This window comes from Meriones unguiculatus, chromosome 8 (assembly GCF_030254825.1).
Source record: "Meriones unguiculatus strain TT.TT164.6M chromosome 8, Bangor_MerUng_6.1, whole genome shotgun sequence".
In the NCBI taxonomy this organism is placed as follows: domain Eukaryota; kingdom Metazoa; phylum Chordata; class Mammalia; order Rodentia; family Muridae; genus Meriones; species Meriones unguiculatus.
In genome coordinates, this window is record NC_083356.1 from 31,404,271 (window position 1) to 31,692,628 (window position 288,358).

A 288,358-nucleotide genomic window follows, 5' to 3' on the forward strand; every position below is an offset into this window, starting at 1 on the left:
AGGAGGGGCTTTTTCCTCAACCTGCAGGTTTGCAGGGGCCACATAGCACTCAGGAGCAAGCCCTGCTTTCTTCTGCCTGCTTTTGAAGACATCCTCACTGAAGCAGACCTCCAAGCTGCGAGGCCCTGTTCACAAAAAAAAAAAAAAAAAACAAAAAAAAACCTCCTATCCTGGATCTGCATACCTTCCCTTCTGCCTCCTTGAGACACTATGGAGTATGAGGTAAAGGATTCAGGATGTGGCCCTGCCCTACAGTCAGAAAAGAGATGTTCTGTGTGGTCTTGCTCTCTATGCCCTCTTCCTTCTCTAGACAAATGAATCAAGCAAATGAAACAGCTGCAGGCCTAACATCTCCTAGATCCAACAATCCCAGATACTGTTTTCCAGTCTCTGGTTACCTGAAATCCCCCATGACACTTGAGACACTTCTGAGCAACAGAAAAGATCATGGAAAATTACAGAGCCATACAAATTGGTGAGGCCTGTCTGCATGTTTAATGTTTCACACAGAGAGCTGTTTCCCTCAGCACAGGTGCATAGTTCATGCTTCTAAGTGTTTACAAGTTCTGGTTCTCTACCAGGCTCTCTTCATCTGCATTTTTTACCCTTCCTGTACAACTCAACCTCAGACTCCTTTTCCTTTGTGTCCCTGTGCTGTTGTCTATGCCTCTTCACTGAGCTACATGTTGACAGGTGAACTCTGCTTGGAAAGTTCTCTTGGCTGAAAGTACACAGCAAAAAAGGATGTGTCAAGGCCAGAAGCCCCATCCTGGAAGGGCATAGCCTCAGCCCTTGTGCTGTGCTCCAGCAGTGAAGGAAAATGAGATAGGAAGGTGCATGGGGAGCAACTCTGACTTCTCAGAAGCACGAAAGCTCCGAAGTATCTGACAGAGACCATTACAAAAAGCCACAGCAGGTCAAAGTGCAGAGGACAATGGATCATGAATGTCCATCCCCAATTGCTGTAACTATGACCCAACCTCTACACCTACGGCTCAGGGAAAATTGTGAATAAGGGATCAGAAAGATTGTAAGAGTCAGTGGACCAGATTTTTAGCTGCAAGATAGTGTCTTCTAAAGAGGAGGAGAAGATGAGTATGAGAAGGAGGAAGCAAAAGATATGAAGTGGAGGGGGTAGGCATGAAGAGGGATCTTGGAGGGCCTGAGGATAAATATAATCAAAACATGTTGTATGAAATTCTCAAAAAAGTAATAAAATATTATATTAGTAACAAGAGACCAGCCCTCCCACTAGCTGAGCACAAGACGCTCTGGGTGCTGGAGCAGAAGTACAATCTGCCAGAGATGACGACAGAACATTGAGGGAAACTTGGGGCTGGGAACTCCAGCCTGCTCAACTGTGAGCAGTTTCATTCTCACAAAATACTGCACACTCACGTCTGCCTGTCTGTGGCTGCTTTTCTGATTAAACAGTTGAGCTGAGCATTTTCAAGAGGCCTTCTGACCCTGTCTTCAAGGCGGCAATATTTACTATCTGGCATAGTGTCTGACATAGACACCTTGGCAGCCTTGTTTTAAAGTAAAAGCAAACATCCTTCCATTTACTCCATCTCGGGAGAGGACTTCCAACTTGTGCTCCTGTGAGTGGGAGCACAGTGTACATTAAGAGCATCTCCCATCGGGATGCCTTTATGGTGGGGAACTTCCAGTCCAGGTTCCTTTAGGTGGGAGCATCTTCAGTGTCTACCTTCAGGTAGAGCTCACACATGCTCAGTCTGATGAGAACTCAGCCCTGTGTTTATTGTTCTCTCCAATGAGGCAGGATGCGCAGCATTCAGTAGCCCCATCAGCTCAGCCCCATACTGAGTCCCTGCCTCTCTACCACTGGCACTGACTTTTCCCTCATGTGCCCAAGAAAGGAGTGGTTAGAGCTCTGTGACACCAGTTCCCCATTTTTGGCTACAGAGGCTGAATGAGGATCAAGAGAAATCCATAATTTACAGGCCAGACAGCCCAGCTTCTTGCTGGACACACCTTCAGGTACTTTCTGAGAAGGGAGACAATCAGGAAGGAATTTCAGGCTGCAGAGCAACTGTGGAGGGGAGCCAGGATGAAATATACAAGGTGTGGACCATGGCCATTTGAATATTTTATTGCCTCAGAACCTGTCACACCTGTCACACACTCTGGAGTGATTCAGATATGGCAGGCCTGGATAACATGGAGAAGAATTGGAACCTATGCTTTGTTTCTTAATGCTCAGGTTTCTGACTCCAGTTCTCCCCACTTCCCTTCCATGTCACCATTTTCCTCTCCTCCCTTTTCTACCATTTCTTCCTTCCCCAACGGCTTCTGCACAAGATGTGATTTACAAAAGCTTTACAAAATGCCTCATTCAGTTCTTCAACTTCATTAGAAGAATGTCAGTGGAGGGAGGAAAACTGTCAAACACTTCTGTACATGGCCATCTCACAAGCTGTCCAGTGAGTATGGCCTGATGGGAAACATCCTAGAGTAGTCTGCATGGCCATGAGTAGGGGACTCAGCAGGGTACAGGACATCTGCTGAGGTTATAGAAGTGGAATATAAAGAAACTACCAAGCCTTAGAAACTATCAGCTCACCTCCCCATAGGAGCCCCATGGTCTCTCATGGTCCTGGTTAGTGTCTGCTCACTTTTATCCATAAACACAAAGTGCCACAAATACAAATGACTTAACAGTTTGCTGACCCTCAAATCCAAGGTAAATCATTTTCTTGGTTAACATTGGTCACCAGAGAAAAAAACTATACAGAGTGAAATATAAAAGTATATTTTATGCCCCACGGGCAGGTTCAAACCGAGGTAGAACAGAACAAATGCAGCTCTTTGGGACAAAGAGCTGAAACAAATTAAAGCAATAAATCTGGGACAATGACAAAAGCCAACTTAATAGGACACTCCACCAAAGGTTCATTTGAACAAAAAACACACCATTCACACAAACCAAACACAACAGAGACCATATAGAAAATACATACATAACACACAACACACATACATATGCAATATACACAAAAACACACCCCACACATACCATATAAACATATAGAGATGATCCCAACTATACATACAACACACATACACTCACAACTCACATATATATGCAATATATGCATACCACATACACAAACTATATACACACAACTTACATTCACATGCACCGCACACATACTGGGTAAGACCCAGAGGATACATACTAATGTACCATGCACACAAACACATCATACACATACATACACATCAAACACACATACAATATATACACATATCACTACCATATGTTTTGTCTGGTATGTATGGGTGTATGTGTATGTATGTTTTATGTATATAGTTTGTATATATGCTACACAAGGCTTGTGTGTGTGTGTGTGTGTGTGTGTGTGTTCTGTATGGTCTGTATGTGTGTATTGTGTGTCTAATCTGTATGGTCTTTGCGTGTTTTATCTGGCGTGAATGGGATTTATTTGTATATATGTTGTATATGTATGTATGTATGCATATGTATGTATGCATATATATGTATGTATGTTGTATATGTATATATAGGTCGTATATGTGTGTGCTGTGTGTATAGTCTGTATGGTCTGAGTTCTTTGTTATGTATGTATTTTCTCTGTTGTGCATATATGTGTGATGTGTTTTTGTTCAAATGAACCTTTGCTGCAATGTCCTATTAAGTCGGCTTTTGTCATTGTCTCAGATCTATTTATTTAATATATATGTATATGATATATATACCAGATATGCACAGTTGTCGCACATACCTTATATCTACATGTACCATAAGCACATACCACAGGCACAGTTCACATGTGCACTGTATTCATACACACATAGCATACACACATTAGACATATATGTCATATATATAGGCCATATATACCACATTACACATACTGTGCAATACCATACTTCCTTCACGTATACACACAATACATACATACATCATGCTTACCACTCACCATTACACATACCACAATGCTCACCCACATACATATTGTACACATGTAGTATGTATGCCACACACCATCTATACAAACACCATACATTCCCATCACATAAACCCTATAAATACACACAAGCCATTTACCAGACATACATGCATCACATGCATGCTTTACACACACAAATGCACAGCCAATATCACTGTCTGTCCCTGTCATATCACCAGTGCTCCAGGAGCCAGACAAGAACAAATACCAACGGAGTGAGAGTCAGAGGAGTTATTTATGATGTGCACAAAGTGTTGCTTGTGATACTGTTTTCTGTTGCGTCTAAGTCACTGAATAATGCCCCAGTCGGTTCTGCTCCCTCCAGTGAACTTTGTGTTGATGGCTTTGCAACACATCGTATGTTCAAGACACTTAGGAGGTGGCTGGGAAACCCCGCTTCAGCAGTAAATGGTGCCGATTCTTTACAATACCAGCGTTTTCATCAGCCTCATCACTGCTGTCAATCTTAAATCTGATTAACAGCAACAATAGCAATAGTTTTCATTGTTCCTCAGATTTGGGGGCTGAGGTCAAGTATAGCAACTGTTAATTCTCGGGAACCCCTATCTACAAAGACTGGATCACAGAAAAAGAGAGAGAGAGAGAGAGAGAGAGAGAGAGAGAGAGAGAGAGAGAGAGAATGAGGTTCCAAAACTTGATGCAAAACTTGTGCAAATCAGTTGCACAAGTTGTGCCTTGCTTCACTCTAGAGATGCATCTATGTTGGTCCCGGCCAGGCCTGTGGACATTTCCTCAGAAGGTGGCAGTGAGAGGATTAAGTCTTTCTTCGTCTCTGAGACTTGCTGCTTAAGTTTCAGTTCAAATCCAACACGAATCACATCCTTTCCCTGCAGAATCTTTCTTCATTGTGCCCTTCACCCCAAGCAGGGCCACCTCTTGTGTGGCGGTCTGTATAGCAAGCATAAGAAGAAGGGTTTGGATATAGTTGTCCACTGCCTCCATTGTGGGTAGGACTACATCCTTCATGTGTATGCAGCCTGGAGTCTGTCTGTGATGGGGATATAGTTCAGTTAAAGAGCACTAGCCTAGCTAATATGTGGAAGTCCCAGTTCTACAAAATGAGAACACACACACACACACACACACACACACACAGATGAGAGAGAGAGATTCATCTTAATGGTCATACTTCCCAGGTCCTACCAACTACATATGTCTGTTGTTGATATCTTTGTGACTTGGTCTCCTTCCCATGTAAAGTCAGAGTGATGATGTCTACCTTCCACGTCAATGAGCAGTTCACAACAGTCTCTAGCACATGCCCATCTCTGTCTAGTACTACATCAGAGCATGCATGCCAGCCTGGGAATCCAACAATGAACAAAGCAGTGTAGAAGAAGGCTGTTGGTACAGATGGCCATTAGCTGCCTCAGGGACCTGATGAGAAGCTTGGGGGTTGAGGGGGGCTTGCACTAGGGCAGCAGCCAGAGCCTATGCATAGAGCTCCCACAGAAGATCAGATGAAGTCAAGGAAGCAAGCTAACCACTGCGCAGTAGAGCTGGCTGAGATCTGAATTGAATGGACTCTGTCTATTGGACCATAAGCTCCACCCATCACCATGTGACCCACCAGCCAAAGCCTTGCTGTTTCTTGGTACAAAGAACTCTCTGTACCCATTTAGAACTCTCTAACCCTGGTCTTTTACATCCTCATTCTATCAGGGAGAGCTTTTGTGTCATCTTGGCATAGTTTTTAAGCAGACAAGTATCATTTTCAAATCCTTGCTTCACCAGCTTTTGGTTGAGAAGCCACAGAAACATCCATAAACTCTGGCTTCTTTTCCTGCCCTGCAGAGGCCAAGCAGCCCTTTGTTTAAATGATGGAAACAGGACTGAGAAGTTCAGCTTTCCTCTGTGTCTGGTGCTTTGAGGAAACCCTACACCTCCCTAAGCCCAATTCTTTGCCAGACAGAGATATTAACAACCAATAAAAATGGGTTTTAAAAGTGTTACAGCACAGTTCTCCACACAGTTAGCACTCAATAAACCCTGTTGTCCATGTGACATACGTGATGCAGCCACTCCTCCATTCTCCATCATTCCTCTTTTATTTGCTTCTCACACAATTACTCACAGATGACACTATCAGAGCATCTATTGTGGACAGACTCTGATGTATTTACAAGTGTGGCCGTAGCCTTGGATATGGTAGCTTTAAGGGCATATGAGCTCATAGACAAATAGACACTGCACACCAAAGTAATGATCTGCCAGCTACAGCTCTAATGGTGTTACATAACAAGCTACTTCCTAAGCCCCATAGCTGTCGTGCTACAAGAAGCACTGTTGTTACACATCAGGTCCCATGGGCTGGCTATAGGGGCAGCTGAATTATCCTGGGTGTCATTCATTGGCTGGCTGAAAGTTCTAGATTGGACTCTTTTTCCTGCCAGTCTCCTTTCTTTTCTTATTTTTAAATTCAACTTTAATTAAAACTCCAGAGTCAAATGGTTGACATAATACACATTTTCTTACCATGCAACAACTATGCAAAAAGCTTTTCTTTCTCCAATTTGTTACTGTTAAAGCATAAATACTCAACCTATCTACATCTAAAGAACTTTCTGTTACACTGCTAATTAGTTTAACATATGAGAAGTTAGAGAATAAAAGTAAGACACAATAGGAGCGTCCATTCTACCCGTGTTATTTTCTAAGACCACAGTGTGGGTAACAGGGTGTAGATTAACAGTGGTAGCTCCTTGAATGAAAGACTGTGGACAAAAATCTTCCAACAGGCAGGATCCAAATCCTGGCAAAGATGGAAAGGAATGATATGAGGGCCAAATGGAATCCTATTGGATAGTATGGTTTGTGCAGAAGATTTTACTAAAGTCAATTGTACTTGAAGCTTTATAATCCAAAGGACTTCTGCTTTTTCAAAAAAAAGGCCCGCCCAGGTACTCCAGGGATAACATTTTAAATTCACAAAGTAGATTTCTAAGTTTGTTTCAAGCTACTGAAAGAAAGCAAAGTTTTGTTAGCTAGCCTATCTTGAAAGAAAACTGAATCAATTCATTACCGTTAAAGTTTAAATTTGTAAGTTCCTGGAGTTAGCAAAACTGCACAGGGAGAGCCATGATTTTACTCTTGTTGAAATCCAAACTCTCAAGTGACTTCTGGAGTATAGACTAACACAGGGGCACACTAAATGACTTCAAATGATTGCCATCAAGGTTAAGCTCTTGAAGGTGGGTGAGGTCTCCAATTGTAGCTGGAAGTGTTTTTTATACAATTTTGACTCAGGCCTAACTTCTTGAGGTTTTCTAAGCCGAACATTCACATATCAACTTAGATAAGCATACAGTTAGAAGCCTTAAGGTTTTCCAGAAAATACTAGAAGTTCCTGCTTAGGGGATAACCCTTTTGGATGTGATAACCATTTTGTTTTTCAATTTTTCAAATTCTGAAGTCTTCACAGGTTTGAGTGTTGAAGCGGTATGTTGAGACACAGCCTCTATAAGCCAGTCTCATAGCTGAAAGGAAACTGTGAGGACTGGCCTTACTTGGACAGATATCCACAGTAGGCTCCTTTTACTGGACAGTCCCAAGGCTAGTAAGTGCCAGCTAAGGACTTCACCTCACAATGCAGCCTCATCACTTCACGAGCTGGCCTCCCAGCTGCCAGGCTTTGAAACTTGGCACCTCTTGCCCCAGTCTCTTTTCTTACTCTCCTGTGCCAGCAGTTTCCAGGGCACGTTCTCCTCACTGATAGATGACCCTCACTCAAAAAGGTGGTTTCAACCAGGTAAGGACACTTGATACTCCACAGAGGGCTTGTCCAGTCATCTCAGTGCTCTAGGCCTGAATCAGGCTGAAGATCTATGCCCACTGTATCTACTTGTAATGAGGCAATAGAATAAGGATGTGTCTAGATTGTGCCATTTCTCATAGGCATCTTGACTCACAGACCTGGATGCAATGAACACAGGGAACAGACAGAGGAATGACGACTCAAACTTGCACTTAGAAAGCACATTTGAGAATGTAGGAATTGGAAGCAGAGGGCATTTGTCATGGACCTTCCAGGTGCTCTTGAGGGTCCAGGTGCTCCATAGGGCCCCCTGATGAGCCACCAGGGAGGAAGGCAGAGAACAGAACTGGATCACACCCTGTAATGCTTCCAGCTGGTCCTGAGTGCTTTCCAAGAAATGAAAATAACTCCCGAGGTCACTTGATAACATTGGTGAGAGGGGTCAGAAGGGCAAAACGATTTTTCTAAGACTCCATTAGTGAGGATCAGACGACCACCAGGATGTGCTTTGCCTTTCATTTCTCACCAGCATGGGTTCCCCAGGCTCCTGAGGATGGCTGCCCTGCAAATGCAAATTATTAGTTGCCATTTGAGAAGTCTTAATTATCTGGATCCATTGGAAACAGTGTCAGTTATTTGAAACCTAGAGGTCGATCGCTCAGATCAATGCTGGGCCATTAAGGCTACACGCAGTCAATAGAAACGGCCCCAGATCCCAACACAAAGCTCTGGATGCCTGAGGATCTTCATTTTCTGAAAAGTGAAGAGAAAACTTCAGTCAGACAACATAAGCACTGAGGAGGCTGACCCGCACAACCGCAGTCCTCCGGGGACAAAGACTTAGATTAAGAGTTTTCATTTTTGGATGCTTGGAAAGTTTTTCCCTTTATCCATTGCAAACTTGACCAGCTTCAAAGTGAGCCAAGCCTGAGGGGTCTTTCTATCATCATCGCTACTGCACCCCTGAGGAACCACAGAGCCCTGACAGGGAAGAGGAGGATTGGGCACTGCGCGCGTGTCACTGTCACTGCTTTGCTGGAAGGCTCAGTATTAGAGGGGACTCAAATATGATCCTCCCTACCCTAAATGCTCCAGTCAAAATGCCACCAAGCATGTCCCTCTGCTGATCCCCTTTATCTCTGTCAGTGGCACCTCACTGGAGCACAGGGTAAACATTTAGGCATCATTGTTGGTGTCTCTACAGAAACAATAGCACAGCCACACTCATGCTCCCAGCAGGACCTGTCCATTCTGCCACTAAAACATGCCCTGAATTTATCCCCTGACTTCTGTGGCCTTGTTCCTGCCCTGGTCTAGATTCCAACTGGCTCTTGTAGGAATGACATTTGCAGCCCTTTCTGTTCTCCTGTGCTGCTTGTACTGTTCAGAGCAAGCTCTGCACAGCTGCACACCCTGGCCACTGCCAAACATCAGCTAAAGGAATTCATCATAGTGGGTTCATTGGTGTCACCTGAAAAAAACATGTTTGAGGTCCTATGCTTGTATCAGTGATTATCACCTTACTCTAATCTTAAGTGACTTTTAAGATGAGGGGTGACCTAAATCTGATGGCCTGCGTCCTTATTAGAAAAGGAGACACAGACACAGGAAAGGAGGTCATGTGAAGACAGTGGCAGAGACTGAGGCAAAGGACCTCCAGGACTAGATGCAGCCAGCAGGAACTGGGAGAAGCACCCTTTCCATCAATGTATTTTAGTTGTCTAGACATACTAATTATGGACTCTGTGCCTGTTAGCACATCAATTAATCTTCTTTCCCCAGAATATAAACCTGATAATACTAAAGATGCCATTCTTGTTCTTCATTTTAGAATTGGAGAGACGGCTCAGCTGGCTGCTTGCTGCCAAGCCTGGCCACCTGAGCTCTATTTCCCAGAGAAGTAGAGAATGCACACTTCTGACCTCCACATGCATTCATGGCACACACACACACACACACACGCATGCACACTCGCACATGCACACGCACACACACGCATATACAATAACAAACATAGTCCATATTTATCATATCATCAGTGAATAATTACCTGCTACACACTAGGGGATAAATGAAGTAGGTGGATAATGCTGTAGAATTACTTTGATACTACTTCCTCATATGCTCATCTACAAACTTGTCTCATGGTTGACAGGTCCAAATGGTAGAGAAGTTCTCAGCATGGGACTTTGCACAATATGCTCCCTGCCCCTTCTAGTCCAGGCAGGAAGCAGACAGCTGTGAACAATTGGATGAATAAGGACCAGTGACCTCATAGCAAAGCAGAAATTGGGGGTTGAGTTGAAGATTCTTAGGTATATTTAGAACTGGCTGGGAGTCTGTTGGGAGAGAAGGCACTCTCAAGAAAAAAGACCCCAGGAGAGCATTAAAGTTTCAGGTAAAATGTGGGAAGTCTGCCTAAGACCCTGGAGATGCTCATAGTCCAGGAACACATGCTGCAGCTGTCAGTACCTTGGAAGTCAGTTGCTCTGTATACATAGCACGCATACCTTGGTTATAACTACCACATCTTTTTTCCAGGGATTGGGAAGGAGTCTAGGGAGGAATAAAAGAAGAATCCTCAGGTAGATAATGTCCTTTGCAAGAAGAACTCAAGGAGTCTAACAACTTTTGCCTATATGACTCTTGTTTGAGTTTAGCCTTGTAGCCAATCCCAACTGCATAGCAGCTAGAAAATGGAATCTCTTAGCAGGCTATTGCTTCTTTAAGCCAAATTAGAATTCTGCTAGGTTTTCCTTTTCTTTTCGTTTTTCTTTTTTGGTAGAAAAGAGAAAATGAACTAACATTCCGAAACAAAGTCTCAGAATATTTTTGTCCCAGGTGACACCTGCCCAGCTACCATCCTGACTCTGATGAACTTGCTCAAAGATGGCAGGCAGACCACAAAGGAAGTGATGAAACAGAATCAGGAGGGGCCAGGCCAGAGACAGGATGATTAAGCTATGAGGGCTGAATGGGCCAGCTCACATCTAGAAGGTCTGAGCTGCCAATGAGGAAGGATACAGGATCATGATATGCCTGCATCCTCCTAGCTAGAGTATCTTTTTTGAAAGGGAGATAAGAAGACAGAATTCATGATATAGAGAGAGGCATGACAGCTCTATGTAACAAATACATGGTCCTCATCAAGAACCAGGAGGAATATCTTGCTCTCTGATTACATAGCCTGATTAGTCCCCTGGTCCTATGAGCCAATGTGCCAAGATGCAAAAAGATGTATAGTTTGCCACATTTTAAAATAAGCTGACCATAAGCACCAGTGAGGAAGGCAGATGCCACTAAAATTTCAAATTTTCAAAATCTAAGTATCAGGGTCCCACACATCCAAAAGACCCCTGCCCATTTACATACCTTTCAATTCCCATCTTGTGTTCAGTGGGAAACATTTGTATCAGCTCTAGTGAGATCCCTGCCACTGCATCACACACCATGCCTGCTTGCTTCATTCATTCAACTGCTGGTAATGCATTCAGTACCAGAAGATACTCTGGGCTCAGTGTATCAAAGATCTGGTAGTCTAAACAGGAAAGACATGAGCCAAGGAAAGCAAAATATATATTGGTGATATTAGCTGACTCATCATACACAACTGTGAGAACTCAGAAACCATGCTCTGGATGATAGGAGAACACCATGAAATACCTTAACATCGAACAAACTTTTGCTGAGCGGATATGACAAGGTGGCAGAGAAGATCAGTATACAGACCACACAGGAAGAGGAAGAGCTTGTATAAGGTTTTATGGAGAATTCCAGGACTGCCAGGATGTGATAGCAAAGAGCAGAGTGACCAAAGGAGGCTTTCCCAATCACCCACCTTCCAAGGTTCCTTCTGAAGTAAGGAGTCTAAGATGACAGCTTGAGTTGCTCTACCAAGACCCCAAGCTCCATTTTCCTGTCTTTGAACCAGCTGAGCCAAGCTTTCTAAACTGCTTCTCACTGGAAAAAACAAAGGAGTTATTTGTGGAGGAGATGGCTGATGGCCTGGGAGTTATCCCCAAGTTCTCCTACAGTGCCTACAAAATAGCAGTCATTGCTGCCTGTCACTTGGGTGAAAATATGGCCACATGTATGGAATTGATTTACTACCAGAGGAAGGGGCATTAATCCAGCTACAAATTCTCTCTGCTAGGACATGAGGTGGTAAATTACAGCTAGCTAGTCAGCAGCTCCAACTCTGTGTGAAGTGTGTGTGTGTGTGTGTGTGTGTGTGTGTGTGTGTAATAAAGGAAACTCTTTCAGTTCTTAATTGACAATCACATTTTCCCATCTAAAAACCATAGCAGATAGCACAAACAGTATCAGTTTATAAAAGCACAAAGCATAGAAATGCTATCTTCTGGACTTTATTGACACTTCCAAACACAGTTAATTGAGTGAGCCTTTTGTCTGTAGTCAGAATCCCATGGTTCTGAGTATCAAAAGAGAATTAACTCAGCCAGAATAATTTATAGAATACCCATTGCATGTAAGACAGCTTTCTAAGAACAAGGGCTCATGATCATAGCCATTAATATTATTACCCCTCTAACTTACTACACACCTTTCATGTACTGACCACCTTGCATACACACCTTCTCAAAATTTTAAGCAATTGTGAAAGGCCATCTTCAGTTTTCTCCTCTACTGAAGATGAGCCACGGACTCTCAGGAGCAAAGTGGCTTGTGCATGGCACAGACAAATTTGAGCCATATTTGGTGTATTGGCTGATTTCATGTGCTAACTTGACACAAGCTAGTCATCAGAAAGGAAGGAGCCTTAGTTGAGGAAATGCTTTTATGAGATCCAGCTGTAGGGCATTCTCACAATTTAGTGATCAATGGGAAAGGGCCAAGCCCATGGGTGGTGCTATCCCTGGGCTGGTGGTCCTGAGTTCTATAAGAAAGCAAGCTGAGTAACCCATAAGAAGCAAGCCAGTAAGCAGCAACCTTCCATGGCCCCTGCATGAGTTCCTGCCTCCAGTATTCTGCCCTGCTTGAGTTCCTATCCTGACTTCCTCCAATGATGAACTATGTATGATCTGGAAATTTAAGCCTATTAAAGCTTTCCTTCTTGCTTTTTGCTCATGGTGTTTTCATTGCAGCAATAGAAACCCTAAGACACTAGGCTTGTTGTTACATTTTTTGTTACATACATTAGACTCAGGCCTCAAGGTCAACAACTCTCCTGACATTCTGAGTTTATGTTATTGGTTATGTCCCTAGGTGTAACCCCTCTCTCACACAGTTAGACCAGCTAGTCCTCTAATTGTATGGGTTCTAAGGAAGATGTAATAGGGTTTTGCCCCAAGCCTCCTCTAACCCTTTATGAAAGTGAACCTCATGTACTAATTAGCTGATGAAATACCCTTCTTAGAGTAGCCTGGAGGACAGTTCTGTGTGCCTGCAAGAGGTTAGCATTCACATCAAGAGAACAGAGAAGACTACACTGAAAGACTTTAAAGAGGTACTAAGTAAAAACTAAGGTCATTGGGGGTAGTCTTTATTCAATCTATTTTGTGTCTATAGAAAGAGAACATAGACACATACACAAAATACAGAAACACACACAAAATAAAGAAATGGAAAAAGACGGAAGGGTGGAATCATGTGACTATAAGCCAAATAATACAAGAGGACCAGCAAGCTGCTAGGAGCCAGCAGGAGTCAAGGAAGGCTTTTTGTTGGGCCACTCTAAGGGAAAGTGGCTCTCCAAACATTTTGGCTTTGATTCTAGCCTCCAGAAGGATGAGGTAGTTTATTTAAGCCAGTCAGACAATAGAATGTCTTACTACAGTTCCAGAAAACAGTTGCAAGAGGCCAAAGCAATGTCAATGTGTTTGCTTTATAAGCACTACACATCCAATGTACCCAATTTACAAATGACAGGTAAGATTCAAACCCATGTCTTTTTTCCTGAGGCTCACAAGCTGGTAAGTAGTAGGGCTGCCTGTGAACAGAGCAGAATGCTCTGGACCCCTACAAACACAGTACCAGTGTTCTCTGAGATCCAAGGTAATTCTTAGTTTTCTGAATTACGAGTTGGAGAGGCCAAGTCTGTGATCCACTGTCTCCTTGTTGGAAAGTCACTGAACACCCCAGTTTCCTATTCTGAGAAGGGAAGAGCAGATGTTGTGAGCAGTATTGCAGCATCGAGTGACCAAAGAACACTGCAAAAAATAGCAAACTAAGGAGTAAGTAGCCCATGCTTTTCTGCAGAAGAAAGTTCAGTGGGTTATCTGAGGGAGAATGTCTTGAGCACACAGTATTCTGTGCATCTACTGCACACACTCGTCAGCACTCTCTCATCCCAGAATTATCTACTCATGGTTTTATGGCCAGAGCCAGTGAAATGGAAGGAATGGGGGGTATACATTCCAACTTAAGTACAACTTCCACATTCCCAGGATGCTGATGAGAAAAGACAGAGGTGAAAACAAAGAAGGAAAGGAGGGAGGAGAGGGAGGGAGAAAAAAAGGAGGGAGAGAAGGAGAAATAGACAGACTAACACTGAGATTGAGAGTCCAGCCCAACAGTAGTTCTTCCAGCAGCAAGCTGGAGGCCTCTAAAGATGGAAACAAGCAATCTATCAAGGAAGAAATTAGGACACTAAAGGAGGGAATTGAAAATGAAGCGGAGACTGACAAGGAAGTAGATGAAGTATGAAAAGAATTTTTCTTTTTATGCATTTATACATGAGCACATCAAAACTATCACATCTGAGAGAGGCCACATTTCCATTTGCACAATGAACTTACAGCACTAAAATTCAAGATGAAGGTTGCAATGGCAGGAATGATGTGGTATCCAAGTGTGCCCTGGGCTTCTGCTGCATGTATACACACACACACATACACACACACAGAGAGAGAGAGAGAGAGACAGAGAGACAGAGAGACAGAGACAGAGAGACAGAGTGTAAGACAGAAAGAAAGACACCCAAAGAAAAAGACAGAAAGAATGCCTTGGGGAAGCCACTGGTTCTGTGAGTTCTGTCTGTTTTCAGGGGAGGCACCAGGGTTTACAGTGAAATAAGCTTGGAGCCCTGCTAAGAAGTTCATGCTCCCCTTCAGGCAAGCCTGCCACCATCATTTCAAGGCTGTTGCAATGCTTGCTGAGACCAGAGGACAGAGCAGAGACCTGGCTCTGACCTCTTGGTTGTCACCCAGGCCCCTGGCCCACTGTGGCCTGTCCTTCTAGCTCCACTGTGAATCCAGCTGTGTCTCTATGCAGCTCCCAGAGCCCCTGAGACACAAAACTTGTTACAGTGTGTCACCTGGTCCCCACCTTGCACAAGTGCACCAAGGGAGCTGGATACATGAAAGAGACCAGCAAAAAAAAAATAATTGCCAGGCTGAGAGACTCGATAATTGCCCAGTGACTGAAGTTTGCAGAGTGAGGGAGCTTTGGAGTTCAGTTAATTGATGTTCTTGACATGGGCTAAGAAACAACACGGCAGCCTGTAGTAATGATTGCAGGACTCGCTAGTCCCCACAGGGAGATGTGAGACTCTGTTTCTAACACCTTGATGTGTATAAGTGTAATGCCTTCCCCCTCCTAACAGCACAGGCAGGAGGCTCAGTTGCAGACTCAGCTTCTCTTCTGTCTCAGCTGCATGAGTAACCCTTCGAACATTATTTGTGCTTCTTTAAAATACACTTCATGATGCACGTATCAGGTCCTTCACCCTTTTTTAATTGGTTATTATTATTGCTATGGAGTTGTATCATTTGGGCCATTGCAGCACTATTTATAACAGATGAAACATGAAAAGTGTCTGTCAGAAATGAGTGGAGAAAGAATTGTGGTATGTATACCATGTTGTTTCTGCCAACGATGTGGAAAGACTACTGTATTGCTGAAGATGCCACACACTCTAGCTACAGGACATGGGGAAATCAATCTAAAAAATACCGAGAGACCTCATCCCTGCTTGGTGGCTTTCAGAGTTTCAGAAGATGCTGCAGAGGCTGCTGTTACCCAGTGGTGGACCCTGTGTGCTAAAATACTGACCCACCAGGCAAGAGGAGCTCACTGATGCAGTAGTGCCAAGACCATTATAGGACACCCCACTGCTTTCTGATCAGATTTGATGCCTGCTCTACAGGAGGGATTAATGCCTGGTACTGTAAATCTAGTCAAAAGCCCATGACTGGGAGAGCCTTGGCTCTAGGGGAGGAAACTATGGCTGTTATTTTGCTAAATGGCCATGTTGTCAAACTGCTTTCTAAATATTTATGTTTATAACCATAGACCTGGCTGCTCTCAACCATAGTAGAGAAAATTCTTATTGCACTGGGAAGCAATCAATGCAGAGACTTACCACTTGTCATAGTGTTGATAATGAGTGACTATTGGTGTTCAGCCTTAAATAGGACATATTTATCAACCCTCAAGGCTCGGAGAACATCAAGGAGGGGGCAGAAAAAAATAGAAGAGCCACACATGGTGGCACACACATTTAATACCAGTTCTCTGAAGGTGAACAGGTCTATAAAAATGGTGCCCATATCTACATATGTGGGAGGCCTATCACTAGAAAAAAAAATACCACCCAAAGAATAATGACTCTCCTTCCCCCTTGCCTATCAGCTACCAAAAATTCCCCACTAAAGAGTGGGGTCTCATGAGCTTCTGCCCCAGCTTGGTTAACATAGCAAATTTCAGGCCAGCCAGAGTTGTGTGATGAGATCCCATATCTAAAACCAGGGAGGAATAAAAAGGAATGTGTCAGAGGGTGGCGGAGAGTGCTATGAAATGCTCTCTTCTGGGCATGAAATGGCTAGTGCATTTATGAACTCAGAGTGGCTACAGTTGCACACACAAGAGCTACACAAGATTGAATCTTTCAACATTTCAGCATCTCTGGACAGATTTTAAGTGGATTCATCAGTAAAAAAAAAGTATCCATGTGAGAAGATGTATATGTTAATTAGATACTGTAATCATCTCACAGTGGATCCCTGTGTTAAAAAATTATGCTACATACCTTCCGTGTGTGTGTGTGTGTGTGTGTGTGTGTGATGTCTCCCAGGTAATTCTAAATCTATTCAAACTTATTACAAAGTCTGCTATAACACAGAGTGAAGTTAATCAGCATTTCCTTCTAGAAACTACCAAATTCCATGTCTATTGAAGAGTAATATTACATCACACTTGAATTCTTAGTGGCAAAGCACCACACCAGATAGTGATTTCTGTCAATCCAGCTGTTATCTGGATGTGGTGAAGCCCATCCTGTTTCTGGAAGGCTCTTCAGATAGAGGAGAAGAGTGAGTCTTTGTTGGTTGTCTTACAAACCTAAAGCTGAATCAGACAAGAAGCAGCAGACCTTTGGGGGTGTCACTGGATTCCATGTCATTGTATGCCCACTGGGATTCTAACCTAAGGTGTTCATAAATGAAGCTTTCTGTTCTAATTCCCTGAGGTCTCAGTATGAAGACAGTGTGTTCAGTGGCATATAGAATACTGAAAGCCAAATATTCCAAGGACCTGCTTTGTTCAAAGAACCCCCAGCCTATGGCCTTCTTGTTGACAAGGAAGAAAATGAGACCCCTGGGGAGAAGAGTCTCAATTTAATCACCAGTGAGGAGTACTGAAGCCTTCACACTTCCATAAAACATGAGCATGGGAAACAAGAAGCCAAGAGCCAAGACAAGAACTCTTCTACCACTCATTTAATTCTTCTACCTGAGTGTGAAACACCTGAGGCATTCGGGGGACACAGGACACTCCAACTGATTACTTATCTGTTTTTTTCCTTGAAAAATAACCCAAAAGTGAAATGGCTCATCTCAGCACTTATTCATCATTTTTCATGCTTCTCCCTCAACAAGCAGGCATAGTGAGAACCCTCCTTTGTGTCTTCTCCTGGGCCTCCCAGGCTTAGAGAGGAGATTCAGAAGTTCAGATCTTGGCCTAGGAAGTTCCTTTGGAGTTGGCTGAGGGACACTAATGTTATCTGTGTCATCTGCTGACCTGCCCAGCTGTGAGCTTGGGCAGAAAGCCTCACTTGTCTAGACACATAGCTTTCCACACATGGTCTCATCATATAGGACTCCTACTAATAGCTTACATTTCAATAGGATTTCAATAGATTCCAACCGGGAAAGGCTCAGGATGCGGTACTTAAAATAGCTTTTAGTTTTAAAAGCTATTTAAAGCCACTGTCTCAGATGTGACATACCAGGTATGAGCACATAGGTCTTGCAGGGGATGCAGAGACTGCCTCTGTGTGGTTCTGAGTTCAGGGTAGCTTTCTCCACCAGGGTTGTAATGCCAGACATCCAGATATCTCTTTTAAATAATGACTGCAAGTGATGCAAGCAGCTCTCATGTATTCAGTGCATTTGTCAAGCTTGGAAAGAAACCAGAGAGGCAGCGCCTAAATCAGCCTTTACTTGGTGATACCTGCTGTACACTGGTACATCTGAGCTCCATGTTATGAGGTGGGCTACAGGTAGGGTGGAAGGCTGGCAGGAGTCTGTGAATAGAGAATCCCACAGGGTTGGAATCTCCCAATTTAAGTGTGACCTAGAAACATAAAAACACCCTACAGAGAGGCAGCAACACCCTTCGCATCTCCCACATCAGCCCCAAGTAGAAAATCAAAGCATCCCCTAGAATCCATAACAACAAGCAAGCTCGGTCACATGTCTGTATACTCAATTATTATTTTAGTGTACATTCAAGGACCCTGAATTGTTTGGTTGATGTTGCCATAACAAAGTACCTTCAGTTTATTTCTGTGAACAAATCAGTACCTACCTTCAAAGTACCTTCCAGTCAAAGACAGTAGAAATATTCGTAGTTTAGATGCAGCTGCTCTGTAATTAGAGCTAATTGTGTATGCATAGGCATTCAAACACAAAATTATGACATCATTGTTTATTATAGGAATAGTATTAAAATAATAGAATTGTTTGACTAGAAAATTGATGGCATATCCAGTTGGTAAAATAGCATGCATCCAGTACCAATGGTTTGCTATATATCAGAGTTAACAACCTGGGTATGAAACTATGATTAAGATCTGACTAACTCAGTGAAGATGCTTACATGGATTCTAAAAGTAAATTAAAAATATTCCCAAATTTTCATGGTTATTTCCAGTTAGGACACTACATAGTTCCCTACTGTTCTGTACTTTCCTGACCTTCAAAAATAGATATCTATTGTTTCCAAAAATGAAAATCAAGCACTTAAGCATGATGTCATCTTGTTTTATAAAACTTGAAAAATTGCTGAAAGAGCTTATCTTGCCTTCCCTCCCCTACAGAAGGCTAGAACTCTGATTCTGAGTAACTTGTCCTTCTTTCCAAAATAGGTTCGAGATCTCGTCCATATTCTCAAAATCCTGTGGGTTCTTGGTCTCCAAGGAAAAGGAACTATTCCCCTGGCATTGCCTGGAACAGGATCTTCTCCTAGCGCAACACTCATGCAGTGGGAAACAGCATACTTCTTCCGTCCAATGCTTAGCCCTGTATTCTCCATTTACCTGTGGTGGATGTGCTGGAAACTACCAGGATGCCCCTTCAGCTCTGAGGAATTTGTTGCCTGAGGTGCTGAACATGTTGTTAGCTGATAGTCCTTGTAGTAGTTTGAACCTGGAAGGGACAGGAGCTCCACAAAGAGAGCAATAGGATGAAAAAATCTGGGCAAAGGGGTCTTTTCTGAGACTGATACTCCAACCAAGGACCAAGGATAATCCAAGGATTCATGGAGATAACCTAGAACTCCTACACAGATGTAACCATGGCAGCTCAGTGTCCAAGTGGTTCCTTAGTAAGGAGAACAGAGACTATCTCTGACATGAACTCAGTGGCTGGCTCTTTGATCACCTCCCCTTAAAGGGGGAACAGCCTTACCAGACCACCGAGGAAGACAATGCATCCAGTCCTGATGAGACCTGATAGGCTAGAGTCAGAAGGAAGGGGAGGAGGACCTCACCTATCAGTGGACTTGGGAATGGACATGGGAGGAGTTGAGGGAGGGAGGATGGGATTGGGAGGGAATGAGGGAGAAGGCTACAGCTGGGATCAAAGTGAATAAGCTGTAATTAATAAAAATATAAATAAAAATTTTAAAATGACCCCCATAGGCACATAGGGAGTGGAACTATATAGAAGGTGTGATCTTGTTGGAGTAAGTATGGTTTTGTTGAAGGAAATGTGTCACTGGGGATGGGGGGCGCTCTGAAGTCTCAGTAGCTCAAGCCAACAGAGGCTGGCTCTGTCTTCCTGCTATCTACCATCTAGTTGTAGAACTCTCAGCTACCTCTCTAGCACTATACCTGCCTATGTACTGCCATCCTTCATGCCACAATGATAATGGGCTGAACTTTGGAACTGTAAGCCAGCCCTAAATAAATATTTTGCTTTATAATATAGTTTCCTTAGTCATGGTGTCCCTTCACAGCAATAGAAACCCTAAAACAATCCTCTTGTGGAATTGCCTTGGTTAAAGAAAGCTACCTTGCAAAGTTCAAGGCATTTCCTTGGTTATTCCACATCCACTAGCAAGTCAATGTTAGAAACACAAAGTCATATCTTCTTCAATTCACTTCTGAACTACCAGGGAGTACTCTTTGACTTGAGAGCCCCAGGTAAAGGCTCAACGTGACTTCTTTACCTACTGTTGAATCCTTTTTCTGATACTTAACACCATAAATGTGACCTCCAGAGCAACCAATAATAAACGTTTCCCACACTCACATCGATCCCCAAGTCTTCCTTTCAAAAGAGGGCCTTGTAGCACCTTCAGACTCTTCCCCTCTATTCCTGAGATGCTGGTTCCAAGGACCTCATTCTGCTTGACAGTGATTTGTTCAGTGTTGCCATGTTCATGCTGGAGCCCTGACCAGTCCTGACCTCATGAGAGAGTCAGATCCCTACTCACTGTCCCAGTGACCTGTGACTCCCCTTCCGGTCCTTTTGTACTCTTTCAATGACATATTTTTATAAGCCTTACAACTTATCAAATACCCTGCTAACTCCAGAGAAGACAGGTATCTTTCTTGTACTCTTGGAATTTTCAAATCAGCAGAGGACATAGATGTTAATCAAGTTATCACATAAATTCATACATATTAGTTTATATGATATGAAAATTCCAGTATTAAGACAGTATAACCCATACTTTGTGTTGGCTCAATGTGAAAATTATAAGTTGTGTTAAAGTCCTATATCTGATCTTCCTAGCATGAGAAATAAATCAATACTAACAGTTTTCTCTATATATTATTAATATTTGCTCAGTACTCAAACTAAACACTCCATCCTGTTTTTCTGTTTCTTTTCTCCACTTCTGCCTTTGTCTTTTTTTTTAAAGAAAGCCCAGTGTTTCTTTTAAAACTCTGATTGTATATTGACTTTCTTTCTTTTATTTACTTATATGATGCAGCTAACATTAGGATTGAAATTTAAAAGGGAGTTTAGAAATAAAAACCAAAGCTAAGCAAAAGAAAAAATTAATAAATAATTTTCTAAACATTCATGGCCATTTCTGCTGATACGTCTTTTTTTTTTATACTTTTAGAATTTGATGGGTGTCTCTCCATTTGCCTCTGCCAATCTCAAGTCAGTTTAATGACAATGTACTGAAGCCATTGCTAACATAAGCAAGATTGTGTGATTACCACACCAATACAAAAGTCTATTTCCAGAAGAACAGTTTGCAGAGATCTTAGGGGACTGGTCAGGACAGTCATGTGGGAAACATGGGATACTCTTGGTGAGACATTGACGGTTTGTACAAGAATCCAAGGATGAGGTAGTGAGATAATGGTGAGTAATTGCCCATGGTATTCTTTGGAGAAGAACCTTTTATTTCCCCAAATGGTACAAGCTTGATTTCTTCTTATCCTATTTCTTAGATGTGTGTTGTCTTCAGCAATAAAGTGTCATTATAAAGTTTTGGAAGGTAATCAAAAGAAATGGCAATAGAGTATAATGTTTTTGGAGGTCTATGGAAAGCCTACTTAGCCACAGTTCAAAGAACTATACTATATAGGCATAGGATTTTTCTTTAATAGTCAATGACATCTGGAAGGAACACTGTCCTCCTGTTGTAGGGCAACTCAATTTAAGCTCATTTTAAGTATTATACATGTATATTTTTATTGCAGTAGATACTGATTAATGCAGAGATACATTACAAAAATCCAAAGTACTGAGAATAAGCAATTGTCAGTGCTCAGCGAGAGGTGAGACATCTACGTCAAACCCCCTATGACCAACACTCAGAGAACACATCAGAAGATGAGACAGACAAAATGTAATAATAAGAGGATGGAAAGGGGTGCTGTTAAATGCTTTCTTCTGGACCTGAGCTAACACCAACAATGGTTATCTACCTAACATTCTTATAAGAGCAAGACAATAAAAGATCACAGCATAGACGACGAGACCCCCAAGCCCCACCACAAACTGGGGAACTATTGGCAGCTGATGGATTTGGGGAGAGGAAGAGTCACTTTTTTTAAGATCCCCCATGCTGCAGTGACTGATCCCAGGTAGCATTACTTAAATCCAGAGGGTCAAAACCTAAAAGGACAACTCCATCAGTGAAAAAAGGAAGGATAACACAATGAAAACAATTAAGATTGATAAACAAATAAATAAATAATTATAAAAAGAGGATATGAAGTTGAGAGGGAGATGAGATTGGGGAGTCTTGGGGAGAGGACTTGGAGGAGAGGAATAGTGAGTGGACATGCAGAAGATAAATTGTATATAGGTATGAAATTTTCAAAGAAAAAATAAACATAAAACTTTAAAAGTTACCCAAATTTACCTAAAATAAATATTTGAACACATATGTAAATGCATCCAATGTCACTTATTTTATATGCACATACACACATTTATCTTTTGGAACAAAGAAAGAAAGGTCCTGAGCCTCCAGAGGAGCTGGTGCTGTTCCACAGGTGTTGAGTTTCTATGAGCAGGGCTTGAGGAAGGCAGTAACACAAAGGGAAGGAAAGAAAACTTGTGTCTAATGATGTTGTTCTCAGGTCGTGTAATTCAAGTAGGCCTCTTAACTTCTCTGAAATACCTATATCCTGCCCACTTGGACAAGAAATGTTTCCGCCTTCCACCTTCCCGATGGTGAGTGCTCTCTGTCACGAGCAATTCCACATTTGGCTAAGGCTGAGGATCTGGCTTGCTTCCATGTATGTGGACCTATCTGCATTGCCCACGTCGCACGCCTGGGTTGGCTACCCAGAGGCTATTTAAGCTGTGGGCTGGCTTTCCCCAGGGTCCGAGGATTGTTCAAGGTTCCTGAATAAACTGCATTGAAAAAAAAAAAAAAAGAAAGAAAAGAAATGTGTCCAGCATGGTTTTGCTGAGACAGATGCCAATGGCAAGGGAACATGGATTTATTATTATTATGTTTTTAAGTTAAATACCAGGATGAAGGCAACTTAAGGAAGAGGGAGTTCACTTTGACTTATGGTTCCAGAGAGAGAAGAGTTTATGATGGCAAAGTAGAGGCATGGCAGCAAGCGGCAGGTATGGAAGTATGGGAAGGAAACAGACGGCAAAGCAGAGAGTGAGCTAGAAGTAGATGAGGCTTTTAAATCTCAAAACCCATCCCTGGTGACATACTTCCTCTAGTAAGGCCTGTACCTCTTCACTTACCCAAAACCACCATTACCTTAGGACCAAGTATTCAAAGGCCTAAGGCCATAAGGGGATTGGGCAGTCTACACTACTATGGTGCTCAGTCCCCAGTTCCTTCTTAGCTGCTAGCTATATCCACAGTGACTGTCCCCAGATCTCAAGATAGATCCTCATGGAAGCTCCAGAAGTCAGAACTACCTGCTTCAATTTTCTTCTTTAGATAAACACATTATGGCTCATTCACATAGTAAGTATCCAGTAAATTTTGTGCAGAAGACAAAATGATGCATGGTAGTTAAATACATCATCTCAGAAGAATGTCGAATGCAGACACTTAAGAAAAATGAGTTACAAAAATTCTGACAAAGGTCTTGCAGTAGCAACCACTCTAGGATAACATGCCACTTGCAAAGGATCTCTTCATCCCCCTCCAGAAGAGGAGAAGAGGAAGCACAAGAAGAACTACATGGAACAGAGCTCGATCCTCACTGTGTGCCTGTGAAATGCCCAGAATGCTACACAGTCTTTATGCACAAACCGTACTCTTGTGTATTGCTTGCTCCACTGACCTCTGACAGCCTATAGGTACAAAAGGAAGGCTTACAGAAGGCTTACAGAAGGATCCTTTGGAAAGAAGCACATTAAAAGCACCCGAACCAAGATGAGTGGGAGCCACCACCACACCCAACACATCTGGATATGTGCTAAAATCACTAACAGGGACAGATAAATGGTCCCACCACCAACCATCCCTCCAACACACACATAATAGTTACATTGAGCATGACAGCACAACTGAATGGTACAGTCAGGAGCACAAAAGCTAGCATTAGACTTTTACGAGGCTCAAAAGGAAGTATTGCTCAAAAAAAAAAATATGAGAACAACTCTGCTTCCTCTGAACTGATATTCTAAAATTCTCAGAGATTCAAGTAATTTCCATCTCGTTACGAGTAACCAATGTAAAATATTACCATATTTCTATGAGTTAACAAAAAGTCTTTCTAGTCAATCCTGCAGTGCACTGAGGTTATCACCTCTTGGACCCATATACAAGTCTTTCTGATACCAAACAAAGGCCAGTCTATTTCTAGTTTGCTACATGCTGTGCAAATGTGCTATGCGATTGTCCCAGACTTCTATTGTTTTCCTTGAAATGCTATTCACAGTTCTGCATTAACTTCCTGGTGACCATATTTTTAACTTATAAAAAGTATACCAAGATCTTTGTGAAGATCTTAGTTAAGTATTACAGATCTGAGTCCCCTTATCTTGATCGGGGCCCATTATTCATATGTTCCAGCATACTGGCATACTGTTTGGAGCATAGGAGAAAGCTGGATGACTCAAGAGGACAAGGCTCCTGGTATCTCAGCAGCCTAGAGTTCAATGGAAGAGAGAGAGAAAGTACTCCACAACATATGGAAGACAAGGACAAGCAAAGGGCGCCAGGGCTTGAAACTGCCCAAGTGACAAGAGCAAAATCCAAGGGGATAAAGAGTCAGGAAAGGCTGCAAGAGAAAACAGACAGGGAAGAGTCCAACCAAGGGCAAAGAAGTCCATATATTTTAGCTCTTGAGGAACTGTGAAAGCATATCTTGCTATATCTAAAGCACAGGGTGGGGAGAAGAATCTCAAAGGGGCCAAGAAATCACCTCATCCATGAGATGCACATTTGCCTATTAACTTTATGTCTTCTAAAACAAACATCAGCAAACTTCATCATAAAACAATAAAATAGAACCCCACCCAAGACCCCCCAAAAATAGCTGAAATGTCAGATTCTGCTGAACTCTTTATATACAAGTCCTGTTCTGCAGGGCTCTATTTTGGCCAGTGATGAGTCACATACACAGTGGTAGTCCCATGTTGTATCACCTAGTGACTCTCTAGCTATCTTAATTTGTATAAATATGTTATGAGAATAACACAATGACATTATCCCCTACCAGTATGTTACTCAGAGCAATTCCCTCCCCTGAAGGGATGATATTTACTCATATATATATATATATATATATATATATATATATATATATATATTTACTATGTATACTATATTTACTATATATAAAATTTACTCATATGTGCATACAATTATGGTAAAGTTCTGCTTTTAATTTAGGCACAATTAAATATTAACAACAAATAATGATAATAATAATAACATACTCTAATGAGATCACTAGCATTGTCAGTCTTACACTTTAGGACCATTATTAAATAAAACCGTTAACTGAAACAACAGTTTTGTGGTCCCATGACACCTAACCTGATCACTGCAATATCTGAGTGACTAACAAGCAGACTGTATATGTAGAGCAGATACATCAAGGAAATGGTGATCCGTAGCTTGAGAAAGTTGAATTGGAGATGGAATGCTTGTTTGATCAGAACCAAGCCCAGGGTATCCACTGGAGCAGGGTCGATGTGGTCAGAAGGGACTTCACCTCTTCAGGTGACTTGGAGATGTTCCTAATTTATTTCTAATTACTATGAGTCCTGTAAACATTATTTCCTGTGGATGTCATATCCCGAGGCTCAAAGATATGGTTCATTTTAGCTAACTGAATTAAGAAATATTTTCATAAGTTGCAAAGCATCATTTGTGAGTATTCTATGCTGGTGTTTCTATAGAGTGGCATAGGGGTTGGAGGTGGGTGGGGAAGACCTAACCCCAGGTGTAGCTGGGTACCAACAGGTATGCTGAGATCTCAGAAAGAACAAAAAGAAATCAGAAAAGTATAATCTCAGTTTCTCTGTTCCAGAATGCAGACACACTTGTGCTGTTGGGTGACAGAACTCCGGGTCTCCATCTTTGAGCTCAGAAACATCTGACAATGGCTACTGGGTTCTTTGGCCTTCATCCTTGGGCTAAAAGTTGTGTCATCAAGTTCTCCAGCTCTGAGACCTTTGGATTTATATAGCACTTTGCTATCAGCTTATTTGGTTCTCTGTATTATAGATGGCATGCCATGAGGCTTTACTAGCCTTCAAAATTATGTGATCTAGTTTCTCAATAAATCTTGTTCTGTTTGTCTGTCTATCTACACATCCACATATCCATCCATCTTATGGAATCCATCTCTCTGGGCAGCCATACCTATACAGTCTAATAAGAAAGGCTGAGCCCTTACCTCTGCCAGGGCTACAATAGTATCAACAAAGTCAAGTCTTAAAGAAGGTTTAGCTTAAATGCTTGGGAAGAGCCCCAGGCACAATTTCTTGCTTAAAGAATGTCATCATCTAAAGGGAGAAGTAGATACAGAATGGGTTCATGTTGCAATAAAGGAGTAAATGGGATCACAGTAGAAGCCCTGCTCCATTACAGGTAGCCTGTAGCAATAAGCCCTGGAGATTCAGGGAACTGGAGAGACTGACGTTCTGGATGAGTGACTGGGCTTGCATCCTGTCAGAACCATTTGTCAGTTGAGTCACTTTTGATGCCTAATCTCTGTTTTAGTGGCCTTGACTGGATCACCAGCTAATGGTAGAACTGTTTCAACTGGGAGCTGGAAGTCATCACATGCTGCATGTTCCTGGAGAAGGGCAGGGCACACTCACCTGAGCGAAGTCCTAGGGTTAGTCTGGGTAGAAAATGGAGAAAAACTGTTCCTTCTACCCTCATCAAGGCCTCATGTGCTGCCTTGTCAAAGCTTAAACTCCTCTTAAACAGGAGTCCCTTGCTGATGAGCTAGCCCATAACCCTCTATGTTTGACCATCACCCTTCCAGCTGCAAATAGGCAGGTGACTGCTATCCATCCTGCAAGCCTTTCAGGGCATTCCTTTTGCCCAGAGTTAAAGCAGCCTCTTCCATTCTTTTTTTTTTTCTTTATTTTATTTTATTTATTTTTATTTATTTATTTTTTCATCAATTACACTTTATTCATTCTGCATCCCTCCCATAAGCCCCTCCCTCCTCCCCTCCCAATCCCACCCTCCCTCCTCCCTCTGCTTGCATGCCACTCCCCAAGTCCACTGATAGGGGAGGTTCTCCTCTCCTTTCTGATCTTAGTCTATCAATTCACATCAAAAGTGGCTGCATTGTCCTCTACTATGGCCTGGTAAGGCTGCTCACCCCCAAGGGGAGGTGATCAAAGAGCAGGCCAATCAGATTATGTCAGAGGCAGTCCTTCTTCCCATTACTATGTAACCCAATTGGACTTTGAACTGCCCTGGGCTACATCTGTGCAGGAGCTCTGGGTTATCTCCATGAATAGTCCTTGGTTGGAGTATGAGTCTCTGGGAAGTTCCCTGTGTTCAAATTTTCTTGTTCTGTTGCTCTCCTTGTGGAGACCCTGTCCTCTCCAGCTCTTACTATTTCCCAGTTCTTACCTAAAATTCCATTCACTCTGCCCAACAGTTGCCCATCAGGCTCAGCATCTGCTTTGATAGTCTGAAGGGCAGAGGCTTTCAGAGGCCCTCTGTGGTAGGTTCCTAGGTTGTTTCCTGTTTTCTTCTTCTTCTGATGTCCATCCTCTTTGCCTTTCCGGATGGGGATTGGACATTTTTGTTAGGGTCCTCTCTCTTGTTTAATTTCTTTAGATGCACAGGTTTTAGTGGGTTTGTCCTATGTTGTATGTCTATATGAGTGAGTATATACCATGTGTGTCTTTTTGTTTCTGGGACAACTCACTCAGGATGATCCTTTCCAGATCCCACCATTTACCTGCAAATTTCATGATTTCCTTATTTTTCATTGCTGAGTAATATTCCATTGTGTAGATGTACCACAATTTCTGCATCCATTCTTCAGTTGAGGGGCATCTGGGTTGTTTCCAGCTTCTGGCTATTACAAATAAAGCTGCTACAAACATGGTTGAGCAAATGTCCTTCTTGTGTGCTTGAGCCTCTTTTGGATAAATGCCCAGGAGTGGTATGGCTGGATCTTGAGGAAGCGCTATTCCTAGTTGTCTGAGAAAGCGCCAGATTGATTTCCAGAGTGGTTGTACAAGTTTACATTCCCACCAGCAGTGGAGAAGGGTTCCCCTTTCTCCACAACCTCTCCAGCATGTGTTGTCACTTGAGTTTTTCATCTTGGCCATTCTCATGGGTGTAAGGTGAAATCTCAGGGTTGTTTTGATTTGCATTTCCCTAATGGCTACTGAGGTTGAGCATTTCTTTAAGTGCTTCTCTGCCATTCGGTATTCCTCTACAGAGAATTCTCTGTTTAGCTCTGTTCCCCATTTTTTAAGTGGATTACTTGGTTTGCTGCTTTTCAGCTTCTTTAGTTCTTTATATATACTGGATATGAGTCCTCTGTCAGATAAAGGGTTGGTGAAGATTCTTTCCCAATCTGTAGGCGGTCGCTTTGTTTTGATGACGGTGTCCTTTGCTTTACAGAAGCTTTTCAGTTTCATGAGGTCCCATTTATTGGTTGTTGCTCTTAGAGCCTGTGCTGTTGGTGTTCTGTTCAGGAAGTTTTCCCCTGTACCAATGAGTTCTAGGGTATTTCCCACTTTTTTTTCAAGCCGATTTAATGTGTCTGGTTTTATGTTGAGGTCTTTGATCCACTTGGACTTCAGTTTTGTGCAGGGTGACAAGTATGGATCTATTTTCATTTTTCTACATGTAGACATCCAGTTACACCAGCACCATTTGTTGAAGATGCTATCTTTTTTCCATTGTATGGGTTTGGCGTCTTTGTCAAAGATCAGGTGTCCATAAGTGTGTGGGTTTATTTCTGGGTCCTCTGTTCGGTTCCATTGATCCACCATTCTGTTTCTATGCCAGTACCATGCAGTTTTTAAAACTTAAAACTTAAGCTTAAACTCCTCTTAAACAGGAGTCCCTTGCTGATGAGCTAGCCCATAACAATCTATGTTTGACCATCACCCTTCCAGCTGCAAATAGGCAGGTGACTGCTATCCATCCTGCAAGCCTTTCAGGGCATTCCTTTTGCCCAGAGTTAAAGCTGCCTCTTCCATTCTTTGAGGTGTCCTTTGTAAAAAAAAAAAAAAAAAAAAAACAAAGACGATGGAGATGGGGGAGAGAGTCAGGCATCGTCTCACTAGACCTCAAGACCTTGATCCTCTTCTCCGCCCTCAAGCTCAGAGTCAAGGGCTGGGTCATCCATCATTATTACAACCTGGTCATCCTGCCTTCTGAGTTGCTGCCTGGGAAACTTCTGCAAAGAGGCAGACTCCAGCGCCTGGATCGATTCTAAGCCTCGCCTGTTGTCTCTAATCAGAACAGCTCTGCCTGACACCAAGTCCACTCTTTTCAGAACACATGGGGCTTTCTGAAAGGTGTGCGGATGATGATGAATTAGGGCTCAGGCCCAGCCTAATGAAGCCAATGTGTCTTCATAAGCTGGGACTGGAAAAGTGGCTGTGAATAGAACTGTGGGGAGGGGGCATGGCTGTGTGCTGGTTAAGCATATCCACCTCCTTTGCTGGGCACTGAGCATACACTGAGCTGGGTCCCTGGTAAGGAATGTCTCATTCAGCCTTCCGATGCATAATCAACCAGGGACAGCAGGACTGAGCAGTTATGAGGAGATGCAGAGATGGGAAGATGGGATGTGAATGTGAATCTAAGATCCCCACATCTTCCTTGTATGAAAACAGATGAGTTATGCTTGACACATAGCAATGCAGGATCATGAGGAGAAATTCAAAGACACTCTTAGGTCTTTGCTTGGCTTACAGTCGGGGCTTTACCTAAGGAAAAAAAATAAGGCTAACACAGGCTTTGAGCACATGCACTTCTCATTTGAGTCTGCCTTTTCTCTCTATTTAGTTATCAAGGAAGATGCTGGATGTGTTCATGTAAGCTTTGACATGCAATTCTCTCATAAGTCTTGTAAATCAACAGAATTAGTCACATGTGATTCATGAAACAAGCTCAAAAGTGTAAGGTGACCTTCCTCAGCTATGCCACTGTAGATACGCCCAAGGGGACAACTGAACCATCATTCTCAGTGGCTTAAGGTTGAGGATGGACAGTAAGAAAAACTGCCAATTTTCAATATTGCAGACCATGTATTTCTGGTAAAATAATTACTATTGCCACCATTCTACCATGTTAGCAGTACCCCAGATGCTTGTGTAAATACAGCCTCAGGCTCATCTATGATTCAAGCCCCAAGCTTTGGGTCCTGCCCACATGTGCAATGGGAATTACCAGTGAGCCCACACCCAACTTTATACACAGGATCAGTGAGATACGATGGAGAGACATCAGATCTTTGGGCCTTATGGTACCTCTGTTTCGGCATGCTGCAAGCCAACCTCATCAGGACAAGTTCCATGAGTGCATCTCAGTGTCTAGTTCCTCAGCCCTTCTCTACTCCTGAGCAGCTCCCCTGGCTTGCCAGCTCTGCTGCTTCTTTGGAGTGCAGCATTCCATGGGAGCATGCAGCCTTTTTCTATAGGAAAACCATCAGGAATTTTCCTGAACTGGGCAGATTCTCATGTTTCTTTCCTCTTTTCACTCTCTAAGCAATTTTGAAAAGTCAGAAGCCAGTATCAGCTTGGCGGTGTGAGAGGGAGGCATACTTGAATCCTGAGCCATTGCTCAGGACACTGTGTCCTGGGGGGAGGGAGAACTTAACAGTATCACACGTCTTATAACTGGTTTATCTGCTTGCATCAGGCCCCTGTTCGTATTTACATTCTCTCTCTCTCTCTAACTGTCTGTACCTCCATCTTTCCCTCTCCAGACTTACACACACAGAAGTATCCCTCGCTGAGTGCCCTGATATACCCTCCATTTAAGATTCTCTCTGACCCTGGACCAGCAACATCATCCTCATCAGACTTGCTAACCCTGGAACCCTGGAACCCTGGAACCCTGGAATCTTCCCAGAATCCCTGTTATGACTACCTCAGGTGATGATGATATAGCTGAAGTTTGGGATGCATTTGCTACCAGAGGTGATTATTGTTTGTCTCATTTTGGTAACAAAGTAGCTAAAGTCAACCTAAAGGAGAGGTATGTTTGGATTCATAGTCTCAGAGAGCTCAGTCTATGGTTGTTTGGCCTTGTTGCTTATGTCTGTGTTGAGGTAGAAAACTTCCTGAAGGGCTCTTAGGGTGGCTCATTCTAAAGTAGATGGGATGGGGATGGGGATGGGGAGGAGAGGTTCCAGTGACACAAGATGCCTTTCAAAGGTGTTCTGCCAGTGATCTAACTCTCTCTTTCCCATCATGTTCCCTCTCCTAAAAAACCCTGTAATCTCCACTGCTTGCCAGTGGTGACTAAGTCTTCAGAACATGGCCTTTGGGGAACATTAAAATGTTGAGGAACTTTAGTCAAGCAACATAGCTGCTCTGATCACATCCAAAGACCTTCTAGGTCTGTGTGATCTGGCTTGAATGCAGACATACCTTTAGTACACACCTTTAATCCCAAACACTTTGAGAGACAAAGTGACAAACCAGAGAAAGGTTTGACAGAATAGAATATGCTCAACTCTCATAAGAACACCACAGGAAGAAAGGCAGTTGAGTTGAGTTGAGTTGAGTTGAGTTGTTGAGTTGAGTTGAGTTGAGTTGAGTTGTTGAGTTGAGTTGAGTTGAGTTGAGTTGAGTTGTTGAGTTGAGTTGGGTTGAGTTGAGTTGAGTTGGGTTGTGTTGAGTTGAGTTGTGTTGATTTCAGTTCAGTTCAGTTCAGTTGAGGTCAGTCCGTTGGCAGTCAGTTGAGAGTCAACAGCTAGGAGTTACTTGAGAGGCAGTGAAAGTGAATTTGAGTTTGTGCAGTTCAGTGCAGGTCAGTAGAGGCTGTTGAAGCCAGAGAATAAGAAGTAGCCTGAAGATTAGACCAAATTGCCAGGGTTAATTTGAGGCCAAGCAGAGCAATTCACTCCGAAGGAGAGAAGTCGGATAGAATCAGTCAGCTTGGAGAAGATTTTGAGCCAGAACAGCTGAGTTGAGCCAGCCAGAATTCAGAAGAGCTAGAAAAGGTGATCTGGATACATCTGGATAATTAAAATACTTTTATACTAAATCCCAAATCATAATACATCCCTAGATGCTCCTCACCTCTCTGTGGCTTCTCCTGAAGCTATGCTTAATGTGTTTCTCCAGCATCCCACTACCTCTCTGCTTTCCTGACTATAAACTTCAGTGTCCACCAGGGTTTTATAGCATGTGTGTGTGGAGAGTTTTATACTCCTGTGGCTGCCCCACCCAACAAGGGCAGAAATGCACCTAACCCTCACAGTGGTGTTAGCTAGTTAGCAGCATTAGTGTCCTATCTATACTGTTACATCTTTGTCCATGCCCACTAAGAATCATACACACAGTGGCTATTCCTGATGTGACTCTTTTGAGACTCAGAGGCCACCTTGAGATGGAAACCACATAGTGAGTCCTATAGAGCAGTCAAACAAAAGGAGCAAAATCTCTGGAGTGTGGTAAGGCTGCCTTAATACAGATAATATCAGGAGAGCTCAGGCATGACGGACTGCCTGCAGTGAGATTCTCATCTCTGCCATAGAATGTTGGCAGGTTCCTTAAACTCACTAATCTTCTGTTTCCCCATTGGAAGAAGCAGACTGTAAATTGTAACATCCCCAGAGAGATACATATTCCCAGGAACCAATAAATGATCAAACATCAGATATTTGTCCCAATCTTGGCCAAAATCCAGTGTTCTCAGAGACCCACACTATAAACAGAAAATATTAATTTATTTGAACCTATTTTTGAGTAGTCATGAGCAGGATCAGTGAGATGAGAGACTGTCAGTGTCGAGGGTTGGCCAGCAGGAGAGAGAACAAGTTTGCTGTCACTAGACAGTTTGATGCTCCCTGAACAAACACACCAAAGAGTCAGGATGGAGAGGTTCCAGCACAGCTAGACTGGTTGTCATGTTAACTATTCAGCTATAAATGGCTGGCCTGACACCAGTCCTGCTCAAATAGGATCCTTCCAGAAAGAACCCAGGATTTGCCTCAGAGCATCCTGCACAGCTGGCTGTGTTATAGTGCCAGTACGAAAAACTCTAGCTGTATGCTGGTCTGTAACCTGGATCAGAAGTGAGGATGTGAAAGTCTGTCACCACGAGTCTTCAGTAGGGTTTTAGTTTCAGCCCCCCCACCCCGCCCCAGCACCTCACCTTTTACAGGAGGGGTTTCTGCCCACCTCAAGATCGTATGATGAAGGAATGCCAAATGTTTGGTCCTGAAGTAGCCTTACTAAGCTTCCAACCCTTTCTCCTCTTCTTTGCCTAACAGGGTCACAAGAGGAATCCATTCTAGACACCTTGTCACCAGAAAAAATTGTGGTTGGAAGCTGCCCTTTCCACAGCTCCCCTGAGGTCAACCTTGGATGAGGAGTCTCTGACAGCCTCAAGAGCTGTTCCCACATCTCCTCCTCCTCAAGCTCAGATATGCTTAGGCTGCATCCACCAGCTGCTCCTCTCAGAGCCCCTTGTCTGCCTCTGGTTGCCGCTGCGGAGATGCTCCCAAGGCTGTTCTCCATTAGCTTAACAAGGCAGACAAATCTAAAAACTGCAGTGTGTAAACTACTAGCAGTCACGTGTTCTCTGGGGCTTGTGTCCCCATAGTCCATCACGATAATTGAGAAGTGCTGGACTAAACTGTTCACGCCTGCTACAGAGCATCCTCCTTAGTAATTCAATAGCCTCTGGAGGCAGCCGCAGGCATGGCGCTGATGGCCAGAGTAAAGGGGGGCAGGGCCCAGAGACCCCAGAGTTGTTCCCTCCAACCCAGCAGCAGCCAGGTGTGTAGCAGTCACCTCCAGGTAGCTTGGAGCTAGATTAATAGCTCAGAGGCAGAAACAACTTCAGCCTAAGTGCTGTGTACGCAGGTATTTTTTTTTTCTCTTTAAAATGATCTTTATTTTGTAGAGGGTTATTTTTTGTTTCTTTTATATGGGTTTTAATATTGTAAGACTTCTCAAATCCTTTCTAAGGGGTAGACAGAATATAAATAATAAATGAATAAACATATAAATAAATAAGGAAGATACAAGCATCTTTTCCAAAGCAATTTCTCATTTCTTCTTTGTGCCTGTCACTCAGGGAAACTCCCTGACTGTTGTATGGCCCCTTTCGTGTCCTTGCTCACCCCAGACGTAGGAAGCTCTCTCAAGCCCTGGGATACACTGTTGTAGCTACACCTCAGCAGCCACATTAGCTAGAAGGGGGCTCTGGGTTAGTAATGAGACTACCCCAAGAGGTGTGAGGTGTACTTCCTTAATTGGCCCTCCTAATGGAGTGTTGATAGAAGAACTAGTGTTGCTCGAGACCCCAGGGTCCCCAAGTCTACGCTCCACACACCTCAATCAGCCCACAGATGTGCCCCAAGCCAAGAGAAGTTGGAGACCAGTGGGGCTATGCACTCAGATTAGAACCTGAAAAACGACACTGGGAAGGAGACAAAAGGCTTCATTAGTTTTTGCCTTGTCTCCCACGGGTTTCCCGGTGTGGGCCATCACTAAAGCTGCCTTCTGTCAAGATGGAGAGGACTATAAAGACAAGATTGACAGTGGGGGAGGTGGGGATTAGGAGTAGAGGGGCTTGTAGGAAGTGGAGGCTACAGCTGAAAGCCCTTTATTAGGATACTACTGGGGATTCTGTCATACCATACTTTCCTTCATATGCAGAGTTCAGTCAACTCTTTGCTTTCATCTTGACTCTTCACAAAGTTTCTTCAGTGTACCTGGAGTCTTAGCCTTTTGACATTTTGTTTGGCAGAAGTGATTTCCCAAAACAGGAGCTAAGTATTATGGCATACCTATCCGTAAGCAGGGAACTCCATGATGGAAACTTGCAGAAAGCTGGAAGGCCTGTATCTGACATTGTATTAGAGAATGAACAACATGTAGCCCCCAAGTTTGTGTAGGGAGTCTCAGAGCAGGGTGGGTCCTACTAAGGGCACTGCTTCTTGCGGCCTGGGAGCTTTCAGTGCTTGGAGAGGGAGTTTATCAAGAGTGAGTTCTCAAGCACCAGTTCCACGAGAGTGACTCCATTTCTGCCGGTTGATCACATTGATAAGATTTCTTAGAAAAGACTGAGCACAGGCAATTACAACAAAGGGTAGAAGCCCCTCCCATCCTGAGCAATCTTCCATCTCTCCTTAGCTTCCAGGTGGTCAGGGAGCTGATGCAAAAACCACATGTCCAAGGTCATGTGGTCTCCATGTCCAAGGTCAGAACTGACTAAGAGCTTGGGAGTCAATGCTGTGCAGGATCAATGCAGCTTCTTCCACTGCAGTAGGTGCTGGTGTTCAAACAGTGTCCATTTTCTCTCTTTCCAACAAGGGACCACCTCCTGAAGACTATACACTCCTGAAAAATACTGCATTGTCAAGCCTTCCTTACAGCCGAGAGTGTTTGCTAAGCATGGTTCAAGAAGAAATAAACCAAAATGTCAGACTTTCAAGGAGACTACATAGGGCCAGCTGCCTTTGCTGGTATGGTCCAGGAAAGCTACCCATAAGCAATGACCAGGACTCTAGCATCTACCTTAGCCTATGAAGTAATTTACTAAGATGAAAGCTCTCATTCTGACTGACAACCCCTCACTGCCTTCTTTGTAGCTAAGCAGCCAAGGAAACAGGAACAAAGGCTTTCCCACCTATTTTCCCATATGACCCTGGCATGACTCTGAACTCACTCTTTTGCAACTCATTCTGCAGATGAGGTTACAGAGGCCCCCAAGGGTAACATGGCCTCTGAGGCAATAGGGCTCATCTTGAATTGGCCTTGGCCTTGAGGCTAAGCATCTCAATGTCCAGACTTTTTCTCCTCCTCCTTAGAGGCATATGGCACTGAGGCCAAGTACTTTGTCCCAAGGAGCACAAAGAATAGTTACTCTGGAACCTGGTCAGATCTGGTTTTGATCCACAGCTGCTAGGAGGTCAGGTTAGATGCTTCATGACTACTGGCATGACTACCCACCTTTGTCAGGCCTCATGGTAGAGCCCTGGGCCCAGGGGCCCAGGAAAGCCAACCATTTTGTCTAGGAGAACCACAGCTTCACAGACCTGTGCTGTCATTGTTTATCTCTCACAGGCATCCTTCAGTTGATCATATGGCCTCGGGCTACAGGCAAGTTGCAAGGTGTGCTCTTCTGACAGAGTTGCTAGTGCCCTGCAGCACTGCCAATGATGGCAGGAGCTGTTGATGCTCTGGCCTACACTCCCGAGACTCCTCACTGACCACAGGGCAAATTCTAGGTCCTGGGTGTGGTATCGGGCCTGATTTATCCTGGACATACTCTGTTCCACAGCGTGAGCACTGCCATTGCATCGTACACATCTACTCTCCACAGTTGCCCCTGCTTCCTGCTCTCATGGCTTTTCCATCTTTCCTACTCTCCTCTAACTGGCAGCTGGATCCCAAGTCTTGCCTCATCGAAGATTGCTTCTCTTCCTTCCTGCCCCATTCCTCACTCCCTATCACCCTGAAAATCCTTCCCCCAGGCTGATGGAGTGTTTCTGGGTGCTGCTCCACACTCTGAAGGGTGTTTCTTGTGGAGAATATGTTTTTTAGTCACTTTGTCTTTTTCACCTTGACTGCTGAAATGCTCAAGGGCCTGTTTCAGTCATGTAACCGCCAGTCTCACCTTCAGGCTATATGCCATTTCTCCAACCTCAGTAATCTTCCCACTACTTTCTTATCTGTCCCTTCTGCCCTTCTGCATTACAATATACATTGCAGGAAACCTTAAGTTCAGGTGGGGGGATGGTGAACATAAAACACAGAATTCAGTCAGCTAAAATAATGAAAGTCCACCAATTTCTATGAATTCAATTACACAACTAATAAGGACAATGAATTTCTCTTGAGAGGCAATGAGACAGCATGCTTTCTTCCCACCCAATGTAAAATGTTGCTGTATTTTAGGGAAATGAAAAATAAATTGCCCTAACTTCTCCCTACCATTTATCTCCTGCTGAGGTTCCTCTTAAACAGCCCAAAAAAATCTATCTGCAAATCCAGGTCAGAAAATTAGGAGTGACAGATTGCAGAGCGCACCAGGCTTTGCAGCTCACAGCAAAAGCAGCGTCATCAAGGCAGGACAACCCAGCTCTGAATGGGCTGCTTCCCCGTACACACAGGGCTGCCGACATCTCATAGATGTGTGCATATGTTTCCATGACCACCAAGCCTAGAAGCTTGCCACAGCACAGACTGCTCTCTAGCTCAGTATGTTAGAAGTTCAATATGAGTCTCATGAGCTACAGGCCAGGTGTGAGGAGTATCTTGCCGCTTCCAAGAGTCTCCAGGAAAGAATCCATCCTGCTACCCTCCAGGATGGATTCTGCCATGCTCCTTGACTCAGTGAACCTTACTCTATTAACACATCTTCTCATGGCTCCTCTCCCTGACAGTGATCTTCTCAGTGTCTTCTTGTAAAGACCCTTGTGACTACACTGCGTCCCAAGATCTACCAGTGTCTGCCTCCCCAGAGTCAAGGTTAGAAATGCAAGCCACCTACATAGCAGTGTATCAAAGCAGATGCTGAGACTCATAACCAAACCTTGGGCAGAGTGCAGGGTATCATATGAAAGAAGGGGGAGTTAGTTTGACCTGGAGAGGACAGGACCTCCACAAGGACCAAATATATCTGGGCACAGGGATCTTTTCTGAGACTGTATTTCCAACCAAGGACCGTGTATGCATATAACCTAGGACCCCAGCTTGGATGTAGCCCATGGTAGCTCAGTACCCAAGTAGGTACCCTAGTAAGGGGAACAGGGACTGTTTCTGAAATGAATTCAATGACTGGCTCTTTGACACCCTCCCCTGAGGGAGGCCACAGAGGTGGACATTGCAGCCAGTCCTGAAGAGTCCTGATAAGCTAGGGTCAGATGGAAGGGGAGGAGAACTCTCTTATCTATGGATTTGGAAAGGGGCACGGAGAAGATGAGGGAGGGAGGGTGGGATTGGGAGAGAATGAGGGATCTGGCTATAGCTGGGATATAAAGTTAATAAACTGTAACTAATATTTAAAAAATAAAAAAAAGAAATGCAAGCCACCATGGGTAGCTTTTTATGGGGGTGTTGGAAATTGAACTCAAGTCCTCACAGACTGAGCTATCTCCCTAACCCCGTTTTCCTATCTTTTTGGTTATATTTTGAGCAATTCCAACAAAACCCAGAAAGCTGATTTGGTTTAAATGATGCCCTCAACATGCCCCAGAAAGGGAAAAAGTCCAGGCCTCCACCCTATAATATTCTCCTTTGCCCTAACTGCTGGCCTTTCTGCAGCTCTTCACATGGCATCAATATTCTAGAGGACAAGGAGGCTGCAGCGCCGTTGATCTGCCTGTCCCCTGCCCCACCCTTTCCCCTGTCCCCCAGAATGGCTCTGTCTGTTTCTGTGAAGCACCTATTTACAAAGCAGGTCACAAACAGACATCTAAAGATAGAAAGTAATTATGGATCAGGCAGGTGTCAGCACGTGTCTTGCACAGGCTGAGTCTCTTCTGCTTCCCTCCTTCCTGTGTCTCTGCCCTCCACACCATGTTTTCAGTTGCACTGTCACGGTTTGAGGAGATTGATGGGCACTTTGAAGATGGTGTGCTGTTGGGCCCAGGATAATGCCCCACCCCTAGTTACTCTGTGAGGGCCTTGGAAAGGTATTCCTTCACTTATTCCTATGCTTCCCACTAAGCTAATGTTCTTATTCCAACTTGTTTCAGTTTCCAGCGGAGGGAAACTGAAGTTAGTGGGCTATGGGACTGGACCTAAAGCACAGGTCCAGGATGTGGTGAGCTGTGTCCATGTCAACAAAGGTTACTATCACTGGGGTAAGTGTCAATACCCAGTGACTGGAAGAACAGTCCAGAAATGTGGGGTCCAGGCCTGCTCTCTCTCAGTCCTGAGGCAGTGTTGGCTCAGAGGTATCCCTGAACTGAGATGAAAAGCCCCCACCTTACCATGCACGTACAGTGTACAGTGTGAAGCCTGCCTATGCAGCTGAGGCTCAACACAGTGCTCATGTCAATGGTGACAAGGACCAGCCAAATGCACATTTTCCTTGTAGGTTTTGCCCAACTAACTGCTAAATCTGAAGTCCACTGTGGCCCTCAGTCCTCACCCCGGCTCTTCCCTTTACAGCTATCTTTATTTTACACCCATGTGCTTAGAATGTGGAGTGTATGCATTTTGCTAGCTAATTGGATTCCCTCTTCCTGCAATATAGTGAAGATAAGGACCCAGTGCTTGAACCAGGGGATCAAATCCAAAAGCAAATGCAGTCACATCCAAACAGTTTCCAGTAAATGGAGAAACCAGGTCTTGGTGGGGTTAAGAGAGGCTGGGAACCCCTCCTAGACAGCACTCCCCACACACCCCAGGAAACGGACTCCTGCAAAAGGTAGCCTATTGATGCAGGTCACTGCTTCACAAAGGGAAATCATAAAATCAGATGTCCCTGTGGACTGGAGAGGTAAGATTCAACACCATGTGAGTCAAATGCAACATGGCCAAGACAACATGGAAACCAAAAATAAGCACCTTGTTTAATCTCTGCTTAATGGAGGAAAAAGTTTTCTGAAGTGTCTACAATTTGACCTCAATTGCTCAGTGTAATGGATTTGTAGAGCAAAGATGTGGGCAAGGAGCACTGTATGGGATGGAGGCAGCCTTGGGTTTAAGTTAGAGAAGTTAAAGTCTGGAAGGAATGGTTAGCCTCAGTCAGTCTTGCATGGTCTCAGGAGTGATTGACACAGTGTTTTCTAATATGAAATAGCACTTGGGTCCTATTATTGTCATTCTATTCCAGCACTGTGTCCCTCACAGACAAAGGCCCAGAAAGTTCTAGGTGGAGCTTTCCTGAGAATTTCCTAGATCATACTATTCCTTCCTTCCTTCCTTTCTTCCTTCCTTCCTTCCTTCCTTCCTTCCTTCCTTCCTTCCTTCCTTCCTTCTGACACTCCAGATACCACTATGGCTAGAGACTAGAGGGAGCAGGGCTCTGCTGCCTGGCTTTGCCATTCTCTGTTTTTGTCTTTGCAAGATTTGCAGTTCTCTCTCTGTCTCTGTCTCTGTCTCTGTCTCTGTCTCTGTCTCTGTGTCTGTCTGTTTGTCTGTCTGTCTGTCTCTGTGTGTGTGTGTGTGTGTGTGTGTGAGAGAGAGAGAGAGAGAGAGAGAGAGAGAGAGAGAACATGTTTGTGTCATGTGTAGAGGGCAGGGGCTGATACTGGGCAGCTTGTTTCTCCATCTTGTTTTCCCAAGACAGGCTCTCTCAGTACACTAAGAGCTCCCCAATTGAGTTAACTCTGGCTGGCCACTGAGCTGCAGGGATCTTCCTTTCTCAGGCTTCCCAGTGCTGGAAGTATGGTCATTTGTTTTTTATGTGGATCCCAGAGGTGGCTGTGACCTCAAGTCCTCACACATATGTGGGAATTACTTCACCATATTCCCAGCCCTGTCCTCATCACTGGGATCCCACAAAAGGGAGAGAATGTGATCCCATTGTCCACACAGATTTCACTACAGGAAGCTTCCTCAGGAAACTTCCATTTCCTGAACAACTGCAGGCCACAAGGATAGAAAGGCAGGGTGGATGCCACGGAGGGCCTCTGAAAGGCTCTACCCTGAAGACTATCAAAGCAGATGCTGAGACTTATGGCCAACTGTTGGGCAGTGTGCATGGAATGTTATGTAAGAAGTGGGAAATAGTAAGATCTGGAGAGGAAAGGAACCTCACAAAGAGAGCAACAGAACCAGAAAATTTGAACACAGGGGTCTTCCCAAAGACTCATACTCCAATCAAGTACCATGCATGGAGATAACCTAGAACCCCTGCACAGATGTAGCCCATGGCAGTTTAGTGTCCAAGTGGGTTACATAGTAATGGGAAGAGGGACTGCCTCTGACATAATCTGATTGGCCTGCTCTTTGATCACCTCCCCCTGAGGGGGGAACAGCCTTACCAGGCCACAGAAGATGACAATGCAGCTACTCCTGATGAGATCTGCTAGACTAAGATCAGAAGGAAGGAGAGGAGGACCTCCCTTATCAGTGGACTTGGGGAGGGGCATGCGTGAAGAAGGGGGTGGGAGGGTGAGATAGGGAGGGGAGGAGGGAGGGGTTTATGGGGGGATACGAAGTGAATTAAGTGTAATTAATTAAAAATAAAGGTTAAGAAAGCAAAAAAAAGAAAGCAAAGATATGATTCTTTGCACTCTATTCCATGTCAAAATGCGTTTTCAAATCCCACTTTAATGCAATAATACAGAATACAGATGTTCCCAACGGAGAAACATCAATTGAAATGTTTAAATTATAAAATATAAATTAGATAGCCCCGAAACAACCAGAAGTATTAGTGCACAGCCTCTTCTATAATGTGACCCCATCTTTTGAACATTACTATACAAAATCATTCACAACTTTAAGTCTCATTAGTATCTGTAGTGGAGCAAAAGAAAAAAACAAATGAAGTCTAGGGGGTTGGAGAAAAGGCTTAGTACTAAGAAAATCTATTGTGCTCTTCTTGGAAATGGCCTGAGTCGTGTTCCCAGCGTGTACATCAGATGCCTCACAACCACCTGTAACTCCAGAGAGTTGGAAACTCTCTTCTAGACTCTTCTATCATCTTCTAGACTCCCTGGGCACCTGCGTTCTCGTGTGCACACACCACCAACCTCTGTCCATACACACATGCGTACATAATTCTGAAAAAAAAAAACCTACTTTTAAAACATGACTTTTATTAAGCGGTTTAAAGATTGTATTTCACGTGGTTGAGCGTCCTGACTTTAAGTTTCCATTCAGTCATTCTGGACCTAGCTTCCCCAGCTGAACTTTAAGACAATGACATTAAAATTTCAGTGTTTGTAGATCAAGATTATTAGAACACAAAAAAGAAACTTGCTCTTTATCCTTTCCCACTGTAAATGATACATAATAAATAATTACCTATTTTTGAACAATATTAAAAATAAAATTTTGATAATGAAAATTAAAAAAAAAAAGAAAGAAAGGCAGAAAAGTAAGTCACAGCCTTTGGAAGAGAATACCTGGCATTTTCTCAGCTGAAATATCGCATTAGACTAGAGAGATCAATGTTCTTTACCCAACTTCTGTATTTCAAAGGTTTGTGTGTTTGGAATCTTCTTGTTTGCTTTTGCTTTTGGCTTCCTGGGTAGAGTCTGAGAGCTACTTAAGGAAGGAATGCCTTGTATTCCACAAAGGACAAAACAGGAACTCAGCCAGCAATGAGTGATGGACTGACTACAGGAACCACAGTGGCATATTTTCTTTCTGTTCTTCATGGTCCAGCTGCCTCCCCTCAGCCTGAGCATTTGAGAGTCTCTGACAACTTTTTAGGCTACGAGGGAGATATCACTACTTTACAGATGTATCTAAATCCACTCAGATCTTCCCCACTGCTTATCCAATGGGCAAGGAGAGTTGGAAACAAAGCCCGAGTTCTAGTTACAGTTGTCAATTTGACACAGTCTAGTCATCTTATGAAGTCTCGCTTAGGGGATTGCCAGACTGACCTGTGGCCATGTATATGAGGAATTGTTTTGGTTATGAATGAGTGTGCCTGGCCCCCTGTGGGTGGCACCATCTCTAGGCAGGTAGGCCTGTGCTGTATAAGAAAGCTAGACAGGAGGTCCACAAGGAGAGCAACAGAACCAAAAAATTTGAACACAGGAAGAGACTCATTACTCCAACCAAGCACCATGCATGGAGATAACCTAGAACCCCTGCACAGATGTAGCCCATGACAGTTCAGTGTCCAAGTGGGTTCTATAGTAATGGGAACAGGGACTGCCTCTGACATGAACTGATTGTCCTGCTCTTTGATCACCTCCCCCTGAGGGGGGAGCAGCCTTACCAGGCCACAGAGGAAGACAATGCAGCCACTCCTGATGAGACCTAACAGACTAGGATCAGAAGGAAGAAAAAGAAACCATCTCCTACCAGTGGACTTGGGGAGGGGCATGTGTAGAGAAGGGGGAGGAAGGAAGGGGTTGGGAGGGGAGGAGGGAGGAGGGAGGGAACTAGAAGGTGAATACAAAGTAAATAAAGTGTAATTAAAAATAAAATAAAATAAAAATTAAAAAAAAAGAAAGAAAGCTAGCCCAGAGAGAGCCAGGGAGCAAGCCAGTCAGCAGTCTCTTTCCATAGTTTCTGCTTCAGTTTCTGCTTGATTTCCTGCCCTGACTTCCCTCAAAGATGGGTTGTGACCAGGAAGCATAAATCAAATAAACCCCTTCCTCCCCTACTTTTAGGTTGTGATATTTGCCACAGAAACAGAACACAAACTAGAAAAGCCTGGTTTCCAGCCCTCAAAGACAAGTCCAGGAGCCAGGCAAGCCACATTCTGCATGGGATCCAGTATCCAATACTGGCAGAAAAACAAGAGCTTCTTGGGCTTCATTGGTGCTTGGCTCCAGCTGCCTTGCTGCTTGGCTCCTATGAGGCTAGAATCCCAGAGGAATGAAGAAAGGCAGGAGAGCCAGGGCCTCAGTCAGCAACTGCAGTGAGTCAGCCAAGGAAATTGATACCAAATCCCAAAAAGGGTGGAAAGGTGTGTGCCATGAGTCACCTGGTACAAGTGTGGTGGCATGAGCAGTGGTCACCCTCCTCTACCATTGGAGGCTACTACCTTAGAGAAAATAAAGCTAAAGGGACTCATGTAGTAACAGAGTTCAATTGCAGCTGGACCACTCTCTTGGCTAGGTGTCTTGGAGAGATATCAAGGATCAGAACACACAGGAAAGCACCACCGGGAGGGAAGGGAGGTTTCTAAAAGGACAAACCTTCCCACGCTGCCAAAAGTCCTTAGAGGAAACATTGTTAAGGCCAACTTGTGCCTCTTCAGAATGGCACCTGGGTTCTTTTCCCATCCTTTCTTGCAGAGTCTCCTCTCATGACAGCCACCATGGTTTATGAACAGGACTTTCCACTCCAGGCCCAGCATGGGTGCTGGACTTGTGAAGATGCGTTTTTAATTTATGCGTTCCTATCATAATTTCCCATCCTTTATTGTTTTACCCTGAAGAACATGAGTGCTGAAAATGCCATCTGAATGCAGCAGGTCCTGACTTTCAGGCTTGGCAAGTGGACAGCCAACTCTCTGGGCATGCTGGCTATTGTGGAAGCCATCATCATCGGCGCCAGCACTGGCCCAGAGAGTATGGAGGTGGGAGCTGGAAGGAATTCAGTGAAGAGGAAAGCAGTGGCCATTGTTGAAGCTGAAACCACCTCCACTTTGAAACTCAGTAACATGACTGTAAAATGCTTTCAACTTGCACTGTGGGTGAGAACAACATGCCCCCACAAGGCCACACAGTTAATTCGGTCTCATCTCAACTTCACCTGCATGTTGGGCCACTGGGGACTCAAGCAGGGATCATAGTGCACAAGTCTGTCCTTCCTCAAATTCAGGACACACACACACACACACACACACACACACACACACACACACACACACCAGTGCCACATTAGTGGACCCCAGGATGTGTAAAACAAGCACAAATTCCTCTGCTCACTACAGTCTTCAGTTAGAACCCCTGCCCCATTAATCTACTAAATACGGGTGCTAGGATGCTGTGACCAGGGTCCATTGGATGTTAGGCTGGGGGAAAGGACAAAGAGCATGGAAAGTGTTTCTGGCAGAAATAACTTACTTAGGGACAGTGCCACACTCTTGGGAGGCAGGTTGGAAGAAAGGCAAGGAGTCCATGATGGTGTAAACTGCAGGTATGAAGGGTTCAGATTGCAGAGGAAGAGAAACAAACCCCTGAGCCTAGAACAAGAGTAAAGTGGTTGTTTGAATAGTGGGATTTCAATGCAGGCAGACTTACGAAGTTCAGGAGGGAGAATGAAAAGCCATTGCAAAGGGAAGTTGGGCCAGAAGAAAGAGGGCTTTCAGGGCATAGGGAGCTTGAACTTCCCTGTAAAGACAATTAAACAGCACCAAAGAGCTTAGTGTGGAGATGGTTAGAAATCCAGGAAAGCTAGTCTAAAGCAGGGTAAGGAGAGATGACATAGGGTCAAGACTGAAGACTTGGATATGCATCGAGTGATGCTTCCAATAGGGCTGTCTTACAGAAACACCACAGCTTCCAGCCAGGGCAGTGAGGCTGGGTGTACTGGATGGTTTTGTGTATTAATTTGACACAAGCTAGAGCCATCAGTGAGGAAGGAACCTCAGTTGAAGAAATGCCTCCATGAGATCCAGCTGTAAGGCATTTTCTCAATTAGTGATGAATGGAGGAGGGCCCAGACCATTGTGCATGGTGCCATCTCTGGGCTGGCAGTCCTGAGATCTATCAAAAAGCAGGCTAAGCAAGCCATGTAAAGCAAGTCAGTAAGCAGCACCCCTCCATGGCCTCTGTAGCAGCTCCTGCCTCCAGTATCCTGCCCTGCTTGAGTTCCAGTCCTGATTTCCTTTGGTGATGAATAGCAATGTGGAAGTGTAAGCTGAATAAACTCTTTCCTCCCTAAGTTACTTTTTGGTCATGGTTTTTCATTGCAGCAATAGAAACCCTCACTAAGACAGATCCCCATCGAGTGGCACTGATGCAGGGAAGTGGTCATACCTACATGCTATATCTCAAGTATGGGAATGGGAGAAGCACTACCATAAGTGATAGTTAATACAGATCCAGTTCTCACTGTGCTTCAAGGCTTAATGAAGGTGAGTAGCATGTATGTCACCATTTTCTCATGGCCCTGGTGAGATAGGCTTTGCTGTCCCATCTTGAGGATAAAGGTGCTAAACACAGATGCAATGGGACCTGCCAGTAAAGGGCTAGCTTACAGATGGACCCTGGATGTCTTGTCCCTTGGTTCATAACCTTATGCTATGACCTCCAGCCAGGGTGGCTTTTGATCAATAGCATGTACCATGGGTGATGTAATGTTACTTCCAAAGAAGAGGGGTGAAATGTCTGGCTTCTCTCATCTTTCCTTCTCTCAAAGGCTATCTCTTGAACAAGCTGTTGGAAGAAGCTGCTACCAGGTTGTGAGGATTCTGATACAGGCTATGGGAGGATCCACGCAGCAAAGAACAGAGAGATGTGGGTGACACAGCCATGTTGAGTCTGCTCAGAGTCCCACTAAGTCTCCTGAGACTCTGGGACAGAAGAGGTCCCAGTTCCCAATCCCCAGAGCATGGATCATAAATGATTGTACCATTTACTTCTGAGTTCTGAAATTATTCTTCAGTGTGAGTAACCCACACACCAGGCATTAATTCCAGTGAGAGGAGAGGGCCATCAGAGGCACTCTCTTGAGTCCTCAAGTGAGTGGTGTTTGTTGAAGACAGGCATTTAGGGGCAGGGGTAGCAACAGAAGGCTGGGCTTTACGGTTAGGATGGAAGGGAACTTCCTACCCATATGGTTAGGTCTTGGCAGTGTCGGGTGAATTGGGGTCACAGATGGCAAACAGGAAACAGTATAGAGCAAACTGCACAGGCTGTGCCAGTGCATCTATCTGATCAGTCCAGACTGGGCCAATCTGGTCTCACATTAAGACAGGAATCCTCGGATAACATGAGGAAACTCTTTTGGCACAGCAGCCATTTTCACAACTCCAGGAGACTGTCACTTTGAACATAGAGCTTTAGGGTCTAATGTAGTTAAATGCATTTGGAAAAAAGCCAGTAGCTGTTATTTTTAAAACCGCAGGGAGTTGCTGAGATCCTTTAAAACACAAACAGGAGGGTTATTTTCAGCCTTCCATGCTTGAGAGCCGTTGATGAGGATGTCAGCAAGAGACCCCAGGTCTCTGAGAATTAACTCAGCCAGAGAGAAGGCGAGTTGCCTGCCTCTCAGACCGAGGAGGAGCTTCTTTGAATCCTCTACCCTGAGACACTTCTGGCACCTTCCTCCAGAAAGGACAGGTGGCCGTCCTCTATCTGCAGACATTCCAACACTTCCTAGAGGCCAGGCCGTAGACTGAGTCAGGGCTAGCAACCACTGTGATCATCTGTCTTAGCTACAGGCTGCTTTTGTTGCCACGCTGGTGTCCCTCCAAAACTCAAACACTAGAACCGAATGCCAACTTGGCAACATTGAGAAGGGAGGCACTTAGGAAGTGACCGGGATATGTCCTTATCTAGAAGCTAAAACAGGTTAGCTTGTCCTTTTCCATGAAGACTTTTAGAAAGAGCATGTGTACCTCCATTGTTTATCATCAGCCTGGGGCATTTTTGGTTGAGTAACTGGAAAGGTGGTCCACAAAGCCTGTAGGGACTGGCCAGTCAATGAAGTAATGAATACTGAACTGGGACGAGTTACCTGTGTAGAGCTTATCCACTGCTGGTGCAGCTGGAAGTGGCTGGAGGCCTCTTCCACCCACACTGGTGAGTTATGCTAGTTGTGTGTCACGACTGGCTGGCTGGAATGACACCAGAGACATGTAGGGAAACCCAGCCCATATGGAGGCCAATGCACAGTGTGAAGGAAGGCCGTGTGTGGTTGCACAGGCAGAATAGAAAGCTGTGAATTTCATGTCTTCTTGGTGGCAATGACATCCCAGTGGTTGCTAGTAAACAGGGCGTGGGAAGCTGTACTGTGGTACCCCACTTCTTCCCATGGAGTGTATCAGAGGTGCTGAGTTGAAGTTCTGTATTTTATCAGCTGCTACCTAGCCATGCAGATGCTACTGTATACACACCAGAGGCTGCCAAGAACCAGAGTTCCCTATTCCATCCCAGCAATCATGAAGGGTCTTTCTTAACAGCTTCTGTGTCAACAAACAGTGGGAACCCAGGGCCCTTTGTCCCTTCAGAAAACAAACTAGGCAGGACCAATGCCTCCTTCTCCGAAATGAAATATAATCAGGAGCTAAAAGAGATCCTGTCTCCTCACATGCAATACCCCAAATGTCCACACTATAGTTGAAATTACTCATTCGACAACGATCAGGGAAATCTCAAACAAGCAGCAACTGTTTGGTAAAGATGAACTCCAAAGTCAATTACATAATAATCAGCCAGGCAGGAATTTAAGAGATAAGTAGGTAGGGGCCCACAACCACAAAGGATTTGTGAAATAAGGCGAAGATGTGCAGTTGACCAGAGAAGCTGTGGAGTTCCTGGGGACTCTGCATATTGGGATGTGAAGTGACTTGCTGCACAGCCAACGCAGAAGGGCCTGAAGACAAGGATGCTCAGGATTCCTCCAAGTGTAGAGACCTATTGACACAGGGGGCATTTGCTCTCCCTGCTGCCATTTTACTCCACATCCATGCATCCGCCCTTTCTCATATTCTTCCCGAGCAGACTTTTCACCACCTGCAAACCCACAGCTGTCTTCCACACAGAGCTCCACACTTCTCAGCTCTATTGCCCTCTTTGCAGTCTTGGTGACGTCCTTCTAAGAGGTGACAAACTCACTCTTTTTATTTATTTATTTTTTTGATCTAATAAAAGCTTTTCCTTCAATCTCAGGGCTATCAATCCTGGGATTCACTTCATAACCCATCTGCCACGAGGGAACAAGCTCCTCTCCTTGAGATCATTTTGTCTGGAGCACCACACCCCATTTGCTCTCAGGCCTCAGCAGCTCCTCCTGAGCCCCTTCAGTCTGCTGACTTCCAGCACTGCAGACCCAGGGCTCTGTTCTCAGACAGCCATCCTCACAGCATAGCATCAGACCATCTAAGAACTGTCCCCCAGGCTTTTCCTCCTGCTAAGCTTGCCCCCCTCAGAGGTATAGCTTAAACGCCATACTCCTCCTACGACCAATCTTCGCAGCTCGGGAAGACATTACTTTTCAGTGGCTTTGGACCAGACTCTTTGCCTCATCCAGCTCATTTCTTCCATCTCACCAGCAGTCCTAAGTGCTGTCCTTTCAAAATTCACCTGAAATCTGGCCACTGCTGCTGTCCTTCATTGTGCTGGCTTTCTCTTCCTTTCTATGGTGTTTAGGAAATTTAGCCTATTTTGTGAATAGTCACTACCTGCTTTATTGCCTGATAATTAGCAGAGCAGGGTAATACACACTGGATCATTTTATTCTTTGGTTCAACTTTTTTGCTCATTCTGTTCATGGTCCCATTAAACTCTGTCCGTTCTAGCTAGCTCTCTAGCTTCATTTCCTCTATTGTCTCTTTTTCACTCTTCTACTTCTTAACACTAGCAGCCCTGCCATCCTCCTAGCACGAGGAATGCTCCCACCTCAGGTCCTTTATGCACACTGGTCTCTCAATGAAAACCCCTTGTTTACTCCTATTGGCCTGCACTATTTTATTCTTCAGCCAGCCCAGGTGGAGTGGGGCTTCTCCTGTTGCCACAGCTCCACCACCACCTGATCTTCCATTCTGTGGGTGGTGGCCTGCCTCCAATGGAATGTAAGCCTTTCCAGAATCGACTCCCTCTGGCTTACTGTCTGCTTTCTCTGTAGTTAGCAGCATGTAGTCATTCTTAGGAAATACAAATGTGTTTGATGAATGTGGTAAAGTACCAGGCTAGCATTTAGGTATCAAAAGTGCAATCAGGGTGACAGGACAGAGTTGAGCTGGAAGGCTCACAGCCACGGAGCTTCAGTTGAGTCAGTGAGTGAGAAAGGGATTCAGAGACTTTCATTCCTCATAGTCTGCTCAGAGTATAAGGTTTCTACTTGTCTAAATGGGCTAAAGGATATGCTGAACTGTATGGCTTTCCCAAGCTTGTCCACAGACCGCTGCTCTCATGCTCTTTCACAAGCAGCCTTCTGGCTGTAGGGTACTGCTATGTGTTCTCTAGCACAGGTCTTGGAAAATGGAAAAATGTACATTTGATACACATAAAGGTCAGAACTTCAGGAGTAGACAACTGTGATTTTGGACTACATAGTAAAAGGATAATAAAATGTGAAACTATTCAAAGTTATTCTGTGTTTATGCAATGTCCCAAACTCAGGACACCTCTACGAAACATGTGTGGGAAGAAAGCAACATCTTGCAAACACGTGAGATTGCTCTGGAAACTCCAAGATCAGGAAGCCTACTGGGTAAGCTTCCAGCATAAAACACACACTCTCAGGTATATGGAATTAAAATCACAGTGCACTAGCAACGAGGGGAAGGATTAACACTACACAGAGACCATGACCTTTGTTCCATTTCAAATCACAGGTGGCACAGAAGTCGCTGCTGTGTTTCATGTGCCCCTCCTACAGAAGGCTTTACTCTTGCCTAACACTCAAATTTACTATTCCATAACTGCGATGGACAAATCATTCTCACATCTGCTATCTGTGTAGATTCTTGATGTCTTGTACCGAGCCACAGTTGTAAAAGGCTATTAAGTACACAAACTTTATATAGCTGTGCAGAAATAACTAGATTTTTGGTCTTCATCTATATGAAAATAGAAGAGGTTTTGATGGGGAGCCTTTATTAGCTACAATACAAATCATTCTTTTCGTTTCGGAGACAACAAAATAGAACTTTAAGAAGAAGAAAGGACTTCTAAATTAAAAAAGGCACACTGTTTCATAAAAACATTCCAAAAACACAAATTTGGAACAAAACAACAATAATCAATTGATGACTGTCAAGTTTCCGAGTGAGATCATTCATTGTGTAGGCACGATGGTGAGGTGTCTGTCTCTAAGCAGCCATAACAGAAGCAGTTCCTGAAAAAGAGAAAGATGAAATTCACTTGTACACATCAACAAAGCATTAATGATAACACCTGTGCCAAATGGTGAAGTTCAGGCCAAAGAGCATGCAGGAAGGGATGCACACACAGGACATATATAGGAGAGGCAGTGTGATGAAGAATGGCTAAGTCAAGGCAGAAAACATTTGCAGTAAAGAGCATGGAGGGACAAGCAGCATGGTGCCCGCTGAGCTCAGCGCACTATGGTGTTTGGGGCTGAATTCAGAATGGCAATGCTGGTGTTACACCAACTGTTGGAATAAACAGTTCCGCCTCAGCACCGTCCTTTCATCTTTGTCAAACAAGAGACTGCACTGCGGGGAATTTAAATAACCCCTCTATTAACGAATACCAGACTACTTATTGCCATTGAAAAGCTGCTAGTCCAAAAGCCACACACGAGGACCATCCCCAGTGCACCAGCACCAGTGTGAGGGTCCCTGCAACGTTCTCTAACTGCACACTCCTGCGCTAGGTGACAAAGTAGCATGCTCCTCGCTTGCTGAGGCCTAGAACTTTCCTGTCTTCCCAGGGCATCTTGCTCCATGTGTCTCCTGGCAGCCCTAGGTACCAGCAATGGCGAATAACTCCCCAAACACACAAGCTGAGTTAGCCCATGCAGCCATCACCTACACCACCTCACACCTACAGCAGCCTGTCAGCTCTAGTGTTTTCCTCCTCCCCACCTACTCGCATGACTGTGACTTCCACAACCCCATTTCAGCCTCAACTCCCACCCCTTCCACAGACCTACCTAGGACATCGCTTTCACTCAGCATCATCTCTACCATTACCGAGTCTTACTATTCCCCAAACATATGTTGGGGCTGCTTGCATACTGTGTAAGGAAGAATCAGATGCAAACTGCTTTTCTAAGGACTAATACATAGAGTTCAAAGACTTTTAATATGGCAGGTCTCTTGACCTGTAACCAAAGATAATTTCTCAAATAACCTTTAAATGCTTCAAGTTTATAACATGCCAAGTACTAACTAATGCCTGCCTGGGAGCTTACTGAGGGGTGAAAGACAACCCCATGTAACAAAGCCAGGAGCTCAAAATCCAGGACCCTGGATTGAGTGTTGTCAGCTGGGAATCTCTAGCAGAAATGGCAGGCTCTCTTGGCTGCAGATGAGAGGCAGGGCTCTGGCAAGCTGGTGGATCCAGAGAAGCAGAGGAAAAGGGAAGATGGGCAAGGGACACTGTGAAGCCCATTTCCTCCAAGAAGTCCAGGGCTCCAGAACATTTACCAGTGCTTGTTTCAAAGCTCGCCATTCAACAGGCTGGCCCTTAAAAGGCACCTGTGAAAGTAAGCAGGCTCCGGGAAGAAGAGAATGCACACATCTGATGCATGAGGATTTCACTCCTCCTGTATACACTCAATGCTGTCTATAGTGAACTTAATATCCCTGCCTGATGCCCTGTACACAGCAGTGTGTGTGCAAGTGTATATGCACACTCAAACACACCATTTCACAACCTGCTTATAAAGCTGTAAGAGAAGACCAAAGAAATCCTGGTCCTTTTTTTTTTTCTGGTAAGACACGAAGCCACTTCATTCCCTCAACCCACCGTGTACAATCTGCATCATGGATATTTACATTTTGATGGTGAAAAGAAGGGGAAACATCCAATCACAGAACATTTGTGTCAGAATTCATGATGTTCCAAGGGTTTCTGAGTGGTGACTGGGTACAGAGATACTCGCCAGGGAGGAAGGCTTCCTGGGTGTGGCGTGCTGCAGGCCTTACTGAGATCAATGGGCAACTGCTAGGTTGTGAGCTGGGCCGATGCGGTAAGAGAATTTGTATCTGGCAGAGACTGGCACTGACAGAAAAGTGTCACAAGGCGTGAGGGGTCTACAGAGTAGCAAGGCTTCAGTGTAGTAGGCAGGCGAGGAGTGAGCCCTCCTGCAGGCTGAGGAAGAGGCAGCAGCAAGACCATGCAGGGCTCCACTCAAAGCTGAGGACTCACAGGAAGAACTGAAAATAATTCAGCCTGAGGGCCGATCCTTGAAGGAGGTGGGGGTTGAAAGAGGGGTGAGCTCCTTGAGCCAGGAATCCTCCTGGGGATCAGTGTCATCTGCAGGTAACTGTAATTTCCCACTAGATAAAGAGGGTGGAATCAGGGATGGGAAACTGATTTACAGCTTTCCCACACAGAGAAAGGATAAAACGTACCACTTAAAAGCTAATGACGGGTGCTCTCCTTCCTGTTTCTCTAGAACACTGCATTGGAAGCATAAGCCTTATTTTATTCACCACAGACTTTTGAAAACAGTAGCATAGAGGCGGTTAGCTTTCAGTTTTATACGGGACCTTTCTCTGTTCCTTGTGATGAGCAGCGCTACTTAATTTTGAGCTAAACAGACAGAACTAGATTATCTGCACTGTGATTATTTCCGTGACATCTCTTCCACCACCAGAGGATCTCAGCTAGCCTCAATGTGGCTTGGGCATAGTTCAGTTCTCTATATGCTGACTGACTGATAAGCGTGGAGGTTCCAGGGCACCTGGGTTACCCATTCCTTGTTTGCTGCACTCCAGGAGGTTTGTACAGAGTTCTGGACAAACTCTGTGATGTGCTTAGTGTGGAGGCAGAAAAGGCAAGCTGAAAGGAGATCGTGCATATGCATTGCATCCCTCACCTATTCAGCCAAGATCATCTCTCACTTTCTCTCATCACACAGTTAACATTTCCTCCAGAATCACATTTTTCTATATAAACACACACACAGCAACAGGTGAGAGTACAGGCCTTTGACTTTATTTTGGGTATGCCTGTACCTGTCCAGCTCCATGAAGGCAGAAATCTCTGTCATGTGCATGTCGCAGGTGGGGACCCCACAGTTGAGAGGGGATGTAGCATCTCACCGAAGGCTACCGTGCTGTGTGTTTACTGCCTTCAACCTGGTTCAGGAGGATATCTTCTTCCACCTGGCTCTAACCCCCTATTGGCAGCTTCCTCTTTCTTTAACCATCCTGCCTGGGTTTTGCATCCCTCTTCTGGCATCTATAAAGCATCTTACATGTATTTGTCAGAGGCCCAGCTAGTTGGTACTTTGGTTGCTATTTTCCACAGCAGAGTGTGGTACCTGTAAGGGCAGGAACTGTCTTTATCTCTGTATCTGTGCCTCTGTTGCCAAGCAGATACTCAGAAGATAGTTACGCAAAGTGAATACTAAAAATGATTTGAGTTGGAATACCTAGCGTACACGATGCTTAGGACCTAAAGAAATGCATCTCCTTATGCAGGAATGTAGGGCAGGGAAGGGGAGGAGAGGGACAGTGATAATCACAATGTTCAGCTGATGCCCAGTGGGACATAAGGTAGCATTGTAAGAATCCCTCACTATGAGACCAGTGTAACACAGAGACCAGAAAAGGTAGTGTTTCAAAGTTCCAAGATTCTAGATCAAAGTGGCTATATTCAAATCTTGCTTCCATCCGTTACAAGAATTTGGAGCTAACATCATGACCTCACCTTCTTAAGCTTCAGTAGCTTCCTCTGTAAAACACAGACAACAACACTTATAGTAATTAAAGTTCAATGAAACAGTTTACAGGAAGTGATAAGCACATGTGTGGCCACTGATACAGCCTGCACCCACTATGCAATGACGTCAATACTGAGCTGAGGTAACAGTCATAAAATCAGTTCTTCAGAGGGGTTAGAGGATGACAGTCCACTTAGCAGCAGAGGGGATACAGGCTGAGTTCAGAGGCCTACTTAAAAGCACAGAAAATACTGGACTGAGTTCAGAGGGCAGAGGATGATGGGAGCATTAACAGTAGAAAGGACACTGAACTGAGTCCTGAAGGTCGGGGCTGGTTCCCATGTACAAAAGAGCAGAGAATACTGACTCACCAAAACAATCAAATTTCAAATTACTTTAATGAAGGGTCCTGTATCTTTTAAGTCACTGCATTCCTACTATTTAATTTGTATCTAGTACAAAACTCACCCTCTGTGAATGTCATCATATAAGAAAGAACAGATGGACTCCAAGGAAGAGTCAGGCCAGAAGCAGGACACATGAGAATAGCACAATGTGGGGCACTACAGGGACATCCTGTGACAAGAGGAAGAAATCGGGTCTGGGAGAGTGATGGCCACACGAGAGAATGTCCTGCATTCTGTTTAATCCTATCAGCCAGACTGCACTGAGAACTGCCCGGGAGAGAAGTAAAGCACACAGGGACTCTCCAGAGACTATTAGTTCAGGATGGCTCTGAGGACTCAATAGTTTAATCCACCGAGAGATTCAAACTGTGAACAGATTACTTGAGAAGTGATAGAATGCTGGAAGGTGAGCCTGGTTGGGGAAAAGTGTGTCCCTGCAGGCATGTCCCTCCAAAGACTATGTGCCTGGCTCCTTCCTGTTCCTGCTCTGCTCCTAATCTTGCCAGCTGTGGCAGAAGCTGCTCTCTCCAGAGCTCCCCTTAAGCAACAGGTCACAGTGAAGCAAAGTCTTCCTAACAGCAGCCAGTAGGAGCACTCAGAACACACTGGAACTGCTCTTGTCCCTTGGGTAATCCCCTATCACAGTCTAATGAGGCTATGGATGCTGCAAAAGTGAAATAGACACAACATTCTACGATTCCTGGCTGTTAGAAGACCACCCTCTGCCTGCCCATAAGTCCTGATTTAAGAAGCCTATGTGAGGATGGATTCCCTTGGGCCTCAAGATGGGGTATGAGGCAGGGAGTGTAAGCGCTCTTCAGTGCCCAGCAGAGAAGGGGTTGGTATTATTGGAGCCTGTACAATGGACCATTGACGACTTCATGACTGAAGCCCACAGTCACAGTTTTGACCCATAGAATTCTATGATAATAAACTATTTACTGTGTAAACTATGAAAAAGAAAAGGTTATATTTATTATTTGATGTCAATCTTTAAGAATACTACTTCAGAAAGAAACCCAAAAGCTCCAACACTGAGACATGCCACATTCCTTACCTATACTAGGAAAAAAGGCAAAAGCCAAGCAAACAGCAAACTCAATAAATGTCACAATTCATTTTCTTTCTATAGTGTGTTTCAGTTAATTCTGACTATTAAGAAAAGTTTGTATGCTTCTCCTTTATATTAAATACATGAATTCAATCCTAACCACCGACTTTCATGTGACTGTGTCGGGTAAAACAACGCCTACAGCATCACTTACTGAAAGTTAGAGAACTATGAATATAACAGTGTGCTTCATTTCCCTGGTACTGACAGGAAGAGACACTTCCCCAGATATGTAGAGCTGAGTGGCAGAGCTCAAATAAAAACACTTGAGAAGATCCAGCCAGGCATCATGCAATGAGTTTCTGACCATAAGGGGCTACAGAATGACAGTGAATTAAATCCCCAATTACAAAAGCAAATGAACTATCAAAACCCAAAATAATACCCACAAACATCAAACCCCAAAAGATAAGTATCAGAAAGATCATGAGGCCAAGAACCTGAGCAGTAGTGATTGCCTGCTACCACCTGCTACTGATCTCTCAAAGTAGTGAGATCAAATCAATGATACCACCCCTCTTTTATAGATATTTGCTTTACAGATCTCCAGATTAAAAATAATAATCCCATAAAACACTTGCTTTAATATTTATTTTATAAAAACTCTAATTTTCAGAAGCACAAAACACAGATCTATAAGACTAGGTTAATTACTTTGAAAAACTACTTGTATATTTCTGTAAGCTTTTGCATATATATGTGTATGTGTGTATAAAAATTAAAGGTTCACATTTAACATTCAAATTGGCAGACTGCTTTCTTTAACTTAAGAATTTAGAAAACCTTTGCAGATTATTGGCTAAATTGCGCTACTCTCATTGAAAATTATGCTATGTTTTGGATTTATCACAATAACTACCATATATGTATATGTACACTATGTATATATCTCTATATATGCTGGTTGTATATACACATGGTATATATTTGGTGTATATATTATATCTGTGGTATACACATATGAATTATTATACAATGTGTTCAAATGACACATCTGTGAGGCAGATTCTAAATAATTCGATTTAGTGTGTCTGAGATACTATTTAGGACATTCATTTTTAGTAAATATGCAGGTATCTGCAACAGATCTACATATATGTTGCAACTATTAGCTCGGTGTTTTTAGGGACTCCTGATGGTGGGAGCAGATGTGTCTTTGACTCTATGGACTGCTCTTGGTTCTCTTTTATTCCTGTTGGGCTGCCTAGACTAGCCTCTGTGTGAGGGCTTCTGCCTTGTCTTACTGTATTTTGTTTTGCCATGATTGATTGCTGTCTCTTGGAGGCCTCCACTTTTATGAAATTATGAAGGAGAAAGTAGGGGAATGGATCTAGGGAAGAAGGCAGATGGAGCTGGAAAGAGTCTGGAGGGAGGAGAAACTGGTTGGGATGTATTATCGAGGGAAGCATCCATTTCCAATATAAACAAACAAATATTTTACATGAATTAGGTGTAGAGATTCTAAAAAGAAAGGAAAAGAAAACTATGCTACGAATTGAGGTGCTAATACCCTGGGTCTCTGGTTTCTAACACTGGCCCATTCACTCTGCAGATGCCTCCTGCCTGTCCCAGGAGGTCCTTGAGGGCCTAAGGGTGCTGTCACAGGGAAGCAGTCATAGGCACACCGTGCCCTACCTCACTGTGTGAGCAAGAACTTCCCCTCACCTCCTCAGCCACTGGGTATACGGGACAAAAGGCACTTACCTTTCTCTGCTCTATGTCACACTGAGCTCCTCTGACAGTCCAAGATGGTCAACATTTCCTAACAAAAGAAGAAATCTGTTTACTCAAAATAAATATAAGGAAGTCTCAAATAAACATTTTATATAATCTACAATTAACACTTAAGCCAAATGATTAACAAATAACTTTATTAAAGCCTTGTCAGTTTAAAGAATGCCCTCGATTTACTAACCAAAAGATGTATTACACACAACTAGTTATGAGGTTTTACAGTTGTTTAATAGGGAAGAATTGGCCCCAATTAAACTGGCTAAACTAAGGCTTTTTAGATTACTGCAACAAATTAAACTTTTTAAAATGAGAATTTAGGTGATCTTAAAGCCTTTCTAAAATGGATAATGAAACTGGCTATGTTGTAATCTCCCTGGTTTTATTAGTTATATTAAGATAAATTAAGTGAGATTAAAATCTTATTTGATTTATTTACCTTTGAAAATGAAGACCGTTTAAGGGTTACACATCCTCAGCCTTGGCGAGTGCGACCTCAATTAGTCAAGTCAGAATGTCTTTAAAAGCTTTGTGCTTATGCTTCCAGCAGGGAGCGAGGTGTTCATTAAGGTACCAAAAGTCTCATAAAAAATCCAAAGTTGCACTAGTGAAAAAACGCTCGACAAGATGAAAACTGATCACATCCTTTTCAGAAAAATCCAGTAGTTATTTTAAAACCAGTTTTAAAAGCAGATTTGGTTTGCATGGGTTTAATGTGCCACTTGAGCAACTCGATACCGTATGGACTCTTTAGACCGCATTTGAACCTAGGGTGAGTATATCATGGCACATTTAATTTTATACCACTTTTAAATAAGCTGTACAATATTTAGTGTGACCCTTTTATGACAAGCGCTGTTAGAGGAACCCTTTCCCTGTTTACAGCTATTTATGAAGGCCTTTTTAAATAGAAAAACATGAAATCGTTAGCTCACACACACAAAATTCTTTCAAAAGTTTATTTAGTATCAAGCAAGAGGAGACTTTGCCTAACACTACAGAACATAAGACTCAGTTACAAAAGAATCCCACATTGTTTGCACTTGTAATCGGCTCCCTTTTTACGCAAGTTGGCAAGAAAAAAAAAAAACTAGCATATGGCTGAACGATAAAATAACTAAATTCTATGGAAACCTTTAAAATGAAAGGTGAGGCTTATGTTAAAAGAATGGATTAACATATTTAGTAAACCTATCTTTTTGTTTAACACTAGTTAATCAAAGTTATTTTTTTCCTTTTCATGACCTAGTTTTCATATACAGACTGCAAATAACAAAATTTTACATGTCCTTCTCCCTGCCAAGTGGATGCTTCAACAAAGTGGTTTAAAGTTCCATCCATTCAGATTTTAAGCATTTTGACTTATTTAAAAAGGGATTGTTCATAGAAAAAAATTACTTTGAACAGTATACAGGACGGTGGAGATTGGCTATTTCACAACATCAGACAGTACAATCAGTATCTGCCATATGGCTGGTCTCTGTAGACGCCCTTCGCCGTCCGCGCCGAAGGAGCCTTATGTCTTGAGTTAGTCCATTCCTCTTGCCCTAAAATCAGGAAGATGAATCACAATTAGGCCACTGTCAGGGGATCCCAGGAGCTTCATCTGTCAGAACCAGTGGTGAATGTCATACTGGAGATACATGTCTCTGATGTACTAATAAAAGAAACACAAGGGGATTTACTTAAAAATATTGTGAACACAATACAAAATGATCTTGTCACCAGCAACATAATCGCCTTGAGAAGAGAGTGACCTTTATGGTGGGAACAGCAACTAAGTGCAAGAATTTCTTCATGCAACAAATCCAACAGCCTTTAACAGAACTCTAAGAGAATGGAAAAGGACCATTCTCATTTCTTCCAAGAGCAAAGACAAGGAGAATGAATACAGATAATTTGGGGGAAGAAAAAGAAAAACAAAAACAAAAACAGAGATCAAAGTGGGAAAGGTAGACTGAGAAAAGTCTCTGCCTGTTCACAGGTTCTCCACACAAGGACTAAAGAAGGCACACTGGTGGGGACTTCCTGACACCATGTCATAAACAGCATACATGCTGGGTGGCTGTCACTAGCCACAAACTTTCTATCACCTTTACCTCCTGAAATTCAACAGAGTCCAGTCTCAGGACATTCACTGAGTTATCCCCAGGTCTCAGACAGCAAACAGTTAAGTCCCTGCTGCAACACAGAGCAATCGAAAAGCCATGTGTCCTCAGAGACCAATTTAAAAAGCTGTGAGAGAAAAATGCTTAAAATGACCTCTTCTGATACAAACATGCAATCAATGTCACTCCCTCTGGCGAACTTGCACGGATTTAAGTAGACAGCACTCACCAAGCCAATGCATCTCTCTTAAGTGTTTATTATGAATTTAAAAAAAAAAAAAAAGGAGCAACCCAAAAAAGAAAATAAAAACCACCCATATATATAGGACCTCCCCAGCCCCTGGCAGGTGATTCAACAAAATGCACTTCAAAGTGCACCAGAAAATGCATTTTCACTTAAGTTCAGGGAACTGTCACAGAGTCAACTTCCCAGGACCTTAACTTGCTTGCGCTGGATACTAGGCATTCTTGGAGCTTTGCCACCAACAGAGGTTTCTTGTTCCCAGATCCCTTTGCCTTGCAGCAAAGGTACTTCTTACTATCATTTTGTCGCCACCGTCAATTCTGTTAATTAAACCTGTCACCCTTCTGCATACTGAGACTCTGGTCTTGGATTGCCCAGCACCTTTATGGGTTCCCTCGGAGCTCAGAGGAGTTACTTCCTAATGAGCCTGACAGACCCTCGCGTCTCCTCCCTGGCACAGCTTTTGTAACCTTTCTGAAATGACTCTCAGTATAATTTGTCTAAGGTCTTGAGGTTGGGAATGAATTAAAATATAAAGATGGGAGTGGGGGAAGCATGAGAGCTAAAATCTCAATGGCTTCATTTCCTTTACTATCAAGGAGCAAAAAGACTTCAGAAAGACCCATGCCAGCAAGTGTCTGCAGTTTGGCAACCTGCTTGGTTAAAATAGTGAGAAGGGTCAGTACCAGCCACTGACTGCAACAAAACACCTAAGCTTGGGCTCTGAACCCATGCACTGTAATCAGTCTTCAGTTGTCTTTAAACACTGCACTTAACTATTAAATGAGCCTCAGGCAAACGCAGGGTGTACTCAAAGGAAATGACAGGAGGAGGGTCCACACACAAAATGAGTTCATTAAAACGAGTGTGGATCTCCCTTCCCATCAGGACTTTTAAGGTTTGCCCATGGCCACTTGCCCTCTCTCTGGGTGATGATTATGGCCACTCACTCACCATAGGAATCGTAAGCCTCCTCGCCGAGTCCGTGCCCGTAATCATAGTAATCAGCTCCGCTGCGTGAACAAAAGAAAACACTGTTAGCACAAGATGTTTCTGCGGTGGGGTTAAATCATTGCCAATGAAGTGCTCGAAACTAGATAAACTAAAAATAGATCGGGCTAAACTGGAATTAATTCCTCCTGAGATGAAAGAATGCTGAGAGAAGGCAGACTTCTTGACTATCAAAGGCTCTCCTCTTAACTCCTGAGTCTGTCATCCAAAGCACATCTGGCTAATCACCCCCACAGTGTCTGAAAGGTAGGAGGAAAAGGCTGGAGTCCTCAGAGGGACAGGCTGAGAACTAGATGCTAAGAGCCATGGCAGGGTTCACTCCAGGTGCTGCTGGGGATGAGGCAGGAGGCAGCAAGCACCAGGTCTTTGCAATGGATAGATATGGTTTCTTCGACTGCTGCAAACCTTCCACAGAACTCAGTACCACGACAGCTGCAGGAAGTTTCCTCATCTGTTAAACAGCGGGCCCAAGAGAGCTCCTTCCCTTCTCTATCGGCATTACTATATTACCATTGACGCGCCAAAAACCCTCATGCTGGGTGCCTGGATGAAGTGCAATAGAGTGAAGATGAATCATCCCAGGGAAGTTACGAGGCCTTTTCAACAGGCAGGCAAGTCTAGGTTTGAATCTACCATCAACAGCAAGGATAGCCTGTTATTGCCACCATTGTGTGCACATACTACAAATAGTCTTCATCTTTGTACCAAATGTGAACTGTGTGCGGTTCTGTTTTGTTTTTACAGACAGAAGCTGGGTCACTGAACCTCACCTGTGCACGTATCTGAGGAAGAAGTTAGGCTCCATTTACCCCCTTAGGCTCCTCTTTCCCACCAATTTTCTAAGAAGCAGGCATCCTTATTATTTCAAGTTCCAACCACCAAACATGAAGGTTCCAAGCATAGTGGAACCCAGCTGCATTCTACACCTCTAGCAGCAGGGTGTCTTCTGCTGGCTGCTGATGTCCATATGCTCTGGGACCAATGTAGGTGAGATGTCACCCATGTTACAGGTTAGGGCCAGGGATACAGCCTAAAATCTCACTGGTTACAGCATAGTTCAGTTTATCTGATGCACAGACCCCAATCACAGGCTATATCCACACTGTACCCCTCATCCCCATGTTTCCTTTCTTGTGTAAAATATACCTAAGACCAAACAGTCCAAAGGCACCATGAAGGCGGCTGGCTGCCCTCAGATGTCAGCAATGAAGTGCTACTCCATTGAGATGCAGCTTCCTGTTACTACTCCTTCTGCTTGACATGTTCTTTCACCCTCTAAGCTACTTTCTACTCAAACATCAGACTGAATGTTACCTTCACAGAAATTCTCCCATTCATAGTCAATATGGCCTCCGTCCTAGGTTACTGTCATCATTTCTCATTCTCGCCTATACCAAAGGTTTCCACAGCAGGTATGGAGGGACCAGTGCTTGGAGAATGGTACACACACACACACACACACACACACAACCACACAGATAAAGACACCAACACACAGACACCAGAAAGATACACACACACACTGTATCCCAGATAAAGAGTGCAATGCTGGGCAATGCTCTGAGGGGCCAGAAAGATGGAGGTGAAGGAGGGCTGAGGAAAAGGAATAGAGTACGCACAGCACAAAAGAAGGAAGTAGGCTAAAAAATCCAAGTGTTTCCAAGTGTTTTTCAAATAAAATTATCCAGTCCTCATAGCATACCCAGACCAGAATATTCTGCAGGACAGGCCTCCACTAAGCGCACAATACAGGGTAGACACCTTGTAAACCCGGGTGAACCACATCCTTATAAGCTAGCTAAACACAGTTGAACATACTTGCTCCAATGTGAATCCTCTGTAATTAAGGTTCTAGAACGTGCTGTGTTTAGTTTTCCTAGCTCTGTGTTCAGGTCCTACGGCAGTCACCGAAGCTCAATGTAATGAACAACTTTTCCTTGGAGGCATAGGCAGCTCAGAGCTTTAGAAACACTCAACAACCTGGCCAGCTGACTTACTGGCAGCTTCTCTTGGGCATGATCCCACCTCATCTGAAAGTCTGTTTTTACTATTACATGACAATGAGGCTCAGAGAACTGAGGGGCACTGTACTTGTTAGTGGCAGCATCTATACCTAAGGCTCTGCTACCACACACAGGACAAAGGTGGCTTCCTCCCCTTCCTCAGCCGTTCACTCTTCCACACGCAGTTGCTTCCCTGGAGCTGACATGACTCTTCCTCACACTCAGCACAGAGGGTTCATAGGACCACACCATGCATTCATGGTAACTGCTCACAGCATTATTTTTCTCTGGCCTCTGGTCTCTCTTCCTCTCCTTCTGTAGGTCTAACTTTCCCTGAGGCACAGTGAGAGAACAAGCTGGAAAAAGAAAGTAAGAGATTTCCATATTCAGGAAGACATTAAACCCAACAGCAAGCAACAAAACAAGGCTCTTCTACACAACATACTGCAGCTGTACAATAAGGAAGAGCTTTAAAGTACAATGTTTCTCCTCTTAACGACAGACACTAGGACTCAGCCAAAGGTTTGGAGGCAATGCTCAAGTTGGGCATCAGTCATGACACCTGTCTCAATTATGGCCTCTGACTGCAGGGTCTCTGGTGAAGTTGCTACCATGCAGAGGGCCCAGGTGGAAGTTCAGTTTGCCTGGCTTGATCCTACCCTTGCCCCACAGTGCTCTCTAAGGGTCAGCTGCAGAATCTGGCTCCACGTAAGTCAAATTACCTTCTTGTTTTGTGGCAAATAATTTTAGCGATAATGCTTCCAAAAACCTAAATTTAAGGAATCTTGTTTTTTTCCCCCCAAACTTAATGGTAACATTATAATGGCTCCTTAGACAAATAAACTTCGTGGTTCTTGAGAATTTTACCTATTATACAGATAAAACAAGAGTGCCCTTTATGAAACTGAAAGGGCTTCCTTTCCTTAGAGAGTTTGCAATCCGTTACCTCAGAGCTGACATGACAGACAGGCACAGAGACTAATAAACCAAGAGTGTAACAACTGCCTTCTTCATTAAATGACGTCAGTGGTAATGAACATCTACACAGACTGGAAATTTATCTGTGAGGCATACTCACACAATTCAGCTTAGGGTGGGGTCCTGAATATTTTCCAATGATCAGAAAGATAAAAGGCAGCGTAATTTGCCCCAGAATTGGGTTGGTGATAAGACAATCTTAGTTTTGACAAGCGAAACTTTAAATTGACATTTGCTATCGTGTCACCCAGTTTCTGATTATTTATTGCAAGACTGTCATCAAGCTGTGAAGCTGGAGCAGCTGCGCCCCATACCCTACCTGTCAGCTTCATCAGAATTGTTTTCACAGCATTTCATTTCATGTAACTCAAATGTCTATTAACTAAAGATGTGTCCTATTTCCCAAGGATAAACTAAAAGCCATGACATGGCAGAGGGGAAACAAACACTAAGAAAATGCCATTTAAGGGCACAATTTACAGTCTTAATAAAAACAAACAGAAAAAAAAAAAAAACAAACCCTACAACAAACGACCATGAGGCTGAACAGTCCACACTCCATCACAAAGGATCCACGTTAATGCCCCACCCCTTGCCAAGAGGCTAGAAGTGGGCTTCTCCTGGTTATTTCCCTAGACCTCTACATTCCTGCCCCCAGTGACATGATCACAGAAAGCCCAAGATGCTCAGTGTAACTGCTGCCTGGAGAAGTTGCCAGTAGTGCTCTAGTCCACCGAAGCTCCAGTCAATTATGCACTCTTCCTTTCTTCAGTTTACTAGGAATGAGTGCACTCATTCCTGAAACCAAGCACACTCATTCCTGAAACAACTTTCCTTGGCTCCCTCATCCAAGTCAACAAACAAGCCCGAGCACTACACAATGGTTTATTTCTCTTCTGGTAAGAGAAAGGCACAGGCTGGAACCTCTCTCATAACTTCTGTGCTCCTTCCAGAGGTAAGCAGGTGGAGCATGCACTGAACACAGACTCCAAAAGGCCAAGCTCCCTTTTCCCGGCTTACCCCTTGAGTAAGAAGAAATGCCTGTCAGTTACTTCCTCTGCCTCTAAGCCTGGTGGTTAGACCTTTCCACTAATTTCTACCTTGAGGTCACTGAGCACGTTTTACTAGACCCTTGATTGTATTTGTATCAGCAAAGGAAGCCTGAGACACATCATAATATTGACAGTGTGCCTTGGGTTGTGCTTGCCCCCACTGCCTCATCCTCTCCTTATCCTCTCCCCAGCTCACTCTCTGGAACTCCACACAGTGGGAAGCTGAGGGCATTTCTTCCCCTCTAAGTGTTCATCTCCCGAAGCTGGAAAAAAGGCAATAACTTCTTCACTAGCCCTCTGTCTTCTAACACACACACGCACAACTATGGCACTGCACTTGTGTCCAATACCATGTAGTGAATCTGCCAGCAGGTCTCTGACCCTGAGGCCTACAGGCTTCAGGGATACAAATAGTTAATCCTTCACCCTGTAGGTCTGCCAACTTCTTCTCATCCCTTAATTAATCACCTCCATGTCATGCCTGCGGATTGTGTCATTAAAACTCAAAATAACTATCTTTTAAGGCCCTCGTTCTGTGGTTTCCTCTTAGTTTCTGATAGGGCAAGGCAGTTTTTTAAGCACATGTACCCATCCCCCTGTCCCCTTTAGCTCTGTGGAGGACAAGGTACTTCTTGGTTCTTTTCTACCACTGGTGTTACCTTGCCCATAAGCCTGACAATCCCTTTTCCCTTAGACCTGTCAGGTTGGAGCATTTGAATTCTGACATCAGTCCTCTTTTCTTATTTAAATGAATCCCTTGGTATTTTGCATTGATTCTTCAAGATCTAAATACCCACGCCTCTCAAATTTACATATTTTTTTTATGGTGTTCCTTCTAAGATTTATGTTCATGTACCTTTTAACATCTAAACTTCTAAAAGACACTTCAAACAAACCAAAACAACTCCACATCACATCAGCCTTCTGAACTCATCCCTCAATCTGCCCACCCAAGTACCACTGCCCCTTAACCAGAGCAAATCTATCTAGTCTGCTGATATCAAAAAGTCTGGAGCCTTCTATGTGGCTCTATACCCTTAAGTATGCTGGTACCATGGCGGCCAGGGCTGTGGGAAGATTTCAGCAATCCACCTCTCCATGGCAACTCTGAACCTTCATCTCACTCTACAGAACAGCACTGCCAACTGATATGGACAACACTTCTCCCTTTCTTCTCAGTTAAGTAAGAAGGTGAGACCCATCAGAAAGGACTGCATGTCTGTTTTGTTCAGTGAAATGGCTAGGCGTCACTCAGAATAATGTCTAGGATACAGAAGGTACAACTTACTGAATTTTAGCTGAATACACTTACTGAGCTGGTGAGTGAATGGACGGTAACATTACAGTTGAAAACTGTGTACCCAGACAATCTGGAAAGATACAATGTTATGAGTAGATAATGCTGAAAAGAGCATCTATCTCATCCTCCTCCAGTGGAATAAGATGGAAAGGCTGAAGGCCTGCTATTTTGTAAATGTAGAAGGAGCCTGACGAAAATAAAATTAGGTCCTGAGCCCGAGCAGAATCAGGCATTCAAAACCACAAATGGGATCTTTCAGTGTGTGAGACACTGAGCTGAAAATTTAGACAAAGAAACAAGGTGCTGAACCCACTCCCAAATAGTTCCTGCAGACAGGGAGCTACCTGTTAGCAGCACACGGGTATGGATGCCCCACAGGACCTCAACCTCTGAGGTGGGAAAAAAGAGAGAAGGAAACTATTCAACACAGTTGTAGAAAAGAGCTGAGCAACAATGGAGGAGGAAAACAGGAAGAGGTGAATGAAGTCAGACTAAAGTCTTTCTTGTTCTCTCAATTCATAGTTCACCAACTATATAAATGGCATCAGTGCCTACTATATAATTATATTTTCAATTCATAATCATATTTTATATATCATATATTAGACATTCTGCATATCAGATACTGCCCCACAAACCTATTGAGTAGATAATATTAATTCATTTACATTCTGCAAAAGTGAAGCTATCTGAGGTTTAAGCTTACTGTACAAGAATGACTATGAGAAGACCAAAGCTGGAAGGTCAGATGGGTCAGCCTGAAGCCCACACCAGGCCACATCCTTCACATATGCAGAACTTTGGAGTCTGAAATGTACCCTCCTGATAGCCAAATGACACACAGTCTGCTTACTGCTAGCAGCTTTTGCCTCTGCTCTATATCCATGGCTTATGACCTGTCTACTTCTTTGGCAGCTATTATGCCCTTCAAAGTGTAGAAAACTATCTTTCTTTGGTTTTAGATTTCTTTCTTCTTTTTAAAAATTCTTGTTCCAGTCTTAGTTTCTTTTCCTGTGTTGCTGTGATGAGACACTCTGACAAAGGCAATTTCTGAAAGATGGCTTATAGTTCAGTGTTTATGTATCATGGCACCAAGGTCAGAGCAGTCAGGAGACAGGGATTAATGCAGATCCACTTGTGCATTACGCAGTCTTGAATCCCCTGTCTACAGTTAACATGGGTCTTTTCATGTCACCTAACATAATCAAGATAACTCCCTCAGGCATGCCCAGAGGGGCCCATCTCCCAGGTGATGCTAGGTCCTGCCAACAGGTGACTACACATCCCCCATAACTGTGCTTTCCTGCTCTGGTAGTCCTGCTGGACTCCTTCTGAAGTAGGAGGCTGAATCTTGGCTTCTGTACTTTTTTTTTTCCCAATGCCTTCCTTCTTTCCCTCCCTCCCTCCCTCCCTCTCTCTCTCTCTCTTCCTTCCCTCTCTCCCTCCCTTCCTCCTTTCTTTCTTTTTTTTTTTTTAAGCCCCACCATTTCCATCCCACTTCAGAGCTTGTTTGGCCATTGTGGGTTATGTCTTCTTATCCACACGGATATTAATTACAAAATCATCCATTCTCTGAGAACTGTTCTTTCAAGGTCTGCCATTTTTAGTATGCTGAGTCTGGTGTTTCAAAAAAGTTTTGCAAATTTTGGCAATGCATGAATTCTTGCTTTTTCAGATTCTCAGCTTGCTTGTCTGTCAATGCAACACCACACACACACACAAACAAACACACACACACCTTACTTAAAATACTTTCTTATGGTAGCACGGAAAACAGTCAGAGTATTGTGTGCTCTGGGATATTCAAGGTGGTTATCTGTCTAAGGGTCTCTTGGTTACCCTGGAGCAAGGTACTACAAGACCCGTGGCCTTGTGTAGTCAGAGCAGTCATTTGTGCAATGCTCCCCTGCACTGCTGGGCACCACTGCTTCACCGAGTTCTTGGAACCACCAGAAAAGACTCCCTTAATCATGGCTGTCTGTGAGAGGGGCCTTCCCTTGGCTGGTCACTCACCATGGTACCCTTCTCCTGAATATGGTTTTGCCATCCCCTGATTCACCCTGTGGCTTTATGTGCTTCATCCCTCTTTCCTTGGGTATCCTTTAAAACTTTCTTTCTCGTAGTTCATGGAATGGGATCCAAGAGAGGATGGGTGGCAGGTGAAGCAGATGTACATTTTGATTCATTTCTGTATTTTTCTTTTTATTGAATTCCATTTAACTGACTAATCATTTTAGTCCTAATTCTTAAAGTCTCTGTAAAGTTGGCACATTGTTTAGTCATCTGAACAATGTGATAGATGGCATAAACCTTGTCATTTACATTGCTCCCCGTGATTCCATCATCCAGCAGCTCCAGAATCAGAGCCACCTGCAGACGGACATGAGCACGGGGACCGCAGGCAGTCAATACCTCATGAAACCTCAGTGACTCTGCAACTATGCTTTATCCCCAAGCTTCTGACAATCTTGGGCTTCAGCACTGCTGAATCCCCTTCTGAGGTCAGACTACTAAACGCTACATCTCTTGAACTGAATTTACAAGGCTGATTTTCCCAATTATTTGACTTGTCTCTTTAAGGAAAATCTTTCTGAATATATTATCATAAAATTAATATTTAAGCTAACTTGGTAAATTTTCATTATATGATATGGGCAATTGATCTAAACCAACTTCCCTGTTCAGTGTTTCTATTCTACAAAGAAGCCATTAGTCCTTATACTAACAGTGAAGAATTTCTATAGATAAAGCACAATAAATGAAAAGTAATATTTCAAATGAAATTTTGGGAGTATTCTTATTTTCCCATTATCATAGATAACTGAAGATCTGAAATTCCTTCAGGGTAAATAGCTAAAAAAAAATTTCAATCCACTTTCAATAAGAGCCTTTCTTACCTAATAGTTCTTTCATAATATTTAATGATATTCCTCAGGAGAACATTGAATAAAAAGGCACAAAATCAGGTTATAGCAATTGATGAAAGCAGCTATAAGTGAAGTCAAGCCAGCCTACTCACCCCAGCTAGGCTGCCTCTTGGCCTTTCCTGGATTCCTGCTCACCTCCCATAGGGACCCTGCACCGCAAAGGCTAATGGCACCTACTATGGAAAAAGAGATGGCACTGGCCTTCTGGCTGTCTTCAGTGTTTTGCAAAATGTGTTCAGGTAAATCAGGAATACTATTCCTCTTCACTGGAGAATTTACACTTGCATTCATTTGGCTCCCTGTGACAGGCAAGAAGAGCCGACAGTTCGGCCTACCAATAGTGTATGTGATAGGGCAATTTATTTCATGAGACACACACACGTAAAACACAATTTAGATAACTTGCCCCACCCTGGTGCTGCTTGGTCCAGGGATGATGCATCTTTCTCCTACAGATTGCTGTTACATCTTGAAATGGTCCAGAACCACAGCTTTCAAAGTGTGTCCTGAGGACCTCCAGGATCCATGAAGTAATAACATCACAGGAGTAAAAACCTGACATGCTATTTGCCTTTTTCACCCTGATGAAATCTGCACCAAATCATGAGAGTAAAGTTGTACATGCTTTACTAAAACCATACTCTCCAAAAGAACAAAAACCTTAAAACTCACTGACTGCTCACATCAGTATTAGCATTTCTAGCAATGGAGACCTGTCTAATTAAGAGAATGCCCGTTGTGGTTTTTTTTGTTTGTTTTGTTTTTTTTACAGTCATAATACTTCTGCACACATAAGAGACCAGATTAGAGCATCATCATCACATTTGCATGGGGAAAAAGATCCTTGTGGATTGCTTTCCTTCAAGTTCTCTTAATTTCAGCAGTCTAAAACTGAATCCATGGCACCTCCATGGTATGCCAGAAAGTTAAATAATGTTCAATTTAAAAGGCCAGGACAAATTTATAGTCTAATCAGGAAATCTCCCTGACTCTTAAGAGAGAGGTTCAGTAACACTATCAGGTATTGAAAACTGAAGGTCTAGTTTCCTGAATTCTAGACCTCTCAACTCTCAAAACTGACCGCTAATCTGGCCGGGAGATATCACATTACTCAGAACATCCATAGTGGCGCTGAAGGGAGGGATGACAAAGGAAACTGTCAAATGATTTTATCACATTGTTCTTAAGCTACAAAATAAAACTTGGTGAAGGTGATAAATAAGAAATAGGTATCAGCATGGTGTGGTGGTGCACACTTTTAATCCCAGCACTCAGGGAGGCAGAGGCAGGTGCACTGCTCTGAGTTCAAGGCCAGCCTCCTCTACAAAGGGAGTCAAGACAGCCACGGCTACACAAAGAAACTGTGTCTTGAAAAACAAAACAAAACAAACAGTAGTTATCTTGGACATGTTAGGCAAGCAGCCTACCACTGAATTACACTCCAAAACCTCAGAAATAAAGAACTTAAAAATTATCAAGATATTTAACCTGTTTTCTTTTTCTCAGACAATATAATTTAAAATGACAGAGGAGAAAAAAACCTCTCTCAGTAAAAAATAGTAATTTTTTTTACGTGTGTGTGTGTGTGTGTGTGTGTGTGTGTGTGTGTGCTCAGTGGTTATGAGAACATGCTGGAAGTGAAGGAAGACATGAATGAGGTTCCCACATTGGACAGCTTACAACTGCCTGGGACTCCAACTCCAGGGAGTCAAATGCCTTCCTCTGGTCTCTACGGGTACCTACACTCATGTGTACAGATTCACACAGACACACACATATTTATTTTTATTTTTGTAAATATTAGTTACAGTTTATTAACTTTGTATCCCAGCTGTATCTCGCTCCCTCATTCCCTCCCAATCCCACCCTCCCTCCCTCATCTCCTCCCTGTCCCTTTCCAAGTCCACGGATAGGGGAGGACCTCCTCCCCTTTCATCTGACCCTGGTTTATCAGGTATCTTCAAGACTGGCTACAAAGTCCTCCTCTGTCACCTAGCAGGCCTGTTCTGCCCTCCGGGGGTGGGGGGTGTCAAAGAGCTAGCCATTGAGTTCATGTCAAAAAATAGTCCTTGTTCTCCTTACTAGAGAACTCACTTGGATACTGAGCTACCATGGGCTATATCCGAGCAGAGGTTATAGGTTATATCCATACATGGGCCTTGGTTGCAGAAACAGTCTCAGAAAAGACCCCTGTGCCCAGACATATTTGGTCCTTGTGGAGCTCCTGTCCTCTCCAGGTCATACTAATTCCCCCTTCTTTCATATGATACCCTGAACTCTGCCGAAGGTTTAGTTAAAAGTATTAGTATCTGCTTTGATACACTGCTAGGTAGAGTCTTTTAGAGAAGTCACACGTATTTACAAGAAATAAATTCTTTTAAAAATATAAAACTGATACTGAAATATTTAATAGTAATTTTATTTTATAAAATTGAGCAGTATTAAAACCTGAATTTTAACATGGCATTGGTGTCAGTTTCTATTCTATGACTTTCTATGAAAAAAGTCCATTTCCTTGTTAAGTCACGTCGTTACTCCAGAAAAACAATGTAACCTGCTTTATTTGTCCATTCATAATCAGGCTTTCTAAATACTTTAGGAACTGAACAGGGCTGGGGCAGTGGTTCAGTGGTTAACAGTACTTGCTACACTGGCACAACACACAGGCTCAGTCACCAGGACCCATGTTAGGCGGCTTACAACTGCCTGTGCCTTCAGTTCTAGGGAATCTCAACTTCTTTTGGCTTACTGAGGTACCAGCACTCACCTACACATACACAGACAGACAGACACACACACACACACACACACACACACACAAACACACACACACACACACACACACACACACACACACACACACTGTACTTCAGAATTCTTTCAGTTTCAATCCCCATTTCACAAAATAGAAAACATTCAAGTTATATAGACTAAGAAATATCCTTCAAGTAACGAAACCGGTAAACTGTGAAGCCAGGGTGAGAACAAAGATCCCTGTCAATGAAAAGCTTACTCAATTTATCTATGCCCAAGGCCTTATATTTACAAAATTCGCAATATCTGACCTTACAGATACTTCCCCAGAATACGTTTGCTGATACCCACAATGCCCAAGAACCTAGCCTGAGGTCCTAACTCTGGCAAACAGGGTGTACGTGACAGCAGGATGTCCTTCTATGGAAGCTTTCCTACCCCACCACGTTTTAGCCCATGAGCTCCCCAAACTACTCCATGTGCTGCTGTTGGTCTAACACCGCTTAACATGGATCCTGTCACTTTTACATGGGTGCACGGACCCCAAAAGCTGTTTCTGCCCATGATTACTCTATCATAGCAGCCAGACTCCAGGGATACCATTAGCCTTTCCCAATGTCATTTAGTTTTCTATAAACGGTCCCTCAGTGTTGCCATGAGAGTAGGTTTACTTGGATAGAGCTGTCATGGGCCTGAAAAATAGAAGGTAATGCACCATGTTTAGAGCATGTGCCCCCAGAGGCTACTGCGATCCTCAAAGTCTATGTTGGTCACTATTGTTCCCTTGTCCATTAGACTAATGCCTGTCCAGATCACAGCTACCTGTTTCACAGGGCTTGTGGAAGATCAGGTATTATTAGGCATCAAGTACTAATAAAAAAAAAAAAAAAGGTGACAATTATGGAGTCCCAGCACTGCTAAAGACTAAGATGCCAGGGTCTGGCTTAAAGGCTCAGTTGTGAACAGAACGGATCCTGGATCCTAGTCTCCCTGTTGGAAACAGCACCATTCTGAATAGGCAGCTCATCCTTTGGAGATTCGGCTTCTAGAAGTATCTCAGACATAAAAAAAAAAAAAAAAAAAAGCTCAATCAAACACAGAAAGGAAGGATGCGTAAATGAAGAAAAAAGTGGCTTGCAGTGCTTCTTAAGTCAACAAGGCAGCTGTGGTTTAGATGACAGGCTGATGACAAACGTGGGGTAATCAGAGTTCACACATGCAAAGCCCTTTCACTAGCCTGCCATTTAGTACAAAATAAATGCTGGCTGTTGTTCCTAACCCTATTGTTATAATTAAGTTTGTAAAGCCTCGTTTCAGATGTAATAATCACTTTGTCTAATAAAAATGTTTTAAATGCCAATCAAAGACAGCAATTGCCTCCTACAATTGGAATATTTCCTACTGTGAAGTATTTTAAGCATCACCTCTACTATAAATGATATGAATATGCTGGCTAGTACTCTGTCAAATCAGAGAGAAGAAATTGATCTTGGAGGGTCATGTGACCTACCTAGTGGCATTCAGACTACACTACCTTAAATCGGTTAATAGAAATGATTATTTTCAAAGATTCTTGGATATTAACTTTGGATCACTTGTCACAGCAACACAATCCAATACATCTGCCAGAAGGTTTTTTACTGTTTAAAGTTCATCTCCCCAGAGAGGCCCCGCATCCCCTTCCTCTCCTCTTCCTCTGTTCACCACAGATGCTAAAGTACCAGCTTGCACACTGTGAGACATATGCCTCAGAGAACACTGAAGACCCCTGTGGCCAAGGTTCTTCCTATTTTTTTTTTTTTTGGCTCTTCCTATCTTAATGGAGGATCCACTGAAACCACAGCTGTCTCATATGATCTCTAGAACCACCCCAGAGGCGACCCTGCTGGCACCTTCTAAACTAGGTTAGATGAGGTGGAAAGACTGAGCAGTGACATCCACGGGCTGGTGTCACTAGTGAATAAAAAGAAGGCAACCTGAGCACGAGCATCTATTGTTCTCTGCTTCCTGACTGTGGATGCTATGTGATCAGCTGCCATGATGCTTTCCCCAGAAACGAGGAGCCAAATTAACCCAAAAGTGGCTTTTGTCAGGGTGTTTTATGACAATAACAGGAACACAACAAATATACAGCATGCAAACAGTTTAGGACAGCAGTCATGGAAGCAGCTTGTTAGAGATGATGCACTGTGCTGGTCTTCCACACACACCATCTTCCCCCATAATGCGGCTTGTCCATTTTATAAACCTAGTTTGAAAGCAACACCCATCTACCACTTCAGATATATGCAGCTCCCACATTATGCTGTGTGAGATGACTTCTGCGGCATTTCAGCATTGTCCTCCTTCCAAGCTCATTGAGCCGATGCATAGTACCTACTATGTGCCAACCTTGGGAATAAAGCAGCAAACAGAGTTTGGTCTTTGCAATGGAACGTGTCTAGTCGGTTCCTCATGCAAATCAGACAAGTGGGTATGCCCAGTGTGGTGCTATAGAACCTGGGAGCTCAGATTCGTGTAAATCATGGGGCAGGGAGGCCTGGTTTCTAGGAAGAAGAAAGGTATGCATTGGCAGGTAAGAAAAAGAAAAAAGCCAAAGAGGTAAAAGCATGCTAACTGAAGACTTACAGTTTGACGTGGGATGAGGAAGCAGCTTCAGAGACACAAAGTGATCTATCCAAGGACCCTCGGAAAGGCTGCCACAAGCTGGGAAAAAAGCCCAGTTACTCTGACTTGCTTTTCACTACCATCCAATTTAACCATCAATCACAACAGTCTCATCTGTGATATGTCTGAGTGCTTTAAACGAAGGCATGCCACTTCAGGTGACAAAGGAGGTTACTGGAATTAAAAATCTCATGATCAAGTCTAACAGAAAAAGTCATAGACACTCCCAAGGTGCAGGAAACAGCTCCCTTTGGGTCACATACCCACGAAACCAGGCACTACTCAGTTGTTTCTTTCAGATAAATATACATTTCTTTGCTGTAAGTACACTCTATCTTAGCAAAATAAAATAATAATAAAAAATTCTTTTATATGACAAGGGAGAAAACCAACAGGATAGGCTCCCTGCTGACATGCATTTCTTCTTACTGAAAGGTTTATTTTTATTATATCAGTATGAGGATTCTGGTCACATGTGTGTGTGTGTGTGTGTGTGTACCACGAGTCTGGTACCTTCAGAGGCTAAAAGAGGGCACTGGAACTGGAGTTACAGATGGTTGTAAGCTGCCATGTAGTTGCTACAAACAGAATCTGTGTCTTCAGTGCTCTTTAACCAGAGTCATCTCTGCAACTGTACTTCCTCTTCTTAATAAGCGGACTCCCGACAGTGATAATGCATCAACCCTCTCTGCTTTTTAGCTCCTTTTGCAGAGGAAGTAGTCACTGAGATGGGATAGCTCAAGAAAGGAAACTTCCAGGAAGTATCCTAAAAGAAAGCTGACCTCCTGTGAAGAGGGATGGACAAGAGCACCAGAAGGCTAGACTCCAAGCTCCCACATTGTCCTCACAGTAGCTAGGAACTGCTTCAACTCTGCCTCAAACAAACAAATTCCTTATTTGGTTGATATATTGTAACATAGAGCTGAAAGGATCTAAGAAAAGGGTATGGACTTGCCTGGTCTTGACCCAGGGAGCACAGCTACACTTTCTACTAGAACAGAGGATAGAGGATACAGATGGTGCCACTTAATTGGAAAAATTAATTTTAACCAGATTCCTAGAAAAAAATCATGCAAAAGGATAACAATCCTTTGTTGGTAAGGAATCCACCTCTACCACACCTCACCCTCCACCCAGGTCATAACAGGAGAGCCTTGCATATAAGCCTAGCAATGATCCCTCTGGGTTCCACTGAAGACACACAGGCAGCACCACTGTGATGCTAGACAATGCCATATGGATGCTCTGACACAACCAGGTCTTCATCTTAAATCATCCTTCCATCTTACTGCACCTACTTCAGAAAATGAGATCAAGGAAACAGTTACCATGAAGCAGGCTTTAGAGGTAAACAAACAAGAAGCTAGGCTTCAGTTTCTTTTGTACAAACTTAGGCAAAGTTATTTCTTTCTCATTAGGAACATTGTTTGGAAAAATGCATATTTCTTGAGACTGTGGCAAAGCCTAAGTGAAACAGAGCAGCTACTCAGAGACGCTGTTGACAGTATTAAAGCACTACACTCCCTGGAAACACTTGGAGATCACATGATCTATTCAGCCAACATCCAGTACTGCCTGAGAGTAAAGCACTTATAGTCATGATGCAAGCCTAATAACAATAACAACAGTGGACAATGTCTTATACTGGCCGCACCTAATGGCGTTGCACAACCAGGAGGGGAAGCACTGTTATGGCATCCCAGCAGTTAAATATAAGGTTTCAGAAGTATGTTGCACAGCAGCTCATGCTCACACAGCCAGTGGAGGAGCTTGTACCCACACCCAACCTTTCTGCACACAGCATGCAAAAGCTACAAGAGCACTTTCCAGATAGAAGCAACAGAAAGACGCAAGGTGGGAAACTGGCACACGGGCCTCCGGGGAGCTGAGCATGGCAAAGGGTTAAAGAGTCGTTCTGGAGGAACAGGAAACTGACAGATTGCTAAGGATGGGGTTCAAAAGAATGGAGTATGTGTTCAAGTTCAAAAACCATAACTTTTTTTTTTTTTTGGAGGGGTGATCTTGAAGTTGAGGGAGAGCCGGCATGTGTGCTCCATGGTATAATGGAGATCAAGGCTGAATGTGTATCAAGCCTATTTGTTTAAACTTCTGCTTGTGTCTGATAGTCAAGCCACCTGCAGTGTGTGGCGAGGCGTGCTCTTGCCATTGAGGTCTGTAGCTGTTGCACAGCACCAGAAAATGCTCCGTCACCATTTTACAGCTGCTCCCCAGTGTTCCACTGGCTCACTTGTCAATCTTGAAAGTGTTTTTACTGGCAATCCTTATATCTGTTGTATAGGGAAAACCACAAAGCAGCCTGTAGTAATGATTTTACAGAGAGCAGAATGGTGGGGCTAGGGGTTGACATGTAACATTTTCTCTTAAAAATCCAAAACCATGAGTTATCTCCATTTAATAGCTGTCATTAAACTCTATATAATATTAATGATTGTCAGTACAAAAGAAATGTGCAGTTTTACCAAACTCATCCCTAAGAAGCTTCATACATTCCCAGTGAGATTTTTAAACAGCACTCCCACTTTAAAAACAAATGGGCTCCTCTCTGTCTTCTCCACCCCTTTCTAAAGTATGAGCCCTATTGTAACACGAACACCTCAGATTCTCTACGCAGCGTGGACCATCCTTGAACTTGTGATCTTCCTAACTTACTCACCCACATGCTGGGCTTACAAGCATGGATCCCCGTGTGTTGTAACGGCTGGAAAGCTTCTTCAAATGTTAAACACAAATTGTTTAATGTAGTAGTTTCAAAGTCCCTGTTATCTATAAACAAGTCCACACAATGATGAGCAAAAATGTTCACGGTAGAATTAGCCAATGACACCTAACCTCAGGCACAGCCCAGTAACCAATACTATTAAAGAAATAAGCCAAAAGTGATATACTCATACTATGGAATATTACTCAGAAAAAAAAAGCGATACATGCAAGCATGTGATATAAAAGATAACACAGTGGCTGTGGCTATATATGTATGTATGAAACATCCAGAAGAGTGAAAGCTACAGACATAATAGTAAACCAAGGATGTCTGGAGCTGAGGCTATGAAAGGGATAAGAAAAATAGTATAAAGGAGCTGACTAGAGGGATAGAAATGTTCCAAAGGGACTTCATAAACTGAACATATTACTAAAATAACTACAATATTAACTTAAATAGTAAATTTTATGTCATGTTAAAAAGAATATGCTCGGGCTGGAGAGATGGCCCAGTGGTTAAAAACACTGACTGCTCTTCCAAAGGATCCAGGTTCAATTCCCAGCACCCACATGGCAGCTCACAACTGTCTATAATGCTAGTTCCAAGGCATCTGATACCCTCACGCTAATGCACATAAAATAAAAATTAAATAAATTAGTTTAAAAAAAAGAATATGCTCCATGTATGACCTACACTTCTATGAAAATGTCCTTATGTAGCTAGACCATATACATTAAATAAATTAAATGAAATAATTAAAAATATAAAAAAAGAAAATAAAGTTTAGGTCTGGAAAGACAAGTCAGCAGTTAAAAGACTTAAATGTTCTGGCTGTTCTTTCTGGAATCTCATATTCAATTCCCAGCACCTACATGGTAGTTCACAACCATTTATAACTCTAGTTCCAGTACCTATATCTGACCTCATTGGGCACCAGGTACTCATGTGATGTATAGATAAACCTGTATAAAAAACACCCATACACACAAATAAAAAATAAAAAAAACAGCACAGGCTCTAAGAGCAACAATCAATAAATGGGACCTCATGAAACTGAAAAGCTTCTGCAAAGCAAAGGACACCGTCATCAAAACAAAGCGACCGCCTACAGATTGGGAAAGAATCTTCACCAACCCTTTATCTGACAGAGGACTCATATCCAGTATATATAAAGAACTAAAGAAGCTGAAAAGCAGCAAACCAAGTAATCCACTTAAAAAATGGGGAACAGAGCTAAACAGAGAATTCTCTGTAGAGGAATACCGAATGGCAGAGAAGCACTTAAAGAAATGCTCAACCTCACTAGCCGTTAGGGAAATGCAAATCAAAACAACCCTGAGATTTCACCTTACACCCATGAGAATGGCCAAGATGAAAAACTCAAGTGACAACACATGCTGGAGAGGTTGTGGAGAAAGGGGAACCCTTCTCCACTGCTGGTGGGAATGTAAACTTGTACAACCACTCTGGAAATCAATCTGGCGCTTTCTCAGACAACTAGGAATAGTGCTTCCCCAAGATCCAGCCATACCACTCCTGGGCATATACCCAAAAGAGGCTCAAGTACACAAAAAGGACATTTGCTCAACCATGTTTGTAGCAGCTTTATTTGTAATAGCCAGAAGCTGGAAACAACCCAGATGCCCCTCAACTGAAGAATGGATGCAGAAATTGTGGTACATCTACACAATGGAATATTACTCAGCAATGGAAAATAAGGAAATCATGAAATTTGCAGGTAAATGGTGGATCTGGAAAGGATCATCCTGAGTGAGTTGTCCCAGAAGCAAAAAGACACACATGGTATATACTCACTCATATAGACATACAACATAGGACAAACCCACTAAAACCTGTGCATCTAAAGAAACTAAGCAAGAGAGAGGACCCTAACTAAAATGTCCAATCCCCATCCGGAAAGGCAAAGAGGATGGACATCAGAAGAAGAAGAAAACAGGAAACAACCTAGGAACCTACCACAGAGGGCCTCTGAAAGCCTCTGCCCTACAGACTATCAAAGCAGATGCTGAGCCTGATGGGCAACTGTTGGGCAGAGTGAATGGAATTTTAGGTAAGAACTGGGAAATAGTAAGAGCTGGAGAGGACAGGGTCTCCACAAGGAGAGCAACAGAACAAGAAAATTTGAACACAGGGAACTTCCCAGAGACTCATACTCCAACCAAGGACTATTCATAGAGAAAACCCAGAACCCCTGCACAGGGCAGTTCAGAGTCCAATTGGGTTACATAGTAATGTGAAGAGGGACTGCCTCTGACATAATCTGATTGGCTTGCTCTTTGATCACCTCCCCCTGGGGGGAAGCAGCCTTACCAGGCCATAGTAGAGGACAATGCAGCCACTTTTGATGTGAACTGATAGACTAAGATCAGAAAGGAGAGGAGAACCTCCCCTATCAGTGGACTTGGTAAGTGGCATGCATGCAGAGGGAGGAGGGAGGGGCTTATGGGGGGATGCAGAATGAATAAAGTGTAATTGATGAAAAATTTAAAAAAAAAGAAAAAATAAAAATAAAAAATAAAAAAAGAAAAGAAATAGGGAAGAAAAATAAAAGCACAAAATAGTGTTACAAAAAAAAAATAAAAAAACCATGAATCTTTTCTACATACTTAGTTTTGATGCTAATGTGATTTATTAGAAGTTCTAAGATAGTAATTGCTGATACACAGAAATATGTGATTTGTATCCTTTGTGTCATGCAACCAAAGTAATTATTAGTTTCTTTCACTCAGTCGTGGCCTTGCAGTTAAGCCATTCTTCCTCATCTGGTCCATTCTAGTTTGTGCCTTTGTTTTTTCCTCCTACCCTTGCCTCATTGAGCTGCCCTCAGCACTACAGGGAACAAGAGCAGTGTCTGGAAAAGCAGCACATTCCATTTAGCAGAAAAGAAAGAGATATTTTACATACAATAATTCATTTGGCTGTTTTTTTTCATGAGTTTTATCAACTTAATGGAAATTTTCTTTTATTTCTTATTTGTCCTGATTTCTACTTGTCATTGTCAATGTACATCAAATGATCACGTGATCATTTACTGTGGTGAGGTACAGGACTCTCATTTTAATCAATCCTTCTAGTAATGAGGTAAATCTACTTAGAGAGATAATCCTTTGCTTTCACACACTACTACACTTGACTTGATATTTTGGTAAGTGTACATGTACAGTCATAAGTGACTACCACCTATAGCTATGGGGTTTGTCTTTTCTTCTGATGTAGGGGTCAGGTTTGGTGCAGTGGCCTTAAAAAATAAACTTGAACACAGTCCCGAATCCTCCACTTCCAGAAGGACTGCACAACATCAGACTGAATTTCTCAAAGCCTGACAGGATTCACAACAAACCACCCTGCTGGAGTTTTCTTTTGGTATTATTATTGGTATCACATGAGCATTCCCCATCAGTATCCCTGAGTCTGTGCTGTGCTCCTACATGCTCTGTTATACGTAGCTGTCCACCGTGTAAGCACATGCATACAGCACAAATATGGCAGGAACCATATTGGTGACACTGATGTATGTCCTACTGTTAACTGTAAATATGCTTTTTAATCAATCTGAAACCGTGCTAGCTTCTCCAGGTCAACAGATTCAATTCCTCACAAGTTCTTGGATCTGCATATGAGAAAAGAACATGTATTTTTCTCTTTCTGGGTTTGAGTCACTTCACTTAATGTCATGTTCTCCATATTTCATCTGTTGGGAAAAATATGAACACAAGATGAGGAGTTACAGATAAAAAGTTTTCATCACTGCTCCATCATGCAGCCATCCTAAGCATCTGGTTTCTCCATCAAATACACCAGAATAAATAGAAAGCTGTTGGAATTACCTTGAAAGTCGTTCTTAGAAAGCTCTAATTCTACCTGATTGCAAATTTCTCATTGCGGTTTGGGGATGCAACTGAAATCTATTTTCTTCTGCTAGTTTCGCCTTCTTCAAATATTTCCAGAATACCTTGGTTTTTCTAGTCCTGGATACATAAACAAGAGGAACAGTTCTACAATTTTCAAATCCAACAGAATTAAATCTGGTAACCCCATATGCCTAAAAATCTGAGAAGTTATAAAAGTTGATACCCAATAGCCAATGTGAAAATGGAACAAAAAGAAGTGAAACCCAGCCTTTCTGTTTCTAAGCGGTAAATGTAAGACTTCACAGCTCTAAGGAAGGCTGGTTCACTGTCTAGTTGCCCTTATCCTGACAATCTCCAGCCCAGAATATCTCTGAATTTGGCTAAATTCTCTGGGAGGCTGGTTTGAAGGCACTTGGCCTGCAACAATGCAAAGCATGCCAATTCCTCACCCAAATGGGTGTTTCCAGCCTTTCCCTGCAGCCCTTTTAATTGAGAATTATGGTTCAGGGATTTCATCTTTTAGAATCTCATTATCCCAAACTTTGCTTTCAGGACTGTGGCCTGGGGGTTTTGATCCAAACAGGTGTCAACACTTGGGATTATGGTGTTCAGGACTGTGCCATTTTACATCATGACGGACACTAACAATCAAATAGTATTTGTTGTTCCTGCTCCAATTCCTTAGCTTTTGGTGACTGGAATCTACTTCAGTTCACTCCTTTGTTGCTTTGATACACTGTGAGTCTTTGCTGCTGGCATTTTCTTACAAGTTATTTTGGATTCTTCTTGTGTATTTCCCATGTCCTTATAACTGTCATCCACAGAAACTTGATGAATCTTATTGTATTGTACAGAATATTATCTGTGTTGCCAGAATTTCTATCTCAACTTGGGAATAATGTGTATTTTGGTTTTCCTGAATGCAGGGCACTATTAGCATTAGGTTAAGGGTTTGATAGTATCATTCAATATCTTTTAATGCTGACTTGCTATTTCCCTTTATATTCTTATTTATTGATCAATTATATCAATTTTGGCAACTAACAATCTCTTGATTATTGTATTTCCTCGTCTTATAAATTTTTATTTTGTAAACTGACTGCTGACTGTTTTATGAGAAACAACTGGAAATATAGAACAGCTACAGTTGCAAAGGGTAATCTTTGGTCTGAATGTTGGCTGTATTTCTGCTTGCTTGTTTGCTACAGGAGATTACTACAAATGAAGGCAGCTAACATGCAGTATCCGTTTGTAGCCCCTCTCTCCATCCTCAAAGTTGGCAGTGTTGATTCAACTTTGTGTTTTTTCCATAGCTACATGTTCTCTGTCTTTTCTGCTGTGAGATTATGATAACTCAGATACTCAGTGTAATTTGCTCAACTCAGTTCTTTATGTTAACATATATATAAAATCCACCTACAATTTAAGGTGACACACTTGCCAGTTTTGGGGACCAGAGCCTGGACACCTTTGACAGCTACTATTCTACTGAACACAGTTGTTACCATGAACTGTATGTTGGATGGCCAAACAATACTCTCCTCTAACTCCACAGTTAATTTAAACATTCTACTTATGTTTTTATGTGTGTGTCTCCATGCGGTTATAAGGATGTGAGTCCAGGTGCCTTTGGAAGTCACAAGAGGGCACTGGATCCCCTGAAAGTGGATTCATAAGCAGTTGTGAGCTACCCAGCATGGATGCTGGGAACTGAACTTAGTTCTCTTCTAGAACAATACCTGAAGACACTTCTCCAGCCCCACAGATTTTGGTTAGCTTTCTTTACTGCTTTTTGAGACAGAGTCTCACTGTGTAGGTATGGATTGACTGAAACTTCCTGTGTAGACCTGGTTAGCCTAGAACTCACAGTAATTTGTCTGTCTCTGTCACCTAACGTCAAAGGTTTAAATGTGTAAGTTATTTCAATGTTATTGCTAAGTTTAGATAGAAAATTACGGTAACATATTCTTTAAACATTCTTATATCAAACTGTTTTAAAAATCTCAAAAATAAATGAAATACTTTCTGTTGAGAAGATTTTCGAATCATGAGTTCAAACAAGAAAATTATAGCATTTAGGATGGCAGAATACATGAAACAGTGCCATTCCTGGTCTTTGGCACAGACTAGCATTCTCATAGATGCCCATCATTCAGGTAAGCTCTGGAATTGCTTTCAAATCTTAAATCAATCTTCTCAACAAAGCTGAACATGCCCAACTCATTTATAATTGCCATCAGCAGAACTTAAACTGTAAAGGGTAGAGAGCTTTATGCATTTTGTTCAACAACTCTTCTTTAGCATACAGGACAATCTTTAGTGCACAGTAAGTACTCTGTGGAAATCTGATGAACAAGTGAATGATGATGCCACAGAAACGCCAATAATTTATTTAGCAACTGTCTGCTAGACATTGTGGAAAGTGTTTTCGATATGTGCACAACCCCATTTGCTGGTCGGCAGGCATGGCCTTCAACCATGGCTGCTTGTGGAAAGCTTCTGTAGAGTTAAACACAAACACACACAAAACCAAAAACAAACAGACAAACAAAAAACTACAGATAGCTGACCTACACCTAGACCCCAACTGGAAGATATTAAAAGAGGTATGTGTGCTGACACCAGCTCTGTAATTGCTGCAGAGGCTTCTGTGAAGCCAGGTGGAAAGCACAGCAGTGTTCACACTTGCAGTGATTTTTTCTTCCTGCTCCCAATAAAGAAAGCCACACCAGCAGACAGAGACTTAATGTTATACTAAGTCCAAGAAACCTCCTGTCAAATTAGGCTTTAATTTGAAAATGTAAAGGAGCCTCTGAACAATTCTTTCTGAAGCTACACTGCTTCCACACAGGAGCTCAGTGACTGCCCGAATAGGTAGCTGCTTTTATAATCATACAGCACAGGTTACATGGTTTACCCAGTCACAGTGAGTAAACAGGAGGGCAGTGATTCAAAACAAAGCAGAGTAACCAAGGCACGTAAAGCACTCAGTTATTTTTAATCAATAAAGTGTTGATTCAGCCTTTCCTGAGACACTTCCCTGCTACCTGGGCTAGGCTCATATGCATGTTTTTTTTCCCCCACATGTAAAAAATTCTTATCAGGCTATAAAATATGTATGCAAACAATATAATTTATGTCTCTAAACGTAGCAGTACTAAGGGCATCACCAATACTTTTACTGATCATTAAGAAAGAATGAACAAAAGAAAGAGACAGACAGACAAAAAGAAAGCTGCAATTGGAGCAAGTGACTCTCCATGGTCAGCATAAATCATGCTGCTGAGGTACAGCAGTGCTTCTAAGCGACTAAGAATGTGATTAAGGAAGACAGTGGCGTTTTGTTTTGGTCATTAATCCTACTGTTCTTTCTATATGTTCATCAGTTCCTGGTCTTCTACACTGTATCAAATAAAAACGTCAGGCAGGACACAGTAGCATAAAGTCGAGACTGCTATTGCTTTTAAATGTACAGCACACGCCAAGACACACAGACAAAGTGCATGGAGGATGATGGAGGAGGTGGCCTGAGTGGTTCACCAGTCACCAGTAGTAAGCACAGGCAAACACCTACAAACGCCAGAAGGCAGGAAAGATATAATGGAACAGAAGAGCGGGTGCCACCTCTACTCAGGCCACACAGATTAATAAATTCTCAGCTCAACCCCCACATTATAAGCGGTACATGCTGGCACTACTGATTCTCATTTTTATAGGTGAGGATATGGAGATTTAGGGAAGGAACACGAGCGTCTGCTTGACAGCAAGTGTGCCAGATTCCTAGGTATACACATTTCCACTTCACGGAGCACCTCACCTGACCTCCTCTAATGCCGGGAACAAATACTGTGGTACAATTACAAAAGACAAGGCCAGAAATAAAACAACCATTTACTTAAAAATAAAGTAGACTCAATCATGACAACATACTTATAATTAATGACCTCAGATAGAACAATTGCTAACAGCTGTGTGGTGAGCTATTAAACATAAAATAGTTCATATCAAGTATAAGGTAGGTTGCCCTTCCGCCTACACCCCCAAAATCAACATGTCCCAAAGAAACTTTTCCCCAGACTGCATTACCCACTGCAAGTAATTATATCACAATCAGTCTTAATAGAGCAAGTGGGAAACTAGAACCTTCCTCTAATCCTCTTCACCTAGATACTCTTGGCACCTCCTCTCCTCCTGTGTCTCTCATAGAGCTCTTACTGTGGGGTGCTCACCGTGGAACCGGAAGTCCAAGGGCATCTACAATTACAGCTTGCATAGAAGGAAAATCCCCTCACAATGAATTACAAAGGGGCAAATATAACCCCCATCATTACTGCAAAGACTGTTTAGTAAACGAGGTTTAAATACATTTTGAAGATTTCAGAAATTGACTTTTTTATAACTCACCAATATCTGACCACAGGCCTACTGACAGAGCTGAGAACTCTAACTGTAACTCAAGACAGTTTCTAACAACGTTTTATGAGACTAAGAAGGCACAGATCATTCATCCAGGCTGCTTATTTCCTTTTTTCTCCATTAATTTATTTATTTACTCACTTTACATCATGATCGAAGCCTCCCCTCCCCCATCTGCTTATTTCTTGGTACAAGAGGGAAGACTGTCAAAGGTTTCAGGTATGAAAAGCAGCTCCTAACAGTCTAAACTCTCCTTCATTTCCCTTCTATGAAGTGATGTAAACGGCTCCCAGCAGTGTGTGGTGTCAACGCAGGTGGCTCCAGTGACGCACTGCGGCACTGCCATGTGGCATGCTCCTTTAAACACACAGCCTCAAGTAAGTTCTGTTACAGCTCTGTGAGAAGACTCAAGGAAGTTCTGTCTACCGGCCAAATTCATACGGGCAAGGGAGTAAAGGAGTTAGAATTAAAGCTAGGTTTCCTCACGTTCACAGGCTCTATTTTCTTTACTAACCCATGATGTTCAATTGGAAAAGTCAAAACTTACTTCAAAAGTTTTTCATTTGGTGATAGTGATTACATGGGTGACTCTTTTTTTTTTTTTGCAAGTATTCATATATTTTTTATTTCATAATTTCCATTCTTCTCTGCCTTGCCCAAACTCAATTCACCTTTCACGGTTTTCTTTTTTATTATTATTATCATTTATGACAATTTATTCAATTAGTATCCCGGCTGTGGCCCTCTCCTTCATCTCTTCCCAGTCCATGGGTGACTATTAGGAGACCCATACCTAACTCCTTTTCCTGGGATTGCATGAAGTGCTTTTCCTTTTGCTTCTCTCCCAGTTCTTAAGTATAAGTATATTCTATTTTTTTTCTTTAAAAAAATCCTTCAACTTTATAGCACACACACCCCTATTAAACAAGCAGACAGCAACTTTGCTTTAAAAGATCACATTTATGTAAAACTTACTAAGAGAACTCTTTTACAAACCAACAGAAACACATTTTAAGAGTGTATGAGATGGAGGAAGAAGACATGGAAAGATCTGCTAAGCAGACCTTTAAAACTGTACAGTGAAGGTTGAAAGTTGAACTTCAAACCAACACGTGCACTTGTCAGACGGCCGCCACACAGGCCGCGGAGGTAGCAGCTTCTCCCAGACGCTCACCTAGCGTAGCATATGCCACTGCTCTGAGAGGCTGATCATAAGTGCTCCTGCACTCTTTTCTCAGCGCTATTAAGCAGATGGCAGCGCTGAATCCGAACAGTGTCACACATCTCCCTGGTGGACTCTGTTTGCATACACTGCCATTATCCCACAAGTCCTCTGTGGTAAATCTCAGGTATTCTCAAGAACGTTAAACAGTGAACTGACAGTTGCAACTGATTTATAACCACTAGGCTGCCTTTGCCCCTAGTGTGCCTCCACACACTTGTGGAGGAAAGGCATAAAGATTCCACCTGTGAGCACTGTTCAGGCAGTCTGTATCTTTATAACGATGCTCCCCCTCCACACATACCTCCTACTTACTGCACACTCAAGCAGAACTGGGCTGGGATCTTGAACTGGACAGGGCTGCAGTCTGAGTACGCTCAGCATTTCCTTCTCTCTAAGATTTAGGACTGACAGGAAAGTCGAATGACAAGCATCAGAGCCCCTAATACAGTAACCAACACTTGGCAGGTATGTCACCTATTTGATCCTCTCCAACTTGATTAGTAAATAGTGGGAGAAAATTATTTCCTTGTTTTATCTAAAGAATTTTGCTATGGAGCCTCAGAATTTCTTGGATCATTTTTCAGTACAACGAAGGTGTCCTGTTTACTAAGTAGTGCAATGGAGGAAGAAGCTGACAGTGGCTCTGGGGCTTCAAGTTAACTGCTGCACCATTGCTGCTCCCTCACTGAAGGGCTGTATTCATCACATCTCAGTCACTGTAGTTCATGGACAAGAAGATGCCATTATCAGGGGGAAGCTCATCAGGATCCTGCCTTGCCAGGGACAAGCAGTCCCATCCTCATCTCTGTTTCCAAGCTACCTTGGCAGTATCTCTGCACTTCCACATGCTCTCCACTTCAAAGTCTCCTCAGCTCAGGCCAAAGGCAGTGGCCAAGAAATCCCTGAAGTCACAGTTGCAGGGGTCTTTTGCTCATTTCCACCTGCTCTCCAGACATCATATCAAAATGACAGCTCAGAGACTCATAGCCAAACTTTGGGAAGAGTGCAGGAAATCTTATGAAAGAAGGGGGAGATAGAAAGAAAGGGTCTGGAGCTCCACAAGGAGAGCAACAGAACCAAAAAATCTGGGTCCAGGTGTCTTTTCTGAGACTGATATTACAAACAAGGACCATACATAGAGATAACCTAGAACCCCTGCTCAGATGTAACTCACGGCAGTTCAGGCTCCAAATGGGCTCCCTAGGAAGGAGAACAGGGGCTGTTGCTTACTGAACTCAGTGGCTGGCTCTTTGATCACCTCCCCACGGGGGAGGGGCAGGCAGCTTCACCAGGCCACAGAGGAAGACAATGTAGCCAGTCCTGATGAGACCTGATAGACTAGGATCAGATGGAAGGAGAGGAGGACCTCCCCTATGAGTAGCCTGGGGAAGGGGCATGGGAGATGAGAAAGGGAGGGAGAGATTGGGAGGGGACAAGGGTGGAGGCTACAGCTGGGATATAAAGTGAAAAAATTGTAAAAAAGATACAGAAAGTATGCTTCATATTAATAAGCGGAACAGATTACCTGTCCCTTCTCAGCAAATGTGTAAAGACTAAAAAGTACACGTGTTCTGGAGGGGAAGGACAATTCTGTCAATAAACATAGTTTGAGTGTTCAGATACTTAATTAACTCCTATTGCACTGAAAATAAAAGAAAACAAAACAAAATGACAGTTCAGACAGATGTCCTTCACTCCATGATTGGCTGTTAGGAATCTCCCACTTATATCTTCATCCTGTCTGCTCTGTTCACAATGAAGCCCAGCCTTCATCCTGCAATGCAAAATCCCACCGTGACAGTTCTTGTGTTAGTCCTGACTACTCTGAATGAGGCTTCCTTGCTAGATTTTGGCAAATGTCACTGATTTCTTTTCCTTTACTAGGTTTGTCACTGTGTTTGTTTGTTTGTTTTGTTTTTATGACCCCCCTTTTCTTTTGATGGTGTTTTCACTAAGAATTAAGGCACCTATAATGTAATTAATAATTAATTAAGGCACCTGTAATGTTAATTTTAGTTGGGATCTACCTCTTGTCGATATCTACCTGATACTGTGTAATAGTGTATGTTCATAGTTTTTAGGGACTGAGCTATATAAAGATGTGTCTGATGGGCTGGCATGCTGCATGCAGTGGGTCCTAGCAACGGAAAGAACCATCATCATCACAGTGAGTACTACTGGCAACGGTTTTATAAAGCATGGTGAACAAACTTTAACCTAGATCAAATCATCCCATAGGGCCCCTAGATGTAGGAACTAGCTGTTGCCAATATAAATGTCTGTCTGATGTTTAAATGGTCACATCTTGAGTTGTACAGCAGTTGGCATTTACACAGAAAAAGTTCCTAACTATTCTCAACCTTCACAGGCTAGCTCTAGGGATCATACTATGCCATGATGCTAAAGATACTGACTGAAACCACCACAAAGTAGACAACAGCCACGCAGGATCGCAGCTGCCATTCAAAACACTTATCCAGAACTCTTGCTTCTAACAAGTCTACCTATTAGGTAACATGGTGCTTTCCCATAAAACAAGCCAAAAATTTTTAATACAACATTTCTTGGCTGGATAATGGTTTTAGAGTTGGACAAAGGCTTAAGCCTGAGTCCCTTTGGTTCTACATTCTCAGAATGGCTATGGAACCTCCCAACCCTCAGATTCCTTAAATGGAAGAATCTACCACTCAGGTCACCACGACACTGGAGATGATACACAAACAACTCACAATGACCAATGCCAGATTTAGTCACTGCCCAAAACAGGACTTAAAAAAAATTTTAAATTGGAATTTAAATATCTTTATAAAAATACCAGAGACAGTAGAAGATGAAATGTGTACTTGTAGGTATTCTCAAAACCTGGGTAAAATAAGAAATTAGTTCATCAGTTTAGAATGATCCCCCTAGAAGCTAAATGCTATCACCAGACTTCCTAGGGTTATATGCACCTTCTGAGATAATTTTTCTTTTATTCGTATTTGTGATCACTACAGGGGACAGATATTTCTTTGGCTACTTCACAGCTGCTTAGAAATACAGACTAAAGTATTATTATTGTCACAAGGGGTATAGGTAAGATGTCAGATGTAACCCTGGTGCAGTGCCTCACAAATGTAATCCCAGCACTCAGGAAGGCACAGGCAGTAGGATCTCTGGGAGGTCAGGGCCAGCTTGGTCTATGAAGTGAATCTAGGGCAGCCAAGGCTACAAAGAGAAACCCTGTCTTAAAAAACCAAAATGAATAAATGAATGAATGAATGAATGAATGAATGAATAAAATGTCAGGTGTAAACTGACCTGAATTGCTTCAGAATGGAAGGGATTACATCCAGGAGCAGGGCTTTCAGGAGGCAAAGCATGTGGAACTCAAGTCAGGTGAGATCATGGGCAGGGCCTAATGGCAAATGCCGTTCATCATCTATTTACATTTATCATTACAGCTACTATGAAGCTGTGAACCCACAGAGATCAATCAATAATTTCCAATGAGCTATAATTGCCAATTACAATGAACTGGTTATATTCCTCTCTTCAGTCACTGTGCTGGCATCATATTAGTTAAATGTGTGATATTAAATAAATTCTGATGTTTTATACTACAATGTCTTATTCTAAGACAAAAGGCTCAGAAACCGAGAGAAAAAACCTACATGTATAAAACCTCCCGATAAACTTTTCTGTGCAATATACAGCATATAAAGCTGATCATCAAGCTTAAAGTCTTTTCTGGAGAGAGCCTTCCACTGAAAAGATATGACAGGTGGCACAGCCACCTCTTTACTTATTCTATTACTGCCCATCTTCCAATCTCTGTTATGGCAAATATAGGAGAGCAGATGGGAAGTGTTAAGCAAGGTCTTCTTGCCCTTGCATTGTCACTTGGCAACGCCTACCACTGGGTCCTTCTAGATTTATGAATGTAGGCTTCCTACAGCTACCCACCTGTGAAATGAGAAGGAACGTGGAGGTGTGAAAGCAAGGCAGCACCCGTGTTCTCTCCACTGGTCCTCTAGCAGACCACAGTGTGAAGGGCATACTTCCTTTTCCTATCTCACTTCAGCATGGCCCAATCCTCCAAAAGAAAATATAAACAGAGGCTTAGAGCTTGAATCAATTGCCTGAAAGAGTGTGTGTGTGTGTGTAAGAGGGAGAGGGAGGAGAGAGGGAGGGAGGGAGGGAGGGGGAGAGAGAGAGAGAGAGAGAAAGAGAGAGAGAGAGAGAGAGAGAGAGAGAGTGTTCTGAGCCCCTATAGCACCGGTCTCCAAATGCTACAGACACTGAACCTGTATCAGAATGAAAAGTACTCTGAACTTGTAAACACCCTGTGTCTGTGGATAACGGGTTTGCTAAGGACAACACATTAAAGCAGAAACTTGAAAACACTGATGTATGTATGCTCTCCAATTTTCTACTCAGGCAGTGTGGTCCCTAACAGAGCCAGAGGCATCCAGTTGCATTTAGCATAGCCCTGCCTAAGAGAAAGAAAATAGCAGCCACGAAGCAATTCAAAGTCATTCACTCCTTATTTGAACAAAGCAAATGACTAGGAGATGGCTTTAGTGGCATGCCTACTGGATTCTGATGTGTATCCTCAAGGTCGTGTCAGGGGACAAGGACCACATGTTTCACAGGCTTTCCCAGTGCTCATACTGGTGGCTCCAGAGTGGTGCATCCTCAAGCTCTGATGCATTATCAAGCTCTGCTCATGGCTTCCACCTTCTTTTAAAAGGAGGCCAAGTTGGCAACCCACAACCACAACCAACTACAATGACAGCACAGAATGTGTTTTAGACTTTAAGAAAATTAATGAAGTATGAAACTAATTTTACAGAAATTGCAACATGTAAAGTGTAAAGTAAGCCAACTGAGCCACAAACACAGGGCGGTGCATCCTCTGGCACTGCGGGTGTCACCACTGTTGACCCTGAAGGTATGTGCTCTCCAACAGCAGAAGCAGGGAGCGCTATTGGCTGCGAGGACCTAACGTTAAGTTGGAAGAGTAGACTGCTGTTTTAGTCTATATATTATAGATGTGGCTTAAGTGAGGTTCTGTTCATTATGATAATCCGGATCTGGTAAAGTAAGGCTTTCAGACACAATTCTTAAAATATCCGAAAGCATTAAATACCAGGATTTTTCAATGCTTTATGGGTTAGGCTTTTAATCTCTGGCAAAATACCTAACAAAACAACTTAGGGGAAGAAAGGCTTATTTTGGCAGATTGTTTCAGAGCTCATGATCATCACCTGCCCTGTGATGGGCAGAACACCATGGCAGCAGTAGCTTGTGAGAAGGGAGATTTTTCCTCATGGTAGCAGGGAGTAAGAATGGGATCAGGGACAGGATGCTCGCAAGGACCTACCCAGTTACCCATTTCCCTCTCCAGCGAGGCCCCAACTCCTAAGGTTTTCAACACTTAAAAAGCTGCACTAATAGCTGTGGTACAAGCCTTTAGTGCAGGAATCTTCTAAGGCAAACAGTTACCCACAGCAGAGTATCATTTATGTTCAGACAGCGATTACTAAAGGCAGCTAAAATCCAAACTAGGGTGGAAGAAAGAAGAAATAGTGGCCAAGGAGACTGTATACTTGTTAGGGCCTGAGCTTCTAGACAAGCTCTCTGAACCTATGCAATGATGGTACCTCATTGCATAGGCTGAAGGGATAATGAAAAGGAAGAGATAGATGATCTCCACACTGACACTATTTGATACTAGGGATATTCCGGCTTACATCAGGTTCCTAACTTTGAGACATATGCTGTACATATATCATGTGTCTGAGTTGTATGGGCCATATTGTGTATACTCTCCCTAAAATCCTATGTTGAACCCCTAGACTTCCAAACCCATAATTATGAGTGACTGGAGACAGGACCTTTAAAGAGGTAGCTTAAATGAAATGAAACCTAAGGACAGGTTCTAATCTAATTTGATTAATGTTCACCAAAGACAAACTGTGGATTCACAAGGATGTACTCACACAGGAAGTACACCATGAGGACACAGGAAAAAGGTAGTCACCTTCCAGTCAAGGAGAACAAGGCCTCAGGTGGAGGAGGACCTGATGACATACTGACTTTGAGTCTCAATTTCAGAGCCACGAGAAAACAATATTGTAGTATTTTATTATAGTTCCCCACCACACTAACATAAGAGCACAAAACTTTTTCTTCTTCAAGCCAACTTTGCAAAATAGCAACCCCATTTTAATTTGCTATCAAGCAGCAGCTTAGATAAGCCTATCCAATGCCATGCAGTCAGAAAAACAAAGATTCACTGTGTGGCTTTCTGGTTTTAGGTGGAATGATATTTGAAAAGTGATCTAAATGTCTGAACCAGTTTTCTTCTCCAGGAAGTGAGTATTTCACTCCACTTGGCTCCTTCTGCACTGCACATGCATGCAATTCCTGGGGACTTTGTTCCTCTGGGTGAGGTCAGCTGTAGCCCTGAAAACATCACTTCAGAGATGGCTGCACTGCCATGGACGCATGAGTTTTTTCCTGACCTGTAGGGTTTATAAATTATAGTGTTGCAGCTTCCTAACTGATTCTGCCCCAGCTGCGCTAAGCATCTGCCAATCCAGCTTCTCCACGCTATTGGCTATGCAATTTTTCTAAATTACGGCATAACACGTCATTCTCTTGGCTCCCTAGTGATTCCAAGTCTTAAGTCTCAGGTGTTGGAGAGAATATTCCATCTGTGGTGCACTGTGATTACTCCTCAAACTACATATTTTGCTGTTGTTTGTTGTCCCTGGTACCTGCCTCATTTTACTATGTGGTCCTTTCCCTGACTGTCATCGGGGGACTTCTCCTTATCCTTTATTCTCTCAGATAAACTAAGGTCATCCATAAACAATGACCTGGAATTTTGTCATCTTTCCAATGAAAACATAAAACTTCTCAGGCTTCTTATAATACTTTATAATTAAAAATTCACCTTTGTTTCCGTATAGCCAGTGAGCTTTCCAGTGATAGTCTCTATGTTAACAGTCTTCAGGCATCAAACCCTAAGAGCAGTGCCAAGCATACACCAGACAGTCAAGAACCAACACTGAATGGTGCTTCCCATTGTATACCACATCACCGCATTTAGAGTGAGGCAATCAGAAGCTGTATCAGCCCAGGCCCAACTCTCACCATTGTTTTTTAGATTAAATGAGCTATGTAAGTAAAGACTTAAACTCTGACCCTGATTTTGAAAATCCTCTCAGTACCTTGGTTTTCATTCTGTCTGCTTACCAGAGACTCACTGTGACATTATTGTCCTATGGGTAAGGGCTTTAAATATGGCTCTTTACAGCAGCTGAAGAAACACAGATCATTTGGACTAGAGTTTTGCATGGCGGTGCATTAAATAAAAGAGCAATGTGTTAGTTTTCTCCTCTGTTACCTACTGAAAAATATGCAGAATGAGACTTTGTCTACGAGCAACCAAAATCAAAACATAAGAAGGTTACTTCCATCCCGTTGGTGCAGACCCAGAATCCCATCCCTTAGGTCTTTCCCTTTGCTTCTTTCAGACTTTCTTTCTAGCCCATCTCCATGCATCTGTGCTTCCTGCTGACACACAGAACTGTTCTTTTACCAGGGACCTACAGGAGTCACACAAAGCTAGGACGTAGAATCTCTCTCTAGCAAGTACTACATTTGGAAAGGGCCTATTGTGCCAACAGAAACTGTAGAACAGACTACCTACCCAACAAAAATGAGACCAGATATCTACACGAAGAAATAACTCAAACATCAGATCTCCAGATGCCTATATCACAGCAGAAAAGATACAAAGATAAATAACTAAGGCAGAATGTATCCTCCAGAAACCAATAGTTCTATTACAATAAAATATGTTCTGGGAAAAGCAATTCAGCTGAAGCATAAGACGAGGACTTCAAAATAGCAAGGACCTTAAGGAGGATATGAATACATTCCTTAATGAAAACCATGAAAGCAGAAATACTTGAATGAAATAATGAAAACAATTAAAGATACGAAAATAGAACTTAGCATAAAACAAATACAAACAACAAGAAAAACAGAACCATTAAAGAAAACCCAGAATGAGATAAAACTGGAACCCAGTCTATCTAATAAAAAACTCACAGGCAAGCCTCACCAATAGAGTACAAGACAGGAGAGAGATAATCTCAGGTCCAGAAGACAGAGTAGAAGAAGTAGATAGTTAATCAAAGAAAATGTTAAATATTAAAAAAAAATCTCCACGCACAAAATATTCATGATATTTAAACCTACAAATAATATAGATGAAGGAAAAGAAACCCAGGTCAAAGGCACAGAAAATATTTTTTTATAAAATCCGAAAAGAATTTCCCCAATCTAAATCGGTACCTATATTAAAAAACAAGAAACATACAGAACATCAAATGGCCTAGAAAAGGAAAGCATTCCCCTCAGCACATAAAAATTAAAATACTAAATGTATATAATTAAAAAAAGGGTATTAAAAGTTGCAAGGTAAAAAGACCAAGTCATAAAGGCCCAACCCATTAGGCTTTTCAAGGAGACTCTGTGAGCCCTAAGATCCTAGATGTATGTTCTACAAGCTTGGGAGACCACAGATGCCAAAGCTATCAATCACATCAAGGGAGAAAGAAAAACATTTCACAATAAAAACAAATCCAAGGAAATTCTGCCCACCAATTCAGCTCTACAGAGGGCATTTAAAGGAAAACTTTAGTTAAGTCTAAAGAGAAGGTTAACTACATCCAAGAGGACACCACGGGGGGGGGGGGGAAAGGTAATCTCAGAACAGTTAGTCAAAAGAGGGGGGCGAGGGCCTCACACCATAACAACAAACTATCAGGAATCAGTAAATACTATTTGTTGATGTCTCTCAATATTAATGGTGTCAATTCCTCAATAAGAAGACAGAATTGATTCCTCAGTAAAAAGACTAACAGAACTGATACAAAAACAGGATCCAACCTTCTGCTACATCCAAGAAACATACTGTAAAATGAAGGTAGACATCACAGAGTAAAAGTTTAGAAAAAAAAAAAAAGTATTCCAAACAAATGGAACCAAGAAGCAACAGGTACAGCTATTTCAACACCTAGCAAAACAGATTTCAAACTAAAACTAATCATATGAGATAGAGGAGAGTACATACTCAAAGGAAAAAGTCCACCAAGGAATATTACAATTCTAAATCTAAACATTTATTTTATGCACCAAAACCAAAACAACCCAAGATATTTAAAAATAAAATTATTGAAGGTAAAATCACATATTGACTAACAGAATGATAGCATGTGTCTTCAATATTCCAATCTTGTCAAGAAACTTACATCCAGACAAAAATAAACAGAGAAATGCTGGAGCTAAAATAATGTCATAAGTCAAAACATCTACAGAACATTCCACCCAAACATTACAGAACACACTTTCTTCTCAGAAGCCATGAAACTTTCTCTAAAGTTGAATACATATTAGGACATAAATCAAGTCTCAACATATACGAGAAAACAGAAATAATGCCACACATCATTTTTGGATCCATAGACTAAAGCTAGATATGAACAGTAAAAGAAACAGTAGAAAGTATATAAACTCATGGTATCTAAACAACTCACTACCACATATGCATTAAAATAAGCCAGAAATTAGAAGAAAAGTAAAACCCTTGAGGAACTGAATGAAAACGAATAGCACACCCAAATCTATGGGAAACAAGGCAGTTCTAAGACACCAGTTCTTAGAATTAAGTACCTATTAAAACCAAATGAGCAGATGGGAAGAAATATTCAAACGTGGGGTGACAATCAATGAAATAGATCAAGCAAACAGACAAGACAGATAAATAACAACCACAAAGAATTAATGAAGTATTGATATTTTGAGAAAACAAAACAAAACATAGGATTGATAAATCCTTAGCCCAATTTACCAAAGAAGAGAGATAATATTTAAATAAAATTAGAAATGAAAAGGAGACATTAAAAAAGACACTCAGGAAATTAAGAGAATCATAATGACATTTTAAAAATTGACTGGAAAACCTAGAATAATTCCTTAATATAAACCATCTACCAATATTAAATCAATTTGAAAAGAATAAACAATTTAAACAGGCCCACAACCCCTAGAAGGATAGAAGCAGTCATTAAGTATCTCCCAAGTCAAAGAATCCTATGTAGATGGATTCAAAGAATTCTACCAGACCTTCAAAGATAACCAATACTCCTCAAATTAGTCCAAAAAATAAAAACTGTAGAAACAGTCCCTAATTCTTTTTACAAAGCTACTATAATACGGATACCAAAACCACACAAAGAAATAACAGAAAGAGAAAGGTATAGAGCAATTTCTCTCATGAACATACATGCAAAATTCTCAATAAAATACTTTCAAACTAAATTCAAGAACACATAAAAAATATCACCCACAATGATCAAGTAAACTTCTTGCCGGAGATGCAGGGATGGTTCAACATACATGACCACTATATGAACCAAAATGAACTGAAAAATAAGTTCTACATAGCCATCTCATTATATTGAGAAAAGGCCTATGACAAAATCCAGCACCCCTTTCATGATTAAAGTCCTTGAGATACTAGAGATGCAGTGACACATCTCAACATAATACAGGGAATTTATAGTGAGCATACACTACAATCAAGAACAAAGCAAAGCATGTCCACTCTCTCTACTTCTACTGAATGAAGGACTTGTATGTTAGCTAGAGCAATAAGACAACTGAAAGAAAAAATTCAAATAGGAAAAGAAAAAGTAAAAAGTCAAAGTATCTTTATTTACAGATGGTGTGGTTTTATACATGAAGTGATTTCTACATGAAGACACTAAAAACTTTATCAGTAAACTTTTAAAGATAATAAAAACATTTCACAAAATAGGACACAAAAATTGATACAAAAAAATAAGTAATTTTCCCATGTGCAAATAAAACCAGACAAAGAAAGAAAGCAGGGAAACAGTGTCTTTCCCAATAGTCTCGAAACAAACAAACAAACAAATGAAAATAAACAAAAAAACCTCAGATAACTTTAACCAAGCAAATAAAAGACTTTTATAATAAAAATCTTAAGATATTAAGAAAACTAAAGAAGACATCAGAAAATGGAAATATATCACATGCTCTAAGATTTTACATGCTACCAGGGAAAAAAAGTAATCACCAGCATCACCTAGATACAAACTCTGTCACCTACAACAGCAACCTGCTTAAAAGATATATTGCTGTACTTGTGGCACAAATGTTATAGGAACACCAACCTTTTTTGGATTGGCTAAGGTCTACTGCAGGAACCAAAGCTCCTACTGGAACTGACCTTAGTGCCAGTTAGAAATAGCCAGAACTGGAACTGACCAGAAGGTGCCAAGCAAGCTTCTAGAGGAAGTACAAAACCAATACTGCTATCCAGATGAGATCTACCAACCACAATAATAACCAGTATGGTACAATAACCCTACGTGTGCAACAGCAATACACAAACCTTAGCAGTAACCAACAGCTTCCTCATCACACTTAAGGTCCACTCAACAAAAAAGAAAATCAAGACCAGTACTAGAAATCTGGCAAACTACCCAGGGCTAGTGAAGTCATGGACTGTGGAGAAGAACCTACAACCACTACCTTACTAAACCAATATAATCCCTAACTATACTCTAAACATTTGTCCTTATATCCACAGGTAAGTGTAGTGTTCTCAACCCTTATCAGGGAAACTTCTCTTTGCAACAGATGGGGAACACTGCAGAAAACTACAACCAATCAAACTGCAGGGTTGTGAAGTCCAGTCCCAATGGATACACCTACAAAGCAACTTCCACATCTATGGGGTGGAAATATTCTAAGAGTCAGAGCATCAGAGAGTTTACCATGAGACTGAACCTCATAGAACTGTCAGCAGCCACAGCAACATAAGTGCCTAAACATGAGCCTAACAGATAACAGACATAGCAAAGTAAAGGGCAGTAGGGGAGACCATGAAGTCTAAACCCTATACAAAGAACTACAGGCAACTAAACAATAACAAGAGTGGGAGAAATAGTCTCAAATAAGCACACAAACTGCTTATCATATACTGAATTATCAGTCCTAAAAACATACAAACAACATTAAACAGACTGAGCAAGTTATATTTTTGGGAATTAACCTATCTATTTGTCTATCTGTCTGTCTGTCTATCTATGTGTATTTATATATGAATATGTGTGTGAGTACATATATGCATGTAACAAATAATGAAAAAAGAGGCCATAAATATGAAAGAGGGCAAGGAAGGGTATATGAGGTAGGTTGGGGCAAAGAAGGAGGAGAGATAGATGATGTAATTATATTATGAACTCAAAAATAAAGAAAAATAGACTTACTGCATGAGATGAAAACAATGCCTGACACTAGTAAAGTGGCCAAGATCCTGATACTACAGAGGCCATCAGCCCTAGGAGATACCTATCACTATTATTCTTCTAAAGGAACATAGCAATAAAATGACTCTTAATGACATATTGCTATATTTATAGATTGGTGTATCACTCAACCCTCATCAAAGAATCTTCTTGCACTACATGATAATTAAGACAAAGATTCACCAATGGACAATATGCAGAGAATGAGAGGCATTGAAACACTCATTCCTAAATGAGATGTCTTCATCAATCCCTTCCCATGCATTAGAGGAGATGGAAAGAGGCTAAGTGTCAGAGATGGTTGATGACTCCAAGAAAACAGTATCTTCCAGGCAGAAAAGGATGATTATACAAATGAACTCACACACAGTACGACGGCATACAGAAGACAGATACAGGTTTAAAGCAGAGAAAATCACAGCACTAAGGAGTGGAGGTGGAACCAAAGAAGCTAATTTCAGTTGTTAGCTGATGGGAAAGGGAAAGTCAGTTTTCTCCAATCCATTGTCACAAAATCCAGGACAGGCCCCATGGCCAGCAGTAATTGGCCAACATAAAATGAACCGTGTGGTTTTTAGTGTGCACTTTATGTTTCATTTTGTTTGTCTGTTTGTTTGTTTTTCTTACTGGATTTTTTTTTATTGTTTGTATACTTTCTTTTTTTGTTTGATGAGAGAGAGAATATGAAGTTGGGTGGGTGGGGCAATGAGGAGGATTTAGAAGAAGTTTGGAAAGAATATAATCAAAATATATGATTTTTTTCTTATATAAAGGTAAGTGTGTGCTAACTAGAGGTGAGACTACAAAAGGCCATACAAATACCAGCACACTGTCTAGAACATTTTCAGCTCAAGCAAAGCCATGCAACAGCATTGGATTCTGGATCGAGATGGGTGTGGGGCCAGCATTCACTAAAAGGACAGTGAAGCTCAGAAGCAACTAGTCCCTCCATCGACTACAGTTATCAACTTTTTGTTCTTCGACCTCCTCTTGTCCAGGCACAGCATCCATCTTGCAGGATGTGCTCATGTGGCCTGGGTGATAGGCCTTAGAACAGGGTCAGACAGAAACCTCACACTCAGTAGGTGTTATGAGGTGGGCGATGCATGTGCTTCACCAGAGCACTTCATCCTGAAAACAGAAATATTTATGCACATTCATGTTTTTAAATTAAGCAGAGAAATGCCTAGTTGTAAAAAGTTGTCCTTGAGTTAGAAGATCCGACTCAAGGCCCATTTCCTCATTCCAATTATGGTGTGATTTTGGACAAATGGCTCCTTCTAGAACCCCACTCCTTGCTCTCTACAGTAGGACACTTTAGGAAGTGCTGGCTACAGCTACAGGAGAAGCTGTACTACAAGTGTCACACAGCCTGTTGCCTGTCACTTTCAACAAACTGTAGGCGTGACTCAGTCCCCAGTGCCTACTAATACAAACATAAAGAACAAAGCATCCACTGAAAAAGACCATGTGTCAACCAAAGTCTAAAGGCCATTTGTCATGAGCAAAGACAAAAATTGTTTAACATTCTCACCTACCCAGCATCAGAGTTTACAGGTAAGAGAACCCATGCGTTCACTCACAGCATGAGTAGCACCATGTCACATTTGTGCTTGGACACTCCATCACAACAGTCACAATCTGTGGTTAGGCTTTGTAGTCTCTGCAGGACCAATATTTGCTGTATGCAGTTTACTGGGAGGAGGGTCTGATCAAGAAGTTGTTACATTTACAGAAATTGAAGCTGACAGGAGGCAGGAGCATCACTGCTAAGAAGATGCAATGTTCTGTGAAAAGCAAGCCAGGCTCTGGCATGACACTCCAGAAAGGCAGGATGTTCACAATTTCTCTAGAATTTGGGGCCTTAGGACTGAATGGTTGCCCACTTTGAGACTATCATCCTTCCTTAGATGACAGTAAACATTTAGGGTGAATTTTCAGAGTCGATAAAATGAAACTTAGTTCTCACGTCTTGGATGCCTTAGCATGATAGCACTTGGGAGCAGTAACACAAGCTATCTGGAAGCACAGATTCCACTTCTCTAGTTAGAAGAAACAACAGCAAACAGCAAGCTGTGGAGGGACCCTATGTCAAGCTAATGCCAGGCCTGGCTGCATGGGGTGACTCTTACCTCTGGGCTGGGGTGCTGTAGCTGTTGTCATAGGAGTCATAGCTCTGTTCATCATATGCAGTGCCATAGCCATCATCATAGTCCTGAAACACAGCAGAAAGAGAATCAGCCAGACTATCCTCTAAGGGCACTCTGCCTCCAGTCATTGCACAGCACCAGCTGAGTCTAACCACACTGTGAGGAGAGGTGCAGGTGTGACTTCAGTCCAACTTGCCAGTGCAAGGAACTCCCAACATTCTCTCAAAAAAAAAAAAACAAGTGGATGCTGCAAACTATTAAGATCACCACTGCCAGGACTGGACAACTGACCATAGAGCTACAGAGAGTAAAAGAGTATTTATTTAAAAAGGAACACACCAACAAAGTAACCATGGCTAAATCTTGGTAAGAACAGAGCTATGTGTTATTTTCCCTAAGCAATAGCCTGGTAGCCACTGGGGTGCAGTGAGGCAACTGGAACCATTTAGGAATGGTTCCCAGTGAGCGGTCTCTATCCAACCTGACTTGGCACTCTCCTTAGCACAAACTGGCTCACTCTCTAGGGGTTAGCTGGAGAAAATAATTAGATATTAGCTGCTGGAGACTGTGGAGAAATATTGGGCAAATGGGTTAATTAATAAGACCAAAATATTCCTGGGAATCTAGAGGGACATGTCCACCTCAGTGCCATATCCCATGACTCAGAAAAGTCCAGAGGCCCAGAGATGACCCTGAGACCCAGCACAGGGAGGCAACAGGCTTCTAAAGCAGAGCTGAAGGCCAACTGGGTGGGTGAGTGTCTGATATGAGTGTCAACACACACAAGCACAATCCCAGTGGAAGCCAGGCAGGAAGGAGGCCGGAGGAGAAGGAAGAGAAGGGAAGGGGTGGGGGCTGGAAGAGGAGGAGGAAGAAGAAGAGGAGGAAGAGGAGGAGAAGGCTGAGATGACAACACCTGATACACACTGAATTTTTCAATAGTCCTAAACATAAAACAAAAACAAATAAAGGATCTTGGAAGAATATGATTCTTGGAGTTGATGAATTATTAATATATTATATCTACTTAAAAACAAGAAATTTGAGACATTTTAAAAAATACAAAAATATGGTCTCTATGAGAAAAATAGCTGTTAATAAAAATTGTCTCTGAAGAAGGTGAGCCACTGAATGTGCTAAGGCAAAGAATTTCAACCAACACATTGAACACAGTCAAGGAGCTAAAGAAACTATTATCATCAAGTAAAGCTTGAGTACATAAGTGGAGACTGTCAGTATATAGAGAACCCAGGTAAATGCTTGACTTGAAAATCAATAATTAAAGCAGAAACACTGGACAGAAGTCCTTTAACTTGAAAATAGACATATTGAGAACAAAGGCTGGAAAAAATAATATAGCCTCAGAGATAATGGACAGCACCAAATGTATGAGCATGTGAACAATGAGTTAGGCCAAAAGAGGGGAGGGGGAGGGGCAGAAAAATAATTCAGAGGAACAACTGGTTCAAAACTTCCCCCAAAACACTTATCAATTCCAGAAATAAGGCATCAGAGAGGTACAGCCATAAGCGCCAGAAAGGCCAAAGCAGAACCTCACCAGAGACATGTACCTCATGACACAGAAGCATCTGACTAACAGGAAGGACAGAGCCTAGAAGACAAAGAGAAAATACAGCCAAACACAAACGGAGCTTAGACAAGAAGAGCTAGCTAGTGGAAGTGACTTTTTGGCATCTGTGACCTGCACTGGGTGCAGTATTTGATATCCAATGAAACTCCTTCAGTAACAGAGGATAAATTAGTACTTTAGCAGATGAAGATGGAAAGTTTATCTGTAAAACATACACATGTGAAATACATACACAGTTACGATGTCAAAAGGGAGCCATCAGAGAAACAAGAAGCCTTCAGATGCTTGAAGCACTACACTTGATTTGGTCTACTGTCCAGAAGACATAAAGAACTTTTATAATTCGATGAGGAAGAGACAGTAGCTACAGGAGAAAATCCAGCTTTGTCAATCTATGGGGAACACACTTGTTCCATGTTGATTAATTCATTTTGAGATGGGGCTCTATGAAGATCAAGTTGACCTCCAACTCAAGGGATCCTCCTGCCTCTGCCTCTCACTGTTATTTCTGAAAGACTGTGAACTTCAAAACAACCAAGAAAAACAATGCTTCTATAAAATGGAACCAGACGTGTCACCCACAAGTAATTAGGCCACAAAAGCACTCTACCTTGTTCTATAACTGGCTCTAAACTTCCAGGGTTAATTGCATAGTAGGTTTGGATTTAATATTTAAAATATTTAAATAGTCTGTGAACAACACCTTGAATATCAGGGTCAGCTACTCAGAGATGTTTTAAATGTGTGTATTACCCCTGGAAGCAGGGAAATGTACCACATGGCCAAAGAAGCATCAGAAGAGTACCTGATGTTCATACCTCTTAAAATATTTTATTCTTATTTATGTATTTTTGTGTGTTGGTGTGTGTGTATGAGTGTATGAATGCGGGGCCCATGGAGGCCCAAAGGGGGTATCAAGATGCTATGGGGCTACAGTTACAAGCAATTGTGGGCAGCCTAACGTGAGTTAGGGGGAAGAGAATTCCAGTCCATTCCAAAAGAAGTAAGTGTTCCCATCTCTCTAGCCTCAATATTTTTTTTTAAACTAAAAAGAAATGGTTACATAATTGTACATATTTTGTAGGCACAATTTTATTTAAGGACATCAAAATGCTAACTACCTTAACTTGGTCATTATGTATTCACTTCAAAAAAGCATTTACAGACTCACTTTATTTGATTTAGAAAAAGTAATTATCTAAATAGAATGTTTCAAAATCTTTGTATTTAATAAAACAAATATCAGCATAAGTGGATACTACCAACTTGCAGAAATAAGGTTTATGTAAATTATACATGATTACCATATACGGTTGATTGTTTTGTCACACAGCAAAAAAAATACAAAATAGGGGAGAGTCATATGAAAAAAACAAAACTGTAACACAAAGCAAGCCAAGATGTTCTATAGAATGAAGGGCAAATTACTAACTTGGCCATGATCTTCCAATGGCCAATGCAAACTGGCCAATGGGAAACAATTCCTGAGATGATTTCTATTGTCAGAGCAGTAGCAAAGTAGTGGCCTGAATTGTGACCCACTACTAAGCTACAACGCGGCAGTCATTAATAATAGGATCATTGGTAGTCATTGCTTAAACTCTTCTTGCAGCATCTGACCTATTGTCAGGCCTGTGCTAGATAGACCGGGGATGCAGACCCCATCTCTAAAATGTGAGCTGATGTGCAATGGAGTGGGAGAAAGAACAGACAACCAAAGATAGCAACCCTCATAATTCACCATGTCAAAGGAAAGCACTGAGGTAAGGCAGACCACGCCAGCTAAGAAAGACAAAGGAAGCTCAATGTCAACTCATTAAAAAACTGTTTTTTGTTTTTTTTTTTTTCTATTCAAAGAAAGGTCATTAAAAATTATCCCACATGGACTGAGAGTATAAAGCAATGCAGGAACAGAAACACAGTGGTCCTTGCATCCAGCAAGGCTAAGAGCTGGAATGAACACTGTAAAACATGAGTGGAGGGCTGATGATGAAAAGCCAGGAGCTGTATCATGGAGGATCAATTAAGATACATACATTGGGATTCTGAGTGACATGGTTACCATGGGCTGCAATCCCTGACTGGCAATACTGTAGGAGAGAAAAAAAAAAAAGGGGGGTCTATAAAGCTTAATGTGTAAGAAGGTCACTGTCAGGGCCCATAACTTGGAAAATACAAATTATGGCTTCTTAAATAACATGCTAGTTCCCTTGAGGTGAGTCTGCTATGCTTGCAGACAGGAGCCTAGCATAACTGTCTTCTGAAAGGCTTTATCCAGCAGCTGATGGACACAGATGCTGAGACCCACAGCCAAACAAAATGCCACGCTGGGGGAGTTTTCAGGAAGAGTGGGAGGAAGGATTGAGGGAATCAGAGGAGTCAAGCACAACACAAGAAGACCCACACAGTCAACTAAATTGGGCCCATGGGGCTTAAATGCACTGAACTACTAACCAAAGACTATGTACAGGCTGGATCTAGTCCCCCTAAATATATGAGGCAAATGTGCAGCTTGGTCGCCATGTGGGTCTCTTAACAACAGTAATAGGGACTATCTCTGACTCTGTTGCCTGCCTCTGGATGCCTATTCCCTATCTGGGCTGCCTTGTCAGGCCTCAGTGGGAAAGGATACACTATTTTCTGCTGCAACTTGAGGTGCTAGGGGTTGGTACCCCTTAGAGGCTTCCCTTTCTCTGAGAAGGAAAGGGGGGAGCAGGGGAGAAAGGAGAGTGTTAGAGTGGGACTTGGAGAAAAGGAAGGGGGGGTAAGATCAGTGATTAGATATAGATAGATAGGTAGATGGATAGATAGATAGATAGGTGGGAAAGAATAACATGTTAGATGTCTGTAAAGACTGTAGTTCAAGTAAAGACTTTTGACATATATTTATGATTATAAATGACTAAAATTTAAATTTTTAACTAATATGCCATGCAGTGTACTGTTTTATTCCTATAGGTATGCCATTCAATTTTGTTCAATTATTCTGCCAGGGTATTACAATACTGTTTATATGCAATTATTTAGTTCACTGAATTACTAACATGAATGTTTTATATTTCATAATATGAAACTGCAGTTCTTTCTTTCATGATTTCTTTATTGGACTTGGCTATGAGGTGTATATTTTGTACTTCTTCCAATTATAGTAATAGTATGTGTTCAAAGGACAACATATGGAAATATGGGGCACACAAATGCAAACATGACAGAATAGGGAAGAGCTGACTGATGCCTGTGCACTTCTGGTTTTACTGTGAGGCCAGGGAAAGAGTTCCCAGACTAAGGACAAGATGGAGCATTAACCAAAGCATGGCTCAGCAGGCAAATGAACAGGGATAGCTGAGGAATGGTGGGGCTTATCTTAAACATTAGATCTGCCCATTTCTTTTTACAAAATTATTGAGTGGCCCAGGCTGGCCTGAATCTGAATATGTAGCAGAGGGTGTGACCTTGCACTCTTCCTCCCAAGTGCTGAGAAGATAGGTGTGAGCCAGCTTGTCAGCCCTTTCAGTGTTTCGTCTGACACTCTGATATTAGAATTTAGTCATCTCTGTCTCTCTCTATTATTTAAATTTTTATCCTTAGTGTACAAAGCAACTGGTTGCTCACTTTTTTATTTCTCTAAGTGTACACTCAAAAGTTCCTATTCAGGTATTTCAGGGAGCAGAGTGAGAATTAAAAAAAACAAAACAAAACAAAACAAAAAAAATGAGTACATTACGGGCTATAACTTAACTACAGTTGAGTGGAATAACAAAACAGCACAGAGATCTTGGCCAAGTCACACAACTAAGCTACAGGACTTGCAGGACTTGAGACAAGAGCTCACTGTACTCCACTATCACCGCTCTGACACATTAGAGATTTTTTTACACCGGGGATTGTGTGATTTCTACATGTGCGCATTTCCTCTTAAAGATGGTTCTCTTTTATGGCATGATAGGCATCCACTTGTCTGCCTCACTTCTATGCCCCCAGAGCAGAGACCAATCCACTTCACCAGGTGTGCCCAGTGTCTCTGCCCTTGCTACCTCTTGGCCTATGTTAGCTCTGTAGGCTGAAGTTCAAGCAGTGGCTTAAATTCTGTTAACACAACATTTAACCATACAAAACCATCCTTTGTGCCTGTATCATGCCAGTATTTGACCTAGTGTGCCTATCTCTGAAACTGACCCTGTGTATGACTCGCTTTGTGCTTCACCTATATTGTGAACTGAGGTTGTCTTAAAAGATTCCTTTAGAGCAGGTGTAGACATGCATAGTGAGGATTCAATGATGCTCATTGTTCGACCAGAGAAAATATTAGGTAAAAGCAGGATGATACTTATTTATTTTTCTCACCTAGTCCTGTGCTTTTTCTTCAGCTTCTTCACAGTTCTAGTCATTCCCCAGATGACCAAAAATTACTTCACTTGTGATAGAAATGTATTGCAAGCCAACTATTGAATTGTTCTGGAAGTATCTTAGGAGTCTAAGTTATCAGGAGGCATTCATAAGCCTGCCCTCACCTTTCTTGCACATGTATGTTAGTGCCCCTGCTTTGCTCTCCTGATGCTGTTCCAAACAGCCAATGAATCTGTTTTATGTCCTCAACCAATCTCACACACCCCCTCCCTCTGCCTTCCAATAGGAAAGCTGAGGTCCACCTGGCATAGTCAGGTTCATTAGAACCTTTCGACTCTTTCAAACCATTCAGAAATCTTTCAGTTGGACAAAGCAGCGAATCTGCATTTGGCTCTCTAGTGTGTCTCAATCTAAACATTAATCCAGAAGTACCTAGCCAAAATGCAAACCTAGGCTTGCTGTTTCCTGACTTCCACTCTGTTTCCTGTCTCCTATAAAACATAGACCAAATGGGCACCTGCATGGGTACGGAAGGAAAGCAGCCCTGATTCTGACTTCAGGTACTTCCGAATATGCTATCTCCTCTGGTGCTTTCTTGGACAGCAAACGTTAGCTTGAAAACTGAATTATCATTCTCAGTTATATTTGATAACTCACATATATCCAGTACCTATAACTATTTCTCTAACTTATTTCTTGCTCTCTGGTCTGTAGGGATAATATGAGTTAGGACCAATCTCTCCTGTACTGCTTTCCCTGATCCTCCCTTTTCCCCAAGGCCCACATGTCAGTATACTGTTCTCACTGGTATCCCACCACCCTCCCAGACATCAGCCAGCTGCTTCTCCTTCTTCTCCAAGTTAGTCATCTATTAAGTAAAATAAGCCAGATTCAGGAAGAAAAATACTGTATTCTTTTCTCTTACATATGAAAGCTAGATTTAAAATAATGCATGTGTACACATGTAAGTGTTTTTATGTGTATGTGCATAGTCACAGAATTAAGTGGGAGATCATGAGAAAGAAGAAACCCTGCAAGAGGTGAAGTAGAGGTGATAACTGAGGGCATAGAGAAGACAGTGGGAGCAGGGAGCAAGCCAAGCCCTGGTCTCATCTGACACAGAGCAGGCAACAGGGCAACATCTGCTGAGTGGGTGAGCAAAAAGAATGAATTGATGACCAGAAAACACAGTAAATATCACCTTGAGATGAATGTAAGTCAAGGCAGAACTGCAGAAGGAAGCAGGCATGGGGCTAATTAAAGTACTCAAAGCTGGGGTACGCAGAGGGCACCTACACCATCATTGGTTAGCACTCAGTATCTGACTTCTATTCCCCACCCTGAGCATGTGATCACCACTGGAACTCTATTCTATTTCTGAAAACCAGAATGACATTATCAAAAATGGTGCAGAGGCATACCAAAGTGAACTGTTCATCCGAGCTCACTCCAAAGCCTGCTTCTTCATCAAGCACTCATATGAGGTTTAGGCTTAGAAACAGCACCAGGACAATGGACCCCTGGGTGGACAACAGGCTACAGAAGGGGCATGTGCTCTGACACAGCTGGAAACCTTTAGGTACCACTCCCACCCTGGCACATGTCCAGATAAAAAGAACACTTACTTTGAAGCCATCTTCCAGGACAGAGAAAACAGTGTGGCCTACCTAGCTTTATTTTTATCACAAGTAAAATCAAGCATAATATTTAAACCCTGAAAAACCATTTTAAATTGAGAGAATTTAAAAGACTGATTAAAATAATATTGCTTAACTGTGGCATCTTTTTAAAGGGAGATAATTATATTATGAATATTTCACTTTAACTAGGGTGACAACTGGCCATTTCAAGATGTGAGAAGTTTCCACACAGACGCAGTGTGAAAAGCTTCAGCAAATTTAAGGTTTATAATGATTATGTTGAGTAGATAAAACAAATAATGCAGACTTTTCAGAAATTCATTTTAGCCAGGACTCTGGAATGTAATATCCTTGGCAATGTAGCTTCAACAGTATCTTTAATGACAGTGAACATACGAGCTAAGTGATTCTGTATAAAGACAAGGACTGCAGTATGGCTAATTGTAAATAAAAGCCTTCCTACATCATCTGAATCAAATATGAGTTTTTAACCTTGCGTTGCCACAGGCAGTCAATTACCTCGTAATATTAAGAAGCCACTCAAGAGGTCCTCCCACCAAGCTTTGGGAATGTGATAGCCACATTCTGAATCCACTTGAGTGGGGTGCATACCAATGGTTTTATCACTAATGTCTCAAAACTCTAACTTGGCAGTTTGCAAACAGGAAGTCAAAACACAGTTTCTGCTACTTTGTTGTGTAAGATTAACCACAAAAAAAGTAGGTGAATGTGTTTGACACAGTACTTTCCCAATTAAATGGTTCTGTTTCATTTAAAGACCTATCCATTTTAACTCTAGAACTGCTACATAAGGAAAAAAAAAGTCAAATCTATCCAAGGATGACTTCTGTAGACAGAGATAAACTCTTCAAATGTTGCCTAAAAAGCAAGGTCTGTACATTTTACTGTGCAAATACTATGATGTAAATGAAGAGCTGAGTGCCAAAATTACCCATCGTTCTGTACAGATCCCAATACAGCCTTTGGAGATCTGCCTGCCAGCCACTAACAGAATGTCTTCTGACTTTGTGCCTAACAGGAGTAATACATTGGTTAGATTTTCTAGGTGCTCAAAACAGAACCAGAAACAGTGAGGAAGTTAAACTAGAAACCTTCCAAGCAAGGGGAAGATAAAATCATAAATGGGGAAGAAAATTAAGTGCTAACCTATCAATTCCATAATGACAGGAGAGAGGGGAAGTAATTTCTCGGAGTGTGTGTTAATGCAGTGTCATGATGAGGCTCACCGCTCGTGTCAGGGTCTCAGTGCTTAAGTCAGGCCGGGCTCGGGTTTGTGCTCTCTTGCCTCAGCCTATTCACGGCAGTTACATGGATGTGTGAGCTTCTCTACCGATCCTGACTGCTGAAGAGCTTGGTGAAAAGAATCAAACAAAAGCCTCTGTCATCATGGAACTGAGATTCTTGCATCAAAGAAGGCAACTGACTTAGTTCTGACGAGGGAACCACCTTCTATACTCCAACTCAAAACCCAGTGGCTTTACCAGCTGCTTCACCCAGATGTGTCGGACCTTCAGCCTTCCCAAGCTCTGATCTGGTTCAAGATTCCATCAGTCTCTCTGCTACCTTCCTTAGGATTTAACACTAGCCGACAGCTGCTCACTCAAACAGTGTTCCAGAGGACGAGAAGCCAGATATGCTAAGGCACCAACTAAACATACAATCAGCTTTGCTTCTGTGCATCTGGACTAATATTAATCACAAACCACCATTGAGACAGTTAAGGAAATAATCACACAGATAATTATATTTTGTGTTTTAGAGGATGAAGGGCTGAGAAAGGATGCCACAAGAGAAAAATCAACCACAAGTAAAAGCTTATTGTTCAGACTTTCATTTTTGTCTATGCTGGTGAACCAGTCATTTCTTTTCTCCCCCACATCTTTCTTTCTCTTTTCCTTTTTCAGTTTTTATGTATTTAAATATTCTCATCTGTTTGCTGTTTTGTCTCATCCTTTGTACTTACAGCAACATAGCAGGGGAACAGATTGTTACTAATACTTAGTACTTATTTCTGGGTGTGTCTCCCATTGCACATGAGACCTCACCATCTTTTTCCCAGTGCCTGCCACTAAGCAAGCATCCAAGGAATACTTTCTGAATGAATACATCACGGATCTAAACATTCTTTCATATGTACTTCCATTTGGCCAAAAGAGGCTTGCCCAGTGATGTCAGTTCTACAGGAAAGGGAAAGGGCTACTGGCCTACCAATGCAGAAGTAGAGATGAAAGCACCCAGCTCTGCGTTTTGTAAGAATTTTCCTTGCTCAATTTTCAGAGCTCATTGAGAACTTCTGAGATCACTATCCAGGCCTACAGCTTGAAGGATGATGAGCTGTTCTGCTTCAAAGGGCAGTATCAGGTCAAACAGTCACATTTTCTTAATTCTCAAGTTGATCAACTCTTTGATCTTTTACTCAAGAGCAAAATGAGTCATAAAATAAAAACCCTAAGTACTCATCACAGAGACTGTCACTGAAGGGCTCAGTTGGTCACACAGATCAAGAAATGGATCCCCAACAGTTCCTAGAACTACTGCATGTCGTTTTGCAATTACTATCTGCTCCCCAAACTGCCACCATGATTTTCAACACAACTGAGGGTTTTATTTGCTTCTGAGCTTCATGTAAACTGAGTCGGAACAGCTATTATTTTGGGCCATGTTTCTTTCGTTCCGTATGATGTTTTGCAGGAATCATTCCCACTGCTGTACATAGCTGTACATAGCTGTACATAGCTGTACATAGCTGTACATAGCAATGAGTGTTGTCCCCCCTGCTTTGAAACACTGTCTCTATGATCTAGCTGCAGGTTGCTTGTCCATTCCACCTGGGTCAGCAGTCTTCACCTTGTTTTTGCCTATGGGTTTCCCACTGAGCCTCCTACTGTACTCCCCTGTATATCTCTGTTAGGAGTCTCTCAGATGCACCAAGGGTCCTTGGAGGGGAGGAGGATCTTGCTGTGACCAGTGTAGAAGCTTTTTCCAAAGTACACACATACAGATTTATACTCCCAAAGCAGTGCAGGGCACTCCTACTATTCCAAATCCCAGCCAAGACCTGAAACCCCCTTTTCCCTGTTTATCACTGGTCAACTGTACCACTGTACCGGTCATTCTTCCTCAACAATGAGGCCCCACTGATAAGTGTAGTTGGACTTCTGAGTCAGCAACAGTAGACATACTTACATTTTAGGTAACAGATATAATACTGAGTACTCTTCATATGATAATCTAATCTTCATAACATCTCCAAGAGATAAATGCTACTATGTCTATTTTGTAGGTGAAGAACTGAAGCAGAGCAATGAGTCAAATGCTGCTAAATCGGTTCCCTGATTTACTGCTGTGTCTGCCCCTGAGCCTTTGACTAGCTATCACTAGCTTGGGGATGTAGTTACAGTTTAAACTGTTACCTAATTTTTTTTTCATATGCACATTCAAGCGCAATAGCTCTGAAGTATCTTTTAGGACCCATATCCTGTCATGTACCTCACACTGTATTTACCTAAAAATAAACTACACAGTGTAAAAACACTGCTATGAGAATAAAGATGGCAATAATGGCAAAGATAAAACCTCTTGAATGTCACACTACCATCAAACTATGTGCAACATGCCCTTATCTGTGTTCAGGAGTCTCCATAAAAGTCCCCCCTGGCTATCCCAGGCTACCCCACCTCAGGGTTACTAGTTCCCTACCTGAGGCTAGTGCTACATCCTGGAGAAACCTCATCTTTGGTCCTCTCTATACACTCTTCACACATAAGTTAGTTATGTATATTATTATCTTTAAAGTCAACTGTGTTTTGTCTCTGTATCAAAAAGATCACACACTGACTTTTTCCCAACCACTGGTCCCTGATGTTAAAAAGGGGCATAGGGTTGGCCATCAGTAACTTACAATGTACTGGGAAACTGTCAGACAGGAAAGATCAAATCACTATAAGTTATGCATCTACACAAGAAGCCTACCAGCTAAAGGAATCAGGGTTGTAAGCAGATAAAAGTGAGGGTGGTAAGTGCTGGAGGACACCATGCATGCTATGGCTAATCTGACACTAACAGAGGATTAATCTAAACTGAAAGCAGCCTAAAGGAGATGACAGAAAAGCTGTCTGCCCTGCTCAACTTGCCTAGACTCATATATTCCACATGTGGAACTATTTCATACAATTTTCCATTCCTAAAATAAGTCAGCTATTCAAGCAGGTTAGGAAGAGGATTGTCTTGTGAGGCTCTGGACAGATACTTCCTGCTGCATATCATTGTTCTTCATTTTTATTTCTAGTAAAGTGAATCTAAGAAATTATACAACAGTCATGTTTTTATCTAGATAGGGTGTCCCTGGTCTTTTCAAGTCTCATTTTTAAAAACACATTTTCATAAACAACTTTTTTTGCAATCTGCACTGCTTTAATTAAATGGAAAACAAGCTAGTTGAAACATCCAGCAACATTGTATTAAGGAAATGTAACTAACTATAGTCAAGCCCTCTTCAACACTGAGTTCCAAAGTCTGTCAGGACTAGAGTTTAAGGTAAAGCCAGGTATGATGGTAATCCCAGCACTTGGGAGGCACTGAGGAACAGGTCTCTGAGCTCAAGGGCACCCTGCTCTACATAGTAAGACTGTCTCAGAAACAACAACACCAACAACAATAAAACAACAACAAAAGCCCCAAACCTTTAGGCAAGCCCAAGTGAGCATTCTTCCTGCTTGACACTCACACACAATCTATGCTAAGGAGTGACAGGTAAATTTCAAGGACATGCCTAGCTTTCCCTAATGGCCTCTCTGATGTTCCTGCACTGGGACTTCAAAAGAGATCATTCCCAACACAACAGAGGAAGTACTAAAGTGCTCCCAAGTAAGAGGTGAGGACATCATTTTTCTTCAAAACAGCTTCCATCTAGTACAGCCTTAATGGGCCATAAAGTAGGAGAACAGGGCAAGCTGTGTACCTGCTAAAAGAACCTGGGGTTTTGACTTCTGCTTCTACTCAAAAGCATCTCTGACTCTTCAATGGGCTGAGCCACAGCTGCTGTCCTGTGAGGAAATAGTTTCCTGAAGCATCAGGCAAGGCTTTTTGCCTGACACACCGGGCTCCACAGTCACCATGTAAATGGAAGCAGCCTTTCTATCATTCAAAGCCACTGCAGAGCACAATGGTACTCTGATTTGGAATGGAATCCATGAATCAAGGACAAGGGCTTGCTGCTCTACAGTTTTGGTCATTCACAAATGAAGTTACCTCAGGTGTTGCCAGCCCATTCATTGTAAGCACAACAAGTGAGTGATGATGTCTTACTGACTTGACTGAGGCTCAGCATCACCTCCAGTAAGTTAGCAAGCCAGATGGCAGCAGCTGGGACAAATGGTGCTTGGCCAGTTATGCCTGGACATACAATAATGAGTTTGCTTCTAGCTCTGGTTCTTGTAGGGTTTTGTTCATTTTCTTTATTTGTTCTAGCCTATAGCATTACATGAGTGAGAATGTGGCAAATAAAAGCATTAGCCTAGGGACCAAAGAATTAGGCCTCAATCCTCGTTCATTCCATCTTAGTCTTAGCCCTTGGGAGTCTCTGTGGCCTTGGCTGGGTGCTGACCTGAGGCTTGGTGAGCACTGTCCTTCCTACCTTTCCAGATGAGGCATAGCCGGGAATGCTCCTCTGAGTTGCACAAACAATTGTACAAGAGAAACTTACAACAGCTTGTTTACTGCTCACCCAGATTCCCATGGAACATCAGGTGCCTATGCACTACCTCCTGGGAATCTGGAAGGAAGGTAAAGGGGTTAGACCATTTGGCTCTGCTATTCAGAGCTGTACAACAAACTCCCAGGGCACAGCCTTCACTTCGCATTTATCAAGTAGGCAAGGCCACACCACACATGGCAACTTCAGAACACTGAAGCACATGAGCATAGTGGATTACAGAAACATACCCCAGACCGGCTGAGGGAAGATCTTCATTATTCTTACTAACCTGTAGGACTACACACAGAATGACCCACAAGCTGAGGCAAGAGATTCACGGCTCAGCTCAGCCTTAACACACTGAGTGATAGGATCTTATTACGACAGCCTGAGACATTACCCAGACTTCAAAGCTGAATCAATCTTAAGTAAATGAGTCAGATAATAAGAATAATATAATTGTATTTCTATGAAAATTTAGGTTTGTGTATCATGAAGGCTTGACCAAATATGAGTTTTTAAAGCCATTTTTTCGGGGGCCAGCACAATGGCTCCATGAGTAAAGGTGCTCACTGCTAAGCTTGACGACCTCAGTGCCATCCCTTGAGTTAACATGGTGAGAGAACTGACAAATTGTCCTCTGACCCACTGACATGCACAACTGCATGTGTGCAAATGCAAACTAAATAAAATTTTTTTTCAAAACTATTTTAATGCTCCAAATACCACAGCCACTCAGTTTTAGTTTGTTTCTATCACCATGAAAATACTTGCTTTTTGTATTCTGTCACTTTTGCTTCAAAATCAGGAGTTTTATTTATTAAATTAGTTTCTTATTAGCTCTCTCTTGGGTTGTTCACATTGAAGCCATGTTCCACTGGAAAATACTCCATCATGGAATCTTCAAGATGGGCAAGGTTATAGATGTGGAGACTGACTGCAGATCTGACAGCTACATTATCAGCATTACCTGCAGACTGAGAAGAATCTCTGTCCCAGAAAGGCTAATAGACACAGTTAAGCACAAAACAAATGAGCATCCTAAAGGATTGTGAAAAGCTCACAGCCTTGGAAACAGATTTCTCATTAATGGCACTCGTATTTCATATTTCTTGGCTCACCGAATAAACACCTGAATGTTCATTAAAACTGGCTAGAGATGGTCAATTTTACTTCATTAAGAAGGTGGGTGGCTGGCTCTTTGATCACCTCCCCCTGATGGGGGGAGCAGCCTTGCAAGGCCATAGAGGAGGATAGTGCAGCCAGTCCTGATGAGGCCTGATAAGCCAGGGTCAGATGGAAGGGGAGGAGGACCTCTCCTATCAGTGGACTTGGGGAGAGGCATGGGAGGAGATAAGGGAGGGAAGGTGGGATAGGGAGGGATGAGGGAGGGACTACAGCTGGGATACAAAATGAATAAACTATAATTAATATATAAAAAATAAAAGAGGTGGGAAAGTACATGAAGGTATGACCATGAACTGAGAATCAGGCAGCAGAGTAAGGGACAAGATTTCCACCTCTTGCACTCTTAGATGACATCTACAAACTACCAGGCCCCATGCAAGGCTTGTTCAAAATAAAGGCAAAAAAGAAACCCACAGCCATACAAAGACAAGTATGAGAGCCAGAGGCAGTGGCAGTGCTAAGCGGCAGAGGCAATGGTGCCACAGCAATCTGAACAAATTGGGGTTACCAGTTTCCCTGAAGAAACTAAGAATACAGCCCCTCACACTCCAGTCTATGCCCCTGGCGCTGAGCTGCTTATAAGGCCTGTGAACAAACACCAAGTTAGGGAGACAAATAGCCAAATTTCCCAAATAGCTAGTGCTGGTGAACTTGAATTTCCTTGGCCTTGCTCCTCACACAGCAAAGGAAACCAGGGTAAGCTTTGACACTGTTCTGTATTAGTTCTTACCTTAACAGAAAAAGCCCCTACGAAATGACCAATCTGCTGTTCTTTTTCTGTTGTGTTTCTCCAGCTCATTTGTGTGTATATGTGCAGGCGTGTGTGTCTGCATGTGTGTGTGTACACAATGTTAATCTCTCTTGCTCATGGATCATATACTCTATTTTATGGGATAAAGTATTGTTCAATTCTACAATTGAAAACAATGGCAATTCAGATCTCCAAATGCAACCCCCTCCTCTCCCCCCCCCCCCCGACACTAACAATATCTGATGAGGACAGAGGCTCCAGTTGGAGAGGGGAGGGTAAGACAGGAAAAGACATTCAAAGAAAGCCAAGAGCTGCAGTAAGGCATGCAATGCTCAGATCTCTGTGCAGTTAAGGAGTGCCCTGGCACAGATGGAGCCCCTCAAGCTGACATGCTATGAACAAAAGGCCAATGATGGCTCAACAGTCAGTCAGGGGAACAGGAGAGACACTGAACTTCATCCTAGGACCCTGTAGAATTCTAAACAAGTTTCTCTCCTTTATATGGTAGGGAGTAACAGCATATGTAAAATTTGGCCACAAAGATTTGCCTAAATTTGTCATTGCTGCATGTCAGGCAGGGTGACTTGAATTCATGCTTCACAGCCGCCCTTTCATGGTCCCAAGTATTTGGTTCCAAATAAATGGTTACTTCTTTTAAAGCAGGCTTATCACTTATGCCCAAAGTAACAATTTGCAATAATAAATAATTGGTAACAGGTCAGCAAGTCAGAGTTCCCCTGACAATTTGAACACTTTGAGGATTTGACCATGTCCGAGAGAAACTGTGGGGAACCAAAGACATATTGCTTACTTGGAACTGGATTTTGAAATGGAGGAGACAGTGAGGTAGGCGTGAGCTGCTGAATCTATGATAACTTTGAGAGCTTGTGCAGAACCTTTGTAAACTGTAAGATACCAGTTATTGCCCAGAGTTTGGTGTGCAAAGAACCCACACACTTGGAGCAAAAGTGAAGTTAGCTACCAGAGTGAATGTGACCCTGACCAGGTATCCTCCTCCCAGCACTTCACGGAGGGTGCTTAGCTTGTGCAAACAGAAGAAAAACTTCTATAAAAGCAGCACCAAGAGAGCCTCTCCCTCTTGCAGTTTGTCAGCTGCAGATAATTGATAAGGTCCTTCAGGGACATAAATGTAGCTGCCATAGATAGCAAGGATGCATGCTTGCTCACATGCGCATTTTCTTTTACTGTGAGCAAAAAGCAGCATGCCCCCAGTTTGCAGGAATACTGGGTTCTGTCAGGCCTGTCTTCCTGTGTGATCACACTTCGAATTGTTAAAGCGTTCACAGTGAAAACACTGTAGGTTACACTAATTAAGCTTTCAGTTATGTAATTATTTGGGTATAAGAAATAAGTTGGTGTCACTGGGAGAAAGGAACTTCTTGTTCTCCAGAAAAAGAGATGTGGGGTTACTGTAATTATGGCTAATTTTTCTACCTTGAAGCAGAGTGTGAGGCCCTGGTGTATACTCAATGACTGAAAACACAGAAATTATAAATTTTCTGCAATTTTGGAAAAAAAAAAATAGCAATGGTGAACTACTATGTTTTCCTGGAATATTTGTTAAATGAAAGTCTACTCAAGGGAAGGCTCTGGGTTGAGCATGGGTGGCCAGCTCTACCCACAGCTCCTGCCTGTGTCCGCCACCTGTGCTCTCGGGCATGGTAATCCCAGTCACATACACTATGACCCAGCAGACATTCTTCTAGAGGACTGAGTGGGAGACTCCTTAGTGATTGTGACGAGTGATGAAAACTCTGGGCTCAGAGGCATTACAGAAGATGCAGTTCTTCACCACTCACCTGTATCCCACTTAACAGGACAATTCTGGGCATCCTCAGATTTCCACATACTGTCAATGGGTTCACTGCACAGCAAATCAATGACAACCTGCCCATTAATTGAGTCTTTCTTGGGCCTTAAATTGTATGAGAATACCTTTCTATTTTAGAATACTATGAGGAAGATGCACTGTCTCAAGGATCCAAGACAGGCTTTCTCAACAAAGCATGTGTTAGGATTTCACCCCATCCCCATATATACTTTAGAAATAATCACTGAAACAATAAATGCTGAAACAGTTTTTAAAAAGTAATCTGGGCTGGTTAAATAGAATCAAACAAGAGTTGTGGAAATAAATTTTTTTTCCATTGTAGAGTCAGGCATCAAATCTGAGGCTGCATGTACACTATGCAAATATGCTAAGTCCCCAGCCTCAAGGACATCTTTAGATTTTACATTTCTTAATTGCATTTTACGTTTCTTAAGTTCTTCTTTCTGAGAAGAACTTCTCAGAAATAGGGATGGTCTGATCTCCTTAAAACAGCAAAAAGAGTTTTAAATTTTATTTTGGGTTACTGGTTTGTTTTAATCCTTACCCTCATGGTTCTATATTTCATTTACCAAGTGTAAGTGACATAAGACAGGTAAGTACTGAAAGTAGAAAGGGACACAGACTGCACTTAATCAAGTCAGTGGTAACCTCTGTAAAGGAAAGTTACCCTGCTCACTAAGGCAGTTTTGCTAGCAAATTCCTAAAGAGTGTGCCAGAAACTGGTGCCAGTGGCTAGAGAAAAACGAATAAGGATGTGGATTCTCTTCATGAAAGCTAATGATCTCCAAGGCAGGTAAGCTTGTAGTGCAGTTTGTACTACACAGCTAGATGCTAACTCATGAAACACATCAACAACTGCGAGTCACAGAGGCCTCAGTACCAAGCGGCAGTTGGCAACTTAAGAAGGTGAGTAGGGGGAGAGGAAGAAGCCAGTCCCCTCAGAGGTTAGAAGTTACTCCTCTGCACTGAAACAGTTTGGCTATCCTAGGAAGCTTAGCCATTATATGTGCTCTAAGATGAAAAACTCCTTTTCTTGATATTCAGGGCCCTGGGGTGTGAAGTTTGGTATTTTGTACTATGCCTATCCTATCTAAAACATGAAGAAACAAAGTTTCGGGCTGTGTATTTGTTTTGCTTCAGTAATACACCCTATGCATTCAATGATGAAAGCTAAACACTAACCATCAGGATTTCAAACACGTCAGACCAATGGCCAATATCTGGACACATGTCAGAGACTACCAAGCTGCATTTGTGTCTCTGGAAGAGGACGTTAAGTTCCCGCTGGGTCAAGAGAGCAGGATGAGGTTAAGGCAAGCTACAATATGGGAGGGGAGGAGGCCTTTACTCCTCCCTGAAGCAGCCATCAGTGATGTACGCATTACAATATACAGCTGTGGAGCATTTTACATTAGCTGTGCCAAAGGATTACAAAAGGCTAGGCTAAGTGGGAAAATCCTTCAGTTTGGCTATTAATCGGAAAGGGTATTCCAATGAGTAACAGATGTGAAAGTAAGCGATCATATTTGTAGTCTGAGCCCTTCACAGTAGGCATCACTTGGCGAAGATGTGCACCTATGCTAACGCTTTGTTTCCTGCTATTTCTCCTGATGTGGGCTGGGAAGTACAAGTGCATGGAGTTGGAGCTAATGCCTCCACGCAAATGAAAGCAATAAGGAGAAAGTAGCTGTCAGTAATCAGAATGCAACTCCAGCACACAGAATCAGCACTGGCCCATGTGCAAATCACAGCTTCAAGTACCCTGGAGAGCCAGGTGTGAGTGCAGGGCTCAATAAATAATGAGTTTCTTTTTCCCTCACAATGCTTCAATCTTTGCTCCTGAAAATGAATCAAGTAACGTTCTGAAGGGTTATCATGGCAGTTGAGGCTAAATAGAGTAAATTCACTCAGGACAATAGTTATCTGTCAATTCACTAATTTGATTGGTCTAATCATTTCCTCATTATCAAAAAGTGAACAGAATTCAGAGCTACAGGCAACCAACACCCCCATCCCTACCCACACCCCCGAAACTCCTGAATGATGGCCAAAAATACATGTCCAATTTGCCTTTACTTTTCTTCTCTGGGCAACAAATGTTTAGATTTACTCATCTGGTTTTTAGGCTGACCAGCATACACACGAGGCCAGGAACATGGATCCAGCTCACATAGACAGCTCTCAAGCAGTCCTTATTAAGTGTAAGGATGAATTAGGACACAGAAAGGTGACAATAACTTTCTAAACATGTGGTTCTGAAACCAGAACCACATGTCAAATTGCTTAACTCATTCCAAATGGAGGACGAAATGAATTCCATGATCCAATTTCCCACAACCCCTACCTAGCAATTTCTAGAACATCATCCAGCCGTGATGGTCTGAGAGCAGTCGAGGTAAGCTGCTGGAAGTAAAGCAACTCACAACATGCTCCCACAGGGACTGCAAGAGCACGTCTTCTCTTTGTTGTCCCTACTTGTTTTGAAAGTCAGTATTTGTGGAAGAACACGAGGCATGGCCATCACTGTCAGTTCCACAAGAATATAAAGAAACAGGAAAACAAGTAATTTTAGGAGATGAAAAATGGGCAAAGAGCCACATCCTTCCACAACTGAATAGCAAAACAGAGACTCTAATATGGGCTGACAGCATTGTTGAGTATAATCACAGGACTCTCTGCTAAGTCAAAGGAGCCAAGTGCTGCCCATCCCTGCCCTGCCACATGCTCAGTTTAGGTGGGAGAAACACTAATGGTAGTGGTAATGCTCAGAGCTCAACAGCTCAGCAACTGCCTCCATGAGCTTCTCCAGCAACAACTGACCTATGTAGAAGCAGAAAAGGACGCAGATGATATAGAAAGGGCAGTCTAGGCCAAAAGCATAAGAAGACAGCATGTGTGGAATTTCAGTTACGTCCCTTACAAGGCAAAGAAGCCACAGATGAAAACTAAAGAGGATTCTGCAACCTTGGAGAAACTGTGCAAAGAGGAACCCAGCACCTACATAAAGCAGGCAAGTAAGAGCCATTAGCATATCTTATCCTCATCACTGCTGCCACTGACAACTGCCCATACACTCTCATATAATACATACAGTTGCTGGCAGGAATGACGCATCTACTGACTTCTCATTTTCTCACCTGTAATAAGCAAGGAGACTATACCAAGAATCCTAGGGGTTGGCATCCTTGTTGAGTCCCTTCCCTTCTGTCCTTTGTTTACAGTTGTATTTCTTTCTCTTTCCTTAAATATAAATCATACCTGAGAACTCATAAACTGGTGAAGAAAACTGATTGATGCAAAAATACATAATTTTAATTTTCTTCACTAAAAAGATTTTTCACGACAAACCTATACTTTATTAAGCACATTAAAATGACACATTTAAAAGTGACACCATCTTGGTATATTTAGGCAATCAGTTTTTGAGTGACTGACTTACTCAGAGGCAACCTGAGATGGAATATAAGAGAATGTTCTAGTCAGCTCATGAAAGAGCTTAACAGCTATTTGCCTGACCCTGTCTTGCATTCCCCACAACTGAAATTCTGCCTTAGTTTCAAGCTTCTGGCAAAACGGATCCTATACTTTTGAATTTCTATGTTAAGTGATTTTAATGTTTGATAACTATCTGCTAAGCTGAGGTCATCAACAAGAGAACACAACTACGACACATTGTCTGCAGTGAATGAACTTGAAAGCTGCAGCCTTTACTTACATACTCTCCATAGGTCTCCTGCGTTGGGGGTGGTGGTGGAGGTCTGTATCCAGTTGGGGGGACACCTCTTGCTCTGGGAGTGAGAAGTCCTCTTCCCCGGCTCACTGGCCCTCGGGTGGAAAGGACTCCTCGGGGAGTTGGTGTCCCACGTGGTACCCCAACTGCAACAGGCCTGGCTGTGACTCCTCCTCTTCCCCTGTAAGCAAGAGGGTCAAATTAGCATTATCTGTCATGTTTTATCACGTTATTCTTTACACACACTGACATCTTAGACAAGTCAATGTTCCACACTTCCATAAAATGTACCAAGAGCCACACAAACAAAGTAAATCACAGCAACTAAACATTTGTCTATGCAGATAGCACAACTCAGAATGGGAATATCCAAGGCAGAGCTTAATTTCTTCAATGCAGTCAGTGAGAATGAATCTCTGATTTCTGGGACACCACACAAATGATGCCATTCCAGAATGACAGCAAATGTGACTCTAACATGAATGGGTCCTATCTTGTTCATCTACGGAGAAGGAAACTGAGATTTGGAGAGATCTTAAAATTGCCTGCAAACACATGAGAGCAAAGCAGAGATCCAAAACAGTTGTCCCTAAGACCAACACAAAACAGGCTTAAGGAAAGAGAAGCAGGCATCCACGAAGGATCTGTAACTTCTAGGTCAGCTCTCCACAGCAACCTGCAAATGCAGAATAAATGCATGAAACAAAGATGTGCTTCCTGCAGTATTCATACCCCAACATTTATGATGTTCCCCCGGTTCTCATCTGGACTCTCCTGAATCACAGCTGGAGTGAGGCAGTGCACAGGAAGACTATGGGGAAAGACATTATCTGTGTTAAAGAATAAGATATGTTCTTTTCTTGGCAATGAAAATGGAAAAGTTTTATTACAACATTATTACTTCCTCGTGTATGATTTGACTTCCAATCATTCAGGATCAGAAAGGTATCCTGAAATAGTAATGCTGAGGCAATGCTGGACGATTCTAGGAACCAATGTGTTCTACTCTGAGACTCCAGAGTTGCTCCATGAGGCACATGCTCTGCAAACTTTACTGTGAAATCAGGTAAGAAATACGTGAGCAAGAGTTTTAAGTGGTCAGTGCTGAGAGATTACCACATGGGACACAGGGTTTTATGAATTTGCCATGTCATAGGGAATAAACAAGGAAGATGTAGATGAGATACATTTGGTTTGAGAAACATGAGAAACTAAAAGACGGTTGTAAGAACTGGCTCCTGAGGAAGCTACCCCCAAATCTCACAATGCCATTAAAATATTACTATATCATAACAAGTTTTTAAAACTTTTGAGACATGGTCTCACTATGTAGCCCTAGCTGGCAAAGAACCCACTATTTAGACCAGTCTGCTTCTGAGATTAGGCTTGACACCTTGATCTCATTCAAGAACTGAACAGTACTGTTCACCAGGGACTGTGCTCTTTGGAGCTTTGTATCATGATTTTCTCACGTTTAGACATTGTGTCTCCAGGCTTTCTTCATCTTTTGCTATAAAGAAAACTCAAGATAAGTTTGAGTCCCAACCATCAACTGGTGATAGCTTTAAATGAAAGGCAGTGTACATATCATTACCATGGGCAGAAGAAGGGGTTTCTCCAACTGTTACATTCTATACTAAAGAAAGTGTCTCTCTACCTCACCTCTTGGTAACCTTGCCACCTCCACAGAAAGACTAAATTAGAAACTGTTGATGATTTAAGGAACACTGAATTAACATACACTGGCACTGACTGTGCTCCACTATGACATTCTCTAGCCAATGGAGGCTAATTCTGAGCCACTATTTGACCATGAGATATGCAAGAGCTATACGCAACAAAATAAATTTTATTATATGCTTTTATACATATAATAAGTATCAGATGTACTTCTGTATAGTTAATTCACTTTGTATTACTCAAAAGAACACTTCAGACTTATATTCCAACACAGTGATACCTATATCTGTATCTACATGTGGTCGTACATCACTAAATGGTGGCTAGTCAAAGGAATCCATTAGATGTGGTTGGTGTGCATTTACATAAACTAGAAAACAGAACCTTCTGCGTGTTGGGCATATTCTTTTACAGGAAGGGTAACACAATAGCTTGTTTATATCACTGTTACCATGGGTACCAAGTCGTTAAACTATGAAATTTGTTTTAGCTGCATTATAATCTAATGAAACCAATCTCATGTTACAGGACCACATCTCACATCTATCTACCCAGAAGCAAAGGAGCATTCTGGGAGGCTGTTTCCCATCTGATACTTTCTTTAAAGTGATATTTTCTTTAAGATACTTCCTTTAAAGTGAAAATCTGAACAAGACATTCTAGTCCAAAAGGAAAGTCTGCATCTGCGCATATAATATGCAACACAAAACATATTACCTGTCCCAATGGCAACAGGCAGCAGGAAGTGGTAACAAATGGACAGGCCAATGTGGAAGACTTTGAAAAATACCTAACTACCAACTATTTCACATCTGACATAGTGCAAATGGTTAGCTTCCATCATGTGAAAATAAAACTAGCATAGCAACTGCAGTAGGCTGGATAATGTCAGGCCAATCACAATCCTGCTGTCTATATCCTGGGAATCTATACAGGTTACCTGTGCAGGTAATTGTGAGACAGGGCCTGATGGAATCTCCAGGTGGAAGGATGAGGCCTTCCATACATTCATATACCCTATACAAAAGGGAGACAAAGAAGGATGACAGAAGAGGAACAGACTCTGTGAAGGTGGGCAGAGGGATGAACGACTGGGGCCATAGATCATAAAATGCTGGTAGTCACCAGGAACAGAAGAGACAAGGCTTCACCCTAGGCTTAACGACACTGAATTGGGCATCAGGCTTCTGTTTCCATGAGGAAAAAAACAAAAAACAAAAATATCTCTACCTAAAAGATACCTTTCTTGTGACAATTAGTCATGGTGGCTACAGGAAACTATAGCAAGTAAGTATTTCAAGAAAGGCCAAAAAGTGGAAATGAACATTTCCATTTCCTTTGTGATGAGACTCCCAGACCCATCCACAGCAATGTTTAGCTCTTTTTCTGCAGGAGCCACAGCATTCACGCCTAGGCCTGGCTTACAACACAGCAGCACAAACAGCCACTGGTTAGCACACTCAGGATATAACTTTCATTCCCCAAATGAACGGGGAGATATAAAATAAATGCTATTTTAAATTCTAGCACATATTCTATCTGAAAAAAAAAATGTCAATGTAGTTACCAGCTGAGTAGAAAAGTTTAGCTGGGGATGATGGTGCAGACTGTACTCCCAGAACTCAGAAACACTGTCCCCGAAAACTTCATTAACGAAAAGTTTTAATTCTTTTTATAAAGCCATGTCACATTTTTGAAATTTCTTTGAAATATTTTTTCTATTATAAACTAATCATCAGTTCAGAGATAGAAATAAAACCCCTGTATCCTACCAGCATAGGAGTTTTCAGCAGCCCCAGGTCTTGGAGAGTGGACACAAAGGCTGAGGCATTTTAGAGCCTCTCACTGACTGACACTGTGAGGCAGGGAACAGCCCAATATGGAGTAGTTAGGACACACACAGGGTATCCTCACAATCAGTCAGTACACACACAGGGCATCCTCTTCTCATGGTGCCATTGCCAGTGACTTAGAAAGAAGCTCCATAGCAGGGAATTATAGAATCTGTGCTGGGACGAATAAAACCATGCAACAACTACCAGCTAGGAAGTCTTTTGGGATATATATGTTTAGATTCAACTTTCTCACACCAAAGTTAGTCTTAAGACTGGACATCACAACGTCTGAATGCTGGTTTGTAAGATACACTGACAACTATTTCTATCTACTAATGATAGCAACATTCAAGGTAACCTAAAACAAAAAGGAATTATACCCACCTGGTTATTGCTGGTGTGGTCACACCTCGTGTGCGCAAAGCGGCTTTCCCTCGAACCACCGGAACATCTGCATTTTCTGAACCTCCATTCAGATATGTTAATTCCTGGAGCTGTGCTTGTCTAATTTCATCATTATAGTCCTGCACAGAAAAGATATTGAAAAATATAAAAGCATTAGAATAGAAAGCAAGCATTTTTTTTTAAGAAAATGAGGTCAGAAGAGCAGTTAAAATATAAATTTACTGAAATAAAAATGAAAATGTTTTCTTTTAAGGAAAACCACAGGATTTTTTTCCCCAGACTAAAATTACAGGTAAGCTAATGTCTTTCCTTTTCTTATGCTTAATTTCCACTTGAGACATTTGTAATAATACAAGGCCACATAGCTGTGACATGGACATTGCTATTCACAGCTCCACTCACTGAGCATCTCCATATGGACTAACAGAAAAGCCTAAGTGGGCTGGTCATAATATATTCATACCAGGCACAGACAGCGATGAACGTACACATGCACACATGCTTAGTTTGCTTTTTCTCATACTTACAAACTCCAGGATCCCCTGCCTACGGAATAGTCCCACCCCCAGATGAGTGGATATTCCCACCTCAAATAAGATAATTACAATTATTAAAATAATCCTGGCACAGACATGTTCAGAGGTATCAAAGGTGATGTGGTTCACATGTACCACAGGTGATTCGAAATTGTGTCAAGTTGACAATTATCACTAACCACTCTGCTACACAAACAAGGAACATCCAAATTTATAAATTTGGTAAGCAATTTGATTCCTGAAAATTTGTGCTTTTTTCACAAGGCAGCAATGCCCACACATTAAACTCTGAAACTAGGATTCCATCCTCTTTCCTTTTTCTTTTTTACTGTTCTCAACTCCATTTGATAATCAACGAAACCACAGACAGATAAAACTGCATGTATCATTGCTACTTCGAAATTTAAAAAAATGTTTATAGTCAAAGAGGAAAGTCTAACTTGGCTGTACAGCACCCCAAAAAGCTTCTCTGTAAGAGGAGTTATCTGTGGAAGAGAGATACAGTCATCAAGAGGAGTGGCTCTAAGTTCCACACAGAGGGAGATAAGAAGACTCAAAGCGTATTAAATTCCAGAAGTGGCTAAAGTAGCTGGGCTACCCTGAGTTCAAGATCAGCCTAGGCCACACAGTGAATTCCAGGCCAGCCCGGAAAACAAGAGTCTCGTATCGTATCGTATTGTATCCTATTCTATTCTATCAATCAACCAATTGATGAATGAATGAATGAATCAATCAATCAATAAGAGAAATAAAAACCCAAAGAGGTATTATATGGAAAAATCATAAAAATTATATGGACTCTTAAAGAGAAGGCAGAAACCAAATCATGCAAAGCCTTCTATCACCTTAAAGGTAATCTAAATAATTAGAACTAAGGTTGGTGAGACAGTTTAACATTTTTTTAGGGAGCAAACTACAGGTTTAGGTTTATGTTGTGGAAAGGACAAAACAAACCCTTGGACTACAAAGGAGGCAGGAGAATGTGAAAGCTCCAGGGTCCAGTGTGAGTGCAGCCACACAAGGTCTGTGTTGAGTTAGAACCTATCTCACAGCCCTGTGAGAAGTCTGAGGACTGGCTAACAGGAAAGCCACTGCTGACCAGGGCGGATGGATGGAGAAGGTGACTTAGAGTCCATCTCAGTGAGATAGGAAGTGAGGGAACATTAAGAGCCCCAGGGAAGGCAGGAACTTCTCCTGATATTTGGCTATGAAGAGGCACTAACAGAGGCATGACAGGCTCAGAGGCATCACTAGAAAGGCATGAGCATACTTCAGTGTGGACAGGGAATTTAGGTAAAGTATTTATAACCTCAATTTAAAATCTAAAAGAAATACGACACTTACAACTAAAAATTCATCTGTTTTTTCCTGACCATTACAAAAATCAAGCAAAAAATAAGTAGGCACCCTGAAATTAGAGGAACCCCATGAGCAAGAAGAAAGCTGTCATATAGCATCTGAAGGAGAGGAATGCAGTAGGAAATGAAAGCCACTGCCCTTAGTAGAGGAGCTTAAAATGAGGGTAGGACCCTCTCCCACAATTATCGGAGGCATTGTGCCTCAGAGCTGTCATCTGCATCATTCCATCGTTCCAAACTGTCTAAAACAAGACTGCTAATATCTTATCAGCCATTTTGCTAAAACATGTAAAGATTAATAAATAATTTGCAAAGCACATTCTAAATAAAATGTGCTAGAAAAAATGCTAATGCTTGCCCTGTGAAAAATTGTTGGAAGGTGTGACACTCAGTTATAGGTGGCTAAAAATACATTTGATGAAAAGATCATGGCTGAAGTACTGTCTAGACACCAGGAAAAGTTTGGAAAAATAAAGTTAAAATCATTTGCTCTATATAAGATTAGGTGTTTATAATGGAGCCAACCTTAAAGATCAGCTTTGTAAAACTATTTTAAAATAAGAGAGAGGATCCTAACTAAAATGTCCAATCCCCATCCGGAAAGGCAAAGAGGATGGACATCAGAAGAAGAAGAAAACAGGAAACAACCTAGGAACCTACCACAGAGGGCCTCTGAAAGCCTCTGCCCTTCAGACTATCAAAGCAGATGCTGAGCCTGATGGGCAACTGTTGGGCAGAGTGAATGGAATTTTAGGTAAGAACTGGGAAATAGTAAGAGCTGGAGAGGACAGGGTCTCCACAAGGAGAGCAACAGAACAAGAAAATTTGAACACAGGGAACTTCCCAGAGACTCATACTCCAACCAAGGACTATTCATAGAGAAAACCCAGAACCCCTGCACAGATGTAGCCCAGGGCAGTTCAGAGTCCAATTGGGTTACATAGTAATGTGAAGAGGGACTGCCTCTGACATAATCTGATTGGCCTGCTCTTTGATCACCTCCCTCTGGGGGGGGGGGGGGAGCAGCCTTACCAGGCCATAGTAGAGGACAATACAGCCACTTTTGATGTGAACTGACAGACTAAGATCAGAAAGGAGAGGAGAACCTCCCCTATTAGTGGACTTGGGGAGTGGCATGCAAGCAGAGGGAGGAGGGAGGGTGGGATTGGGAGGGGAGGAGGGAGGGGCTTATGGGGGGATGCAGAATGAATAAAGTGTAATTGATGAAAAATTTAAAAAAAATACACAGATATTAAATAATTGAATGAATGACTATGTGTTTTTAAGGCAACTTAAGGAAGTTTTAGTTGGTTTCCTCTTGTACTATCACATGGGCAGGTATGATACAACCAAGCCATGCATCATGGCTTATGGACTCAAACTTTAACTCTCTAGGTGAAAAATAGAACCACTGAAACCTGTCAACAGTTGAGAGTTGAAAGGGGATTAGAAGTGTAGTCACGTGTGTGTGTGTGTGTGTGTGTGTGTATGTATGTATGTATGTATGTACGTACTGTGTGTGTACATGACTTTCTATCCAGTGAATTTGGTCTGTTGTATAAACCTTGAAAATGTGGGGAAAGGTTTTACATGACTCATTAAAAGTAATACTAAAGCCCTGGCTGGTGGACTGCTTCCAAGGATAAAGGTGCTTGCCATCAGGACAGATGACCTAAGTTCAAACCCTGGTACCCATATGGTAGAAGGAGAGATCTGACTCTTCCAAGTTGTCCCATAGAAAACACACACTCCTTCCCTCCCCTCTCCTCTTCAAAAAAATTTTAAAAGAATCATCATAATAAAAAGGAACATTGGAATTCAATGTCTTCTCTGACAATAACTTACTACTAACAATTATTTGTCAAACTATTACAATATTTATGTTCAAGGTTTCCTGGCATCACTGCAGCATTATATCTATAGGAAATAACTTTAATGCTGATTATTTGAAGACAAGCATAAATAAACTCTGGAATGTGCAAACAATATAATGCAGAAATAAAACAGTATCATTAAACTTTACATATGCTTACAGGAAAAAATGTACAAAATCATATAAATTTTAAGAAACATAAAATAATAAGTAAAGATGATGTTTTTTAATGACTGAGAAAAGTGTCCTTACACAGAACAAAAATAAAATGGCTCAAAGACACCATGTAAGTAGTTTTAGGATGTATTCAAGCCACACAATAAAATGAAAATACAATAAAATAAGTCATGAAAAATAGCTAAATTGTAGGTAAGAAGAGTCTTGGCATTTTTGCCTGGGGATGCCATCACTCCTCCTCAGCCCAAGTATGAAAAACCCATAGCTCTGCTGCGGAGAAGCCTCACTTATTCTGGAATAAAGGGTAAAGTACCCCATGCCAGCAGCAATATCAACCACAGTAAAGATTTCAATTGGGAGCAAATGAGGAAGAACAGCAAATCAGCAAGCCAGATACCGCCACCTCCAGTGAGGCAAGCAACACATCAGCTCAATAGAGGAGAACAGAATAGAGCCCAGAAATGATTCTGGCAAGCCCCTAATAGGTTCTCATGCTTACTTGCCGGACAGTGAGACTATGCAGAGGAGACTCCGAGGGATACCAGCAGGAATGAAATGCCAAGATAGACATGAAAATGGGCCACTCTGTATTCCGTACTGCATACCAACAGGGAAATCATATTAAAACTAGTCCTGAGCACAGAGCCTCTGGCCAACCACTGGTCACAACTAGGCTACGAGGACACAGCACGTTGCCTTCTAGAAGGACAGAAAAAACTAAAAGTAAGATAGAAATACATAAACACACATGGTGCCAGCTAGAAAACATGAAGGGCACAGTCTGTGGATTTAGTTTAATTTAATAATTGTAAGCGAAATGGAAGACAAATACCAACAACTACAGCTTTCTTGTACGTGAAACTCTCAGAATTCATACTTGCTTTGGTACGTTATCTAAACTCTAGCATTTTCAATGAGCCATTCTTGTAGAGGAAAAGTAGGCAAAGGTAAGAGGACTCAGATGCTATACTTGCAAAAGAAGCAAAAGTAAAATCACTGCTGTAAAATATCCCCAGAAGCTACTCAGCAGAGCTGAGACAGTGAAACTAGGAAACCTGAAAGAGGCCATTTAAACAACCTCCCCAGACAGAGAAAGAGGAAGAAAAACAAACCCACTGCTACAGGGCAGGAGCAGGCACACCAAGATGCACTTATGGGTCATTCAGGATGAAAGGCAGAAGAGAAAGAAAGATGGAAAGAAATAGCAACTGAAAACATCCCACATGTAAAAAAAGCTTACACATCACCATCATGATAGGGATGTGATGGACAAAACCAAACTCTAGACACAGCAAAAGAACAAATTGCTGTGGACAGTATCAAAGTGACCCCTAGGCTCATTACAAGTTAGGGACCACAAGTCATACAGAGACACAGGAAATGGACTATGGGTACAAATTGTCAAGATTTATAAAGAATACTCTTCATGTAGGTCAAGTAAACTCAACTCCCAGCAAGTCAAGATAGAAGCAGGTCTGCTTTTCAAGAAAGACTTAAGTTAGTTTTTTAAGCTCAAAACCAACCAACCAACCAACGTACTCAGGGACAGCTCCATTCACACAGAGCGTAACACCAGAAATGACAAGTGTGAAAACATGTCCTATAAGCCAGTCTCTCAGGGTTCCCACCATGTAAGCTTTAAAAAACTAACAGTAAACCATATCTTACAAGAAGTGAAAGAGAACAGTATATAACGCTGGAGTAAATGTAAACTTGGCTTTACATATCAAAATCAACTAATGTGATGTGCTATTATTAGTAGAATAAAGGAGAAAAAAACCTACAGGGTCATCTGAGTAGGAAAACACAGAGGACTGGGAAGGGGGTCCTGTACAAAGACAGAGGAAAATATCATAGGCATCCCAAATGCCGGGAATGGTCTTTGGTAATAGCATGATAGATATGTCAAAGAACCCTAACAATTCCATTAATAGAAATTCACTGAATCTTCTTGATGTCTCTATTTTTTTTTTTTAATATGCTCTAGAAACAGTAAAAGTATCCAGCAAGGTCAAAGAGCAAAATCAGTGTGGAGAAAATCAATTGTACCTCTAAATAAATGTTCCATTCGTACCAATATCAGAAAACATAAAATATTTGGAAATGAGGCTGGAGAGCTGGCTCAGCAGTTGAAGAGGATTTGCTGTTCTTGCGGGGTTTGATTCCCAGCATGCACACAGACGCTCACAATCTGCAATGGCTGCAGCTCCGGAGGATCCAGTACCCTCTTACGGCCTCTGTGAGCACTGCACATTTGTGGTGCACAGGCACACATACAGGCAGAACACTCATACATATAAAATATTTCTTTTAATATTTGGAAATAATTTTTATGAAATAAGTATCAGGCTGGACTCTAAAAGTCATGAAATACTTTTGAGTTGTCAGAGAATATTGGTTTTGAGAAGTACTTCATATTCACAGAACAGAATGCACTAAGTTAAAAATTAACTCCAAACTCATCTAAAAATTGAAGAAAACATCTAGCAAAATCCTTGCTGAACATTATAGAAGTCAGAAGCTGATGCTAAAGCAAACATAAAAATGCAAAAGAACCAAGAAAACTGACAAAGAAACACAAACCAGGGTGCCTGCCACACCTGGACTGGGGAGGGTCTGAGGGAAACCTGGGCTAACTTACAAGAACTTTTTTTTTTTTTTTAAGGCAGGGGCAAACAACACCAAGGTGGACAATTTACACACCCAGATTTCAAAGTTAATTGAAAGGAAGAAGGAAAAGTGTGCAACTGGATTGGAACAGGCTTAGTAAAGCAATGGGGCAGAACTGAAAGTCCCAGGTAAATTTGTACTAGACAATGCAAAAGAGGGACAACAGAAAAAGTCAACTTCAGATTATAACCTCATACCATACACAAAATCAATACAAAGTGACGTAAATGGAAAGAATCTTATGAGGTCTTTTTGTTTTGTTTTGTTTTTTTGTTTTGAGACAGCATCTCACTAGGTAGCCCTGCCTGGCCTGAAACTTGGTATGTAGGTCAGACTGGCCATAAACTGCACACGAGCGCAGGGTTTATACCATCACAGCTGGCAAAAAATCCTTAACTGAAAGAACTCTCTAAGCATTGAAAGAGTAACTCTGCTTTGGCCAGACAAATTATCCAGGTTAGAAAAGTAAAACCCTACCTCCTAGCAGAGGAGCATAAAGGCCATGGGATGGAAATTACCACTGTAGCCACCTGTAGAAGAAGGGATCTGACCCCTGTGCCATAATTCCAGTTTAAGTCATCTCTGTGAATATACAATTCCACAGTACTCTCTCTCAGACTACAAACTCTAGATGGAAGGGACTGTCATCACTGGATTAAGAGTGTCTACCACAGTGAGCACTGTTCTTAGACAAGACTGAAGATGTAGTTCAGTAGGATGATTTGCTGAGTGAAAACCAGTCTTAAAATATACTTCAATCTAAATGTAATCGTTGGTTTCTTGATAGCAGATATGATCATAATCCATTCTGTATATGTCACTCTCCCAGCAGAGACCGGACTTCTAAGGACAGCCTCAATGTGGACAGTTGCCTGGGAAATATGCCAGCTTTTCTATAATAAGTGTCTACAAAGCCAAAGTGTTTAGTTTATCAAGAGGATGCAGGAAAATGGCTCCTTTCAGCACTAGCACACAAATAAATTTTTGCTTTTTTTTTCCCATTTATTTATTTATTATTTATTCATATAATTGTGATTTATTCATTTTGTATCCCAGCTGTAGCTCCCTCCCCACCCCTTTTCAATCCCACTCTCCCTCCCTCTTCTCCCATGCACCTCCCCCAGTCCAATGATAGGGGAGGACCTCCTCCCCTTCCATCTAACCCTAGCCTATCAGGTCTCATCAGAACTGGCTGCACTGTCTTCCTCTGTGGCCTGGTAGGGCTGCTGTAACCCCTCAGGGGTTGGTGATCAAAGAGCCAGCCAATGAGTTCATGTCAGAGAAATCCCCATTCCCCTTTACTAGGGTAACCACTTGGACATTGAGCTGCCATGGGTTATATCTGTGCAGGGGTTCTAGGTTATCTCCATACATGGTCCTTGGTTGGAGTATCAGTTTCAGAAAAAGATCCCTGTGCCCAGATTTTTTGGTTATGTTGCTCTCCTTGCAGAGCTCCTGTCCCCTCCAGGTCTTTCTATCTCCCCCTTCTTTCATAAGATTCCCTGCACTCTGCCCAAAGTTTGGCTATGAGCCTTAGCATCTGATTTAATACCCTCCGGGGTAGAATCTTTCAAAGGCCCTCTGTGGTAGGCTCCTGTCCTGTTCCCTGTTTTCTCCCTCTCCCGATGTCTGTTCCGTTTGCTTTTTGGAATGAAGATTGAAAATCTTACTCAGGGTCCTCCTTCTTGCTTAGCTTCTTTAGGTGTACAGATTTTAGTATGTTTATCCTATATTATATGTCTAATATCCACTTATAAGTGAGTATATACCATGTGTGTCTTTCCGTTAAACAGCAACAAATCAACTAATCCAATTAAAAAAATGGGGTACAGAGCTAAACAGAGAATTCTCAATACAGGAATATCAAATGGCAGAGAAACACTTAAAGAAATGCTCAACATCCCTAGTCATTAGGGAAATGCAAATGTAAATGAACTTGAGATTTCACCTTACAACCAACAGAATGGCTAAGATCAAACACTCAAGTGACAACACATGCTGGAGAGGATGTGGAGAAAGGTGGAACCCTCCTCCAATGTAAACTTGTATCAGCACTCTAGAAATCAATCTGGTGCTTTCTCAGAAAATTAGGAATAGTGCTACCTCAAGATCCAGCTACACCACTCCTAGGCATATATCCAAAATATGCTTAAGTACACAACAAGGACATTTGCTCTACCATGTTCCTAGAAGCTTTATTCGTAAAAGCCAGAATCTGTAAACAACCTACATATCCCTCAATGGAGTAATGGATAAAGAAATTGTGGTACATCTACACAATGGAATACTATTCAGCAATTAAAAACGAGGAAATCATGACATTTGCAGGCAAATGGTGGGAACTAGAAAAGATCATCCTGAGTGAGACATACAAATAATTAAATTAACTTTCAGAATGAAGGTAGGGACACATTTCTTTTAAATCATTACTTCTATGGCAATACCTACCTTCTGAAAGGTGACACCCCCCCCCAGTAGAGCATTTGCCTCACACCCTTTACACCCTAAACATCTCAGGTGTGTCTGCATGCTATACTCAACCATCCACTGGAGTTTCTATTCTCCCCTAAACTACACATTACTCAAAGGGACAGAGACTGCTTTCATTTAGGTCTGCATGTCCCACACCAAGCATAGAACAAGCATATGGAGGACATCAATGACTAAGAGACAGCATGAAGTTTATGTGGCATTTTCAGAATCACATAAAAACTTATCTTGTAGTCCCCAAATTGGAATTATTGATTCTGCTCTTCCAATTTTTTAGTCTTATAAACTTGGTAGTAGTATTTAATCTGTCTAAAATTCCATTGCTTTAAAAGGAAACAATTCTCACACAGAATACTGTGACATCTACGATACAGGACAAATAGGAAGCTCTTAACAGAGAGAGCTACAAAGCAACTAGGGACCAGATCATCAAGGATTTGGGTAAAGACTCAACATGAACCTATAAGTCAAGGATCATGGAAAAGTACTAACAGGGATGAGGAACTTCTTGATTTCTTCTAAGGCATGCCCCATCCGGGCATACGCTTCAGCTGGGGGAGCGAACACTTCAATGAGCACATGCAGGTCGTCATTGAGGTGGAAGTACTTCGCTTCTCCACTTTTCCTCAGCTCTTCCTCCTGAAGAAGAAAATCATGTTTAAGATGTGTTATTTTCAGGCAGGAAAAATTTACCTAAAACTTATTTGACATATGTTTGTCATGAAAGATACAGCAATTAGCACCCCAGGATGGTTAAAAACTACAAATTTGATCCTATTTTTTCTCAGAAACCCTAGACAAGCATCGTATCCTGCAGGGATACAGTCTCCCCTACTCTGATGCTGCCCCTAAGGAATCATCTGTCCCTGACTACCTGCTGATTCTTGTCAGCTCCTTCCTTCCCTGTTACCTGCCCCAGCTATGCACAAACTTCTGTTCTTCTTCTTGGCTAGGTTCCCAGCTCACTTCTATAGGAGCTTGCTGTTTTAGGCATGCTGACACCAAGCATTCACCACAATCCAAAATGTTTAAGCTCACTGCATTCTTTCGATTTTCCCTCATTAGCAGGAGACTGACAGAGCAGACCCTGTATGCCCATCTAGTCTGATGATGTGTGAAGGGCTAGTTTATGCTTTTCATTTTCTATCTCAAACCTCAGCTGAATTGTGAAGGATGTCTTGTGACTGGTCACTATGCAACCCAGAGTGAGTTCCAGCAATATGTCCCATAACTTCAAAACTAGGGAAATGTACAGGAAAGGATACACACTCTGGGATTTTGTGCTCAAATCTCAAATCCCATCTTGACTTCTTAACTGTGGAGAAGTGCCTTTACCCTATCAGGAAGAATTTTAACATGGGACAGAACTAGTGTAGTGTTATCTGATGGGGCTGTTGACATCAGACTCCTCAAAACAGTGTCCAACATGCTATCTACAGCAGGACACACCTGTACCATAGGTGATGTGGGTAAGATGCACATCACTATGCCTGACATCAACTGAACGCCCAACCAACGTCCAGAGCATCACTGTAGCTACAGGAAACCCAGCCACTGATAGGCATCAACATGCATCATCAACGTAGCAAATGAATGAACTTGAGTTTGGGTTAATTTTGCTATAGTAGAGAACACCATTAGAATTTAAAGTGATTTTTGTTTTTCAAATGTGAGTTTTAACACTAAGAGCTATCTCTTTAGAAACAAACAAAATTAGGTGAGATTTATGCAGGCTAAAGTCAAACAAGTAAAATGATCACCTGCAATCAATATCCAAGCAGTACAGCAGGAAGAGCTGGCTATGTGCCAGCAAATAGGATCATGTTAGTACATACCTAAAGGGAAGTATGTTACTTAAGCTATCACCTGTGGCTGCTTTTGGTGATGCTTTTAAAGGTTTAACTGATTGATCACATAATGGAGGCAGCAAGTATGATGATGATGATGATGAGGATAATGATGATGATGATGATTAGGAGGAGGACAATGCTGGGGAGGAGTAAAAAGGGAGCTTTGAAAAAGAATATAGCAGAGAGCTTGCTATGACTGGGATCTTGAGTTTCCCTCACAAGTTCATGTTCCCAAAAAGGTGACTGAAGAGGAGGGCTTGGAGGTAGGGGCAAGAGCTTCAGATGACTGGAGGTGAGCCCTGGAAGAAATATTAGTTACCAGTCCCATCCTCTGTTTCCTGCTTCCTGGCCATGAGGGAGAGCTTTTACTGTTCTATACTCTAGGCATGATGCGTTGTCTCACTACAGATCCACAAACAATGGTGTCAACACATCCTAGGGTAGTATCCCAAAACTATGGGCCAAAACAAGCCTTTATTCTTTCATAAGCTCATTATTTCATGTATTCGCTATTTGAAATTGCTACAAACTAACACAGAAGAGCCAGAAGTGCTCTCAGAGGTTTTACTGAGTGTGGCAAAGAAAAGTATAAGATCCAACACAGAGAAACACAGTTCAGTCTCTTGTATAAGATTTGGGTTGATGTCTGGGTAACAGTGACAACCTGAGAACTGTATTTGCAACATCTGGGAAGAGAGTAAAATAATTCTAAATACCCAAATATAGAAACAGTCTTTCACACCCACATGTCTATCTAGTGAACATCTACAATGCCTGAACCACTGAGGCAGCTCCTCAAAACGAGACAGTAGTTGTCATGGTTACTTTTCCCTTTTGTGACCTCCTGGCCCGTGCTCATAGCCTGCTTGCTCCCTACTATAGAGTAGTAGCCTACAGGCACACAATAATAGTCAAGCACCTAGTCTTCCCAGGCAGGATCTAGAACATTTTTCTAGAGAGATGTATAATGAGAAGAACTCACTGATGAGATGAAGAATTGGCAGAGCTGACTCTGATTTAATGCTAATCTCAGGTCCATAAGGCAGAGTAGGGCCCATGAAATCAATGGGCATGGACTTCTGGTTCTATTCCATTGACAGTGGTTGGGTGGAGTGGAAAATACACAATATATTCTCTTCCTCATTACTCTGTGGCTTGACAGAATGATCAGCCAAGTGCAGGATCACCTTACATATTTGGTGACAGACCCACATGGTTAGAGACAAATGGGAGAAGTATGAGCAGGTGGCAAGCTTTCTGGGATTGAGGTCTAAGCTTATAAATAGGGTGCCCTTACAGCAAAGGCAGAATGAGCCAAAATGCCTCAGTGACAGTCATTCCTGAGGACTACTGTAGAACAGTCCGCATGCTTCCTTCTTCAGACAACTCAGTGCTGCTCAGGCTATACATAACGTCACCAGAGTGACATGGATAGGGGTGATTCATTATTTCACAACACAGACTCCTTCTTCTTGAGGATGACTGGCTACTGTCCTTGTTGTGTGCCAAATATACCAACAGCACCAAACAAGCACAGCCGTATTAGGATAATGTAGAAGCATCACTAACGTTTGATAGTAGGCTGTGTGAGGCTGGTACACGTCCTGTTTTCCACTTCCACTAGTGCTACTGTGAGAGGCACACGGTGTCATTAAGAGTTAACCTAATAATACAGCTGATTCCTATGGTTAATTCAGATAATGACCCAGGTTCCTAGCATGTACAACAAGGAAAATGTTATAATCTATCACATCTCCTAAGTATAGCATGGATTGGAGGCAGAGTTCCTGTATTAGGAAAACTATGCTCAGATGAACTTTGCTTGAGAGGCAACACTTCATTTAAGTAACTTTACATCTAAAACTCATTATTTAATGTTTCAGAGTGGGTGATTTTGAATGTGGACTTGATTCTCAGTAACATACATTTCTAACATTAAGAGGTGTGACAACAGAGAACAAGGCAAGAGGTGCTGTTAGTGAAAATTCCTCAGCAGTTGAAACAACTAATCAATACAGTAACTCAGTAATTTTTAACTTCTCAAAATAGGGAATACAATACGAATACTTTTTAGACTGTGAAGCAATTATTAGAACATTTAAAATCTTTTAAATATGATAAAATGAGTGTATCAAATAAAGGTCAGGAAAAGAAGTCAATGCGCACACACTGTAAGTCAAGTCCCAACATGCATCACTTAATGGCTGGAAGGCATTGTAAGAAGTACATTACTGAACCACAGTCTCCTGTGGATACTGTGAACCATCTCGTAGACTCCCACATCCCCAGCACTGGGCAGCGGAATCTTAGACCACAGAATCTTAGACACATGGTCCTTTGTAGACCACACATCCTTATGTAGTATGTGGAAGTGGGTGAAAGATCTCTACAGTAAAAAAGTCCCAAAGGAACTAATTTAAAACACAACGGTGGGGAGTCTACTGGTAACTTATCTTTCTCTTCGTTGTAAAAAGTGATAATGTACACTCAGAATAAATAACAGAAGCACTACTGTTTGATTTTATGCATGAATCTTAAATAGTTAAAAGTGGTAAGATACTATGTTTGGGATCTGAACAGAGAAATCCAATCTTCAACAGCATCAAAATATAACCCTTTATAAAACATTTTTCTATAATTCCATCTGAGTTTCTACTTAGCTCTTAGACACTAGGCATAGCACAACAGGCAATAAACACAGCAGTCATAATAGTACATGGCCAACAAGGTCGCCACTGTCTATAGCCAATATTACCTTTGCTTTGTCTCTCATGGAACCTTTTCCAAGGATGGACATTTTTGTCAACGTTTCTTCTTGTAAGCGCTTCAGAGAATTGCCACGCGGACCCAAAAGCTTCCCCACAAAGTTGAACTAGGAAAAACAAACCGGCCAGATTTGTAACATTCAAGTCTTAAAGTAGTTTAACACCAGCCTTCACTATTGGGAAACAATGCCAAACAGCACTCATCAATAAAAAGTACTTAATGTTCCTGCTACACAGATCAGACTGTGGTATTTTCCAGACCACAAAAGTGGTGCCAAAGGTGTAAAATTTAAATAGGAATCCTTTGTACTTGCCATTTCAGTGACAGTGGTAATTGGGAATTTCCTAGCATCCACAAGCAAGGGAGGATTAGCATACACATGAGAAAAATGGTACACAAGCCCTGGAATGGGACACATGAGTTTTCCTGCTTTGTCAGCACTTAGGTTTACTCACTCAATGAATGAACTGACCCAGGTGAATTCTCGGTCAGTAACTGAAAATGAATCACAATGAAATAACTCTTCCAAAATAACGTGAAGTAAGAATGCAGGAAATTCTTGAAATAAGACATCTATGGTTTCTAATTTAATAAGCAGGGAGGAAGTGAGTTACTGGGCACATATCCTGAGGTTAGACTGCCATGGTTTACACTGGGAAGCATCCTGTCCTCTATCTTCCTGGTTCACTCTCCTGTACAACAGACATGAGGACAGGAGCCACAATTCTAAGGTCATCTCGAGGACTACATGGTTCAGTGAGAATGAATAATTCTAAAAATACTTAGCATTTAACACACATGCAAGAAACACCTTGAACAAAGGAATTATAATCAGAAATATTGCATACATTTCTAAAGCTTTCCCTTAATTGAGATAAATTACAAATATTTCTGTCTGTAAACCAAAAACTCAACCGGTTCAACACTTATTTCTCTTTGGAAAGATTTCTGAGTCCACACTTGGGACACCCTCTGCTCTCTGCGTGGTCTATGCCACAGCTGTTGCTGTTTTAAGGGGGGTAGTACAGCCGTAAGCAGTTGAACTAACTATGGCAGTTCATGTGACTTTCTTGAAGTCAATTAACACTTCAAACATCAAAATGGCATTTTTTTTTCATACTCACTTTTTATTCTATTGGTCTTCAATCAAAATTCAAACTGTTTTTACTTTTACATGGAATCAGCTTGGTAGGGTCATCAAGCATCCTGAATCACCCATATCTGCCTACTCCCCCTCCCCCATCTTCCTAGAAGTTTCTATTGTTTGGACAGTAGATCCTCTGAGGTAGATTTCTAGGAGTCTCTTGTTTATCCTGACTTGACTCTTTGGAGGGTACAACTTCATTCCTTACATAACATTGATTCTTTCTTTTCCTCTGAAATATTTAAATAATAACAAGGTTTTCTCTTTTGATTATTTTTAAATTTTCATTCATCTCTCACCCACCCCTCTCAAATTCACGAACTCTATTTATTATTGTTACATCTGTCTGTTTGCCTGCCTATCCATCTGCCCATCCATCCGTCCAACCATCCATTCATCCATCTATCGACCTACCCACCCACACAGACACACAGTCGCCTAAGTTCATTTAACTCTGCTCGTATGTACGTATACTTAGCATTGAACACTTAGAATTGAATTTCTACCTACCATAGGAAAAGAGTAAACCTTCCTATAGTTCTTCATCTTGGGGTGGAACCTTGTGAGATTTTCCCCATCAAGAATAGCACACTAACTGGTACTGTCATTAATCAGGACTTGTAAACATTTTGCTAATATTTCATGTATGCAGCTTCCCTGCCATGACTGGAAACTACTGTTTTACACCTAGTGTCCTGGTCTTCTTACAATCTTATCACCCCCTCTTCCTTCATGTTTCCAAAGCATTATCAGTAGAGGATGCACTGTGGATGTGTCAGTTGAGACTGGGCTCTCCACATTCATTTATTCTCCTCATTTTGACCAGTTGTGGATCTCTATTGCAGTATCCATGTACTGCAAAAAAGATTCCTTGGTGAGGGGTGAGATTCACTTATGTGTGGGTATATGGACAAGTATTTAGAATGCAGTAAGAAATTATACTGGTTTGTTTAGGAAAGTGACAGTAGTAGATTAGCTTCTAGGGTCCATGAATCCCCAGCCATGGGTGCAGTTGAGTAGGTTTACAGTAGCAACACAGATACTTCCTACTGGCAGACCTAAGTCTAACTAGATAGCTATTGATTACCCTGAAAATATGTCACTATTGAATCAATGGAGGTGCCTTTTGAGCCTGTCATTGCCTTGTTTCTCTGGCTTCACAGCTGGGAGGAGTATCAGTTGTGTTTCTCCTTTTGCAGCTCATGGAGCTCCTTCTGATACCATGAGAGCCAGACCTCAGGGAGGAAACTTCCAGGTCAGTTTCCTGGAAGTTTCCTCCAAGTCCTCTGTCCAAAGTGTGTGGTGTCTCCAGCAATAGGGTCTAATGTACAAGTTAAAGAGGGTAATCAAGTGCAATGGCAAGAATCTATATTAGTTTTAGAGTTCCTTGATCAACAAATAGAAGGGAGATTTCCCTTGCCTGTCACTGGGATTTTGTTAGGTTGTATCTGACTCCTGAAAGAACACTATCACCTTGTATAGTGGAACTCCATTTAAATGATACATATGTACATTCATGCATGTAGATTGTGTGCATGTGTATATATATGTCTGTATTTTAAAGTAAGCCTATAAAATGTTTCCTATGAATTCCCCCTGCGTTACTGATTTCTCCTTCCTATGTCTTCCTCTGTATTATCCTTCCTTCTCTGACTCATAAATAAGTTCCCCATCATAGCTTTCCCTTTCCCCATTCATAGCACACAGGTCCTACTCTTCTCCATCTTTGCGTCCCCTCATCATGGTTTCTTTCTATTTTCCTGGCTTCTTCAGTTATTCCGGGTCACATCTCAAACACTGAAGATTTGGATCAAGATCCACAAATAAGAGAGCACATGTAGCATTTGTCTTTCTGAGTCTGAATCACCATACTCAGTGTAATGTGTTCTAAGTTCTACCCATTCGCATGCCAAGTGTCATGGTTATATTTCCCTTGACTGCTGAATAGAATTGCATTGTCTATGTTCCACATCTTCATCATCCATCCATCCTTGCTACAACAGTCCCTTTCTGGATGACAGCAATGACTTTAACAAACACAGTCTCTCCTTAGTGAATTCAGGGTTCAACCTTTAGTATAGCAACTATGTATGTAAGACAGATAGAAAAAAAATACATTTCAGCATTTATTTCTCCATTATGTCAACATGTACTGAATAATTTCATTATACATCTGCATTAACAAATGAAACTGCTAGCATTTCTTTCTAGAAGCAATGATTTTTTTTCTCCAGATGCCAATTACACAAGCGCGCGCGCGCGCGCACACACACACACACACACACACAGAGAGAGAGAGAGAGAGAGAGAGAGAGAGAGAGAGAGAGAGAGAGAGATAACAGGCAAAGTTCTACAACCACTAGGATGGCAAATGGACATCAGTAAGTGTTTCCCAACAGAGAGTGTACATGAGTTGCAATAGTCATGACCTTCACTAACGAAGGCCAACTGCCCTCCTACACATGTGATATAAAATTTTTCCCTGAGGACAATTATATCCAAACCTCAACAACACAAAGGGCTTTAGTTAAGAAGTTTTCCTTAATTGGGTACTTACCAAAAAGTGACTAGTCCAATGCATGGATGTTATCAACTCTAACTCAACACTTTCCTTTACCATAACAGTTTCAAAGCCATTCTTTTTCAGAGCTCCAAGTCCAGAAAGGCCAACCACCTCCCAGTACCTCAGTGGCTCAAGTCTACAGACTGACTTCCCTGGAAGATACTGGCCAGGCCTTCAGTGTGCACAGCCCTACCTACAATGCCTGTGCAGAGAGCATATAAGTATTTAAGGAACTAACTGTATTCTAGCAAACTGATACTGGAGTATGCTTAAGTCTGTCCATTTTTCTTTAGCCCCACATTAACTTAACCATCCATCACCTACCTCGTCTCATAGATAACCACTAGAGTGGCCTTACTCTCCATCTCCTCCTACTTACTTCCATCAACAGAAAGGGGTCTTTTTGAAAAAGAAGGGGGGGGGGCTGGAGGGGCTGGAGAGATGGCTCAGGGTTTAAGAACACTTGTAGTTCTTCCAAAGGTCCTGAGTTCAATTCCCAGCAACCACATCGTGGCTCATAACCATCTATAGTAAGATCTGGTGTGCAAGCAGAATGTTGTATAAATAATAAATAAATCTTTAAAAAATAGTTTAAAAAAAAAGAATGAGAAAGCTGGCAACAGCAGGACTCTGATTAGAACACAGTGGTATTACTATTCTTAGAACCTATGTGCTAATATTTAGCATTGGCTGTGAAGGGCCTTTCTCATAGAATCAGCAAATCTATAGCCACCATGCCCCAGCATAGCCCATGCAGCTTGGCCGTAGACAGCTGGAGAGAATTATTTCTGCCCTGAAAATGGAGGAACAGCTGTACTTGCTACAAATCAATACTCTATCCCAGAAAAACTTTAACCCCATAGCATCCCTGGCACATATAGTAAGCCACAACACTCAGACATCTGAAACAGCATAAGAGTATAATTTAGTCACTGAATTACAAAGATGGACATTTTCTTGAAGGATCACTCTGTCCCCAGATCCCATAGGGAGAAAGAGAATACTTAATCCTCAATTCCTGATAAGCTGGCGACAGTGTGAAGCTATCACTGTGGAGATACACCCAGAACTATCTAAGCAATCATTAACCTCCAGGAAGAAGGGAGTGATGAGTGAAAGAAAAAGCAGCCCAGAGCCATGCTGCCACTACTGAGGTCTGCTCAACTACAAGTGAGGCCTGCACTCAGATGATGATGTCTACTTAAGGGACTGAGGCACAGAGCAACCACTGAGGCCACTGTGAACTCTTGCTACTGGAGAACATATTTTATTCAACTTGTGAAATCTCCATGCCCAAACAAACCCTAAAACAAACAAAGTGTGTGTGTGGGGGGGGGCAGAAGCAATAGAGTAATGATCTTCGGACCAGGAACCAGAGCACCTACCTATCTCTTGTTGTTTATGCTGAGAAAGCCACATCTATATCCATAAAGCAATATAGCATAAAAACACTCTTTGGACAACAACTAAAAAGAAAACATCAAACCGGAAGGTCCTGTCACTGGGGTTGATGCTCACAGGGATAGCACTTGACTAGCACGTAAAAGGTCTTGAGTCTGATCCCTGACAGCACAAAGCAAACAAAAACTTAAAAACCACAAATGTGCTCCCAGTGTTGAGCCCTGCTCACTCTAAGCTAGTCCATAGTGAATCAAACAATGGTTTCCAGACTGTGCCTTGCCTTGAGTAGCTCCATTGTGAGTTTGAGCCACGTGCTGGAGAATAACTCTATATCCTGCTTGTGACAGTGAACAACCATCTTCTGTCCAAAACCAACCACAGTGCAGACTGATAGCTATGGTGCTCACACAAGGAAAGCATTGTCACCTATAGTTTGCCAAATATGGTCAGCAGTCACTGTATCAGAAACCTCAAACCTCAACACACCAGACCAAGGATGGATGAAAGATCATGTAAGAGGAAATAAAGCTGAATATCTGCCTTTTGTCCCTCATGTTGAGAAAAAGCCGTATCTTTCTCAACCTGTGTTCAACACTCTAGGCATACTTACTTAGTAGAAGGAATGAACTGAGTTCCAAGTTTTGAAATTCACAATTGTATACACACACAGACACACACACATACACTTACATAAAAAGACTTAAAGGCACAGTGTATGATAGGCCTCTATTAGGAGAACACAGCAGTAGCCATGTACCCCTCACAGACCATCCAAACAGATGTCCATTTTGTCTTGTCCATTCTGTGTGCATCCTCAGCAATGATTTATCTGGTTCCCTACAGACACTTGTTTTAGCATCTTTATCAGCTCTGTGTTGGCCTTCAGCAGCTTCAGTAGCTCTGTCTCTTCTTCCACAATCCCTCACCTACTCTGCAACATAATTATATATCACTGTATACAGTATAAAGTTAGCATTAAGAATGGGCACTAGAATAAAGAGCCTAGGGGTCACTGGCAGCCACACAGTTGGGCAGAAGCATAACCACTTGGTGAACTGAAGCTAACAAAGGGACCAGCTCGGGAGCTCACTGGCACTTGGAAGTTTCTGGTGCACTTCCTCACAGCAGTCGCCTCACTAGCACTTGTGACAGCTGATGCCTTTGATCCATTAGGTTTGGAGTAGGTGGTTGTGAGCCACTAGACATAGCGCCTGGGACCAGAACTCAGATCTCAGGAAGAATAGCAAACACTCTTTTCCACTGAGCTATAGCTCAGTATGTTTTAAATGGTACTAAGCCATTTGATCCAACACACATGTTCTATTACAGATATTGGAAACTTTTCCAAGATATTATAAAAGTCAGTAAAAAACAGTACAAGTGAAGATGGGGATTAGTTTTCACCTAGCCTTAATGACTTCACTAAATAATTTGGGAGAGAGAGCTCCATTCTACTATTATCTGGGTCAATTGTGTTACATTCAAATTATTACAAACTTAACAGTGTTGCACAATAGCCATTTTGTTTATCTGCTAACAATTCAGAAAGTTGCACAAGGAAAAAGAGGAGCATCTGGGGCCATCTGCTGTTGCTATAACAAAATGTATGAGCCTGGGTGGTTTCAATGAATCAAGGTTCTAGAGGCTGAATGTTTGAGATCAGGCAGCTGCACTTGAAAAGGGCCCCTTATTGCAAACTTACACTGCAAGAACACAGAAAACAAGCAGAAGTATGGTGCAGAACCAGCACAAGGAGACAGCCCCGCTGTATAAACAAACAACTCTCCTGGTAACTAAGGTAGGCCAGAGAGCCAGAATTCACTCTTTGTTAATGACCTCATCATTTTTTTTAAAGGCCCCTCTTCTCAACAACCCGCAGAAAAACAGTCCATTTTCCATATGGGTCTCAGAAGACCCACTGAAGTTGGGAAGCAACGGACAGGCTAGCAAAGCTTGATACAACAGCCAGCCTCATGGGAATAAGCAGATTACCCACTCTCTGCCCATAAGCCAGTGCTGGCTGCCTACAGGGCACCACAGTCCTCACTGGTTTCAAGGATTGTCCTTCGGCTATGTCCGTGACTTTACTACAATAGTGAGTGGGCTGGCTGGCTGGCTTAGGAAAGTTAACCTTGTCAATTCTTCCAGCCTAATCTCTGGCACAGTCTTGCCCATGCTGTTAGTAAAGGAAGCTCCATATCAGGACAGACAAAGCATAAGTGTGCTGGTTTGGAGTCATGTGGCTCAGCTCAGCACACTGCTCCACCATAGACAGAACTGATCAGGCAAGCCAGGCTCAACCAGGCTGAGTTAACCGCTTCAAACACCGTGGTGTTTTCTAAGACTTTGGAAGCTGCTTTGCTTGTTCAAGTGGGAAAAGGGTGGCAGTCTCTCTGATGTTAAAGGCAGTCTCTCTGATGTTAAAGGCCCTCTCTCGCTCATCTTTGTACCTCAACAGCAGCCTAAAACAAAACCTTGCTTATAAGAGGCAAGCAACATTCCATGCATACAACACCGAGTAAATAACACAAACCAAACATAATACTCAAGTTCTGTCAGTAACTACTGAGGTCTTAAATACAACCAAATGTAGAATACACCATAGAAATAGGTGGAAAGAAGCAGGTTTTTAGAACCAGGTTTCCAGGTTTCTAGTGCTAACAAACGAAGAGTATCTTTTACCTGAGATCTTATGAAACCTTAATGTGTATTTAACATTCTGAAAGTAACTATATATCCTAGGATAATATAAAACAATACAGTATCACACTATGTAAATATATTCTCCAAAGGTGGGGCTGAATTATGCTAAAGAACAAAAGAGTTCAGGTAATTTTTAATGTTTTAGTAGAGTTGGATGTACACATTGCAAAGAAATTTAAGAGTCAAGAAACTGAGACGCTAAGGAGCAGGTGAAGTAGACCCATGGGTATGCTTCATGTAGACGGCCATCGTCGACACCTGTTTATCACCATCCATGCATGCCCAGGCTCCTGTACCATAACAGATGAAGGTTTATACACACATACATTTACCTCTTTAAAATCCCACTGCTGTTCTACCATTGGTTGAAAAAAAATCAATAGTAACAATGTGTGTGTGACTCACCAGAACAAACTGGATGCAGAGATAGTTTCTAGTGAGGAAACTGTTCTTAGCGATTCCCACTGCCCTTGGAACTCTCTCTCCGAATAACCTCCCATCACTTCTTCAAATTCTGTCCCACCACCTCTCTTACATTATTCACCCTTTCTAGCCCATAGTATTTGGTGAAATGTGTGCCTTCCACTGGTAAAATTATGAATTCTCTTAGTCTAAAGTAGAACCCACTTTGATTTTCTATCTTCCTTGCATAATAGCTTCACTGTAGATACTTATGAAATTAAAGCTTATTTTCCCCTCAAATTTAATGGCATTGTTCAACAGTTTATTTCATTTTTTTTTTTTTTTTGCTACAGAGATGATGGTAACATATTTGTGCTGCCAATAAATGCTTTCATTTAAATGTCTTAATTTTCCTAGCAAACGTAACTATTACTGGTTGTAGATTATAGCACTCCTCCATCAAGTGCTGCTTTTACCACGGAATTTGTAAATGGTAGAGGGCAATGCACTCAGATGTTACCAAATGTTTTTAAAAAAATTATCAGTGGAGCTTACAAGTAATTTCTCTAGATTCTATGAGCAGGGAGCAAATATGTAAACAGCACTGTACAAGTGATACACACCTCAGAGACTCCTATCATACATAAGCTTTATCTCCATTTGCTCAAAGTTGGATTTGCCAGAGGAAGATGTAAGAAACGTTAGAAATGTTAGCTAGAAAATGTTAATCTAGAAAATCAGAGATGTTAACAGTCTGATTAAAGATGCAGAGGATTAACTGCAGGATTTAAAATCAAAGGCAAGAAATTGATATGGATAAGAGGCTCTTACCACAGTGTGGCTGAGGGATGACAGCATTCTCAAACTAATCCTGACAAGAAAACACAGAGAGAAAAGTGAAGGGGAGTTAAGGTAGGGAGTGAATGCATAGTACTTGAGGAGTGGGTGGGATGGGGTTTAATGAAGAGGTAGCATGCCCTGAATTTGGGCACAGACACTTAAAGAGACTGTAGTATTTACTGTTCACTAATATGAAGAAAAACAAAACCATAGGAAATGATCCAAAACAGTCAAGAGCACCTGTGGAGTTCAGTTACGGCCATCAAACCTGTCTACACTGCATCCAAATGGAAGAGCCAATGGGTACTTGGCAGGATGCTTAGAGAAAAGCTGACGTGCCAAGAGCTAATGAACACGAGAGCTGCACACGAGACAAAGTCAAATGAGTTCCAAACACAAGCTTCTTTCTACTCTGCAAACAAGCTTAAGCATAAATGCTTTCTGTGCTTTGTGTTGTGTAGCTGTAAGTCATTACCTGTTTTGGTAAGTGTTAAATTTAGTTCATGGCAGGAACTACAGTGGAAAAGGAGCAGCTGTAATACGGGTAGATTGTCTCTCCAACTCTCCATCTCTGTCTGTGTCTCTGCTTCTTGGTCACACAGTGTGAGCTGCTCTGCACATCACAACAGATGGAAGCCTCTGCAGCTGTGGCTCAAATCTGCATCCCTACCACCTCGGGTCCTGGGCATTTCTATACATCACTACAAATTCTAATACACATATATATGGAATCAGCAACTTACTGAGAAGCCTGTGGTTCCACATTCACTGTACTGGCCATGACTGCCAAAGTGCAGAAATGACCAAAATGCCCATCAATGAATGAATGACTTAAAAAATGTGAAATATATACAGAGTGGAGCACAGTGAAGACTTAAAATAAAAATCACATCACTGTGAAAACTGAGATGAACATAGATTTATACTAAATAAAATAATCCAGCTAGAAAGAAACAAATCCCACGGTCTCAATGGATTCTAAAATAGGTGAGCACTTAAAGACTGGGCAGGGAAAGAGCAAGAAAGGGGAGATGCTGGTAACAAGTTTTTATTAACCAGGAAGAATTTAGTTTGTGCTATCAACTATACTGCAAGACAATGAAATTACCAACGCATGTATCAAAATAGTTAGAAGGAAGGATATTACATGTGCTTATAACAGAGATGTCTGAAGTGAAGGCCAATTTGTTGGATGTTAAGAATCATACTATATGACCAGAGATAAAGGACCATGGAGTCATGGAGTGCCCATTCAGGCCTGAGGCTCATCATCAGTTCCAAAAGCTTAAATTTTTAAAAACTGCACAGTTCCCCATAAATATATGAACTCCCAGTTAAAGGAATAGAGATAATTAACTGCAAGCATTACCATTTTATTTCTACAGGTAAGCTATCAGTTCCACATTTAAAATAATAGTTCACATCAATTCTGGGGAAAGAGCTGTCTGAAAATCAAACAGGGGCCAGGAATGATGACTTTTAATGGACTGACATGTCATACATTAACCATCTGGAGAAACCAAACCAACAACTTCTGAGTATACTACCGAGTAGTTGGCTTTGAAACTGCCTGTGATAAGCTCCAAGAGAGAAAGAAAGGAAGAAAGTCAAAGATAGGAAGCTTACCTAAACACAGCGCAGACATGTTTTATGTTTCTTTAATCTCAAAGATTCTTAGCCCAAGAGTGCCTGGGAGAAAAGCAACCACTTTGCTTTCCCAACACACAATTTCACAAAATTTTAATAAGACTTTTTAAACACAAACTGCAGTGACCATATTAGAATACTGAGAGGTGTCCTAAAATAGTCATGAAATTAATAAAATTAAGAATACAAAATGATAAAGTGTAATTAATAAAAGTTAAATAAAAAATAAAAAAAAAAGAATTCCCCTCTTGGAGGTACTTAGTCTAACTGTAACTTGATATGCCAGGTTTGACTGATATCCCTGGGAGGCCTGTCCCTTTCTGAAAGCAAATGAAAGAGGAGTTGATGTGGGAGTTAAAAAGGTGTACAGACAGGGAAGGAAGGAAGGACAGGACACTGTGTTTGGGAAGTAAGAAATGAAAAAATAAATTAAAAACATTAAAAAACAATTAGCTGTCAGGGAAATACAAATCAAAACGACCCTAAGATTTCACCTTACACCATAAGAATGGCCAAGATCAAAAACTCAAGTGACAACACATGATGGAGAGGTTGTAGAGAAAGGGGAACCCTCCTCCACTGCTGGTGGGAATATAATCTTGTACAACCACTCTGGAAATCAATCTGACACTTTCTCAGAAAACTAGGAATAGTGATTTCTCAAGATCCAGCCATACCACTCCTAGGCATATATCCAAAAGAGGCTCAAGTACACAATAAGGACATTTGCTCAACCATGCTTGTAGCAGCCTTATTTGTAATGGCCAGAAGCAGGAAACAACCAAGATGCCCCTCAACTGAAGAATGGATACAGAAATTGTGGTACATCTACACAATGGAATATTACTCAGCAATAAAAAACAAGGAAATCATGAAATTTGCAGGTAAATAGTGAGAACTGGAAAAGATCATTCTGAGTAAGCTGTCCCAGAAGCAGAAAGACACACACAGTATATACTCACTCATACAGACATATAATAATATAGGATAAACCTACTAAAATCTGTATACCTAAAGAAACTAATCAAGAGGGAGAACTCTAGCTAAAATGCTCAATCCCCATCCAGAAAGGCAAAGAGGATGGCCATCATAAGAAGAAGAAAACAGGAAACAAGTTAGGAGCCTGCCACAAAAGGCCTCTGAAAGGCTCTGCCCTGCAGACTATCAAAGCAGATGCTGAGACTTATGGCCAACTATTGGGCAGAGTGCAGGGAAGCTTATGAAAGTGGGAAATAGGAATATCTGGAGAGGACAGGAGCTCCACAAGGAGAGCAACAGAACCAAAAAAACTGAGCACAGGGGTCTTTCCTGGGACTCATATTCCAACTAAGTACCATACATGGAGATAACCTAAGACCGCTGTACAGATGTAGCCCATGGCAGTCAAGTGTCCAAGTGGGTTCCATAGTAATGGGAACAAGGACTGCCTCTGACATGAACTGATTGGCCTGCTCTTTGATCACCTCCCCCTGAGAGGGGAGCAGCCTTACCAGGCCAAAGAGGAAGGCAATGCAGCCACTCCTGATGAGATATGATAGACTAGGATCAGAAGGAAGGAGAGGAAGACCTCCCCTATCAGTGGACTTGGAGAAGGGCATGCATAAAGAAGGGGGAGAAGAGGGAGGTGGGATTGGGAGGGGAGGAGGGAGGGGTTAATGAGGGGATAACAAAGTAAATAAAGTGTAATTAATAAAAAATGAAACTATCTAAAAAACAATTTTCTAATTGTTATTCATTTTTACATGCTAGCAGTTCCATATATATACATATAAACACAGACACACACATATATATATGTTCTGAAGTTGGTCGGGGGAGGAATTTTTGCTTCATTTTTCTGTCTCGTTCTGAAGACTCCATTAACCCAGATCAAAATGGTAATTTTCTTAAAGTTCTAGAAATAAACCATTCATGAGTTTTAAGCAACTTCTGCAGTAGTATATTACTATAATCATTCGATTTTGTTAGTTATTGTTGTTAATCTCTGACTGTTCCCAATCTACAAGTCAAACTTTCTGATGGGTCAATGTATATGTCTGATAGTAAAACATGATCTATACAAGCTGAGCACTCTGCTGTCTCAGGCCCCAGCAGAATATCTTTCCATGCATCTGCCAAGCACGAGGAAGGCCAAATGTGTACACGGAGAACCAGACATGAAGTCAGAACTCGGTAGGTCAACATTACAACTCCATGTTTTATCCTGGTCTACAGCATTCCCTTCAACATGAGATTGTATGTGCCATGCTTCCTCAAACAGAACCACACATTCTTTAAGACAGCTCAAAAGTCACTGGAGTCTAGAAGAGTGTGCATCCCCACTAGCTTAAGCAAATCCCATTAACCAATTCCTTCAATCCTTCATGTTTTCTGCTAAATTTTGTATATTTTGTTGAACTAATCTTCCTGACCAAATGAAATGGCTTGTGATTTCCCGAATGTGTCTGACCTACATAGCAAGCCCTCATGTCAGGAGGAAACACCAAACATCAACCTGTCTTATTGTGATCCTGACCCAGCTGACCTCTGCAAGAGATAACCTCCTCAAAGCAGCACTACTTAAATGTGTCACAGTGACCCTCCTGTCCTTCTAAAGCCAGGTGTATTCTGAGCATTAACTATTCACCTGTACTTCCTGCTCAAACAAGTTTGAGACCAAGAACTGAATACTAATCTCTGCAGTTTTCCCATAACAAACACAGCCCAGAAAAGACCCTCAAATGTCAAACATCAGACCAGTCAGCAGGAGAAAATTATGCGATGACTTGAAGGCTCTTTATTAACTACAATTCCACACACAGTTCTCTCTTGCTGCCACAGGTCAAAGCCGATGGCCAGCACCAACTCTACAAGGAACTGTATTCTCCACATAGCTATTCCCAAGGGGCAGCCCTTACTCCTAGAGTTACATGACACTAGTAGGAGACCTTCTACAGCTCATACACACACTCACACAAAGTGTGGAGTGGGTGGCTAGGTGATGCTGATTGGAGATATCCATCCTGCCCCAGACACTGTAAATGAATGCAGTGTGTTCAGATCTGCTACTCACAGAAATTACACATCTTCTCATCTCATCAAAGCTGATACTGAAAAGGAATATTTGAAATTTTGAGATACCATTTCATGTAAGAACTTCATACAAGATCTTATTACAACAGAGTGTCAATTTGAGGGCAATTATCCTGTACCAGAATATTTAATTAAAGAGAGTTGCTGTGTCTGCCCATCTTTCCATCCATTGACAGTGACACAAAGAATCTATGAAGAAGGTTTGCCTGTGCCATCTTTGCTCAATAGTGCGTCTGTCCCTGAAGTGGTCATAACTAGCTTTCTATTTATATCACGATATATACGCCTATCTTTGTGAGTAACGCTGATCACAATCTGATGCCTATGGGTATCAACCATAACTTTACAAGTCTGAAGAAAATAACAATTGTGAGCCCTGTACAGTGATAGAAAACAGTTAAATTCTGAAATATAGTCAAGACTTGAAACAAACAGCCAGGTAAAAACCTACTAAGTTCAGAGCTTTTTACACCTAAGAAGCAAGGCCTGAGGCAGTTGTAGTGCTAAAATGTGAAAGAAGGACCCCAGAAAGGGGTAGAACAGAAGATCTGCCAACATCTCTGGCTGCCTAAGCCAGAAGCTTAAAAAAGAACTCAACTCTTTCTTAATAGTTTACAATCTGAATATAATCTAGTTAATTAGCTAACAACGCATCAGTGTCCTTCAGAGAACTATAACAGAACTGAGGGCTGCCAGAATGTACATTTATAATGTCCAGGATACAATCCAAAATTACACAATGTGACAGACAATACAAGATAAAAGAGACCAGCCTAATACAATGAGATGATCAAGACTTCAGAATTAAAAGACCAGGAATTCCAGCATCGGCTTTAACTACACTCAATGGCATAAAAGGAAGTAACACTTGTGGGCCTGGAGACCTGATCAACCCAGAGAAGCCAAGTAAAGCTGCATACAATAATCTCCATCTGTAATCCCCAGAGAGGAGAAACAGAGACAGAAAATCCCCAGGGGCCTGTGCATCAGCTAGCTGGAGTAAGCAGCTGTGACGGACCAAAAGAGCCTGCCTATCTCTAACAAGGTCAAAGGCCAAGACCCACACCCAAGACTGTCCTCTGAATTACACACACACCATGGTGCACTCACACATTCATCAAGAACCCACACACACACACACATACAAATACGTACACACACACTAAAAAAGTGCACATAATTCTTGAAGTAAATGGGATAAATGGAACAAATAAGAAAAATGTACATGAACGCACACACACGCACACAATAGACCCCCTAAAGAAATAGAAGCAGTCATTAAAAGTTCCAACCAAAAAGGCCCAGGGACAGACAATTTTAGGGCAGACTTTCAAAGAAGACCTAATACCAATACTCTTCAAATTATTCCACAAAACAGAAGAAACATTGGCAAATTCATTTTATGAGGTCATCGCCCTGATATCCAAACCACACAAAGATTCATCAAAGAAAGAATTTTAGACCAATTTCCCTCATGAACATTGATACAAAACTACTCAATAAAATACTCTCAAACCAATTCCAAGAACACATAAAAAACATCATCCCCATGAGCTAGTAGGCTTCATCCCAGAGACTACGTTATAGTAAAACATACAAAAATCCATCCATGTAATCCAATATATGAACAAACTGAGAGAAAAAAAAAACCCACATGATCATCTCATTAGATGCTGAAAAGGCCTTTGACAAAATCCAACATCCCTTTATGATAAAAGACTGGGAGAAAAGAGGACATACCTAAACACAGTAAAGGAGCTGACAGCCAACATTAAATTAAATGGAGAGAAACTCAAAAGCAATTCCACTAAAATCAAGACAAGGCTGCCCACTCTCTCCATATTTATTTAATATAGTACTGGAAGTACTAGCTAGAGCAATAAGACAACTAAAACGCATAAAAATTGGAAAGAATGGAAAGAAGTTTAAATATCACTATTTGCAGATGATATATGATAGTATACGTAAGTAACACTGAAAGTTCTACCAGGGAACTCGTAGAGCTGATAAAATCCTTCAGTGAAGTGGCTGGATACAAGATTAACTTAAAAAAATCATTAGCCCTCCTGTATACAAATGACAAATGGACTGAAAAATAAATTAGGGAAACACCACCCCTCACAGTAGCCACAAATAATATAAAATATCTTGGGGTAACAAGTGAAAAACTTGCCTGGTAAAACCTTCATGTCTTTGAAGAAGGAAACTGAAGAAGATGGAAGATCTCCTATGCTCGTGGATCAGTAAGATTAACATAGTAAAAATGGCCCATCTTACCAAAAACAATCTAGAGATTCCATGCAATTCCCATCAAAATGAACTGATTTTTCCTAGCAACCTTTAATCAGATAAAATGCTGGTGTTTTCAGGACCAAGATTGAAATGTCAGGTACAAGCAAAAGATACCACACTGGAATCTCTGACCAAGTGCTTCTCAAGAGTGGGTGTCCTTATTTTTTAATTTAAGGACTAATTTGTATTTGTGGAATCACAGCCATTAGACTCTAAGTTTAACCAATCAGAAGTCTAAGTAAAAATTATACAGACTATCATGCATTTTAAAGGACTAATGTTTTTCTCTTAAGACTGTCTTACAAATGTGATGGACATTGGATGTAGGAGAAAACAAGAAACATGACAGGAGCCTACCACAGAGGGCCTCTGAAAGACTCTCCCTAGCAGTGTATCAAAGCAGATGCGGAGACTCATAACCAAACCTTCGGCAGAGTGCAGGGAATCAAATCAAAGAAGGGGGAGTTAGTATGACCTGGAGATGACAAGAGCTTCACAAGGACCAAATATATCAGAGCACAGGGGTCTTTTATGAGACTGTTTCTCCAACCAAAGACCATGTATAGATATAACCTAGAACACCTGCTCAGATGTAGCAGTATCCAAGTGGGTTCTCTAGTAAGGGGAACAGGGACTATTTCTGACATGAACTCAATGGTTGGCTCTTTGACACACACACACACACACACACACACACACACACCCGAGGGAGAAGCAGCCTTGCTATGCCACAGAAGAGGACATTGCAGCCAGTCCTGAAGATACCTGATAAACTAGGGTCAGATGGAAGGGGAGGAAGACCACCCCTATCAGTGTACTTGGAAAGGGACAGGGAGAAGATGAGGGAGGGAGGGTGGGATTGGGAAGGAATGAGGGAGGGGGCTACGGCTGGGATACAAAGTAAATAACCTGTGATTAATATAAAAAAATAAAAATTATTTAAAAAAAGAAAAATTAAAAAAAGAAAAAAGACTGTCTTAATCTACTTATTAAGAAACTTCCCTGGATTATAAAGATGGAGCACATCACTTGTGAGAAAAGTAAGTAATAGGTTCAGTAGTGGAGAGTCAGCAGGAGCACCTGACTCCTGTCCTGATTACACCCAAACGTTAGGGGCAGGCTTTCTCCACAGAATAGTGAATGGGACAAGCAACTATGGGAAAATTAGAAGCTCATCTTCATTTGTTCTCATAAACTTCACCAATAAGCGTGAAGCAAAGATGAGAGGTAAGAGAATCATACATGTTTCTTCTTTTAAGAAGCAAAGGGCTCCTACTCTACCTCTACCGACAGTGTTCAGTATTTTACCACAAATACAAATAAGGAGGTAGTAAAGCAGCTTCTGCAGACAGTATGATTATGTAACTAGAGATCCTAACAAATCTACCAAACAACTTAATAAAACTAGGAATTTAGCAAAAGAAAGAAGAAACAGATAATAAGGATAGCAAATGGTGTGCTACAAGCTTAGAAAATAAATAGTTTAAAATACACAGTTTCTGATTAGTGAATAACTATGAATATCGAAGCTGGCAGAGACGACCTGTACTGAGAAGAATCTGAGCATGTCTCCATAAATGGACAGCCGTGCCATACTCACACAGGAAAGAGTAAGATCTGGGGAGAGGATGAAGTCTCTAGAGTAAGAGACAGAACACAGGTGCAGCCAGAAAGCAGCAGGTCATTTTGTGCAAGTCCATGAATGAATTCTTAAATTTAACAGGACTGTAAAAGATCCAGCATATGTAAGGAATCCTGAAAGGGAAGGTCTAAACTCAGCCATTCATGCCTCTCCATAAAAAGCTTCAGGAAACAAGACTGTGGTCCTGGCACAAGGATCCATAAATACAGCAGGGGAACAAAATGAAGCACAAGAAGCAAACCTCACTTCCTCAGCCATTTGACATCTCGCAAAGGTGCTAAATCAACCCACGGATAGAAAGCAGCATATCTGATGAGAAGAGCAAATACTCTCTTGGGGAGAAAACAAGCTTGACTTCTGCCGCATCCCATCTTCTGCTGCTGTAACAAAATACTTGAACAGAGGTGATGTTTCCTGGCTAACAGTAGGCTGAGACATCCAAGAGCAGAGTACCAGGATTTGCAATGTGTGTGTGTGTGTGTTTTTTTTAATATTTAAAATTTTTCTTTATTATTTAGTATAATTTATTTTTTCTTTCCAATTCTTTTATTTTTTTATTTTTAATTATACTTTATTTACTTTGTATCCCCCCTCTAGTTCCCTCCCTTCTCTCCTCTCAACCCCTCCCTTCCTCCATCTTCTCCACAGGCTCCCCTCCCAAAGTCCACTGGTAGGGAAGGGTTTCTTATTAGTCCCTCACAAATACCCCTCCCTAGCCATCATCTTTGTGTCTGCCTTCTCCCTCCTTTTAAAAAATAACTCTTCAAAAAAAAAAAAAAAAAAAAAAAAAAACCTCTTCAAAACCAATTTGTGCTGCTAAAATATTCTTGGTTGTGTGATTTTTCCACTGGAGAATGGTCAGCCTACCACTTTAAAGGACTTTGTGGCACTGTACAACATGAATGCAAATATCACATGCAAACAGCAAACACACTAGTTTCGGCGACTCTTCCTCCTCTTTCTCTCTTTATGTTATTTTAGTGTGTATGTGAGTCAGGTGTTCATGGGTGTCTGGGCAGTGGTTATTGATGTCCATTGCTTTCCACTTAGTTTTTGAGACAATTTCTCTTAGGGAATCCACAGTTCATTATTTTGGGTGGCTTCCTGTATCCAACCAACCACAGATAAAGTTACAGAGCATGCTGCTATCACCAGCCTTTCCATGGGAGATGGCGATCCGAACTCAGGGCCTCATGCCTAAACAACCCCACTGAGTCACCTTCCCAGTCTCTCTCTACCTGCATTTAAAAGCAACTAATGTCATCACTGTGGGAACCCTTCATGAACTATATAATCCTTGTGCCTTCCAAAGGTCCCACCTCCAAACATGAGTGACAGTAAAGTCTAAGGTTAAGATTCTAACAAAGGGATTTCTGGAAGACACAGCAAATCTTTAAGTTACACAGTTTACAAAACTCATTTGAGATGTGTCATGGCCCTTAAGGTAAAAGCTAAAATGATAATTAAAAAAGAATTTTCATTTAAAAAAAAACAGGAGAATGTATTTACAATTTATTAAAGATTCTAATATTTTTTTCTGAGATTGATCAAGATTTCTTAAGTTTATTGAAGGAAGTAATTATAAAATAAAATATTGAAAAAAATGACAGACTCCTTGAAAAGTCAACAAATTAAAAACAGCAAGACAAAGACTGAGCCAAATATTTGCAAAGTACACACTTAAAAAAGACTTGTAGCTAGAACCTGTAAACAGTTCCAACCAGTCAACCATAAAAGCACATGTAGCCCAGAGATCAATGGGTAAAAACTGTGACCTTGACAATAGCAGACCCAAATAGACAATGTTCTTACTCACTAGGGAAATGTAAGATCACACACACAAGAAAAAACAACAGAATGAATAATAATAACAGAAAGCGTGATACTGCAACATATTGATTCAAACAAACACTTCACCTATGGACACATCACATTATGCAACCACTTTGGGGGAAAAAAAAAAAAAACCAACAAAACACAAGGTAATTCTTTGAAAAACATTCATGAATATAGCTCAATTTCAATACTTGGCATTTGGCCAGACAAATGAAAATACCTGTCACAAAATGGCTTGTAGTAAAACACTCATGCAATGTATGTAGTACATCAAACTGAAAACCATCTAAACTAGCTCTAGTACACTAAGGTAAGGATTACCATTCTGCCATACAAAGGAATGAACAATGAGATTAAAAAACACTGTGTCTGAACCATATACAGACACCCAAAAGAAAGTTTGTGCCAACAGGTGTTCTTCAAGTATGCATTTGTCTAATGCCATTCTATGCATCTCACATAAACAATTTCAGTTCTAAACCACTCAATTTTATATTTTACATGAGGAAAATGGAAAGAATGGTAGGCTGTGCACATGGCTAGTATGGCATAAGCATATTTCTTACGACTTCACTATTTCTACTAAGTGAAACAAAAGAATCAAATCTCTCAGTTCATTATGCAGCTGTAATTATCCTCAAGCATGTGAAGGTCAGAGCCTCCGCTGCAGCATCTGCTCCTGGGGCTCAGGTTACCAGCAGTCCACAGCACACGCCTTACCTTGGGAAACTGTTTTACAGGAATCAACACTTTCTGTCCCAGCTTCATGTTCTTATTAATCACCACATCAATGTACTTCTCTTCATCCTTGCCTTCTCCCTTTTGAAACTTTTCTATTTCTGTGAAGGCAAAAAGATACCCATGAAGCACGTGACCCAGAACTGCAGGTGTGGAGTCTGATCAGCTCCACTGTGGAAGGAAATCAAATGCAGAAACAAGGACCCTTAAGTTGACATGATTTTTTTTTTCAGGTAATGACACATCTTCCGTTTTACCAATGAAATCTTCGTTAAGTTAAAAGTGCACGAAATGTGGCTCTCAAGGCAGCCTTCAGCTACATATGCTCACAAAGGGATACATGGACAAACACAAAATGAAACATAAAATAGTAAGTAAGCCTCACAGGAACTACCCCATCCTGTTCTCACCTAAGTGCTGAGCAGCCCCAGCACCCTGATTACTGCTGTGGCCTGGCAGTCTAAATCTAGTCCTATCAAGAACTGGCTCCAAGACACGAATCCGAAGAGCAAGGGTGACGTGAGAGAGGGAAGAAAGGGAAGAGCAGAAACGATGTAATTATATTTTTATTTCAATATTTTTATAATTTTTGAAAATTGACTAAGTTAGCCTGGATAATATAGACAGCCTTCGGTCAGCCTGCTCCCAACTTCAGGCCGCCTCCTCACACATCACAGTCTATTGTAAGTTAACATACTGTCTTCTGTAATTCACCCCCTTCCCCGTGATGCTGGAATAATCTCATCCTGTTTCAAGGTTCATCCATCTGAAACTCACTGATTCTCCCTCCTCAGGGAAGTAGCAGGAACAGGAAAATTAATCTGTCCTGGCTCGGTCCTCACAAAGTGCATAGAGACAACTCTACGACTATAAATAGGAAGAAGGGAGGTAGCATCCCTCACCACGACCCAAGTCTCTCCAAGTAAAGCCTACTTCTACAAACATCTACTGCCTGCCACCTGCCACTTGCAAGTTTCAGAAACTAGAAACAGCATGTTTTTACTCATTTTGTGTACTGTCTATAGTTGTGTACCAGAGGCATATTCAAATACTTCCACAAGCAATATAGACTTTCACCCCCAACAAGTACAAGACACAGGCCCAGAGAAAGAGAAAGAACTGGAGGTGTGCAAATGGAGACTTGCATACATCATTTTGTCTCTGTCTGGTTGTGTGTGTGTCTCTCTCTGACTCTCTCCCTCATGCTCTTTCTCCCCGTCCCTGTCCCTGTCTCTGCCCTGGGAGGATGCAGGAGCAGTGTGTGCATGTGTGTACATGTCCTACTGTAACTCCATCTCAAGAACAGAATCACTGGGTACCTGAATGATATTATTCGAGGGCTGATGGTATCAAGAAACACTGCAACACAGGCTAGAATGGTGGAGGAGAAAAAGACAAAGGATAGGATCTGAAGATGAGAAACATTTAGGCATTTTCCATAAATAAACACAAAATTGTAAATTTTCAGGATTGATAGTTTAATAGACTATGACAAATTAATAATTTTCAGTCTTCAATAAAATGCACTGAGTCCTTTGGGGTAACCTAGAGAAAAGGTATATTAAAATCTATCTTATAACCCAATAAAAAATGTTGTTGGAGAAAAGGGGGGAACACATGACCTATGAAAGAGGAGGGTGGCATAGTGGGGGTTAAAGGTGTAAAATGGGGTGGGGTTGGAGGAGATGGGTTAGCCAAAACTAAGGTTGCATGAAAAAGCCTTATGGGAACTTACTGGTTAGTAGGATAATTTCAAAATGTGTTTTTAAAGTAGTAGTTCAAACGGAGGAAGCAAGCAGAAATGGACAGTGCTGCTCCCTGAAGACATGGCTATTAAATAAAAACTGCAGCAGCAGGCACAGGGCACCTCCCCAGAGGTGTGCAAAACAACGCAGGCCACACCACTGCTCTTGGTACCTGTCATAACCACGAAGTAAGACCAAACTGCTAAAGACACCATCAATGTTTGTCAAAGGACATAAAGAAATCACCTGAAACCCTATGAAGAAATGTTCTCCCCGCCGGTCAGGTTTCATTAGGCTGCTGGGAGACAAAAGACATCAATGGTCTGACCCCACAATGGACCTTGCACACTGCAGTACCAACCAGGAAGGGAAGACATGTCACTTGTGCAGAAGGGGCCCAAGTGTCATGGAGTACTCATCTGCTTTCCGACTAGCTCTGAGGTCTGCTTGGCAGCAGGGATCTTTCACACCTGGTATGGTATTGCAGCCCTTGTCCAAAAGTCCATGCCGGGGACTTGGGAGGAAGGTAACACACCCTAGAGTAGAGCTTACTGGTTTCTAAATGGCCATGCTATCAAATGCCTTCTAAATACTAAGCTTACACCCACAGGTCTAGGCTGTTCTCAGCCTCAGCCACAAAGCGTTCTTTTTACATTGGGCAGCAGGTTGCTGAGATAAAAATCTATGAGTATTCAGCCAAAAGTAGGACATGTTTATTAAATACCATCCCCAACCCTTCCTGACTCTTGGAAGAGGAGGCAGAAAACACATAAGAAGGTGCGTGGGAAGAAGTGCTGTAAAATGCAATTCGCCGGACATGACATGGCTGTTGCACTCATCAACTCAGAGCAGCTGTAGTTACCTGTGCACAAGCCAGCCAAAATTCCAATATGAATGGGGGAGGAGTCCATAGGCCTCCTTCCTTCCTAATGGAGACACCAGGGGCAGCTCATACAAGCTGGAGAAGAGGAGCTAGCCTCTGGTAGGTTGACCACTCCAGTGAATGTCTCACACTCATGCATTTATGGGCAACATTAACTGGAGTTACTGTGTTATTTTCTAAAGAAAGAGTAGAAAATTCCCGGCAATGGGCAAAGAAACATGTTGTTAGTGTTGTTCTTATATCAGTTGGGCAGAGCAAATGACAGATCTTTGTTTATCCTAGCTCATTTGATAGCAAAAGCTGTAAAATGCCTAAGACACATAAAAATCTAATCAAACCAAATCTAGGCAGTGCAGTACGGAGAAGGAAAATAGACAGAGGTCTGCATTCTGCCATGCCACGAGGTGCAGGCAGGGAAAAACACCCTCAGACCAGCCCTCTAGCCACGGGCACTGGCAGGCCATACACACACAATGCCCTGCCTACCACCATACAGGCAGCACTGGAAGAGGACAGATAGTCCTGTGGACTGCCATGCCACCCAGAGACCTGCCCTCTGCCTCATGGCACAAACAAGCTGTAGACACCTGCTTGCCAAATGATGTCACCCAGAGGCCACCAGCCTCATGCCCAGCCTGCAGTGGAAGCCACCACAATGTGTGAGTATGTGGAAGACAGATGGGAGAGAAAGAGAAGTGGAGCAGCTTGAGCATTATGAAGAGAAATGGAACTGGAGACTCGTGGGTGGAGAAGAGTAGCCTGTTGTGAGTGCTCAGCCCTACCACCTGGGGCCATGGTGAGGTTCCAGCCCAAACTGCTGCCTAGGGCTATGTCTGGGCTCCTGGCTGTGCAGTGGCAGGGATTGGTATCAATGTGCAGGGCTCATTTTACCACTACAGAATATGGAGACATCCCTGGTCAGGGCAGCTGCCAGAACCACCTGGATGCCCAGTGTCTCTATAGAAATGGCCATGCCTCTCACTGGCTGTGGCACTCTGGAGAGGTGACACCACCTCTCACCAGCAGCGACACTCTAGAGAGCAGGCCCAGCTCCTTGCCGAGAACAGTGGAGCTGACTCTAGTGGCAGAGGTGTGGTAGAGTTGACCAGTCACTTATCTGCTGCCCCTCCCACCCATCTCCATGGCAGTACTGAATGCCCACAGAGTCATGAGCACTGGAGAGCTATCCCTGTCCTTCAACAGCTGCAGCACTCAGGAGAACAGGCCCTACACCTTACCTGGTCAGCACAGCAGAGCTGAGCCTGGCAGTGCAGGTGAGCTAGCCCCGTCACTGATCAGCCACTGATCAGCCATGAGGTGGCAGGGGTATGGGGGTGATGCCTTCCAACTTCTCATCCTTCGCCACCTGAGGCAGTTGGGAGAGCTGACCCTACGGTCATGACAGTAGGTGAGGTGGCTCTGTCCTTCACCAGCTGCAGCACTAGTGAGAACAGGCCCTGCACTTCACTTGGGCAGCACAAGTGCTCACTTGATTTGCCCTCCAAATCTACTCCATCTATGAACTGCTGGAGCATGTCAAAGGGCAGGTCCTGCATCCAAAGCTGCAGAATCTCCATGACACAGGGCAATAACTGGAAGAAAACCAAGTGAGGATCCAATGTTGATGGTGTCTCAGAAGCCAGGGATCTCAAAAGAGACCACTGACTCATTGGAATGAACATTTCTGAGTGAAAATGTGTGGACAGAGACCTATACTGTGGGACGTGCTGTGACATAGCACAGTTTTCATGATGAGATGTTTCATATGCTTTGTTTTTTGTTTGCTTTTGTTTTTTTTTTTTTTTAATTTTGTGGGGGGGGGAGGTTGCAAGAGTGAAAGGCCAATATGAAAGGACAAGGAGATGAGTGGGACTACAGTATATGATGTGAAACTCACAAAGAACAAATATAAAGTTGGAGGATGGGGGGAAGGTCTTGTAGTTGGAAGAGGGAACCTGGGGGAACTAGAGGAGGATATGATCATGATCGTAACTGTATACATTTGACACTTTAAGAATTAAAAAAATAAAACAGCAACAAGTTGTAAGTCAGCTGCTTCACTGAGTTCAATCTAAGACTTCAGCTTTATTTAATCAGTAAAAGAAAATAAATCCTATCTCTTCTTATCTATTTGTGTACTAATTAGAAATAATCTTTAACACAAAAGTCAACAAACTAGGCAAACTAAAATTTCCATTAAAACAATTAGACTTTTCCCCCATTTTTCAAGTTTGTGTGTAATATGCATGCATGTATGTATGCTTCTGCATGAGTGTGAGTACATGTGTGGGTAGGTATACATGCTCATGAGTTTGAAAGTGTTTTGTGGAGGTTACATTAGAATAGGAAATCATCCTTGATATTCTGACCCCCCCCAAAAAAAAATACTCATTGAAGCAAGGAGTCTCAATCAAACCCAGAACTCACTGATATTGCTAGTCTTTTTAACTAGGCTGCTCTGGGGATCCCATCTCTGCCTCTGTGGCTGGAGCTAAAGCTGGGCTGTCACACCTGCCTTGCATTTCCACTTTAATTACCGAACTATCTCATCTCTCCAGGCCAACAACTACAATTTTCATTATATGTATATTTGGTGATTATAGTAGTCTGATGTTTTCATGAAGAGAGTAAAGTACAATGAGACTGGGGTGCAACTCTTCCAGAGAACGCCTAAAACCATGACAACTGTCTATTGTTTATCGTTAGTCTGAGTTGGCAGTTTCACATTCTCAAGCCTATGCTACTCAGGAAAGAAAAGTGGCTCATATTCCTACATGCTCCTCCAGATCCAAGCGTCCCTTTTGATGGCTATGAAAAATGAAGTCACCAGCACAAGGATTCCACCTGATTTCCAGGAAAGATGCACCGAGGATCTGACTTTCACTGTTCTCAGATCACATTTGGCATCACACTCCTTACCTAAATACAGTGCCACATTCCCATCCAGAAATAAGTCCGTGTGGGTCTCAACCTTCCTAACACTGTGACCCTTTTAGTCCAGACACCCGTGTTGCAGTGATCCCAACCATAAAATTATGCTTATTGCTACTTCATAACTGTACTTTTACTACTATCATGACTTGTACTGTAAACATCTGTGTTTTCAAATGACTGTCAGTGACTCTGTAAAAGAATCACTGGAACCCCAAAGGGGTGGTGACACATAAGTTGAGAACCACTGATATAGAGGCCAGTAACTCTGTTTTCAAGCTACCGAGGCCAAATCTCTTTCATCTCCATAAAGGTTTCAGTATATGTAAATATGCTTTAGTTTCATTTTATCTTTTGTTTGAATGTGAAATACGTTCCCATGGTTCATGTGTTTAAACCTTTGGTCCCTGGCTGTTCATGCATGTTTTAGAAGTGTGTGGGATCCTAGGAGATGGAGTTTTGCTGTCAGGAGTCAGGAGAGGGCTTGAGCTTTAATACGATGCTTAACTTCCTATCTACTCTCTACTCCCAGCGTGCTGCTACAATGGGACCGGCAGCCATAAACTGTTACCTTACGTACCCACACATTCTCAACCTGGATGGCCTACATCCCCAAGAACAATGGAGTAAATAGACTCTTCCTCTTTCAAATTTCTTTTTATTAGGTATTTGGTCAAAATAGTGAGAAAAGTAAGTAATAGCATTTGTTAATCTGGTTTTTTCCTGGCCCAAAGCTTCTGAAGCAAAGAATAAAAAATATTCTCTTTTTAACCTAATACATAAAATATACCTATATATACTAATCCTCTAAAAACATGCCCAAAGATGCATGTTCACACTGTGTACACACATTATCTCCTTACAGCAAATAAGAAAATGGTAACCAATTGTATTTTAAAATTACATACTATTATTATCAATTTAAAACATAAAATTTAAATCAAGTTTTAGAGAATTGTTTTAAATTAGAAAACCAATTTTCATAAATTTATGAAGACTTGGCCACAAGTTTTACTTGGCTGGGAACATAAAAGCTGTGCTCTATTCACATCTCACTTACTTTTTTCCTGGCCTTTTCACTGAAACTGTAAAGGGGATTCACCCAAAATGCATCTCACTTAAATACAGATAGTGTGTAGAAACTATATGCAAAATACCTTGAGAATCAGTAATGTTCAATGATCTGACATTCACCTGTAGCCAGAACACTGACTAGCATTTATCTAAAGTCTACTTAGTTCTGAGACACACTACATACTAGGACAGAATCTAGAGATTGGGGCAAAGAGACAAATTTGTAATATTATGTACAAAATGTTATAGAAGGAGTTAGTTAACAGCTTTGGAATGTGCAAGATTACTGAAAAAGCAAGAAAATTCAGGCCTAAATTCTTAAAAGATACAGAGGAGAAGAATTATAGGCAAATGAATGTGGGTTTCCAAGTGAGGGCAGGAGGTCCCGGAAAACACTACTGAAAGGCTACTCACCAACACAGTGAAAACCCTAAGATCTCAGCATTTCTTATAATGACACACAATCTTGCCATCAAAAGGCTATAAAAAGTAGATGTAGGTCTTTTTTTTTTCAGTGTGATCTTTTTTTTGTTTTGTTTTTTACAGTTTATTAACTTTGTATCCCAGCTCCATCATCCCCTCCCAATCCCACCTTCCCTCCCTCATCTCCTCCCCGTCCCTTTCCAAGTCCACTAATAGGGGAAGACCTCCTCCCCTTTCATCTGACCCTGGTTTATAAGTTATCTTCAGGACTGGATGCAAAGTCCTCCTCTGTGGCCTAGCAGAGATGCTCCTCCTGCGGGGGAGGGGGGCGTCAAAGAGCCCACCACTGAGTTCATGTCCCTTTACTAGGGTTAGATGTAGGTCTTGATGACAGGCCCTAGGTTTCACAGAACAATGGACAGATTAAAATGGGAAGACGGGTTCTTTAGTTCTATGAAGAAAGGAAATGGGGACAAAAACATGAGAAAGCAGGCCAGGTTATTCACATCAAGAAGAAATAGTGACAGTTCATAACAAATAAGAAGTTGCTCTAAAATCAGCTGAGGTAGCAGAAGCATCCTAAAGGAAAGAGGATTGAGCCCTGCATTGAAAGTGGAAATCAGACACCCAGAGATGTGGGTAAAGGCATGGAAAGGGTGTAAGCTAACTCTTGGAATGAGCAGCAATGGGCAATGAACGTGGTTCGTTTAAGAGTAGACAGATGACTGAGGAGAAAACTGCCAATGAGGTGCATGCTTTGTTCAGAGAAGCATGGGACCCAATACTGAATGTCCTATTGAAATCACCACAGAGGTACCTCCACATTCTGCCTTCCTTCCGTTCTTCTCCGTGGTGTACCGTCATGACCACTCACCATGTCAGCCTCATTTCCTATGCTAGAACAGGATGCACTGTGTCTAGCTGAAATCCCAATTTGTAGTAAGACAACCTGCCAGTCTCTGCACATTGTTCTTTGATGATTCCTCAGCTATTTTGTCATATTTAAAGTCTGTCTTACCCTGTAGACTGCTTTCCCAATACGTGACCATGTCTACTCCTTCAGGAAGTGGTGGGAAATCACCAATGCCAACCTGACTATTTTAACTTTGGGAACAACGGGTCACCATGCCCATGGCTGTGGGTTCTCTTTCCATTCTAGAAGTTTTCATCTCTTACATCATCTTATAGAGCACGACGCCCAGGCTTAGGAAGCTAGCGAAAGACAGGTTAATAAAGAGGAGAAACAGGATTCCAATGCAGATGATCTAACACTGGACAGCAAGCCTTTTCTTTTTCTCTTTAAAGAACACATGGGTTTTACTATGATTATGTATTGCACTTCTGAGTGTGCAGCTCAGTCTTGGGAAGCGCATGCTCACTGATACAGAACATAGAACTTTTCATTCTCTGGCAAAGATGAAACACTACACCTGTTCAATAACCATTCCCTGCAGACCTCATGTGTGCAAATGCACAACAGTGATCTCTTGTAATTTGTGTGTGACATACATTACAGTGACCTCAATGTTTACCCCTGCTGTAACATGACATATGTCCTTCTTTACTTAACTGGTCTGTTTCTGCCATTTCTCTGTGCAACAGGGCCCCAGATTTTAGTAGGCCCCAGAACTTAGCAGACTTTATGCTGTCTTAGAAGCACCATTCAGGCCTGGAAACCCAGCATGCCAGCTATAATACCTGCCAAAACAGGAACAAAGGCTAAGTCAACAGTTCTAGGAAAGTACCCCAGTGGAAAAGATCCCAAGTGCACTAACCCTGCTTTTTGGCTTCCATAGTTCTGCTTCTTACTAACTTCAATGTAACAGTCAGGATGTGCTTTTTGGGAATAAAAGACAGAGAGCAGAGGGGCTCGGGGCTGCGGGATTTGAGAAGTTCCCCATGCAGCCTCCAGTCAGCAATACAGATGCTCTACTCAGCTCTAAGCATGTCTGTGCGTGTTCTCAGGTGCACTTATCTCACAACATCAGCTACTGTGAACAGCTAACAATTTCTGTCTCATTTGAAATGAGATGTGGCAGTGTTCTGGGAGCTGTAACCCCCAAGTGTCCCCAGGCTCTGTGAATGTAGGCACATCTGCTCCTCCTTTACTCTCCTGCAATTTGGCTTTTCTGTGAGAAGTGCTGTTTCTATGTCAGGAGAAGCTTGAAATGACAAAACCTCAATGACAGTGATTGCCTGTGAGGTTTGAAAGTGGAGCTAAAGGAATTTTGTGTTGCATCAAGAATAGATCAAGACACAAGCCCAAATGAAAGAGCTAAGAAAGAGTCCTCTACTAACAAAGTACCCTACAGAATTAAATGAAGACAAGAAATTCAAACAGAAGCAGCCATGGCACCAAAAGAAGCAGGCGCAGAGACACACACAATCATATGTGCGCCAAAAGCATAGGTGATCCACTCAGAAAAGACTTGCTGCTCTACATGGTTCCCCTGCAAAACAATACATAAATTTTACCATTTTAAAGAAGAGCAAAAATTGATCCTATGGTCCAGAACCTACAATAGTAGGAAGAGTGATGGCAGACAGGCCATACCTCTGAAATACGAACCCCTTGAGTTCAATATTAAGCACTAACTTCTTACCTAAGAATTGTGGTTGCTATTCTTGGTTGTCAACTTGTCCTTGATAAGATGCCTAAGAGTTAGCCTATTGTTAGCCTTCCTCCAGTTCTACTGTTAACCTTTCGCCTGTCCTTCCCAAAAGTGACCTATGCCCTTTTTCAAGGGTAATTGTACACTGGGTAAAGGGAACAATCCTGACTTGCTAGGGTCTATTGAATGATGCTGATTCCAGTGACGTGGTAAAAGGTTGACTACACTAGACCACTTCCTCCATGGAAAGTACAACACTTTGCTCTTATTGGCATGGACACTTATTCTGGTTATAAATTTGACTCTCTTGCATATAACTGTGGACTTGCCGAATGCCTTAACCACCATCATGGTATTCTACAGAGTATTGCTTCTCACCAAGGAACTTACTTCATTACCAAAGAAGGGAAACAATGAGCCCATGATCATGGAATCCACCAATGTTACCATGGTACCCATCATCCTGAAGCAGCTGGCCTTATAGAAAGATAGAATGGCCTTTTGAAGACACAGTTACAACACCAACTAGGTGGCAGCAGCCTGGAGGTCTAGGTCAGGGTTCTCGAGAAGGTGATATATGCTTTGAATCAGTGTCCAGTGTATGTTATGGTTTCTCCCATAGCCAGGATCTATGGTTCCTGGAATCAAGGGGTGAAAAGGAATAGTTCTACTCACTATCATCCCTAGAAGTCCACTAGGAAAAACTGTGCATCTTGTCCCCTGGCCCTAAGTTCTGCTGGCCAAGAACATTTAGTTCCAGAGAGGGGTGTTCCTATCAGGAGATACACAAACATTCCAATAGCTAGAATCTCAGACCCCCCTGGTCACTTTGAGCTTCTGATGCCCTAAAGTCAACCTAAGAAAGGAATGTTAGGTGGGGTAAATGATCCAGATTACCAAGGGGAAACTGGATTGCTTCTCCACAACAGAGGTAAGAATTATTATGTCTAGAGTGCAAAAGATCCTTTAGTTCTCCTCTTGCTGCTATGAAGTCCTGTGATTAAGGTCAAAGGGAAACCATGGCAGCCTAATCCAGGCCGAAGAACAAAGGGCACAGACAGACCTATCAGGAATGAAGGTAGGGGTCACTCCTCCAGAAAAAGAACCACAACCTGTTTAAGTGCTTGCTAATGAAATCCAGAACGGGTAGCAGAGGAGAGTCGCTGTCGTTAAAATACCAGCTAAGGCCATTTGACCAGAGACAGAACTGAGGATTATAATCAATGTGTTTCTGTCACATGTTTTTTAAGAATGCATTTGTATAGATAATTATGTTTCTTATTTATATAATTTAGCACCAATTAAGAGAATTTAATAGTTATCATATTTTAAGGTTTGAGATACCAAAAGAATCTATCTCAAGGGACATTAACACCTACTGTAAAATTTATAATGTGTTTAAAGTTGTATGAGGGATAGTTATGTTGATGTAATTATGACCTAGTTAAAAATCTAATGTGTTTGTGGTTGTTTGTGGGATAATTATACCATGTTAGGCATAATTATGACCTGGTTATTATTTTTATTTGGAAATTAAGCATACCATGAAGAAATGGGAATATGTGTCAAGCTGGCAAGGAATGGGCTTGTGGTGGCTCTTCTTGGTTGCCAACTTGACTATATCTGGGATTAACTAAAACCCAAGTGGCTGGGTACAATTGTGAAAGTTTGTTTTTCCTTAATTAAATGATTTAAAAGTGGGAAGACCACTTTCAATCTAGACCTTCTGAGGTGGGAAGATTCACCTTTAACCTGTGGAAAGATCTACCTTTAATCTGGGCCACACCTTCTGCTAGCAGCCTCTATAAAGGACTTGGAAGGATACTCTTGCTCTTTGGCTGCTTGCTCTTGTTCTCACTGTAAAGTCCTTTGCTTTACTGGCAATAAAGCCTACTTCTTTAGGATTCTAGAGTATACTGACGACCAGCTGAGACATCCAGCCTCTGGGACTAAACAACTACTGGATCTCTGAACCTTTGATTATTCGATAGCCATTGTTAAACTAGCTAGACTACAACCTTGTAAACTGTACATGAGATTTATTATATTTAGGATTATATTGAATTCATTCTATAAGTTCTGTTTCTCTAAAGAACCCTGACTAATACACAGACTCTCCGAGAAGAAACTGAAACACAAAACCAAGAGCTCAGAAAATAATTCAGCATACTTACTGTGTATGGCTATCTTTTTAAAAGGTCATCACATCTGTGTCACTGATTACCCATCAAAAAAAGAGAAAAATTGAGATCACAGCACCTATTCAACAGGGTCAACATGAGGACTGAATGATGAAGCACTTCAAAAGTTAAGTGTCCCCTGAGATGGGATGTTCTTGAAAGATAACATTTTTCTTTTTTCTGGTTTAACTTTGTAGTTCTTCAACAACAACACAGCTCTGTATCTAATTCCCTGACTCCAGGCCTCCCACTGTCCACAACCTGTGAACAATGTGTCACTGTAGTCCATGTCCACAGGCTTGTGAAAAGAGCCTTGGAAAGAAGTCTGTTCCTTTACTTTTGCTGTGTTCCAGCCCCTTGTGCTGACAGAGGAAAGGTTCTGTGCATGGTTTCTAGGTGGTTAAACAGCTGTTTTAAAATATGGAATGAGCTAAAGTGTAAAAGAGGTGGTAGCCACTGATGAAGTGTTCTCCTAAATGTCACAACTTAGTAGTTTTTAAAAGGTATTGTTTTAGGAATTCATGAGAATATCCGAGACCTATGAGAGAGCAATACAGATCAACCAGCACCACAAAGAGATGACAGTGCAGATAACTAGGCCTTTACTAATGAAGATCAGCCAACACAATGAAAAATAGTATGACGCACTGCCTTTCCAATCATCCCAACTAAACTAAACTTTTGACCAAAAAAAAAAAAATTTATCCAGAAATGAGTTCGTGTAAGGAGAACGAAATATGTGTTCAACATTCAGAAAGCCAGTGCAAAGGAAGTGTAACTGTGCAGTTGGGTTTAAGATGAATCTTCAAAGACATATATACAGCATCTCCACCCATCAGCCACCCTATCTGGCAGATTATTAGTGTTATTGCACCTGCTGCTCTGAAAAGAAAATTTTAACTTCCAACCGCATAAATGTTTTCAGTGCAAATAATTATATTTAAATAATACAGGCCTAAAGGAACACCGCTAGCATTCCAACCAGGTTTAAATATGCTAAAACCTGCCTAACCATCATTGACTCATTCAGCCCATAATCTTGCAAAGTGTTCCAAGAGAAGAAAAAAATGACACAGCAGATTAGAGACCTGTCACTGCTGAATAAGAATGCGTAAGTTCATGATAGACACATGTAAACATCGTTAATAGAGGGGAAAGTGGCACTCTAAATAGTAAGCACTCCTAGAAACAAACTAATATTCATGAATCAGAACAAATATTTTTAGAGAAATGAGGTTAAAGCCTACACAAAGGAAATGGCAGTCACATTCGTCTAGAAAAAAGGAGAAGGAAATGGGAAAGAAAATAAAACTATTAATTGCACATCTTATGCCTAATTAAGATAATGCTACAGGGCACTAAAATTTATTTATAGATTACTTCTCAGGCAGGCAATCCCTGCAACACTACCACACGGTAGCCATAATCATTCATGCACAGAAGAAAATGCCTAAGATACTCTAAACATCCTAGGCCTGGGGAATCTCAATGCTGGGCTGTTGATTTCTAAAACCTCACTTCTTCCTCTTTGTCACTATTACTGTTCAGGAGGAATTTTGATTCTGAATACAAAATAGAGATTTTGGATTATTATTACATTTGGAGACACTCACTATGAAAATATTTCAGGTTTGGCAGGGGAGAAGAGATTGGAGACTGAAACACCAAGGTTAGCATAAGAAAGTAGCCAGTTAGAACAGAATGAATATCTGTTAGCAACAGAAGACTGCCTTGGCTTCATCTGAAGAACAGGGCAAAATGTGGCAGGGATTATAGGCCTCCTGACTCAGTATTTTTGAGTCCTTTCCTCAACTCACTACACAACTCCCATTCTGGGAGCCCTGACAGGCCTAAAATTCCATATATAGCCTACGCTGGCTTTGAACTCACAAAGAGCTGCCTTTCTCTGTCTCTGAGGCACTGGGATTAAAAGAGTGTGTCACCACACTTTTAATAAGCTGCTTCTGTTTCGATTTTCAAACAGTCACGTGTCCCTGCTTCAATTCTTTGCCCTACAACCACAGAAGCCTGGCACTGAGAGACCCCTGAATATAGGTCCATGGTTAGGCCTACTAATTTTCATTTCTCTGACACTGAGCTTCTTCACTGTTTCTCTGACCAGCAGGCCAAACTTAAAACATGTTTTTGTTTTGTTTTTTTTTCCCTCCATCTCCCTTCTTCCTAACAAATGGTGGGATTTTCAACTAGTCTGTCCTGTCCATGCACACTCCCCTCCAGCCCTGAACTTTAATAAAACTGTCCTTGGGCTTTCCAGTCAATTTTTAAATACCTCCAAAAATATAACTCAATTTTACGGCCTTAGTGGTATCACAACTATTAACACATACATATAAGCAACTATTTACAGTAACTGTTGGAGGTGGTCTGGAGCTATGTATTCTAATGCTAATTACTGGCCTCCAGGATCTGGTTGAGGTTCAGATGAGTACATCCTCACATCCACTATTTTTTGTTATGTAAATTTTGCTTTAACTAATTCAAAGTTAATTATTTAATAAAGTTGCTGAAGCTTGTAACTGGACAGAGGAGAAGTAAGCAGCGCTTAGGTTCCTAGGCTTGGGGTCATATGGGGACCTCAAGGTAGGAGAGAGAGGAAGAGCTGGAGAGGAGGAGCTCTTGCCATTGGACAAGAGAAATTAGAAGTTCAAGGCCAAGAAAGTGTGCCCTGAGGACAGACTGATGGAGCAGACTCTGGGAGTCATCAGATTAGCAAGTGACAAGCATTTACATGGGTTTTAAAGCTAGCAGGATTAGAATAGCTCAGAACTTGCCCAGCATAGTGCCTACAGCTTAATAATACATCATAGTCTCTCTGTGTCAATCATTGCGGAACTAGCTGGTTAAAGAAAACTGTTGCTGTATTAATATCCTGCACACATTATTACTAATATTTGACAAATAACTAACTTGTGATTTAGAAGTTAGAAGAAGAAGAACAACAACAGGCCAGCAGTACTTAAGATGGCTCTACCTCCCTCTATTCTTACATAAGAAAAGAGAAACTGAGCTCTGAGAGCACCATCACTCTGGAAAAGAAAATACACTGCACCAATGAGAAAGACGGCAATTAAGAACCTGTCCATGCCAATCAAACATTTTCTGTGCTTCCTTGGTCACCTTGGCAAGCTCGGCTTTGGATTCCTATAGCATAGCAGCGTCAGTGTGTAAGGATATTGAGTAGGCTGGAGTGTGTTCCCTGAGTTATATACAAGGTACAGCTTGTACATTTTCTTTACCTATTAGCCCACTACTTGAGAGTTGACTCCAAATCTTGGCTACTGTTTCTAGTGGCAGGAGAAGCATCAAAGGAGATATCACTTCTGCTTACTGATGCACTTTCTCATATAGATGCCGGCTCAATGGCAGTCCTGGTTTTAATTCTGAGATCTCCGTATCATTTTTCATAGGAACTGTACTAACTTCACATTTTCCCCAAGAATATGAAAGGTTTCTGCACCACTGCCAACACTTGTCTTCGAACTGTTTGCTCAGTCCCCTTAATTTCTCCTTAATTTGGTACAGTTATTTACACACAAAGACATTTTTTAAAAGATACAAAGATAAGATTATTTGCTGCATCAATGAAATCTAAGTTTATCTCCTTACTCCAAGGCTTTCAAAAATTATTGTGTCCTAGCCCCCAAACCCTAAGTTCTTAATAAAAATCTTCGCTGCACTTTTGAAGCAATAAAGGTAAAGAATAAGGACAACCTGAGTGGACCCTAACTAACATAAGTAGAAGAAATCCAACAAGTTCAGCAATTACTATATTCTAGGCAAAAGAGGCTTTCCTTTAGTCCTTCTAACTGCTCAGAACAGAAACTATCACTTCCCTTCCCCTTAAACAACCAGCAGAGCTGCAGTTTGCCTACAGGACTGTCTGACTCAATATTCTGCTGTTTCACCAAATACCATCCTAACAACTATGATGGTTTTGAGACAAAACAAAATCTTCCCAGCAGTAAGCAAACAAAATAGACTAAGTTTATTGTCCAGAAACTTCTGTAGGGAAAGGAAGTTGACTGCATTCACTGACTGCCCACTGTTGACTGAGAAATAACAGAAGGAAAGGAGGTACTGGCATAACAGGTACACAGCCATGCAAACATCTGCAATTGCAGCTGTGCCCATGGAAAAAGGATGAGTGACTGGGCTCACAGTCACATGTAATTTTATTGGCATTAATGATGTGGGCTGACCAATCCACTTTCATACGATAAGAAGAAATTAGTTTAAAAATCAGTATTTGTTTAATGAAGCAGGTCGTAAGAATTGGCTCCAGTGATGTAAACAAACCACTGAAAAGTACAAGCAGAAAGATGGAGCCAGGCAAGGATGACAGGAAAGCCAGGGAGCGTCTTCCTGAACAGAACAACCCCTTGATGACTCCAAAGACTGAAGAGATTATCTTCAATATAACCCAAAGCATTTGTCAAATATTCAGGAAGCCCACACACAGGCTGTGTTTGGTTAATTTGAGTTAGTAAAGATTTAAGTCAATAACTTCTAGAAGAAAGTAAGAATTACTGTTAAAGTCTGAAGAAAAAATAAAATCTACCTTTTAGTTGTACCTCAGGGTTAAAGCACATTTCTCACTTTTAATTGCAAACACCATTAAGTACTCTGCAGAGGACCAGCTATCTTAAACAATTATCAGGCTCTGAGGTCACCAATTAGAACCCTGCAAGGATTTGAATTAAAAAAAGTTTTATGATTAGGTGGAGTAATGATCCAAGAAAGAGATTAGTTCTGTTCAGACCACACTCATTATAAAACCCATTTCCTTTGTGTGAAGATTCAATGTCTTACTCATTTATCCCGCTGGCATTATCACACGTTGAGATAGAAATATAACTGCACTAATAACATTCTATAACAACCATATCACACAAGCATTTTACCCTCTATTACTTTCGTATCTATTAAAATTACAAATGAATATTTTTCTATCGGTTAGATGGACAATAATATATACAGTGGCCGATTCAAAACAAAATCAAAGTAGAATTTATCATCTCTTTACCACACATGTTTAGGTCAGGTCTATTATCTGTCCTACCCACAAACAAAGGTGAGAGCCAATAAATGTTTGGGAAGAAGCTGAAAAGACTAAGTTCCATTTTTGTATAATATCTGGCGGGGTCACTTTTACTTAAAACAGAACTTTAAAGATAAACATAATGATCCAAGGCTACAACTAGATCATAATGGAAACATCAAGGAATCTATAAGAGATGCCCCCCCACACACACACACTCTCCAACATACCTTAATGTTGTAACCAAACACAGCCTGGTGCTGAGCACACATAAAGCCCAATAATCTTAGCCACCTGAAAACTACCAAACAAACATTAAATATTTAATAGCAAAATACAACTGCAGCATAAATGTGCATTCTGTCACTCAGACTTGCTCTACTAAGCAATAACAGAAGTCAACATACTTATGAAAAATTAATCAGTATATGCTTTAATAGTCACAGCCTTGGAGGATATGATATATCTTGGTACAGACATACACAACTGTTGAAAATGAATATCTCCACAAGTATCCTAAAACTGGAGAAAGCTCTTCATATTGGGCAGACCTCCAGACACATTTCATACACTGCCTGCCTCCATTGACAGTGGACAACCAAGCTGAGAATTTCATTCAGGGGTGTCATTTTAAAAGGTACAAATATTTATATTGTAAACTGGATTATACATTAAGCTTGTCTAGGGATCTTACAAAGAAAATAACATTGCCAGGGCTAGAAAATGACACTCATTTGTTTTCACTGTGTCGTTCAACCTTAAAGGATAAAGTTCAGTGAATATGCAGCCCAGATTTTCACTTGACAAATCTACTCTAAGGCTGAACATGTGACTCACTCGTTACTTACATGGCCTGTCTGGTCAAGTGACATAGAATCAGAGTAAATACAGAGCTTTTAGTGCACAAAGCCAACAGTGACTACCTTAGGCAGGTAGTCTGTTGTCTATTTGCCATGTTAAGTACAATCTGATGATCTACGAGCCAGTGATGGACTAAAACAAACACTCTAAAACCAACAGGGCCCGGGGTTCCATCAGGTGCTGGATTCAGCGCCCATGGCAGCTGGCTCACCAGAGCCATAACACAAAGGGCTATATGCAAATATACCTGAGGTGCTACTATTTCATTAAGAGAGGAAAATGATGGGGGGGGACTATAAAGTTCTATAGACCAGGCAATAATAGGTGAAAGTTTTCAACAATGCCGAGTTAAGCAGCTAAAATGGCTCAAAGTGCTTACAAAAAGGGTAAATGATCTAGGAGAGAATAACATATACACAAGTACTTTTAGTTAAATACCAAAAGCCAGAAGAAGAGGTATAGGAGAATCAGGACTAAAAGGGAAGCATTGAAAAGGAGCATCAATTCCATTTACAAGCATGAAGATTCTAACATATAACAGTATTTGGATAATCTAGAAGTGGCTCCTTTAAAATGTTTAAGTTCACTAAGAGCCTAGTCCAGTCAAGCCTCTCAGCAATGCTCTGGGAAGTGTCAATCATCCAACAGCAAGCTGGATAAAAAGGTTCCTTTCAACCTTGAGATTTACACACATTTTCACAGGCTGCCTCGCTGACTAGCTCCTAGACACTTAAAATTGCGCTATTCATCTTTGTAAGACTCCTCCAAAATCACTTTCTGTACCTTGAATATAGACAGCATGCAGCAAGATACCTGCTGAATAGATGAGAGCAAATAAGCAATGATATTCTTCTTGGTAATACAGTGAGACTTGATAACCATGAACAAACAGCCAAGTTTGGGGTTAACAAAATGGACATCACTTGTCATTTTGTTTCCCAAATAGATCTCCTGTGTCAGTTATTAAACAGCTGTCTCTTAGCTGCACACCCACCGAGTGGCACCCTGTTGTAGAATGATGGGCAGACATTCTGTGAAACCCACCTCAACAGCTAAGCTTTTCTCACTCCTGCACAGTCTGCCTATCCATTCCGAGTCCTCTGTATAGTGCTCATGGTTGTTGGGATTCTCAAGGTTCTCCAGATGCCTAACATGGTGTTTGTTATGGAAAACTATAGCCTGCTGTTTCCTGGGTGAAATCCCTTACCTGAAGAACTTTCCAAAATGGGTTTATCAGTGAGGATCTAACCAAGTAAACATGACACCAGGTGCTTCAGTGGCAAGGCTCTAATAGAAAGGACTGGATTGACAGGCACTGGGTGTATAAAACTGGAGAATACTGAAGTCACTCAGAAATAGTGCCATGGGGACTGCATTGAGATATTGGATGAGCAAAAGGAAGTAATTTGATGGGAATGTTTCTGAAGCTGGAACCAAGACTCTATTTATTACCTCAGAATCTGGAAAAGGCCCTCACAGAGCAGGGCTGAATCCTCTGAGGAAAATAACCACAGCTTTTGCTGGGTGTGTAAGCAGTTTAGGGAGTTTCAGAGGCCAAGGTCACCAGTAACTACTAGAACTTTCTAAAATAAAAAAGGAGTAAGACCTCTCCAACCCAAAAATAAGAATTTTCATTATTTGTGTATTTGGGGTTATGAGTAGATGGATATTTTCAAGAAATCCAGTAAAATACTATGAAAAAAATTAAGGGCAATTGCATCAGAAGGCACATAAAAAATGTTGAGAGCTGCCTGCTATCTAGGCTTATTCCCAACTAGGACTTAAGACATTTTGAAAGCAGTGCTATGCAGGAGAGAGAAGTGGAGAGATTCCCATAAGATCCCCCAAATCCATCTGGCCCTTGGGCTAGCTATCAAAACAGAGAGAAGTGGAGGCACCCTGCCCAACACTCTCCAACAGGGTATAACTCAGCAGGAAGCATTAAGGGTTTTAATAAGAGACATGGGTCTGTCTGCAAAGTGAAGTGACAAGTGACTATTTCTTTAATTCCAATCTTGACTGTTCTTTCATGGTTATCTGGTGTCACTGCACAGACATGAAGACTCAGCCTTTTTGTTGACTCAGCCTTTTTGTTCTCCTCCACATAACCAGCAGGTCTCTTTTGAATGAGTTTTGGTTTCCTCCTAGGCATTTTTTAACCTTCCTACTGCTCTTACAACATCAAAAAAATTTTGGTTTAATTCTTCTAGTCCAGGATTTCTTAAAAAGCCAAATACTTTAATTTTTTAAGATTTGTGATTTATCAATGGTAATGAAGTGCTAAAGAAAAGGCCCTGAAGTGTCCCTGAGCACATGACATATTTTCATGGCATCTGTAGAAGCTACAGAGAGTGCTTTCTTGTTAACGACCGAACTCTCAGCTTACCTAAACCTCAGTGAATGGAGAGCTGTGGGTAACTGTGGTATTGCCTCACCACTGGGCTTGTTTACTCTCCTCCTCCCCAACAGATATCATAATGATAGCCATCAGTGTTCAGAAAAAAACACAAATCAGGTAACGACCTTAACATAGATGTTCTCCATGGAATGGATCTGGAATGAATATTCTTGGAGGCTAAATGATCTGAGCTAAATTTCTGATTTCCCCTGCGAATGGCACAGGAAGACAACATAACCTGAGAATATGCAACTGCAGGTGATGCTTACCTTGTGAAGTATACCTGTCAGCTTCCTCATCTGAGCAGCACAGAGTGCATTTTCATGAATATACAGCCATTCAACACATTAGTCAGAGAGAAAATGTTTATCATCTTAAAACATTTGCTATTCCAAGAACTAATTAAGTTTATAAACTGTGCTGTGAATACCAGAAAGCAGTACATGTATAAATCCTATTGTTAATGATGCTTCTGACAAAGGAACTGCATTACAGGTATTACAAGCATTCCCTCTGACCAGCCAAGGCCTTTTACACTCTATGACCTCAAGCCTCGGAAAAAATGAAACTAAAATATGAGCAAAGATGTATGTAAAATTAAGTTGTTTAGAGAAAAATGCAAAAATAGCCCTAAGTGAATGCTTGATGGAGCTAGTCACCTGTTCTGTTTATGTCTTCTCAGAATAGCATATTAACCTACAGCCTGTCTAGATTTTTTGACACCTGTAATAAACAAGAATAAATTAATGATAATATGGAGGGAAAGAACTTAACTTAGAAGACTTAAGTATTAAAAAAGGGTTCAAATTACAAATTGGTTCTTAATACAAAAACAAAACATCATACAGGTCTAGTCACCTTGACTATGTATTAGGAATACTGGTATGTGGCTTTAGAGTTCTGAATATTAATGGTACAGTTCAAGTACCATACCTAGAAACAACACATAACAACAAACTCTACCATTTACACCCGTTTCTTTGTCACCAAATGAAAATGCCAACATTAGGTAAGAAGCATCTTCTTTATGAGTTACTGGTCAGTACTGCTATTGCCAGTGTTCCTGGCAGCCCTGCAGAAATTGATGGTAAGCCCCACTGCTGAAATCTTCACATACTTGGGCTGCAGGCTATAGAGAAATCAAGCCAGAACTAAACTCAAAGCTCCCTCCTTGCTGGCTATCATACACAGTGCTGTACAGGATGCTGAGGGAAATATCAGTGGTCTTACACAGCTGTGGCCCTTGCGTTTTACAGCACTAATCTGCCACACTGCTGCAACAGGAACACACATGTTTCTGGGGTAACCTATTGCTCTCTAGATCTGAGCTCTCCTCTATAATTAGGAAAACATGCCCGGTACTGTAAACCTGGTCAAAAATCCACCGTTGGTAAGATCATTGGCCCTACAGACTACCTGTTACTTCTGCTGTTCTATTAAATGGTCATGTTGTCAAGCTGTCTTTTAAATATTCATGCTTATATACATAGATTAGTGCTGTTCTCAGCCTCAATGAGAGAAGCTTCCATTTAGAGTGAATACAGGAGAAGGTGGAGAGGCCCGTGGCTGCTCAGGGTACTAAGAATATGTGACTGGTGAGTGTTCAGACCAAAACTGGACATCTGTATTGCATGCCCTAATGCTCAGAAAACATACCAAGAGAATAGATGAGAATAGAAGAGAAAGGAAAAAACACAAGCACCAGATGATAGTGAAGAGGCTGGGAACACCACAGTGGGTGGAACACGCCTTCTAGGTATGACTGGGCCACTGCAACCAAAGTCTCAGAGGCTGTGATTACCTGCACGAGACCGGATCTATCAATAGTTGGTCCTGGAAGAGGGAAATGGGGGCTAATGAGGTCCTATTCCTCCCTGAAGAACTTTTGATGGCTTTTGATGGTTGTAAGAGGGAGGGGGCGTTACCATCTTTATTTGTGTAGCCACTAGTGAATCCATCAGAGTCCAATGAACAAGATCCACGCCCATGCTCTTGCAGATGGCCATGATAAAACCCAGTGGGTCACAAAACAAAGCTTAAAGACAACAATGCAAGAAAGGCACTGTAGGAAAGTAGGGGGCTGACAGATTGTAGATAGAAGAGGGTGGGTGAGAGCAATCAGCATGTATTACATACATGCAATTGTCAAAAATAAATTTTAAAAATGTAAGGTACAGGAAAGGGGGGTGGGGCAGTGTCTACTGTCTAATCATAAAACTGAAGCTTATCCTAAACTTCTTTTACGGTATAGCTTAAGAAATCTAGGGAGGCCATTGTATAGGCAGAAAATAGAGTTTTGAGATCCTCTATAGGCCATGCAACCATTTACCAATGAAACACTCCAATAACCAATAACGTTCAGCAAGTGTAAGATCTGCTTGTATGAATTGCAATGAAAAAGTCATATAATACATGCTAAATCTCAGACCACAGACAAGACTGAAAAGGATGAAAACAACTACAAAACAGTATCATAAAATGTATGCCTGTAACTGACTGCAAGCTTGCTTTATAAGATAAAGACTTTAAGGCTAAAGAAGACAGTTATGAAAATTCCACTACATGACACAAAAATATGAACAGCAACAAGGCTGGGCTGAACAGTAGGACATGCCTATAATATATGTACTTGGGAGGCTGAGGTAAAAGGATCAGGAGTTCTCAGACAACTTCCACAGGAACCCCATCTCAGAAAAACAAACAAATAGATCAAAACCAAAAGCACTTTCACACTCCAACTTTTCAATTTCCTCACGGACTAAAACACTAACATGCACTTTGTTGAAATACAGAGGTTTTCCCTATTTGAGGGGATCGGCCACACCTTTAACCCTACCTGGAACACTCACTAACTGCTAAACTCAGAGTTTAGCAGTAAACTCCCCTCTAAAGTCTATAAATAATGTCAGCTATAGCTACAGCTCTGCCTGCTGTGAGTGACCTGGTGACTAGAGGACCTGGTCCACCTCAGAGCATCTCCCTATGGAACCTGGAATCTTTATTATTTTAAATGTACTTCTGGACAACTTATAAAACAAATTCTTCTGTGGAGTGTTAAAAATAGTTAAAAAACTATTTCTTACTCTCAAATCTGTTAATTCTGTTTCTTTCAACACTTCAGGAAATAATTTCTATAACTCAGAAACATCACACTAAAGAAAAAACTCTGCCCAAAACAAGATTCACTCAGTGACTGAGTTTTTTTTTTTAATTTATTTTTCACTTTACATTACAAAAGCACCCCCTCCTGGCCTCACCCTTTTCCCCCTTTTCCCCTCCTCTTCTCCTCAGTAAAGGGGAACCCCACTGCAGCAACCATCCCCAGCACATCCAGTTGCATCAGGACTAAGCACATCCTCTTCCACTGAGGTCAGACAAGGCAGTCCAAGTAGGAAAAAAAAAAAAAATCTAAAAGCAGGCAACAGAGTCTATGTCAGAGACAGCCCCCGTTCCACTTGCTGGGTGACCCAAATAAAGACCAAGCTGCCCATCAGTTACATATGTGTAGGGGGCCTAGGTCCAGCCCATACATGGCCCTTGGCTGGTGCTTCAATTTCTGTAAGCCCCATAGGCCTGGGTTAGTTAACTCTGTTGATCTTCTTGTGGAGTTCTTATCCCCTCTGGATCTTTCTAATCTTCCTCTCACTCTTTCACAAGACTCCCCGAGCTCCACCTAATATCTGGCTGTGCATCTCATCATCTGTTTCAATCCACTGGTGGGTGGAGCCTCTCAGAAGACAGTTATGCTAGGCTCTTGTCTGCAAGCATAGCAGAGTATCATTAATAGCGTCAGGGGTTGGCTCTAACCCATAGGGTGGGTCTCAAGCTGAGGCAGTCATTGGATGGCCATTCTCTCAATCTCTGCTCCATCTTTATCCCTGCATTTCTTGTAGATAGAGTACATTTTGGGTTGAAGGTATTGTGGGTGGGTTGGAGTTCCCCTCCCTCTACTGGAAATCCTGCCTGGCTATGAGGTAACCACATCAGTCTCCATTCCCTCCACTACTAGGAACCTCAGCTAGAGTCAGTCCCATATCCTCCCACGGGCCTATCCTGTCACAAGTCTCTAGCTTGTCCCAGAGAGGTCTCCACTCGGTTTCCCTTCTCTCTCTCAGCCCTCTCACCCCCGCTGTCTACATCTGATCCCCACTCTCATTCCCCTCCCCACACCTTCTCACACCCAGTTCCCACGCTTCATCCACTTCCAATGTCTAGTCTATTTCCCATACTGAGTGGGATTCAGTCATCCTCCTTTGGGCCTCCCGTTACTTAGCTTCTTTGGGTCTGTGGCTTGTTGTATGATTATTCTGTACTATATGGCTAATAGCAACTTATAAGTGAAAACGTATCCTGTTTCTGGGCCTGGGTTACTTTACTCAATATGATCTTTTCTAGTTCCATCCACTTATCTGCAAATTTCATGATGTCCTTGTTTTTAATAGCTGAGTAGTATTCCATTGATCAAAAATTCAAATTGTGGTACATCTACACAATGGAGTATAACTGCAATGAAAAATAAGGAAATCATGAAATTTGCAGGTAAATGGTGGGACATGGAAAGGATCATCCTGAGTGAGCTGTCCCAGAAGCAGAAAGACACATATACTCACTCATATAGACATAAAAAAATAGGATAAACCTAATCAGTACATCTAAAGAAACTAATCAAGAGAGAGGACCCTGACTAAAATGCTCAATCCCCATCCTGAAAGACAATGAGGATGGACATCAGAAGAAGAAAACAGGAAACAACCTAGAAACCTGCCACAGAGGGCCTCTGAAAGGCTCTGCCCTGCAGACTATCAAAGCAGATGCTGAGACTTATGGCCAACTGTTGGGCAGAGTACATGGAATCTTATGTGAGAAGTAGGAAATAGTAAGATCTGGAGAGGACAGGAACCCCACAAGGAGAGCAACAGAACCAGAAAATTTGAACACAGGGGTCTTCCCAGAGACTCATACTCCAACCAAGTACCATGCATGGAGATAACCTAGAACCCCTCCACAGATGTAGCCCAAGGCAGTTTAGTGCCCAAGTGGGTTACACAGTAATGGGAAGAGGAACTGCCTCTGACATAATCTGATTGGCCTGCTCTTTGGTCACCTCCCCCTGAGGGGGGAGCAGCCTTACCAGGCCACAGCAACTGACAATGCAGCCACTCCTGATGTGATCTGATAGACTAAGATCAGAAGAAAGTAGAGGAGGACCTCCCTTATCAGTGGTCTTGGCAGGGGCATTCATGAAGAAGGGGGAAGGAGGGTGGGATCTGGAGGGGAGGAGGGAGAGGCTTATGGGGGGATACAAAGTGTATAAAGTGTAATTAATAAAATTAAATTAAGAAAAATAAACCTCAAGTGACAGTACATGCTGGTAAGAACATGGAGGAAGGGAAAAACTCCTCCTTTGCTGGTGGGAGTGCAAACTTGTACAAACTCTTTGGAAATTAATCTGGCCAGAAAATTGGGAATAGCTCTACCTCAAGACCCAGCTATCCCAGTGACTGGGATTCTATGTGGTTTTCGAAGTATGAAGGCTGAGGCTGAGGATGCGCTTATGAATTCCGGATTCAACACCTGATAGGTTCAAAAGTACTAAAGTTTCTTTTGTTTTGTTTGTTTATTTTTCGAGACAAGGTTTCTATGTGTAGACTTGGCTGACCTGGATTGGCCTCGAACTCACAATAACCCACCTGCCTCCGCCTTCCTGAGTGCTGGGATTAAAGGTGTGCACCACCATGCCCAAAACTACAGAGTGGAAAACAAAAAAATTCAACCAGCTTTCATGCTGTTTGTTGTATAAATTAAATGTCTGCTCAGCCACAACTGTCCCAGACATAGGCAGTGGGAACCACTCTTTCCTGAGCATCTAGTGAAGAGCAGGCATACATTGTAGGCACTTTAAAGTTTGCTAACACAGTCTTAATTAATCTTGGAAGGCATTGAAGGATGCCTTTGTAGGATGGTCCTTTCCTTGCACATCAGGTTCTGAATCTTCCTGACTAAAGCTTTTGATCAGGGCAAAGAGAATTCTTAATAAGAGTGCATAATCCAAGCATGATAAACTTACTACAAGTTTCTACTTGTGCCTATCTAATCATTTGACTCATCTTTCAAAACCAGTTGCCCTATGTGCCTCCTAACTTTTACCACCATTTAGGAAGGTCGGTCTTAAACAGCAAATTCTAAAAGAGATTGGTGTAGCAAGCACTGAATACTGAACACACTTAATTGTCCTAAGACTTCCAATCCTTTTTATTTCAGCCATGAACTAGCTAAGTAACCTTAACTAACCGTGTGCTTTCTGAGGTTCAATCTTCATTTCTAGGCAGTGTTTCTGAGTCTACTGGCGCTCTCCAGGAGGGTCAGCCTATAGCTGAAACAAGCTGCCTTCTGATAGAGGGCTGGTGGATGTATGTCCTCCTCCAGACAGCCTCACCTTCCAAAACCTTCCAACAACTTTGGATCTCTTCACTTGCTGATGATCCCAAGTTCTAGTTTGTGTAACCAAAGCAAATTGTTTCAGGGAAGAGAGGACCATCAAGAGATTCAGGGGAAACAGTTATCCCCTGATTGGTAACTGCATCATAACCACCCTTTCATTTAAAAAATGTAGCCGACTACCAGATCTTGACAAATACAGCCTCATAGTGAACTGAGTTTCCCGGCCTGGCCTATTTCCTGTCTGCCCACTGATTCGGGAATCAAGTCACAGATGTAATCTTTCTGTCCTCAGCAACACAACACCTGTAGTTCAGTGAGATGCTGTATCTCCAAATATAGAAAAATGGGATTTTATAAAAAGGTAATAATAAAAACCCAAAGGTTAACCTTAGCCATTAAAGACTAGCAGTTGTAAGCTTTATCTTAAATGTAACAAAACAACTGTTTTATTATTTCATTTCAATTTGGGGGTAGCAGAGGGGATAAGGACTACATAAAACAGAAAAAAATATTTTTTTTCATTTCTACATAATAAAAAGGCTCTTTGATCAAATAAAAATCCACAGCAAATGTCTCTCCTTCTGGCAAGGTTAAAACTCAGAAAGATAAAGTAAATAAGATAAATGGATTGAAAACACTCTGATGTTTCCAGAGTAGAAATTAAGGACATCAAACAATTGCAATGAAAGGAGAAACTAAGATGTGCAAGTGATAATCCATTAAAAAAAAAAGTATGGCCTGATAGCTATATCTATATCTGAGAATTTACAAAGCAAAAAAAAGAGATTATTCTGAGAGATCAAGCTTCAGATGGAAAAGGGTATAACTTGCATTTCACAGAAAAAAAAAACAAAAAACAAAACAGTTTCAATACATCCGTGTGTGCTGGTTTAGGAGCAGCTAAGACGTGGGTTAGGTCTCAGCCCCTCAGCTGCCCCATCTCTTCTGCCAAGTTATTTAACTCACTCTTTAGTGATGTGATTGTAGATAGTAATATCCCTGCTCCAAATCACTATAATGAACTGAAACAGAAAGTTAATATAAAGAAGCAATGCTGACAGCCAGTAACAGGTATCAGCGTTTATTACTGTCTTGGCATTTCAGGTACACTCTTTGAAGTAACACAGTAAAAACAAGGAAAAAGAAGGCTGTGAAAAAGACCTACAACTGCAACACTCAACTGTGTGCCTTCCACCTCCCCTTTCCAATCAGATGGCAGCCCAAAAGGACAGGTACCAAACGGCCTGTGCTTGTGGGGTCACAGAAATTCTACATCCAGTCAGTTTCAAGAGAACAGTGAGTAGAACCACTGCAACAGACACACACACATACACATGCACACACATATACGAACATACACACACGTGCACATATACACACTTGAAAACACATACACACTCACATGCACACGCATGTATGAATGTGCGTGTGTACACACACACCACATAGAGAAAATGATCACATACACTTGCATGCACACACATACACAAAATGACACACAGCACAGAGAAATGAAGACATACATGCACACACAATTACATGCACACACACACATACACACACAAAAATGATGACCCACACGATGATGAAGATGGAAGTCTGCCCAGGCAGGGACACTAGACTGATGCTGGACACTATGCACCAGGAAGCATTCCCACATGAGCTGGACAGTGGCATTACTTCTAAATTGCTGTCCTCAGCTCCTTAGAGAACATGCACTGAATGTGACTGAGTACCCTGTATATCTTACATAAAAACTGTAAAGCTTTGCCCATCAGCTAGCAGTCACTTTCACCTGGCCACTTACTGGACATTTGACAATGGGGGAGCCTACATGGTTTGCAGAGTCCTCCCCGAAACAAGACACATTTTGCATCACATACCTTAAAGTAGGGAAGGAAGACACTGAGAGGCGGTTATGGTGAAGGGTGATCAGTGTTGTGACAGGCGGGTACACAGGTACAAAAGACTGTATCAGGTGTGCTTACTACAGTTCACTTCAGGGCTAAAGAGGAGAAAGTAAGTTAAAAGGCGCTGACAAGCTTTCTACATGAGATGTGAGCTGAGCAGGCCTGGCTGCAGGGTAAGGGCGGCTCGAGGCCTCTACTTCCTTATGGGATGACTAAAAATGTTTCCAGCATCCCCAAAGCCTCTTATGTACTGTCAAGGAGAATTCCTGGAAAGAAGCTGTTTCTGCAGAGACTGGCTGATTAATTAGAACCATGGTGATGTGGAAAAGTTGCAATGTTTCAGGTCTAGAGGCCAATTACCTTATCTCAGGCTAGCATTAGACCCAGAGAAGCCATTCCTTGCCCTCCTCTGTGGCAGAACTAACATCCCATGACTAACAGATAAAACCATTTGGTACCTATTAACTTAAAGGACCCCCTCGTTCACACCAACCCAAAGCTGAATATATCATCAGCATCCGAGGCCTACAGAAAAGCACGCCTCCATCTTGCTTCCATCACCTCTCTGATGTACCCACTAATGTATGTTGAATGTGCCTTTACTTGATAGTCTTTGATCTGTTAACTATAAAACATTACGAAACTGCTTCCATGTTGGAGCATAGAGTTGGGGTAATCTATATTTGTGTTCCTGGGCCATGCTCACTTAAATGAGGCTCTGGAATAAATAATCTCATCTTCTCTTTAAGGTGGGGGCTGTGTTTTGGTCTCTGACAATATCCAGGCTTCAGTCCCTCAGAGCAGTGCAATACAGCTAAAATTGGGTGTTTGTCTGTGTTTGTGACCTTCTGAAGCAGCCTTTCCATTCATGTGCAGCCTGCCCTTAAGAGCCAAACCACAGGCAACACAAAGGAGGGGGAGAAGTCCCACCACACTAGGGAAACTGAGCACAAAGGACAGGACATCTTACCACACATCTGCCATAGGAGAGTGACCCCATTATTAGAACGATATATTTGGGGAGTCAGATGGAATAGCACAAAAAGAATTTCCAATTTCTACCTTTATGACCTCAAATAAGCAACTTGCTCATTGGGTTAGCATTTTCCCCATTTTAAAAGGGAGAAAAAAATAGGCTGCAAATATACTAACATGTCTGCCTAGCACATGTGAGGCCCTGGGTTTAATCTCCAGCATCACCAAGAAAAAATGAAAAGTGGATTTTGGGTTTTTGGTGTTTTTGTTTTGTTTTGTTTTTTCAGAGTTGAGGGATGGTACTTAGTTGACAGCTTTACTGACAAGGAAGCTCACTGCTCAAGAGCGCCTGCTGAGCAGGCACTGTGGAGCAGGTGCTGGCTAACAGCTGCTCCTTGGATAGCTGCATTAACATGCCCTCTTACTTCATCTGGCTGCATCACTTTACCTGCTCTCAGATCTCCACAGGCTGTGCCTGTGGCTAACTCCTCCAGCCTAGACAAAGAGCATTCAGGAATGTCAGTTCTGATTGGCGAGAGATGCTTGTGTTATACTAGTATGTTTGAATTCATGCAAAAAGCCTTGACAGCACCCACAAAATCTCATAATAAAGATGAGAAAAGGTGACAGATCTCTGAGTTCAAGTCCAGCCTGCTTCATAGAGGGAGCGCCAGGACTATACAGAGAAACCCTGTCTCAAAAAAACAAAATAAACAATAACAATAGTATATTTTTTAAAACAGTAAAGGGCCATACAACAACAACAATAATAATAATAATAATAATTTTTTAAAACAGTAAAGGGCCATACAGGAAGAAAGCTGCTGAGGTCATAAGACAATACCTTCCTTAAGAAAACCCCTTCCCTTTTTTATTTCTAATTTTATATCTTTACTTTTATCGTATGAATGTTTTGCCTTGCAAGTATGTCTGTTCACCACGAGTGTTTCTGGACCCTGCAGAGGTCAGAATAGGGTATCAGATCCCCTGGAACAGGAGGTAGAGGCAGATAAGATCCATTATATAGGTGCTGGAAATATAACCCGTATTCTCTTCAAGACCAGCCAATACACTTAACCACTGAGCCATCTCTCCAGTCCTGAAGAATCCCCTTCCTAAGTCCAGCAGTATAACTGTTGGTTGACAGTTGAACTGATGTTCTGAAGGCTCCAGAGGTGCTTAGAACCAGGAGAAGTATCAGCATCAAAATCCAACAGCACAACTGTGTGCGAAAGGCACTCAGCCTTGTAAAACAATGAGCCCAGCTTTGCCCTCATCACAAGCTGAACAATGAAGCTGGCTCTAATCTTTCTGTTATTTCTCCCAAGAGACAGCACCTGATCTGTGTGCTTTTCCACCTACACTCACTTTAAAGCCCTGAGCAGCAGGGAGAGCAGATAAAGAAACACAGAACTGTTCTTAACAGAGAACTCTGGTCATGAATCAAGCACTCTCGAAGAAAATCCCAAGCCTACAGGGCTCCATGGGTGATTCCACCAAACCTAGAAGGAAAAACGCCATCAATCCCACAGACTATTCCAAAACAGAGACAAAACACAAATGCCAAGCCTATTTTACCAGTCTGGTACAAAAATCTGGTATACATTTTCTTTAAAATAAAGACGAAAAAAGAAACAAAAACAAAACCAAGCTTGTACCCATCTACCTAATTATTCCTTATGAATATGGATGAAAATGCACCACACAGATATTAGCAACAGGAATCTTAGGAGATCACACATGACCTCAGAGCATCAGGCATCTCAGGGAGGTAACATTTGAAAACAATGCAACAGGTTCACTATATTTAAATGACTAAAAAGGAACAATGAGAATCTCAGCTAAGGTAGTAAAAGTCTTTAACACATTATTTATCTCAAATAACTAAAATCTTCACGAAGCAAAAGAACAGAAAATTTCCTCAACCCGAAAAAGACCAAAAACCACCTATGAAAAACTGCAGGTGGAACTGGACTTAGGAAAGTACTTGTCATTCAAGTCTGGGGACCAAGTGTGATCCCCAGGAGAAAGGCCAGTGCTGGAAACTGGAGACATGAGTACCTCAGGGCTTGCTGGTAAGCAGATACAACCAACTCAGCAAGCTCCAGGTAAATAAGAATGCCTATCTCAAAACATAAGGTAGAGAGTTATAAAGGAAGATTTTCAATGTCAACTTCTGACCTTCATGTGTTTCCAAGATGTGTGTGTATGTGCGCACTTGTACACACACGTACACACACGCACACACACACACGAAAACATAAGCCACATCATAACCAACCACCTTGTATCATCCATGATCCTTCTGAGCACATGCCTGCACTGTGGCAGGAGGCCTACTCAGAACAGAAAGAGATGGCCAACAAACATAAACATCATTCAGATTAGAAAAGACAAAACTGTCATTATTCAGATAAAATAGTCTAGAAAGGCCCAAGTTATCTACAAGAAAGGCATCAGTAACCTTGAGTTCAGCACAGAGGCTGCATGGCTAAATAGAGAACAAGAACATTAGAAACAGAATTGTAATGATACCGAATAGTATCAGTAATATATTATTGTAATATTGAAATAGTATCAAAATGGAACATCAAGATTAATTTGACAAAGTATGCATAAAATCTATACAAAAGCAACTGCGAACACTCAGGTAGAAACCTTAAAACCTCAAAATGGAGATACATAGCAAGGTCACAGATAAGAAAAGGAATATTGTCTACATGACATTTCTCCCAGAAATCAACTGTTTCAGTCTGCAATCCCTATCACAGGCACAGTAGACATTTGTGTAAATCTTAAGTCAACCCCACAGTTTTAGAGTATGTGTGAACCTGAATGAATAGAGAAGGAAATTCTGAAAGAAGAACAAAGTTGAGAGACATATACTGCAGCCTTAGACTTCCTAAGCTCCAGCAACGAACACAGTGGGGACTGGTTGAAGGGACCTGCAGAGCCACCAAAGGAGTATCCGGAACTGGACTGGCATATGCACTGTGGGCTGGGTATTTGTTCTGTTTGCAGTGCTGGGGATTGAACTCAGGAACATGTACATGCTGTAAAGCACCTTACAACTGAGCTACAGTTAACTAGTGTCTGATAAAGATCCAAGGACAGTTCAGTGTAGGAGAGTCCACAAAACCCTGCTTGAACACGTAGACTATCCTGACCTGATCACACATAAGAACTATCATGAAGTAGAATGAAGGTCTTACTCTCCTCATTACTATGGATGTTCTTTGCTGTATCTGAACTCTTGACATCAAGCTTCCTCTGGGTAGATTAGCTCCTTGGATACAAGGGTATTTGAATGGTTGTCAAAAGCAAATGTACAATGGATTTTACTTTTAAGATTCACAAAGTTCAGCATAAAACTACAAAGTGGAACAAGCACTGCCCACCTAAGAGGCAATGTTAATCGCCCTGACACCTGGTCAGATCAGCAGATCCATGCAGCAGAAAGGGCCTTCCCTTCTGACCTCTGCTTATCATCCTCCGCCCTTGACACTTTTCTTGAGACAACTTCGCACTATGGCATCCAGAAATACTGGACACTGGCTCCTTGTTGTCACAGAGGTACTGTTTAAATGTGTGTGTGAATGGTGACATTCAGTAACAGCAATAGCTGCTACTGCTCCATCAAGGACATTCTTAAGTGAATGTCCTTAACCTGCTCTCTGGTTTTGAAGCTCGAAGGGTCTGGCAATGAAAAATAAAATTACCAGTGCGTGCTTTGATGCCACTGCATGGTGTCTGCTAACGGAACTGAGGTTTAACTTACAGACAGTAACAGTATAAAACATCAACGCAGAGGGAAAAGGCTTGAAAGACATCATCATCATCTCAGAAAACTCCATTCTGACCAGTAGGCCTATGATGCCTGAGGGTTTGGGGAACCTTCAAGGCTTCACACTTCGGTCCCCACTTGATACTTTGTGGATTCATTTCTGCAGCTATCAATGATCCCCATGCTCCAAGATAACCTATGCTGCCGGACCTGATGGGACCTTGGCATTGCAAACATTACTAAAACATCCATCTTTAGTTCAAACAGATCTCTCTACTCTCTCTCCAACGCAACAACAAGCACACACATGCATAAGCATAATAGAAAAGAATAACAAATCCCAGGATTAAAACTTCCAGGATTCTGAGTTAAATGAGGTATCAACATACAGATGCACACAGCAGGTTCACCTGGCCAGAGAAGGTAAGTCTTCATACTGTACCTGCCTCCCTGAGTACGCTCCCCAATCCTTCTTCTGATAGCCAACTCTTACCATCTTCCTTTAATTATTTTTTAAAATTCAGAAAATGGCCTTATAAATCCTATTATGGGCAGAAGTCTCAGATACATGAAAAAAAATGTCCTTAAATACAAAAAGAAGCCCCTGCTGGAGGTGGGGGGGAGGAAGAAGCAGGAAGGCAGGCATCACATGTCAAGCAGACATAGAGGTCAGCTTAGAAACTAAGGGAAACCAGAATAAATAACCAATCCCTGAGTATTTGTGAGACCCAGAATATTTGTTTTCATGATCTCTTTATGGCTCCCCAATAGTATTTCACAGAACTGATGTGTGGAAGATTGCTCCAGTATCAACTCCAAAGTTCACAGTGACTCACACTTTAAGAGTGTTGAGAAAAATGATTTGACTTATGACATGAATTACAACCTTTCTGTAACAGGAGGAGATAGTGTTTTAAGCTTCGAGAGCCATATGGTTTCTGCAGAGGGCAGCTACAATGGGCACACCAGTGTAGTGTCTCTATTCCAATAAAACTTTATTAGTGGTCACCATAATAGGAATTCCATATAATTTTGAACATCAAGTAATATTTTTAAGGTAGACATGGTGAATATGTCTACAGTTCCAGTACTCAAGGGAGCTGAAGCAGGAGGATCAAGAGTTTCAGGTCAGCCTGCACTATATAGTCACAACTTGTCTCAAAAAAAAAAAAAAAATAGAAAGTACCATCAAGCAACCGGGTTAACTGACATTTATAGAAACTTCACCCCCAAAGGGTTTTCAGAACAACAAGAGTAGGCATCAAAGCAAAGCATACCTGAGCTGTCCAGCAATCCTGGGCAGACTCAAACCACTGAATTCATACAAAGTATAGTCTCTGACGACACTGGAATTAAACTATAAGTCTATGATGGATCACAAGATCTTCTTTAAACTCACAGAAAGTACAAACACACACACACTCACACTTAAAAATAACATTGGTCAAAAAGATTCCATGGAAATTACAAAATGTTTTAAATTAAAAAAATTAATAGAACAAAATTTATAATACTACATGGCCACGGAAGAAAATTTTGCTTTACTATTTTTTATTAGACATCTTGAAATGCACAACCAAAGACTCACCTAAGGAAATTAAAAAAAGAAAACAGAAGTAAACCCTGATCAAGAAGAAAGCTTCTATCAACTAAAAATGATTAAATTCCAATGAAACAAATCATGAGAAGACAAAAATGGGTACGATAGAAACTATTTTTGAATTGTACGTTCTAGAGATAACAAAAGGGGCAAGAAAGGGAGAGAAGAAGGAAAAAAAGGAAAGGGAAGAGAAGAAAAGAGAAACAGAATTTACACTATCAAAAGTGAAAGAGAGCAAACAAAGCATGCGGGCTGCTGATCCCCAAAACATTGTAAGGACAACAGAGAAAAGCTAGGAACACTGTGTATGTAAATTCAACAACTTAGAAGAAATGAAACAACAAGCTTGAAGAAAACAAACAAACAAACAAAAATCACTACTCCAAATTAGTGAGGGATAAACCAGGAAGTGCTTAGCTGACTGATGGACACAGTTCATCTGTTAAACAACCCAAACAGCTTTACTTTAAAAAAGTGTATCCACAATTAAGAGGTAACATTTCACTAAAACAAACACCTTCCCAAGGAGACCACATTTTGGGAGGGATCTTGCTTACTCTCATCACCTAATCTACTACTAAGTTTGGGGGCTTGGAAGCACTGTTCCCATGCCAAGGTCCTTTCATGAATTCCAGACCTCAGGGTCAAATCCCGGGAACATGCCTATAAGCAATTCTGTCTTCAAGGTTTACAACCACTGTCTTATTTAATCTTTACTTACAGACAGAAAAATGAGCCAGTGGTTGGCCTTGATTTCCTTGCCTCCACCTGCAGACACAAAGCCCTGGCTTCCCTCTCTCACAGCGAGAAGCTCAAAGGCTTCGCTTTCTCCAGGTACAACAGAGCACTTCTGGTACCTGGGGTGGGGGAGATAAGTGATCCAGAAAAAGATGTTACATACCTATAACTTATAACCTGTAACTTCAGTTCCTAATTATTAAAATGCAATCTCCACAGGAAAAGACACTTAAGTCTCTGACCAGAAGAGAAACAAAAGGGGCCTGAGCCTGCATCTGACTTTTACTGATATCATTTGGGTCCAAATCATGCAACTAGCAAGTGGGAATAAGTAGAGGACTGCCCCAAACATGTACTACATGGAGAACTGAAGCCTAAGTGGACGAGAGAACAGGAAGGGGTGACCAAGGTCGACTGCACTGAGACCTTCAACACCGGGGCCCACAGCTGCAAAGGATGGAGCCCTGCAGTCTGGAAATCCAGGGCATGCCAGCCTGACAAGCTGAAACCCTGCATCTGGCCAGCACCATGGCAGACCCAAACCCAGCACTGTCCTCTTGGGCATAGAAGCTGAGCAAGGGAGATAAGACACATTAAAAAAAAGCCGTGGGGAGTTAGACAGACTTACCAAAGGGAAGATGGCCTCTCAACATGCTACTGGCTAGACTGTAACAGTTTTAAAACAGCCATCATAGCTACACTATAGTTTGTCGTAATGTCTGGCTGGCTTTAGCATCCAAAGCTATTCCTTCAGCATCAATGTTAGCTATGTGCTGAATCCACAATAATCAAGACACCTCCCCTTTCCACCTCAGTTATAGTACCACATATACAGAAAGCATTTACAGCCTCAACCTGAACACTGGTTCTCTCTAGTTCTGTTAACAACCAGACTACAATCAAACAGAATATTCACTATCAATACATAACAACACTGTCAATATACATTTATACTATTTGTGTGTTAGATATATAGTATGTTATTTATAGAATATATGATCTAATATACATATATTAATAGTGCTGCTCCCTCAGTTTGTTTCCCAAACACCTCCAACTGTGAGGGATGACATAAGTTTTCTCAAGGATGTCTGGAACACATCTGGGATTTGCCATCCCTGGGTTTCTCTAATCCTTGGATGCTGAAGCCAAACACTAATACAGACAGATAATGGCATAAATCAAGCCCCACTAAAAAGCATTTTTCCTAGTACGATAAATCTGGAGTAGGTGTCCCTAAACTACTCTGCCAAGCAGTGAGAACTACTCACAATTACAAAGCTCTCTTAACAGCTCATTAACTGAGAGAAACATGGCTCCTCTTGCAACGAACCAGGTCTACCTGATAAAAGTACTTGTTTCATAGTTTGGCAAGAATTACACGATCTACAGCAACATATTTGTCCTTTTATATTCTGCTTCTGAGACCAGTGTGATGATACTCTCCCACTATCAGCAAAGAAAAGCCAACATTAGAAAGTGTGCAAGTAAAATCAGATAGATATAGATAGATGATAGATAGAGAGATAGATAGAGAGATAGATGATAGATAGATAGATGGATAGATAGATAGAAAGATAGCTAGATATGTAAAGAGAGATTCACATAAACATATTACCTTAAGATATACATAACCAAATAAAAATATAACTGAGAACTACATAAGCAACTTTTCCTGTGAACATACCCATATGCTATAAAGATTTTCTGCAAGCTGGCATCCTACATGCCATAAGGAAATGCACATGATGCTATGCACATGCACACACAGTAACACTTTCTGAGGATAAGTTGAGGCTGAAATTCTCAACAATGGTTTTTAAAGATACAATTTCTGTGGCACTGCTGTAGGACACAGTGTACTGATGTTACAAGCTATCCTTACCACCCAAGTGTGACAATCTAGTTGCTCTGGAATCCACAGCTGTCTATTTTAGACCCATGGCTTTGGATGTCCTGGAACCCTCTCTCTTTCCCATCAATCTCATTAGGCTTTAAATGCACACTTCAAGCATGCCATTCTTGTGAAGGCTCCCTGCAAACTGCCATGAATTACATCCCAAAAGACCTATTCCAGCACCCCTCACACTTCCACCAAGACATCTTGACGAAGTTACACTTTCTTTTTCAAATCTTCTCTCCTTCTCTAACCATCTCCTACTGACTGATCATTCACTCTGTGTTTTTTTATTAAACACCTATTACAAGTAGCTGAAAAGGTATGGTTTACAAGGAGCTGACTGTCAGGAAGATATGCACATTAGTAGATCTTGTCAGATGGTAAAGCATTCTTTACAGACACAGCAACTCAGTAAAGGGAGTAACTGAGGAGGAGAGGTGTTTCACGCACAGCACTGGCCACAATATAGTTTTCCTAAATATGCCCAGGCAGACTACCCTTTCTAAGGCCAGGTTCTATTCCTTAGTCACAATTATGGTCCTGACAGTCAACATTAACACACTGACACCAGTAAAATATTAGCAGCAGCAGATAACATTTATTGAATATTGCTGCCTGTAGAGCAATAATGTTTTACACATGTTAACATATTTATTCTTCACCCGAGAGCTCTATAAGATGGCTACTTTTGCTATAGCCATGTCTTGAACCAAATGAAGAAATTTAGGGCAAGGCAGTTATTTGCCCCAGGACACACAGCTAAGAAGCAGGGCAACAAGACAGACTAAGCTTAAGATCAAATTCTAATCACCATGCACCACCATCTTCCACAACCAGTGTGGACATTCCCAAGTGACATCAAAACAAAACAGAACTCTCCATTATGCTATACAATTCATTTGATAGTGTTCTGAACCCAGAAGCAGTCTCTGGGTCAGGAGTGAATGAGCTGGTCCTGACTGTATTCAAACATCAAGCCCTGGAGGGTCCGAGAGGCCCCTGAAGGAAGATTAGCTGAGGGGCAGCAGGAAAGCAGACAGTAGCAGAAACAGACCAAAAGCAGGATGCTTTCCCACCAAGGAGCATCTGTTACAAAAAAAAGTAAAGAATCATGGGATTTGGCCCAAGACTCCCCTTCATATGCTTTGGCCAGTCAAGTTCCAAAGGCTAATCATCGGCCAGGATTCCAAAGGACATTCTCCCCACCACAGCAGCCATGACAACAGCCAACTCTACCACAACATGAGGGCAATTACATACCACCATGGAAGCTGTAAACCACAACACAGGCACTAATGGCTCTGAAAGCGTTTTGCTGTCATCCATTGGGCTTAGGGTCTGGGGCTGCACAACACTATGACTATGGTAATTATTGGATTAATAATTAGACCTGACCATTATACCTTGAGTTTAATGCGGAGCAAGAGTTCATAAATATAATTAGCAAGTTCCAAACATGGGCCAGGTTCAGAGTGTTGAATTAACACACAGCACTTGCATAGAGAACACATACCAGGATTTACTTTCTTTCAGTAGTATGGAGGCAGAGGCAGAGAGACTGGAGACTGGGTGTCTAAAAACACTGAGGAAGAAGGAAAAAGTCCCAACATGGCTAAGAACAAGATGCCACAAGTATGTAATGCACAGAACTGAGTGCTATCTGCTGCCCGTTCTTGGAGCTTATCCAGGATGGTACGGGCCAAGCACATTTTACATGCTTTAAAACGCACACGATTCTGCTCCTTCAGTATTTTTTTTTTCTGTATAATTACCATGTCAGGCACTCTAAGTTTCTCTCTCTGCAGTTCCCCGAGCTTTATGGAACTGTTTCAAGCAATAACGTTGACTATGCTGAAATAAGATGAGCAGAACAAAATGAACACAGGTCTTCCATTCCAGAAGCAACCTGCTTTTTTCACTCACAGGCTCAGTGGCATTATCTCTAAAATGGAGGCATTGGGACCCATCTGCAGGAGGCTGCTGTACAGTCTGGACAGAGTACTGATCTGGAGAGCAAATCCCAGACTGGTCTGGGCTGGTGGGAGCTACCACTGCCATTGTCTTCTTTTTAGTTCTGATTACGGAATAGCCCAGAGCTAATTCCTTGAAGCTAGACAAGAAGACCATTTCCTTCACAGGTCTTCACTGAGCACTACAAAATGAAGACTGTTTTCTCCTGAATTTCTGCTTTACCAACAGCCGGTGCAACTCACCTGCCAATTGGCCCCACCTTTACCATGTCTGCATCTCTTATCTCTGAATGGCCTTTACCTGTTTGTTCTTCTGCCTTTATTTTTCTATTTTAGTCACCCAACTTTATGGTAAGCCAAAGAGCTTTGAAAACAAGCGGACACAAACTGGAGTCTTGTCCCATTATGCTTAGCAACCTTATTCAGCTGGCCTTTCTGATGCTCAGCTTCCATCTGCCAATTCACAGGTGAGAGTCTCATTGACCATAAAGACAAGGGTTTCCACTTCACAGACTGCAGAGCATCAAGGTTAGGAGAAATGACTTTAGGAGAAAACAGAAGTAGTAATTAAAAAGCAGCACGAAAATCACACTCAATAAGGTAGGTATGGAATACAGTGGATAAGAAGCATAGCGGGAGAAAGAAGGGGAAAGGGGGGAGATCTTACCGAGTCAGTCTGAAATGCCACACCAAATCTTTGGCAATCACCCTGGCAGATACTCTGACCATTATACAAATAAGGCCTCACTGTGAAGTGGAAAAGAAGAGAAATCAACTCCATAACTCCCTTTCCTCTCAGCCTCCTATAATTCGAAAAAAAAGCAAGTAAATCAGCCTTGCTTCCACGTGTAGTATCTTCAGTTCCAAGCCAGCCATGTGACTTTAGGCCAGTCCCATCTCCGTGACAGCCTGTCTTCCCACTGGTGGGGTGGAATTCATGTCATCGATTTCAGAAGATGGTTCTGGGGACTAGGAAAATGCAGTTGGTCAATCTCCTGGCACAGCCTGATGCTTAGCAGGAACTCAAGCTTTAAAAGCCCAGCTTTAGTAATCATTCTGCAGCAGTGACAACTCATTTGATGTCTCCAAGATCCTGATGCGCAGTTTGAGATAATCAGAGTACATGAAATCTTTAAAGCCTGGCTGCAGATACTCCAGACACCCTGTAAATGTTCATTTCCTGCTGTACTCCCCAACGCTCTGCAGTAGGCAGAAAATTGGCTTCCTCCAAAGACATCTGCATCCTTACCTCCAGAGCCGACAATTATTAAGTAGTGTGGAGAACAGCTGAAGACAGAAGTACACTGGCCTTAAAGTGGAGAGATTACCAGGGTGAACCCAGTACAATCACAAAAGCCCCACAAATGAAAAACACAGAACAGAGATGATGGCCTCATGGTACTTCCTTTGCAGACAAAGAAAAGAGCCACAAGCCCATTCTGTGGCTAGTTTTCAGAGGTCAGAAGACAAAAGCCAGATTCTCTACAAAGCATAATACAGAGTACTCAGGAGCATCCACAGCGATCTCAGACCAGGACTGTGAGGTAATGAAGCCACTGTATTTGTAATAACTTGTCACCACAGCCACAGAAAAGGAACACACTGCCAGTTTGTCAGACTCATTTTAAGTAGATCTCAGAGATCTGAATCTGAAAATTGAAAAACAAAACAGAAAATAATTTTGCTTCCTCTATACAGGCATACCTCTCATTAACCTAAATTGCTTAAGGACGTCAGGTTAACTGAACTACGGTAATTGAGTGATCTTAACTGTGACGACCATGTTTTGTCCCTGAAGAACTGAGAGGATGTCAAACCACACAAGTACTCAGTAACAACGCAAGTTGCAACGGCGTAAGTCGAGATGCCAAGAAACCAAGGACAGAAGTACCCCGGCTCTGAGGAGGAGCCAGCTCAAGCAAGAGTGCCATTTTCAGAAGCTACGCAGGGGACTGCACACCTCCCCGAGCACTTGGCTGCCTCCAAGCACACAGCAGTAGGCTTGGCTGTGTCGTGGGTTTGGTCTGTCCTTTAAACTTCACACTGTGGAAGCCTGCTCCTTAGTGATCAACTCCCTGAAGGTAGTTAGGTCATAGGAGAACCACCCTGTGGATGAATCGATGCTGTCTAGGTCTTTAACAATGAGCTGCCATAACTCGGACTGCCTAGGTTTTCGGCTCCTTTTCTATGTAGTAAGTTTTGCTTCTATTTCTCTGCCACATCTAAGCAGCCAAGAGGTCCACACCATCACATGAGGACCAAGCTGTTGGAACTCTCCAGCCACTAGAATCATGAACCATATAAACCTCTTTATAAGTGAACTGGCTTCAAGTATTTTATCACAGCAATACAAAATGAACCAAGGCAGGTTCCAAGGCAATGCATGGCTTGAAATCTGTTGTTAAGTATTTTTATTTTTTGTAAAAAGAAGCCATACTACTCCTCTATGCATATCTATGGACTAGCAGTTGAGACTATCATTTTTTTCTTCTCCATGTAAGAAAGCCAAATCAACTTGATTGGAAAGGTTTATTATTGACATTTTCAGATAGATAAAAAAAAATATTCTAGAAAAGAGCCTCTTACAGGTCTTTTAAATAGAAATCCACTTTTATATAAAATGCATTATGTGAGTTATAAGATTATCATAGCTAGTTTCCTCATATTTCACTAATTCACTAGGAGGCAACAATTCACTTGGGCAAAAGAATTACACCCTTTACTCAAATCTGTAAAGTGTAGCAAAGGTCCTTGCCTTTCCCTTAGGCAAGGCCATACATACTAATCTGCTAGTCTGGCATGCCAATATGTCTGAGTCAGAGTACACACAGTGGCACTTCTCCACAGAAAGCACAGGAGGCAAAATACGCAAGTAAATAGATAAACAATCAATAAATAAGCATTGTCCACAAAAGGATCTTTCCTCCTTTTCGAGCCACTTTTATCCTGTGACCTCTCCTCATAGTAAGAAAGCTCCAGAGTACTACCTACTGTGGATCAGGCCCCTGCCTCTCTTTAGCGAGCAAGCCAGTACCAGAGTGCAACTCATAAGAAAGGCAATAGAAAGGAAGGTGCCCAGGTCTGCTTTCTACTGAGCCCTGAACCCTAAGAAAAGGAGCTGAGCATTAATCTTTCCTGGTTCCCATGTCAAAGGTTTATAGACTCTGTACTCTACATACATCATCAGGGAGCCAAGCACGACCTTGGCAGGCAGCAGGATTCATGTTCAAGAATCTAAAGATCTAGGACTAAGCCTTCACAGTTGATGTATTCATATACTTCAAAAGCATCCACAAAGAAATTGCAAACTGCATGGCGCCTACCATTATTAAATGTAAAGACAACTGGCAAAATGTGAGCCAACCCAAAGTCAGAAAAAGAGAAGCTTCCGGGGCTGTTGAGTCTTCTAGGGGGATGGGCCTGTGCTCCACTTCACTTCCTAGGCTCTGTATCATGCTGCTCTGTCCCACTTTAGCTGTTGGAGTTCAAGAGTGTGCCAGGATCAGTATCAGCGGCAGCAGCAGAGGGTAAGATCCCATTTTAAAAGCAGTACACCTGTAAGTATAATTTGGCTCACACACATTTTATGAAGATAAGAAAAAGTGATGAGAGGCCTGCCCTTCAGCCCAGCCCTCTCCTGTCGTGCTGCATCAACAACACAAACCTCAGGATGGAAACACAAATCTCAGGATGCACAAGCCGGACATAGCCATCTGAGAAATGACACATCTTAAAACCAGTTGCAGGACATTCAAAAGGAAAACAATCTACTGCCTTCCCTCACCAAAGCAACCTGAAAGAAGGACTCCTGAGTGAAAACACTGAGACCCCCTAGTTCCCTGCTTTGAAAACAACTATGCTGTGCCCAGCTTTCTCCAGGCTAAGCTCTGAGGACCCAACACTGCACAATAATGAGTCACATTCCCTGCCTATAAGATGCTTAGATTTCCCTGAGAGAAGGAACTCCAAAAATCCATTGTGACGGACGGATGCAGTGAGATCAGTGCCAAGTACTGCCCACACTAGGCACTGGGAGCCCAGATGGAAGAGGGCATGAGCATCCATAGCAGACAAGGAGCCTTTAGCCTTCAAGGAGGCCATATTTTGACACTAAGGAAAAGCATTCCTCCTCCAGACTCAGCAGCGACAGTGCCCAGTTCTCCATCAGGGTCACTCTGAAGTTCCTCTTCCCTCCCCTGACTAGAATAATGCACTACTTGCTCCTAAGCAGGGCCACGGTATCCACGATGTCTTTATTACAGCACTTACCACCCTACAATATAAATGTCTTTTAATTTGGCTGCTTCCCCACTGCGCTGGAAACTCTTTAAGCAGGGATAACATATTAGCCAGCTCTGTGTTCCAGCATGTAGCCCAACCGAGCCATGCTCCCACACTGTGTAAGGAGAGAGCCCCCTCTAGCCAGGGAAGACTGGGGGAAATCATGCCCTGCCTGCCTGCTAGTGGTGCCCCTAGAAGGCTATGGTTTCCTCAGCAGAAAGTCATGTTTCTCCTTTGTTTAACTCTCCAACCCTACACAAGTACAATCACTATGAATTCTTTACTGAAAAATCACCCTGTGTGCTAGCAAAACTGGTCAACCAAGAATCCTTATACTGTCTTATACTGTAGCTCTTCTTTGAAGAGCTCAAAGAAGCACCCTAGTAGCATAATCTCTGGGCCCAGTGTTCTATGCTGGACTCCCTGAAGGAAAGAAACAGGAACACATGTGCTGCTAGCTCACTAGACTGGATTTGAAGGACCTAGCAGCATGTCTGCACCTGGCACAGATTCCCCCAAGACCACTGAGGGAGGGAGACCCTGAAGTCTGCGAGTGCACTGCTTACCTGACAAGGGCTGAGAAAAGGAAAGGCCTATAGACCAGAAGCATCCAGAGCATGACCTAGCAATTGGTAAATTACACCTCCTAATGCTTTGCTCTGTATTCTACACTACTAGAGACCATGAAAATACAGAGCAAGCCTTCGGCCTGGTGGTGCATGCCTGTAACTCCAGGAAGGGGAGACTGAGGCAGAAAGATTGTGAATTCTACATCAGTCTGGGCACTTAATGAACTGATACCAGCCTGAGCAACACAGGCAGACTCTGCCTGAAGAACTGAAGAAATGACCCGAACACTTAGAATTCTGATTCTCTATTTGTTCTGATTAGGGTTTTACAAAATGATGGACATCAAGTCAAAAAGCAGAGGAAGTCTTTTGCCAGTGTGTGTAAGAAGCCTAGAGATGCAGAGATACTGAAATGTAAAAACAGAAGAAAAGCAGTAAATGGTTGCTAACTGAATTGGAACCTCAGAAGGTATTAGGTGTCTCCGACAGCAGCAGCCCTGTGGAGGTCCTGAGTGTGCTAAGTTCACCCAACCATACAGTGTCCTTGGGTGGAACTGTGAACCAGTCTAAAGATAGGGCTGAGGACACTTGCTGCTGCTGCCAACAAACCAGCAGGCCTGCTGGTGAATGGAAGAACTGCTTAGCCACTGACCTTTCAGACTGACCTTTGACGTCTAGGAATAATGATAAATCCAAAAGTAAAATAAAATAAGGAGACAATTAGGAAAAGCCTAGTTTGTCCCAGAGTCACTGGAGATGTCTTCTGTGGGGGTAATCATATTTCCACATCAAGCTACTATGGTGTGCTGTGGCCATCAGAGCTCCACATCAGTGTCAAAGACTACCCCAGTCCAGACGGGGTGACATTTCCTGATGGCATACCATCCCTCTGAGAATAGCGTCACTCCTGATAAAACCCTCTTGTCACTGCTCTCAAGAAGTCCCTTTATAAATCCATTAAAGCAATAAATTACATCAAGAAAAAATGTGAGAGAGAAAAAAAGCTTATCCCGTAACAAGAAGTATGTTGAGGGTTGCTTTCTTCTTCTTCTTCTTCCAATTGACTAGGGCAAAATCTTGCCTCTCTGCTAAGCCTGAAAGAAACATGTAAGGCTACAGGAGGACCAGGGGCCTTAACCCACACTGTGGCTAGCCTTCAGCCAGGCCTTTACTAAGAAAGTGCCAGGCTGTGAAGATGGCTCCATTTGTGTTTGCCACGCAAACGTGAGAACCTGAGTTTGGATCCGCCAAGCCAAAAGCTAGCTGCAGCAGCCTGTGTGTAAACCTAGCACTCGGGTAAGCAGACAAAAAGAGCCTTAGGACTAGCTGGCCAGAGAGTTTAGCTGAATCAGCAAACTCCAGGTTCAGTGGAAAATCTTGTCTGAAGAAATAAGGCAGAGCACAACTGAGAAGGGCACCTAATTTAGTCCTCAGGCCTCTGCATGTGCGTGTGTGTGCACACCACACACAGAAGGCCTCGAAAACTTACTCTCCTGAGTTTACACAATTATTTTCCCAATATGATAATACAAAAAGCACTGAATAATTTAAGTAAAATAGTTAAAAAGATTCTCATTTTACAGGCATATTGGCAAGTTGCAAGGCACTGGAAAAACCTACATAAGAGAAAAGAGCGGTCTGCGGTACATCTAGCTCACAGTCAGCACGTGTTAGTTCGGACACGTGCCCTCTATTATGCCTCTCCTGAGGGTAAGGGTAAAACAAGACTTTTACAAATCTCGTACTTAATCTGTAACATGTGAGCTGACTCACCTCACTAGTCTGGCACGCTGCTTGTTTTTATAAAGCCTTATCAGAGTACACATGTACTCACTCAAATACATACTGTCTACTGTCCTTTTCTGCTTTACCAATATGCTAAAGGGAGTTTAATAGAAGGCATACCTCAAAAATATTTAGCCTTTGGTTTTTCCAAAAAAGAGTCTGAGTTCAGCATGAAGACAATAGAGAGATAACAATTTACAGGCACAAATCTGTGTCCCAGACCTCTGAGCAAGGAGCCTAAACCAGACTCTGGTTTATAGGATCATTCCACCCTGAAAACAAACAAAACAAAAAAAAGGGTACAGTGTAAGATGGGGCTGATTTCAGAGCAAAGGCAATCAAGCCCTGGAACAAGATGCTGCCCCAATACCTAAAGCCACAGATCCTCAATCCCTGTATATAAAAGTGTGGTGCTTACTTACATTAAGCTCTTCCTGTCCTCTGGAGTCACTAAATGATCACTACAGCTTGTATTAGTAACTACTACTATGCAATCATGTATGATTTACACAACAAAAAATATGTACATGTTAAATAAAGATTCTACTCTTTTCAAATATTTCTGATACATCCTTGGTTAAAAACACTGATGTGGCTGGAGAAATATCTCAGTGGTTAGGAGCTTTGTCTGTTCTTCCTGAAGTCCTGAGTTCAATTCCCAGCAACCACATTGTGACTCAAACCCATCTACAATGAGATCTGATGCCCTTTTCTGGGGTGCAGGCATTGTATATGTAATAAATAAATAAATCTTTAAAAAAAACACTAATGTGGGACCTATGGATCTATAGCAAACCAACTCTACTCACATTAGATAATCCCATCAAAAGGACCATGGGTATAGGGCAAAGGGCTCCTAGTAATGACTCAGGGACAATGTGAACATCCACTTAGACAGTTAATGTTCATAACTTATCGATTAAGATAATCCACGTATGCACAAGATAAATGAGATAAGCTGAACAGAGAGGGGGGTAGGGTAAAGGAGTCTAGACACAGAGAGGGCAAAACAAATGTCCCCTTTCAGTGGAATGAGAAGTGGTAAATGTAACTGGAATGGAGGGGGCAGAAAACTGCTATTTTATAAATACAACACCCATAGTCATGTTTCAGGTAGGAAATGAGTGGGTGCTAAAGTCTGTGAGGGAGAGTCTGGCAAAAACAGAATATTTAGGCTTAAGGTATCTCTGCAGTAAAGCACCACGTAGTCACAAAAGGAGGCGATTTACTTTGGGGGAGAGGCCGGCATGACTTCAAGCAGTCACCAAAGCTGAGGCTTCTGCAGCTTGTGCCCTCATGCACAGAAGCACACACGGTCTCCTACAACCCTGCAGAAGAACCAGACATCCCAAACTTAGCGATGTTCGACCACAAACGCTAGCATGTCGTCAGAGGCAGGGGAAGGCAGAAGGCTGCTGACACCAATAAAACACTGGGAACCTGGTACCTGGGTGTATTGCGGGCACTGGATCTAGACCATTCAAGGGCAGAAATGGAACAAGTGGCAAAAATGGGTATGGAGGGCTGAAGAGATGGCTCAGAGGTTAAGAGCACTGTCTGCTCTTCCAAAGGTCCTGAGTTCAATTCCCAGCAACCACATGGTGGAGCATAACCATCTGTAATGAGATCTGGTGCCCTCTTTGGCATGCACATGAGGGAGAGTACTGTATAAATAATACAAATAAATAAATCTTTAAAAAAAAAAAGGGGTATGGAGCTGGGTGAGAGGCCAGCATCACGTATGAATGTTAACAGTGCTTCAAGAAAAGGCCTTTCCTGTTAGGAAATATGCAGAGATAAACACTCAGAGGCCCAAGCCATTGCAACACACACATCACCATCAGCAGTAGTGAAAACAGACAGAGAGGGCACAGAAGGAAACCACAGCAAATGTTAACTGGTGAAGCCATGTAGCTGGTGCACAGGAGTCTGAACACTAGCCTTTTAATGTTTGTGTAAGCTTAAAATTATTTCAAAATAAATGTTTCTTTAATGCCAAGGAGAAAGAAGTACATGGAAAATTGGAGAAGACACAGATACATAACTACAAGATAGCATGAAAGGCAGGGACATGAAGATGCGGGAAACAGGAAGTTACATATAGTGTGGCTGGCGCCATGTCATTGACCTTTTGGTACTCAGCATCTGGCTCATAACTCATTAACAAGAAAGCCACCTGGTCCCGAGAAAAGCGGAGTAAGCTTCATATCACTGCCTTCTACCGCAGCACATAACCCACTCTGTAGTTGGTTAGCATGTTCACTGCCCAGACTGGCTCCTGAACATTCGATGAGAAACACTGTGAGGGAGAGGAGGCTGGAGAAGACAGCTCTGTGGTTAGGAGCTCTTGTTACTCCTGCTGAATGCCAAGTTCTGTTCCCAGCACCCATTGGGCAACTAACAACCCCAGCTTCAAGAGATCTGATGCCCTCTTACAGACTCTACAAGCACGCATGCAAACATGCAAACACACACACAATAAAATCATCAAAAGGATTGATTTGTACACTAAAAACGAAAATGAAGGGGATGGGTGACAGCAGCAGCCATTTTTGCCCTAAGCTCTCAACACACCCAGTCTTCCACAGCCACTCCTCACAGCACCAACCTGAAACACCACAAACACTGCAGAGCCCAATGTATTTGTTTGTTCACCACTTTGCAGACAGGAAACTGAGGCCGAGAAGAGTTAATGCAGCCACGGTCACAACACAAGAAAGGCAGAGCTAAGACCTGAGCCCACATTTGCTGACACAAAACTTAACTATCCTGTTCTGCAAAATAGTCTGAGTTCGACCCCAGGATCACTTCAGCTAACTGGGGCTTGCATGCAGCGTAGGAGCTAAGACAAGGGATCTTTTTTAAGTGGTTAACTTCTGGTTATGCTCTCTGGGCACAAATGGACTGAAAGCAAGAGACAGGGAAATGAAGGCAGTAAGAAAACCCAGTCTACACATACACACACACAGAAAACAGGTAATTAATTCACTCTGCACCAGACACCTTAGGCAAGGGCCAGGTCTGAAACCCAGATATAAAACGTAGCTCTTAGGGACCAAAGAGGACCATCTGAAGCCCTCCCCTTAGTTATCACTGTCCTTTAATCTCAGTGACAACAAATGAGCTAAACACAGAGGCAAACTGTTCTGTTTCAATTAAGCAGTATTAAATATTCAAAGTTAAATTCAGTAATTCAAAATTTTATGTACCACTTGCATCAATGAAAAACATTTTTTGAAATTCTTTTTTTTTTTTTTTTTTTTTTTGAAATTCTTATAGTCTCTTGATACCGTGATCCAGTATTCTGCCCTTTTAAAAATCACTTTTCAAAAGAGGTGTCTTTGTTTTTCCAAGCCCTCCTGTGGCTCTCCACCCGGCACTGGCAGGCCCCCTCACCACTGAAGTCAATAGCAACAGAAGGCAAGAAGAGGCAGAAAACCCCCCCGCCAGCTAACAGATCTTTTCATACTGCCACTTGCTTACCTGTCTCAAACTTTGATATACATGCAAACCAACTGTGAGAACTGTAATTCCCCTTCCAAGAAACAGATTGCAGTGGCCCGAAGCCACAAGACAGACCATCCTAGTATCTACTTAAGAAAGTGTTCAGTCCAGTGCTTCTATGAGTCCTAAGTTTGCCTCCTGACTCAAGCACGTAGATTACACAGTGACCAGCATTACTTTATCTCTAGAATGAGAAGAAAACTAATTTCACTCAGACTCAAGACTGAAAAGCAAACTAGCAACTGAGCACAGCATCCATTTGGAACTCAGAAACACTAGCAACTAGGCAAAAACACTCCACTGTGTCCTGAAATGCTGTGATGATGGAAGGTGAAACCCTTCGATTTGTCCAGTTTCTTAACTTGTGGGACACTCAGTTTGCCCATCCGCAAACCAAGGACCCATGCTCTGTTTGTATGGTTGATGCTTTATACATATGTAATGCATAAGTGCTGTCCAGGAAATAACCTAATTTAAAAAAAAAAAAGTAGAAATGCATGAAAAGGCAAGCTTGTACATCAACACTAATTTGAGTTCAAGTTAGGAGTGGAAGGATCTGCAGCTACGCGGAGCGCCATCTGGTGGAAGAAATGCAGAGCATAGCCATAATTCTTGTGCAAAAGAACACAGGAAATTGAGAATGAAAACTGCCCCTCCCAACTCCCTTCAAATTTCTCAATGGGGCCTCAAACCACTAGTGACCCCAAGTGTAGGATTTATGCTGAAAGGAGAGATCAAAGTGGGTTGCTCTTTCACCAGAACACCTTTAAAATCCTTAAAACAGCAGCAGAGGCACATTGGTGAAAACCATGGAAATTTACAGCTTCCCCACTCAGAGCAAGCTTCTTGTGCTAAGGAGGCTGCAGTGTCCAGACACGCTTAAGCTGTGCTCATAAAAATGTTTATGAAACTTCATTTGTTAAATTTAGGCTTCGTATGTTGTGCCTTGACTAGCATAATGAAACCAACTGTGCTGCTGATTCTGATGGGAATGAAAGAAGCTTCCTAAGCCAGGAATTTCTCTTCCAGTGCTTCCTGGACTGGAAAACTAAAATCATCCTAATCTCATAACATTACCATAAGTAACAGGGCTAAGATCTGTGTGTCATCACTAGACACAGTGTGTCTGGAAAGTAACACCCGTACTCACACATCTGTCTTGGGCCGGTCTACAAAAATAGCAGGAAATAATATAGAACGTACTGCATGTTCTGCATTCTACACATATAAAACATCAATCACACAAACAGAGCACGGGGTCCTCAATTTGCGGATGGGGAAACTGAGTTTCCCACAAATTAAGTAACTGGACAAACCCAAGGGTGTCGCCTTCCATAATCACAGGATTCTTTCTGCACAGTGAGCTTCTTGTTAGAGATGCTATTCCCTAAGTAAATGCCACCCACCAGCCTCCACGCTGGTGGGTGCCCAGCCTGCTCCTCTGTACCATAGGGACTCTCTTCTGCTCAGCAGATCAGTTGTGCAATGCTTTGCAGTTAACTTAAGGAGCTGTAGTTGTACCAGCCACAGTTCCTGCTCCCACACTTTCTGATGCTCAGGCACAATTCATAGTGACCTTGGTTAATTATCTGACCTTCCCTACCTGTAAAATGATAAAATTATTTTTCTTTTTTCTTTTTCCTTTTTTTTTTTTTTTTTTTTTTTTTGAGACAGGGTTTCTCTGTGTAGCCCTGACTGTCCTGGAGCTCACTTGCTCACTTTGTAGACCAGGCTGATCTCGAACTCACAGAGATCACCACTGCCCAGCATAATTTATTCTTTTAACAATGTTAGTTAGTCCTCTTTCAGTGGACTAGGGGAAGGGGATTGGGGGGGATGAGGGAGGGCGGCATGGGGGTTGAGGGAGGGGGCTTCAATCCGGATATATAAAGAATAAATTGTGAAGAAAAAAATTAAAATTAAAAGAAAAAGAAAAAAATGTTAGAAATGAAATAAAGCATGTAAATGAGAAAAAGTCCTTGATAAATGCTACCACAATTAGCAATTACACAGCATATATGTTTAAATATACTTCTTGTGGAAACAGGATCTTGTCTGTTTTTTTTGTTGTTTTGTTTTTGTTTTTTCTTTTTGAGCTTGGCTTTAAAGGGTGTGGACTTTCTCACTTTCCTCCCTACACCACAAGCTAAGTAAGACTCTAATATTCTGTGAACCAGCTGATCCCTTGGCAGACCAAGAATTTTTTAAAAAAAGAAAAAAGAGCACTGGAGTTCCCCAGGACTCCTTCCACACAGCAGGCCCCAGGGAGGATTTCACTTGTACATTTTCTCTGCCATGTTGTGCCACTTTCTCTGACTCCCGAGATGCACGCCTGAGTCAGTCTACTCACCTTAAACACCACCAAACACTCAACAGTGTTGATGCTCAGGACACAGTAGGCGGCCTTTCTGTTAAAGCACATTTTCAGACACCTCTTTTAAAAATTCATCATTGCCAATGGAAATTCCTAATGGGCTTCTACCATAATCAAACTTTTATTTAAAAACAACACTGAGTAGCAGCCTTTTATATCCTTTCTTAAAGTATCTGTTCAAAGCACTGAAGATTTAAAGTTCAGATCTGACAACAGGTTCCACCTCCAAAGCTTTCATTTTGGAGTCAGAGATGCCTCCCTGGGGGTGGGGGTGGGGGAAGAGGCAAGGCAGGGATAAAACTATGGATCTTGCAAGGTCCTGTGTAAAGATATTGCACAGAAAGTGTGGGACACTAAAGCGGTCCTACATGCAGTAGCTTGAATTGTAACCATTTATAACCACTGTCCCAGAGCTAAGAGCACCTGCTTACTGTTTTGATAAAAATGTATGCCTTTTTCTATTCTTTCAGTCTGGCAGATCTGAAAGAATCCGTGGCAAAGGGATCTTTGGATACTGTATTGGCTGGTTTTGACACAAGCTAGAGTCATCAGAGAAGAAGGAGCCTCGGTTACGAAAACACCTCCAGGAGATCCAGCTATAGGGCATTTTCTCAATTAGTGGTCAATGGAGCGGGGCCCAGTTCATGGTGGGTGGGGCCATTCCTCGGCTAGTGTCCTGAGTTCTGTAAGAAAGCAAACTGAGCAAGCCATGGGGAGCAAGGCAGTAAGCATCACCCCTCCTTGATCTCTGCAATAACTCCTGCCTCCAGGTTCCAGCCCTGCTTGAGTTCCTGTCCTGACCTCCTCCAATGATGGACTATGATCTGGAAGTGTAAGCCTAAAAATTAAACCCTTTCCTGCTCAATTTGCATTTTGGTCATGGTGTTTCATAACAGGAATAGTAACCCTTACTAAGACAGATACTCAAGTTGAAGCTGGCATTCTTAGCATTTCAGTCAGTCCTCTGACTTCCAGTTTCACAGTCTCAGTGGCACACACATTTAATCCTAGTACTCAGGAAGGGAGAATGGCAGGCAGATCTCTATGAATTTGAGGCCAGCCTGGTCTACATTGTGAACTCTAGGCCAGCCAGGGCTACATAGTGAGACCCTGTCAAAAAAAAAAAAAAAAAAAAAAAGGAAAGAAAGAAGGAAAAGAAAAAGTTTATAAGACATGTGCCAAGAGCTTTCAGGATTCAAGTTTGACTCTATCTATTAAAAAAAAAATCATTCCATTATGGATTTCAGAAGAAAAACTGATTGTACTGGAGTGCAGTGGCTTAACGAGTTTCTCAGGAAAGAATAAAAGTAAATAAACATCTGATTCTAAGCAGATCTGAGAACATCTTCTCATTATCTCCTGACAAAGACCCCTACTGTTCCACCACACTTGGGATCCTGCTGGCTTTAACACCACATTCACTTAGTGCTTCCTTTCCTTCCTCACTGATGTCCTTCCTCAGTGTTGCATGGACATTAGAGACTTCATCCTTACTGCCTAGGCCTGGTGCTCCACAGCGGTTATGGGCAGAGCTCTCAATGGCTTTGCATGCCCAGCACACATTCACTCTTCCACCTTATGGTAATTATTGCACAACCACAAGGTTTCATGGCCCAGGCATGAAACCTGATGGCGCACCTCCTGAAGACACAAAGACAAGTGAGACCTGGTCTGCTCCTAACAGGCTCCCATTCTCACAGCAACGTGATGAGATCTAAAGAGCGTCATCATCCCAGGGCAAAGGTAAACATCAGGTATCACTGGAGCCAAGAAGAAAGCAATGGAGCCCTGCCTTTCAGTGGAGAGCGGGAAGTAGATGGAACAATTAAAGCAGGAATCTGAAGAAGAATAAAATTATGACACCATATCATGTATCTTTCAACCCAAAGTGGCCAGGGGGATAATGAAGCAACTGTACATCAGGAGGCCAGGCTTTCCAAGACACCACCTGGCATTGACCAACAGTCTGTACATCAGGAGGCCAGGCTTTCCAAGACACCGCCTGGCATTGACCAACAGTCTGTACATCAGGAGGCCAGGCTTTCCAAGACACCACCTGGCATTGACCAACAGTCTGTACATCAGGAGGCCAGGCTTTCCAAGACACCGCCTGGCATTGACCAACAGTCTGTACATCAGGAGGCCAGGCTTTCCAAGACACCGCCTGGCATTGACCAACAGTCTCACAGGCGCTTCACTTCCCAGACCTCCACGGTCTGGCATGACAAAACCAACAACCAAGTGCCTTCTCTTACATCCTGAAAGTGTGCCACTTCAGACACACTGAACAACTGAAAACCTGGCCTGAAGACCTCTCCATCCTTTGGTGTCAGCAGTAACAGGAATACAGGAGCGTCACCTGGGACCTCATCTGAGCCATCTGATCACTCAGTTTCCCAGAAGAAAAGCTGAGGACTAAGTTCCTGGGGAAGATGACATTTATAAACCTGAAACTCACTCTCCCCTTCAGTGAGCACAGGCCCTTGTAGTTCTCCATCTTCTCCAGTACCCAGCACAAAAAGCTGGGCACACAGGCTGGGTGCCCCGGGTCCATGTGCTGGAACACTACCTCTCTATAAGGACTGCCGGAAAACTCAGACGAGGCTGACCTCTGAGTCACCACATCCATTTTTTATAAAAACAAACCAAAACACTCACAACCAGAAGAAAAATAAATAATAATAATAATAATACTGGCAGCCTTCCCTGGAAGAAACAGACTCCTCACACTCCAGGGCACAAGCACTACACCTAAACACCACTCAGCTAATCTCACACCTAAACATGAGTTGAGCCCTCACAAGCCTGAGCACATTCAATCAAAACATACACGAGAGCCATACCGTTCATTAGGAAGAAATATGGGCTAATGGCTCCCTTTCTGCATACATCACCTCAGTCATGCAAAGAACCCTAACATTTAAGAAACTGAGGTAACGTGAAAACCCTTGTTTTGAAATGTCAACAGAGACCTTATCAGTGTCACTGTGGACACACAGACTTGCAATGTTCACTTCACTTCCTCCTGTAACCAACTAAATATAACTTGGCCAGGAATAGCCACCAACCCATACATTATGAGAGTGTTAAGAACTCGGGGCTATGCCGTGGACAGACTTCGACAGGGAGTCATGCAAACCTTGACCAGCATGCTAGATTAAAGCAGAACACAAGGCATCTGCTGAGGGTTTTATAAGTCGGAGTATCTATCTCCTACTGATAAATGTAACGCAAAGCACGCAGCACTCCCCTCATCCCCAGCTAATCTCCCAAGCAAGCAGCACAGCAGCTCACCATGCAGGCTCGACTGCAGGAGCAAACAGGGGACAGTGAACGAACACTGAAGCCCAATAGCTTTCATCTCCTACCAAATCTGACTTCTTTCATCTTTAATGTCAATTAAGCACTATCCTTACTTTTGTTGGCGAATGAAATTTAACAATTGGGGCAAAGAAAGAGAAGCAGCTACCTTTGCGAATGAAAAGTCATCTCAGTAACTCGCACCAACCATGAAACACAGGCCTGGACAAAAAGCAGAAGCCACCTGCTCTAGCGGAGAGCGACCTGACAGCGTATCCGCCCAAGTCCTTACTTACAGACTGCAACAACAGTGGTAACTCAGCCAGGGCGCTGATCAATGTTTATGAATACTGCATTCTGAAATGACTATGTCTCATTTATAAACTGTCTCATTATCGTGCGGTGCTGATTACTAAAGTAAATACTGGTCATGGGAGGGCTTTAATTCACAGGTGCCTTGGCCTCCGAATTAAATCCTTCGCAAGTCTACAGTGGAGGTCTGCTTTCTTCAAAGAAGTACAAAAAGAGACCGCACAGCGACATCAATCTTTCTAAAGAACACACTTCCCTCCTTTACATTAAATTAACCAGGGACAATAGCATATTCACTGTATTGATTTCAACAGTGTTTTAAATTAATGTGCAAGAAGAGTTCATTTCATCTTTTGGGGAAGTCACATGTAGAAAGAAGAATGCCTTTCAAGACACAAGATGTGAATTCACATTAATTCCAAATACCTACAGGCTGATCTGCAGCAGGGGTCCCACACCCTCCCAGGAAAGCACTGACTTTCAGTGCTAGCAGAGCAGGCTGGAAGAACATAGCAAGTGCTTTGAGAAACTTTGTAAATACTGTGCAAAACCTTAAGGACTGTGAGCTTTGGAGGCATCAAAGCTCTTACATGCCACACTACAGTAAAGGTTCACAGTGCCCACCATTCCCCTGTGGGTGATTCCAGCATAACCTCTAAAAAGAGATTTTTCTTATAGAAAAAAACTATAGTAAAATAAGAATAGCGATGCTTTCATATAACCAGTAAGAGAGTGGCTATCAGATTTTAAATGAAACTTTGACAAAAGTCACCCAAATGCTGACTTCAGACCTGATGTTTTTTAAAAAGGCACTTGTAATGTTGGAGTTATGTAACATACCACAATTAATATTTTAAATGACAGAGCACTGTGTTCTAGATATCGGCCTTCGTCTCAGTCTTGTAAAACCGCACAGTAACAGGAGCATCCTGGCAGCAGGGCTTCCCTCACCGCTAAGAAGTGGACTTCCAACAGGAAGGCAACCAAGTTCAACACCAAAACAAGCCCTAAAAATCACCTCCCGGTAACTGGTTCAGGAGATGGAGCGATTATTAACACCAGCAGGCACAGGAACCTACACAACTGTGAACATCTTAACAGCACACGGCTAGGACAAAACGGCAGGGAAAATAAGCCAGACTTTTAAAATAACTCATTACCCTTTAAAACTGGTTTCCCTGATTGAGTACAACCCAAGTCTGATTCGGTCTCTTTGCCGGGAAAACTGTACTTGGTTTCACAGTCCAGACCGTTTCTAGTCCACGTATCTCACACAATGTACAAAGAAATTTCTTACAGAGATGACAGCCCAGCAGGCAGCAAAAGACATATGTAAATCATAAAGAGTAAGGAGTAAAAACCTAACTGCAGGAATCTAACTACAAAACTCTTCAGAAGAACCAGGCAGTAGAACTGAAATTCTTTTTCTCTGATTTAGGAGAATCATTACTTTTTCACAAGCCTGTTGTGTTGAAGAAATCAAAATAAGCATGCCATCACCGGGAGCGGCTGGCAAAACATATTTCTGTCCAACAGTTCAAAGAAGCTTAAATTTGTTGGCAAGGTAAGTCCACCACCCGCACCAGAAGACAACAGCCTACTCCTGACAACTGTCCACAATAGGCAAGTAGCAGAGATCGTGGTTCTAAAACATAGGTATCTCCACACAAATAGAATATGTCTGCCTCATCTTTCTCTCACAACAATAAGAGTCGGGGCCAGCACGGAGAGCAGCATTACCCCCTAACTAGGAACCACCACACAGAGTGATTCATAAAACGGTTACAGATCTGACCAGATAATGTCTCTGTCATTTCCGAGAGAGAGAGAGAGAGAGAGAGAGAGAGAGAGAGAGACCAGAGGTCCCCAGCCCATCTTCCTCGGAAACATATATGCTAAACCCGGGTGTAGCAGATAGGTAACGGAGAAGGCAGGCTTCATTTACCTTCCATCCCAGCAGATGATTCAGAAAGCGAGAGAAGTAAACCTGGAGAATACTGTCCTGGGTAGGCGTGCCTCCATCCACCCCAGTGTCCCTGTCCTTGGCACTTCCCGGTTCCTTTCCCACCCACGCTGGTTGGAGGAGTGTGAGAAATGGCACAGGCGGGTGGTTCCTTTGGCAATGTGCTCAACCCCAAGCCTGCTACCAATGAGGGTCACCCGCCCAGCTTGTCTCAAAGCGAGAAAGGGCGAGCAAGAACTGGATCTCTGGCGGGCCTCCTCTCCCAAACTGAGTCCTCCAAGGGCCGCCTGCCTGCCAGGCTGGCATTGAGTGCCCGCCCCCAGGAACGGCAAACTGCCCATCCGGTGGCCGCCTAGGCACACACAGAAAACCGTGGGAGAGGGGCTGGGCTCCTCCCTCGGGACCTCTAGGGTCCTCCAATCTATCGTGCTTGGAGGATCTGACCCTAAACCTTTTCCAAGGTCCCCAAACTTCACAAACAACCCAAGCACCTGTTCCCTTCGCCTCCTGCGCAGCCGACTCGCTCAAACCCATCCATTTCCCCGCAGTGCTCTCTACAGTTCCTTAGACGCCCTGAACACTCCAGGTCCCGGAGCGCCTCACTCTCCCTCTCCAGTGGGCTCATCCAGGGTCGACCCAGACACAGCTTCCTAAGCGCTCGCTGTTCTCAGCTCAGAAGTTTCCCCTGGGTCCACCGGGGTCCCCACAGATGCGCCTCTACTCCCGTGCAGACGCCGGGCCTCCTCCCTCCTCCCCGGAGCCGGCTGCGCGGGTGCCGTTAACGGCCGGCGCGCTCACCTCGGTTCACCAAGCGCAGGGCGTGCGTGAAGGAGGGGTCCAGGGAGTCCTTCTCCGCCATCAGCTCCGGCAGGTACTTCTCCTCCATGCTCGCCGGCCCCCGGGCCCGCTTCTCCGCCCCGCGGCGCGCGCGCGCCAGCCGCCCCGCAGCCCGAGCCGCCCGCCCCCGGCGGCGCGGACCCCGCCAGGCGCCTCGGCGGCCAAGCCGGGCGGGCGGCCGGGCGGCGGCGGCGGCTCGGGGCGGGCGGCGGCCGCTCAGCCCGGCCCCGTGGAGCCCCAGATCACCGCGCTGCGGGCCGCTGGCTGCACGACAGCGGGACGAGCGAACGGAGCTGGCCGGGAAGCCGAGGAGCGCTGGCTGGACTCGACCGCCAGACGCGTTGATACCTCGCTCGGCTGCAACCCGCCCCTCGCGCCGCCCAGCGCGCTCTGAGCCGCCGCCGCGCACTAACCCGCGCCCTCCCCGCCCCGCCCGCCGCGCCTGCGCACTGTGCCGACCGCCCGACGCGCCGCCTCGTGGGGGCAGTGGGGCTGCGCGGGCCCGCGGCCGGAGAGTCGTAGGGGCTCATCTGGTCCCCGGACCCCGGGTCTCCATCCTCGGCTCCCCTAGGAGCGCCTTTAAGCTGTCCAGCATTGCCTTGTACGCACAGTCTGGGAAACTGAGGCTCACAGGTCAAGTGGCTCGTCCAAGGTCACCTGTCCTACGGAGGAGGGACAAGGGCAGAGCCTTGGGAGCCCAGGTTCACCAGGGCCGACTCTGGGAGCTGGCAGTGTGACCAGGCGCCTCGCTCTCCAAAGCCCGCGGACTTGCCTAACTTAGGTCGCTTTGCTGTCCGCTGGCTGATATCTGTACGAAGAAAATATCGCCGGGCCGGACCTGAAACGCCAGCCTCCTGAGACCCTCAGCGTAGAGGTCGGTTACATAAAAGCGCCTGCCCTTCAGACTGTTTTTGTCTTCCAAGACTTGCTCAGGGTTGCTCTTCTCCTTACCCATAAACATGACGGTGCCTGGACGTGGATGAGTGAGCCTTTCTAAACTGTTCCCGGTGGAGAACCTACCACGACACACATGGGTGGCGATGTCTTCAGTCTCCCTCTAACCTTCCAGCCAAACCCCACCAAATGATCTCCTAGAAGCCTGGCAGATCCCTTGAGGTGTGTGGAATAAATGTCCCACACCAGTCCAAGGACTCCGGAGTCCTTGTCTAGACAATATCATAGTCCCGACCTGGATAGCAGAGTCCGTTGACAGCCCTCAGGACTTCCCCAAGAAAACCCGAATTGCTTCTTTTTTTTTCCCCCTCTCCCTGTATTCGGAAATCACTCACAGAACTTCGACTCTGCTTTCATTAGCCCGAGGCTATCTTGGGGCACAGCAAATTCTGTCTGAGGGAGAGGTCCCCAACACCTGAAGCCTGGGATGGACATGGGGACAGCACCAGGTAAGTTTGCCTCAGGAGTTCCCCCAAGCACCTGATCCCTTGTTCCAGCCCTGTTTACTTTGTTTGCAGGTAAGCTGCCACTCCAGAGTCCCCTGCAAGACCTCCCCGTCTCTCTCTTTATAAAACCAGCAAGAGGCAGTGAAATGAAACGGTTACAGTTGTGACCCCTTAGCAAAGTTGGGTCATCTGTGCCTCAGTTTCCTCATTTCTCACATGGAGATGAGATTTTTTTCATAGGAGGTTCCCGCACCCGGCACAAAATGAAAACCTGCTCATTCTGTGGCAGTCTCCCTTGCATGGCTGCTCTGTGAGACAGACGCTCTGAAAGACACCGGGCAACACCATATGTGTGGTCCTCTCTCTGCTGAAGATGGAGCACGACACTAGGAGATTAAGCAAGGAATCCTAAGGGTAGATCCTGCTTCTGTCCCTGAGACCCACGCAGTGTGCCCCAAGTCTGGATCTCTAATACCTATGTTGGCAGGTTATGTCATCGGTCCCTTGGGGCAGTTATGAGGTTTATGAGGGAAGTTTCCTCCTTTTACATCTAACTGGAAGCGCATAACTCTTGCATGTTTGTTGTTGTTCTCGTTTCCTTTCTCTCCCTGGACTTGAGTTCCAGTGACTCCCTGACAACCAATGGGGAATAGGGGAGGTAGGCAGAGTGCCCGGCGAAACAGTGCTTCTTGCCCTGTGCCTTCCACTTTCTGCCTAGGTAGTTGCCTAAACCTTCACTGATCGTTATCGTTATCAAACATTTACTGATCATCTTTATTAAGCACTCACTAAGTGCCAAGCTGCTCTGGCAGCTTCATACATAGTCCTCTTGATACCTGCGGGGAAAATTCTGTTTATCTCCATTCACTCATCACGAAATCTCCCAGGCTGAATAATTTCATACTTTGCCAACGGCCCCACCACTGTCAATCTGAGATTAACGCTTGCCACCCCACCCCCACCTTCCCAGGTAGTGATCTGAGACGTGTGAGAGTAGACTGTGTTCCACCCCCCATTGGAGCATTTGGCAAAGATGTCCCACCAGCAGCTGGGGAGGAGGACTGTATACCACGAGGATGACAGCAGAGATGCTAAAGCGTCTGCTCAGGACCCTCCTCTTCCCAGAACCTTCCAAAAGGGCAGGTGCCCAGCACTGTGACTGCCCCTGCCAAGTCCTCAGGAAGAAGACTGATGTCCCTGTAAGAGGCTCAGGAAACTGTCTCCACCCACCAGTCTGGCTAGACCTTAAGATCCACTGCCAGGCAACTCCATGTCTTTCAAAATGCTCCATAGTTCTTCACCACCCTGTGATCTCTATCTTTCGAGTCCTTTAGAAAATAGAGACCTGGATCTTGTGAAAAGTTACAACTTCCCTGCAAACATCTTCAGACAGTAATTATATCCAGGTCTGTAGTCCCCTAGGCTAGAGATTTTTTTCCAGAGTACTCCAGTTCTCACCAAGCACATCCTGTGCTCTGAGACTGCTGTGGATTTAAAGGATGAAATGTGGCAGAAGAGGCCTTCTCCAATGGCACCTCAGGGCAAGGGAATCGTGGCGCCGCAGACCTTGCACAAGGCTCTACAGTCCCCGTCCACACTTCATGGAGTTCCTAGGCTGGCATAAAGAAACAGAGGTACCATTTCCTCAGATCCAGGCCTTACCTCGGCTGCAGACATACAAGGAGTTAATTTCCAAGCCAACCTTACCCACCATTCCTGGCTTCCAGGGGGAGCACAGCCAGTCTCTGCAACAGCAGAGCGATGGCTGTCATTTCATAATCTCCACCTGCTCCCAGCCCTTTGCTCCCAAGGAGAGATAGATGATATATCCCTGGCCTCTGACATTAACTCCGGTGAGTCAGACACTGCCACAGTGCCTGACATCACCGGGGCATGCACCATTCACAGAGCCTATGTCTGGGAGGTAAGCTTCCTTCTGTGTAAGGATCGGTCCCCACACTAGAAACTTCCCTTTCTACTGTTTAAGAGAGGTGAGTCCTATGTTGCATTATCAAGGGTGGAGAAATCCAAACCAGGTCTCAGTCTGACCCTCATTTCCCTTGCTTACTTGATATCAGTCTGGTACAAGCAATCACTATCTCTGAGCACAGGAAAAAGGTAACGCCCATCTTTCAAGGTCAGTTAAAATTTATATCCTCTTATCCTCATAGACACAGTGGTAATGTTTTCCAACTCTTTCTCCTCTCTCCACCAGTGTTCTTTATGCTCTTGTTCATGCTTACCAAACAGAATCTTTGTCTTCTGTGTCCTGGGAGCCTTCTCATGTCCTTGGCCCAGTACAGGGTTGAGTGATCAGTTCACTGCCAGTAGTCATTTATTCGGGGGCCATTCCCCCCTGGAAAACCATTCCCTAACACCACTGCTACTCAAATCTTTGAGACAGTGGTTTTGTCATGTAAGGAAGACACCAAAAGATGGCATAGCCTCACCTAGAAATCAATCATGAGCATTTTACAGCAAGCACTCTGGTCTCTGACACCAGCTGTTGCCATCGAAAACAGGTTTCAAAAGCTGTGACTACGGCTAAAAGGGCAGAATGCAGTCATGGGAGGGTAGGAGAAACTGTGGAAAGCAGGCGTGCTCAGAGCTCACTGCCCGGCCACAGATCAGAAGTGACTCCTTGAGGCCTTCCACACACAATACAAAGGACCGCTGAAGGGAAGCTCAGAGATCAAGGAGGTGGCCATCAAAGTTGATATAGCCCAGAAGTTGGAAGGAGAAATGGATACACCTTCTCATGTGTGCATCCACGTACACAGGAACATTCACATGCATACAGAGATACAAACACACACATGCACACTCATGCACACACACCTACAGTCAATCAATAGTCTCTATTCCACTCCATCTGAAAACAGGAAAAACTGTGTCTTCCGACTCAATCATGTAGATACCTAGAGACACCTAGCCTGCTTGCTCTGTATCCACATGCTTTCGATACAGATCCTCTTTCATTCTGGAGGATGGCACGGCTAGGTTCTCTTGTGCAGTTTTATATACCACAGTAGAAGCCATCCATCTGACTTCTCTTCCAGCAGGGAAGAGGCCACAGATATTGCGCACACTCCCCCTAGTGGCCAAGTTCAGAAGCACATGCCCTCCAAAGTTAGTGTCCTGTAAAAGCCACTTGGCTGCTCTCCACTGAAAGGAGCTCCAAGTAGGACTGTAATGCCAGCCTGAGAAGGGAAATAATGAACTGTGATTCTAATGTGGAGGAAATGAAAGGGGAAGAATGTGATGAAAATGGGTAGTAAAGAAAAGGGAAAGTGTGGGAGAAGGCAGAACAGTGCATAGGAAGAAAGGAAACAGTGACAGAAATGTAGAGAAACAAGAGGATAGGGAGCCTTTCTGTGTTTAAAGATGGGCACACAATAGAAGTAACAAAGAAACAAGAATCACCATGTCCAGGGGCAGCGATGTGGCTACAGATGTGTGTGCAGCTAAGCCATTTGACCCCATCAGGACCTGACTTGGTAATCTTCCCAAATTCCAAATTCTTCTGTCTCTATCCCTAAGCCTGGTAAGTGTAACAAGTAACATCTGTTTTCTTCCTGTTTTATTGAAATCTGAGTAGACCAATAAAGACTTTGCAGAGAAGACCCTGGAAATTGCCGCTTGTCCTCTGTTCCAGCCATAATGAAAATGTGTTTTATTATTTCGCTTGATGGGGAGGCCACCCTGTATCCTTCACATCCTGTTCTAAAAGGGTGATACATGATGGTGGAATGCACCAAGTTATCACCAACGCTAGTGCTTTGTAGGATGCTATGATCTGAAAAGCACAGCTGAAATGTAACACATTATTACCATGATAGTAAAAACATCCATGTCCATCTCCTAGCCCACTCTTTCTTGTCAGGCTGCATGAAGAAACACACAAAACAATTTCATCTACATTGGGAGGTGGGTTTGGGAAGCAGGGGGAAGGGAGAAAAGGACAGTAAAACTGCACATGTTGAGTTTGGGAAAATATTCAGAAATAAAATATTTTTGACAATATCAGATTATCTGTACACGAACAGCTAGTGGGTAAGGTGATAAAGTTTTTAATGTCTAACACATTGGCCGTCATATAATAAGACCAGTCTCCAGGGGGCTGGAGAGATGGCTCAGCAGTTGAGAGCACTTGAGGCTCTTACAGAAGACCTAAGTCCTGTTGGCAGCACCAAAGTCATGGGCTCATAGCTGTCTATAACTCTAGTTCCAGGACAACTGACACCCTCTTCTTAACTCCACAGACTCCTGCAGTCATAGGCACACACCAGCACACATATATACCAATATACATGTAATCAAAACTAAAATATTTTCTTAAAGAATACAAGCTTGTAATTGTTGTTTTTTTTTTTCTGTAAATAAAACAAGATGAGATCAGCTTACCAAAAATGGCTATGGTAAAGAACAGACATAAGTTGAAGTTGTTTATGAAAGAACACTGTGTTCCCAAGAAAAACATTTCAGAACAAACGTAGACTTTTGACAATGACTAAGAGGCAAGCTATATATGACCAAACATTTCATTCTTTGGTTTCTCTACAACGTACTGCTAGCTCATCTACAAATCTCAGCTGTCACCCCTACCAGTATTTATACCAGGGGGATATATACTTCCCAAACCCCTGCTTGTTGTTATTGGAGGAGGGAGGCAGGGCATCCTTAATCAACTTCATTCTGCCTTAGACGACAGTCGGCATACATGAGTATGCCAGATTCCTCTAGCTAATATTATCTTTCCAGTGGGTCCTACTTGGTTTCTCTAGACACGCTTACTGGAGTCTGATCTGCAATCAATCACCATTCAACGTACAAAGCTTAATGATCTGTGCACAGCTACACATGTTGAGTTACCAGGAGCACATAGTGGTTGAAGCCACCTGCTAAAGGGCCAAACACAGCCAGCATCTTCCCCCTAGTCACCTAGGGACTTACAGGTAAAGCAGCCTCTTCAGGCTTCTTTAAACAAATAAAGAATGTATCACTTTCTACAAAAGGTTACTTTATGATCCTCATGAGATAAATTTGAAGTGCTGAGCCCAAGACCCATGAGCACAGGACACATGATGTCTCAATATAATGTTCAATGGTGGGGGAGAGGTGATATGAGCTATGTGCATGTTTTAAATTGTCTAGAAGTCAACAATGTGAAAAGAATTAAACGATAATGAAGTCATTTATTCAACCCAATATATTCAGAACGTTATTTCAATATTGTAATCAACAATCTAAAAATATTAATGAGATATAATACTCTGTAGTAGTATTTCTAGAATCTAGTATTTTTGCATCCATAGCACATCATAATGCAATTCAAAATTTTCAGTGATTAAAATAATTAAAATTTTCAGTGATTAAAAATAATACAAAGTTGTGATTTTATGGCAGCATGGGCTACCCTCTATCTTAAAATCTAAATTCAGTTGATTAAATACCATTATAAGTAATTCCTTACTAATAACAGCAGCCATTCATGTGCTAATTAGCCATGGACATGTAGACAATGGCTTTGACATTGGACATTACAGAATGACAAGAAGTGATCCAGAATCAAAGCCCTGCTGTCAGTTCCTAACCAAATAAATGTGCTTTGTCCCATCCTTCACAAACTTCCAAAGTATACTAAGTACGGTTGCTGTGGTGGCTACAAGATGCCATTGATGTGCTGAGCTCCTTTCTTTCACCATCCTTTTTCCCTTTGGGCATCATGACCTCCTCCCAGAAAAGAGTAAGAGGACCGATGAAGAGCCAAGGAGGAAATAGTCCTTAACAGGTGAAGTGCTTATATGTCATTCTAGCTTGGGTTCTCTGTTGCTGACCAAAACCAACTTGTGGGGGGGAGGGTTTATTTGTTTTACACTTACACATTGTAGTTATCGTTGATGAAAGCCAAGGCAGGAAGTGAAGCAGAGACCATGGAGGATTGCTGCTTGCTGGCTTGTTCTCCCTGGCTTGCTCAGCCTGCTTCCTTATACAATCAAGGATCTCCTGGGCAGGGTTGACACTACCTACAGTAGTCTGGGTCCTCCCACATCAGCATCAATCATTCACTAAGAAAGTGTGCCCACCTTCTGCACTTGCCTGCAGGTCAGTCTGGGGGCGGCATTATTTCAATAGAGGTACTATCTTCCTAGATAACTCCACCTTGTGTCAAGTTGACATATAAACTGAACCAGCACACTTGGGTACATTTCCATTGCCAACAAAACCAGAGTTCTTCAGTAAGGAAGACGAGAGAATGGATACTTTGTAAGCAACTAACAGCCTGCAACAGAGGTGGCACCTGCAAATGTCATGGCTATGTCTGTTACTATTCTATTACAACCACCACCAAACTGCTACAGCCAAACTCCAAGCTTTCTCTAAGGGTGGCTCACAACCTTCAAAACTTAAAATAATAGTGTTACGTAGTTTTCACCATTGAAAAATAATAAGTGCCCTTTACACCTTGGAATCTGAGTACTGCTTGTGGGATCAAGACACACGGATAAGAAGAGTGGAAGAGTGGACTGCCTTCCTGTGAGGACTATGGATAGCAGGGAAAACAAACTCTGCTGGGTATGGGGCAGGCACGGAGGACCTGCTTTATACAAATGAGGTAAAGCCTCATTTGTATGAGGCTGGAGTTATTGTTTGATGAGATTTTGCTTCTAGCCACTAAGAAAATAACTGTGGAAGGCAAATATATGCTGTCTGCTGAGGTTTGTCATTTCTTACAAGCTCTAGAGATGACCATGGGATCAGATTCAGCTCAGAGACTTTCTAGAGATGCTGACTTTCTATGTCCTGGCTCCTTAGTCTGCCCCTGTTTATCACCAAGCAGGAACAGATGCACTGTCAACCTCAATATCATGGAGGTTATAACCTGGTTTGTTTTCAAAGAGGTGCTTAAAAGCTAAGTCTCATAATAAGACAACTAATATAATCACTTCACAAACCAAATGAAAGGATGAGTAAGTGCATGAAGATTTGGCTTATATCCTCACATACAGGAAATTTCCATCGTAATAGTGTATTGTTTTCTCTTGCCATGTTATCAAACAGTGAGTTTTCTATTTTCTTTTTGCTTATACTCTCTTTCAATTTATTAGATTCCTGAGACGAAGGAAATGGTGCACTCAAAAAGGGCCATAACAGGATTTTACAAAGAGGTTATTTACAAGGTACGGGTGGGGAGAAAGGAGCTAAAAGTGTGAGACCTCAGCAGATGCCATCCTGCCTTCTCAGAGAAGCAAGGTAAACTAGGTCTGTGCCAGCTGCAGTGGTAGTACAAAGCCTTCAACAAAGATGTGGTTGAAAACAGGGAAGATGACCCTTTCCAACCAGTGGTGTATCTAGGAATGATCCAGGAGACCAAGCACCCTGTTTTCATTCTACTTCAGCCCTCCAGCAAGTGCCTGTCTTTGGCTGAGTCCAAGCAGAAGGCAGAGGTCAGGGGAGTGCAAATGTCACATTTAGAGTGTAACCTTCCAGACACAGAAGCAGGTGAAAGTGGGTACAAGAAGATTAAAAGGATAAAACAAGGATGCTCAGCTACTGTGCCACATGCTATAGTATAAAGACTTTTTTTTAAATATATGTATTTACATTTTTACTCATTAACATATCCAATACTGGTCTCAGTCTTTCCTGGTTGATTCTTTTTTCATTATATTGTTTGGGAATCTTGTTGTGACTCTGCACACACACATGACTTCTGAAGAAAAGTCTACGTTCAGAGAAACCCCATGTTCCATGTAAAATGTGAACGTTCTGGATTCACTCAAAATTTCACACCATACCCATCCCATACACTAACCATGTGCTTCGGGGAAACTAGTTCTGGTTTCACAGGAGGAAACTGGTGTCTCAGCAGAAAATGTGTGGGTTAAAATCCAGCCTCCATTATGGTCACACTGAGACTGCAGCCTACTTAGCCATTTAGTTTCGCAGGACGTTATCCACAAAATGGAGGAAAATCATTCCACTACATGAAACGGTTGTGAGAATTAAATGAGGCATGAACCACGAAAAGTGTTTGGGACAGTGTACAGCACTCAACATCTGTCCTTAGAGGCCCAACTCCCTCCTTCCTAAGAGTGATCAGCATCAGCCGTGTGGAGAGTACCCTCTCAGGCCTCTTCAGGAGCAGGGGCAGGCCTATCTCTGCACATGTATTTGACAGGAAGTGTTTTTGTCATCTGAGCAGATGTGGAGGATACAGCAGAGTCCGCGAGTAAGGGCTGTGAGTCCTCAGGAGAATAAACCCACAGGAACCTCAGTCTCATACTCTGCCTAAGAAATACAAGGCCACTTAGCAAGATCGTACCTTAAGGAGCCAGCTTCTCCATGCCAAGGTGACCTTGAAATAGTTATTTAGCACCTATTTCATTGGATTATTATGAAGCTAAAATTAGTAAATATTAGTAAACACAACATGACCAGGTACACAGTGAGTGCTTTACCACATGACCAGGCATACAGTGAGTGTTTAAGCACTCAGTGAGTGCTTTGCAAAGGTTAAAGGTTTCTTAGATAAAGAGAATAATTCCAATTCAGTAAACAAAATTTGCACAGTTGTATTTTTGGTTGTTTGGTTGGTTGGTTGTCTTGGTTTGTTTTGTTTATATTTGATACTGGTCTGCAATACTGAACTTCCTTAAGTGTTGAGGTCAAAAGAAACTATGTTTGTCTGTCAGAAAGAGATGAAGGTCAGCAAAAAAAAAAAAAAAAAAAAAAAAAAAAAAAAAAAAAAAAAAAAAAAAAAAAAAACAAGCAGTGATTTATTGATACAAGTCACTCAAATTTACTGCTTAGCATTCCATGACCAAAGAAAGATTTGACATTTTCTTTCATGGACAAAACAAACAAACAAACAAACGAACGAACAAAAAAGCTCCAACAATACCCCTCATTAATAGCCATGAACTTTGCAGCTTTCAAATGAAAGTCTTTCTCCCAAGTTACCAACATGTAATGGAAATAGCCAAATTGTTTCTCCTTCTTTTTACTTATAAAATGGGGTCAGTGATTCCTGTATCAACCAACAGGACATCCACTCAGTAAAAGGATGGGGATCCCTTGTTTTTTACCTACACAACTGTGAAAAATGAGGAAGTCTACAAAAGTGGTGATTTTGGAAACCTATTTCATAGATAACATCATTAGTTAATGCAGTATCAATAAGTTTGAAAAACAGTGTCCAGATGTTTTGCTGGTTTTGATTCTTCCCCTAACCTTGCTTATCAGAAAGAAGACTGTTGTATTACTTTGGAACAAAAGCCTAGTACCAAGAGCCTGTATCAGTCTGTTTTCAGTCTCTACAGTAAATAACTGAGGCTGAATGCTTTGTTTAGAAGAAAGTTTACTTAGCTTAGGGTTTTGGAGACTGAAAGTGAAGGCTCTGATTGTCACATCAATTCAGCTATGGTGAAGGCTTCATAGAAGATGGAATGGTGGGAGTGCACAGAAAGAACTCGTAGGATGAGGCAGGATCCAGAGATTGGAGAGGACCTAGGCTTCTTCTGTCATAACAACCTTCTCAGTACCTAACCAGGTTTTTATGAACACAGCGTTAACCTAACTGAAGAGAGAGCCCATAAGGACCCAAATATCTTCCATGAGGCCCCACCTCCTAGAGGTCCCACCATCTCTTAACATTATCAACCAAGGTTCAAGCTTTTAGCCTATGAGCCCTTGACAATATACTCAAGTCATATCCAAGGCATTTTGAACTCCAGATTATGATAGAATTCATCAAGAACAGATCCTCACTAAGCCTCATAAACATTTCCCTCATAGAAACTGAGATGAATCAATGTTGTGTGTATAAATTACTTGCACTTAGTAAGTGTCTTAGCCCATCATAGATGTGGTAGTAAGTTCATGAGCACCTTAAAAGAAAAGTTAGGCTGCTGGAGTAATTATTTTCTGTTGCTGTGGCAAAACACCACAACCAAAACAACTTAGAGAAGAAAGAATTTATCTTGACTTATGGTTCCAGGAGGATAACAGTTCATGAGGGCAGAGAAGCATGGCAGCAGGGAGCAGGCATGGTGACTGGCAGAAGGCTGAGAGCTCACATCCTTTACTGTAGTCACAAAACAGCAAGCTAGGAGGAGGTATGCCTTTTTAGTCTCAAAGTCTGCCCCCCAGTGACATACGTGGTCCAGCAAGGCTGTATCGCCAATGCCTGCACCAACAGCACTACCAACTGGGGACCAACTATTCAAATGCCCAGGATTACAGGAGACATTTCTCATTCAAACCACCATAGCTGTTGATGAACCCAAGTATCTCTATAAAATACATTTTTAAGATCTATATAAACTGCTCCTGTGCTGATTATTTGTTTTCTGGGTTTTTCTAAATTATAGAGAGGAATAAAATATTATATACACCAAAGAAACAATGCCACTTGTGCTGAAGAACCTGTGTAATAATAGAAAAAGGACTCTTTGCCTCACTAAACATGCCAAAGAAACCCAGCGCAGGGGGTGTGGCTTCTGCCTAGGCCTTCAGAATGAGCTGAGGATCCCAGGCTGCAAACAGTAGTGGTTGTTAGTCATTGAGCAGTTTCTCCAAGATGTCAAATTTGCTTTTATAACAGGCCCCTGATTTAGCCTAAGAGTCCTTAAATCAAGTGAGTCTCTGATTAAGGAACTGCTTTGGTCTTGTTTTGCTTTTGTGTTCCTATGTCTGACGAAATAGTTGTCCTTTGTCTTGCAAACAACTCTAATTTTCTCCCCACCCCATGTCTATTTTATCTTCTCTTGGGATCCTCTATTCCTGTAAATTGTCTCTCCATTATTCCAGAGGCCTGCAACCTTTTCCTTGCACCCCCAGTGGCTTTGTTTGAAATTCCTGTGGCTTTTTCCTTCTAAGGACTGTCTCCTCCAGCAGCCCTCCCTTCTATCTCATAGTCCAGTCTTCTCACTGCTGGTATTCCTTTAGACAAAGACCCAAGCTGCACCACACTGATCTTTAAAAATGCAAGTCTAGTTTTTCTTTCCTTGCTTAAAGCCCTTCAGGGTCTCCCACACTGCTGGTTCAGATGAAGGTCAGATTCTTTATTCAACCAGTAACAGGCTTCAGGATTTGGTCCTTCCTATTCTGATGGTTTATTCTAATGTCACTGCAGCCACACAGCCCTTTGAGTTTGGGAATATACCATCAACAAAATGGATGGGCATATCTTAATATAATGTACAGTGGCATCAACATTTAGTATTCGTCCAACTCTATTAACCTATTTTTCATTGTTTTCCTTCCTTACCATCGTCCTTTGAGCAAGGCAGACTTCTGTTGTGGCTGCCGTCTCTCCCTGTGAGTGGCACAGGTAGTAGAGATTCAAGTCTTGATTTCCCTTTTGTCTTTTTGCTAGCTAAGGAAAGAGCCCAGGGCTTTTCATATCCTAGGCATATACACGACCTCTAAATTCCATTTTCAGCTTAGTGGTGAACTAAGTAAGACAAATTAAATAGCGTTTCACAACTTCAGCCCATCATTCCATCACATAGACACAGGCATGAATACACATGTGGGCATGCATGCATTTACACATGAATGTGCACATGGCTATTTCTGTTTACACACACATATGCATCCTTAGGTACACACACACACACACACACACACACACACTGTTACTAAGAGTAAAGAGCCTCAGCTCGTATCTCAACAACTGAAGAGCATGCTTTAAATCAGGTGGCTAGGGGCTGGAGAAGTGACTCAGTGGTTAAGAGTACTGGATGCTTTTTGGAGTACCCAGGTTTAGTTCCCAGTGCCCACATGGCAGCGCATAACCATCTGTAACTCCAGTTCCAGAGGATCTGACACCCTCACACAGAGATACATACAGGGAAAACACAAATGCACATAAAAATAAAATCATTAAAAGCTACTTTTAAAAATAAATCAAGTTGCCAGTGACTCAGCACAGAGGAAAATATTCTTCTCACAAGTTCCAACACCCCTCCATGCTCTCTCTCTCTTTTTCCTCCATATTCTTTGCTCTGCTTTTTGTCTTGGTATTTATCTCTGTACTGAATCAGTATATATTGTCTATTTTTTGTGTCCATTACTGTTCCAGACTTTGGAATAGGGTTCCCGTCTTCATAAAGCTTATAGTCTACTGAAGAAGACAGAAATGCCAGCAATCAGCTCTATAAATGAGAAGTGACTTAACCTCTCTGTGCTCCAGACACAGTGTGTATAAGATGGAACTATGAATGTCATCCTCACAGTGTCATCATAGACTGAAATTGAATAAAATGTCAATTTGTAAGTGCCAATCTCATAAGATCAGTATGAGACATAATAGAAGCATACCTGACTACTGCTTAGAATACTATAAAGATAATACATGCCTTCAATAAATGAAGCTTTATATTTTGTTATGTGAGCAAAGAAATACAGTAATATTTCTCATTGAGATTCAGTTTTTTTCAAAAAACAAATCAAAGTTAGTGGTAAAAAAAGGATACTGGAATATATCACTGCAACCACAAACACCAACATCACTCAGGTAGAAGCAGAGGGATCAGAAATTCAAGAAAAATCTTAGCTATATGGTAAGATTAAAGCTATCCTGGCTACATGAGAACCTTTCAAGGTAGATAGATGGATGGATAGATAGATAGATAGATAGATAGATAGATAGATAGATAGATAGATAGATAGATAGATAGACAGACAGACAGACGGGTGGATGGATGGATGGATAGATAGATAGATAGATAGATAGATAGATAGATAGATAGATAGATAGATAGATAGAGATAGATAGATGGATGGATAGATAGATGGATAGATAGACAGATTTGAAACAAACCCCCTTGCTTTTAACCATTGATGTTCTTCCTTTCTACTTCCTTTCTACTTCAAAACTACTTCCTTTCTCTTTCTAAAACTTCTCCCATTTATCTACAGGCTCAGCCACTTGCTAACACTAGTGTCTCTACCCTCCCTCCCCCCCGCCGCTCTCTCCTCCTTTTGAGGAGTCCACTATCTCTGTTTTCCTGACAGAGGATGAAATGTGACCAGCTGCCCCATCCTCCAACTGCCATGCCTTCCCCACCATGCTGGACTGTTTCCTCAGACTGTGAGCTGAAATAAACCCTTCTATCTTTTTTTTTAATTCACTTAACATGCCTATCATAGCCCCTTCCCTTTTTTCCTCCCAGTCCCACCTTTGATTCCTCTTCTCCCTATCCCCCCTTTAACTCCTCAGAAAAGGGGAGCCCTCTCCACCAACCTACTCCAGTATATCAAGACACATCAAGACTAAGAGCATCCTCTTCCACTGAGGCCGGGCAAGGCAGCCTTCCAGGGAGAAGTGATCAAAAAGCAGGCAATAGCAACCATGTCAGAGACAGCCCCTGCTCCTTACTAGGAGACCCACATGAAGACTAAGCTGCCCATTGGCTATATATGTGTGGCCCAACTTGAACCCCACCCCTTGGGAAAAAGCCAACCCCTGACACTATTAACAGTACTCTGCTATACTCTCAGACAGGAGCCCAGTGTAGCTGTCCTCTGAGAGGCTCCACCCAACAACAGATAGAAACACATGCTAAGACTCACAGCCAAACACTGGGCAAAGCATAGGGAGCCTTGTGGAAGAGTGTGGGGAGGAGGAATAGAAGGACTCAGAAGGGACAGGAGCCTCATAAGAAGACCAACAGAATCAACTAACCTGGGCCCAGAGGGCACGTATGAAGACTGTAGCAGCCCCCAAGGATCATGCAAGGACAGGATGTAAGTAAGCCTCCTAATCCCTTCTATTTTAACACCTTTGTATGGTGTTCTCAGAGCAGTGAGAAAAGTAACTGATACATGCAGCAACATGTTTCCACTCCCCCCATGGATGGAGGCAGAAAAATCCTTAAGGATAAGGTAAGTTGTCCAGCAATGGAACCCTCAGCTTGACTTCCATAATCTGGCCCCACATCTGTGCTATTTTTCCTGGGGCTTTTTCTACCTATGGAGACAAATCCTGCTGAAGATTCTCATGCACGTCCTTCAGGAATATTCTGAGTTAGTACAGGCCTTGGTAATCTGGGTAGTTTGATCTCATCTAGAAAAATCAGGTTCTGGGTCTCAGATGCCTCAAGGGGCTGAAATAGCACCTGCTCTCTTCTTTTCTCCCTGTCTTCTTTTTTCCTTCTTTGTTTTTTTTTTTTTTTTTCATCTCCCGCCCCCCCCTTTGTCTCTTTTTGTGTGGCTGCACAGGGCTGGGGACTTGCTAAATTGGCAAGTTCTGACAACACTGGATGAGTGGCAAGGGAGACAAAGGAGAGAAAAATGATCCCTGTGATTCTGTTTCTAGTGAACTGCACTCTCTCTTCACAGCTGGAAGCAGTGTCTGAATAATTTCTGAATTAAGAACTTTCCCTGAAGAAGCCACATTTTTTGAACAAGAATTAGGGCATACTTCTGATATGCAAGCTGAGGATATGCAAAGAGGCCAAAGATTGAAATCAGGGTGGGGCCCGTGTGTGTGTGTGTGTGTGTGTGTGTGTGTGTGTGTGTGTGTGTGTGTAATATCAAGAATGCATGGTTCCTATTGCACAGATAAAGACATGTAGGTCAGAGTTTACTCAGCTTTCAGGTCTACGAAGCAGTGGACTAAATGGTGAGACCTCTTCCAAGAATAACTGCTTTGTCTTCTTTGGCCCATTGTACAAGTGGTCCCTATAGCTGCTCACCTGAGCTGGGTCTACACATGCCTTGACCTCTTTGTCACTCCAAAGTCCCTCCCAAGTGCACAATGATTCACCGTGCCACCTGTGACATGGCATCCATCAATCTTGGAAAGGTGTCTTAGTTGCATTTCTATTGTTGTGCAGAGACCATGATGATGACAATAAAGCAGTAGCCAAGAGCTTACATAAGCATGAGGCACACATACACACACACACACACACACACACACACACACACATAAATGGGGGCAAGAGGTAGAGGGGAGGGGGAGGGAAAGGCAAAGGGGGAGAAAAAGGGGGAAGGAGAGGGAGGAATAACTGGAGTGTGACGATGTGGGTTTTGAAACCTCAAAGCCCCACCCCCAGGAACAAACATCTTCCAACAAGTCCATGCCCCCTCTTTCTTCCCAAACAATTGTGGACTGAGCATTCATAAAACATGATCCTATGGGGGCCATTCTCATGTAAACCACCTCACAAACTGCCGCTGCTCATTGTCCCCAGCTGATCTACAAGCACAACAGAATGTCATTAAGAGCCATTTTATTGCTCTGCTCCTTTAGCATAATAAGAATATTTGGTTGTCTCCTAGGTCCATAGCCTAACTAGTCTCAGTGCCAGACATGGCTTCCACCTCATGGAGTGAGCCTTAAATCAATCAGACAGCAGTTGGTTTTTATGCCACTATTTCACCAGCATATAGTGCAGGCGGGTCACCATTGTATGCCAGACGTTTTGTGTCTGGAATGGTCTTCACCTTTCTCCTCTGGCAGCATGCACGCCAATACCATGAACCCAAGTGAGTAGAGGTGAAGGCTGTAAGCACCAGCTCAACTTCTCCTTGTTCAATAGGACAAATAAAGAGGGGATAGAGAGAAAACTCAGAAGTAGTCCACTTTCTCTTCTAGAAGACTGCTGTTCAGTTTCCTGCCGCCATGTTGGCGCACAACTGCCTATAACTCCAACTCTGGGTGACCTTATATCCTCTTCTGGGCTTTTCAGGTACCTGCCCACACATGCACACACCACACACAGAAATAAGCTCATACATATAATTTATAAAATAGAATTAATCTTTTAAAAAAAAGTTACAACTCATCATTATTAGCCATATGAATTGGTAGCACATCCCTCTTGTAACAGGTTAAAGATCTGTAAGCTATTTAATCTATCAGCATACATTTCTTGTCAGACAAATTTATACCAGGATGATTTCTCTGAGCTCCGGTAGTTTTAAATACAACAATAATGACAACTAGTTTGAGCAATTAGTAGAAAAAGAAATGCCTTAAAGCTATTATCTAGAAAATATGGAGGTGAGAGGTGTAGATACAGGACATTCTTGCTCATGAGAAGCGTCATACTTCAGAGCTTGCCCAGAAATGTACATGAAAAAATATCTGATAGTTTGTCATATATGTGTGTATATATGTATGTATAATTACATGTCAAGTTTTGAAAGCTAATCACACTTTTAAGAATACACTCCATTTGAGTAAAACTGAAATCCATGTGAACCAGAAGGCTGCTCTTTTTTTTCTAATGTCTAAGGCTAAGAGAATCTCTGTTACCATCCCTAACCCTCCCTACCACTATCCAAATGAAGTTCAGTTCTTCATTTATTCACAAACTATCAAGGACCACATTCCAGGCACTGGACAGCACATGGAACCCTCTTCTTTTTTTTCCAGCCTGGAAAAGGCACATATCAACCAAGACATGGAAGGGTAGGAGTAGAAATTGGTTGCACTAGGACTTCTCTTCTGCAAGGCCATACCATCTCCTCTAGCTGTCTTCCCTGAATCTGCTTGCCTTACCAAACAGGCTTTGTACCTCCAATAGTCAATGAGTTTATATTATTCAGTCCACTCAGACACTCTGGATCTCATTATAAATATTTATTTATAAATTCTTGATCTTATTTTTTTTATTTTTTTAATTCTTGATCTTATTATAAACCAATTCCTGATTTTTTTGAGAGGGTCTCACTGCATAGTTCTATAGTTGTGGGTGTCTTAGAACTCACTGTATAGACCAGGCTTGCTTCAAACTCACAGAGATCCACCTACTTTTGTTCCCTGAGTTCTGGGACTAGAGGCATATACCACCACACCCAGCATGGAAACAATGATTTTTATCCTACCTAACCGATAATCTACATATGTATTTTTACATAATGTTTAAAGGCTATGCTCTCCTACAACATCATTTGATCCTTGAGTGTAGCATAATGTTAACACAACATACAACAATTGATTGAAAACCTATAAGTGAGAGATTAAAGAAAGCACAGCCAGGTAGTTTATGCTTAATTTGATACAGAAAACCATCACTGATATTCAAAACACATTTAAAAATAGTTCGACATAATCTTTGTCTCATTAGGTAAGAATGCTGATAAACAATGTTGCACCACAGAATTAGTTCTTTGAAATAATCAGTTAATTATCAAAGGGCAAATTATATTTAAAGATCTGTTGACAGACATCAAAGACATTTTTCTAATATGATGTACTTTCCCCATAATGCATCTTCCCTCTTTTTACCCTTCTGTGGTGTTTGGCTGTAAAAAAAAAGAAAAGAAAAGAAAACTGTTACAAATGAAAGGAAGAAAAGAAGGGAGAAAGGAAGAAAGGAGGAAGAGAGAGAGAAAGGGACAGAAGCAAGGAAGGAAAAAGAAAACTATTACAGCAGGCAAAATGCTAACATTACAATTTTAGGTTCAGTAATTTCTGTATTATATCTCAGATCCCCACACACTGTCTTCTATTGCTAACAGTGATCAGATATTTCCCCCCTGTAGTTTCGTCCTTTGTATCTTAGTTCCTGTTTTAAGATGAACAGAAATTTCTGATGAGAATAACTCAACTTCTCTCTCATTCTACCCTTTCCTCTTTTCCTCTCTATTTCGCTCCCTCCTTTCCTCCTTATCACCCCCTTCTTTCCTTCCATTATTTCTTTTCTTTGCTCCTTTTCTTTGTCTTTGTTCTTCCATCTCTGTCTCCCTTCCACTAAAAACAGCAGAGCACATCAATATTTGTGGCTGAAGTGAAGAAGTAGGAGGACATCCATTCCCACTTTGGTCCTCTCCTTGTCTGCTCAGAGCTTACAGGGTTCAGTGTAGGCAGCTATCAACTATCAAGACAGTGAGACAAACATGCCGGAAAGTTCACTCTCCCCCTTGCTTCTGTACCGGGAATGGGTCAGCAACTCAAACAATACAGTGACTAGAATGATGTCTAGTCCAGACTTGCTCACTGGCGAGTAAAAAATTTCAGTCTGGTCCTACTTTCATCTGGCTCATATAAACATATTCATTCAAAACAGGTGAGGCTTTTGTTTTTACAATGCCATGGAGTATGAGACACACATGACATCACATTCTGACTTTTGATTCATAGCAAATGGTGAGACTTTGGAGAAACATATTTCTCATATTTCTACATCTTCATTTTACAGTAAGGGTACCATACATTAGAGGGTTCCTGTGGGGGTGGAGATAAAATCATAGCCAGGTGTCCTGCAAAGCCAGATCACTGCATGTTTGCTGTCAGCAAAACATAGTCTCCTTCCCCCTGAACAGTGAAGCTGTGAGCTTTAGTTCCCAGGCTTCCCGGGGCTCTGACTTATTTGTGGAATGAGCAAAATTCTACTCTCATATTTGTTAAAAACCTACTCCACCTACAGGCTTTTTGCTCTGTAGGATACAAGGAAAAACTAAGGGCTTTAGCCCTTAAGGAAGCAACCATTATGCTGGAATAGATCATTTAATCCATCTCATTATTTGGTAACAAACTGAGCCAGCTGCAAGCTCCCCTGGATGCCAATGAACAGAAAGGTGTAAACAGTGTGGTTCAGCACCTGCCTTCTCTCTCTGGAACACTAGTTAAGGAATAAAAACAATTGCTGCCTTGTCCTCATGGCTCATCTCCATACAAGGTGGACAAGAAATTTACCATCAAAGTAGTGCACCTTGCTAAAGAAATTGCCGGAACTGGTAATTAGAGCTTCCTGCAAGCTTCATATGGTTTTGAATGTGCTGTAGGAAAATGAATGAGTAGACAGACACACAGAGGACATCATTCTGTCCTTCCCTGCTCCATTCTATTAACAGGTATTGAACTCATTCATTTATTCCTTCTCTCTTATTAGGCACTCATTCAGCTCACATTAACCACTCTCCTCCCAGGTGTCAGGCACCATGCAAGATGCTTCACCAAATGACTGTCAATCCCTGTGTCTCCAATGGGAATCAGTTACTCATATTACTATTGTCAGCTCTGAGCTTAGCATATGATGGGAAAGGCATGGAGTGGCCTCACGGGCTGTGGGACAGGTTCAATATTAATGAACTTAATACAACTTATTTTGAAGGGAGCACTAAAATGGTTTGGACTACTGTACAGATGTTGTTTTTATGTAAATTTGACATTGTGAGGATAATTTCTATTTTGTTGGGTCTTAAGTGCCTGCCCTTACCATGTCTGGCTTCATGATTGATGGTGGCCTGTCAGCTCTTACCTCCCAACACAACTCAACTCAACTCAACTTATCTAGTTTTACAAACGCTCTAAGGCTAGCAGGAGACAGCACTCCAAGTCACTCAAGAGTGGAGGCGTGGCCAGCTTCTCTTACCATCAAGAAGACTCTGAGGCAACCCTGCTAAAAACTGGTTAAATTCTCATCTCTGAACTTCAGTTTCAGTTCTCATTTTTCCTCAAATTAGGGCTAATAACGGAACCTTTTTCACAGATTGCTGAAGATTGAATAATAAACGGCTTGATAAATATAAATGATTATTATTACAGTTTTGAAATATAGCATTCTGCCCTCGTTTCTCTCAACCTTCTTTGTACATGGTAATTTTGTGTCTTATTTTGCTGGCCTGTCTCTAACCTTCCCTTAATGCTCAGTCCTGTGTCATGACCCCTGGAGATTTCATGTCTTCCAGGGGACAATAAGGTCAGAAATTCTCTGAGTAGCTGTTTCTTTATGTCTAGTCCTGCAGCTTGGAGGGACTGGGAACACTAGTTGCCTAAACAGCCCTTACTGTACCACAAACACAAGGATGTAAGCAGAGGCATGGCCAGCTTCTCTTGCCATCAAGATTCTCCAAGGAGCCCCTGCTACAAACTTGCTTAATTATCATCTTCAAACCTCAGTTTCAGTTTTCATCTTCCCTCAAATTAGGACTAATAACAGAATTTTTCTTTCCATAGATTGATCCCATGAGCCTTGGAAAGCAGTGGCCTCCATTTTTGGAAGCAGCTGTAGTGTAGCAGTTAACAGTCTTGGGAAACAAACAGACTGTAACTTATTGGCTTTAAGACTTTAGAAAATTTACTTAACCTGACAGGACTTGGTTTTCTTATCAGAAAGATAATCATCTTGAGCTACACACTTTAGAGCAGGTGAGACCAAAGCAGTGTGGACATCATGTTGCAGATAACCCTACATTGTGCTCCCAATTTGATATGCCAGAGACCAAGGTTACATTCCACTAAGATCTTTTACATTCACTTCCAAACTATGGCCTCCAGAGGCCTCCAGAGGTTGCTGCCCAGACAGCTCCAAAGCCATCTACTTCCAAGACCACTGGAGTTACTTCTTGGGCATCCTACTGAAAGCAGACAGTGTAATGAGACCTTTCGGTCTGAATGATTTTGGCAGTGGGGTTCTTAAACCTGTAACTAAAAAGTCTGTGTACAGAGTGTGGCCTCTGGTGATGAGAATCAGACTAAGGAAGGAAAAACAGAGTGCTTCCTTTGTTCTTGGGCTCCATGCATGCCTCTTGGGTTGTAAATACTAAGTGACTTAATTCTCAAGACTATCCTCAGTATTACTCTCCATTCCCCAGAGATGATGTATGCATTTTTTTTCCTGGAGAAAACTTGCTCAATTTATTTCTTCTTCCAGAAACCTATATAATTTGCTTCATGGCAGGCTCCCCTGGACATGCCTTACCTGTCCTTGCAAAGACCAGCTTCGACTGTTGAGAGGAACCAAGGGATTCTCCCATCAGATGCCCATCTTAGGAAGTACTCAGATTCTGATCTCTTCTTGACTGATGCTACTGTATTCAGCATTGATTTCTTTGTCAGCATGTTGGTTGTTGTCCTTCACACAGCAAACTGTCCTGCCTTCTTCCTCCTGAAATGCCTTATGCTCATTTCAGGGTGATGTTCACAGCCGTGTTGACTCAATTTCCAGTAGCCTTGTGTTCTGCCTAGGCTCAAGATACACTACGGCTCCATCCTCCTCCACCCATCTGTTTCATTATCTGTGCAAAAATCTCAGGTGCCAACTCTTAGCTGTTGTCATTTTCCCTGGATGCTGCCTTCGGCCTGCTTGGTGGACGTCTAGATAACTGCCAAGCAATCCAAACTCCAAGGACCACTTTGCCCAGAGCAAAAGGGGGCAGCATAGGTGGAAAGGTGTGCTGAGTGAGGGCCAAACCTGCTTAGTGTAATGCTCTGAGACTCCTAATGCCTCCTCCTGCAGTGCAATGTCAATGGGGTCATGCTTCATAATGACCAGATAATGAGCTGCAGAAGCTCAAGCAGAAGACTTTACTTCTTTGTGTTACTCCTGTGTTGCCGCACAGCACTGGCAAAAGTGAGTGTTCAGTGAGATGGCTGAGTGAATAACATACTGGAGACAGGAGGTGGAAATAAAAGTTTTTCACTGTAAGATTGCAAGGCAGTATGTGAAAAGTGAAAGTCATTGGGACTCTCCGAGTTCTGCTCTGTGTTTTGTTTTGTTTGTTCCACATTTGTGAGGATGCTCAAGTGTGTGAGGACATACAGAAGGAAGAGTTGGATAGTTCCACATATGAGAATGAGGGAAACTTAAAGGGTGCCTGGCTAGTTGAGGTGGGGGAAGGTAGGAGAATGCCATGTGGTCTGGTGTGTGATGCAACACTTGCTACTCTAGCCGACAAACCCTCAACAATGCCTACCAAACTCTTATATGTGAGTGTGTATGTGTACATTTACACACACACACATACCTGCATTCACACATACATGCATGTATGACACTGTAGGAATGTGGGTGTAGTCAGGATTCTATAAAGAGACTGAACCATTTGTGCATCTGGGGTATGGACAGGATGATTCATTCTGAGAACTGGTTCACAAGATTATAGAAACCAAGAAGTCTCACCTTAGCTGCAAGCTAAAGGACAGGAAACTTGGTGCTACAATCAGATCTCAGAGCCCAGGCCTGAGAAACTGGGAGTCACTGTTTAAGTCCCAGGGCTCAAAGACCTGAGGATCAAGATCTCCAGGATTTGAGGGTAGTAAGGTACAGGTGCTCCAACATAAAGACTAAGAGAATTCATCATTCTTTCACCTTCTTGTTCTCTCTGACCTTCAGGAGATAGTTAATGTTCTCTCATGTTGGTAAGGAGATCTTCTTTGCTCAACTTGTTGTTGATTCAAATGCTTATTGCTACTGCAAACACTTAAATATACACCTAGAAATGTTCTACCAATTATCTGGGCACCGATTTATCTCAATCTAGTTGGTCCATAAAAGAAACCATCCTATATCTATGAAAGTCTTTCTTTGTGTACTGTGATAGCAGAATACCCCCAAATGAAGCAATGGAAGTTTATTTAGCACCGCTATAAAGACTATGTCCCAAAGCACTGCACCATCTAATGAGGAACTTCCGGTGCATCATACATAGCAGAAGAGCAAGCAAGCAAGCAAGCTTGTCCCAAGCAGAGCATGGCTCTGTTAGAAACAACCCAACCCTTTGATGACAGCATCAGTCCATTCAAGATGACAGCACTTCATGACCAATCACCTCGTAAAGACCCTTCCTCATTTTACAGCTCTAGGTGGATGATATTGAGCATCCTGAAGATATTTACAGTAATGCCAGCTGGCGCTGACCCCTCATTCTGTGGGAGGCACTGTTCCAAAAGCTCTTCACACATAAACTCATCAGTCTTCACAACTTATGAGATGTCTCCCTAAAGCCCAAATGGAGCAACAGCCAATACCCAGTGCAAGCCCTGCATCAGATATGTCTGCATTCAAGTCCTGCTCTCATAAGCTGTCCCTCTGTGGACCATTGAAGTTTTTACCTATAACCTTAAGCTCTGGTTTGAATATGGTTTGTCTTCCCAAATTGTAATTGGAGGTTTGATATTCATGGTGGTGCTTTTTGAAATTGGTGAGATGTTTGGGGCTGTGAATTAGCAGGGCATCTTTTAGATCACTGGTCATATGTCCTCGGAAGGTTGCTCTCATGAGACCCCATAAGATTGTTTGATTTTGTCCTGAAAAATTAACCCAGAGCCTTTCAAATACCAATAAAGCATTCTAAAAGAATTGTCTTCAAAAAGACAATGAAATCTTCCCTGCTGATTTTGGAGGTGTACATTCAAACCATAGAAGTGTATATGAGACTGGATATAGAAATGGGAGCAAACTTGCTCTCACACAGGTATAGGACAGAGTCAGCACAGAAAACTCAGGAAGATTAAGAAGGTCTGGGAGAGGTGACTTCATGGCCCATCTGAACAGTTGCTTTAGCAGACACTGGATTTTTAACAGGGCAAAAAGTAGGAGTGATATGCCTGGTAATATTATATTCAAGTTTCTCAAGCACAAGGGTCAGCTCATATTCAGTTACTTGAGAAAAAAATGTCAGTGCTGATGCTCAAGAACAGTCAGTCTGCACTTTCATAGAGAAGATGAAAACAAACTCACAGAGGGGAGGCTGAGGGCAGCCTGAGGATATTCAGTACAGCCTGAGAGCGGAAAAGCACTATGGATTTGTTATAGATATATGATGAGAGGCTTTGACCGGCTTGGAAAGGAGAGGATGGTGCCTTCTCAAAATGTAGTTTCCTTGATGCTACCCTTTCCAGAGATCTGTGGGTCTCAAGACAGACATCAGATCACATTCATCTCTGTGCTGCAAGGTCTTTTAGGGTGCCCACTGGCATCAAGGTACTAATAAACATCTGTTGAAAGAACAAATTAATGGAGATGTTGGTTTTTACATTCAAAACAAGAGATGCTGCTTCAAAATGCAATTTGACCCAGCTTTGCAGATGTACATCTGTTTTAATAGTTGTTTATATTAATTGCATTCAACTCTTTTCTGCCTAGCATTTATAAAGCGGACAGTGGCAGTAATATAATTAGACTAATCAGTGTAGAGACTGAAATAGGATTATTCAAGGTGTGTTTTGACCCTGAATTATATGACATAACTACCACTATTTAGAGCACATTAAAAGGTAGGTTGGTCTCCCGGGATGGTCAAGATGATCAAGTCCTTAGAACAAACTATCCCAACACAGTTTCTAGCTCTACCCCTCACTATCTTTGTGGTCTTGAGCCAGAATCAAATGCTCTCTGGCAATGTGGTTCTGTGGTATAGTGCTTGTCTAGCTTGGAAGGAAAAAAAAAATAAAATTCTTACTGTTTACATGAGGAAAGCAATATCCATTTCCTGGGATAGGAGGCTTATGACTGATGACATGAACACATAAGTGGTACTGTCAGGAAGATGACTCTAATTTCAAGTAATTCTGTTCCTGAATCTAAATCTCTGTTGATTGTGAACTTGAACTGTAGACAGGTAAGGTGCTTGAGGAATCAGCTCCCAGATCTGAGTCGAAGTACTGTGAATGACAGGAGCCTCGCCTCTGCCTGGCTTTAATCCAAATCCTGTGGCCCAGTGTTCACCTAGATTCAATATGAAGGCTGATTCCAGCACTGAAACAATATTTAATATCAGGCCATTGTACCAGGGAGTTCTGCCATAATCTGTTTTCAGATCTGCTGAAGTTTTCTTTCTGATTTTATCAGCAATTATTTCAAATGCAATTGGCACGCCACAATTGTGTTACTGGATCGTTGACTCCCATATCCTAGTAGATGATGAAAAGCAAATGCAATTTTCACAGTTTTGTGTCTATTCCTTCATGTTGCTATAGAGAAAAGCAGCCCTAGCAAGAGAAGTTTAGTGGAAGGACCTGAGTAGAGCAGGATGCTATTCAAGCTTCTCCTTCAACTGCTGCTTTATGGGCACAAGTCTATAGGGCCTGGGAACTTTACTAATCATCTTTTAAGTTGTTTTTGCAGTATTTATTTATAGCAACCAAACTTCCTGCCACTGCACCAGCTTTTGCTCATAAAATAAGCAGCAAGATTTTAAAAAATTTCAGCTGCTTTCTGCTCCCAAGAATTCTTTAGTGAAAAGAGATCAGATGAAGGGCATGGACTACAGGAGGACCAAAGACAACAATCAGACTCAATACCTACCCTTCATTTGTAAAATAAAAATTATGAGCATGTCCCAGCTAACTTGTTATGAAGATTGAATAAGATCGTAATAGACAGATCAAACAAGTCCTTCCCAGCTCTCTCCTTTTGTATAAATGTGGATCGTATGTTCAGATATTCAACAAATAAAACTCATTTCAAGCATTAACCTGGATGGAGTAAATTTGATTGCTCTCATTTATTTTACTTTTTTTCTGTAATAAGATCATACATTCTTACATGGTCTGGATCTTTGGGTGTAAAAACACACAGAAAAGATCTGAATCCAGCTTGTACCATTGAATAAAGCATCACAAGGCTTCTGGGCTTGTTTTTTTGTTTTTGTTTTTTCCTCAGCTAATGGTGTTTTTTTGTTTGTTTGTTTGTTTGTTTGTTTTTTTGAGTGGCTTCCTCTTTATTTTTTTTAATTTATTTATTTTTATTAGTTACAGTTTATTCACTGTGTATTCCCCCATAAGGCCCTCCCTCTTCCCCTCACAGTCCCATTTTCCCTCCCCCTTCTTCATGAATGCCCCTCCCCAAATCCACTGATAGGGAAGGTCCCCCTCTCCTTCCTTCTGATCTTAGTCTATCGGATCTCATCAGGAGAGGCTGCTCCCCCCTCAGGGGGAGGTGATCAAAGAGCAGGCCAATCAGATTATATCAGAGGCAGTCCCATTTCCCACTACTATGTAACCCACTTGGACACTAAGCTGCCATGGACTACATTTGTGCAGGGGTTCTAGGTTATCTCCATGCCTGGTACTTGGTTGGAGTATGAGTCTCTAGGAAGATCCCTGTGTTCAAATTTTCTGGTTCTGTTGCTCTCCTTGTGGGGTTCCTGTCCTCTCCAGCTCTTACTATTTCCCACTTCTTACATAAGATTCCATGCATTCTGCCCAACAGTTGGCCATAAGTCTCAGCATCTGCTTTGATAGTCTGCAGGAAAGAGCCTTTCAGAGGCCCTCTGTGGCAAGTTTCTAGGTGGTTTCCTGTTTTCTTCTTCTTCTGATGTCCTTCCTCTTTGCCTTTTGCGATGGGGATTGAGCATTTTAGTCAGGCTCCTTTCTCTTGATTAGTTTCTTTAGATGAACAGGTTTTAGTAGGTTTATCCTATGTTATATGTCTATATGAGTGAGTATATACCGTGTATGTCTTTCTGCTTCTGGGACAACTCACTCAGGATGATCCTTTCCAGATCCCACCATTTACCTGCAAATTTCATGATTTCCTTATTTTTCATTGCAGAGTGATATTCCATTGTGTAGATGTACCACAATTTCTGCATCCATTCTTCAGTTGAGGGACATCTGGGCTGTTTCCAGCTTCTGGCTATTACAAATAAAGCTGCTACAAACATGGTTGAGCAAAAGTCCTTATTGTGTACTTGAGCCCCATTTGGATAATGGTGTGTTCTTAATGTGCACTTCTTGTTTTATTCTTTATGGACAATACATCCAGGAGAAACACAGTTATTAGATGTAATTACAATGAATACCAACCTCAATTATCCCATCGATACAGAAACAATAGGATGTACATGTTGTGTGCACATGTGTATGTACATGTACACAAAGAGATTTATTTTAAGGCTCTGGCCTGGGAGATTAGGGCAGCTTGTTGGTTCCACACTTCACTGAATAGAGACCTAGGAAAGATCTAAATTGTCCAAAGGCAATCTTCACCTGATGCCAGAAGAATCGATGTTGCTCCTGAATTCTGAGAGCACTTGATTTGAGAATTCCCGCTTGCTTGAGGGAAGGTGGGTATCTTTCCCCTTTACAGCTTTAGGTGAGGAGTATGAGACCCAGTCACATGAAAGAAGGCAATCTGCTTTCCCTAAAACCCACTTCTTTTGCTACAGGCAACTTATAAAAGAAAACATTTAATTTGGGGCTCACAATTCCAGAGGGTTAGAGTCCATGATCATTATAGCAGGAAACATGGCTACAGGCAGGGCTCTGGAGCAATAGCTAAGAACTCACATCTTGATCTCAAAGTAGGGGGAGGGAGGAATGAAGGGAGAGAGAGATACACATACAGATGGAGACAGACAGACAGAGATAGAGAGACAGACAGAGACAGATAGAGAGACAAACAGAGACAGAGAGAAAGCTAACAGAGAATAGCATAAGCTTTTGAAACTTCAAAGCTGATTCTCCAGTGACATACTTAATAAGGTCACACCTTGTAATCCTTCAGTTTCACCTATTGGGGACCAAGTATTCAAACATATACACCCACTTTCACTTTCATTTAAACCATCACAACTAAATCTCAACTGATACAAACAAACACACAAACAAACAGGTTCATAGAAACATCAAAGATAATCTTTGAACAAATATCAATGCATAATGACACAGTAAAGTTAATATATAAAGTCACATGGACTATCATTCACAGGAGTCCATGACAAGCAAGGGAAAGCTATGCAACAAGCTACTTTTCTAGGAGGCTGAGGAGATGGATTAGCTGGTAAAAGCATTTTCCTGTTGTTCAAGGGCCTGAGTTTGAAGTACAAAAACAAGGTTTTTATTTTCAAGACAAGGTCTCACTATGTAGCCCCAGATTGCCTGAAGTTTACTATGTAAACCAAGATGGCCTTTACTATGTAAACTCAAGAGACCTCTGCTTCCCAAGGGCTGATATTTAAAGCAGGTGATAGCATGTCTGTCAGACCCATGTTTTTAAAAACTGGGTAAGGTAATTTGTCCATGTAATCCAAGAAATGGAACAATAGAAATCAGAGAAGCAGTATTTCTAGAGCTCATTGGCCAGCTAGCCTAGCCTACTTGGCAAAGTTCCTGGCCAAAAATACCTTTAAAAAGTGGAAGGCACCCAAGCAATGATACTCAAGGTTGTTCTTAGATCTACACACACATGCACATACATGCTCAATCATGCACTCACATACAAATATACACATGCACTCACATGCACAAATACATGCAAGTATACATACATATATACATACATACACACATACACACACATGTACATACATACATACATACATACATACATACAGGGGGATTCTCTATTCTGTGTGGGCAGGAGTTGTCATTGAGGCTACAGGTAAGCTGGGCAGTCTGTTGAAATTTCCAGAACAGCCTGTGAGACAGAGCTGGGGTCTTTGTGATAGTTGATCTCATGATCTTTCCAGGATGCCGGTGGCCTAATTTCTGAGACAGATTGTTAGTTACTTTACAGAGAAAGGGCAAATTGCATGTAGAATTAAGATTGCTATTCAGCTGACCTTAAATTGTCCTAGATTATATGGGTGATCTAACACAATGACAAAAATTCTTCCAAAGCAGAAGAGGGAGGCACCAGAGTGACAGAGTCATAGAGATATTGGGAAAAAGCTACACTGTGAGCTCTGAGGATATGTGACACAGCTACAAGCCAAGGAGTGCTGTAGATCAATGGAGAAAGTAGCTCACATAAGTTTTTCTCTAGGGCTTGGAGGTTTTAACAGACAATTTGAAACCATGCTCTGTGAGACAGCAAAAGTCAAGAGATCCACAAGCAAGCCTCAGGATTCCCATAGGCCAGGGGGTCTGGGAATCTCCAAGCATGAACTCATGTATGGAATCTGCAGACTACAGATATATTTGTGCTAAAAACATAAATATATGTTTCAGTAGGCCTCTGAAGATGCTGGAAAGTTTTTTTTAAACGGTAAAAGGCCTTACAGCCTAGAGAAAGAGCATAGCCCTTCAGGAACCTTGATTTCTACCAAGTGAAACCTATTTGGAGCTTCTAATCTATTAGAGCTGCAAGAATACAAATGCTATTGTTTTAGGACACTAAGCTTGTTCTTAGCTATGGCATCAATAACAAACTAACACAGATCTGGCTCTGTGTCTGGAGAGCCCCTAAGCACTTTGTGTCTGAGGAACCGCTTCCTGTTTCAGTTTCACTTGATCTGAACTCTTCCAGAACTACATTTTAAATTTGCCTTAAATGCCAAGTCCTCACACATTAAGGGGCAATATTGCTGGAGCCCATTGGCTTAATACCAAATTACTGGTACTGAGAACAGTTTGAGAGACCTAATAGAGTAAGAAGGCCAAAGGTACTTCAGGACCACTCAACATTCCTCCATGGGCAACTAAGGTTCGTAGAAAGGCACATGCTTGCCTACAGAGGCAGAGTTTGAGGGGAACTAGGTTACATATACTCCAGCCCGGAGACACTGATGACTTTATAGGCCCATTGATGGCTTAGACCCACCTAGACCCTAGGCCTTAGAGCAAGTGTGTAGTCCAAAATGTTGTTCCCCTGGAGAAAAAGGTAAGCTGAGGGTGGGATAAGGAAGTCTGAGAAATCATCTTAAAATTCTAGGGGACTTCTCAGCAGAGGCCAATTCCCTCGAGGCCTCAGAAATATGGGGTGAATGTCTCAGCAGGCAATGACCTCTTTGGGAAAGAACACCAAGAGAGCTGTCACAGGTGAGGTTGCAGGGTGGAGCTCCACTGCAGGGTAAGAAAAGGTTTGCACAAGCCGGCTTCAAGGTCTTTAATCTCTGCGCTTGCAAGCCTCAGTGGAGTGTGGGTGTAAGAGGATGAGCCTTCCTGGTGGGCCTTTAAAGCTCAGGGTTGTCTCTTTCCTTATACCTCCTACCCTCCATTTTTCCAAAGCAGTGGGAGCAACTCTCAACTCTGCGCTTTGTCACTGAGTCTTTGTACCTTTAGATCTTATATTCCTGGCTGCTGGGAGATATATCTGTCTTACTTCAAAAAGGCCCTAACAGTGGGGGGCTGTAGGGTGACAGGCACCATGCTAGGGCCTAGCTCATTTGCAAGTAGCCCTCTCTGTAGTTCAGACCAGGCTTGCCCGCAACAGCTCAAGCCTCCCTCCACTTCTGGTTTGACTGTCATGCAGTGTTCACCCTGCCCCCTCACCTCCTCCTTTCTCAATTGCGAAAGAAAGACTCCAGGTAACCCCAAGACTATGGGGATGGGACAAACCCCGGTGATCATTATACCTGGGCTGAAAACAGTCCTCTTACAGCTGTGTAAAAGCCTCCAAGTGACATCAGAGAGCCTTTGTGATTCTCTCCCTGGATGAAGGGCGTCCCTTGGGCCCTGAAGGATTAGTAATTTGCATATGCATCCATCCTTCATTGCCCACCCATCAAATCTTTTTTGCCCCAAATACCAGTAATACATTATAATGTATTACTGACTAGGAAAATGATTATGACCTATTGTCTCATTTTTCCAGAAGAGAAATCTTTTGTAGAGTTGTGGGGAACCAGAGCAGGGAGACTGATATTAATTTCTGGTACCCCAGAGACAAGAGCAAATTTCAATAAGGCATCTCCCTCAACGCTCTCCCTCCCTGGAAGACCCAGTTTGGAAAGGTCACTGACCCTAGTCTCGGTTTCAGTGTGTCTGTTTTCTGTTTTGCATTCAAGGACTCTCTCAATGTGTGATTTTTTCCCTCGCTTTGTGTTGCCTGTTTGAGAGAAAAAAAAAAGACAAGAACAGAAGGACACAGCAGGGCCTGCTTCCTTCTTGTTCCTAAACAAAGTCTCTGGTGGGAAGCTGGGTGGGGCAGCTTTTCACATTTGTAAATTGCAGCTGAAAAAAAAGTCCTGGTAAATATGGCTCAAGAATAAAAGTGAAAGAAAGGAGATATTTTCCCCCTTAGATATTTTGAGTAAAAGGAAAAATTAACCTGTGCTTCTTAGTTATTTGTGCAAGATGAATCACCTGAGGCCTGAGGTCTTTCAATTTTACTTAGAAATTGCATTGTTTTAAAGATATTGTTTTATAGGGGTTATTTGGACAAATACAATATAAAAAATGGACTCTACTTCATTAATACCAATGGTGAAGTTTTCAGGTTTGCATTAGGCTTCAGTTTCGAGGTTTCTCATGCAGAATGGAAAGCAGAAGCAGAATGCTGTTGTCTACAGCAGTATTGGTTCATGTGTGTCCAAGCCTTCTCCATTGTCTCTGGGGGAGAACTAACCATCCCACCCAGTTGCACCTGCCAATGCCGAATATGTAGCTGGGGAAGCTGGACACAATCCTGTCTGTAGAGGGTGTGGCTCAGTGTTTCTAATGCCCTCGAATGCCCAGTGGATTGGCAATGCCCATTGTTTCCTTTCAACATCTGCATTAAACTAGCTCCAGGCTTAAAGAGTTCTTCCTCTCACCAAACATCTGTTGTCTCGAAAGACACCTAACTCTCCCCAGTGCTATGGTTATATATCATTATGAAACATACTATCCAAAAGCTATCAGTGACTTAACATAACCATCAAGTTATTATATCTTAGTGTACAAGATTCATCTGAGTGGGTCCATCTTTTCCCTGGACTTTTGGGGGTGGGAAGTACATGTGCTAGACTATAATCACTGAATAGATTATTCTGGATGTAGAGAAGTCCCCATGTCTGGTAATTTGGTGGGATTGGCTAGAACCTGGGCTTCATTAACTATTGACTGAATATAAATGCCTAACCTCCAGCATGTCAAAATTAAGGTCATCAAACATCTTACCTAGCCATAGCTGTATGCTTACAACACTAATTCCGCAGGAAAGACAGTCCAATATCCTACCTGTTATGGTTTGAATATTTGTGACTCCTTCAAAGTTCATGATGAAATGCAACCCTCAGGGATCAGTATGAAGGGCTGGTGCCTGCCAAAGGTTATTTCATGAGAACCCAGTTCTACTGGATGCAATTATCACCTTATAAAGAGGCTGGAGGTAAATGGCTAGGTCCCCTTGTGTCCTCATTCTTCTCCTTCTCCTTGGTCTAGTTGAAGTGAGCCCCCATCTGCCTACTTTATATCTTACTTCAGGACTGTACACAGAGAAAGGATGAGGCAGAGATTCAGCAGCCAGAGAGCCCAGAACAGGCTAGATAATGGGGTCTAGAATATCTGCTTTGCTATTTATAAGGTATCAAAATACTTGGCTTTTGTGGTGTTCTGAATGAATCAGAAGAGGCTCCTCCTTTCCCAGGGAGAACCAAGGCCTGTTTTTGTTTGTTTGTTTGTTTGTTTGTTTGTGCAGAGAACAGAGCCAGTAGCAAGAGGAGTCAGGTATGCCCTCATGCTGATGTGATAGAAAGTCAGAAGTGAGGTTGTCAAAAAGAGATGAAGGTGGAGGTGAGGGTCAAGAGGAAAGCTAGTCAGAGGCTAGTGGTGGCCTGCTGAGATACCTCATGCCTCAGGAGTCCCAGAGCTCTTCCCTGAGCAAGCAGCAGAGAAGGCCCTACCTTCCCTCATCATCTCCCATTCTCCATGGGATTTAAGCATACTTGTACTATCCTAGCATTACTATCTCTGTGTTGTTGTTTGTCCAGGTTGAGCAAAGACAGCAGGTAGCTCATGAGGAATAGGGGTCAATTCAGTTATTAAAAGCCATCTTTCTGGGCCATTTCAGACAATCTTCAGAAAAAAATTCTCAAAGTAAATCCAGGGGAGCTTGTAGCCCAGGGATTTGTCATGGGACAGAGAGGTGGAAGTTCACAGAGTAGCAGGCCCCCTAGACTCTGGGATACATATGAGCGCCGGAGGATTTTAGACCAAATGGGACACTGAGAGCTTCTGGGGTTGTTGAGGGTCGCCTGGGCTGCTCAACCTAAACGTTTCTGCATTTAGACTTTTCACGTTAGATTGCTAAGATTTTGCTTGAAAACATGAAATTTGCTACTGCTGCAAGAAAGTGCAACCCTTCCCCCCTTTTCTAATCCACCTGTGTGTAGGCAAGAAAAGGAAGCCCCAGGCAGTGGTGTCCTCCCAATCTCAAAGACAGTTTGCTTAAAACAGAAAACACACTTGAGTGCTCCACTTTCCCCCACACACCTACTCTTACTGTCCAGGAGGGAACAAATAAGCCGAATCCCTTTTAGTAAAAAAAATTGATGTCCCCTAAGGCAAATGCAGTTATTCACAGTCTCCCTGGCCACAGTCAGTACTCAGACACCCAGTCAGTCCATCTCCACGGAGTGGTGTTCTAATCAATCCCCTGTGATAGGACTGTACTGCTTCAAATACCCATTATCTCAGTTATGGAAGTCCTGACAGGTATCAAAAGGTTCTCCCACTCTTTATACCAGAGCTGCTTTTGTTGGCCCAGGAGCTTTCAAAGCATTCTGTAGCTTGGGCTATTGGATTTCATTTGCAAGTACCTACATTGTTAGGCTATACCATTGTGTAGGCAGTGGGCACAGTCCAAACTAGAGAGCCAAGTCACGAATAAGACTGTCTTACCTCTATGTCCTTTGTGTGTCCATGTCCCAACCTTGGTATATAGGAGGTTGGGTAAGGAAGCTGCTCACACTCAAGGAACACATACAAGGTTTCAGGCAGTGCTCTAGGTAGTCTACATACAATTTTCAACTGATGCTCTTGACAGCCTTGAGAGGGAAGAGTGAGGATCTACTGCAGCAACACATAAACCCTGGTATCCCAAGGGCTTAACATGATGAGGTGTACTGGACAAGCCAGATTGCAATATAGTTAAAGCATGACTTGCTTTTTCACTAGGATATTTCTACGTCCCTCCTACTGTAACTAAAATCAAAGTGCTTTTGCCACAGAATGGCTTTTTTTCCCTCTTCATATTGGTTCTGTGCACACATTTAGGATTTTCCCATTAATCAAACTTTTACCCCCCTCCCGAGTCTTAGGAAAAGTAATACAATGCCCTTAAGATGCTTTGATGAACACAGCCATTTCCTGCTGACTTAGATGGCAAAGCATTGTACATAGTAAATGCAATTAAAGAGCATGTCAGTGGGATTCCTTCTTAATACTAGAGAGAGATCAGAAGTCTCCTTTTATCCATCCACAAATGTAGTTGTTTCATGAAAAAAAAAATGACACTACTAATTTCATTCATAACATACAAAAGAGTGAGAAACAAATGTTCTCGAAGCACAAATTATGAGATTTAGTTGGTTTGGTAAAACTTTTATGATTAGCTATAAACAATCAGGTCTAATGAAACAATACATCTGTTCATAAAAATATAAGTGGTTATTAGAACTGTAGACAAACATCCCTATTCACAGAAGGCCTAATGGAATAAAAACAGTAATTACAATGCCAAAAATATTGCTAAGTGTTAAAACTGACACTAGGAAAATGAAACACTTTGCTTAATTTTTGATAACATTTCCTGTTGAGACATGGCATGCATAGTGTTTCGATTGACACAAAATCTTTTTTTTTTTTTTGTTCAAACACATCTTCTAGTTTCACACTCTGCTTTGTGGTATTGTCACCTAAATTTGGGCCTGGCTCCATCAGATGGATTTCAGAGCACTGGAGATTCACTTCTATTTCCTTCTTTCTTATACATTAGGTAAATGTAAATGTTTGGTTTGGCTGACACTGACATTTTCACCTTAAGCAGTGTTATAGCTTTTCTTAGGATATTCTCTACATTTAAGGACAGAATTCAGGTCTTGTGACCCACAGGGAGCTAGTGATCCCTGTTTCACAGAACTTCCACATGACACCAACATGAAGTAAAATGTACAGAGAGAATCAATCACTTTGCATTTTGTCTGACAATTTTTTGGACAATCAAAAGATTTCCTGACAATGTCATGTCCGTTCTATGTTAATATACTCTGTAATATATGCAGGCTGCTACAAACAAAAGGAACCCCACAAATTTCTGCAGGTCGACAGTGTGAACAGGCCATCTCCTCAGAGCGCTGAAATCAGCAGCATTTTGAACAAAGCAACCTGTTCTTTTAAGAAAAATCGCTCTATAGAAATGCTGTAATTTCCCTGTTACAAAGGAGCCTTTTCCCAAGCACGTAAAGTGCCAGTTTGTTCAGTGTGACCTCTGCTTTCATTCTATCAAGGTTGTATCTGATTACAATGTAAGACAGATGAAGGGGATGCCTTGCTAGGCAAAGAAGAAAAAAAGTTTTAGTCTTGGGTCACTTGCAAAAGTGGTTCATCACTTTTATTGGCAATGTTTCCAATATCATTCTGGGGAGGGTCTCCTGTGTCATTCTGAAAAGACCTCTCTGTAATGCATTTTCAGGCTCTTTGATGTGCTTATTGAAGGCTGAAGCACACAGGTGAACCCTGGGCTATGGGACTGTTCTCTTTATAGAGATCCAACCACAGAGCAAGCTGGAGTCTCAGCAGACAACCTTGCCAGCCTCCTCCAGTCTGTATGGACTTTGACTCCTAAGACTGAGTTTATTCACAGTCTAGGTCCTAAAGAGGTTGCTATGATTTCTGCAGGAGTGCCCAACATGGTGAAGAATAATACAGATTCTATAATACAAATTCTGTTTGTTTATTGCTGGGAACAGAACATCCTGATAGCAGATTGCCTAACAGAGGGAGGGAGTTTTTTTAAACTTGGTTCAACTACCTAGTGATTTTTACTGATCTTGAAGATTACCTACATTATTGTTACTTTAGGTGAGTCGGCTAGCTCTCTGATCCTCAGTTTCATTCCCTTTACACAGAGTTGTGATGCTTACAGGTTCAGAGCTGATAAATAGCATTCTATGACTGTACATGAAATGGCAGGTAAGTTTACCACATGTAGTTATGGTACATTAAAGAAGAAAATACAGTCCCTGGTGTTTCTATCTTGCTGAGACCCATCACAGGGGATGTAGTTTACCATCATCAGAGTGACATGGACTATAAAGTTTCACGGGTATCACTGTCCAAGGTCAAAGACTTTGGATAAACCTATTTCTGTCATAGAGTTTTTCAAGTAGTGAAAATATTTCTTTTTCCAAAGGCCTGCTTTATAGGATGATGCGGTAATGTTTTATAAATGCTAGGATGAGATAACAAGCATAAAGCGCTGGCATGTAGTAGCTGCTCGGCAGATGGCATATTGTGTTTGGGGCTGTATTATCTCCACCTCAACAGGAAGCCATGCTCTGGTCAGCTTTACCTTAAAAACATATTACAGCCTACCACAGTGCCTTCTTCTGAACCCTCCGCCCCTGCTGGAGCAGCAACACCCTCCCTCCATCCATGTCCCTGTGGTCTCTGTCCACCATTTCCCACCAGGTAATCTGAAAATCTCTTTCTAACCTTATGAACCAAATCACATGGGTCCTCTTCATGGGCCTTCCAATAGCTGCCACTGCCCTTAGAATAAACCCATGGTTTGAGCCCTTATCTTCTGTTGCTTATGCCATTGCATCTTCCATTTTGGCACAATATTCCGCACTGATTTTTTTTTCTTTCATGCATTAAGTAAGGGCTGACCCCTTTGCAAAAATACTGTTCTTGTACCCTCTTTCTTCTTGTCTTGGTTTTGGTCCACATGTCTTTTTCTCTGAGAGGCTCTTTGACCATCTACTTTTCCCTCCACTCCAATTCCCCAAGACCGTGGCCACGTTACACTTAGGCATGCTCTCCCTGGTTTTTCATGCATTTCTTAGACGAGTATTAAACTTCTCCCAGATCAGGCCCTTTGCATGTGTCACTCACGCCTGTGTCATCCTTGCCTAGTACAGGCTCTGGCATATGGCAGGTGCTCAATCAATGTTGGATTAATGAATATTGATTGTTCATTTCACACCGGCCACTTGGTTAAGGTGTCTGGGATTCGGAGATGAATGGCTGTTTTGTTCTCAGAGCAGATAAATATTGCAAGCGAGATAAGCTATGGATATTAAGTGAGAACAAAAGAAAGACAAAGTTTCCAAATGAAGTGGGGGTGATGGTGGAAGCCCAGATATCTCCCGAGTTTGTTGCATAAATCCTGAATCATAAAGACTGTGTGCCGGTTACAATACTGCCTCTCCAGTCTCCCCTACCACGCAGAAATGCATTATAATAATGCCGTGCAAATAAATGTTGCTATTCATGTCATTGTTGCCTTGCGTCAGGACATTTCTTTGCTCTTGATCCTTTGAACCACAGATTCTCCAGCAGAATGTTTTGTTCCTTTTCTGTACACATGCAGTGAAAGTGCCAGGCTTGCACACTCTAACCTCAAGTCTCTAGGTCTGAGAGGAGACTAGGAATGGGGAATTTAAAGAGTAGTGAAGCCGGCAGTGGGCACAGCCCCAGGAAATTTTTCCTGCTGCTTCAAGAAGATGATTCCTGCTGCTACAACCCTGAACAGTGCCATCAGGGGAGATGCTGGTGAGAGGCTCTCACAGCCGCACACAAGAAGAATTGCTGTTAAAAATATTGTGACAAGTTATATGAAGCACGAAGGGATACTCCCGAGTCCTCAAGAGTGGGGCAATCGTTCCCAGAGTCGTAAAAGTGCCTTGGCAAGCGAGGACAGTAAATGTAATAAAGGGGGGCAGGTTGTCTGAGCTCATAAAGGAGGAGGGTGATTGTCTAGTTACAGTCCTTCATAAAATCCTTCAGCATGGTAGAGGGACAGAAATTGGGTCAGTGGACGATGCTTCCATCACTTTTTCTAACATAGACAAGATTGGTTGGCTACAAAACAACAAGATCCTCTCATTATTCTAAGAAATAAAGGCAAGCCATGGGGGAGTAACTGGTCACTTTATTTTCAACACAGGACATGTTCTCAGACCTGAAAACTTGCTGGATGAGGGTCAGGAGACTTGGTCTCAGGGTCTTTATTTTCTGTATTGCTATGGGTGGGACTTAAGCTCCTAAAGCAATTAGCTAGTTGTCCATAATAAACAGATCAATAATCTTAATTTACCATTCAGTGATACCAGAAGAGGGCCCTGTTCTTCATGGTCTTTCATGGGTCTAGTGGAACTGCCTCCTTGATTGCATGATTTGGTACACACACCTTTCAGCTGGTAGATGGGAAAAACATGATGACTACACTGGGTATATTATAAGTACAGAAACTTTAACACTAAAATTATGAATTGTTTTTCCTCATTATGTACAGTAAAGGAATAAGGAAAAAAAATCCAGACGGAAAAAAAATTAATGTATTCGCAAGGGGAGAGAAATCCATACAATTGAGGATCCACAACAGGGTAGGAATCCTGCAGTGTAGACCTCACGAGGCATCCTTTTCTGACCAAAGAAATTCCCCAAACTTTGTTTTACTGTTTGCAAAGAAGTCCTGGTTCCATTTTCTTTTATGGTCCCACTTTTCACCTCTATTGGAGAGAAATTTAGCTTCTCATCATCTTCCATAGGTGTTGGAGAGAATCTAGTCATGTGGGCCCAGGAGTTTGTGCAGCCTACTGTTTACTGTAGAGGGTTGAAGAACCAATGGTTACTCTAAGTCTCAAATTATCAAGGCTCTGTTTAATCTGAAATTGTGATATAGTTCTTGCAAGACCTCAGTGGACTACTGATCTTTAAGGAATTTATTTTTATTTGTGTGTGGTTTGTCTGAGTATGTATCACATGTATGTACCCTCAGAGGCCTAAGAAGGTCATAAAATTTCCTGACGCTGGACTTGTGAATGCTTACTGCCACCAAATGGGGTGCTGAGAATCAAATTTGGGTCCTCTGGAAGATGAGAAAGTGCTCTTAACAACAGAACCATCTCTCCAGCTTCAACTGCTAAAGTTTTCAAACCTATTATTTCTCTGCTTTCTCTCCACTTGCTGTTCTCTTCCAATTTCATGGTACATTGATTGACACTTTCAGAGTTAAGTGTCAGACCACATTTTAAACTTGATCTTTGTTGCAGTGTTAGGCCAGACTGTTTGCCTGTCAGAGAAAGTATTTTGTCAATAGTGTTATCTGTTATTTGGAATCTAGAATCATCTTTTCTGATCCTCCCAGGCCTCACATTTCTGAACTCTCTCCTCCCTTCTACTTTTTCTTATAAACCAATTAATGGACCTGGGTATATCCTGTTTTTTGCAATTCCTTGTCAAAAAGCCAATGTTAGCCGAGCACTCCCAACATTCAATTTTCTGCTGGACACGAAGCCATTGCTATCTCAAACCCAACACATGTCAGATTCTCAGATCCTTTCTTGTACTGAATCCTGAAAACTGGTTGTGATTCAGGAAAATAAAGTCTCTCTAGGGATTCTAAGCAGGAAATAGTTCAATATCCAGCTGCTATCTTGGTCAGTCATCGGAAGAGCTGAGAAGAAAAACCCTGGAAACCTACTATACCTACATTTGCACTTTCAAAGAGGGAGACAGACATCTTGGCCATGGTGTGTGCCATGTAGGAGATACTTCTGAGGATGCTCAGTTGTGGCTGGTAGCCTAGTATAATCCATCTGAGAGAATTATGTTCATGGTTGCACATTCTTTAAGTATAGGCTTTTACAGGACTCCACAGAGCCTGGACATGGTGGCATTGAGACAGTTGGTTCTCAATGCCACATTACTAGATCCTAGGAGGCAAAGCACTGTGTTCTCACTGAAAGACAGTGCTGTATTAAAAATTCACGAAGAGAACACTGTGTTCTTCCCTTCAGCATGACACATGAAGGTGTTCATGGACCAAGTTTTTACTCCCTGAGCCTTTCCTCTGGTTGGTATCAGAATCTGTATTCTGTGAACATGGCACATTGTGTTTTCTCACTCTGCCTCCTCTTTGCCAGGCCACGTCCTTGACCCACAATTCCCCTGCATGACAGAGCCTCTCACCTGAAGAAAAATTCAAACAAAAAGAAAATGATGATCTAACTTGTCAGAAATTTTGGAATGCTGCAGAAATAATTCTCAGGGGGAAATTATAGCATTTTACTATATATGCATTATATAAGAAAAAAGACTTAAAACATTAAGAATGTAGGTTTATGTCAGGAGAAAATAAAAAGAATACTTCAATCTTAAAAATAATCAGAAAAGAGTAAAAATACATAAAATAAGTGAGCTTGAAATCGGGAAAATAATAGGAAATAAAGCCAAGTTTAAGAAATGTCAATACTATATTAAAACTTTTCTTGACTGAATAACAAAAGAGAAAATGGAACCTACCAGTATCAGAAATGAAAGTGATGTCCTTGCTACAAATGTGGTATATGTTACAGAACGATGAAAAAAAGAGAGAATAATTACCATTGATGGCTTTGATGAAACAGAATGATATCTTGAGAAAGACAAAAACTTGTGATATCAAACTTTGTCTTTGATTCTACAGGGAGCCATTGCTAAAAAGTTGCCCTGAGTCTGAGGAGAGACTCAGCACCTTTAAACAATGTGGAGACTGTAAGACTATGTGGGTTCCTAAGACTAGACCACTTTCATGACCAAAGGTAGGAGATACATCCAGCACTGAAGTTGGACTGAATGTATTTCCTTGATGACATGAACCTCTGGGAACTGGGAGGGTAGGATATTATAGTTTGTATGTAAAATGTCCCTCATAGGTTCATGTTTTAACAACCAGTATCGAGCATATAGGGGGAACAGGGACTTTTAAAAAATGTTTTAAATTAATTTATTTTTTATTAATTACAGTTTATTCACGCTGTATCCCAGCTGTAGCCCCCTCCCTCACACCCTCCCAATCCCTCCCTCCTTCTTCTCCTATGCCCCTCTCCCAGTCCACTGATAGGGGATGTCCTTCTCCCCTTACATCTGATCCTAGTCTATCAGGTCTCATCAAGACTGGCTGCATTGTCTTCCTCTGTGGCCTGTTAAGGCTGCACCCCTCTCAGGGGGAGGTGTTCAAAGAGCAGGACACTGAGTTCATGTCCGAGAGAGTCCCTGCTCCCATTACTAGGGAACCCACTTGGAGACTGAGCTGCCATGGGCTACATCTGTGCAGGGGTTCTAGGTTATGTCTATGAATGGTCCTTGGTTGGAGTGTCAGTCTCAGAAAAGACCCCTGTACTCCAATTATTTTTTCTTTCCTTGTAGAGCTCCTGTCCCCTCCAGGTCTTTCTATCTCTCCCTTCTTTCATAAGATTCCCTGAACTCTGCCCAAAGTTTGGCTATGAGTCTAAAGCCTCTGCTTTGATACCCTGCAGGGTAGAGTGTTTCAGAGAACCTCTGTGGCAGGCTCCTGCCCTGTTCCATTTTTTTTTCCCTTTTCTAATGTCCATTCCCTTTGCCTTTCTGAATGAGGATTGAGAATCTTACCCAGGGTCCTCCTTCTTGCTTAGCTTCTTTAGTTGTACAGATTTTAGTATGATTATCCTATGTTATAAGTCTAATATCCACTTATAAATGAGTATATACTATGTGTGTCTTTCTGCTTCTGGGATACCTCACTCAGGATGATCTTCTCTAGTTCCTACCATTTGCCTGCAAATTTCATGATTTCCTTGTTTTTAGTTGCTGAATAGTATTCCATTGTGTAAATGTACCATAATTTCTATATCCATTCTTCAGTTGAGGGACATCTGGGTTGTTTCCAGCTTCTGGCTATTACAAATAAAACTGCTACAAACATGGTTGAGCAAATATCCTTGTTGTGTACTTGAACATCTTTTGGATATATGCCTAGGAGTGGTATAGCTGGATCTTGAGGAAGCACTATTACTAATTGTCTGAGAAAGCACCAGACTGATTTCCAAAGTGGTTGTACGATATATAAAAATCTCAAAAAGTTAAAAAGCAACAAATCAAGTAATCCAATTAAATAATGGAGTACAGAGCTAAGCAGAGAATTCTCAATAGAGGAATATCAAATGGCAGAGAAACAAAAAGAAATGCTCAACAGGGAAATGCAAATCAAAACGACCCTGAGATTTAATTTCACACCCATCAGAATGGCTAAGATTAAAAACTCAAGTGACAACACATGCTGGAGAGGAGTGGAGAAAGGGGAACTCTCCTCCATTGCTGGTGGGAATGTAAACCTGGATTGGGACTTTTAAAAGGCAAAGGAGGCCTGGCAAAAGTAGATCAATTGAGTGAAATTTCATCTAATCTCTCTTCTTTCTAATCTGCTGAATTATGACAAATAGCTGTCTCATGATTCCCATGACAAACGGTGAGGTTTTTGTGGTTCTTTCTTTACCATGATGTTGTATACTCCAAACTGTGAGCCAAAATAAACTTCTCCCTGAAGGTATTAGGGACATGTATTTTGCCAAAAAGTAGCTAACACAAAGCCTAAGTGTAGTGTAAATATTTAATGATGATTAATGATACAATACAGTTAAACAACTTAGACGAGAACAGACAAATCTTCAGTAGAGCAGAATGGTACGCCTCACAGAGACCCTGCCCTCAAGCGAGCAGAGTACTCCAGTCCCATATGTGAGTTGTACTGAGCGATGTCTTCATGAACTATTTAATGCAGAAAGGAGCACAGAGAACAACTTTAGAGCATAGTGACTGGACAAACACTAGCTCAGCAAAGTGATCATGGTCAATACCAACAGTCATAAGTCATAGTGACAACCCACTCCCGATACACGAAGAAAATGGTGCTTTGTCTCTGTAGGCATCCGTTTCGACCATACCATCCTAAGTGACCATGAAGAAAGTTTCAGACATATTCAAATGAAAGAGAATTCAAAAATACATGATGAAAATTATCTTATTCGTCTCAATCACTGAGAGTATATAGAACTGTTAACTTCCAGAGGAGTCTGAGGGAACATGGAGAATGAAATTAATATGGGATCCTGGAAGGCATCTGAGATTTGGGTCATTAGGTTAAAAATTGAGGATATCTGAGCCAAATAGGGACTTTAGCCAACAATATTTCTCTGCAAGCAGTTCCCTCAAGTGATTGCATGGAATGCTACATACATGAAAAGAATGATGGAGCAGCTGATTAATTTTGAGCAAGGGTCCTTTAAGGAGACTGAGTGTATTCCTAGTGACCCCTGAGGGTCAACCTCCTGTATCTGGACAAGGTGGCTACTTTGACTTCCTTGGAAACCCTGAAAATTATAGAAGTAACCTTCTACTTTATCGCTTACAATTTGTTTCTTCTGCTTCCTGGGGAAGTGAGAACACAGAGGCATGATCAGAATAGTTCTTGAGAACAGTGCCCCTGGCACTGAGTTGTGCAGTGCAGGACCTGGAATCCATGGAAGCCCTGATGGGATATACATCAAAGTTCCCACATTTCCCAGCTTATGAAGAACAAGCTTATCTCACTTTGAGTCTTCTTAATTTTGTGTAAAAAAAATGCTGAAATATCTTATTTCTGACTTTACATGGTAATATTTTTTTTCAGTGTTGGTTTTCAATGTTCTCACTTTAAAAATAAAATGCATGGTAACACTGGAAACCCAGCATTTGCTTCCTAAATATTTTTGACACTTAAGTGAGCTGTCAAATTTCAGAGTTTAGGACTGTCCCACATACAATAGCCTCAACTGTGCTTCCGGATGCCTTGCTCCATATAGTGTTCCTGGTAGTGATTATTCAGGTTGCAGGAACTATGGCACAGCTCTCTCCTTTAGAGTAAGGATTGTGTATTCTGTGACCCTGGACTAGACTGTGTGTAATTCAGAAAACCAGAGAAGAGGAGAGATGAATGTATAGTAAATCATATTTGGCCTGAGGGAGGAAAAGTTTTCATTATGATTCGAGATTTGAAACAAACTAGTGTTAGATATTAAAAACCTCCCAAAACTGTGAGAAGGAGCACTATGGCAAAGCTCTCCTTGTTGCTCTTGGAGTCTTTCTTGTCTATTTCAAGGTCAACTGAACCTGAAGGGCTCTCCAGAGCAGGAATGGCACCCCCACTAAGGTCCCCTGAAACTGTATTCTGATTAGGAGACCCACTCACTGCCCTTGTCTCCCCTCTGCAAAGTCAAATGTTAATATGCTGAACTCCTTTGTGCTCATTGTTAATAGAAGTCCTTGTCTTTCAGCGGTGGCCTTGCTTGCTGTCATCGGATAGGGACATGTGGGGACATTTTGCATTACTCCAAGTGACAGGCTGGGAGCATATTCCTCCCCTCACTAGCCTTGGGTTCACTTTCTGGCAAGACTTGCTCAAACTATAAGCTTCAAGGTTTCCTACCCCCAACCCCCAATATTTGATCACATAGCCTGGGGCTATGCTAAGCAAGCAAGAAAACCAGATAATTATGGTATTGATGATGATGATGATGATGATGATGATTGATGATGATGCCCTCTTACTAAGTTGTGACCATCATTCTAAAATCTTCTGTATATTAACCCAGTTACTGCTCACCCCAACCCTATGAAGATAGCAGATAATTATCTTCATTTTATAGATGAGGAAATGAGCCACGGGGAGGTCAAAGTTCAGACAGCTTAGAAGCTGAATTCAAGCAATCTCAGAGTTGAAATCTTGAACAAGTAGCTACTAAGCTACATTACTATTCTTGCCTCATAAAGGAATGGATTTTGAGATGGATCAACCAAATGCAGGATTTCTAGCTGGCTGTCATTAGATTCCTTCTTCAGTCCTTCTGGTTTTGTCTCAGCAAAAATCTCATGCAGACTTGAACATGTGTACTCCCTCACTCCTTAGTTTTAACATGTACTTCTCCTTTGCCTGGAGAACATTAGTCCAGGTCAAACCAACCTCATGCCTCAGCTCAAAGGCACTATATCCTCCACCCAGCCTTCCCTGAACATTATCCCTTCTGGGCTCTCACAGCCCCTAAGCTTTTCTGTTTACAGCCCTTCTTACACAGGTCTATGTTTGTCTAAACGCACTGGTAGTATATTATGTCATTAGTCTCTGGCACCACATTCCCTGAATTCAAATCATGGCTTGGCCTCCTGTTGGCTGTGTAATCATGAAAATTCGAAGCAGTCTGATTTTCTTGGTTTCTTCATCTGTAAAACTGGACTGAAAACATTGTAAGGATTGAAGGACTTGATCCTACAGAGTGTTCAGAACATTGGCATAGCCAGAGGTGTGTTTCTTAGGTGACTCTAAGCATGTCAAGTTGACAACGCTCGCTCATTAACCATTCTTGCACATCAGACCAAAAGTCATTGATACATTATTTCCTGATTGGTGGTAGTCTAGAAGTTTCTAAGTGTTTGCTTTTGCATAACTCATGGCAGTATTTGTGCCTGCTGCAGGGTAAAGGTGTTCAGATTGATTCAGACTAAACAGTGAGCACTAATATAGCTGAGACTACATGCTTATGAACCTCCAGCCTCAGGAGAGTGTGAAACAGGTAGAAGTCACTCAAGAAACATCTGCAGACTAAATACATATGTTTAGTGCAAATAGCTCCTAAAAGAAGGTATAGGAACTCCTAGGCAGACCTAAGAGATGACAAGAAACTGTTTCCCAGGTAGAGGAGTGATACTGCAGAATAAAATAAACCACATTCCCCTGTTATTTCAGGCACATTCTTATTTGGTGCATGGAAAAGTCAGGGCATTTTTTTGTCTTAACTGAGTATTAGTGATTTTTGATGTAGAAAGGAACACTAATCATTTGGACATACATTTACTGGGCCCTGTCACATGCCTGTAAATGAGCAGAGCACCTTTTGGACCAGCTGACACTATCACCAAGGTCTCACTAGGATTCACAGATCAGTCTTATAAAGTCTGAAATAGGGGGGTTTTAACATTTGCATAGGGGGGTTTTAATGTGTGCTAGATTCCTCAAAGAAACCGTAGAAACTTGGGCTCATGAATTTTCCTCTCACTATCAGTCTTTACATTGCCGTACATGTCTGTGATGTGGTTCATGAGTTTCTAGAAAGGGCACTTTCAGCCAATGGCCTTTTCCCATACCTCTAATGGTACCTGGAGTGCTTCCCCCAAGCCCCTCTGCCCATAGGTTAATTGAGGACTGCATTCCCCTTCTTATGATAGAACTGTGCTGCCTGCAAATGAAGTATCCCTGGCACCACTAGCACTAGTGACTCAAACACTCCCGAAACCCCTCACACTGCCCCAGGTTTATAATGCCCCTGATTCACGAAATAAACTCTCTCATTCCATTCCTCCACCATGACCTTCTGAGACTCACTGCTTAGTCCCTAAACCTTTGAATTTGCCTTCCAAGCCAGGTTTGCTTCGGGTGCAAACTCCTGCCTCACCGCCGCTGCTGCCGGACAGGCTCATGATTTTATCACCGCCTGCCAATAATTCATCTTTGACCGTGGCGGGTTTTTGGCTGCTGCCAGTGCTGCCACAGATTTGCCAGAGCCAAGTAGGGCTCTTAAAGCAGCTTGCCTTGGCTTGGTTGGAGATCCAAGCTCCCTGCTGCTGTCTGCCCTGGGGCTGGCAGCTAAAAGAGCTGTAACCTTCCTCTGCTAGTGCAGCCATTTAAAAAGAGTTAGAAGACTTGTTTGCAAAGAAAATCTTTTCTTACCCCCAGCTGAACCAGAGATCTTGTGACAGGGAAGTCTTGTTCTGTGGCATGGTCTTCTGGGAGACGCAGAAAGACAATGAAATATTCTGATCACATTACCTCCCTCCCCAACCTGCTCCCAGATCTTCTCTATCTCCCTATCTACCCACGTCATATTCCTTCTACCGAAACAACAAAATACCTCAAAGACAAAAAACAAAAACAAAACAAAACACCAAATCATAACAGCAGCAATGAACAACAAATAATGCATAAAACAGAACAAGGGGTCTGTTTTGTGTTGGTCAACTACTGAGGCCTTCCCTGGTGTGTGGCTGATATTCCCAGTGTCACTCCACTGGGAAAAAATGGATTTTCTGTCTCCCAGCAGTTCTCAACTGCAAATGGCTTCTTTGTAACAGTTTAAACTGGTTTGAACCTGTGCAGGTTTGTGTATGGTGAGTTTGTATGCACATCAGTCTTGTGTCTGGAAGACGCTTTTTTCTTGGATTCATGCACTGTCTCCGGTTCTTACAACCTTTCTACCAACTCTCCCACACAGATCCCTGAGCCATGGGCTAAAGAACTTGATAAGGATGTCCTGTTAAGGACTGAGTGCTTTAAGGTCTCTCACTGTCTAGTTGTGGGTTAATTTCCATCTACTGCAAGAAGAGGACTGAATAATGCTCTGATCTACCAGTATTGCAAGATATCATTTGGAGTCATTTTATTGCTATTTTTAAAAGAATTATAGCTTTTTATGGTATCCAACCATGCTTGGGGAGAATGTCCTGCTTCAATGGCTGTAAAGGCCTGAATGATCATGGCTGCATCACACTGTTGTGAGACTCTAATCTTGCATATATACCACAGGCAAACAGGGTCAGCCGCTTTGGACCCAGAGAAGAGCATGTCTGATTGCATGCGGGTTGATGCCCCAGGTCCCGCCTCTGAGAAAAAGGTATCGGACTGGTCTGATGCTCTTTGGGTGGATGACACCTAAATGAACATCAGTACAAAGTCCCAATTTATTTCTAATATCAGAGATCAGACCTCTACTCTTGCTTGATGCGTCTAAAACAAAAAGGGGGAACTGTAGAGAGCTGCGGAATGCTATGCCTTAAAGATGGAGCTGGTTTCCGCCTTCCACCTTCCCAATGGTGAGTGCTCTCTGTCACGAACAACTCCACATTTGGCTAAGGCCGAGGATCTGGCTTGCTTCCATGTATGTGGACCTATCTGCATTGCCCCCGTGACACGCCTGGGTTGGCTACCCAGAGGCTATTTAAGCTGTGGGCTGGCTTTCCCCGGGGTCCGAGGATTGTTCAATGTTCCTGAATAAACTGCATTGAAAAAAAAAAAAAAAAAGAATTATAGAAGTGGGTTTTCTCTTAGGTCCATGAACTATCTAGTCACAGGTTTTTGGCCTCATTAACTGTATCCAGCATGAGTTCCATCCCATGGCACGGACCTTAAATCCAATCAAAAAGTGGTTGGTAACTCCTTAACATTGGTTCCTCTAATATGTTAGTATATCTTGAAAGCTGATTATTACTGTAGATCACAGGGTTCATACATATGTGATATTAATGATAACTTTTCTTTTCCAGTAGTATTTAAAGCACTGCCCTCCAGTACTATGAAAGCCAGTCAGCTGGGGTATAACTTCTAGTTTGCATACTAGCTCTGTTTCTTTATGTTCAATGATAAAAGTAAATGGCATCTTCAGTAACAACCTAACCATCAAGCTAGGTAAGGGTATAATTGGCAAATAGCATGCAATGCTATATGTGTGTGATAGAATGCAAATGGGACACATTGGCCAATGACTCACAAAGTAAAACTGTGGTTTTACTTGTCATATGATGCCTATTTGTGGCATTGTATATGGTAACACCATTTAAATCAGACAAACACACACACAGAGAAGCACACACAGAGTTCTACAGCAGCAGTAGTTGTTCCTGGTCAGATTTCCTCCTTTACCCTTCTCTCCCAGCCTCCATCTTACTTAATCTTCCAATTCTAGTTTCCCCTTCTCATTTTTCAGATTTCACTGTGCACTTATCCCCTGCCGAGCCAACAGCTCTCATTAGCTACCCCTTGAGCATTTTCTCAGATGCAACCGTCAATCCTGTTACCTCTCAATATCCCTCTAGTCAATGCTATCCCCCAATAGCAACTACTGTGACCTCGGGTTTAAATAACAACTTACTAAGGGAAGACTGCCTGAATCTGCGCTACCTTTGAGGGCTGGGGAGTGCATGGAAAGAACAAGATCATGTTGGGCTAGAAAGCTAGAAGCAATTCAGAGAAGTATTGATCTGGCCTTTGTCCACACGGGACTTATGATAAGTGAATGAAAGAATAACCGATGGCAACAAACAGTTCTCTTCTAAATAGCAAGAATACAAAAACCTGACAAAGGATTTAAATAGATATTTTTACTAAAATATATATGTAAAAGGAACTCTAAAACCCATATGAAAAAAAAAACACTTAATAAAATTATCAATCAAGAAAATGTGCATCAAAACCACAGTAAGATTCCATTGCACACCAAACACTATGACTACAAATGACAGATAAGAGCAAATGCAAATGAGGATGAAATGAGGCTTCAACCATCACACATTGCTGATAGGAAGGTAAAATTAATAGAGAGCTGGAAATTCTTTCAATAAACTTTGTTTAATAGGACTCAGAATTTCTACTCTTAGCTAAATACCCAGAATAATTTAAAGCATTTTAACAAAATGTACACAGGAATGTTCATAGTAGGAATATTCTTAATAGCCAAATTCATACCTGTTCATGAAATTTCCCTGTGTTTCAACTGACAAATGGTTAAACATTCTTTTGTATATGCAGAGGATAGACTATTACTCAGCTATAAACAGGAATGCAATATTAGCTTGATATCAAGAAACTGGAAACATGCTACTTGAATGAACGTAGAGATAAAATGTCCCTTAAGTGATGTATTGTTTCATTTACATAAAATGTCCAGAATTTTTCAGTTCTATAGAGATATAAAGCAGTTAAGTGATAATCAGAGGACTATGGGAGAGAGAGATTGGGCTAACTACTACTAAGAATAACTAAGTGGTAGAATTTTTCTAGAATAGACAGCAATAGTAGTCCATATGCAAAAAAAAAAAAAAAAAGAAAAGAAAAAAAACAAACCCATCTAAATCTATATTTTAACAGGATGAATTTAAGTTTGCAAAATGACAAGTACGTAAGAGTGCTTGATGCACACCTTGAAGATCCAAGTTCAGAACCCCGAAACACTTGTAAAAAGGCAGGCTAGGCCATGTTATCCTATAACCCCAGTGCTCGGTGGGGGGTTGGGTGGCTAGAGACAAGTAGATCCCTGGGACTTGCTGGATGCCAGGGTCTCTCACATGTCGTGAACTCTAGATTCCGTGAGAGACCATGTCTCGAAGACACAGGGTAAAGAGCTAAAAAAATGGACAGCTAACTTCTCCTGTAGCCTCTGCACATGCATACAAATACATGTATACATGCATACACAGAGAGAGACTTAAACAAGAAAAGGAGAAATTTATGATATGTGAAGTAATTTTAATCACAAGTGAATGGCAGATGCTGCTGAGTGGAAACTCTCAGGATGCTGAATGTCATCTCCATGCTTCAAGGAACTTTGGGATCAACATCATTGACTGATTTTTTTTAAAACATGCTAAATAATATTTTAAAAGGAAAAAAACCTATTTTATTTACCACTATTGTTCTCAGAGACGTTTGGGGATCGGGCAGTGTCAGGGACACACTTTTGGAGTGAAGTTCTTTGCGCTGACTCAGCTTAGCTTTATGAAACACTTAGTGTTCATCAACTCAATCCAAAACTGTTGACAGTGTATTTGGTAAACATCAGAGACCACATTTGGTGGTGTGTTGGAAACACTGCTGCAGCCTGCTGATCCTAGTGACAGGACCTGTCACCGATACACAGAAGCCATGATCTGTTTTGGATTCACAGAAATAGATAGAATAATATGGTCCTTCTCTCACAGACAGATATATGTTAAATAAATAAGCCAATGCAGAAATCTATAAAAGAGTTTACTAAGTGTGCTGAAGGGTAAAGATTGGAATAGTAAGAATAGTAAGATATAGTAATGTGGCAGAAGCAGGAAAAGATGCTCAGATATGAATCTTATTTTTCTTATTTCACTTTGAACTAGTGAAAGCTTCAGTGAGGTACACTAGCCCAGATCTGAGAAACACAGAGGAAGGTGTATGGACTCAAAGAGAAATAAGCCACGTGCCAATGTCAGAAGAGAAGTTGAGAGAAAGACAAAAGCTGTTTGCATTGACTCGAATAGGTGTGTCTTTGTCCTGCTCTGCCGCTGGGAGTCTTTCAGAGGGTGAGAAGACAATATGGTGGGAACAGTTGGGCAAGATAGTTGGAGCTACAGACATGTCACAATTTATGTTACTGTCCCAGGGAAGCCGGGAGACCTAGTCCAATAGCCATCTCTGTTCTCCAGTTACCCATCTCAGCAAGCAATGTTTCCTTTGGGTGTATAAAAAGAAGGGAGAGAAAAAAGTTGTACAGTGCTTCTGATGAATCAAACTTGTGCCACTCTCAGCTCTACCGAGCTGAGCCCCTATGATGGCCACACTGAACAGGATGGGCGGGGGCTTAGAGTCCAAAAGTGCATTTTTTTTCTTAGAGCTGAAGCCTTAGTTTAGAGTTGCTCCTAAGCAAAAACACAAGCTGAGAAGTGCAACAGGGACCCAGGGCTATATCTGCTAGGAAATCAGAGGCTACAGTATTAGATAAGCACAGAGAAACCCTCCTACGTTCTTTTAGTAGAACTATCTGAGGCTGACTTAAGAAGTTTCAGTAGATGGGCCTTGCTCATGTTTACTGAAGGTTAAATGAACTTTCTATCTAGTTGCCTTTGTATGCTGAAAGAAATCAACAAAGAACTGGTTGATCCTATAAAAACGAAAGGCAAATAACTGAGCCAAGGGGTAGAGAGACTATGGCCCTGAGGGCCAATCAGCCTGTGGTGTGTTTGCAGAGTGTTGAATGCCATCCACATCCGTTCATGTAGCTGTTGCTTTCCGGTGCTCATATGTTCCTCTGATGAAAATGAGTGGCTGTGACAGACTTTGTCTCATGATGACTAGCATCTTCCCCATCTGAACTTTTACGGGACAGTTTTGCGGGCTCGTAACCTAAGAACTTGCTGCACTTATTTGTATATATCCTAGACATGTTCATTCATTCATTCATTCATTCATTCATTCAATATTAATTGCAATTCATTCACTCATGGGAATTAAAGGATTCCTGTGAAATATGCAAGGGGCTTGGAGACAGATCTAGAAGCCCTCGTTCTTGTCAGCACATAGCTGTATATTTAGGGGCCAGACACAGATGGCTTCTATACAGGTGGCAGTCACTATGAAAACAACAGCAAGCGGAGCAGGCTGTTAGCACAGGTGGATTGGGGGAGGAGTGTTCCAGATGCTATAATTAATGTCCTCAAGGGCCTGTATGTAGAAGGACTGGTCACAGCCTGTGGTGGAAACTTTAAGAGATGGAGCCTGATGGGAGGAAGGTAGAATTGGGGTATCACGCCTTTGAAGGGGGTTTGGAGACATTGGCCCCTTCCTCTATCTCTTTGGCTTTCTGACTGCCATGAGATGAACAGCTTCTCATGCTACATGTTTCTACACAATATGCCCCCTAACAGGCCCCGAAGAAATGACCCATCTGGCCATGGACTGAATCCTCCCAAACTGTAAGCTCAAACAACTTTTTTTTTCTCATTTAAGATTAATTATTTCAGGTCCTTTGTTATAGTCATGGAAAATGACCAACACAAAGGATGTTATGATCTCTCTAGCTGAGCTTGCTCAAAAAATAACTTTTGGTGACACCTTCTACTCCTTGTGAGGGCCCTGGGCCACCAGCACTGAAGCCACCTGGATGTTCTTGTGAAAAAAATCATTACCTGCCCTTTCCCTCCCCGATAAGAGGGTGTTTTAACAAGCTCTTGAGTTATTTGTTCTCAAACTAAATGTAGGAAGTTTTGATTTAGGTGACATGTGTGCCAGTTACCTTCATGGGTGTCTTCATGAACAATTTCGCTCAACTACATTTCTACAAAGGTACCGAGTTAGGGCTTGGATCTTTTCCCAGTGGAGCGTCATTCTTGGCAGGTCTGGCAGGTCAAAGTCAGGAGAACTGATGTGTTGAGAGGGCTCAGGATGTAGAAGGGAGGAAACCAGGGTGTTGTGAATGGGTCAAAGTCCTTACACATTTTCAAGTTTGAATGTAGTAGGCAGCAATCTACTATCAAAGTTACTGGCCAATAACAGGGCCAGTTACAATAGGAAACAGAATAAAAAATGAGGAGCCTTCAGGCCCCATACAGACACAAAAGGGAAAGCATGACAAATTGAGATAGAGTCAGCTAGTTCCAGCTACTCAGAGCCTTTGTAATGATCTTGGATGATGTGCAGTAAGAAGTGTTGATGCCCTAAGAGAGGGTAGGCTGGGGCAGGAAGTGAGCTTGGTTCCGCAGGCAGGATGTAGAAGCTTATCTTTAACAACCCAATTCAAAACGGGCCTCTGCCTCAAGGAAGGTCCCAGAAGACTGCTTAAGCCCAGCAACTCTTCATGTTTCTTTAAAACTCTAGTTCCTGCTGTGGCAAGTTGGGGTGCCTGATGGCTAGTCCTGCATCTTTGGAGACAGGCCATGACTCTTAGGTCCTGGAAGGCTTTGAGAAGAAACAGAGGGCCAGATTCCCTCTGACTTCCTGCCCTCTGCCAGCAATGGCACATCAGCCCTCTTCTTTTCTGCTGTCATTCTCTAATAGGAGCTCCAGTCCAACAAAGGTTCATTATTTCCTCATGATTTTCAAAGCTCCCTGAAGATTAGAATCAACCAGGACCCTTGCAACAACTAGCAGGCTAGTACAATCAGCAGCTTTCAGGTTTCCAGCTGAGACTTCCTAGTAACCTGTGAGTCTGACATATAGCTTGGGAGACTTTTTATCAGGGAGCCTGGGGAGCAGCAGACCTCAGAGTATAGGACTGTAGGTGCATTGAACCAGATCCCTGGATCACAACCAAGTTTCAGTCTATTTTCTCTCTACTATCCTATGTGAGTTATAGACCCAAACAAGCATTAGCTTCCTCCCCTGTAGAATAGGTGTGAGTATAACGCACCCCCTTAGGCTTCTGCTGAAGACAAAGTAGGCATGAGAACGGAACACCTGGGACAGTATGAGGCACAGAGCGACCCTTATTGGAATATTATTTAGCTTTTAGATTCCTCAAATGAGCTAGGAAGTGGACATTAACAATGCTATTTTCCATGCACTGAGAAAGAGATGCACATTTCCTCACCTTTGCCTCGTAGTCTTAGGTAAGCCTGCATTTGACTATCCCTGCACAGTGTCCTCTGGCTTCATTCAACTCTGCAGTTTTATTTCCTGACTACTTTTTTCTAAAATGTCTTGATAGGTTTGGACTTGCATGCTCATCTACCCCCACTCAACTTGTTTCCTACTCTTTATAGGAAGCTGCATCTGTCGGGAATATCCAAGTCTCCTTTCATGTAAATAACCAGCAAGTAGCTCTTGGTAAGGTGTCACACATAGCTTGGCTCTATCATTCCCAGGTGTGAGAGCACTGAGATTATCTTTCTCTTGTTTGTGTGGCACATTCAAGAGATGCAAGGACAGAAAAAAGAAGGTAGGGCACTCTTGACTTAAAGCACACTTCAAAAACAGACAGATGCATGAGCCTGGAAGACCAAGATGAGGCCAGTGCATACAGCCTTACATGCTTGGCTGACCTTTGGTACTTTCTTTAAGAAAGTATTTGTAGGGAGGAAATGGAAACATTCCACACTGGAGCTCCCAAGCAGAGAAAATGCCTACATAAGAACTGACTGACTGAACCAAAATTTCTTCTCCATATTCTTTAAAGGTCTGGAGCTGAGAACAGACTCAGGAGTTCCACGGAGTTTCTTCCTGGGGAAGGGGCAGGAACTAAGTGACGTCTGCATGAGCATACGTATAAAGAGAAGAGGAAGCTGAAAAAGACATGTACTGGCATGGACTGCCTCAATGGGAGGCAGGAGATGTAAGCTTTGTGTCCATTGAATAGTGTTGAGGAAATGTCTGGTGCTGTCACTTCCTTCTGCATGTGACTTCCTTAATTTGCCCCATTACTGAGGGTCCCCATATCTAACATACTGTAATCAGATAGTGGGTCTATATAAACAATACTGCAACTCCCAACAATAAGATTCGTTTCTCATACATCCCATACACCACTCCTGGTTTGGTTGTCTTTCTTTTACCAGAGTGTGTAGCCATGAAATCAGCATGAAGACATAGCTACTCCCAGGAAGCAGTAGAGGAGCACAGGATAGAGCAAAGAAGGTCTGGATGAAGTAGTACTTGTGAGTTTGATTCATGTTCCATATAGCTTGAGTTTGGTTCCTACTTAAAAATAGATAGATAGATAGATAGATAGATAGATAGATAGATAGATAGATAACTAAATAAATCGCCCAAGGTTAATATCCTTTGGCCAAGCCTGATGCCAGTATTACAGAGTTCCTTCCTCTTCATGGTGAAGCATACATATAGATCTTTTTGGCTGCACATTTGGGGACCAGGTATTGCAGATCTGCTATTGTCTACGTGGGGAGAGTTTGAAGTGCGTGACTACGATGTCAAATGGCTCATTTGCATGCCCAAGTGTATAGTGACATATGTGGCACTGAAAACCATGTTTGCTGCTCAGATGTGGTAAACAATACCTTATATGCTACCAGAGAACTATAGTCTGGAGCCAGGTGGCCTGATGAACACCAGTCCCTTGACATTCTCACGCACCATCTTCCAGTTCCTACTTCGATTCTTCTTTCTCCTTTCTCTTCCTCTTTCTCTGTCCCCCTCTTTCAATCCCTGCTTTCCTGAGAGAGAGAGAGGAGAGACAGAGGGGGGAGAGAGAAAGAGAGAAAGAGAGAATAAGGATACTGCTAAGTGATAGAATGATTGCTTAGCATTTACAAGACCCTGGGTCTAATGGTCAGGTACCTAGCATTGACAAAAAAAAAAAAAAAAAAAAAAAAAAGACGCTCCAAAGCTAACTGACTTGCCCAAGGTTAGCAACCAGGAACAATGTTCCCACTCCCCACGTTGGAGTCACTTTCAGGGCTGCGATTTGAAGAGCTTTAAACAAAGTCATTTATAAAGCAAAGACCTCTCTAGCAAAACTAATCAAAACAAATCAAAGCAAAACAAACAAAACCTAAAAAAAAAACCCACAAAATAAAACCCATATAATTAAGCCTCCAAAAAAAAAAAAAACATCCACCCATTTAGCAAATATTTATTAATTGAATTTCAGTACAAACTCTGCAGGGTTGATCTTGACATCCAAAGGTCTGATTGTGGAGGTCAGTGCTGTAACCAGAAATCTTACCCTGTATGGGTGTTACAGCAGCAGCCATTACGCTGGATGAGAGAATTAAGCACATTTGATGTTTGCTAAAGGTAATTTATGCCACAGCAGCAATTATTACAGAACAATCACAATTTCTCCAGGATTCAGGAAAAAGATAATTGAGAAGCCATGCTTTCAGTGAGTCCATTAATTGTGTGTATGTCTCAGGAGCTGGCAATCAAAGGAATAAAAAGACAACCTTCTCTTACCACAAAGTGCCCTTTCTTTCAATTATGCCACCGCTGTTGTTTTTAGGAAAAGTTTGAGACTATAGCCTGGGTCTCAGTGAGTGCTGGGAAAGAATGTGCTGGGGCTGCCTCACAGCTCTGGTGAGAAAGTCTTGGGGGGGGGGTGGCGAGGGAAAGCTCAGGTGACTGGCTGTGTGGACCTGAGGTGCCTTTTTATTCTCAAGATCCTCGATTCATGGGGATAAAGGTTCCTGGTGGGATTTCCTCGCTAAATAGAGTTGTTTGTATAAAGGCTTTGCACACAATTGTCACCATATGGTTGATACACAGAAGAGAGCATTCAGACTTTATTGTGTCCGACCATCCCCATTCTGGATGCCTTCTAGCTACCTTTTCTTTTACCTTTAGCCTACAGGGTTGGGCTTTTGGGGTAGAGGGTTGCGGAAAGACAAGAGTCACATTGGCAAGTGTAATATCTCATCATCACAGATAGTTAATAGTGTTTCCCACGTTAATTAATGAGGATCAACTAACTGATCTCGTAGTATCTTGGTGCTGGGAGGTTCCTAAATGCCTTCTTGTTTAGTCATAATCCAGTGCACAACTCCTCTGTGCAATACCAAGACAAATGTCACATGCCATCAGCTTCAAGGCTTTTGCTGACCAAGAAATTGAGCCTGGCATGGCAGTACTCTTTTGTGATCCCAGCATTAAAAGAGACTGAGGCAGAAAGACTGGGGATTTCAAGGCCAGCCTTGGCTACATGAGGCCTTGTCTCAACTACCTTCACACCCTAAAAAGATAGAGAACTTGCTGAAGAACCTAGTTCATTATTTGGTATTTTCTACAACAAGAAAACTCTTCTCAGTGACGAGTGAAGATGCGCTGGTTTATCTCTTCTACCCTTGATCAGTGTCCTATGCAGATGAACTCTGCAGCATGTTTTTAGAGATTATGTAGATTATGAAGATTTCTGTCTTCACCCAACAGTAGGGTTTTCATTTTTTTTTCTCTCTCAAATTTTAGTATTTTGAATGCACCTAATTCTAAAGCACTTTTAAAACCTAGTGTCACTTTATTTCCTTTTACTATTTCGTATGTTTTGATAAGAGGTATATACGTGTCTTGCTAAGCAGGGGGGACTCTGCAGGTTCCCAGTCAGGGTCCACATCCCAGTTCTGCAACTTACTGGCAGGCAACCATGACACAAGATGCTTAAGTTGCTCTCTCACCACCTCCACCTGTAGAATGGAGATGATGATGAATCTTGGAAAAATTGCTGTGAAGATTAAATGAGTTATCCATACGTCGCTGTGAGTAGGCTTGATATGCAATGGGTGTATGAAAGTTACACATCCCTCTCCTCCAGCACCACACACTGGAGACATGTTAGGGCTGCTGAAGGTTGGATATGGTTTATGTGTGTGTCGTGTGAAGCTTTCTGGTTTGAAAGCTCACCGCCCAGTGCAATAAAGTTCAAAGGTGTTTTAGTTATTAGGGGTATCACCTTGGAAGGGATAAAGGTATTTCTTATCAGAACCTAACTGAAACCTCGTGATACAGTAGGTTATTATAGAAGGAGAAAAACTGGTCCCTCCATGTCTGCTCACCTTACCACGGTGCTGCACATGTTCTCCTCCAGTGTGATGCCATCTACCATGAAGTTCTCACCAGAGATAACAGAAGCTGGTGGTTTGTCCTTAGATCTCCACATTGGTGAGCTAAATGCATCTCTTTTTTGTACAAGTCACTCAGTCCAGATATTTGTTACAGTGATATTGAACCAATGCATAGGCTTTATAATTTCCTCTTCTAGGATTGGAATATCTCATCTTATTTACTGCATTGCAGAATTTCTGATCTTGAAATGAGACCAGAAAAGTTTGCATGTGTATGTTCCGATAACTCTTAAGCAAATAAGGAAACTGAATGTCAGTTTAGTGAGTTTATTGAGTATTTACTTTTAAATGAGTATCTACTAGCTTACTTAAAATTAAATTAATATGTTCTAAGATGTAAAAGTTTTAGGCAACGATTCAAGGTATCTTGCCTATATGAGGGACTTTATATGGGTTTCTCCAAAGGAAAAACAGCTATTAAAGATTCTATTTCAAACTCTAGGGCTTCACCTCACTGGTAAATTCTGGGGAATGATTAAATCCATGCACCTGAGTATCACTTCATTTTTAAGCAGTGTGATTGGATGTGGTAGTTTGAATGAGAATGGCCCCCATAGGCTCATGTATTTGTATTTTGGGTCTTCAGTTGGTGTAACAGTTTCAGAAGAATTAATAGGCGTGGCCCCATTGCAGAGTTATGTCATAGGAGGTTGGACTTACTTTGATGTTTCAAAATCCCTCGTCATGCCCAATTACTGCTCTTTCTGCCTCCTACTTGCAGATCAAGATGTGAGCTCTCAACCATTGTTCCAGTGCCATGAATGCCTGCCTATTGACACATTCCCTACCATCAAAGTCATGGGCTTGCCCCTGAAACCGTAATCCCCCGATAACTCTTCTATGAGTTGTCATGGTTATGGCATCTTTGTCATAGCAGTTGAAAAGTAACTAAGACAATGGGATTCACTGCAGTTCTCGGTAAGTGTGGGGAAATGTAGCATTCCAAAAGACCAGACAAATGTACACATTGACATTGCAAGTTCCCTTATATGCCCTGGGGCATATAGACAAGAAGACACTGACAGTCTCTATTGTAATTACTTGTTCATATTTAATTGCTTTTGGTGAGAAGACCCAAAGGAGTCTCTGAGTGAGACACATTATGTGAGACTATCTGCCAAGCTGAATAGCTTGGTACTCTACTGTCAAGGCTTTAAAAGTATCTATCTCCCTTACCTGTGCATAGAGGGCAGAATATTGGAAAGTTGGGGCCCTTTCACAGCCTACCCTTGCTATGGACATTAAAGTTTTTAAGAGGGATATGTGTCATTTCAAGAAAAAGAACAAAACAAATATATGTTGTGTAACCCTCCCCCCCAAAACAGAGGCTTAAAACAATTGTATTTATGACCTGTCATGAATCTATGGTTTCAACAAGTTCAAGTAGGTGATTTTTCTCCATGGGATGATAGCTGTTGGCTGTGGTTATGGGAGGGATCAATTGTGTCACAGTTTATGAGGTATCACTTGCATCCTTATCATCTGGAATAGGCGGATAATAAAATTCTCTGCTAAGGCTAATAAGCAGGTCTTAGTTCTCCTCGATGTAATTTCTTCATGAGGTGTAGGCTTCCTACAGTATGGTATATAAGTTCCAAGGGAACTTTCTGGAAGAGGGCAACTGAGGTTATTTGAATGCCTAGCCTCGGAAGATAAACAGCATCATTTCCACCATATCCTGTAGTCCATAAACAGTTTGTGGGATGAAATTATTCAAGAAAAAAAATTCTGGGAGCTGGTGACCTCTGAGGCCTTCTGTGAAGTTTTGTTATGACACAGTGTGATGATGGTCTGTTAGCCGGGTTTAGGAGAGAATGTGAGACTTTTACATGGGAGCTACATTCTAGAGGAGTTGAGAATAGGCTTCTGGGCGGGTTTCCCCTATATCTCCAGGAGGTGAGGGTATTTCTTTCTTCTTGTTGTCATGTTTGCTTTGCTCAACAGAAGAAAGGAAACAAGTGTCTGTTGAAAACTGGATTCAACACATAACTGATAAAGTAATGGGTGAATTGGCAACACATCAAACTGTCTTTGAAGTTTTTTGTTTCTGTTTTTTTGGGTTTTTTTGTTTGTTTGTTTTTTTCATGAACATTCTCCTACCCAAGGGTTAGAAAGAAAAAGTTAAGGGCAATAATGTTTTACCTTAGAGGCAGATTTCTGTTCATTTAAACAAGGTTTCCATCTATCTTTCTCATTGCATGAAAATGAGTTCAAATGCTAATCCTGCAACTAGTTTGTGTGCTTCCACCTGAAAACACAAAGGAAAAAAAAAGCCTGAGTGCATTCTGCTAGGAAATAAGTTTGTGGCCCAACTGGAATAATCATGTTGAACTTCACAGCATGCTTTTCTGCTTGACGACCTTCTTTTATTTTGTTTTCATCTTGTTTTTCCAGCTGATTTTTTCTTTGTCCCAGTTTTCTAATTTATTTTTATTTTTATTTTTGTCTTGCTGTGCTTTGTGTAAGGACTTCCTCAAATTATTTTTGGAATGAGGCTGAGTTTAAACAAACAAATGTGTCCTGAATTCACAATAAAAAGCTTTGATTTGTCCTAGACCTTTCCCTTCATCATTTCCTCTCCATCCTCCGCCAAGTCATTAGCTCACCTATCTTTGTCACTTCATACAACTTATTCCCCTGTAATGTGTGTATATGTGTGTGTTCATGTGGGAAGTTACATATGTATATGTATACATTGTATGTGGAAGCCAGAGGTCAACCTTGGGTGTCTTTCCTTTCCTTTTCTTTTTTTTTTTTTTTTTTTTGGATAGGACCTTCTAGTAGCCTATAATTCAATGATTAGGTTAAGCTCACAGGCCAGTGAGCCTCAGGGATCTTCCCGCCTTTGCCTGCCCAGTGCTATCTCCTTGCTTAACCTTTTTCATATTGTTTGTGGGGCTTGAGTCAGGTCATCATGCTTATACTCCAAGTACTTTATTGACTTTGTTATCTCCCCAGCCCACACTATGAGTTTTTTAATCCCAAGATCTGTTATGGTAAGTGTAAAGTCTCATGACTAAACCAGCAAGAGTTGGCTTTTAACTATATCAGAAAATTTCTTTTTTTTAATTTTATTTTATTATTATTATTTTTTATCAGTTACATTTTATTAACTCTGTATCCTAGCCGTGATCAGAAAATTTCTATGAGAGTTAAGTATGTTTATAGACAGAACTTATAGGGTAAAAACTATATATCTAGCAGCTGCAACAAGTTCTTCTTAGCCACCTATCCCTATAAAAAAAAGAAACAAACAGGGTCAAAAAGATGGGTAGGTAAGAATAATTTCTGTGCTATCATAAGGACCCCATGCTGCACAAATAAATCATTGCCTTTCACTTTTCCTCTTGAGTCACCTTGAATACTCAGAATAGAAGAACTGTGGAGAGATCCTTCCTCTCTAGGCCTAAGCCTTATCCTGAGAAGAGGTAATGAACTCTTCAGAGCCATCTCATCTATTCTCTCATCATCCACATAAAATGTTGTACATAGCTGCATGTGGTTGTAATCCTAGCATTAGAAGAACAGAGACTGGAAGATCGCAGAAGGTCACTGGCTGGCCAGCCTTGCCTGACAGTGAACATCTAATTAAGTGATAAACCCTCTTCTAGAGCAATGAGGTGGATCACAACATGGGAAGACACTTTAGCTCTTGTTCTTGACTTTTTGTGCACATACACAGTGAATATATTTAAACACTTACATGCCTACACCATAAGCACACACACACATATGTATGTACAAAAAGAAAAGCAATAAGAAGAGAGTTGTTCAGTTCAGTGTGGCCACATGGAAAAGGGGAATAAATAAAGGGGTATAGTAGCTCGAAATGAGTTTTGGGGTAGTAATAGCTTTAGGATAAAATAAAGGGCAAGCAGTAAGCATCATTATGCTGTTCAGGTAGATGGTAGTCTCCTTCCCCTTTGTCTCTGCTCCGGTTTGGCAAGGTAATCTGAAGACAATCTTGTTGGTTGAGGGTATAAAATGGTTCCCAGGAGATGAATACTTCTTCACCTGAAGAAAGCTGGGCCTCTGGGATAGCTGTTTTCATAGTGAGGGGGGGGTGTGTCCTTCAGAGCACATCTATTCTGGGAATCCAAGATGATTTCAGAGGAAAGGCTAAGGGTAGCAACTTACCTTTTTAAGCGTTGAAAGGGGGTGAGATAAGTTGGACAGCAACTCCTTGATTAATACACTGACCTGCATTGTAAGCAGATGACCAAGTAAAGGAGACAGACAGAGAAAGAACACAGAAATGTCAGGCTTTTATGCTTCATTTAGTTACCTTGTGGGTCTAAGTGAAGGGCCCATACTTTTTAGCAAAACAGTCTCTAAGTGTCTGTTTCATGCTGGCTTCTAAGCATCTAGTCCCACATAGCTGAAGAAATTATTCATCTGGAAATGCAAATGAATGGGCTTTCACTCTTCAATGACTCTTTTACTGAATTAAGATCCTCAGACTTTTATATATCAATTTGACAACATGCTGACATTACCTATGAACTAACTATATCATCTTTTATTCTTGTAAAAAATATGTTTCTTAAATTTTTAAAAAATTTTTTTCCTTTTTTTTATTTTTATTAATTACACTTTATTCACTTTGTCTACCCCCATAAACCCTTCCCTCCTCCCCTCCCAGTCCCACCCTCCCTCTTCCTTCTTCACGAGTGTCCCTCCTCAAGTCCACTGATAGGGGAGGTCCTCCTCTTCTTCCTTCTGATCTTAGTCTATCAGATCACATCAGGAGTGGCTGCATTGTCATCTTCTGTGGCCTGGTAAGGCTGCTATCCCCTTAGGGGGAGGTGATCAAAGAACAGGCCAATTAGATTATGTCAGAGGCAGTCCCTCTTCCCATTACTCTGTAACCCACTTAGACACTAAACTGCCATGGACTATATCTGTGCGGAGCTTCTAGGTTATCTCCATGCCTGGTACTTACTTGGTTGGGGTATGAGTCTTTGGGAAGACCCCTGTGTTCAAATTTTCTGGTTCTGTTGCTCTCCTTGTGGGGTTCCTGTCCTCTCCAGATCTTACTATTTCCCACTTTTTACATAAGATTCCATGCACTCTGCCCAACAGTTGGCCATAAGTCTCAGCATCTGCTTTGATAGTCTGCAGGGCAGAGCCTTTCAAAGGCCCTCTGTGGCAGGTTCCTAGATTGTTTCCTGTTTTCTTCTTCTTCTGATGTCCATCCTCTTTGCCTTTCAGGATGGGGATTGAGCATTTTAGTCAGAGTCCTCCCTCTTGATTAGTTTCTTTAGATGTTGTTTCTTAAATTTAAGAAGGATTTTAGGTCCAAAATAGTTCCCCAAAATGACAGTGACCTAAACAGAAGGACTGTGAATTGGTTAAACAGAAGGATTGTTATTGGATAAACAACAGCTTAAATTTAGCTTTCCTCCATAATCTCCCAAGAAGGGATTCTGTATTCCAGGAAATCGACACCTCCCATATCTGCTTTAAAAGATCAACTACCTCAGGCAAGGACATCTAGTTGACCCGAACAGCCTGAATCAGCTCAAAGACCCCTTACCTGCTTACTCATAGAAAATCTGACTGCTTTCTTGCCAAGTTGCTGTTCTGTGTCCCCAAGAGACAATTTTGGTAGTTTGATCTTCCAATAAATCTTTCTTTCTACCCACAGAGCGGTCCTGTTAGGCCCACTGGGAGCCCAAGTATCGGAGAGGGTCTTGCAGGAAACTCAGAGATAGATCATTGCAAACACAAGAGGTTTATTCAGGTCAACATGCTATGGGGCTGCTTTGCGAGTCAGCAGGGAACAGCCCCAAGAGACAAAAGCCTTGGGTTTTTAAAGGAAAAATTGCAGGAAGCACAGGGGTTCCAAGCTTGGCAGCTTAGGATTGGGTGAAGGGCTATAAGGTGGTTGGTTGACTTTTAAAATGATTGGTTCATTTTAGGCACACAAGTCCAGTCAGTCCTGCCCTGGACATCTAGAGGATATCTGATCTTTAAGTTATGCCAGAATGTCCTGGGTGGGGGAGCTAAGACCATCTGGACCAGTTGTCAGGTGACCCTATCTCATACTGTAGGCCTGGACATTCTTCTGAAGGGTGGAGACCTTTGGAGTGGTTGCTGGCCAACATTATCTCACAACTGCTGGTCTGGTCCTTTCTTTGAACAGGATGGGTCTTATCTCAATTTACCCACTTCTCCTTTCATCCTGGAAAAGTACTGGGAGAATCTAGTTTAATATGGGGTATAAAATTAATAAAGAAACCTGTAAGGCTAGCCTGTTCCTTTTAGTCCAGTTTTGTCTTTTTGCTACATCCTCACTTACAGAAGAAACACGTTGTCTGGCACAGCAAAAATACTCAAGAGCCTAGAGCCTGGAAGCTCACAGGCACCAGAGGTGGACCTACTATGGTTACTCTGCTAAAAGGACATCTATATTATAAATTATCCTCTCAATTTATAACTTTCTATTGGTAGATTAGTGAAGCTGTCAAACCTCATCAGAGAAGTTTCTATGTGCAGTGGATCATGGCTTGTGTAGAAACTTACAACTGGTCAAAGTACAGAGAATATGTATCAGTGGAGTGCTCAGGCACAAATAGGATGTCTACACCAAATCATACCCCCAGAGGTTCAGGGACCATCATAGAAGTGATGGAAAGAATGTAAGATGCAGAGACTGTGGAGTAAAACAGTGTCTTTTGACATGACTGTTGCACCTCTGAAATCATAGCAGTTGTGGTTATCCACACAAGACCTGTACAAATCAAGCCAATCAACATTCTAACATGAAGTGGGAAGCATTGTGAGGCCCCCGCCCCTAAATAAGGAGTTATTTACAACTGATGACTTCTGAGGGACAGTCAATTTTCTTTTCAAGTATGGTTCCTTGTAAGTCAATAATGTCTGAGTGGATGGCCCCACACCCACAAGTATATGACCTGAAGAAATTGGAGTTGGTGGGTTACTTAAAAAGAGACACAGAGATGGGAGGTAGGTGTAAGAAATTTCAAAGTTAGCTCAAGACATTCCAAAACCAAGTTTTCAGCACAAACAACCTTTGTCCCAGAGAGACATGGGTTAGGGATAAGGGACAAAGACAAGAGATAGAAGAAGAGGGAGAAAGGAAAGGGAAAAAAAGGAGAGAGGAGAAAGGGGGCAAGGGAGAGGGGCAAGGGGTATTTGTCCCAGGGAGATATAGGACTCTCTGGATAGAGAGGATACAGATGTGGCACATAGGAAAATGACAGTTTATATAGGTAAAATAGGAAACCCCATATTAGAATGAGGTGTTTAAATTTTAATTGGGCATGTTAATTAGGTGAGTCAAAGAGAGATTTTGATCACTGGACTTCAATACATTGATAGGTGGACCTTGATAGGCCTCCTCAGGAGAAGGAATTGTCCAAATAAGGGAATGGGGGCTAGCTTCAGCAATCTAATGTTTTTTTAGCAAGGCAGAGGGAATTGTGGAGAAGGGCAAGGCCTGCCATTGCCATATGCTCAAGTGGGCTGGTATCTCCTCAATAAGGACCTGGGGATGAATTTGAGAGAATTTAGGGGAAGGAGTTGGGATAAATATAGTGAAAATGTATTACATGAATGTCCCTTCAAATTAATAGAAATATTAAAAGTGTTCTTAAAATCAAAGTAACATGTTTATGGTAATTAAACAATCTAAGATTATTTTTGTTTCTTCCACAGCTGTTACCCCCCCACCCCATTATATAAAAACGAATACTTGGTCCAATGATTAAACAATGTCTTGTGAACCTGTCAAATGTTACATAAATAAAAGACCAATTTGTCATTTGTCAGGACAATTTCTCCTCACTGAGATCCCTCTTTTCTTTCCATTAAACCTTTTAATCCATTGTACCTCTTGATTCACTTCCCCAAGTCTCCAAGGGACTTACTATTAACAGGGACTTGCCATTGACTTAGCAAGCCTAGAGGAAGAAGAGGTCTTAGTATCTGAAAGTATTACACTAACTAGACCTTGATTTTATTCTAGATTTATAAGTTAAAGGCAGTCTACCCTGATGAGGGGCTCCTTAGTCGGTTTTACAGTGCCATGTGGACAGCTCTGAAGCTGTATACATACCAGCAACATTGGATGGACTCAGAAGGTTGTACTGATACATTTATGCATACACATGCATAATATACAAATACATATAAAATCAAAGAATTTAAGAGGAAGTAAGGGAACACTAGTAGTTGGAGAAGAGAAAGGGAAAGCAGGTAAATTATGTAATTATATTTTAATTAAAAAGTCTTTTAAAAAGGCAATCAGATTTTCCCAACATCCAGATAAACCTTCTTCATCAATGCCTTTTGTTATGCTAAAAGTCTTTGTGTCTCCTTTTGTTCTAATAAACTTTGTACATGGCAAACAACAGGAAATATCAAAAAAAAATAAGAAGGAGGAGGAAAATACATATTTGAAGTTTAATTTCCTTATCTTTGGGATTTTGTATAGTATTATGAGCTTTTTAATTAAAAGCCCATCTCAAATTCAATTTTTGTAATAAATGTGGTAGGGGGAGATGGAAAGGGTGGAAAAGGACTTAAACTGAGGTAGATGGGGAGTCATTAACCATTATTATTTCAGCTAAATGATGGCAAAAGATGCGTGCCTGTGCGCACGTGTGTACACACGCACACACAGCAGCAGCAGCACTGTAGAAGAACAGGCTTTCTGTGCTCATGTGGCTTAAAAGGGAAATCAGTTTGCAAAGAGGTAAGTTAAACTGTTTAACTACTTTTAAAGGAAAGGAGGAAAATTAAACCTAGAGGATCTTTTGCATCTTCAGGAGTGATTTTGGGGTTTCATTTCTTCCGTCCCTCCTTTGCTGGCTCCCTTTCTCCCATATACCTGAGGGTACCAAGAACTTCTCTTTGACCTTGCCTTGATTATGGTTGGTTTTAATATCAACTTGCCACAGACAGAATGACTGGGATTGGGAGCCTTAACTGAAGAACTGATTGCCTTCATGGATGCACCCACTCTGATTTTGGGTGGCACTTTCTGATAACAGGTCCTAAAACAAAGGACACTAGAAGGAAGATGTCTTTTTCTCCCTTGCTCTTCCCTTTGACATGTTGCTGCTGCAGCTGCAGATCCCTCTGTTGATATAAGAACCAGAGTTTCCAGGCTTTCAGAATGGACTAAGGACCACTGGCTCCCCAGGAACTTCCCAGGGCTTTGGTGCCAGACTAGATCAGCTGAGGCATACAGCTTTGTGGACTAAGCAACTACCATGTTTTTAGGTTCTCAGTGAGAGACAGTCACTTGAGAGTACTCCAACTGCTAAGGTCCACAGAGTCAAAGGCCAAGCGAGTCCAGGAACTTAGCCTCTCAGCTGAGTTTTTACTGTTTTTAAGAGACTTACTTTTAGGCACGTGCAGTGTCTGTGTGGGGAAATGTGCATGCCAGTGAGCATGCCTTAGGAGGACTGAGGCATTGGATCCTCTGGAACTGAATTCCAGTGTTTGTGGGTCATTAAACAAGGCTACTGGGAATTGAACTTAGGCACTCTGGAAGAGCAGAAATAATTCTTAACTGCTGAGCCATATCTCCAGCACCTGTTGTTAATAACTTAATGTAAACTAACTTATTCCATTTTGTTCTAGTCCTCTAGAGAACCTTGACTAATATACTACTTTTCCTGGGTTCCTCTTACCTGGGGTGTTTCTGTAGCTTTATGCTTCATCCTGTTCCTTAGTGTGGCAACTTCTCACTCACTTGCATTTTTCCTTGTGGCACATTCATACAACAGAACACTACTCAGCAATTAAAAACAAGGAAATCATGAAATTTGGAGGCAAATGGGGGGAACTAGAAAAGATCATCCTGAGTGAGGTATCCATGAAGCAGAAAGACACACATAGAATATACTCACTTATGAGTGGATATTACACATATAACATAGGATAATCATACTAAAAATCTGTACACCTAAAGAAGCTAAGCAAGAATGAGGACCCTGGATAAGATGCTCAATCCTCATTCAGAAAGGCAAAATGGGTTAGATATCAGAAGAGGGAGAATACAGGAAACAGGACAGGAACTTACCACAGAGGACCTCTGAAAGACTCTACCCAGCAGGGTATTAAAGCAGATGCTGAGACACATAGCCAAACTTTGGGCAGAGCACATGGAATCTTATGAAAGAAGGGGAAGATAGAAAGACCTGGAGGTGACTGGAGATCCACAAGGAGAGCAACAAAACCAAGAAATCTGGACTCAAGGGTCTTTTCTGAGACTGATACTCCAAACAAGGGCCATGTATGGAGATAACCTAGAACCCCTGCACTGATGTAGCCCATGGCAGATCAGTGTCCAAGTGGGTTCCCTAGTAATGGGACCAGGGACTGTCTCTGACATGAACTCAATGGCTGGCTCTTTGATCACCTCCCCCTGAGGGGGAGGGCAGCCTTATAAGGCCACAGAAGAAGACACGGCAGCCAGTCCTGATGAGACCTGATAGGCTAGGGTCAGATGTAAGGGGAGGAGGACCTCTCCTACCAGTGGAATTGGAGAGGGGCATAGGAGGAGATGAGGGTGGGAAGGCAGGATTGGGAGAAAATGAGGGAGGGGACTACAGGTGGGATACAAAGTGAATAAACTTTAATTAATACAAATTAATTAAAAAAATCATGCAGTTAAGAAGAATGTATTGCCAGAATTGGGAAGCCCAGAGAGTAGCTGTGAATGACTAACAGAGCAATAAAGGAAAGACGAACCTTATGTAGCCCAAGTGGTGTACAAGAGATGCCAGTCCCTGGGCATCAGCACTTTAGTATTCTGCATGTCTTCGCCACACAATGACAGGAAAGTACTGTTATTAACTTTA

The 288,358-nt window shown here is 42.1% G+C and overlaps 1 protein-coding gene and 1 pseudogene across 10 annotated transcripts; both read right to left on the reverse strand.

Annotated features, from left to right (window-relative positions):
* Positions 1-6,595: 6,595 nt before the first annotated feature.
* LOC110552264 (leucine-rich repeat protein 1-like) lies at positions 6,596-11,156 on the reverse strand (annotated as a pseudogene).
* Positions 11,157-50,651: 39,495 nt separating this feature from the next.
* Positions 50,652-219,046, reverse strand: Khdrbs3 (KH RNA binding domain containing, signal transduction associated 3). 10 transcript variants are annotated; one of them, XR_009593689.1, is made up of 12 exons: positions 218,613-219,046; positions 160,225-160,343; positions 139,952-140,068; positions 135,839-135,985; positions 126,222-126,361; positions 122,308-122,503; positions 101,490-101,572; positions 74,686-74,763; positions 60,987-61,045; positions 59,079-59,227; positions 57,654-57,711; positions 50,652-50,909 (listed from the first exon to the last, which is right to left on the reverse strand). XR_009593689.1 is itself a non-coding variant. In XM_060389318.1 (10 exons), the coding sequence occupies exons 1-10, from the start codon at positions 218,698-218,700 to the stop codon at positions 59,136-59,138; spliced, it is 1,119 nt and encodes a 372-aa protein (XP_060245301.1). In that variant the 5' UTR covers positions 218,701-219,045; the 3' UTR covers positions 58,626-59,135. The 10 variants fall into 10 exon arrangements, 7 of the variants coding, with proteins under 7 accessions (XP_060245301.1, XP_060245303.1, XP_060245305.1 ...); XR_009593690.1 differs by lacking the exon at positions 74,686-74,763 and having other exon boundaries at positions 218,613-219,044; XR_009593691.1 differs by lacking the exons at positions 74,686-74,763; positions 218,613-219,046 and adding an exon at positions 217,797-218,084.
* Between the last annotated feature and the right edge of the window lie 69,312 nt (positions 219,047-288,358).

Excerpts from the sequence above, each read along its gene's own strand:
- Khdrbs3 (XM_060389318.1), bottom strand. The coding sequence starts at position 218,700 with ATGGAGGAGAAGTACCTGCCGGAGCTGATGGCGGAGAAGGACTCCCTG. Across the intron at positions 126,362-135,838 it reads TCAAGAAGTTCCTCATCCCT|GACTATAATGATGAAATTAG; the intron begins GTTAGTACTTTT and ends TTTTCTGTGCAG. Across the intron at positions 101,573-122,307 it reads AGGAGACCTATGGAGAGTAT|GACTATGATGATGGCTATGG; the intron begins GTAAGTAAAGGC and ends GCTGTGTTTCAG.